We start from the raw sequence: 288358 nt of genomic DNA on the forward strand, positions 1-288358 counted from the left end.
GAGGTATGCTCTCCTGATACTAAACATTCGGAAACTGGTAGTTTTTGAAGCAGTTTTTCGGTGGTTTTCGAGCAAAAGTGCTTTACTAGGTGCTACCTCTTCCGTGGTATGCTCTCCTGGTACTAAACATTCGAAACCTGGTAGATTTTGGAGCAGTTTTTCGGTGGTTTTCGAACAAAATTGATGTACTAGGTGCTACCTCTTCCGTGGTATGCTCTCCTGGTACTAAACATTCGGAAACTGGTAGTTTTTGAAGCAGTTTTTCGGTGGTTTTCGAGCAAAATTGCTGTACTAGGTGCTACCTCTTCCGTGGTATGCTCTCCTGGTACTAAACATTCGGAAACTGGTAGTTTTTGAAGCAGTTTTTCGGTGGTTTTCGAGCAAAATTGCTGTATTAGGTGCTACCTCTTCCGTGGTACGGTCTCCTGATACTAAACATTCGGAAACTGGTAGTTTTTGAAGCAGTTTTTCGGTGGTTTTCGAGCAAAATTGCTGTACTAGGTGCTACCTTTTCCGTGGTATGCTCTCCTGGTACTAAACATTCGAAAACTGGTAGTTTTTGGAGCAGTTTTTCGGTGGTTTTCGAGCAAAATTGCTGTACTAGGTGCTACCTCTTCCGTGGTATGCTCTCCTGGTACTAAACATTCGGAAACTGGTAGTTTTTGAAGCAGTTTTTCGGTGGTTTTCGAGCAAAATTGCTGTACTAGGTGCTACCTCTTCCGTGGTATGCTTTCCTGGTATTAAACATTCGGAAACTGGTAGTTTTTGAAGCAGTTTTTTCGGTGGTTTTCAAGCAAAATTGCTTTACTAGGTGCTACCTCTTCCGTGGTATGCTCTCCTGGTACTAAACATTCGAAAACTGGTAGTTTTTGAAGCAGTTTTTCGGTGGTTTTCGAGCAAAATTGCTGTACTAGGTGCTACCTCTTCCGTGGTATGCTCTCCTGGTACTAAACATTCGGAAACTGGTAGTTTTTGAAGCAGTTTTTTCGGTGGTATTTGAGCAAAATTGCTGTACTAGGTGCTACCTCTTCCGTGGTATGCTCTCCTGGTACTTAACAATCGAAAACTGGTAGTTTTTGAAGCAGATTTTCGGTGGTTTTCGAGCAAAATTGCTGTACTAGGTGCTACCTCTTCCGTGGTATATTCTCCTGGTACTAAACATTCGGAAACTGGTAGTTTTTGAAGCAGTTTTTCGGTGGTTTTCGAGCAAAATTGCTGTACTAGGTGCTACCTCTTCCGTGGTATGCTCTCCTGGTACTAAACATTCGGAAACTGGTAGTTTTTGAAGCAGTTTTTCGGTGGTTTTCGAGCAAAATTGCTGTACTAGGTGCTACCTGTTCCGTGGTATGCTCTCCTGGTACTAAACAATCGAAAACTGGTAGCTTTTGAAGCAGTTTTTCGGTGGTTTTCGAGCAAAATTGATGTACTAGGTGCTACTTCTTCCGAGGTATGCTCTCCTGGTACTAAACAATTGAAAACTGGTAGTTTTTGAAGCAGTTTTTCGGTGGTTTTCGAGCAAAATTGCTGTATTAGGTGCTACCTCTTCCGAGGTATGCTCTCCTGATACTAAACATTCGGAAACTGGTAGTTTTTGAAGCAGTTTTTCGGTGGTTTTCGAGCAAAATTGCTGTACTAGGTGCTACCTTTTCCGTGGTATGCTCTCCTGGTACTAAACATTCGAAACCTGGTAGTTTTTGGAGCAGTTTTTCGGTGGTTTTCGAACAAAATTTATGTACTAGGTGCTACCTCTTCCGTGGTATGCTCTCCTGGTACTAAACATTCGGAAACTGGTAGTTTTTGAAGCAGTTTTTCGGTGGTTTTCGAGCAAAATTGCTGTACTAGGTGCTACCTCTTCCGTGGTATGCTCTCCTGGTACTAAACTATCGAAAACTGGTAGTTTTTGAAGCAGTTTTTCGGTGGTTTTCGAGCAAAATTGCTGTATTAGGTGCTACCTCTTCCGAGGTATGCTCTCCTGATACTAAACATTCGGAAACTGGTAGTTTTTGAAGCAGTTTTTCGGTGGTTTTCGAGCAAAAGTGCTTTACTAGGTGCTACCTCTTCCGTGGTATGCTCTCCTGGTACTAAACATTCGAAACCTGGTAGATTTTGGAGCAGTTTTTCGGTGGTTTTCGAACAAAATTGATGTACTAGGTGCTACCTCTTCCGTGGTATGCTCTCCTGGTACTAAACATTCGGAAACTGGTAGTTTTTGAAGCAGTTTTTCGGTGGTTTTCGAGCAAAATTGCTGTACTAGGTGCTACCTCTTCCGTGGTATGCTCTCCTGGTACTAAACATTCGGAAACTGGTAGTTTTTGAAGCAGTTTTTCGGTGGTTTTCGAGCAAAATTGCTGTATTAGGTGCTACCTCTTCCGTGGTACGGTCTCCTGATACTAAACATTCGGAAACTGGTAGTTTTTGAAGCAGTTTTTCGGTGGTTTTCGAGCAAAATTGCTGTACTAGGTGCTACCTTTTCCGTGGTATGCTCTCCTGGTACTAAACATTCGAAAACTGGTAGTTTTTGGAGCAGTTTTTCGGTGGTTTTCGAGCAAAATTGATGTACTAGGTGCTACCTCTTCCGTGGTATGCTCTCCTGGTACTAAACATTCGGAAACTGGTAGTTTTTGAAGCAGTTTTTCGGTGGTTTTCGAGCAAAATTGCTGTACTAGGTGCTACCTCTTCCGTGGTATGCTTTCCTGGTATTAAACATTCGGAAACTGGTAGTTTTTGAAGCAGTTTTTCGGTGGTTTTCAAGCAAAATTGCTTTACTAGGTGCTACCTCTTCCGTGGTATGCTCTCCTGGTACTAAACATTCGAAAACTGGTAGTTTTTGAAGCAGTTTTTCGGTGGTTTTCGAGCAAAATTGCTGTACTAGGTGCTACCTCTTCCGTGGTATGCTCTCCTGGTACTAAACATTCGGAAACTGGTAGTTTTTGAAGCAGTTTTTCGGTGGTATTTGAGCAAAATTGCTGTACTAGGTGCTACCTCTTCCGTGGTATGCTCTCCTGGTACTTAACAATCGAAAACTGGTAGTTTTTGAAGCAGATTTTCGGTGGTTTTCGAGCAAAATTGCTGTACTAGGTGCTACCTCTTCCGTGGTATATTCTCCTGGTACTAAACATTCGGAAACTGGTAGTTTTTGAAGCAGTTTTTCGGTGGTTTTCGAGCAAAATTGCTGTACTAGGTGCTACCTCTTCCGTGGTATGCTCTCCTGGTACTAAACATTCGAAAACTGGTAGTTTTTGAAGCAGTTTTTCGGTGGTTTTCGAGCAAAATTGCTGTACTAGGTGCTACCTCTTCCGTGGTATGCTCTCCTGGTACTAAACATTTGAAAACTGGTAGTTTTTGAAGCATTTTTGCGGTGGTTTTCGAGCAAAATTGCTGTACTAGGTGCTACCTCCTCCGTGGTATGATCTCCTGTTGCTAAACATTCGGAAACTGGTAGTTTTTGAAGCAGTTTTTCGGTGGTTTTCGAGCAAAATTGCTGTACTAGGTGCTACCTCTTCCGTGGTATGCTCTCCTGGTACTAAACTATCAAAAACTGGTAGTTTTTGAAGCAGTTTTTCGGTGGTTTTCGAGCAAAATTGATGTACTGTTCAGTGCAGCAGTGTTCCGTGGTATGCTCTCCTGATACTAAACATTCGGAAACTGGTAGTTTTTGAAGCAGTTTTTCGGTGGTTTTCGAGCAAAATTGATGTACTAGGTGCTACCTCTTCCGTGGTATGCTCTCCTGGTACTAAACTATCGAAAACTGGTAGTTTTTGAAGCAGTTTTTCGGTGGTTTTCGAGCAAAATTGCTGTACTAGGTGCTACCTCTTCCGTGGTATATTCTCCTGGTACTAAACATTCGAAAACTGGTAGTTTTTGAAGCAGTTTTTCGGTGGTATTCGAGCAAAATTGCTGTACTAGGTGCTACCTCTTCCGTGGTATGCTCTTCTGGTACTAAACAATCGAAAACTGGTAGTTTTTGAAGCAGTTTTTCGGTGGTTTTCGAGCAAAATTGCTGTACTAGGTGCTACCTCTTCCGTGGTATATTCTCCTGGTACTAAACATTCGGAAACTGATAGTTTTTGAAGCAGTTTTTCGGTGGTTTTCAAGCAAAATTGCTGTACTAGGTGCTACCTCTTCCGTGGTATGCTCTCCTGGTACTAAACATTCGGAAACTGGTAGTTTTTGAAGCAGTTTTTCGGTGGTATTCGAGCAAAATTGATGTACTAGGTGCTACCTCTTCCGTGGTATGCTCTCCTGGTACTAAACATTTGAAAACTGGTAGTTTTTGAAGCATTTTTTCGGTGGTATTCGAGCAAAATTGCTGTACTAGGTGCTACCTCCTCCGTGGTATGATCTCCTGTTGCTAAACATTCGGAAACTGGTTTTTTTTGAAGCAGTTTTTCGGTGGTTTTCGAGCAAAATTGCTGTACTAGGTGCTACCTCTTCCGTGGTATGCTCTCCTGGTACTAAACATTCGAAAACTGGTAGTTTTTGAAGCAGTTTTTCGGTGGTTTTCGAGCAAAATTGATGTACTGTTCAGTGCAGCAGTGTTCCGTGGTATATTCTCCTGGTACTAAACATTCGGAAACTGGTAGTTTTTGAAGCAGTTTTTTGGTGGTTTTCGAGCAAAATTGATGTACTGTTCAGTGCAGCAGTGTTCCGTGGTATGCTCTCCTGGTACTAAACATTCGGAAACTGGTAGTTTTTGAAGCAGTTTTTCGGTGGTTTTCGAGCAAAATTGATGTACTAGGTGCTACCTCTTCCGTGGTATGCTCTCCTGGTACTAAACTATCGAAAACTGATAGTTTTTTAAGCAGTTTTTCGGTGGTTTTCGAGCAAAATTGATGTACTGTTCAGTGCAGCAGTGTTCCGTGGTATGCTCTCCTGGTACTAAACATTCGGAAACTGGTAGTTTTTGAAGCAGTTTTTCGGTGGTTTTCGAGCAAAATTGCTGTACTAGGTGCTACCTCTTCCGTGGTATGCTCTCCTGGTGCTAAACTTCCGGAAACTGGTAGTTTTTGAAGCAGTTTTTCGGTGGTTTTCGAGCAAACCTATTGTACCTCTTCCGTGAAATGCTCTCCTGGTACTAAACATTCGAAAACTGGTAGTTTTTGAAGCAGTTTTTCGGTGGTTTTCGAGCAAAACTGCTGTACTAGGTGCTACCTCTTCCGTGGTATATTCTCCTGGTACTAAACATTCGGAAACTGGTAGTTTTTGAAGCAGTTTTTTGGTGGTTTTCGAGCAAAATTGCTGTACTAGGTGCTACCTCTTCCGTGGTATGCTCTCCTGGTACTAAACAATCGAAAACTGGTAGTTTTTGAAGCAGTTTTTCGGTGGTTTTCGAGCAAAATTGATGTACTGTTCAGTGCAGCAGTGTTCCGTGGTATGCTCTCCTGGTACTAAACATTTGGAAACTGGTAGTTTTTGAAGCAGTTTTTCGGTGGTTTTCGAGCAAAATTGTTGTACTGTTCAGTGCAGCAGTGTTCCGTGGTATGCTCTTCTGGTACTAAACATTCGGAAACTGGTAGTTTTTGAAGCAGTTTTTCGGTGGTTTTCGAGCAAAATTGCTGTACTAGGTGCTACCTGTTCCGTGGTATGCTCTCCTGGTACTAAACATTCGAAAACTGGTAGTTTTTGAAGCAGTTTTTCGGTGGTTTTCGAGCAAAATTGATGTACTGTTCAGTGCAGCAGTGTTCCGTGGTATGCTCTCCTGGTACTAAACAATCGGAAACTGGTAGTTTTTGAAGCAGTTTTTCGGTGGTTTTCGAGCAAAATTGCTGTACTAGGTGCTACCTCCTCCGTGGTATGATCTCCTGTTGCTAAACATTCGGAAAATGGTAGTTTTTGAAGCAGTTCAGTGCAGCAGTGTTCCGTGGTATGCTCTCCTGGTACTAAACATTCGGAAACTGGTAGTTTTTGAAGCAGTTTTTCGGTGGTTTTCGAGCAAAATTGATGTACTAGGTGCTACCTCTTCCGTGGTATGCTCTCCTGGTACTAAACTATCGAAAACTGATAGTTTTTTAAGCAGTTTTTCGGTGGTTTTCGAGCAAAATTGATGTACTGTTCAGTGCAGCAGTGTTCCGTGGTATGCTCTCCTGGTACTAAACATTCGGAAACTGGTAGTTTTTGAAGCAGTTTTTCGGTGGTTTTCGAGCAAAATTGCTGTACTAGGTGCTACCTCTTCCGTGGTATGCTCTCCTGGTGCTAAACTTCCGGAAACTGGTAGTTTTTGAAGCAGTTTTTCGGTGGTTTTCGAGCAAACCTATTGTACCTCTTCCGTTAAATGCTCTCCTGGTACTAAACATTCGAAAACTGGTAGTTTTTGAAGCAGTTTTTCGGTGGTTTTCGAGCAAAACTGCTGTACTAGGTGCTACCTCTTCCGTGGTATATTCTCCTGGTACTAAACATTCGGAAACTGGTAGTTTTTGAAGCAGTTTTTTGGTGGTTTTCGAGCAAAATTGATGTACTAGGTGCTACCTCTTCCGTGGTATGCTCTCCTGGTACTAAACAATCGAAAACTGGTAGTTTTTGAAGCAGTTTTTCGGTGGTTTTCGAGCAAAATTGATGTACTGTTCAGTGCAGCAGTGTTCCGTGGTATGCTCTCCTGGTACTAAACATTTGGAAACTGGTAGTTTTTGAAGCAGTTTTTCGGTGGTTTTCGAGCAAAATTGATGTACTGTTCAGTGCAGCAGTGTTCCGTGGTATGCTCTCCTGGTACTAAACATTCGGAAACTGGTAGTTTTTGAAGCAGTTTTTCGGTGGTTTTCGAGCAAAATTGCTGTACTAGGTGCTACCTGTTCCGTGGTATGCTCTCCTGGTACTAAACATTCGAAAACTGGTAGTTTTTGAAGCAGTTTTTCGGTGGTTTTCGAGCAAAATTGATGTACTGTTCAGTGCAGCAGTGTTCCGTGGTATGCTCTCCTGGTACTAAACATTCGGAAACTGGTAGTTTTTGAAGCAGTTTTTCGGTGGTTTTCGAGCAAAATTGCTGTACTAGGTGCTACCTGTTCCGTGGTATGCTCTCCTGGTACTAAACATTCGAAAACTGGTAGTTTTTGAAGCAGTTTTTCGGTGGTTTTCGAGCAAAATTGATGTACTGTTCAGTGCAGCAGTGTTCCGTGGTATGCTCTCCTGGTACTAAACATTCGGAAACTGGTAGTTTTTGAAGCAGTTTTTTGGTGGTTTTCGAGCAAAATTGCTGTACTAGGTGCTACCTCTTCCGTGGTATGCTCTCCTGGTACTAAACATTTGAAAACTGGTAGTTTTTGAAGCAGTTTTTTGGTGGTTTTCCGAGCAAAATTGCTGTACTAGGTGCTACCTTTTCCGTGGTATGCTCTCCTGGTACTAAACATTCAAAAACTGGTAGTTTTTGAAGCAGTTTTTCGGTCGTTTTCGAGCAAAATTGATGTACTAGGTGCTACCTCTTCCGTGGTATGCTCTCCTGGTACTAAACATTCGGAAACTGGTAGTTTTTGAAGCAGTTTTTCGGTGGTTTTCGAACAAAATTGTTGTACTAGGTGCTACCTTTTCCGTGGTATGCTCTCCTGGTACTAAACAGTCGGAAACTGGTAGTTTTTGAAGCAGTTTTTCGGTGGTTTTCGAGCAAAATTGCTGTACTAGGTGCTACCTGTTCCGTGGTATGCTCTCCTGGTACTAAACAATCGAAAACTGGTAGCTTTTGAAGCAGCTTTTCGGTGGTTTTCGAGCAAAATTGATGTACTAGGTGCTACCTCTTCCGAGGTATGCTCTCCTGGTACCAAACAATCGAAAACTGGTAGTTTTTGAAGCAGTTTTTCGGTGGTTTTCGAGCAAAATTGCTGTATTAGGTGCTACCTCTTCCGAGGTATGCTCTCCTGATACTAAACATTCGGAAACTGGTAGTTTTTGAAGCAGTTTTTCGGTGGTTTTCGAGCAAAACTGCTGTACTAGGTGCTACCTTTTCCGTGGTATGCTCTCCTGGTACTAAACATTCGAAAACTGGTAGTTTTTGGAGCAGTTTTTCGGTGGTTTTCGAGCAAAATTGCTGTACTAGGTGCTACCTCTTCCGTGGTATGCTCTCCTGGTACTAAACATTCGAAAACTGGTAGTTTTTGAAGCAGTTTTTCGCTGGTTTTCGAGCAAAATTGCTGTACTAGGTGCTACCTCTTCCGTGGTATGCTCTCCTGGTACTAAACATTCGGAAACTGGTAGTTTTTGAAGCAGTTTTTCGGTGGTTTTCGAGCAAAATTGCTGTACTAGGTGCTACCTCCTCCGTGGTATGCTCTCCTGGTACTAAACATTTGAAAACTGGTAGTTTTTGAAGCAGTTTTTCGGTGGTTTTCAAGCAAAATTGCTTTACTAGGTGCTACCTCTTCCGTGGTATGCTCTCCTGGTACTAAACATTCGAAAACTGGTAGTTTTTGAAGCAGTTTTTCGGTGGTTTTCGAGCAAAATTGCTGCACTAGGTACTACCTTTTCCGTGGTATGCTCTCCTGGTACTAAACATTCAAAAACTGGTAGTTTTTGAAGCAGTTTTTCGGTGGTTTTCGAGCAAAATTGCTGTACTAGGTGCTACCTTTTCCGTGGTATGCTCTCCTGGTACTAAACAATCGAAAACTGGTAGTTTTTGAAGCAGTTTTTCGGTGGTTTTCGAGCAAAATTGCTGTACTAGGTGCTACCTCTTCCGTGGTATGCTCTCCTGGTACTAAACATTCGAAAACTGGTAGTTTTTGAAGCAGTTTTTCGGTGGTTTTCGAGCAAAATTGATGTACTAGGTGCTACCTTTTCCGTGGTATGCTCTCCTGGTACTAAACATTCGGAAACTGGTAGTTTTTGAAGCAGTTTTTCGGTGGTTTTCGAGCAAAATTGCTGTACTAGGTGCTACCTCTTCCGTGGTATGCTCTCCTGGTACTAAACAATCGAAAACTGGTAGTTTTTGAAGCAGTTTTTCGCTGGTTTTCGATCAAAATTGCTGTACTAGGTGCTACCTCTTCCGTGGTATGCTCTCCTGGTTCTAAACATTCGGAAACTGGTAGTTTTTGAAGCAGTTTTTTGGTGGTTTTCGAGCAAAATTGCTGTACTAGGTGCTACCTTTTCCGTGGTATGCTCTCCTGGTACTAAACATTCGAAAACTGGTAGATTTTGAAGCAGTTTTTCGGTGGTTTTCGAGCAAAATTGCTGTACTAGGTGCTACCTCTTCCGTGGTATGCTCTCCTGGTACTAAACATTCGAAAACTGGTAGTTTTTGAAGCAGTTTTTCGGTGGTTTTCGAGCAAAATTGCTGTACTAGGTGCTACCTCTTCCGTGGTATATTCTCCTGGTACTAAACATTCGGAAACTGGTAGTTTTTGAAGCAGTTTTTTGGTGGTTTTCGAGCAAAATTGCTGTACTAGGTGCTACCTTTTCCGTGGTATGCTCTCCTGGTACTAAACATTTGAAAACTGGTAGTTTTTGAAGCAGTTTTTCGGTCGTTTTCGAGCAAAATTGATGTACTGTTCAGTGCAGCAGTGTTCCGTGGTATGCTCTCCTGGTACTAAACATTCGGAAACTGGTAGTTTTTGAAGCAGTTTTTCGGTGGTTTTCCGAGCAAAATTGCTGTACTAGGTGCTACCTCTTCCGTGGTATATTCTCCTGGTACTAAACATTCGGAAACTGGTAGTTTTTGAAGCAGTTTTTTGGTGGTTTTCGAGCAAAATTGCTGTACTAGGTGCTACCTTTTCCGTGGTATGCTCTCCTGGTACTAAACATTCGAAAACTGGTAGTTTTTGAAGCAGTTTTTCGCTGGTTTTCGAACAAAATTGCTGTACTAGGTGCTACCTCTTCCGTGGTATGCTCTCCTGGTTCTAAACATTCGGAAACTGGTAGTTTTTGAAGCAGTTTTTTGGTGGTTTTCGAGCAAAATTGCTGTACTAGGTGCTACCTTTTCCGTGGTATGCTCTCCTGGTACTAAACATTCGAAAACTGGTAGATTTTAAAGCAGTTTTTCGGTGGTTTTCGAGCAAAATTGCTGTACTAGGTGCTACCTCTTCCGTGGTATGCTCTCCTGGTACTAAACATTCGAAAACTGGTAGGTTTTGAAGCAGTTTTTCGGTGGTTTTCGAGCAAAATTGCTGTACTAGGTGCTACCTCTTCCGTGGTATATTCTCCTGGTACTAAACATTCGGAAACTGGTAGTTTTTGAAGCAGTTTTTCGGTGGTTTTCGAGCAAAATTGCTGTACTAGGTGCTACCTCTTCCGTGGTATGATCTCCTGTTGCTAAACATTCGAAAACTGGTAGTTTTTGAAGCAGTTTTTCGGTGGTATTCGAGCAAAATTGCTGTACTAGGTGCTACCTCTTCCGTGGTATGCTCTCCTGGTACTAAACATTTGAAAACTGGTAGTTTTTGAAGCAGTTTTTCGGTGGTTTTCGAGCAAAATTGCTGTACTAGGTGCTACCTCTTCCGTGGTTTGATCTCCTGGTTCTAAACATTCGGAAACTGGTAGTTTTTGAAGCAGTTTTTCGGTGGTTTTCGAGCAAAATTGCTGTACTAGGTGCTACCTCTTCCGTGGTATATTCTCCTGGTACTAAACATTCGGAAACTGGTAGTTTTTGAAGCAGTTTTTCGGTGGTTTTCGAGCAAAATTGCTGTACTAGGTGCTACCTCTTCCGTGGTATGCTCTCCTGGTTCTAAACATTCGGAAACTGGTAGTTTTTGAAGCAGTTTTTTGGTGGTTTTCGAGCAAAATTGCTGTACTAGGTGCTACCTTTTCCGTGGTATGCTCTCCTGGTACTAAACATTCGAAAACTGGTAGATTTTGGAGCAGTTTTTCGGTGGTTTTCGAGCAAAATTGCTGTACTAGGTGCTACCTCTTCCGTGGTATGCTCTCCTGGTACTAAACATTCGAAAACTGGTAGTTTTTGAAGCAGTTTTTCGGTGGTTTTCGAGCAAAATTGCTGTACTAGGTGCTACCTCTTCCGTGGTATATTCTCCTGGTACTAAACATTCGGAAACTGGTAGTTTTTGAAGCAGTTTTTCGGTGGTTTTCGAGCAAAATTGCTGTACTAGGTGCTACCTCTTCCGTGGTATGATCTCCTGTTGCTAAACATTCGAAAACTGGTAGTTTTTGAAGCAGTTTTTCGGTGGTATTCGAGCAAAATTGCTGTACTAGGTGCTACCTCTTCCGTGGTATGCTCTCCTGGTACTAAACATTTGAAAACTGGTAGTTTTTGAAGCAGTTTTTCGGTGGTTTTCGAGCAAAATTGCTGTACTAGGTGCTACCTCTTCCGTGGTTTGATCTCCTGTTGCTAAACATTCGGAAACTGGTAGTTTTTGAAGCAGTTTTTCGGTGGTTTTCGAGCAAAATTGCTGTACTAGGTGCTACCTCTTCCGTGGTATGCTCTCCTGGTACTAAACAATCGAAAACTGGTAGTTTTTGAAGCAGTTTTTCGGTGGTTTTCGAGCAAAATTGATGTACTCTTCTGTGCAGCAGTGTTCAGTGGTATGCTCTCCTGGTACTAAACATTCGGAAACTGGTAGTTTTTGAAGCAGTTTTTCGGTGGTTTTCGAGCAAAATTGCTGTACTAGGTGCTACCTCTTCCGTGGTATGATCTCCTGTTGCTAAACATTCGAAAACTGGTAGTTTTTGAAGCAGTTTTTCGGTGGTTTTCGAGCAAAATTGCTGTACTAGGTGCTACCTCTTCCGTGGTATGCTCTCCTGGTACTAAACAATCGAAAACTGGTAGTTTTTGAAGCAGTTTTTCGGTGGTTTTCGAGCAAAATTGATGTACTCTTCAGTGCAGCAGTGTTCAGTGGTATGCTCTCCTGGTACTAAACATTCGGAAACTGGTAGTTTTTGAAGCAGTTTTTCGGTGGTTTTCGAGCAAAATTGATGTGCTGTTCAGTGCAGCAGTGTTCCGTGGTATGCTCTCCTGGTACTAAACATTCGGAAACTGGTAGTTTTTGAAGCAGTTTTTCGGTGGTTTTCGAGCAAAATTGATGTACTAGGTGCTACCTCTTCCGTGGTATGCTCTCCTGGTACTAAACTATCGAAAACTGGTAGTTTTTGAAGCAGTTTTTCGGTGGTTTTCGAGCAAAATTGATGTACTGTTCAGTGCAGCAGTGTTCCGTGGTATGCTCTCCTGGTACTAAACATTCGGAAACTGGTAGTTTTTGAAGCAGTTTTTCGGTGGTTTTCGAGCAGAATTGCTGTACTAGGTGCTACCTCCTCCGTGGTATGATCTCCTGTTGCTAAACATTCGGAAACTGGTAGTTTTTGAAGCAGTTTTTCGGTGGTTTTCGAGCAAACCTATTGTACCTCTTCCGTGGTATGCTCTCCTGGTACTAAACATTCGAAAACTGGTAGTTTTTGAAGCAGTTTTTCGGTGGTTTTCGAGCAAAACTGCTGTACTAGGTGCTACCTCTTCCGTGGTATATTCTCCTGGTACTAAACATTCGGAAACTGGTAGTTTTTGAAGCAGGTTTTCGGTGGTTTTCGAGCAAAATTGATGTACTAGGTGCTACCTCTTCCGTGGTATGCTCTCCTGGTACTAAACATTTGAAAACTGGTAGTTTTTGAAGCAGTTTTTCGGTGGTTTTCCGAGCAAAATTGCTGTACTAGGTGCTACCTGTTCCGTGGTATGCTCTCCTGGTACTATACATTCGGAAACTGGTAGTTTTTGAAGCAGTTTTTCGGTGGTTTTCGAGCAAAATTGTTGTACTAGGTGCTACCTCTTCCGTGGTATGCTCTCCTGGTACTAAACAGTCGGAAACTGGTAGTTTTTGAAGCAGTTTTTCGGTGGTTTTCGAGCAAAATTGATGTACTAGGTGCTACCTCTTCCGTGGTATGCTCTCCTGGTACTAAACATTTGAAAACTGGTAGTTTTTGAAGCAGTTTTTCGGTGGTTTTCGAGCAAAATTGCTGTACTAGGTGCTACCTTTTCCGTGGTATGCTCTCCTGGTACTAAACATTCGAAAACTGGTAGTTTTTGGAGCAGTTTTTCGGTGGTTTTCGAGCAAAATTGATGTACTAGGTGCTACCTCTTCCGTGGTATGATCTCCTGGTGCTAAACATTCGAAAACTGGTAGTTTTTGAAGCAGTTTTTCGGTGGTATTCGAGCAAAATTGCTGTACTAGGTGCTACCTCTTCCGTGGTATGCTCTCCTGGTACTAAACATTTGAAAACTGGTAGTTTTTAAAGCAGTTTTTCGGTGGTTTTCGAGCAAAATTGCTGTACTAGGTGCTACCTCTTCCGTGGTTTGATCTCCTGTTGCTAAACATTCGGAAACTGGTAGTTTTTGAAGCAGTTTTTCGGTGGTTTTCGAGCAAAATTGCTGTACTAGGTGCTACCTCTTCCGTGGTATATTCTCCTGGTACTAAACATTCGGAAACTGGTAGGTTTTGAAGCAGTTTTTCGGTGGTTTTCGAGCAAAATTGCTGTACTAGGTGCTACCTCTTCCGTGGTATGCTCTCCTGGTACTAAACATTCGGAAACTGGTAGTTTTTGGAGCAGTTTTTCGGTGGTTTTCGAGCAAAATTGCTGTACTAGGTGCTACCTCTTCCGTGGTATGCTCTCCTGGTACTAAACATTCGGAAACTGGTAGTTTTTGAAGCAGTTTTTCGGTGGTTTTCGAGCAAAATTGCTGTACTAGGTGCTACCTTTTCCGTGGTATGCTTTCCTGGTACTAAACATTCGGAAACTGGTAGTTTTTGAAGCAGTTTTTCGGTGGTTTTCAAGCAAAATTGCTTTACTAGGTGCTACCTCTTCCGTGGTATGCTCTCCCGGTACTAAACTATCGAAAACTGGTAGTTTTTGAAGCAGTTTTTCGGTGGTTTTCGAGCAAAATTGCTGTACTAGGTGCTACCTCCTCCGTGGTATGATCTCCTGTTGCTAAACATTCGGAAACTGGTAGTTTTTGAAGCAGTTTTTCGGTGGTTTTCGAGCAAAATTGCTGTACTAGGTGCTACTTCTTCCGTGGTATGCTCTCCTGGTACTAAACATTCGAAAACTGGTAGTTTTTGAAGCAGTTTTTCGGTGGTTTTCGAGCAACATTGCTGTACTAGGTGCTACCTCTTCCGTGGTATGCTCTCCTGGTACTAAACATTCGAAAACTGGTAGTTTTTGAAGCAGTTTTTCGGTGGTATTCGAGCAAAATTGATGTACTAGGTGCTACCTCTTCCGTGGTATAATCTCCTGGTACTAAACTATCGAAAACTGGTAGTTTTTGAAGCAGTTTTTCGGTGGTTTTCGAGCAGAATTGCTGTACTAGGTGCTACCTCTTCCGTGGTATGCTCTCCTGGTACTAAACATTCGGAAACTGGTAGTTTTTGAAGCAGTTTTTCGGTGGTTTTCGAGCAAAATTGCTGTACTAGGTGCTACCTCTTCCGTGGTATGCTCTCCTGGTACTAAACATTTGAAAACTGGTAGTTTTTGAAGCAGTTTTTCGGTGGTTTTCGAGCAAAATTGCTGTACTAGGTGCTACCTCTTCCGTGGTATGCTCTCCTGGTACTAAACAGTCGGAAACTGGTAGTTTTTGAAGCAGTTTTTCGGTGGTTTTCGAGCAAAATTGCTGTACTAGGTGCTACCTCTTCCGTGGTATATTCTCCTGGTACTAAACATTCGAAAACTGGTAGTTTTTGAAGCAGTTTTTCGGTGGTTTTCGAGCAAAATTGATGTACTAGGTGCTACCTCTTCCGAGGTATGCTCTCCTGGTACTAAACAATCGAAAACTGGTAGTTTTTGAAGCAGTTTTTCGGTGGTTTTCGAGCAAAATTGCTGTATTAGGTGCTACCTCTTCCGAGGTATGCTCTCCTGATACTAAACATTCGGAAACTGGTAGTTTTTGATGCAGTTTTTCGGTGGTTTTCGAGCAAAATTGCTGTACTAGGTGCTACCTTTTCCGTGGTATGCTCTCCTGGTACTAAACATTCGAAAACTGGTAGTTTTTGGAGCAGTTTTTCGGTGGTTTTCGAGCAAAATTGATGTACTAGGTGCTACCTCTTCCGTGGTATGATCTCCTGGTGCTAAACATTCGAAAACTGGTAGTTTTTGAAGCAGTTTTTCGGTGGTATTCGAGCAAAATTGCTGTACTAGGTGCTACCTCTTCCGTGGTATGCTCTCCTGGTACTAAACATTTGAAAACTGGTAGTTTTTAAAGCAGTTTTTCGGTGGTTTTCGAGCAAAATTGCTGTACTAGGTGCTACCTCTTCCGTGGTTTGATCTCCTGTTGCTAAACATTCGGAAACTGGTAGTTTTTGAAGCAGTTTTTCGGTGGTTTTCGAGCAAAATTGCTGTACTAGGTGCTACCTCTTCCGTGGTATGCTCTCCTGGTACTAAACAATCGAAAACTGGTAGTTTTTGAAGCAGTTTTTCGGTGGTATTCGAGCAAAATTGATGTACTGTTCAGTGCAGCAGTGTTCAGTGGTATGCTCTCCTGGTACTAAACATTCGGAAACTGGTAGTTTTTGAAGCAGTTTTTCGGTGGTTTTCGAGCAAAATTGATGTACTGTTCAGTGCAGCAGTGTTCCTTGGTATGCTCTCCTGGTACTAAACATTCGGAAACTGGTAGTTTTTGAAGCAGATTTTCGGTGGTTTTCGAGCAAAATTGATGTACTAGGTGCTACCTCTTCCGTGGCATGCTCTCCTGGTACTAAACTATCGAAAACTGGTAGTTTTTGAAGCAGTTTTTCGGTGGTTTTCGAGCAAAATTGATGTACTGTTCAGTGCAGCAGTGTTCCGTGGTATGCTCTCCTGGTACTAAACATTCGGAAACTGGTAGTTTTTGAAGCAGTTTTTCGGTAGTTTTCGAGCAGAATTGCTGTACTAGGTGCTACCTCCTCCGTGGTATGATCTCCTGTTGCTAAACATTCGGAAACTGGTAGTTTTTGAAGCAGTTTTTCGGTGGTTTTCGAGCAAACCTATTGTACCTCTTCCGTGGTATGCTCTCCTGGTACTAAACATTCGAAAACTGGTAGTTTTTGAAGCAGTTTTTCGGTGGTTTTCGAGCAAAACTGCTGTACTAGGTGCTACCTCTTCCGTGGTATATTCTCCTGGTACTAAACATTCGGAAACTGGTAGTTTTTGAAGCAGTTTTTCGGTGGTTTTCGAGCAAAATTGATGTACTAGGTGCTACCTCTTCCGTGGTATGCTCTCCTGGTACTAAACATTTGAAAACTGGTAGTTTTTGAAGCAGTTTTTCGGTGGTTTTCCGAGCAAAATTGCTGTACTAGGTGCAACCTGTTCCGTGGTATGCTCTCCTGGTACTATACATTCGGAAACTGGTAGTTTTTGAAGCAGTTTTTCGGTGGTTTTCGAGCAAAATTGTTGTACTAGGTGCTACCTCTTCCGTGGTATGCTCTCCTGGTACTAAACAGTCGGAAACTGGTAGTTTTTGAAGCAGTTTTTCGGTGGTTTTCGAGCAAAATTGCTGTACTAGGTGCTACCTCTTCCGTGGTATATTCTCCTGGTACTAAACATTCGAAAACTGGTAGTTTTTGAAGCAGTTTTTCGGTGGTTTTCGAGCAAAATTGATGTACTAGGTGCTACCTCTTCCGAGGTATGCTCTCCTGGTACTAAACAATCGAAAACTGGTAGTTTTTGAAGCAGTTTTTCGGTGGTTTTCGAGCAAAATTGCTGTATTAGGTGCTACCTCTTCCGAGGTATGCTCTCCTGATACTAAACATTTGGAAACTGGTAGTTTTTGATGCAGTTTTTCGGTGGTTTTCGAGCAAAATTGCTGTACTAGGTGCTACCTTTTCCGTGGTATGCTCTCCTAGTACTAAACATTCGAAAACTGGTTGTTTTTGGAGCAGTTTTTCGGTGGTTTTCGAGCAAAATTGATGTACTAGGTGCTACCTCTTCCGTGGTATGCTCTCCTGGTACTAAACATTCGAAAACTGGTAGTTTTTGAAGCAGTTTTTCGGTGGTTTTCGAGCAAAATTGCTGTACTAGGTGCTACCTCTTCCGTGGTATATTCTCCTGGTACTAAACATTCGGAAACTGGTAGGTTTTGAAGCAGTTTTTCGGTGGTTTTCGAGCAAAATTGCTGTACTAGGTGCTACCTCTTCCGTGGTATGCTCTCCTGGTACTTAACATTCAAAAACTGGTAGTTTTTGGAGCAGTTTTTCGGTGGTTTTCGAGCTAAATTGATGTACTAGGTGCTACCTCTTCCGTGGTATGCTCTCCTGGTACTAAACATTCGGAAACTGGTAGTTTTTGAAGCAGTTTTTCGGTGGTTTTCGAGCAAAATTGCTGTACTAGGTGCTACCTCTTCCGTGGTATGCTTTCCTGGTACTAAACATTCGGAAACTGGTAGTTTTTGAAGCAGTTTTTCGGTGGTTTTCAAGCAAAATTGCTTTACTAGGTGCTACCTCTTCCGTGGTATGCTCTCCTGGTACTAAACTATCGAAAACTGGTAGTTTTTGAAGCAGTTTTTCGGTGGTTTTCGAGCAAAATTGCTGTACTAGGTGCTACCTCCTCCGTGGTATGATCTCCTGTTGCTAAACATTCGGAAACTGGTAGTTTTTGAAGCAGTTTTTCGGTGGTTTTCGAGCAAAATTGCTGTACTAGGTGCTACTTCTTCCGTGGTATGCTCTCCTGGTACTAAACATTCGAAAACTGGTAGTTTTTGAAGCAGTTTTTCGGTGGTTTTCGAGCAACATTGCTGTACTAGGTGCTACCTCTTCCGTGGTATGCTCTCCTGGTACTAAACATTCGAAAACTGGTAGTTTTTGAAGCAGTTTTTCGGTGGTATTCGAGCAAAATTGATGTACTAGGTGCTACCTCTTCCGTGGTATGCTCTCCTGGTACTAAACTATCGAAAACTGGTAGTTTTTGAAGCAGTTTTTCGGTGGTTTTCGAGCAAAATTGCTGTACTAGGTGCTACCTCCTCCGTGGTATGATCTCCTGTTGCTAAACATTCGGAAACTGGTAGTTTTTGAAGCAGTTTTTCGGTGGTTTTCGAGCAAAATTGCTGTACTAGGTGCTACTTCTTCCGTGGTATGCTCTCCTGGTACTAAACTATCGAAAACTGGTAGTTTTTGAAGCAGTTTTTCGGTGGTTTTCGAGCAAAATTGATGTACTGTTCAGTGCACTAGTGTTCCGTGGTATGCTCTCCTGGTACTAAACAATCGAAAACTGGTAGTTTTTGAAGCAGTTTTTCGGTGGTTTTCGAGCAAAATTGATGTACTGTTCAGTGCAGCAGTGTTCAGTGGTATGCTCTCCTGGTACTAAACATTCGAAAACTGGTAGTTTTTGAAGCAGTTTTTCGGTGGTTTTCGAGCAAAATTGCTGTACTAGGTGCTACCTCTTCCGTGGTATGCTCTCCTGGTACTAAACAATCGAAAACTGGTAGTTTTTGAAGCAGTTTTTCGGTGGTTTTCGAGCAAAATTGCTGTACTAGGTGCTACCTCTTCCGTGGTATATTCTCCTGGTACTAAACATTCGGAAACTGGTAGTTTTTGAAGCAGTTTTTCGGTGGTTTTCGAGCAACATTGCTGTACTAGGTGCTACCTCTTCCGTGGTATGCTCTCCTGGTACTAAACATTCGAAAACTGGTAGTTTTTGAAGCAGTTTTTCGGTGGTTTTCGAGCAAAATTGCTGCACTAGGTGCTACCTCTTCCGTGGTATGCTCTCCTGGTACTAAACTATCGAAAACTGGTAGTTTTTGAAGCAGTTTTTCGGTGGTTTTCGAGCAAAATTGCTGTACTAGGTGCTACCTCCTCCGTGGTATGATCTCCTGTTACTAAACATTCGGAAACTGGTAGTTTTTGAAGCAGTTTTTCGGTGGTTTTCGAGCAAAATTGCTGTACTAGGTGCTACTTCCTCCGTGGTATGCTCTCCTGGTACTAAACTATCGAAAACTGGTAGTTTTTGAAGCAGTTTTTCGGTGGTTTTCGAGCAAAATTGATGTACTGTTCAGTGCACTAGTGTTCCGTGGTATGCTCTCCTGGTACTAAACTATCGAAAACTGGTAGTTTTTGAAGCAGTTTTTCGGTGGTTTTCGAGCAAAATTGATGTACTGTTCAGTGCAGCACTGTTCCGTGGTATGCTTTCCTGGTACTAAACATTCGGAAACTGGTAGTTTTTGAAGCAGTTTTTCGGTGGTTTTCGAGCAGAATTGCTGTACTAGGTGCTACCTCCTCCGTGGTATGATCTCCTGTTGCTAAACATTCGGAAACTGGTAGTTTTTGAAGCAGTTTTTCGGTGGTTTTCGAGCAAACCTATTGTACCTCTTCCGTGGTATGCTCTCCTGGTACTAAACATTCGAAAACTGGTAGTTTTTGAAGCAGTTTTTCGGTGGTTTTCGAGCAGAATTGCTGTACTAGGTGCTACCTCTTCCGTGGTATATTCTCCTGGTACTAAACATTCGGAAACTGGTAGTTTTTGAAGCAGTTTTTCGGTGGTTTTCGAGCAAAATTGCTGTACTAGGTGCTACCTCTTCCGTGGTATGCTCTCCTGGTACTAAACATTTGAAAACTGGTAGTTTTTGAAGCAGTTTTTCGGTGGTTTTCGAGCAAAATTGCTGTACTAGGTGCTACCTCTTCCGTGGTATGCTCTCCTGGTTCTAAACATTCGGAAACTGGTAGTTTTTGAAGCAGTTTTTCGGTGGTTTTCGAGCAGAATTGCTGTATTAGGTGCTACCTCTTCCGAGGTATGCTCTCCTGATACTAAACATTCGGAAACTGGTAGTTTTTGAAGCAGTTTTTCGGTGGTTTTCAAGCAAAATTGCTGTACTAGGTGCTACCTCTTCCGTGGTATGCTCTCCTGGTACTAAACATTCGAAAACTGGTAGTTTTTGGAGCAGTTTTTCGGTGGTTTTCGAGCAAAATTGATGTACTAGGTGCTACCTCTTCCGTGGTATGCTCTCCTGGTACTAAACATTCGAAAACTGGTAGTTTTTGAAGCAGTTTTTCGGTGGTTTTCGAGCAAAATTGCTGTACTAGGTGCTACCTCTTCCGTGGTATATTCTCCTGGTATTAAACATTCGGAAACTGGTAGGTTTTGAAGCAGTTTTTCGGTGGTTTTCGAGCAAAATTGCTGTACTAGGTGCTACCGCTTCCATGGTATGCTCTCCTGGTACTAAACATTCGGAAACTGGTAGTTTTTGAAGCAGTTTTTCGGTGGTTTTCGAGCAAAATTGCTGTACTAGGTGCTACCTTTTCCGTGGTATGCTCTCCTGGTACTAAACATTCGAAAACTGGTAGTTTTTGAAGCAGTTTTTCGGTGGTTTTCGATCAAAATTGCTGTACTAGGTGCTACCTCTTCCGTGGTATGCTCTCCTGGTACTAAACATTCGGAAACTGGTAGTTTTTGAAGCAGTTTTTCGGTGGTTTTCGAGCAAAATTGCTGTACTAGGTGCTACTTCTTCTGTGGTATGCTCTCCTGGTACTAAACTATCGAAAACTGGTAGTTTTTGAAGCAGTTTTTCGGTGGTTTTCGAGCAAAATTGATGTACTGTTCAGTACACTAGTGTTCCGTGGTATGCTCTCCTGGTACTAAACATTCGGAAACTGGTAGTTTTTGAAGCAGTTTTTCAGTGGTTTTCGAGCAAAATTGCTGTACTAGGTGCTACCTCTTCCGTGGTATGCTTTCCTGGTACTAAACATTCGGAAACTGGTAGTTTTTGAAGCAGTTTTTCGGTGGTTGTCAAGCAAAATTGCTGTACTAGGTGCTACCTCTTCCGTGGTATGCTCTCCTGGTACTAAACATTCGGAAACTGGTAGTTTTTGAAGCAGTTTTTCGGTGGTTTTCGAGCAAAATTGCTGTACTAGGTACTACCTCTTCCGTGGTATATTCTCCTGGTACTAAACATTCGGAAACTGGTAGTTTTTGAAGCAGTTTTTCGGTGGTTTTCAAGCAAAATTGCTGTACTAGGTGCTACCTCTTCCGTGGTATGCTCTCCTGGTACTAAACATTCGGAAACTGGTAGTTTTTGAAGCAGTTTTTCGGTGGTTTTCGAGCAAAATTGCTGTACTAGGTGCTACCTCTTCCGTGGTATATTCTCCTGGTACTAAACATTCGAAAACTGGTAGTTTTTGAAGCAGTTTTTCGGTGGTTTTCGAGCAAAATTGCTGTACTAGGTGCTACCTCTTCCGTGGTATGCTCTCCTGGTACTAAACAATCGAAAACTGGTAGTTTTTGAAGCAGTTTTTCGGTGGTTTTCGAGCAAAATTGCTGTACTAGGTGCTACCTCTTCCGTGGTATATTCTCCTGGTACTAAACATTCGGAAACTGGTAGTTTTTGAAGCAGTTTTTCGGTGGTTTTCGAGCAAAATTGCTGTACTAGGTGCTACCTCTTCCGTGGTATGCTCTCCTGGTACTAAACATTCGAAAACTGGTAGTTTTTGAAGCAGTTTTTCGGTGGTTTTCGAGCAAAATTGCTGTACTAGGTGCTACCTTTTCCGTGCTATGCTCTCCTGGTACTAAACATTTGAAAACTGGTAGTTTTTGAAGCAGTTTTTCGGTGGTTTTCGAGCAAAATTGCTGTACTAGGTGCTACCTCCTCCGTGGTATGATCTCCTGTTGCTAAACATTCGGAAACTGGTAGTTTTTGAAGCAGTTTTTCGGTGGTTTTCGAGCAAAATTGCTGTACTAGGTGCTACTTCTTCCGTGGTATGCTCTCCTGGTACTAAACTATCGAAAACTGGTAGTTTTTGAAGCAGTTTTTCGAGCAAAATTGATGTACTCTTCAGTGCAGCAGTGTTCAGTGGTATGCTCTCCTGGTACTAAACATTCGGAAACTGGTAGTTTTTGAAGCAGTTTTTCGGTGGTTTTCGAGCAAAATTGCTGTACTAGGTGCTACCTCTTCCGTGCTATGCTCTCCTGGTACTAAACATTTGAAAACTGGTAGTTTTTGAAGCAGTTTTTCGGTGGTTTTCGAGCAAAATTGCTGTACTAGGTGCTATCTCCTCCGTGGTATGATCTCCTGTTGCTAAACATTCGGAAACTGGTAGTTTTTGAAGCAGTTTTTCGGTGGTTTTCGAGCAAAATTGCTGTACTAGGTGCTACTTCTTCCGTGGTATGCTCTCCTGGTACTAAACTATCGAAAACTGGTAGTTTTTGAAGCAGTTTTTCGGTGGTTTTCGAGCAAAATTGATGTACTGTTCAGTGCAGCAGTGTTCCGTGGTATGCTCTCCTGGTACTAAACATTTGAAAACTGGTAGTTTTTGAAGCAGTTTTTCGGTGGTTTTCGAGCAAAATTGATGTACTGTTCAGTGCAGCAGTGTTCCGTGGTATGCTCTCCTGGTACTAAACATTTGAAAACTGGTAGTTTTTGAAGCAGTTTTTCGGTGGTTTTCGAGCAGAATTGCTGTACTAGGTGCTACCTCCTCCGTGGTATGATCTCCTGTTGCTAAACATTTGGAAACTGGTAGTTTTTGAAGCAGTTTTTCGGTGGTTTTCGAGCAAACCTATTGTACCTCTTCCGTGGTATGCTCTCCTGGTACTAAACATTCGAAAACTGGTAGTTTTTGAAGCAGTTTTTCGGTGGTTGTCAAGCAAAATTGCTGTACTAGGTGCTACCTCTTCCTTGGTATGCTCTCCTGGTACTAAACATTCGGAAACTGGTAGTTTTTGAAGCAGTTTTTCGGTGGTTTTCGAGCAAAATTGCTGTACTAGGTACTACCTCTTCCGTGGTATGCTCTCCTGGTACTAAACATTTGAAAACTGGTAGTTTTTGAAGCAGTTTTTCGGTGGTTTTCGAGCAAAATTGCTGTACTAGGTGCTACCTCTTCCGTGGTATATTCTCCTGGTACTATACATTCGGAAACTGGTAGTTTTTGAAGCAGTTTTTCGGTGGTTTTCGAGCAGAATTGCTGTATTAGGTGCTACCTCTTCCGAGGTATGCTCTCCTGATACTAAACATTCGGAAACTGGTAGTTTTTGAAGCAGTTTTTCGGTGGTTTTCGAGCAAAATTGCTGTACTAGGTGCTACCTTTTCCGTGGTATGCTCTCCTGGTACTAAACATTCGAAAACTGGTAGTTTTTGAAGCAGTTTTTCGGTGGTTTTCGAGCAAAATTGCTGTACTAGGTGCTACCGCTTCCGTGGTATGCTCTCCTGGTACTAAACATTCGGAAACTGGTAGTTTTTGAAGCAGTTTTTCGGTGGTTTTCGAGCAAAATTGCTGTACTAGGTGCTACCTCTTCCGTGGTATGCTCTCCTGGTACTAAACGATCGAAAACTGGTAGTTTTTGAAGCAGTTTTTCGGTGGTTTTTGAGCAAAATTGCTGTACTAGGTGCTACCTTTTCCGTGGTATGCTCTCCTGGTACTAAACATTCGAAAACTGGTAGTTTTTGAAGCAGTTTTTCGGTGGTTTTCGAGCAAAATTGCTGCACTAGGTGCTACCTTTTCCGTGGTATGCACTCCTGGTACTAAACATTCAAAAACTGGTAGTTTTTGAAGCAGTTTTTCGGTGGTTTTCGAGCAAAATTGCTGTACTAGGTGCTACTTTTTCCGTGGTATGCTCTCCTGGTACTAAACATTCAAAAACTGGTAGTTTTTGAAGCAGTTCTTCGGTGGTTTTCGAGCAAAATTGCTGTACTAGGTGCTACCTTTTCCGTGGTATGCTCTCCTGGTACTAAACATTCAAAAACTGGTAGTTTTTGAAGCAGTTTTTCGGTGGTTTTCGAGCAGAATTGCTGTACTAGGTGCTACCTTTTCCGTGGTATGCTCTCCTGGTACTAAACATTCAAAAACTGGTAGTTTTTGAAGCAGTTTTTCGGTGGTTTTCGAGCAAAATTGCTGTACTAGGTGCTACCTCTTCCGTGGTATGCTCTCCTGGTACTAAACATTCGAAAACTGGTAGTTTTTGAAGCAGTTTTTCGGTGGTATTCGAGCAAAATTGCTGTACTAGGTGCTACCTCTTCCATGGTATGCTCTCCTGGTACTTAACATTCAAAAACTGGTAGTTTTTGAAGCAGTTTTTCGGTGGTTTTCGAGCAAAATTGCTGTACTAGGTGCTACCTCTTCCGTGGTATGCTCTCCTGGTACTAAACATTCGAAAACTGGTAGTTTTTGAAGCAGTTTTTCGGTGGTTTTCGAGCCAAATTGATGTACTAGGTGCTACCTCTTCCGTGGTATGCTGTCCTGGTACTAAACATTCGGAAACTGGTAGTTTTTGAAGCAGTTTTTCGGTGGTTTTCGAGCAAAATTGCTGTACTAGGTGCTACCTCTTCCGTGGTATGCTCTCCTGGTACTAAACATTCGAAAACTGGTAGTTTTTGAAGCAGTTTTTCGGTTGTTTTCGAGCAAAATTGCTGTACTAGGTGCTACCTCTTCCGTGGTATATTCTCCTGGTACTAAACATTCGGAAACTGGTAGTTTTTGAAGCAGTTTTTCGGTGGTTTTCGAGCAAAATTGCTGTACTAGGTGCTACCTCTTCCGTGGTATGCTCTCCTGGTACTAAACATTCGAAAACTGGTAGTTTTTGAAGCAGTTTTTCGGTGGTTTTTGAGCAAAATTGCTGTACTAGGTGCTACCTTTTCCGTGGTATGCTCTCCTGGTACTAAACATTCGGAAACTGGTAGTTTTTGAAGCAGTTTTTCGGTGGTTTTCGAGCAAAATTGCTGTACTAGGTGCTACCTCTTCCGTGGTATGCTCTCCTGGTACTTAACATTCGGAAACTGGTAGTTTTTGAAGCAGTTTTTCGGTGGTTTTCGAGCAAAATTGCTGTACTAGGTGCTACCTCTTCCGTGGTATGCTCTCCTGGTACTAAACATTCGAAAACTGGTAGTTTTTGAAGCAGTTTTTCGGTGGTTTTTGAACAAACTTGCTGAACTAGGTGCTACCTCTTCCGTGGTATATTCTCCTGGTACTAAACATTCGGAAACTGGTAGTTTTTGCAGCAGTTTTTTGGTGGTTTTCGAGCAAAATTGCTGTACTAGGTGCTACCTTTTCCGTGGTATGCTCTCCTGGTACTAAACATTCAAAAACTGGTAGTTTTTGAAGCAGTTTTTTCGGTGGTTTTCGAGCAAAATTGATGTACTAGGTGCTACCTCTTCCGTGGTATGCTCTCCTGGTACTAAACATTCGAAAACTGGTAGTTTTTGAAGCAGTTTTTCGGTGGTTTTCCGAGCAAAATTGCTGTACTAGGTGCTACCTCTTCCGTGGTATGCTTTCCTGGTACTAAACATTCGGAAACTGGTAGTTTTTGAAGCAGTTTTTCGGTGGTTTTCGAGCAAAATTGCTGTACTAGGTGTTACCTCTTCCGTGGTATGCTCTCCTGGTACTAAACATTTGAAAACTGGTAGTTTTTGAAGCAGTTTTTCGGTGGTTTTCGATCAAAATTGCTGTACTAGGTGCTACCTCTTCCGTGGTATGCTCTCCTGGTACTAAACATTCGAAAACTGGTAGTTTTTGAAGCAGTTTTTCGGTGGTTTTCGAGCAAAATTGCTGCACTAGGTGCTACCTTTTCCGTGGTATGCACTCCTGGTACTAAACATTCAAAAACTGGTAGTTTTTGAAGCAGTTTTTCGGTGGTTTTCGAGCCAAATTGATGTACTAGGTGCTACCTCTTCCGTGGTATGCTGTCCTGGTACTAAACATTCGAAAACTGGTAGTTTTTGAAGCAGTTTTTCGGTGGTTTTCGAGCAAAATTGCTGTACTAGGTGCTACCTCTTCCGTGGTATATTCTCCTGGTACTAAACATTCGGAAACTGGTAGGTTTTGAAGCAGTTTTTCGGTGGTTTTCGAGCAAAATTGCTGTACTAGGTGCTACCGCTTCCGTGGTATGCTCTCCTGGTACTAAACATTCGGAAACTGGTAGTTTTTGAAGCAGTTTTTCGGTGGTTTTCGAGCAAAATTGCTGTACTAGGTGCTACCTCTTCCGTGGTATGCTCTCCTGGTACTAAACATTTGAAAACTGGTAGTTTTTGAAGCAGTTTTTCGGTGGTTTTCGATCAAAATTGCTGTACTAGGTGCTACCTCTTCCGTGGTATGCTCTCCTGGTACTAAACATTCGAAAACTGGTAGTTTTTGAAGCAGTTTTTCGGTGGTTTTCGAGCAAAATTGCTGCACTAGGTGCTACCTTTTCCGTGGTATGCACTCCTGGTACTAAACATTCAAAAACTGGTAGTTTTTGAAGCAGTTTTTCGGTGGTTTTCGAGCAAAATTGCTGTACTAGGTGCTACCTTTTCCGTGGTATGCTCTCCTGGTACTAAACATTCAAAAACTGGTAGTTTTTGAAGCAGTTTTTCGGTGGTTTTCGAGCAAAATTGCTGTACTAGGTGCTACCTCTTCCGTGGTATGCTCTCCTGGTACTAAACATTCGAAAACTGGTAGTTTTTGAAGCAGTTTTTCGGTGGTATTCGAGCAAAATTGCTGTACTAGGTGCTACCTCTTCCATGGTATGCTCTCCTGGTACTTAACATTCAAAAACTGGTAGTTTTTGAAGCAGTTTTTCGGTGGTTTTCGAGCAAAATTGCTGTACTAGGTGCTACCTCTTCCGTGGTATGCTCTCCTGGTACTAAACATTCGAAAACTGGTAGTTTTTGAAGCAGTTTTTCGGTGGTTTTCGAGCAAAATTGCTGTACTAGGTGCTACCTCTTCCGTGGTATGCTCTCCTGGTACTAAACATTCGAAAACTGGTAGTTTTTGAAGCAGTTTTTCGGTGGTTTTCGAGCAAAATTGCTGTACTAGGTGCTAAATCTTCCGTGGTATATTCTCCTGGTACTAAACATTCGGAAACTGGTAGTTTTTGAAGCAGTTTTTCGGTGGTTTTCGAGCAAAATTGCTGTACTAGGTGCTACCTCTTCCGTGGTATGCTCTCCTGGTACTAAACATTCGAAAACTGGTAGTTTTTGAAGCAGTTTTTCGGTGGTTTTCGAGCAAAATTGCTGTACTAGGTGCTACCTCTTCCGTGGTATGCTCTCCTGGTACTAAACATTCGGAAACTGGTAGTTTTTGAAGCAGTTTTTCGGTGGTTTTCGAGCAAAATTGCTGTACTAGGTGCTACCTCTTCCGTGGTATGCTCTCCTGGTACTAAACGATCGAAAACTGGTAGTTTTTGAAGCAGTTTTTCGGTGGTTTTTGAGCAAAATTGCTGTACTAGGTGCTACCTTTTCCGTGGTATGCTCTCCTGGTACTAAACATTCGGAAACTGGTAGTTTTTGAAGCAGTTTTTCGGTGGTTTTCGAGCAAAATTGCTGTACTAGGTGCTACCTCTTCCGTGGTATGCTCTCCTGGTACTTAACATTCAAAAACTGGTAGTTTTTGAAGCAGTTTTTCGGTGGTTTTCGAGCAAAATTGCTGTACTAGGTGCTACCTCTTCCGTGGTATGCTCTCCTGGTACTAAACATTCGAAAACTGGTAGTTTTTGAAGCAGTTTTTCGGTGGTTTTCGAGCAAAATTGCTGTACTAGGTGCTACCTCTTCCGTGGTATATTCTCCTGGTACTAAACATTCGGAAACTGGTAGTTTTTGCAGCAGTTTTTTGGTGGTTTTCGAGCAAAATTGCTGTACTAGGTGCTACCTTTTCCGTGGTATGCACTCCTGGTACTAAACATTCAAAAACTGGTAGTTTTTGAAGCAGTTTTTCGGTGGTTTTCGAGCAAAATTGCTGTACTAGGTGCTACCTTTTCCGTGGTATGCTCTCCTGGTACTAAACATTCAAAAACTGGTAGTTTTTGAAGCAGTTTTTCGGTGGTTTTCGAGCAAAATTGCTGTATTAGGTGCTATCTCTTCCGAGGTATGCTCTCCTGGTACTAAACATTCGAAAACTGGTAGTTTTTGAAGCAGTTTTTCGGTGGTTTTCGAGCAAAATTGCTGTACTAGGTGCTACCTCTTCCGTGGTATGCTCTCCTGGTACTAAACATTCGAAAACTGGTAGTTTTTGAAGCAGTTTTTCGGTGGTTTTCGATCAAAATTGCTGTACTAGGTGCTACCTTTTCCGTGGTATGCTCTCCTGGTACTAAACATTCGGAAACTGGTAGTTTTTGAAGCAGTTTTTCGGTGGTTTTCGAGCAAAATTGCTGTACTAGGTGCTACCTCTTCCGTGGTATGCTCTCCTGGTACTTAACATTCAAAAACTGGTAGTTTTTGAAGCAGTTTTTCGGTGGTTTTCGAGCAAAATTGCTGTACTAGGTGCTACCTCTTCCGTGGTATGCTCTCCTGGTACTAAACATTCGAAAACTGGTAGTTTTTGAAGCAGTTTTTCGGTGGTTTTCGAGCAAAATTGCTGTACTAGGTGCTACCTCTTCCGTGGTATATTCTCCTGGTACTAAACATTCGGAAACTGGTAGTTTTTGCAGCAGTTTTTTGGTGGTTTTCGAGCAAAATTGCTGTACTAGGTGCTACCTTTTCCGTGGTATGCTCTCCTGGTACTAAACATTCGGAAACTGGTAGTTTTTGAAGCAGTTTTTCGGAGGTTTTTGAGCAAAATTGCTGTACTAGGTGCTACCTCTTCCGAGGTATGCTTTCCTGGTACTAAACATTCGGAAACTGGTAGTTTTTGAAGCAGTTTTTCGGTGGTTTTCGAGCAAAATTGCTGTACTAGGTGCTACCTTTTCCGTGGTATGCTCTCCTGGTACTAAACATTCGGAAACTGGTAGATTTTGAAGCAGTTTTTCGGTGGTTTTCGAGCAAAATTGCTGTACTAGGTGCTACCTCTTCCGTGCTATGCTCTCCTGGTACTAAACATTTGAAAACTGGTAGTTTTTGAAGCAGTTTTTCGGTGGTTTTCGAGCAAAATTGCTGTACTAGGTGCTACCTTTTCCGTGGTATGCTCTCCTGGTACTAAACATTCGGAAACTGGTAGATTTTGAAGCAGTTTTTCGGTGGTTTTCGAGCAAAATTGCTGTATTAGGTGCTATCTCTTCCGAGGTATGCTCTCCTGGTACTAAACATTCGAAAACTGGTAGTTTTTGAAGCAGTTTTTCGGTGGTTTTCGAGCAAAATTGCTGTACTAGGTGCTACCTCTTCCGTGGTATGCTCTCCTGGTACTAAACATTCGAAAACTGGTAGTTTTTGAAGCAGTTTTTCGGTGGTTTTCGAGCAAAATTGCTGCACTAGGTGCTACCTCTTCCGTGGTATGCTGTCCTGGTACTAAACATTCGGAAACTGGTAGTTTTTGAAGCAGTTTTTCGGTGGTTTTCGAGCAAAATTGCTGTACTAGGTAATACCTTTTCCGTGGTATGCTCTCCTGGTACTAAACATTCGGAAACTGGTAGATTTTGAAGCAGTTTTTCGGTGGTTTTCGAGCAAAATTGCTGTATTAGGTGCTACCTCTTCCGAGGTATGCTCTCCTGGTACTAAACGTTCGGAAACTGGTAGTTTTGAAGCAGTTTTTCGGAGGTTTTCCGAGCAAAATTGCTGTACTAGGTGCTACCTCTTCCGTGGTATGCTCTCCTGGTACTAAACATTTGAAAACTGGTAGTTTTTGAAGCAGTTTTTCGGTGGTTTTCGAGCAAAATTGCTGTACTAGGTGTTACCTCTTCCGTGGTATGCTCTCCTGGTACTAAACATTCGGAAACTGGTAGTTTTTGAAGCAGTTTGTAATATAACTGCTTGTCCCATAGATACAACACGGTCTTACGTGATCACCACGGGACAACACACCATGTATAGGTCTACATTTCTTTCAGTACGGATTGGGACAGAGTCCCCAATAAAACACTAGACTTCTTTAGTTGAGCATAACGATCAACTACGACAGTAACAGCGTGTGCACGTAGCTGCGAGTGCCTCCGAGTGACTGCCTAGTCAATTGTCAATCTTTATTTTATAACATAATTACGGGTAAACATCGTGAGTACAAATTTGATGGAATTTTCCATTAACCTAGATATCGAACTAGTTGAAATTTGATGCTTTTGTTTGTCTGAATTTTGATTGGTTGGTTTAATTGTTTTCTTGAGTTCTAGTTCTTATTTATTGGGCGGCTTAGTTCTGTTTCATATAAGCTATGTATGGACAGGTCGTTTCCTGTTGTTAACATGAACCAAGTCAAGCAATAGGGTCTATTGCTATATTGCAAAGGTTGCAACTCTGGCGTGAAGCGCACCTGTACTGTCTTGCAATGAGGTCGCGATGGGTTTTTTTTGACGCTGCGTATTGATCGGGTATGGATTGAGTTTGCGTAAGCTCTTTGCGCGGTCGACGCTTCTATGGTGTATGTTTTTTATGTTTTGCCTATTGGGTTTGTACCTGCAACTTGTGTGCATTGAATGAGTACCTGTAACTTGTGAGCGATTAATGTTTGATTTAATTGCGCCTGAGGTTTATGCTATTTGCGTTAATTGTTTATTGCAGTTCTGGTTCTAATATCTTGATAGAGGAGCATGGGGTGAATTTCAACATAAGACATGGGGTGAATGTTTTTAAGACTGTATAGCAGATATGCTACACCTCCCCCCTTTTAGTAGAATAACGCAAGGAATGATAATGATTGAAGTTATTCTCCTGTATATTTAATTAACCTGTTTTTATGTACTGTTGTTTCCTTTTGTGTGGTACAATTTCTAATGGTGCAATTAGTATTCTCAATTTCTGTTACTATGAATGGTCCTATGTATAATGGATCTAATTTTTTTCTGTTTTCATTTGATAAGTATACTTTATCACCTATTTTAATGTGTATGGGGTTTAATTTTTCATTAAATGCAACTTTTCTTTTTTCTTTTGCAGCTATAAGATTTTCTCTGGCTATTTCGTGTGATTTTTGAAGCTTGAATTTCATTTCATTATAGTATTGTTCAATATTATAAATTGGATCTACTTTTTGTTTGTATATTTCTTGGGGTAAATGAGCTGTTCTGCCAAAAACTAATTCAAATGGAGTATAGTTGGTGTCTGTATGGGTTGTGGTGTTGTAAACGAATTCATAAAATTTCGTCCAATTATCCCAATCATCATGGTGGTCGTTGGAAAATGATCTTAAATATTCGTTGAGACATCTATGATTTCTTTCCAAAGATCCTATTGTTTGTGGGTGGTATGCTGTTGCAAAAGTTTGTTTTAATTCTAAAATTTCAGAGATTTTGCTAAGAATTTCGTTATTGTATTCTAATCCTTGATCTGATTTCATTTCTAAAATGTTTCCGAAAGTAAGAATAAAATTTTCGACTAAAGCCCTTGCTATTGTATTTGCTTCCTTGTTAATAATCGGTATTATTACTACATATTTAGTGAGTTCGCATTGAATTGTTACTGCGTAACGATTATTATTGTCGGTTTTGGGTAATGGTCCTACTGTGTCTATTGAAATTACGCAAAATGGTTTCGAGGGAGTTGTCGTCACAACTGTTTCCTCTTTCGTATGCCTATTTGTCTTATTAACTATGCATGCTTGACAATTTCTCACAAACTTTTTTATATCTTCCTTCATATTTTTCCATCTGTATTTTTCTCTTAATTTCAAATATAGTCTGTATTGACCTATATGTCCTCCCGAAGGGGTCATATGATAATCGTTGATTATTCTCAGCCTTTCTTCCCTTTCTGTTATCCATCTAATTGGAATGTACAGAATGATGTTACAACCTGAAATGGATTTGTTGGCAATTTCCTTCACGGTTTCATGGGAATAATATTTGAATAAGATGTCTTCATTAGACATAGCTATTTTGTTTCTTTTATATCGTTTTGCAATTTTACACATTTTTAGAAGAGCAAACTCTAATGTTTGACTTCCATTTCCATGTGAATTTTCTTTTATGGGGATTATTATCGACCCTAGCGCTTTATTCTCTTTGTGATTATATATTTCGAGTTCTATTCCTTTCATTGTTTTTGTCGACTTTAGTTTCAATAGTTTGGATACCTCTGTGGGTTTATCTGTTTGCCACATCGCTGGTTGATCAATCCGCGATTGGTTATCTTCCTTTTTATGAGATTCCTTTTTTGTTTCGTTTCGTTTCTGGTTTGTCATTGCTCTGGTTGTTACCATTAATATCGTACTTTTTATTGGTACGGTTTGAGCGGTTTCTTTGTTTTTGGAGATTGATGCTTTTAATTCCTCAGAATCAAGTACTATTCTTGAGAGTGCATCTGCTGCAACATTAGCTTTTCCCGCTAAAAATTCTATTTCAAAATCAAATTCTTCTAAATCTAATCTCATTCTAGTTAACTTAGAAGTAGGGTTTTTCATACCAAATAAATATACAAGTGGTCTATGGTCTGTTCGTATTTTGAATTTTCGACCATAAACGTAAGGCTTAAAATAATTGATTGCCCAGTGTATAGCAGTAAGCTCTTTTTCGATAATTGGCTTATTTTTTTCTCCTGGTGTGAAACTTTTACTCGCAAACACGATTGGTAAATCGTTTCCATTCGTAATTTGTGATAGTACTGCACCACATGCCATATCTGATGCATCTGTGGTAATTATAAACTGTTTGGTAAAATCTGGGTATTGCAAAATTGTAGGTGAAAGTAGAGTTTGTTTCAATTTATCGAAAGCTTCTTGGCATTCATGGGTCCATTCGAATTTAACATCTTTCTTAATTAATTTATTGATGGGTTTTGCAATCTTAGCAAAATTCTGTACAAATTTACGATAATAATTACAAAATGCGACAAAACGTCTTGCTTCGTCTGCATTGGTTGGAATAGGATAGCTTTTGATTGTATCAAATTTTGCGTCATCCAGATAAATACCCTTATCTGTTATTTTATGACCTAAGTATGTTACTTCTGTTTTAAAGAATCTACACTTATTCGGATTAAGCTTTAGATTATATTTCCTAAGTCTATCAAAAACCTTAACTAAATTACTGATATGATGCTGTACACTACATCCAGTAACGATTATATCGTCTATATATACAAAAGCAAGTTCTGGTGTTAGCCCGGCCATGGCTATCGCCATCATTCTCTGAAAACTATTTGGACTTATATTCAATCCAAATGGCATTCTGGTAAACTGAAAGTGTCCAGACGGGGTTGAGAATGCTGTAAACTTGCGTGAGTCATTTTCGAGAGGGATCTAGTGAAAGCCTGACATCAAGTCTAGAGTACTAAAGTACTTGGCTCTTCCTAGTTGATCCAGTATAGTGTCAATCCGTGGTAATGGAAATTTGTCTGGTTGGATTTTCTTATTCAATTGTCGAAAATCTACGACTAATCTCCACTTTTTATTAACGTCATCCGATTTCTTTGGTACCAAAAGGATCGGTGAGTTGTAAGATGATACAGAATGTTCTATTATGACATTTTGTAACAACTTTTGGACTTGTTTGTTTATCTCTTCAGTTTGAGAATGAATCTGTTTGAAATTAGGTATGTAGGATGGAATGTTATCTTTAAGTATTATGTCCGGACTGTAGAAATTGTTTGTAGTGATTGGATCATTTTCGGTGCAAAAAATATCTGAATATGTATTTATGATTTTTCTAAATTCTTTCTGTGCATATGTAGGAATGTTTTCAATCTTGATGGTTTCTAAAATACTGTTAAGACGGCTATTATCTTTCATTGACTCGCTACGAGTTGTATTTAGGATGTAAAAATTTCTCAGTGGTTCTATTGTAGGGAAAAAGTTATTTTCATTGATGACTACATTTTCGTTAGTTGTATTTATAAATTTTACAAATGGATTAGTTTTGGAAATAATTGTATTTCCGCAAAATACACCTGCTTGGATTTGTTGAGAGAAAACTATTGAATCTTCTGTCAATGTTGGTAAATAAATCCTGCGTACTACCTCACTTCGCATTGGTAGCATAAAATTTCTTTCTCTATTGTCTTCGATTGGGTGTGAGATTGTTTCTCCTTCATACATAAAATTTAATAACCAGTGTTCATAATCAATGTTACATCTGTGTTTTGTAAAAAAAATCTCTTCCTAGAATTCCGTCTGCATTTAATTCAATATCTTTCGTTATCAAATGGAATTTATGTTATAATGAGTTATTTTCAAAATGTATTTTAGTCATGGTTGTGCCTAGAGTGCTGATTGTTTTGTTTGAGATTCCGGTCAGATTTATTCTTTCGTCCGTATATGCTTGTTGTTTAGGTTTGACTTTATCAACTTTAAATAGTGATATGTCAGCTCCTGTGTCCACAATGAGAGTTGAATACTCATCATTAGCCATATCAAGTTTTAGTTTGACATAGTTACATGCAGATAAATTTACTGCAAGGATTGGCAATCTGTTGTGGACTGTGTTCGATCTTCTAAAAAATTGTTACCTCTGTTGCTAAGGTAAGTTTCTCTGCCTTGGGCCATATTGGAATTCAATCTAGAATTCTGTCTCCAAAAATTTTCGGCCTCTTGTTCCTCTTGAGCAATGTAGACTCGTCTAGCATTGGTGTTATTCCCGTTGTAATGGGTTATAGCTAGCCTGTCTCTTGGGTTGTTATATCCCATGTTTCGAGGATTGGAACTATATGCTCCATTCCTGTACATGTTCTGTTGTTGATTTTGCGAAAAATTGCGTCTGTAATTGTCGCTGTTTCGCATTCTATTGTTAGGGTTTCGGGGCCTTTCGTAATTGTTTTGTGGATATCTGTTATTGTAGTTGTTATTACTACTAAATTGCGGTTGGTAGCTGTTTTGAGAGTAGTATCGGGGTGTGTATCTATTTTGCCTATTGTATAGCACTTGAGCGTGCGTGGTTGCGCTTTCATTTTCTAGCAGTTTTTGTACTGCTTCTGATATTGAGGTAAAGGGTCTGGCTTTCAGTAATGTTTTTGTTTCCTGGTTTGTAGTTTTTTCTATGAGGGTATCTACTCCTACTTTGATTACCATTTCGTTTGCTATTTTGCTTGGTATTTCTTGCTGTAAGTAGACTTCTTTTAGTTTCATTGTGAGGAGTTCTATCTCGTCACACATTGCTTTCGGTTCCCTTTTCTTAACCGCTTTTAGTTCTGCTATGATTTTGTGATCTGTTTTTTCCTCGCATCTGCTTTTGACATCTTCGATTAATTCCTTAAATGTTACTATACTTTGTGGTAAACCAATTCTTGCTTTACCTGCTAATCTTGTTTTTAGGAATCTTACTAGCATTGCTTCTTGTTCAACTGGTATAGAATCTTTCACTAGATGTGCTGAATCAATAAAAGTGTTTAATTTGTCAGCCTCTCCATTGTATACCTGTACCAATGCTGTGGCTGTTTTCATATCAAGAGTAGCCATTTTTGCTTTTTTATTCCAAGTTATAAGTTTTAAAATTATTAATGCAATTGTTTTAAACGATATTAATTTTGTTCCTTCTAGTTTTTGTAATATAATTGCTCTGATATTAGCAACAATTTCTCTAGCTACTTTTAGTGCAAATTTTTGTTTATCTTCCTCCAAGTCGTCTACTAATGTTATAATGTTGTTATATACTAATTTTACTTCGTGCAATCTATTGGTTAAGGTAGAATGCCTGTAACGTCGATTAGGTGCTTTTTTAAAGTTGCTTAAAATGTTTTTCAACCTGTGTATATAATTGTCAATAATGTCCATTTGCACTCGTTACTGAATCGTTTACTTTTTGCATGACCTTTAACTTTTGTTTATGATTATTTCTTATTTCATTTTAATATAAAAATCGCTTATTTCATACTTTACTCAATATAGCGTGTTTGATGGTGCTCGATGTCATCCTCGTCGCTTGTAGCTGTTCCGGATAATCCTCATCCATATGTACATGTATTTCTTCCTCGTTGGAGACTCCTGTCTCTTGGGATCCCGCCGGTCAAGTTTATGATCCGTGGTCTCGCCTTCCACTAGTTTTTACTTTTTTTTTTTTAACTTGTTTTACTACACTATAGGTGTCTTATGTCCATTGTCGATTTACACTCGGGCTGCGTTTGCAATTTGTATAGCTCTTACAGTCTGTTTTTTCATTATTACTTTATATGCTTTCCATAGTGCATATACTGATTGACACACACACAAAATTACGATTAACCACAGTTTCCAATCATGGTTCTCATGGGCTTGACTGTGATTTTCTAAAATGTTCATCACTTTTACTTGGGTGTCCCCACTAAACGAAGGGTTTTGGTCGAATTTGTCGAACATTGTGATAAATTGAAGTTCCCCTGTTTTCGACACTCTGACTTCCTTCTGCATTTTACTTTCACTTCACTTTTCTAGCAGATTGCACTATTATTAGATTAAAGTCACTGTCTTTTTTCCACTTGCTCTGCTCTTCTTAACACTGCGTTGTTCTTCCTTCACCAGTACTATTTCATTGTTTTTGGTATCACTTTCACACTCACTGTATCTTCTCTGTCACTATTCATTTCGGAATAACCGCACTCGAATTTTGTGTACATGCTACTTGCATGTATCATCTTGCACATATCTTTCACTAAGCGAGATGAAATTTTTTATACGTCGTTTACACATTTTCTGCGCACCATTGTAATTATACATATTACACTGTAATAATCTGATTTCTTAAAAACGTTACACTGCCGTTGTATGTCATTTTTAGTGTTTCGCTACTAGTAAACGTCTAGCTCTTTTACACACCGAATAAAGTATTTGTCACGTCTGTCACTTATGATCCGTTCTCAATAACAAGTCTATAATTCTATGCAGAATGATTGGTTCTCTAGACTCACATCCAGCGATTGAATTCACGCACTTTTCCATTGCAAGATTGCAGATTAAACTGTAACAATTTGGTATGCACCTAGTCTGTTTCTCCGCTACTCATTTGCCATGTTTCACTTTGGATCTCCTATTTCTGCACTTGTGACGTAGCGTTCAATCCACGTAAAGTTTTTTTTTTCTTTGACACTCGTACTTGTCGATTCCCGCTGATCATACTATATCTGCACTTTACATTCTGAAGACCACAGACGAATGCCACGGGCACTGTACTTGTCAATTTTTTTTCAACACTTTTCATCGCTCGCTTTAGGTCGATCACTGTTGCGTTTTTCTTTCCGACGATTGCAGCTTATGGTCACGGTCGCCATGTAATATAACTGCTTGTCCCATAGATACAACACGGTCATACGTGATCACCACGGGACAACACACCATGTATAGGTCTACATTTCTTTCAGTACGGATTGGGACAGAGTCCCCAATAAAACACTAGACTTCTTTAGTTGAGCATAACGATCAACTACGACAGTAACAGCGTGTGCACGTAGCTGCGAGTGCCTCCGAGTGACTGCCTAGTCAATTGTCAATCTTTATTTTATAACATAATTACGGGTAAACATCGTGAGTACAAATTTGATGGAATTTTCCATTAACCTAGATATCGAACTAGTTGAAATTTGATGCTTTTGTTTGTCTGAATTTTGATTGGTTGGTTTAATTGTTTTCTTGAGTTCTAGTTCTTATTTATTGGGCGGCTTAGTTCTGTTTCATATAAGCTATGTATGGACAGGTCGTTTCCTGTTGTTAACATGAACCAAGTCAAGCAATAGGGTCTATTGCTATATTGCAAAGGTTGCAACTCTGGCGTGAAGCGCACCTGTACTGTCTTGCAATGAGGTCGCGATGGGTTTTTTTTGACGCTGCGTATTGATCGGGTATGGATTGAGTTTGCGTAAGCTCTTTGCGCGGTCGACGCTTCTATGGTGTATGTTTTTTATGTTTTGCCTATTGGGTTTGTACCTGCAACTTGTGTGCATTGAATGAGTACCTGTAACTTGTGAGCGATTAATGTTTGATTTAATTGCGCCTGAGGTTTATGCTATTTGCGTTAATTGTTTATTGCAGTTCTGGTTCTAATATCTTGATAGAGGAGCATGGGGTGAATTTCAACATAAGACATGGGGTGAATGTTTTTAAGACTGTATAGCAGATATGCTACAAGTTTTTTGGTGGTTTTCGAGCAAAATTGCTGTACTAGGTGCTACCTCTTCTGTGGTATGCTCTCCTGGTACTAAACATTCGAAAACTGGTAGTTTTTGAAGCAGTTTTTCGGAGGTTTTCGAGCAAAATTGCTGTACTAGGTGCTACCTCTTCCGTGGTATGCTCTCCTGGTACTAAACATTCGAAAACTGGTAGTTTTTGAAGCAGTTTTTCGGAGGTTTTCGAGCAAAATTGCTGTACTAGGTGCTACCTCTTCCGTGGTATGCTCTCCTGGTACTAAACATTCGAAAACTGGTAGTTTTTGAAGCAGTTTTTCGGTGGTTTTCGAGCAAAATTGCTGTACTAGGTGCTACCTCTTCCGTGGTATGCTGTCCTGGTACTAAACATTCGGAAACTGGTAGTTTTTGAAGCAGTTTTTCGGTGGTTTTCGATCAAAATTGCTATACTAGGTAATACCTCTTCCGTGGTATGCTCTCCTGGTACTAAACATTCGGAAACTGGTAGATTTTGAAGCAGTTTTTTGGTGGTTTTCGAGCAAAATTGCTGTACTAGGTGCTACCTCTTCTGTGGTATGCTCTCCTGATACTAAACATTCGAAAACTGGTAGTTTTTGAAGCAGTTTTTCGGAGGTTTTCGAGCAAAATTGCTGTACTAGGTGCTACCTCTTCCGTGGTATGCCCTCCTGATACTAAACATTCGAAAACTGGTAGTTTTTGAAGCAGTTTTTCGGAGGTTTTCGAGCAAAATTGCTGTACTAGGTGCTACCTTTTCCGTGGTATGCTTTCCTGGTACTAAACATTCGGAAACTGGTAGTTTTTGAAGCAGTTTTTCGGTGGTTTTCGATCAAAATTGCTGTACTAGGTCATACCTCTTCCGTGGTATGCTCTCCTGGTACTAAACATTCGAAAACTGGTAGTTTTTGAAGCAGTTTTTCGGTGGTTTTCGAGCAAAATTGCTGTACTAGGTGCTACCTTTTCCGTGGTATGCTCTCCTGGTACTAAACATTCGGAAACTGGTAGTTTTTGAAGCAGTTTTTCGGTGGTTTTCGAGCAAAATTGCTGTACTAGGTGCTACCTCTTCCGTGGTATGCTCTCCTGGTACTAAACATTCGGAAACTGGTAGATTTTGAAGCAGTTTTTCGGTGGTTTTCGAGCAAAATTGCTGTATTAGGTGCTACCTCTTCCGAGGTATGCTCTCCTGGTACTAAACATTCGAAAACTGGTAGTTTTTGAAGCAGTTTTTCGGTGGTTTTCGAGCAAAATTGCTGTACTAGGTGCTACCTTTTCCGTGGTATGCTCTCCTGGTACTAAACATTCGGAAACTGGTAGTTTTTGAAGCAGTTTTTCGGTGGTTTTCGAGCAAAATTGCTGTACTAGGTGCTACCTCTTCCGTGGTATGCCCTCCTGATACTAAACATTCGAAAACTGGTAGTTTTTGAAGCAGTTTTTCGGTGGTTTTCGAGCAAAATTGCTGTACTAGGTGCTACCTCTTCCGTGGTATGCTGTCCTGGTACTAAACATTCGGAAACTGGTAGTTTTTGAAGCAGTTTTTCGGTGGTTTTCGATCAAAATTGCTGTACTAGGTGCTACCTCTTCCGTGGTATGCTCTCCTGGTACTAAATATTTGAAAACTGGTAGTTTTTGAAGCAGTTTTTCGGTGGTTTTCGATCAAAATTGCTGTACTAGGTGCTACCTCTTCCGTGGTATGCTCTCCTGGTACTAAACTATCGAAAACTGGTAGTTTTTGAAGCAGTTTTTCGGTGGTTTTCGAGCAAAATTGCTGTACTAGGTGCTACCTCTTCCGTGGTATGCTGTCCTGGTACTAAACATTCGGAAACTGGTAGTTTTTGAAGCAGTTTTTCGGTGGTTTTCGATCAAAATTGCTGTACTAGGTGCTACCTCTTCCGTGGTATGCTCTCCTGGTACTAAATATTTGAAAACTGGTAGTTTTTGAAGCAGTTTTTCGGTGGTTTTCGATCAAAATTGCTGTACTAGGTGCTACCTCTTCCGTGGTATGCTCTCCTGGTACTAAACTATCGAAAACTGGTAGTTTTTGAAGCAGTTTTTCGGTGGTTTTCGAGCAAAATTGCTGTACTAGGTGCTACCTCTTCCGTGGTATGCCCTCCTGATACTAAACATTCGAAAACTGGTAGTTTTTGAAGCAGTTTTTCGGTGGTTTTCGAGCAAAATTGCTGTACTAGGTGCTACCTCTTCCGTGGTATGCTGTCCTGGTACTAAACATTCGGAAACTGGTAGTTTTTGAAGCAGTTTTTCGGTGGTTTTCGAGCAAAATTGCTGTACTAGGTGCTACCTCTTCCGTGGTATGCTCTCCTGGTACTAAATATTTGAAAACTGGTAGTTTTTGAAGCAGTTTTTCGGTGGTTTTCGATCAAAATTGCTGTACTAGGTGCTACCTCTTCCGTGGTATGCTCTCCTGGTACTAAACTATCGAAAACTGGTAGTTTTTGAAGCAGTTTTTCGGTGGTTTTCGAGCAAAATTGCTGTACTAGGTGCTACCTCTTCCGAGGTATGCCCTCCTGATACTAAACATTCGAAAACTGGTAGTTTTTGAAGCAGTTTTTCGGTGGTTTTCGAGCAAAATTGCTGTACTAGGTGCTACCTCTTCCGTGGTATGCTGTCCTGGTACTAAACATTCGGAAACTGGTAGTTTTTGAAGCAGTTTTTCGGTGGTTTTCGATCAAAATTGCTGTACTAGGTGCTACCTCTTCCGTGGTATGCTCTCCTGGTACTAAATATTTGAAAACTGGTAGTTTTTGAAGCAGTTTTTCGGTGGTTTTCGATCAAAATTGCTGTACTAGGTGCTACCTCTTCCGTGGTATGCTCTCCTGGTACTAAACTATCGAAAACTGGTAGTTTTTGAAGCAGTTTTTCGGTGGTTTTCGAGCAAAATTGCTGTACTAGGTGCTACCTCTTCCGAGGTATGCTTTCCTGGTACTAAACATTCGGAAACTGGTAGTTTTTGAAGCAGTTTTTCGGTGGTTTTCGAGCAAAATTGCTGTACTAGGTGCTACCTTTTCCGTGGTATGCTCTCCTGGTACTAAACATTCGGAAAAAGGTAGTTTTTGAAGCAGTTTTTCGGTGGTTTTCGAGCAAAATTGCTGTACTAGGTGCTACCTCTTCCGTGGTATGCTCTCCTGGTACTAAACATTCAAAAACTGGTAGTTTTTGAAGTAGTTTTTCGGTGGTTTTCGAGCAAACTATGAACCACGACTCGAAATAGTGGTATCAGCTGATGCGTCTAGTGTTGGTCTGGGAGCAACGTTGAGTCACAAGTTATCTTATCTGAGAAGTACCATTAAAGTTGTTCAGCACGCACCAAGATCCCTCACAAAGGCAGAACAAAAGTATAGCCAGATCGACAGAGAAGGGTTAGCCATCATCTTCGCCGTGACGAAGTTTCATAAAATGATATTTGGTCGACATTTTCGCCTTCAAACAGACCACAGACCCTTCCGTTGCATGGCCAAAAGCATCGTCTCCATGGCAGCGTGTGCACATTGATTACGCTCAGTGGCGGATCAAACGGTAGGCGGAGTAGGCGGTCGCCTAGGGCCTCGCCGTGTTGGGGTTCCCAAACAACTTGTGCCGATTGGGCGATTTTTGGTAATTTAGCAGCAGAGTTAATTTATAGCATAAAATCTAATTTAAAAGGTAGAAAATTGGTTATCCTTGGTGTTGTGTGCACCTTGGTCACGTACGCAGCCAGTCTATTACTCGTTGCTATCTGGGAACCGACAGCAACCGATGTGCCGTAGACTGTTCGCGCGTACCGATCGCTCTCGCGATCCTTGGGGCCCTTCTCGTTTGTGTGGCCCTTGTCTCGTTGGTGCAGTCTCTCTTCTCGTTTGTACGTCCACTGGAGACGGTCGTTTTTCATGTTACCGTGCGTGTCTTAATTTTATAATAAACGAGTTTTAATGTGTAATTGTCTCAGCATATATTTTTAATGAGTGACGACACAACACTTGGTTAGATTTTTTTTTTTATTTGATTAGCTATATCGGCCCGGTTACACGGCTACGCAAGAGAAGTATGCAGTGTATTCAAACTCCTTCTTCTTTATCGGCACGACATCTTTAGGATGTTTAAGCCTACCATTTCTATTTTTTTACTTTATTTACCCGTAGGATAGTCAGTGCTGCGTACGGAGGTTTGGTGGTCCAAATGAAATTTTTCCGTGGTCCTATCTTGTACAGACCGACTGCGCTACCAATACACCATCTGGCCGCTCCGTGAACCCTTGTATGCCCTTTTACTTCAACCTATTCATGTATTCTATTTCTTGAACGGGATTTTTTCATCTGTTCGTAAATGATCCTACCGTTAGATGCTAGAATAGAAACCATGCTTGTTTTCACATCCGCAATATTTGCAAGCTATTGCCATTGCGATACTCGTGGTGTGGTATTGTTTTCTCTCCCCCATTGAACCGTGAAAATGTCCAGCCTACGTGTTTCGAAATAGTATTGTGGTGGAGTATTGTGTTTAGTATTTTGATTGTCACAATTTCTGCAAGTTTGCAAGCCGGTAATGATGTTATAATTGACACAATCTGTCAGTGTACTACGACATAGCCAGCATTGTCATAGAATATGAATAAAATCATATTGCAATCATTAGAACTTTCTTTTCCGTTCGATATTTGATACTTCATGGTTCTTGGAATAGCATTTCTGTCTCTCTTGATTATTACTTATTCGAAGCTGGATTGTAGGTTCAGCTTATGTCCACCCATCCCAAACTGTCCAAACACTTCATCATATCCCCGTGTAGAATACTGTTCAAACTACATTGTTGTAATCTCGGAAACATTTGCATCGTTGTTAGACTGAAATTGTTTTAAAATTTCCAATTCGAAATCCATACGGTTGAAGATCATCACCGCGAAATCGTTGATCAAAAATTAAAAAAAGGACACGAAAAAAGATACTTCAAGTATGCATTGATATAAAAACGATGTATTCAGTGAAGAACCTATCATAATAGTCTTGCTAAAACATTGTCGTACGTGCTGAAAGCGGTCTCGTTTTTTACATTGAAAACTCATTTTGTTTGAGAAAAATTAGTGAGTGCGTTGTGGTGTTGTATCCCTATAATTTGCTAGTGACTATCAAATTGTGCCTGAGGAGCACATAGTGTGTTTCATACTGATGTAAATGTGCAAGTGTAAATGTGACGAAATGATCGCAAGTGTCTTCACAATGAGCGAAGAGATCAGTCCAGAAATTCTTGGATTTTTTGACGCACGGACAACCGACCTAAAATTGGAGTGTTACGAACGCGAAAAGAATTCATGAAGGAACATGCTAGCACCCAAAAGGGGAATAAACATAGCAATCAAGAAATTCGCGAAATCGGTCGAAATACAAAGAATGCGACAAAATTCATGAATGAGCATGCCAGCCCTCAAAAGGGGAACAAAACATAACAATTGAAAGATACGTGAGGTCATAAGTAAACAACGTCCGGAGACCCGTTCGAAAAGCGTATAAACAATAAGAGCCTCACCGTTGATACTGTAAACAAATACAATCGACTATACGACAATTATCGCAAATAAGCAGACGCAATACGACCGTCAACGGGCGTGTACACCCGACACCAATAGATTTGCCAACATAAGAAGAATAATTCGATCCTTCAAATACAATATATGCTAACGTAAGGAGAACGATTCTATCGTTCATCTCGCTTTTTCTTTCAAGTGTCAAGACAGATTGTTAGTATATAAACAGGAGAAATTGTTAATAAACCAGACTTGTATTTTAAACCTCAACCGGTGCTTTTCAAGTCGCTGTGTTGGCAATCGAATTAAGCGGAGGTCCACATTAGGAACTTATTCTGATTTATCAGAACAAAAGCCTAACTGTCCGACCCGAACAATTCCGAGCGCTTTCACTTCTACGGTTTTCCGACTAGCAAGGTCCACCGTTAGAAACTAGCTCCGGAATTCCAGAGCCAAGCCTAACGTCCGATTTGGCTACGACGGTCCGAAACTGGCGCGAGAATTTCATGGTAGGCCAATCTTCGCGTGGTCTACCAACGGCGGCGGATCCAGCAATCCGCACTTTGTTCCCGCAGTAACATGGAGCATCAAACTTAATAAGCGAAAATCAAGCGAACGATCGAAATTCACATTAACATGTGCCACTAGAGTTGACAAAATGCTGACAAATTTGCCCAATGACAGAATCAGCTGGGCAATATTGCAATGCATCAGGTATGCAATATTTAAACACTAACTTTCCCGTTGGTGGAGCAAAATTTCTTCGAAAACTACCAGTTTTCGAATGTATAGTACCAGGAGAGCATCCACGGAAGAGGTAGCACCTTGTACTGCGCCGTAAGGTATGCAATGTTTATACACTAACTTTGCAACCAATTTTCCGCCGTAAGGTATGCAATGTTTATACACTAACTTTGCAACCAATTTTTCGCCGTAAGGTATGCAATGTTTATACACTAACTTTGCAACCAATTTTCCGCCGTAAGGTATGCAATGTTTATACACTAACTTTTCATACAAACCAGCTGGTTTCAGATTTCCGATACCAGGAGAGCATGTTGTTAAGGAGGTGACATCTTCCTTCCCCCTGCCCACCTTCCCCCGGCAAAATGGCGGACAAGATGGCGGCTAAGATGGCGGACACAAGATGGCGGCCAAGATGGCGGACACAAGATGGCGGACAAGATGGCGGACAAGATGGCGGACAAGATGGCGGCCAAGATGGCGGACAAGATGGCGGCCAAGATGGCGGACAATATGGCGGACAAGATGGCGGACAAGATGGCGGACACAAGATGGCGGACAAAGATGGCGGACAAGATGGCGGACAAGATGGCGGACACAAGATGGCGGACAAGATGGCGGACAAGATGGCGGACAAGATGGCGGACAAGATGGCGGACACAAGATGGCGGAAAAGATGGCGAACACAAGATGGCGGACAAGATGGCGGACAAGATGGCGGCCAAGATGGCGGACAAGATGGCGGCCAAGATGGCGGACAAGATGGCGGACACAAGATGGCGGACACAAGACGGCGGACAAGATGGCGGACAAGATGGCGGACAAGATTGCGGACACAAGATGGCGGCCAAGATGGCGGACAAGATGGCGGACAAGATGGCGGCTAAGATGGCGGACAAGATGGCGGACAAGATGGTGGCCTAGATGGCGGCCAAGATGGCGTACACAAGATGGAGGCCAAGATGGCGGACAAGATAGCGGACAAGATGGCAGACAAGATGGCGGCCAAGATGGCGGACACAAGATGGCGGACACAAGATGGCGGAAAAGATGGCGAACACAAGATGGCGGACAAGATGGCGGACAAGATGGCGGCCAATATGGCGGCCAAACTGGCGGACAATATGGCGGCCAAGATGGCGGCTAATATGGCGGACAAGATGGCGGACACAAGATGGCGGCCACGATGGCGGACTAGATGGCGGACACAAGATGGCGGATAAGATGGCGGACAAGATGGCGGCCAAGATGGCGGACAAGATGGCGGACAAGATGGCGGACAAGATGGCGGACAAGATGGCGGACAAGACTGCGGACAAGATGGCGGACAAGATGGCGGACAAGATAACGGCCAAGATGGCGGACAAGATGGCGGACAAGATGGTGGCCAAGATGGCGGCCAAGATGACGGACAAGATGGCGGCCAAGATGGCGGACAAGATGGCGGACAAGATGGCGGCCAAGATGGCGGACAAGATGGTGGACAAGATGGCGGACACAAGATAGCGGCCAAGATGGCGGCCAAGATGGCGGACGGATGGCGGCCAAGATGGCGGACAAGATGGCGGACAAGATGGCGGAAAAGATGGCGGACAAGATGGCGACCAAGACGGCGGACAAGATGGCGGCCAAGATGGCGGACAAGATGGCGGACAAGATGGTGGCCAAGATGGCGGCCAAGATGACGGACAAGATGGCGGCCAAGATAGCGGACAAGATGGCAAACACAAGATGGCGGACAAGATGGCGGACAAGATGGCGGCCAAAATGGCAGACAAGATGGCGGCCAAGATGGCGGACAAAATGGCGAACAAGATGGCGGCCAAGATGACGGACCACGATGGCGAACAAGATGGCGGTCAAGATGGCGGACAAGATGGCGGACAAGATGGCGGACAAGATGGTGGCCAAGATGGTGCACAAGATGGCGGACACAAGATAGCGGCCAAGATGGCGGCCAAAGTGGCGGACAGATGGCGGCCAAGATGGCGGACAAGATGGCGGACAAGACTGCGGACAAGGTGGCGGCTAATATGGCGGACAATATGGCGGACAAGATGGCGGACACAAGATGGCGGACACAAGATGGTGGACAAGATGGCGGACAAGATGGCGGACAAGATGACGGCCAAGATGGCGGACAAGATGGCGGACAAGACTGCGGACAAGATGGCGGCCAAAATTGCGGACAATAAGGCGGACACAAGATGGCGGACAAGATGGCGGACACAAGATGGCGGACAAGATGGCGGCCAAGATGGCGGACAATAAGGCGGACACAAGATGGCGGACAAGATGGCGGACAGAAGATGGCGGACAAGATGGCGGACAAGATGGTGGCCAAGATGGCGTCCAAGATGACGGACAAGATGGCGGCTAATATGGCGGACAATATGGCGGACAAGATGGCGGACACAAGATGGCGGACACAAGATGGTGGACCAGATGGCGGCCAAGATGGCGGACAAGATGGCGGCCAAGATGGCGGACAATAAGGCGGACACAAGATGGCGGACACAAGATGGCGGACAAGATGGCGGCCAAGATGGCGGACAAGATGACGGCCAAGATGGCGGACAAGATGGCGGACAAGAAGGCGGACACAAGATGGCGGACAAGATGGTGGAAACAAGATGGCGGCCAATATGGCGGCCAAGATGGCGGACAAGATGACGGCCAAGACGGCGGACAAGATGGCGGACACAAGATGGCGGACAAGATGGCGGACAAGATGGCGTCCAAGATGGCGGCCAAGATGGCGGACACAAGATGGCGGACAAGATGGCGAACACAAGATGGCGGCCAAGATGGCGGACAAGATGGCGGCTGCAATGGCGAACAAGATGGCGGCCAAGATGGCGGCCAAGATGGCGGACAAGATGGCGGACAAGAAGGCGGACACAAGATGGCGGACAAGATGGCGGACAAGATGGCGGCTGCAATGGCGAACAAGATGGCGGCCAAGATGGCGGCCAAGATGGCGGACAAGATGGCGGCCAAGATGGCGGACACAAGATGGCGGACAAAAGACGGCGGACAAGATAGCGGACACAAGATGGCGGACAAGATGGCGGATTAGATGGCGGACAAGATGACGGCCAAGATGGCGGACAAGATGGCGGACAAGAAGGCGGACACAAGATGGTGGACAAGATGGCAGACACAAGATGGCGGACAAGATGGCGGACAAGATGGCAGACACAAGATGGCGGCCAAGATGGCGGACAAGATGGCGGACACAAGATAGCGGACAAGATGGCGGACAAGATGGCGGCCACGATGGCGGACTAGATGGCGGACACAAGATGACGGCCAAGATGGCGGCTAATATGGCGGACAAGATGGCGGACACAAGATGGCGGACACAAGATGACGGCCAAGATGGCGGCCAAGATGGCGGACAAGATGGCGGACAAGATGGCGGACACAAGATGGCGGCCAAGATGGCGGACAAGATGGCGGACAAGATGGCGGACTAGATGGCGGACACAAGATGACGGCCAAGATGGCGGCTAATATGGCGGACAAGATGGCGGACACAAGATGGCGGACAAGATGGCGGACAAGATGGTGGACACTAGATGACGGACACAAGATGGCGGACAAGACTGCGGACAAGATGGCGGACAAGATGGCGGACAAGATGGCGTCCAAGATGGCGGACAAGATGGCGGCCAAGATGGCGGACAAGATGGCGGACAAGATGGCGGACAAGATGGTGGCCCAGATGGCGGCCAAGATGGCGGACACAAGATGGCGGACAAGATGGCGGACAAGATGGTGGCCAAGATGGCGGACACAAGATGGCGGACAAGATGGCGGACAAGATGGTGGACAAGATGGCAGACACAAGATGACGGCCAAGATGGCGGCCAAGATGGCGGACAAGATGGCGGACAAGATGGCGGACACAAGATGGCGGCCAAGATGGCGGACAAGATGGCGGACAAGATGGCGGACTAGATGGCGGACACAAGATGACGGCCAAGATGGCGGCTGATAAGGCGGACAAGATGGCGGACAAGATGACGGCCAAGATGGCGGACAAGATGGCGGACAAGAAGGCGGACACAAGATGGCGGACAAGATGGTGGACACAAGATGGCGGCCAAGATGGCGGACAAGATGGCGGACAAGATGGCGGACAAGATGGTGGCCCAGATGGCGGCCAAGATGGCGGACACAAGATGGCGGACAAGATGGCGGACAAGATGGTGGCCAAGATGGCGGACACAAGATGGCGGACAAGATGGCGGACAAGATGGCGGACACAAGATGGCGGACACAAGATGACGGCCAAGATGGCGGCCAAGATGGCGGACAAGATGGCGGACAAGATGGCGGACACAAGATGGCGGCCAAGATGGCGGACAAGATGGCGGACAAGATGGCGGACTAGATGGCGGACACAAGATGACGGCCAAGATGGCGGCTGATAAGGCGGACAAGATGGCGGACAAGATGACGGCCAAGATGGCGGACAAGATGGCGGACAAGAAGGCGGACACAAGATGGCGGACAAGATGGTGGACACAAGATGGCGGCCAAGATGGCGGACAATATGACGGACAAGATGACGGCTGCAATGGCGAACAAGATGGCGGACAAGATGGCGGTCAAGATGGCGGCCAAGATGGCGGACAAGATGGTGGCCAAGATGGCGGACAAGATGACGGCCCAAGATGGCGAACAAGATGGTGGTCAAGATGGCGGTCAAGATGGCGGACCAAGATGGCGGACAAGATGGTGGCCAAGATGGCGGACAAGATGACGGACCAAGATGGCGGCCAAGATGGCGGACAAGATGGCGGCCAAGATGGGGGTCAAGATGGCGGCCAAGATGGCGGACACAAGATGGCGGCCAAGATGGCGGACAAGATGGCGAACAAGATGGCGGACAAGATGGCAAACAAGATGGCGGACAAGATGGCGGCCAAGATGGCGGACAAGATGGCGGACAAGATGGCGGACAAGATGACGGCCAAGATGGCGGACAAGATGACGGCCAAGATGGCGGACAAGATGGCGGACAAGAAGGCGGACACAAGATGGCGGCCAATATGGCGGACAAGATGGTGGCCCAGATGGCGGCCAAGATGGCGGACACAAGATGGCGGCCAATATGGCGGACAAGATGGCGGCCAAGATGGCGGACACAAGATGGCGGACAAGATGGCGGCCAAGATGGCGGCCAAGATGGCGGCCAAGATGGCGGCCAAGATGGCGGACAAGATGGCGGCCAAGATGGCGGACACAAGATGGCGGACCAAGATGGCGGACAAGATGGTGGCCAAGATGGCGGACAAGATGACGGACCAAGATGGCGGCCAAGATGGCGGACAAGATGGCGGCCAAGATGGGGGTCTAGATGGTGGCCAAGATGGCGGACACAAGATGGCGGACAAGATAGCGGTTACAAGATGGCGGACAAGATGGCGGATTAGATGGCGGACAAGATGACGGCCAAGATGGCGGACAAGATGGCGGACAAGAAGGCGGACACAAGATGGTGGACAAGATGGCAGACACAAGATGGCGGACAAGATGGCGGACAAGATGGCAGACACAAGATGGCGGACAAGATGGCGGACAAGATGGCGGATACAAGATAGCGGACAAGATGGCAGACAAGATGGCGGCCACGATGGCGGACTAGATGGCGGACACAAGATGACGGCCAAGATGGCGGCTAATATGGCGGACAAGACGGCGGACACAAGATGGCGGACACAAGATGGCGGCCAAGATGGCGGACAAGATGGCGGCCAAGATGGCGGACACAAGATTGCGGACAAGAAGGCGGACAAGATGGTGGACAGAAGATGGCGGACAAGATGGCGGACAAGATGACGGGTGATAGGTGGTGACTCGTGGGAGGTGGATGGGGGCCCGTGGGAGGTGGGTGGTGACCCGTGGGTGGTGGGTGGTTGCTTGTTGGAGGTGGGTGGTGACACGTGGGAGGTAGGAGGTGACACGTGGGAGGTAGGTGGTGACACGTGGGTGGATGGTGGTGACGCGAGGAGGGAGGTGACACGAGGGGGGAGGTGACACAAGGGGGGAGTTGACACGAGGGGGGAGGTTACACGAGGTTGGAGATGACTGCTAATTGACGGCTAATTGACGGCTAATCAACGGCTTTCGGCGGTTTTCGACCAAAATTGCTGTACAAGGTGCTACCTCTTCCGTGGATGCTCTCCTGGTACTATACACTCGGAAACTGGAGTTTTCGAAGAAATTTTTCACGACCAACGGGAAAGTTAGTGTTTAAACATTGCATACCTTTCGGCGGTTTCGAGCAAAATTGCTGTACTAGGTGCTCTTCCGTGGATGCTCCTGGTATCGGAAATCTGAAAACAGCATCTTCCTTAAACTAGTGAACGCTCTCACTTGTTTGATAGTAGGCAATGCAATAGTGATGGGCAAATTATTTATTGCAATAGTGATGGGCAGGTTATTTCACCTGCAGCGCAATTTTTTTTCCACCTCTTGAAAAACATGCTCTCCTGCTATCGTAAATCTGAAAACAATTGTGTGCGCGGCAACGGTATAGTGGTTTTCACAGTTGACCAGCTGATTTGGTCATTGGACAAATTTGCCAGCATTTTGGCAACTCTCGTGGCCCTGCACCTAATGGATCATAGAATGTTATAAAACATGATCAATTGTTGAAAAAGTTCAGTAAGTAGGGGCTCACCACAGAAGTCAACCGTTAATTTTTGTTCATCGCCTAAAACATCTACATGAGCGGAACAGGTTGCTAAGAAATTTCGCTGATTGTTACCGAAAAATTAAACCGATTGGAAACTGTACCTTGGGCGAAAAAATCGTAGAAGGCGTTGGACTAATCAGGAATCATAAATGTACGTAAATCGTAGAAAACGTGATCCAAGTAGTGGCGTTATGGTTCTCCTTAGCTCATACAAACGTTTATATATAGACTAGCTTAACGGCCCGGTTTCAGGGCTACGCAATAGAACTCTGAGTTGTACGCAAGGGAACTTTGTTTTCGATACTTTGCTGATGTTTGTTTGATCATGGAGGTAGTCTTTCAACACAAAAACTTGACTTGATTTTAGTTTTCAAATGCTAAAAGCTATGCAAATCTAACCGGCTGTGCACAACACAAATTACTATTATTATTAAATAAAATTTGCGTTGTTTGCTTAATGGGATACACAATGTTAAACAATCCACTAAATAACAAATAAATAAAAGAATCGAAATTCACAACTTAGTAACTCGCTCATTCTGTATTGCAAATCGTACTGGACTATATTCCTGTTATCAAGACTCGGATTACAAGTTACGGTGATGAACAGATCTGGTTTGCCCAAAAGCACAAACAATGATCATTGAGTTTTGATACTGTGTCCTCATGTATCCGCTGCAACTGAGTGTTGCATGGCGAATATCCCGTAAGCACTGCGAGCGAACCAATTCGATGGCAAAGTGCTCCTTGAATGCTGTAGTTGTAAATTCCACCACGTGCTGCTTCTCGAAATTGGCGCACGTATGATTGTAGCTCCATTTAGAAGAGTACATATACAGTGGTAACTGGTGTTGGTGGTGATATAGCCGGTTCCGTTATTGTATTCGAAGATGGTGATGGCCCTGGCGGACCATTTGAAGAAAATGATTAGGGGTGGCCCAGCGGCGAATAAGACGATAGGCGGAGTAGGCCCTTTCTTACTGCGCTTTTCGCCTTGTCTCATTCCAATGTTCCCCTTCCCTCCTGCATCGTTTTTAAAATTAGAAGCCCCAACTATAATTCCGCCCTGGGCCTCCAAGGGGATTGATCCTCCACTGATTACGCTGGCCCAGTGGAAGGAGATTACTTCCTTATTGTTGTAGATGCCCATTCAAAATGGCCTTAGATTAGAAAAACAGCAAGTACCATTGCTTCAGCAACTATAGCTATTCTACGAGGAATATTTGCACGTTTCGGTAATCCAGTCACACTGGTGAGTGACAATAGCACGCAGTTTACTAGAGAACCCTTCTTTTGCAAACCTACCGATTTACTCCAAACCCTGCTATTGATGGAAATAAGTCACCAGCCGAGGTCATGTTAGGTCGTCAGATACGTACATGTTTTGATTTGTTGCGACCAAGTGCACTTATAGAAAGGCCAAATGTATCAGGGAATGTGAGAGGGTTGCAATGCGGAGACCTTGTTTATGTTAAGACGTTCAGAAGAAATAATTGGAAAAGGGAATCAGCAATTGTAACCAGGAGATGTGGCAGCGTTATGTACGAGGTTAGGACCAGTGATCAGCGCATACTTCGTAGGCACATAAACCAGACGCGCGGACGCACCGCAAGCTCTCACCGAATCAAAGGTCCTGTACAACCTTTGGCGTTGCATATACTTTTAGACACGTTGGACACTAAGCCAAGTACATCGCCGATATCTACCGTCAATCGAGATGATCCGTCATCTGCGTCTTAATCGGCATCACCGGTTTTACCAGTTTTTATTCCGTCACCTGTGTCTAAGTCTACATCGTCCGCGTCCTCACCGTCATCGTCAGCGTTCTCGCCGTCATCGTCTTCATCCTCCGATTCATCTTCCGTGAACACCTCATGCTCACTTACGCCATACGAGGAATCTCCTGTCCTGTTAGCTACCAGCAATCCTACATACACATCAGAAGACAACAATGAGGAAACGCAGCTGGTACAAGCACCACGTAGATCTTCTAGGAATAAAAGACCTCCACGTTGGTTGAACCAGTACCAGCTATCTTAACAGGGGGAGATGTTGTGGACAGAACGTCGCTCGACATGCAACTCTGCGTTTGTCACTACGGGTGACAGACCATCAGACGTTAGGCTGACAGCGTTCCACGTGCAACGTAAGGGCGCGCCTATCACGGATCGTGTGTGTGCAGGACGAGCACACACCAGGGACTCGACAATTGGCAGGCGATCAAGCAGGGTGCGTGTGCGATTTAGGCTAGGCGGTTAAGTTAGTTTCTTTTATGTAAAAAACGTGTAACCTATGTAACTAAACCCGTTTTGCGACTTCACATTTTTAATTGTGTTCCAGTCACAAGAACACAAAACATAGTGATAGCAGCCATGTAGAAACGAAATATACAGATGTCCAGAGTGAAAACCCACATAGAGTGGTGTCGAAAAGGTTGGTTCTGTATGCATGTTTAAAGGGGAGAATGACCGCCACCCGCAGCATGGCGTTCTAATTGTCATCCATACCCTGAATTCGAGACTCGTAATAGGAGTCCAGAAGAAGATTTTAAAAAAACTAACTATAGGAAGCTTCCGCACTTGTCGTCCTCGCTTTCTCTCTTTCTCTCCTCCTTTAACAGCTACAACTCGTTTCATGTAATCCCACCACAGTCATAGGTCACTAGATCCAAAAAGTTTCTGGATTAAAAATGATCTCATCGAAGGAAGACACTTTTCGGATATGTTCGATGTAGGGATTAACAGGAAAGCAATAGAATTTGGACTCAAACTAATTACAAGGTTGTAACGCCTGATGAACAAAAACAAACCATTTCCCGATACGCAATGACATCAACTCGTCATGGTAAATATGCTAAGTTGCTAGTACACGCCAAGTCTCATGGATATGGATCGAGTGAAACAAGCTGATGTGTTGAAAAGCTTCGCAGTCGCTCTAGAAGAAACATTGTTCTGTAGAATCGCGCGTACTATGCGCTCCGATTGAAGTTTATTCTATAAATACAGCGTTGAAACAAATTTCCTGGTCAGTTAGATGTTTCTCCAGTGCAAACCCAAGAGGCAGAACATGAAATTCCTCGAGAACAATTTTTACATAACCGTAATTACAGAACACCACCATGCACCAAAAAAACCTAATTTTGACAGATATCGTAGTACAATTTAAAAACGTCACAGTTATGTTACACACACGAAATCTAGACAATTTATTTAAACACTTTTACATCGGGTAACGTAATTCTTCTGACTGACTTTTCTTTAACTATGTTGCAAACAGCGAGAAATAATGCTATTATTATTATTGATGAAGAAGTACGTCTTCTGTGATTACATTTTCATATTTCAAATTACTAATAAACAATAATAAGAATAAGAATAATTATAATAGTGGTATAGTTTCTCCTATCTAAGAGCTATTTTCCGTAAATTGCAATCCATCAATTCTTTTGTTGATTTGTTACAACGCGTTGACAGGAATGTTTTACGTCCGCTATTTACGGTACTATTCACCCTATCCATTTTCGGTTTGGCTTTTTTCTGCGACTTTTGTGGTTGGTACTGCTTGGCGTGCACACGAGCAAGCTGCAAATTTTGAGCAAGATACTGCGAAAACCAAGAACTGCATCGCTTACCAACATCAAATTCGTGACAGGTCGCGAGAAACACACCGTTCAACTGTGGCAAGATCGCATGATCAAGTGTTGGAAACAGGTGGTGCAAATAGTGATCCCCGAAGGTGGTTATCACCTTCAGCAAAGATCCTTCGACGCCTCGCCGCTCGACAATCGTTGCCATCTGGTACAGTCCGAAATCGATGTCATTGCTATTAGAGATGAGAAAAATAGAAAGTACTTCAGACGTTTAGATCGCACGATGGAATGAAACAGTCACTGATGTAACGTACGGAAACAAATCACCGGAGTGTAGCGCTTTCGGATGATGATGGCCAGCGCTTAATCCGATCAGACCGAAGAAGAAACTAGCCATCAGCACCACAAACAACCACATCTGTAGAATCACTTGGATCCGATCCGGATTGATAGCGCACAAGAACGCAGGTATCACAAACGGGACGATGTCATCCAAGTGGAATCGGTTCTTTCCCTGACTGAAGCTCTCCATCAGTCGCTTAAGATACTCGCTGAGGAAGATCGATCCATATATGAACGGCCCATAAAACCAGGAGCCGTAACGCTGGAAGCTGTTCTTGAGATCCGCCCACGGTAAGTAGCACAGGAAGGGTTCGAACGAAGAAATTTCCATATCGAGCACTGAGTTCGGGTACAGATGGTGGGACATCACATGAGACACACGCCATTCCCTGCGGATCACATCAAGAGATATCGTAAGGGAGGCAAGGTTCCTGGCTATGCAGCAATACAAGCACGTCCAACTTACCGATAACTCAGAAATGCGATGTTAAAAACGTACATGCGCCAGTTGTCCCGCTGGTGCAGGAAGTTATGTGCGGCAATAATGGTTGCGTTTACGCAAACGGCACAAACTAGTCCAATGGTGAAACTTTCATGCCTCACTGCCAGATAAGCCGTCACCAGTACCGCTCCAATCAGCGCATCCAATATCCGACGTGAGTGTTCCTTTGGTGTGGGATCCACATAGTCAAGCTGCTTGCGAATGCGTCGCTTAAGCGTTCGGTAGAATCCATGCTCATGAAACGTTAACCTGACGTTCCGTGGCTGCGCTGCCTGCCGAACATAGAACTTCGGAAGCATCTGTTCCGCCCGTCGGCTGATGTGATGCGTTTCGAATGCTTCCGTAATGTCGGTTCCCTGCAATACAATCGGACTTGCCTGTAACAACCATTTTGAGGATCGTGTATCGCTGTTGCCGCACGATCGCACACCTTCGTTAAACGTATCCACTCGGCGCCGCCCGGATGGGTACGTGCAAAATCTTCCAGATCGTACAGACCATCGTTGATGCGCCAGAGACCTTCGGCACCATCGTCGTACCGTCTGCCCTCTAGCCAGTTGTGCACGCTCTTGAAAGGTTCGTCGCGAAATGTCGGATAGCGATACGTTATGTCCGTCGCATACGTTACCGCGGTTGCTTGAACAGCTGACAAATGGGATGACTTTCCTTCGCATCTTTCGGCCATGACGATGTTACGGCCACAGTGTGCCAACTGAACGAGATGTTTGAGGTGAGGCATGAAAGAGAAGCAAAGCTTGAGACATTTTTTACGATAATTAATGTTGACTATCACCCAATCACACGGCCAGATGGGCACAATGGGCTGATTTGCTGGAGATTTTCAATAATGGATTAGGGGGCCGTTTATCACACGCCAGATGCTGACCGTGAACTTGAGCGTGGCACCGTTGGCGGGGTTTGGAGCGCCACTGCGCTAGACAAGTGACGTAGCTCGACTATGTAAATGACGGGTTTTTGTGATCGACATAGCGCTACGCGCTGGAACTAGATTGTTGTAATGTTTACGACTACGTTAGGAATCGTGCCAGGTTCATTGGATCGTGTGACTAGGGGTGCAAACAATGTTTTCGTTATTTTATGATCCAATCTATTGAAGGACTACCTGTTTCCGTCCAACCATAAAACAACGTAATATGATTGCCCTAAATGAATTGATTCTTGTTTGTGTGGGTTGTAAATAATACTTGGTTCCATTGCTTCCTGATACTAATCATGCTCACTGGTCTAATGCGTTACGCGCTTTTCAGATCCTACGTGTGATAAATAAGTTTTACATTTTTTAAATTAAAGACATTAAAGACGTCGCGTAACCAAAAACTTACTCATCCGTGGAAATTAGTAGAAGTGAGAAATGCAAACTCAAACGATATTTGAAATGCAAAGGGCATACAAGGCGAATGAACCTCTCCGAAGCGGAAATCACGATTCAAAATTTATTTAATTTATAATTTATTCCTTTGGTTTAGACTTTTTTGTATGTTTGATTGTTTTTGTTTCGTGAGAACGGCCAGACCATACTAGAATTTATATTTAATATGTTTTGCTTTGTTTTTTTTTATGAAAGGTCAGGTCGTATTAACTTATTTTACCACGTAGCCGTTCTAGTCAGTCCGACCAATGAGGAATATATAGCATTATACAATATAAACTTAGTCACAATTTGGTTATGTTATGTGTTGGGTATTTAAAAAAAACCTTTGCACCATGTGTTATTCATTCGGGAAAGTCTAACGGTTTTGAAGGATCAATCAATTAAAGATATTGAATTGCAAATATTCGAAACATCAGGCCGCTAATGAAAAAAACCTTTCGCGCTTTATTTTATACTATTGGCATTATAGGAAAGGTGTTAAAAGTTAGGTTAAGTTGTGTAGCTCTAAGCAGACAATAAAGGTAATAAAGGAACAAGAATTGTCTATCCGGCTACGTGATAAAATAAGTCTAGTAAGCCAGAAATGCCAGGCATGACCTAGTAGGTCCTTACGCCAAGAAGAGATAGATAGAGAGAGAGAGAGAGAGAGAGAGAGAGAGAGAGAGAGAGAAAGAGAGAAGGAGAGAGAGAGAGCGTAAGAGTGAAATTAAGAAGCAAAATTTTGTGCTACAAATTATAGCCAGAATTCAATTCAGTACATAGCTAGACAAACACGAGCTCCGATAAATTATTAAACCAAACAAAATATATGAAATTCAAATTCAACAACCTGTGCACTTTCTTCAGTGGTTATCATGAATGCAGAATCGGCGTGGAAAAGAAAAAGAAGAATAAATAAACTATACTTTATTTTGCGATGTGTCTCAATCGATGGTTAAAGAGAAAAAAGTCCGAGTGACGGCGATCAGTCTCGGCTTTAGCCGGAGAAACGGACCGAGCGAAAATACTCTAGCGTATAATCTAGTATAACATTCTCCGGTAATACTCCACCAGATATAACTTGTATTTTCCATTCTTTTTAGATGGAAACACTAATAACCTAATAACCATATAAGCAATTAGAACAAAAGCCATTAAAGTCACCTCAGAATCATACAACTCTTTGACTTTGTAGCATATAGATAAAAACAAGCCAACATCGGCTGCGACATTGCATTTACTCCCCAATCCAAAAGAATAAGTACATTACGCAATGTGTCGGTACGGTACCAAATCTAAATACGACCAACAACACCGGTGCCCTTCCACTTGGTTTAGCTCAAATTCACAGAAACGATTTCAACATACAGAATAATAAATAAAGATCATACAATCTGAATTAAGATAAACAAAACAAACAAAATATTTGAGAATGTGGACTTACGGAATTTTCCATCAAAAATTGTTCCCTCGATCTGTCCCAAACTTTTCCTACGAAATCAATCGTTGAACTCGTTCGACCAGTTATTCGGTGAGTTCAGTGGGTTCAGTGGGAGTGCAGTGGGTTCTCACGATTTTCAAAATGTCTTTGTTTATTTAATTACACATGCCAACTCTAGGTTTGCAACTAAACTACTAATCAACATAAGGGCCTAACGAATGGTGCGATATAAGAAATATAAGAAAACTAAATACAAACATTTATATAACGTAGGAAAACATTTAGATTTAGATTAAGAACAATTTTAGAAAAATATAAGCAACACAAAGCAAGTAAACAAAAAGGGAAAGTAAAACAGATAGAAACGTATGATAGGGAGAATCGAATTGGAATCAAATAGGTGATACAAGAATTGGCGAGGAATTGAATATATTACAAAGTATAATAATAAAAAGAGCAACAGAATTTAACACTTTTCACTGCAATTTTCAATTTTCCATTAATTTTTAATGTCTGCCAGTCTGTTTATTTCTAATACTAAATCCAAATTGATCTCCTGGGTTCAATACATTCAATACATCTCATAATTCTACATTGTTGCGGGTGGTTGAATATTGTTGGTTAAATATATTGGATATTGTGAGGTTGGATAAATAGAAACTATTGTATGGAACCAGAGGAAACAAAAATGCTTGTAAAATTTTCTATAAAAGTCTGGGGCAGAGTAAGAGTAAGTCTGGTTTTATAATTCGGTAGAACGATTAACAACTGGAAGCAATATTGAACAGAATCCCTGGTTTCGGTTTGTAGGCTTGCAAGCATTGGATACGATTCAGCTTGCAAGGTTTGGCAAGCGTGTCAAATTCGAATTCTCTGGGCCAACCGAGGAGAAATTCTGTTAACGTCCTGCAACTTTTGCTGAGGACCTTCGCGTGGTCTGCCGGAGAAGCTCTGCGTGGTACAAACATAGAGAACATAGCAATAAGTTCTGGCCGTTCTTCATGAATAAAAACTGCATAATACATATAAATTGCAATTCAAACCCTTCTTGAGCTTATTTAATTGCTTATTTAAAGCCCGAATATTACTCTCAATATTACGGATTTTTTAAATTCAATTCAAAGTAGGACAGCTTGTAATGTGAGTTTAATCGGGCCCCTTATAAACATACTTCATCGTGTACATCTTTTATCCGCGCGTGCATACACTGACAGTTGCCCAACCATGCTGCGCTCGGTGCGCAACAAACGAACGTATTTATTCCAACAAAATCTACCCAGCCCGTTCATTTCACTGCAACTGTTGTTTAATTTATACCAAACAGTGGCTGTGCTCAGTCACGCATCAGCTGAATCATTTGTCATATCTTCATTATTTTTAAAACAATCCCTCACTTTCATTAAATCACCCACCACTGTACCGAATAGCGCAAACGGTAAGCGATAAACGGCCACATGCCAGCAAAAATGTTGTCAACGCTCGCGACCTTGGGCAAATGGGGCTTTATTTGATGTTTATGCTTTCCGGCACAGATCGCGTTACAGATCACTAGTTTCCGATGCACCATCGAGCAGGGCGATGCGAACGATAGTGTGTGCATGAGATACAGAAACTCTCTCACCTGCTGGGACACCGTCACTTGTATGTATCTTGACGAATCACGTACCACTTCACTTAAAACTGTTTTCTTTGTGCCCGTTTTGAGGGTGACAAAACGCTCGACGAGTAATCCTTGGAACCACTGGTCGCTTCAAGGTTTAGCACACGTATGGTGTAGTCGTTAAAATTTAAACATATTTAGCACTCACATCCGAACCTAAAAGCCAACCTATTTTCGACCGAAACAATGGTTTCCTGTTTTGTGATCAACCACCATCAGTTTTAAGGGTCCACATTGAGCTGTGAGCTGTTGTTCTGGAAACATTTGAATTGCAAATGTCCCCAACGGATAGAATTCGCACGTGGACTTCAAGTTTGAAGCTGCAAGATTTTGGATAAGAATTTTTATATGAATCATTTCAAGCACACTGCCCTATTAGAACGATCTATAAATCTAAACCGGATATTCATAACAACAGCTGCGCGCAAACCGGTTAAGCTCCCTTCGGGCGCCCTTTGATAATGTTTATTGTCACTAAATGGACCGGTTCGGGGAAAACCACGCCCGATCGTATTGGAACATCAAAAAGAACGTTTTATTTAACGGTGGTTGCATTGGTAAATAATTTCACAAACATATAACTCGTGTTTGATGCACCTTCTAACATCGATCGTTCGCTGTCCTGCAGCGATCATGAATATTGATGAATATTAATAATGTCAGAAATCATAAAAATCGGCTTTACTTGGAGCAAACTTATCACGAAACGCCTTACAAACGCTCCATGCACACACAAAACTTAAAACCGGCTGCGTCCAATATTCACCAATCCGTGGACAACGGACAGCAACACAGCTTTCCCCGCCGTCGAGAGCTTCACCGCTGTTCACGAGTAGTTTTGCAGCAACGAAACAACAATGCACAATGCAAAATCACTCAACACACACACGCGTCCAGTCCGGACGCGATCGTCGGCAACACTGTGGCGGACGAATCCACGGTTCGCTCGCTAAAACCGAAATAGATGGCTCGCGGTGTTCCTAATACTGAGCAGATCTATCAAAAAAGTGATTGTGAACCGGATTTGCCAGTGAGCGTATCGTGGAAATGTCCAAGAACGTTAACAAACCTTACACACCTCCTATCTGGGGTTTTAGCGGGGATGATTGTGAATAAAATCGTCGGAACACAATGAGGAAATAAATTGTCACCGATTACACCTAAAAATGTGTTGGTTTATTTTGAACGCGTGCAGCCACGTGGACACCGTCGAGGTCATTGCACCGTGGCGTATTGCAACGATTTGCCTATTCCAGCATGGCAAAGTACGAACGCGGCGCTGATTATGCAACGTATTGCAAGTTTGTTTTGAGTGCTTTCTTCGCCGTTTGGAGCGCCACTTCTCTCTCTTTCGCTAGTAACAGATCTGGAAATCAGGTTATCGAACGCGGTATGCTAACGGTCGATCGGTTTTCGGGTGCTTTGCATATTTCTCAAAGAATACACTTCGCCAACACAACAGCATCTTGACCGATTGAATCATCAGCGCTTTACTAATCAACCCAGTTTACGACCATCCCCAACACGACGACTGCGAAGCAAATGTATGCGAAATATTAAAAATGCCTCGGGGATTCAAATTAATCTGATAAAATAACTGTGTGCAGTTTTGAGCGTGAGCTTTAGTGTATGTTCGAGGTCAATATCGAGGTCTTTTTCTACGAATAGCTTGAAATTCAAGGTTGTTTTCAGATACTAGTTTTCCTGGAAGGAAGTGGTATTTTTAGTAATGTTAGAGTTCACAACAAACTAGTAAAGCTTATTTCCAACGTAATTCAAACAAAAACATATAAATTATTAATTTTTAACTTTTCTGAGTAACTTGAAATATTATGAATGAAAATATTACTCACTAAAGTAACACGTGCACGTGATATAGCTACGAAAATACAACGCTTGCTTTAAAAAATGCTTCTCGAGGATTTTTTTGTCAGCACAACTCTGGGCATTCGATGTGATCAATAAATTTTGATGATTATAATGTCCCTATCGGTATCAAGGTGGTTTACTATTGCATCCTTATCATAATATGTGAGGTGTGAAGCTTAATAGGCGAGAGAATGCATCGTAGGATATGGGTACGAATGTTTAGAGAATTTCCTTTTGTATATACTTGAAAAGTCTTTGACGTTCACAGAAAGTATTTAATTCAATCAAACAATCAAATAATACATCGAATAATGCACGACTCAACAATATGGTAGCTTTTAGTGCAAATCTTGACTGGATTATGCTTAAGCAATCACCAAGTATTAAAGAAGTACATAGATAAGCTGACAGAGATAAGATAATGACCTTCATAACATAACATTCATAAACATTCATAGACCTATGTTATATTATGTCATAAATTGTATATATTTTTGATTTCTATATATATTTTTTATTTCCTATTCCAGCTCAACATTCCATACCACCAAATATTAATTATTTATAGATCAATAATTCATAGATTTTCATATTCAAATGGTTGGTCGACGAATGTCTGACATGCTACAAATGGAGTGCGGACAAACGGTACACATGTTTATATGTCGATATCTTGAAAATAACGATCATGCTCTCTTTTCTATACCACGTACTATAAAAAGAGACACAAACAGGTGTTCAAAATTATTTATGAAACAACCACAAATTCAAAAAAATTAAAATAAAACGTTTATGTCTGCTCTAGTATTAACGAGATCAACGAATAATTTCGATGCTTCCACACAAACGAACCCAAATTGTTGAACCCAACGGATAACGCACAAAAAAAAATAAAACTTGTACTGCTTATTGTGTGCTAGCCGCAAGTGACTTGCATGCAGGGTGTTATTAGAAGTCATTCGAAAAGTTTGTCGATCGTCAAAAGGTGGTATCAGTAATAATTCGCCGTCAGGTTCTCATTTTAATTTTGAACCAAACAAGTGATCTTTTTCTTTCTTTTGATTTTAATTTATACTCTTTTTTTCTATCAACAACCTCAAGAGGTCTAGGCCTGACATTCCAGGCTTTGTGTGACTTTAATTACCCGCAGCTGGATTGTACGGGTTCTGCGTACGGGGCAGACAGGATCAAGATGAAGTCAGGGAGACAAGTGATCAAATTATTAAACCAAAATGAAAACCTGCACGACGTTTTATAGCAAGAACAAATTGTTAATTCCCTAAAAATTACAAGACTATGAGTTTTGATTTAGAGTCATTGAAAATACAATTATTTGCAGTGAGGTGGAGAAAAAATATTTGCATATTGATTACAGTTACATTTTGGATTGATAAGATTACAGTTACAGTATGTGAAATCTTAGAAAAATAAAATTTTCATAAATTTTAAAAAAGTTATGCTGATCAACTGAAAATGTCATCTGGAAGAGTCTGCCCAACCGTAGTGGTGGCTGACTTTAGATGGTTCGCTATAATGGCAAACTATAATTATAAATAATAGTTAACTCATTGAAAGAAAAATCTCTCAAATTAAATTTTATTTTCTGTCGGACTTTCTTCCAAATCGTATCAATTTCTTTAACATTTGAAAGGAAACCTAGCCTAATCACCATCTTATTTGTACATTCTACGCATACAAAAACACACACTCACTCAAAAGTGTGCTAAAATATCGTATGTAATCGCACTATATCATTCATTCTACACTTTTCAACTAACATTTTTGTGCATCTTTGGTTCCCGGTGTGATTACCACCGCGGTTGCATTAAGCAAACTTCTTCGACGGTTCGTAAGTCATTGGTTCTACACGTGCAAGCTGTTTGTGCTGGCCGATGATCTGCTGCAGCCAAGGTAGTTCCCGATAGACGGTTTCAAACTCACGGCACGTTTCGAAGAACACTGGGTACAGCTGTGGAAGAATGCCGTGATCTAGCGTTGGGAAGAGATGATGCAGACAGTGATCACCGAAGCTTGTCAGCACCATGAACTGCGATCCTTTCGTGTCTGATCGATCAATAACGGCGGCCATTTGGTAGACGGCAAAATCGATGTCAGCCCTGTAATGCAGATAGGTTAGCGTAAGAATAGCACGACATACTATGGCCAAGACTCCTTACGGTATTTGATCTCCGTCGTGTACCGCCTTCGGATGATGATGTGCCGCATTCAGTCCGATCAAACCAAACAGGAAGCTTGCTACCAACACGATGAACAGCCACATCTTTACCACTTCCCACAGGCTGGTCGCTCCGACCACATACATGAACGTCGGAAGAATCAACGTTACGAGATCGTCTAGGAAGAATGTGTTCTTTCCCGTTTGGAACGTCTCCTGCACTCGTTTTATAAATTCGCCATAGAACAGCAGCGAATACACCAACGGTCCGTACACCCAGGACGCGTAGCGCCTTACCGAGCTCTTGATCGATGGGTTCGGCAACCAGCAGAGGAAAGGCTCAAAGTAGGATATCTCCAGGTCTAGTATCGAGTTGGGGAAGTTATGATGAGACATCGCGTGTGACACACGCCATTCACTGTGCGAAGGAAAGAATTGCACAAACGTAGGTTAAAACGAATGAACTTTCGATGGAAAAACCAGCCACTGCCGGAACTCCCTGCTCCTCACCGATAGCTCGAAAAGGCCAAATTAAACGTCATCATACGCCAATTGTCCCGCTGGTGGAAGAAGTTATGTGCGCCAATCATTGTCCAGCAGACGAACAGTCCCGACGCCATCGCGAGCGCATAGCTGTTCAGGCGGATAGCAAGAAACGCCAGCCCGAATGCTGCTGCCAGCATCGAATCGATGATCAGCTTCGATCGTTTGGCTGGCCCGTTGTCGATATCCTTCAGCTTGTCGCGCACACGGCGCTTCAGTGTCCGGTAAAACCCATCGTCACGGAACGTTAACCGGACTGCTCTCGGCTCGGTCGCCTCGCGCACTTTGTACTTCGGCAGCAGCCCTTCCGCGCGCACTGTAATGTGGTGTGTTTCGAACGCCTCTGTAATGTCCGTCCCCTTTGTCAAGCGCAACCATTCAGGGCCACCGGGATGACGCTCGATGAAGTCCGTAAAGTCGTACAGGGTGTCGTGAATGCGCCACAGACCCTCGGCACCATCGTCCTGCCGCTTGCCCTCCAACCATCGATGAACGGTTTTCAAGGGTTCATCGCGGAAGGACGGATATTTTCTTGATATGGTCGTTATGTAATTGCTCGCCATGGCTCCACAAAGCTGGAAGACGATTCTGCAACGTAAGGCGAATTGAGCAGAGGTGAATACACTTTCTCGTCAACGTCAAGCGTGGTGTAATGCACTTTTGAACATGACCTGAAGGACAAATCAAGTTTAATCGTACTGCTTTAAATGAAACTATCTCCGCTCGCTTCTACTCTTGCAGACCGCAATTACGCACGTCGTTTTATGACACTTTGCATACAGCCTCACAATTCGACTGCAGATTTACCGAAGGAGTGGTGATGGCTAACCTTGGCACAACTATTGCTAATTCTTTATCTGATTAAATCACTATCATGTGTAACCGTGCACGGTCCACTCAGCAATCGTCACAATCGTGAACTAAAATGACCTGCTGACGATAAATTTCTTCCAAGATCTATGAGACGAATGCGCAATTAGCATGTCCTCGTGTTCAGCATCGTTAACGCCATTACAATACTCGCTGCTAATGTCTGTTGACCGGCATTAACCGATAGCGCAGCATGATCGACAGTGCTCGTCCAATAAACATTAACTTATTTTTACGCCCTTTCTACGCGCATGATGGACCGTTGCACTGAATTCTTGCTGCATCACGTTGAATCAACGTGAATCTGTCGTTTCGCTTCCATTGATAAGTTTGTAAACATGGGGCGATCAGGTTACGATTAGGCGTGCACTCTACCGTAGAAGGGCGAGTTATTCCGGGGTTTATATATCATTCACAGCATTCACGATTTAAATTCAAACGATAAATTGCAACTTTTCGCTACATATTGTTTTAAATGAAATTAAATGCTCCGAACATTTAAAATCCTCTGGCTGTATGAGCTTGCTTTCACGATAAGTAATTTCTGCTTACTTGGGGGTTGGGGTATCAATTCAGCTTATCTCACCACACCCCCCATTGCATATGGCAGGATTAGAGCATCAAAAGCACTCTCATGATCCGATAAAAAATCGAACTTTGTATTTACCACCACGGAACGACGGAGCAAAGCACAATTTCATTTAGTTGCTTTGTCGATCGTTTTATAGAACAGCACGCCCCGCGTCTGCTAGTATCAATGAAACGAAGCGACCGGTAATGCAGCGTCGAAAATGACGCGTGTTGAATATCAATGACCTTACGCACGTCACAGCGGCCCAGTTGTTCGGAGCCGTGCGTTTAAAGTGTATCAATTATTTTGTGGCGTCTTATACGCACTGCACATATCTGCTACGAATCGGGCGGATAACCGTCGGTATTCAAATGCTGCGTTTCACTTCACTTACATAGGGCTACTGCCAGTTACACCTAGCGCTTTACACCACTGAATAATTGCACTACTTAGTTGGTTAAAACTTGCACCGCTAGTGGAGGTCTTCCAGAGTCCGCCTGTTTAGCAGTGTGCTCACCGAGCAGGAAGTTGTTAAACGAATGAACGTAGTCGACGTATCGGCTGTGGATTTTGTGCTGACCATCGCCGAGGAACTGATTAATGGCTTTACAAAAAAAAATGGAACACTAGCTATTCTAGTAAGCGTGCGTACTTACACAATGAACGGCGTGCTATGTGTGATTGCAAGTTCAGTAAATTCCCCCAGGAGCGAGTTGCATGTTTTTCTTTACGATCTTGTTCGGTTTACACGCTTTAAGTGTAGTCGAAGTGTAGCTTGTATTTTTATCGTTCCGACTATAAGTGTTTCACATCATACATTTTTGAATGGTGTAAACTATTTTAGTGAATTTTTTTAAAACGTATACACCGTTAATCCTCTTATTGTGAGTTAAATCAGTTCCAATATTTAATTAACTATCCTAAACCTTATTATCGACATCGGTAACTGCATTTTTTTTATTGATGAGTCTTGCATGCAGAAGCTGATTTATTCATTTCGATGCCCCAATGGCCCCGATGGCTCCGAATTAGCAGTTTCCAAAAATATAAGTTATCTAATGTAAGTTTTAAGGATGAGTTTTTAAAACACGAAAAAAGCAAATTTGCCTTAATCTGATAATCATATTAAATTTAAATTTGAAGGAAAAATTTAATGTATGCCTCTTTATCGAAATGAGAGAAATGATAAAAACATGATAAATGAGAGATTTCCTTGTAAATGTGCTAGTTAATTTGGCCTTATGTCGCTTAATGTACTTCTACAATGATTTTGAACTCTTTTAATAGCGGAAAAGACCATGCTTCGGCCACATCAATGATATTCATTATCAAAACTGCGCACAGTAGTGTTGGGTGATATAACACCATTTTTTTTTAAATGGACCTATGAACCTATATGATACTGTAGCTGTGCGGCTGGTGTAGAAACTAATGTGTTTTTAATAAATTATAATTGCAAAACTTCTCAGCAGTGCTTTACGGAGTAGTATGTAATTGATTCGCGTCTTAAACTGTTAGAGTGATTGCGAAATACGAAGAAATGCTGCTCTTCTGCATTGCATTGTGGTGATATTTAATGTTCATAGAAAAATGCTTGGACACAAATTAGCATATGCGTTCAAAACTTCACTAAGTAGCAACCCTAGTGAACTTTCAGACCGACCGATAAAAACATAGTACGAGCCGTTGGTTGACCACGCGAAGATTGGCCTACCCTGAAACTCTCGCGCAAGTCTCGTTCACCTTTCAGATCAGCTCGGATCGGACGTTAGGATTCGTATCTGGGTTTCCCAGGGTGCGTTTCTAACGGTGGACCTCTGCTTTCACTGGAAGGGCCGTAGAAGTGAAGGCGCTCGGAATGGTGCTGGTCGGACACTAGCCTGTTGTTCTGAATAATCAGAGTAAGTATCTAGTGTGGACCTCCGTTCAATTCGATTGCCAACCCAAATGACTTGAAGATACCGTGGTTAGGTTTGAAATACAAGTGAAGTTTATTAACAATTGCTCCTGCTTATATACTAACAATGTGTCTTGTGATTTGAAAGCGAAAGTGAGATGAACGATAGAATCATTTTGCTTACGTTAGCATATTTGGTGTCGGGTGTACCCGCCCGTTGACGATCGTATGGTTTCAGCTTATTTGCGATAATTATTTCTTAACCGTATCGTTGATCGTATTTGTTTACCATATCAAACGGTGAGGGCTCTTATTGTTTATGCGCTTTTCGAACGGGTCTCCGGACGTTATTTATTTATGAGTTCGCGGTTCTATTAATTGTTATGATTAACCTTCCCACCTTGGGTGCTAGCATGCTGATTCATGAATTTTGTTCGCGTTCGTAACACCGAGTACGCCCGGGATAAGGCAAATTGCAAGGAGGAAATTCCATGTAAGACTGTACATCATTCAACCCAACGGTGTGGATAATACGGGGATAGCCATCGTAATGGAATAATAAATAATAAATAAAACAAAACATAGTATTATTGAACGATTTTCAAAGCTAGGACATATTTGGTGTTGGATTTGGATTTTAAGTCATAAGAACTACATTTGAAACTTTGTGTTTTTGAAAGGAAATATTTCTCATGAATAGAATTATGTTAATTATTAAAACATTTTCTTATATATTATATATAAACCTGAAAACAAACCTAAATTAAACCAACTAACCTATTTTAATAATTGGTTTTGGAAGAGAAACCTTCGGGTCCTATTTAGCCGACGCATGAATTGAGAATATCGTGCCACATAACTGCCGCTTCCATCGTTAACTTTAGCTGCCACTATAACGCTCTTGTGATCTTGTGTGGTTACAGCACCAACAAAGCTATGAGGCAGTTTAACAATTATTATACCACATGATTATATTTTAGTGTACTGTTGGCATGTGCAAAAACGAGCAAAAATGTTTCGAAAAATATAATGGAAATTGATTAATGTTTGTTGAATCATGATCTGAGCTACTTCTTCTCTGGGCACCCTTTAACCGACTGTAAAACCGCTCATGACGAACCTCTTTAACCTCTTTAACCAAGCACACTGAGAGATTAGTATACGGGAGTTTAATTGTTGAAAGTGTATGGAATTCGACGCGTGCCTTAGAAAGCTCCTTGATGTCACCACTCATAGACTAGTTGTTTTTTAGATATTGTTTAAATATAATAAATTAAATTTCGTCTCTCTCAAACCTGTGTTGGGATATGAGGAGGGATTGATCATCATCTTTGTTTTGATCGTTTTGTTTAATGCAAATGTCGCTTCTTCAATAATTTAATATTCAATGGAGTACTACTCCTACGCTGTTTAAGCGTCATTTATTAGCTTGCGGAACTTTTATACTGCTTATTAACTGATATAGAATTATTAGAATTACGTTTTTCTTATGGCATTTTTATGAATAACATTATTTGAACTCATCTCAGGAAAGTCAATTTATAGTTTTAGTTTTAAAAAGTTTCGAGTGTTTTGCTTCTGTTCTATATAAGAATCGTAACTAAATTGCATGAATAGTAGTAAGCGAAGAGAATCAAAACAAAACCTTATCGCTTGATAACCGCGGGAACCACAAGCCCAGAGCACACTTCTGTTTCAACTGACCTACGCCTTCCACGCTTAGCAAACATCGGTGCATGTACCGCAAAGAAGAGTTCCTGTCGATCTCCATCGGCGGGTTTTTGTAAACTTTTGTACACATTTTCCACGCAGTGCGAATCGAACCGTTCTACGCAAAGGCAAGCGAATTTGAATCGCACGATTAGAAGAATCTCATCGGAAGTCGGGGGTCTTATCAGTCGCCAGGCAAACGTGGAGTGTCGTTATCGATGTACACCTTTTGGGATGTATCAAACCTTCACCCAGTTACGACAGCGCGGCGTGTTGCTGGTTGGCTCAGTCACCGTAAAGCTATGGAGGACGGTGACCGTGATCAAACGACATGATGAAAAGGAGTTTTTGCAGGTAAGGTACATGCAGCGCGGCGCGGGAACGATTCATGGTGCTGGTGTGAACATTAAATAAATCATACGTTTTTTCCTTCACAGGTTACCACTGTTCTGGAAAATCTATCTTCCAACACTGGCCGGATTGATCGTATACAATGAATATCTCATCCACCTCTATCACAGCTTTCAGTGGGCTGAACTGCAGTGTGAAACGGGTCAGCATGATTCAGATGGAAAGGAGCTTGCTGCAGGTCGTTAATTTGATACGATTGCCCATTTTCCTTCTAGATAGCTGCGTAAAGATACTGTTTGTCGCGGATCCCCAAATTTTGGGCAACACGTTCGATAGGAAGCTCTACTGGCCATTAGCCAATTTCGACTCCGATCGGTACGTATAATTGTGCTTCAACAGCATGCATGGTTTCGTACAGTGAAAAGTTTTAAACGGTTCAGTTTTATTGCCCAGTGTACTTTAAAAATTCCGAATCTTCATTACTGTACCCACTCGAGGCTAGAATTCGTGGAGTGGTTTACTGTGTGAGTTTATCACGACACGTTGTACAGTGAGTGAGTAAGGCACTGGGGAGATCTATCTCTCCTTAAAGCTATGTGTATGGGAGCAACAAATTGACAGATCTCGCACCAATCGTGCGTACGAATCGCTAATCTTATCAGCAACGAAATGACGGTGTTCAATTTGGTTTTTATTGTAACGATATTGGATAATTTATTCGCTTCGATGAATGATCCAGCCAATACTGATTGTGATAGTGACGGGCCCATGATGAATGGTGAAAAGAAAGGACCCTATATTGTTCTACGTTTAAGCATTGTCATTGAGTTGTGCAGTTGAATAATAAAAAAAAACAGAACAGGTCTATTCTAACGATTCTTTAACGTGAACCTTAAAGGCACTTGAAACGGACGTACAAACGGGTGGTTCAACATACATCGCCGGATGTAATATGCTTTCTGGGTGATCTCATGGATGAGGGGAGTGTAGCGAATGATGTTCAGTTTGCAGATTACTTCACACGGTTCGTCAACATTTTCACCCAACCGACGGCCAACACAATCATGGTACGGTATGATTGAGGCAATGCAACCGAAACTTTACTGTCTAATTTCTTTGTTGTCTCACAGGTTTACATTCCGGGCGATAACGATATTGGTGGCGAGGGATTAGAAACCGTCAAGTCCGACCGAGTGTTGCGATTTAAACAATACTTTAACGAGCAAGACGAAACAGCGATAGAACCAATGTTGCGATTTCTCAACGTAAATCGTATCAGCATGACACTTCCATTGAATAACGCACCCGATACTGAGGAACGGCAACCTTACACCGTGCTTTTGAGCCACATGCCGATACTACGATGGGCTGATCCGTTTACGTATAAGGTAGAACAAACATTTTTTATAATTTTTTTCACTGCAAATTAATGGTCCGCGTTCGTTCTAGGTGATCGATGATTTCCAACCGAGCGTGATTTTTTCCGCACACGAACACAAATCCCTCTACGTTAAGACACATCGTAATCAGCTGGCACAGGGTGCCACCTTTATCCCGCTCAACACGGAACGGGGGAGCCGTCACGAAGTGCTGGAGTTTAATTTAGACTATCTCAAGGATACACGTGAGCTGTTGGAGTTTATTGTCCCAACTTGTTCGTACAGGATGGGCGAAATGAAAGTAGGGTACGGTTATGCCATGTTCGATGGTGATAAGCTCCGCTACACCGTACTGTGGACTTCGCAGCGATTCTATCAACTAGCGATATACTCGATGATGCTCATTCCACTGAAGCTGGTATGTGGACAACTTTGGTGCGGTGTCCTGAAGCGGTACTGGTGCTGCTGCCGGAGGCGAAATCGCAACTATTTACCGCTACCACTAGCGTGAACAACATCATGGCAATTAGACACCATAGTATTAGTGCGAACGATTTCGAAATGAATTCAGTATTTATTTCAATGCTTAGTGTTCCCATGAAATGGTACCAAGTGTGATTAAGAATGGATTTGACAATAAGGTTAAATGAAAATAAAAATGTTGGTGGAATTATTGTACACTTAAAGTGTCTCATTCCTGCCGGGCCGTAGTAGATTCTTGGAGTTTAACATTCAATTCATCTATCGTACGTCGGATGTCCTCAGTAATATCTCTACGCTTCGTCAGAACGTCAATTGCCTCCTTATACTTTTTGATGCCCGTCCAACTAAATAATTTCGGGGAAAAAATACATGTTATTAATTCAATTGCTTTGTTGGGTACGAGAGTACGATGAGTTTCTTTAAAAAGGAGTCTTTTACTTACACTAACGCGGCAGCTTCATAGTTTCCGATAGCGTTTAGATGATGTGCCCATTTGGTAGCCACTTGTTCTAGCAACGGATCGTCCGGCGTTTTGTTCAGTCTGCAGATTACCCATGCCTCACGGTAATACTTAGCATCGCAAAGTTCCTCGATCGATGAATCAGCCTGTTAAGTGGTGGGATTCATTGCTATTAAACTAAACAATGTCAAACGCCATTGGGTCAACATTTACCTTGTGGCTGGCTAGGAAAAACGGAACTGCTGCTAGAGATTGATGAGTTTCGATCAATTGATAAGCATAAGCTTGACAGCACTGGCGCCAGAACCTAGATAATAATATTATGTTACAATGAAACAGTACATAGTAGTACAGTGAAACATTAATATTAGATTGTCTTTTAGACGGTATTACTAGTGTCGGTTGAATCTGATACAGATTCATGAATCTGAATGAGTCTGTGTACCGAATGAATGAATCTGAGTCTCTTTTTCAAAGATTCATGAATCCTCCAAAATTTTACTGAGGATTTATAAATCTTTTGAAAATTAATCCCTGATTTGAATTACCCCTCGTTTAAAAATTCATATGAATGACAAACATTAGGTCTCTTCTCTCTCTCTCTCTCTCTTCTTGGCGCAATGACCTGCTGCTATTAGGTCATATGCCTGCCATTTCTGGCTTACTAGATTTATTATACTACGCAACCGGATAATCAATCCTTGCTACGGAGAATTAGTCCGTATGGGATTTTGGTCAGGTCCGTTCGTGTGAAGACCGGAGCCACTACCATCATGCCATCGGACAACACTAGGTATTATTATTGATAACTCACATATGTGACACATATGGCGCCAAAGCCAACATTTGCGGGGTTAGTTTTTTCTTGCTGATGCATCCCAAAATTGTATCCTTCAGCTTGTGTAGCAACTGGGGCAACATTAACAGTCCAATCGATGAAGTATCCGTGATAGTGTGTAGTTTTGCTATAGCAATAAAATGTACAGTCCATAATTGATATTTTTTTGAGTAAATTTTGCATTCACAGTTCGAGCACATACCTTCTTCTTCTATAAGTTGTTTCAGGTGTGCAGGTGTCGAAAAAAGTTTTTCATTGTAAAACATTTTTTCCTGCTCTGTTGATTCGTTGTTTTTGACCGATGGTTCCACTGCCGGTTTTATAACTTCGACTGGTTTTTCTTTTGCCTCATAACTAAACTTATCATCGAAAAAGTCATTGTCGCTAGTATTCCCATCATTATAATAATCGTGTGGTTCTGGCTCGGGCTCAGGATCTGGTGCATGGAGCAATTTAACGATACACTCTAATACATCCATGGTTTTGTTTGTTTCACGATTCGTAAGCTGGAATGTTGTCGTTAGATTTGCAGATGCTTGAACAGCATTCGATTCCTTCAACGTGACTTTATTCACTTCCTCTGTTAGCTGATCGATAGCATTAGTAGCATCGCTTTCGTTAGATGCTTTTGTGGAATTTTTAAATTTACCACCCGTTTTTATCTTCTTTTGCTTCGAATCGATTGGATTGACGTCCTCCTCAACAGCAAAGACTATTTTTGGATGCTTTGCGGATGCTATTGAATGATGGTAGATTAATGACAGGGTGTTGTAAAAATGTTACTACGGAAAAGTCGTTTGAATGTTGTAGAATAAAAAATGTTTACCTTTTCGTGGTACATTATGCTGTTTGGTGAAATCGAATGAAGACAGCGAACACCCTTTTCCAACGAAAAATATTATATTTTCGTCCAGCGGTGAAAATATCGCAGCATACGCGAACGATTTCGTATGGTAAATTTTTAAGCAAGTACCCGATAATGCGTCCCACACGCGAATGGTACAATCGAAGCTACAGCTTACCAAACGCATTGTATCACCACGGTTCCATCTGAGCTTACATATTCCATCTGTATGACCTTCCAGTAAAAGGCGTTCCTTTCCTGCTGCTTCTCCTACAATTGGAAACAATTTAGTTTTATCATTTAGGCCATTTTTCTACTTATGTTTGCATCTGCTTACCCTCAAAACCATCTTTGAAGTGTATTACTTGGATGGAATGATCATTTGAACCCACGGCAAGATAATTATTCTTAAAATTCAGTGCGCAAATATACCGTTTAGCTACCTTACTATGGTACAATTGCTTCATATTTTTATCTAAATCGCTCACATGTATTTCTCCATTCTGACATCCAATAAAGCACAAATTATCTACAACGGTTACCTCAGATACTTGCCCAAACTGCATGATCGGGATTGGTTCTGAAAGACATTACATGAAAAAATAGCGGTTAAAATTGAATTAGCAACAACAAACTGTAGTGTTCGACACGAATCATCATACACCTACCATGCTTCAGAGCACCAGTCATATGATAGTAAACAAGCTTAACTTTACTACAAGCCATCAGAATCAATTTCTTCTCCTGCTTATCATCGGTCAAATAGCACCACTGCAAACCGTAGACTTCTTTGTTAGTGAACGTTTTTAATAATACAGGAACATTAGTCGAACTTCCTGTATCCAGTATGCCGATGCGTCCTTCTTTCGTTCCAAAGGCGAGCTTTTCCTCTTCTTCAGGATGCCAACACAATTGCATTACAGCATCGCCAATTTTATTGGTGTATGATTTGAACGGAATATTGTCATTCTGCAGTCGGGCCAGATTTAGTTTTTCAATCCTCGGTGCACCACTCGCCACCGCAATTCTGTGAAGTGAATACGTATTGTTTAGCAGAAGTTTAACATATAAAATAAGTACATTGGCAACATCGAACACAACAATATAATTTAACAAGTGACTTTACTTACACCATGGATTCAAGCGGGTTTTCTACCAGACAGCGATTTGTAGGTGTGATGCACGCATAATCTACAATAATGGACGCGTTTCCCGATTCCAGCACTTCCAGGCATGTCAGCTTTCGATTTATCGACGAACACCACAGGTACCGTCCGTTTGTGTCTGCCTCGGCAAGCCCTTTAGCGCGAATCAAATGGAAAATTTTGTCCACCGGGTACGGTGCCAGACTTTCTTTTGCGGATAAATGCAAACGCTCATTCTTGAATTTGAACTCTACCGTCCATTCGATTACTTGGCCATTCGAATTGTTAGCAACAACATGGGACTCATCGATCCAAACAGCGTTCGTGAAGGAAGTGTCGCACAGCCGTGCATTTGCAATCGACGGTACGATTATCTTATCGATTGGTAAGCCAGTTTCATAATCCCAAAACCAAAGAACATTTTCGCGACTACCGCTAACCAGGATTAGCTTACATTCAAACTCGTCCCGTTCTTCATCGGCCCGTTGATCTTCATTATCAACTACCACGTAATCTCTTAACTTTTCACAATCAGCCAACTCGTTTTCATCGTCTGTATTGAAGTCTTCTGGCGTTAAGCCCGACTGATCACCGATATCGTCCTCCTCTTCTTCTTCATCTCTACGGTTTGCGGCTTTTAGAATATCTTCTTTCAGATTTTCGCATGCCTCCAGAAAGTTAAATCCTTCCACGGTTTTAGCTTTCTCCCGAAACTGATCGCGCTTGTCATCCTTGGTTTCCCGATCGATGATGGTGCCAAATTCTTCCAGACTTTCATTAAAATCATATATATCGAAACAATCCGGCTCAACAGCTACTGGGGCGGATTTATTTCGTGCCTGTTTTTTGGGCCTATTTAGCAAACTCTTCGAAGCGCTTCCTGTAACGTCCTCCTTATTATCTTCAGCTTTTTCCTGCCTTCTCCAAGCTTTTTTCTTTAGAACAGGCACACTCATGCATGCGATAGAGACGATTTCCTTATCGTGTCCACGGAGGGTGTGCAGGATAACCATTTTCTTAATAGAAAAGATCTGGATCAATCCGTCTTTCAGGCCTGCAATAAAAATGTCGCGTTCGACCGGTGACTTTTCCAACGTGACGACAGTTTTGTTGCGGAAAAAGTCCGGCGTCATCTTGTACCTATCCGCTAGTAAACAATACACCACCAGATCGGAATGAAGGCAAGAAATCACTTTTCCGTCGGTTGTAAAACATATTGCCGAAGCTACATTCGAAAGTAGTTTTTTCGACGTCTTCACTTGCGGTACGGTTGCGTGTGCTCGGTGCCCTTTAACTGGTTGTTGCAAATCAAGATCCCATACGCTCAGGACGTTATATTCGTCCAGTGTAGCGAACAATCGATTGTCGGTCCAGACCGGAGAACAAGCCAAAGCTTTAATACTAACAAGGAAAACTCGAAATTAGCAGTCAAGCGGTTAAAGCACACCCGGCGTTTATACTTACAATCCATTAACGGCCATGATTCGGATCTTCGGCAGATAGTTCGAATCGTGCGGAGGAATGTACGTAACGTCGTAGCGAGAGCAATACAGAATTCCATTGTCCGGTGTAGCCAGAATGCTGTTCTGGTGATACCAAAGGTGGAAAATCGGAGCTACAAATCCGTCCATTGTGCTTAGAAATAACCAATTTATATGGCTATAGATTTCTGAAACTTGACTCGTTCACAAAACTTTAGCTTCGGCCACTGGCTGTACACAATCGTGCTAAATGCGCGTTCTGCATTCAACTGACAAGAGCTGTCAATGACGCCTAGCAAATCTTCATGCCACACTGTAATCACTATGAACAAAATGCAGCTCATAATCGAAATCATGCAGAGCAGAAACAACAGGGAACAGTGTTTGTATTTTTAATTTTATTTAAATTCCATTATGACGGCAATGCCGTATTTTACAGTGTTTGTATGGATAGCGTTATATACTTAATGATTATCTTCCATGAATAGGAATAATATTATTGATCAGTCAGGATACTGTGATTTCTGCTCAATAATGTAAACGTGTCTTTGTCTGTTTTTCTGCAGCAAACAATTTCTTTTTTATGTCGCTGTGTCAGTTGCCCATCCCTGGATTGTACAGTTTGACATTTTGGTAATAATTTCATGTTGTTGACACTGTTACACAAATTGTAGATGGTGAAAATCCGAGAGGCTGCAATTTCTATCTAAAGTTGCTATACGAAAGTGTTGTTGAATACGCTAGAACCAGCGTTTGTTGCTGACACATTGCACTAATCTACCTGTTCAGGTATGTTAGCTTCGATCTGTCCTCCTTATGGTCGACCATTTTTAGGAAACAAGCAAAGCAAATTCGGCGCAGCTAAGGTGTGTTGGAAAGACAAATATGGAAAGTTGGCTTCGTCATGGAAAACGTACAGCTTATCAATGAAGTGAAATGCAATCGGATAGTGTCGTTTAGTGTGATGAGTTGCAGCGGAACTATACAAAGTGATATGTCCGCGTTGGATCGTTGAACTATCCTCTAACACAGTAATATGTTAGTGCTGAAATTACTTTCAATCACTACGCACAGAATTTCGTCCAGGTCAATCGATACTAACGCTGCATGTCTTTCCCTATGTCTTCAGTAAATGGTGTGCGAAATGAAAGCATAATGCGTTTATTGATTGAGTCGTAATGTTACTGGTAATACTGTACTGTAGCTTTTCCCGTTAAAAGTACGATGGGTTATCACTGTTTGTCGTCTATCGTTTGATAGCGCAATGATATGAAACATTTGCACATGTTAAACATCCATGGTAAACGTTTAACACCAACAACTCTGGTTGGGCGAAGAAATTGTCCCGACTAGAGTGTTGTTTTTTTTTTTGTTGACTTAAAAATTGCATTGCACTTACAAGCAACACGATGTGGTTTGACCGTTTATGCGAGGAAATGAATGGTCGAACGAAGCGTGGAATAAATTATCGACGCAAAAATATATAATGTACGACTGGAATGTAGGGATGAGCGGTGGATTGGATATATGTATACGTAGCGACGTTTTAACCTACACTACGTAGCTTACTGTTATCGGTGCTATCTGTGACTGCACGGCGAAACAAATTCTTAGGATAGTCGTATGCTTAAAACGGGCGTTTAGCAATATTGCGTATCATCGTAATGTTGTGCGAAGAAAGTTTGTTTTTCGTCCAAAATATCAACGCACTTTCTGCGCTTAGCAGTGGTGGGATGGAAAATGGAACGATCTCACTAACACACACGTGCACCTACATGGACAGCGTGTGTAGAGAAACATGCAATAAACGTCAGCAGCATGGTCCCATGCGAATGTCCCATTGCAAACCGATGTTGGTTTTGCCGGGTGACTAGATTTGTGCTTGAGAAGTCTGCTCTCTGGCTGGTAATCGAAACACGATAATGGGCTCCCAAAATGTGTGACGAGTGCACATGGCAACGAAGAATAATCACCTATTGCGAAGCTAATGCACAAAAAGATGCACGCGTCTGGCCGCATTACGGTCACGACAAGCGCTGGATGGATGATTGAAGAGGGTGGCGTGTTTATATTGTGACTCCGCTCACTCCTCCAGCATGCAATACCGGCAAAACAGTGTCAGAGTAGGCAGGCAAATAAAAAAAAACAACGCATACGATGATGATGTTGGATGATTGCAAAGATCGTACGAGATTGTCAAGAGGTGGTCCGATGTTGGTTACACGCAAAGATACTGCTCGTCGCGTCGCTTGTAGTTGTGAGATCGTACCTTTTTATCATTGTGTTTCGACCGGTGAGTCGCGCTGGTACCATGGAAAACCACGAAACTCGCAAGTTATTGCCATTCCCGACGATCAGTATACTCAGTAAAGTGCACTTGCGAAAACAAGAGGCTACAATTTGATTACGCGTGACCTTGGCCATCAAATTTTTGGGAACCAGAAATAACAAGACGGGCATTTCATTGTCAAGGTTATATCGATCCTGGTAAGCATTGCCAATTTTCTAATTTCTAACAAATGTGCTAATAGAGCATCTGGACAAGCATACGATTACAGTATGTACAAGCACAAGAAATGTAGTTTCTTCTGAATGATTTAATGAAAAAAAAAACCAAAACAAAAAGTGAACTTTCGTGCATTTGTCTAACGATGCTACACGCTACGAGGAAAGGGGAGGATTAATGAGTAATTTTCTGAAGCCATCTAATTCTTCAGTGCTTTGCGGTTGTTCAAAGTCTTCCTATTAGGCTCAATATCCCCGGATGCTTCTCATCGTCTCTAGCATGTTTGATTTGTTTTTCTCGCCTTCCAACTTGCCCTAAAAACGTCCCTAAGGTTTCGTCCTGGAGCATTATGTAACTCGCGTTGGGAAAATGACGTCAGTGCACGATGACTATCTTCGATGAAGAAAGGCACATGAGCGGAGAGATTTAATGCCCTGAAGAAAGTATTGCGTTTGACCGCTTTCTTTTTGGTTTGATGTAATACAGGTATCAGTTGTATATATTCTACACCGGACACGATGTGCTTACAAGATTTGTTTTGTTTTACTTCACTAACATACATATTCATTAGGAACCCTGGGGGATTTATTTTGTTTCATATTAAACATTGTCGTCATAAATTCGCCTTCTTGCAAGCTCACTATGATGTAACTTACTTCCGAACAGACGATGAAAGATGATTGATCTAGAGGTCACAGGAAGGCGTAAAACTTTGATAGAGTGGAAATCATCCTGTTCAGCTGTTTGCGGGTTACCGTAGCAACGAGTGGTTGAAATGTAAACAATATGTAACGTATATTGCATGATGCTGTTGCCTGTTTTTGGGCTTCTGGCGGGACAATTTATAGCTGCGAATTAAACTAATTACTTTAGAACATCTAGTTGGAAGTCTTTATATTATTCAAATATGGATTCACGGTGCAAAACGGGAGTGTCGCAACCTGTTTAGAACGGGTTGTTAGAATTACCAGGAAGTAGAACACTGTTTTAACCCTGGTGTTCACGATCCCTGCAACAACGACTTTGAAGCCATATCTACATCGCAGTGAAAGTAGTTCTGAAAAGTAGAACAGGTTGTTGAACAGACAATACACCCGGAAATGCTTCAGACTTAAGCACAAAATGTAGCTATTCATACCTTTATCATGTACCTTTAATAAAAAAAACATAGTTACATAGCTTCTAGCCTTCAGTCTTAGCTCTGTAGTATGAGATGGCTTGAAAAGGTGCGCTCAATCTGTCACTAGGTCAAATGCAACATGCATGCACGGGAAACATTCACTCGATCCGCCCTTGACAGTGTCCCGGGTCGTGCATGTTTTTCAGCTGGCTCGCAGGTCACCGCTGCTTCCCGTTTGCTGCACGGATTGCTGTGTCCCCTCTAATCAGGGTGACCGTCCTCCGGTTGGTACGGTCGGACGAAAGGCGGATGCAACAGCACATGACCAGCGCGTCAGTCGTCGGTGTTCGCAAAACGAAACAAACGACCTGCAAACCGTGGTGAACCATCAGCTGAGGGAGATAAGCAATAGAGTCGGGAACTGCCGGGTAACGTAGCGCACGCAAGAAGGCAAAGCCGCCGGTAAGGGCAAACCACCACACTCGGACGAATGACGCTGGAAGCCGAGCGGTAAGCGTATTGGTAGCAGAAGTACAGCAAAGAAAAGGAAAAAAAACCCTCCTCGACCATCATTCCACCTTGCGCCATACGCCTTCATTGTGGCTGAAACCCAAAGTCAGGCCTGATTCGCGTCCGATTTCGCGGTGGAAACCGTCTGCCGATCCCGGGCACTAGCAGTTGGTGAAACAAGCAGCACCAAGGGGTTTAGTTGCGTTTGTGTCGTCGTCCCGATCGGATCGTTGCTCACCGTACAGCACTACAGAGGCGTGTGTGTCCGCTGCCCGTGACCGGTTTCGTTGCATTGTTGGCCCGCAGTTTCTACCCGCGGTCACTCCCACAGCTGCGCTTTAGGTGTGTAACAGTCGCGCTTCCGCGTGTGTGCCTTTGCGAGAGTGGTTCGCGCTGAACCTAGGCCACCCCTCTCGGCGCGGTTCTTTTTGTGTGCGTACGTCGCGTGCAGAGATTCCAACAGAGTACGGGTTTTCGGGTGTGCTTTCGGTTCGGTTTGGAAGAGAAAGTTGTGGTCCGTTTCCCCCGAAATTTCAAACCCAGCTCTGCTGGAGCCGTGCCATTTGTAGTGCGTTAATGGACGTTGCTTCCACCAGTGTGGAAATGAGCAATAATTTATGATCCGGTATTGCGTTCCAGTTCGTACTTTGGAGGATTTTTGAAGTGGATTTTTATGTAATAAATAACCTGACCACCAGCTCTCTCGGCTAGGTTTCGCCCTATCGTGTTACCTGTTGGAACTCCGCACTCAGTTGAAGCGGGGGCCTTACTGGCTTATCGAACTTATCAGCTGAAATGTTTATCCTATGCGAATTTATGTGTACGTACGATGCAATTATTGTGCTCAGCACCTATCAGGAATTGGAAGTTAATTTGATCACTCCTAGAAGTACCAATTGGTCGCCAATATCTAACCGGCCATCAGTGATAACTCTACACCCCATTATGGGAAATGGTTGGTTTCGTCGTAAGATTGGCTGTTGGTAGATGATAAAGATCGGAATCCACGTTGTTTTTGTTTAATGTTTTTATTTTAGATTTTCAATATCGCTATTGAGTGACTCTCAAGTACCGAACTTGTCGTTATTTAACAAATGTATTGTTTACGGTAGAAGGTATTAAGCTGATGCAGTTTACGCAAAAAATACGCATCATATGAATGTAACACGTAAATGATCTTTGAGGGGAATACTTGAATGAATTCCTGTGCTGTAAATTGTTGTGTAGAAGAGTTGATTTATCTCTGTCTTTTATTCTCTCTCTCTGTTATCTGCTGTTGCGTGATCTATTCCCTTCGTCGAACATGAATGGGTAGAAATGTTGTAATCTTTATCTACTAGGTGCGACCCGCGGCTCACCATTCGGACAGTGTTGCTAACCGCTAATGCCATTTCTTGCGTTCGGTCAGTCAACCTGCGCGCCAGTCGACAAAACAAGCCCCTCATTACCGAACACCGTTGTGTCATTAAGGGGAAAGCGAAAGCCTGAAACGTGGCTATATTGTGTCTCGTCGATTTTGTTGTGACCGGTATTTCGGGCCAGAGTTGCCAGAGGGATAGGCGCTGGCTCCGAAGGACAGGCCAGTTTGTTTATTCATCAAAAAGGCAGGCACCATTATGGGTAAATGATAGGCGCACCGTCTTCCCCGACTCTAGTGGCGCATTTGTTGGGCTTGATGTATTGCATGACGCTGTACGACGCCGCCGTAACTGCGAGGATGCATTGGATGAACAGATTGATGTAATACCGTTGGTTAGTTTAAACAACTATACTATGGCCACCAACACCGTCGTTGCCTGTACACGCAATAACAAGCACGTCTGTTTGAGACAAATGTTCAAAAGTTTAATCGAAATACGGGACGATTTAACTGCCTTTTTAATAATGGTTGGGAAAAGCAATACATGCACACAACTAAACATTTCCTATCTATTTGGTCAATTTCAACAGATTTTGAAGATCACACTAACAAAAGGGGACAGACAGACGCAAAAAGTACAATAGCAAGATGTCCGCCAAAGCAATACGCGAAGCCACCGGTAAAGATATTATCAACCGCCATCTACAGGGCGATCATGGAGCAGCCAAGTGCCGCTTTGCAACCGTGACCGAAACTACACAATGGCAGCAGCTGGTACTGGACAACCCGTGGCTGGAGACGTCGGTAAGTGCCCAACAATATGTTTGATAAATAAATTAAACAAACAAGTATTTCAGCATACAGATGGTTCCATTTTTTTATACCGCGAATGGTGTAGAATTTGAAAAATAGGGTACAGAACGTTCTTCATGCTGTTACACCGATCAAGCTTTTGCACGTCAAGTAGGATCAAGGTCATGCTGTGCGATACTGCACTTTGATCGCGCGATCAGCAGGAGATGTCTGCTATTGCCAATGATCCGACACGAAACTTCGAGATTCCTGTTTTGCTTGCTTCGCTTCATACGGCAAATTTCGTCATCAATGCGTTCTGCTTTTGTACACTTTAAATCTTTTTTTTTTTTAAATCGTTACCAAAAAAATCTCCAGCTAAAGAGAGGCTTTTTTTCTTTATCTATTTATGGCCACGAAATTACGTAAAATTGTTTTTTCGTCACAGCGTGTGGATCTTTCCTTCGTTGAAGTTGATGACGTAAAAAAGCTATCCGGATGTATCATCGAAGTGCCGCGCTGTGGAACGCGTCAATACGTAAATGTTAATCTATGGCTGTGAACTTGTATCGAAGAGAAACTCTTGGAAGACGGTATGATGCCGTATAACGTTGACGATAGTATAAAAAAATAATGTTTCGAATCGTGGCGGTCATCTTGAGGTGTCCAAAGTACACTGGCAGTCTGGATAGGTAAAGGTGATGCAATGAAACACTATACACATTCACTATTGGACGTAGAAAATATGCCACCACCACTAATACTGACCATCGCCAACTCGCTTACGTCTTCTCAATGGGGTTTGACTTTATCGTTGAATTTATGTAAATTTATGTGTAACTTTGCTCTTTTTTTTTTGGTTTTGTTCAATTTATTGTAGCCTCTTGTGGTTAAGCCGGATCAGCTGATTAAGAGACGTGGCAAACTTGGCCTGATTGCTGTTAACAAAAACCTAACCCAGGTGAAGACATGGGTGAATGAACGGATGGGCAAAGATCAGAAAGTTGGAAATGCTACCGGCAAACTGCGCAACTTTATCATCGAACCGTTTGTCCCGCACAAAGATGTAAGTTTTCGATCTACTGACAATGCCTTTTCGGTTGTCCCATTTGCAAGGTTTTCATGTTGTTAATCTTCACAGAATGAGGAAGCGTACGTGTGTATCTACTCTCACCGGACGGCGGACACAATACTGTTCTATCACCAGGGCGGCGTTGATATCGGTGATGTAGACGCGAAGGCGTTGAAGCTGGAAGTACCTGTCGGTAAAGATGTAACCATGGCCGAAATAGAGAAAGTGTTGCTGACTGAAATTTCTTCCGCCAAGAAGCAGTAAGTGTGTACTAATCATCCATCGAGTGCAGCCCAAGCGATGAATAGCATTTGTTTGTACCTTTTACAGAAGAGTTGCCAACTTTGTATACAATCTGTACCGATTGTACGTGGACCTGTACTTTACTTACCTGGAAGTTAATCCACTGGTCATCACGAACGATTCCATCTACATTCTCGATTTGGCAGCTAAGGTGGACGCAACAGCTGATTTTATCTGTCGGCCAAAATGGGGCGAGATTGATTATCCGCCACCATTTGGACGAGATGCATTCCCGGAGGAAGCGTACATTGCCGATTTGGATGCTAAAAGCGGTGCTTCGCTGAAGCTCACAATTCTGAATCGCAACGGTCGCATCTGGACAATGGTTGCCGGTGGTGGTGCTAGTGTAATCTATTCCGATACAATCTGCGATCTGGGCGGTGCCAGTGAGCTGGCAAACTATGGCGAATACAGCGGCGCACCGTCGGAGCAGCAAACGTACGAATATGCTAAGACTATTCTTAGTCTGATGACCAGCAGCCCGAAACATCCGGATGGAAAAGTGCTGATTACGGGGGGAGGTATTGCCAACTTTACGAACGTAGCAGCAACCTTCAGCGGTATTATTACCGCTCTGCGTGACTACCAGCAGAAGCTGATCGAACACAATGTGTCCATCTTTGTGCGTCGTGCAGGACCGAACTATCAGGAAGGCTTGCGTAAGATGCGTGAGATTGGTAGCAGTCTGGGTAAGTGGAATGGTGAAAGCGAAGAGGCGTGGGTTTTCTTTTGAATATTTAACATCATGTTCTCATTGTAGGCATTCCACTGTACGTGTTCGGTCCGGAGACACACATGACAGCTATTTGCGGTATGGCACTAGGAAAGAAACCGATCGCTAAGAGCAACAATGTTCACTTTGCTACTGCAAACTTCCTTCTTCCCGGTGGCCAGCAGGTGGCCGAATCATCAAAAAAGTCATCCACTGGCAGTCAGGAAAATGGTAAGCTAAAAAAAATCACAAAACATGACACAGCAAAGCTTCCGTTCCTTTGCAATCCAATCAGTTCCGATTGTACGCCATTCATGTATGTGTTCAGTCATCGTGAAGCTTTTTGTTTAATAACGTTGCTTAATTTCCTAGTCGTTGCCACAATTCGTGATGCATCTAGCGAACAGATATTTAGTGATGTTCCCGCACATGATAGTACCACCCATTCAGTAATTGTTGAACAAAACTTACCATCCTCTCCGCGTAGTAGAATGGGAGGTTTTTCTAGGCTATTGTTAAAAATATTGCTCCGCGCATCATACTCCTCGTCTACCGATAACGAAGATCGTTGCGTCAATACTACCGGCCAAGGTGAGCGTTTGGTATTTGGATAAACTTGTACCATCGTGATATTCGTTTTGTTTGTATAAAAAGTGTGTTATTATTTGCTAGACCCATGTACAAAGCGCGTGTCTTTTTCCTCTTCCTCTACAGTGGGAATGAGATGATGGGCATGCATTTTCTATCTAAAGCTTTCCATGGTGTAAGTGGCACGCTTTATTGCAAATCGTTTCTTGGACGGGTACCTTTCCAGCCGCCTTGGCTATGTGTATGATAATTCAACGGTCTTCGGTATCATAGAATGTGTAATTTTTATCTTTTGTTGAAAAAAGTCCTCGTTTTATAAAACAGTTATCAATATCATTACATCACATGAATAGTAGAACTTTTATATCGTTCTAAAAAAACAATATATTCATCACTTCCATTAATGTTTTCGTTAAATAATAGTTATTTAATGATGCTTTGGTTTGCTCTGTTTGTTTGTTGTTATGTTTCCTTCCGATAGTATTTGATCTATACAATCTATATTGAAATTTCTTCATAATCCCATACTGTTTTCCTATTTTCTCTTTTCATTTTCTTCTTCCTGCACGTCATCATGCCATATGTGTGTTTGCTTGTATGTTTGTGTGTTTTCATGGTTTATGTTTGCATCCTCGCTTGCTTTCGACGATCAAACACTTTCCCATTCATAACCCTCACCGTTCCTTTATGATCACAACACGGTCCTCGCTCGCTGTACCACCGTCGTCATCCCTTATACTGTATGCTCATGTAGCAGCTAGCAGTGGCGTTAGTAAGAAATTTACCTCACCCGCTACTTCCCCGGTAGGCGATTCAGGTGCAATCCGATCGTCACAGACAGAAATCGGCTCGGATGCATACCGTCAAATGTTTACCAACCGTACCAAGGCACTTGTTTGGGGAATGCAAACCCGAGCTGTCCAGTCGATGCTGGATTTCGATTTTATTTGCAGGTAAATGTTGTAAAGTTATAATCTTGAACGAATTGAATAATAATCTACAAATGTTTCGTTTATAGCCGTGATGAACCTTCCGTAGTGGCTATGGTATACCCGTTCACTGGGTACCATAAGCAAAAGTTCTACTGGGGTCACAAGGAAGTGCTGATACCGGTGTACTCTAAGATGTCGGAAGCAATCAACAAGCACAAGGAAGCCGACGTGCTCGTAAACTTTGCTTCCCTCCGTTCGGCTTACGACAGTTCGATCGAAGTGTTGGATTATCCGCAGATCCGCACCATTGCCATCATCGCCGAGGGCATTCCGGAGAATCTGACGCGCAAGCTGAACATGGCTGCAAAGGACCGTAACGTTTCAATCATTGGCCCGGCTACGGTTGGTGGCGTTAAGCCGGGATGCTTCAAGATTGGTAATACGGGCGGTATGCTCGATAATATTATACATTCCAAGTTGTATCGCGCCGGTAGTGTAGCGTACGTCTCCCGCTCGGGTGGTATGTCCAACGAGTTGAACAACATTCTTTCGCTGACGACGGATGGCGTTTACGAGGGTGTCGCAATTGGTGGCGATCGTTACCCTGGCACAACATTTATGGATCACATCATGCGCTATCAGGCTGATCCGGCTGCCAAGATGATCGTATTGTTGGGAGAGGTTGGTGGCGTTGAGGAATACGAAGTGTGTGAAGCATTGAAGGACGGTCGCATCACCAAGCCCTTGATTGCCTGGTGTATCGGCACCTGTGCGGGAATGTTCACATCCGAGGTGCAGTTCGGCCATGCTGGATCTTGTGCGAACACGGATCGCGAAACGGCCTCGGCTAAAAACAATGCTCTTGCCGAAGCGGGCGCTCACGTACCTGCCTCGTTCGATGCTTTCGGTGATATGATTGGGTTGGTGTACGAGAGCATGGTGAAGGAAGGACACATCGTACCTGCCGAAGAGGTGCCACCCCCAACCGTACCGATGGACTACTCGTGGGCTCGGGAGCTTGGTTTGATTCGCAAGCCAGCCTCATTCATGACGTCGATTTGTGACGAGAGAGGCCAGGAGTTGCTTTACGCCGGTATGCCGATCAGCGATGTGCTACAGAAGAACGTTGGCATAGGTGGTGTTGTGTCGCTTCTGTGGTTCCAGCGCTGTTTGCCTCCGTACGTGTGCAAGTTCTTCGAAATGTGTCTGATGGTAACTGCGGACCATGGTCCGGCTGTATCGGGCGCCCACAACACGATCGTTTGTGCACGTGCCGGTAAAGATTTGGTATCGTCAGTGGTGAGCGGTTTGCTTACGATCGGTGACCGTTTCGGTGGAGCGCTGGACGGTGCAGCCAAACAGTTCTCCGAGGCCTACGATTCCAACCTTCATCCAATGGAATTTGTCAACTCTATGCGTAAGAAGGTGTGTATTGACGAAAGGCAATAACGTTCACGGCGAAGATGTGCATCTCGCTTTAACAATAACAATAATCTCTCGTGTCACAGGGTCAACTGATCATGGGTATCGGTCACAGAGTAAAATCCATCAATAATCCGGACGTTCGAGTGAAGATCATCAAAGAGTTCGTAATACAAAACTTCCCGGCTTACCCTCTGCTCGAGTACGCACTGGAAGTTGAGAAGATTACCACCAGCAAGAAACCGAATCTAATTTTGAACGTTGACGGAGTGATTGCTACGTCTTTCGTTGATTTGCTGCGGAACTGTGGTTCATTCACGAGGTACGTGTGTCCTGCTTTTGCGTTTGTTTATGTGTATGCGCTTGCATTCATTTTGGATTTTGTTTATCATTTACAGCGAGGAAGCTCAGGAGTACATCAACATCGGTGCTATCAACTCACTGTTTGTGTTGGGCCGTAGCATCGGTTTCATCGGACATTACATGGACCAGAAGCGCTTGAAGCAGGGCCTGTATCGTCATCCATGGGACGATATCTCGTACGTTCTTCCCGAACAGTACAACTAAAACCCCTATCATTGAAGGGTTTGTCGGCCGTCGCGACAAAGAACTATACAAACATTCATAAGCACAACACGACGCAAAACAAAATCTTTCCGTTTAGACATGAGCGTAGAAATGTGGTAATTAAAGGGTGGATGTGAAATTGTAACATATGCATCCATCGACAAAGGATAACGAACCGAAAATTGTGAAGCGGTAATGTGAGCAAACGACGATTCTATGGTTGGGAAAGGTCGCTAGTGAAACAAAAAAGAAACATTAAGCAAATTATGCAGCACAATGCTGCATACTTTCCATTTTCCTCCCTTTATTGGTAACTAGTTTTTACAAGAATCTCTTTTTCGTTTTTGGCGTAGTGTAAGACGTTCGGAATCATCTTTTTTTCTTCTTCGTGTCCGTTAGCTTGTTGAACAATCAATTTTACATTCTCAAACAAACAGTGCATTTATGCAAGGAAAGTTGCGCTGTGTATTGTGTAACTTATTGCTACCAACTACTTTTTTTCGTTTTAAAAGCTACGATCACTATTGTTTATAATCGTTCCAAAGCAGGCTTCGCGGAAAAGATAATGATCATGTTTTGCACTGACAGAGCTTGAACATAAAAAGTTTCTAGCCCTGATACAATGAAGATCACTCGGTGCAATCAAAGGAATGTTATTTGGGCTTGAAAACAAGGTGTTAAACAACAGGCATACAAAAGCGGTGGAAGCAACCAGAGACTAACTTTTAATTTATTGCATCGCTCATTAGGTTTCAATCTTTCTATTTCCCATGTTTGGTAAGGCGTTTCTTGATTTTAGACGGTAACAACGTCTACAAAAGCGTACAAGATAGTAGAGACAAAGACGCTATATTCCATGAATATCATAGCAAAAGGTGGCAACTAAAATGAGAGACGATTGCAATATGAACGAACGAACGTAGGAGAGGCGCTGTGTCTTATTTCATTTCTATTTAAATTTGTTATTATTTCTTTCCGTGTACAAGTCTTCATTGCGGTTTCTGTTGCTAATTTTAAGTTAAAGTGGATATGTTTCTTCTATTTTATTTGAATGGAAAAAGATACAACAAAAATAGTGACAAAGTACCTAATATGTGTTCAATTTTATTTCTTTCACATGTGTTCTTTTGCATTATTTTCTCTCTCTCTATTTTGCTTTGGGTTATGGTTTAAAATTAATTTAAATTACATAGCAATGAGGGTGATATAAAAGAAGTTGACTAGGCGTTCTGTTATCGTCCAAATTAACTGAGCTCAAATTTGCACTGATGTATGTATGTATTATCAACAGAAATGTGCTATCGACACTCGATAAACACTTCGCGTTGGACTGCACACTAGAACTTGGAGCCCGTTGTTGTTGGTAGTGGCGATGAACAGAAAACCAAAAATATGTCTAATGGACTGCACTGCGCACTGGTAGCATGCACAGAACGTATGAAACTATATTTTAGAAGTTATAGATTGGTATTTTGAGAACATCTTCGCATTAGCGCATTCGCGCGCATGCCTGAGCCTTGAAAGCTATAACCTACTGGCAGTGGAACCTGCTATATGACGACCCATCCATCCATAAGTCGTTATTGTTATTAATATTGACAACCTTTTTCTATTGATCACTGCGAGCAAACAATTGGCACCTGTGGACGAGTGGGTTTGAAAGCAAATTAACGCTTTGAAGCTATCATTCCCCGGTTATGCTTGCAAACAGGGTAAGCTTAGGAGAAACAAGTGCGATCGTACAAGATCGTATCACTATTTAAAAGCGAACAAACAACACGAAATACTAAATTAAACAGCACTGCACTGCACACTGTTCCTTCTGCACAAGGCTGCACGTACCGGATGGGAGCTTGAAAATCTATATTTCAGCTTGACTGACGGCGGATGGTAGTAATAAAAACCAAATAAAAGTACAGCTTGTGACTTGTGTTTATTTTTACTGAGCTATTCCAATTCAAAAATTTTAAGATTCCAAGGCTAGGAGTCAAATGCCCGAGCGGAATGACTGTCGCAAAGTCAGGAGCCTCTGACCGCTCGCCTCTCTCCTCCTCTTCTCGAGCACATCGCACGCACCTCGCTTTAATCACGCATGGACATCACCACAACGATATATTATTCAGCCTCTTTTCGGATACCATCGACGTAAGGCTCTATAGGAGAGCAATCGTCGGATACAGACCATTTCCTGGTTAAGGCAAAGTTAACCTAAATGTAACTAATATGCTACAAAGTCAACCCTTTCCACAGGCTCAACACCGAACGACTGAAGTAAACAGAAGGACTGCGCGGTCACACTATGCTACCGGAGTACCGCTATATTAGTCCCCAATAATGTGGTGGAGCAACGGTACAACCGAATGTAAGTCTGCGTACTTCCACGATGGTTTGAAGATTAATGATTACTCAGTTATTTATCAAGCTCTACAGCCGTCTCGCGGTCTTGGCCTGCTGTTGGAGTCTCGAAACTGTTAACGGTTGAGCGCCGTCGTCAGCCAATCCATTATCCTCAATTTGGGCCTACAACGACTCTTCTGTTCATGTCCATGTTGTGTCTAAGAGGACTTTTCGGACTGTGTCGTCCGGTGTCATTCTTATGACCTGACCAGCCCACCAGAGTCCGACGAATGTATTCAGCTGTAAGGCAGTAAGTTCGACTTACAGCTTATAGCGCTCGTCATAGATTAAGAAATTTAATGTCGTTGAGCACTATCCCAGAAAAAAATGGCGCCTGCCGAAATGCTACAGTGTAAGATTCGGCACTCAGGAGAAAACCATACACTACTGAAAAGCCAGTAGCTCATAGCGTAATGCCGCTCTGAAGAATCCGACAAATAACTAATGCAGTACTTGTCACAGTCACAAAATAAAAAATGTATTTACACGTTCATCGTCGTATCACCCGAATTGCCTGAACTGCTGATACCACAGGGCAAGATTGGAGATATATAGGATCACGACAGAGTCAAGATACCTTCAAATTCCTTGAACAAAGTCGGGATCAAACTAATAAAATCTCAGTAATATAAAAGTTACCAGGCAGTAGTAGAAATGGCTAAAATCTAACGGCAGAAGTCTCCACCATGGGTCTGGTAAAGTTTGCCAACTGCAAATATTTTCGATATCGGAGAATTACCTGAGCGACATATACTTCTGTGAAGTTTTAAGTCCCGAAAACTATAGACTTTTTTTTATCGACTTCTTCGAAGCTATCAAGCTCGATTTGTTGAAGACAAAACCACCGCATCAGGCATCCTCCAGAAATGTCCAAGTTATTAGATATCCGTATCGATAAAAATTTCCATGTTATCATAAAAAAATCGTAAAATAATTTATATATGATTATTAAAAAATATAATTAAACATGAAGATGGTCTCGCGTGCGTTGGAGCAATTTCACATTTTGTTGATAATTTCGTTCAATTAAGGTAATGTTACTACTTTAAAGTTACTTATTAATGGTCTGTCTGACGCCCAGTACGGATTTCGAAAGGGACGCTCTACGATGGACGCCATCAACAGGGTGCTCGCCAACGGAAAGATCGCGCTCGACAAGAAGGGCAAGGGCGACCGACTGTGTGAGATGGTGACAATCGATGTGAAGAACGCCTTCAACACGGCCAACTGGACAGCGATCGGAGAGGCTCTGCAGCGAAGGAACACGCCACCGTACCTCCTGGCGATGCTGCGGAACTACTTCGAGAATCGCACGCTCCACTACGAGACGGACGAAGGATTGGTCTCGCTACCAGTGTCGGCGGGCGTGCCTCAGGGTTCGGTTCTAGGGCCAACACTGTGGAACGTCATGTACGACGACCTTCTCCGTCTGGAGCTGTTCGGGAAGCTTGCGGACATCATCGGGTTTGCTGACGACGTGACGTTCACCCTACGCCCTTGCTACGAGGAACCTGGAGACGATCGAGCGTTGGATGGGAGGAGTGGGATTGCAGCTGGCCCATCCAGTGGCGGATCTAACGGTGGGCGGAGTAGGCGGCCGCCAGGGGCCTCGTCGAATGGGGGGGGGGCTTTTTAGTAGACAAAGGTGTATAGAATGTATGGGGGCTGCTGCTCTATCGAAGAATAGAGGGGCCCCGAGGAGTACAACAAGGGACCCCGCGAAAAAAATTGTTCGCGACCACCCCCCCCCCCCCCCCCCAGCATTTTTAATTTGAGGCCCCGACTATCATTCCGCCTAGAGCCTCCAAGGGGATTGATCCGCCACTGGGCCCATCACAAGACCGGCTACATGATCTTCTGCACCCATCACACCCCGCAGATAGGCCAACTACGAGCGGGGACACACACGATCGAATCCACGGAGACGCTCAAGTGCCTCGGGGTTGAGCTCTGCCGCAAACAGCACCACGGTCGACATCTAGAGGAGGTTTGCAACAAGGCGACTCGTATCACGAACGTCTTGACCGCCCTGATGCCGAACAAGTGTGGCCCAAAAAGCAGCAGAAGGAGACCCCTGGTGAACGTCGGGAATAGCATTGTCCGCTACGCTGCGCCAGCGTGGGGACGGAAGCTTCTACAGAGGAAAATTCACCGCACCACAGTCCAGAGGTCGCATCGCACCGGAGTGCTTCGAGTGGCCAGCGCATTCCAAACGGTTTCATACGACGCCGCCTGCGTGGTTGCAAGCACCATCCCGTTAGTTCTCCTCCTAGAGGAGGACATCCGCTGCCACGACGAAAAGGCAGCGAGGGGAGGTCCAGCACCAGACATACGGAAGCGGCAGCGAGAAGAGACCATGGAGCGCTGGCAACGCCAGTGGACAGCCGGCGCAGAGCAGCAGAGTTCACCAGGTTTGAAGACAAGGAGGCTGATCCCGAACATCAGTTCATGGGTTGGCCGCAAGCACGGGGAAATAGATTTCTATCTTACCCAAGTCCTAACGGGACACGGGTTCCTGCGGAGCTACTTCGTCAACAAAGGTATCCTGGAGGGCTCGCGTAACTGCCCGGTGTGTGAGCATGACGTGGAAGACGTCGACCACGTGATGTTCCATTGTCCACGGTTCGCCCGAGCACAACACGAGATGCAGCAACAGAGCCACACCCACTTGACGATGGACAACCTTGCCACGGAAATGTGTGCCAGCCGCAGCACATGGGAAGCAGTCCGGACGGCCGCACGGACAATCTTCAAAAGCCTCCAAGTGAGGTGGAATGAGGAGAGTCCGCCGACGGCCAGAAGACGACGGCAGCAGCGACGGAGGAACGCGGATCAACGGAGGCAGCAATAGCGGCTGCCCGCCATCAACAACACCAGGACAACGGAAAACAGAAGCAGCAGCGGTAGCGACGAGTAACCAGAGCAGCAGCAGGAGCTAGTACCCACCCGAGAGTGGCGGCCACGGACGGGTGGATTCTGAACAACAGCAGCAGCAGCAGACGGAAGACACGAAGCGGCAGCAGCAGCGAGGACAACCAGGAAGGACGACGCAGCAGTGCGCAACAGCAAGGGTGCTACGCACACACGACCCCGCATGGAGTACTACGCACATCAGCGCATCGGCAGGGTTCGGATCAGGTCGAGGAGTGGTTTAGTGCGGTCGCATCGGTTGCTTGACTCGCTTCACGGGTCAAGCTTCATGATGAATCCCACAAAACCCATCTCGAGGGGCGGTGTCTAGCCGCGATATGCCCCTCTAGGTGGGTAGCTTTTGAAGGTTCCCTCCCCGTTAACAAAAAAAAAAGTTACTTATTAATACTTAAGTCCCCGAGATACGCGGTTCCTCTTATACGCGGATTCGAAGATACGTGGTTTTTGAACATTTGACAGATGAGCTAGTTTATAGCACAACATCTAAGCAAAAAAGTGAAAATTGCTCAAAATACCATTTTTTGTCACATAAAACATTTCTTTTTAACTTATTTTAATGTATTCTTTCTTAAAATCGCCTGATGCGGTGCATAAATTAAGTGCAGAGAAAGAAGTCGACTCTGTGACTTTGAGGTATAAACGAAATTGCATCATTATTCGACTTACGCAGATTATTCCCGGGTTATAGCGGTCCGCTATAATAGCGTATCTCGGGGACTGCCTGTAGTAGTAAATATAATTCTTTTGTGTTTTGCTGCAAATTTTGGAACATACACAAACACAGCCACTTTTTCGGCAACACAACCTCAGAAATTGGAGCACCCATACTTTTTTTTTGCGGCATCAGTCGATGCTTTCCTTAATTTGTTATACCCGTACCCAGATGGAATGTGGTACTGACCCTCTTGTGTAAAGACTTGTGCTGCTAACATTAAACCACTGGGCGCCTCCATTTGCACACAATATGACCGATTGGTTGACAAACTAAATTTCAAACACTCGTCATGTGTGGAAAAGTCCACCGAGTGTATCATACTGCAATCATGTTTGATGTATTATGTCTCCATAAAATCACCAACACGTTTCTTAATTAAGGGCACATTGATTAGCTATTGTCAGTTTATGTTCGTTTATGAAACATCGCGCAATAAAACCGATTGGTTTGTCAGTTTTATTTGTGTCCTTTATTCCAGTTCCACCAACGTTAAACTTTTTTTTATTTACCTTTCAAACCCACTAATAGAAACGAATGCTTCTCCCTTCTTCTAGTAACCAGAAGCCACATTTTTCGTTGCAATGTAGAAATGTCGGAACACCACGTGATGCAGACAAATGCACGATTCATGGAAGCATTGTACTGCAGGTTAAACATAGAACTGCATGAGTATTTCTTTAAATCACATCTTGCTCAGGACCATGAAGGTTCGTTATTTGAAACTGCAACCCTAGGCATGTACCATGCAGTGACACATGTACAGTTTTCCCATTTTTTCCCCACATAGTGATTTCGATCACATTGCCCTGCTCTTTGGTTGTGTGAGTCGTAATGTGACGCCTTCGAGTAAGAGGCTAAGAAATTATGCTTTTCCAACGCGCTGAAAGCACTTTCATGTTCGCAACAACAGGTGGGCCAATAGCATTCGAAGAGCAAATCAAAATATTTCACATGCTGCAGCGTGAGTTTTGTTCAGCACGTATGTTACTCTTTCTTCTTTAACGCCCTGACTGTACGCGGCAGGATATCAGAAACATTAAACATGCATTTCCCGTCATCATCGGAGGATCAATGGTACTCAGTGGCAACAACAACAAAAACAACCCATTCTTTGACCAATGACCTCTGGCCTAAGACAATTGTTTTTGGGACACATTGACCAATTTTTCTGAGCCTTTCCCAAAATTTGGTGTATAGGCTTTGGGAAACCGTCTTCGCTGCCTTTGACATTGACTTACTTTCGCCGCGTGTTGCAATTGGCATTGGCACACTTCATACCGACATGCAGTGAATTGTGGACTGCAGTTGTGGGATTGTTGTACAAGAAGAATGATGATTACAATCAAACAAAGAACAGTCAAATGCCGAGCACGGAAAAGGAATTGATAACCAATGTTTTGGCGCTTGAATTCAAATCAGGTTTGTTGAAAATTTCATCCTAGTTCATGCATAATTTAGACAATGGCCAGTAACAGCCGCTTTTCATCTTCCCACGGTGAAAGTCCTTTGATCCTACGGTTGCGAAAACCTGTCCACAAATATTTGTCCCAGGTAAGCTTTTAGAAGCAAAGCTAGTGCACGACCTTAGCTTGGTGTTATTTAATATTTTCTACCGAATACCAAACAAATCGTGAGAAAATTTAGAAGGTGTCAATTGTCAATAAACCGACCAGCCATTGGTCTTGTACCTAGATGTTCTAATTACCGAGAGTAATTAAGCGTTCTAGAATGGTGATCATTATTCGCAAGACGAAATATATTTCAAATATTATTAAAAAATGTGATGAAATATTTGTTTAGGTGACCCTTCACTGTTTGGAGGATGAACAGCCTTTAAAAGAATGTGAATTGTAAATTAGCTCAAGTCACTAGTTATAAGCGCAACGGCCGTTTCTTTCGAATAAAAAAATACATCTAATATTGCTTTACTGAATTACTTTTTTATTAAGTACTATACAACTTGTATAAAATTAAGAAAGAGTCATTTTCCAGTCAACTTCCACCTGTTGCTCCGTGCAAGCATTGCATAGCGCCACACACACCAGCATCCAACATTACGCGTGAAATCGTCTCACTCGTTCGATGTGTGAGTGTGCGTGAAGTTTGAATGCTGACGGTTTGACGGTTAAGGATAAGGGCGCCTAGTCACATTTCTACGTTGGTGATAGTAATCGGTTCAGTCTATAAAAGCGCTTGAATGTGCCGTGCAGCAGGTTAGATTAGTACACATAACAGTCGAGTACGGAACGGTTACCCATTGCATTCTAGCAAAACGGTTTGGTTAAAGGGTTTTGCAGTATTATTACAACACCAAACACATAAGTCTGAACGGCAGAAAAACGATAGAAAGCATTGTATACATGTGAAAATATTGGTTCAGTTTTGCGCAGAGATCCACACCGCACCGAACGTGGGTCGCAGATTTTCCGATCCCTGCTAGTAGATAGGGTTCTAAAAAGAAAACACTATAAAATATGATGGATGCGATCGTGAATTATTGATGCCCATCGTACACCAGTGCCTTGGTGTGTGGCAGTGAGTGGATTTCAGTGTTTGGCGTGATTGTGTCACATTTACTGTACGCGTAAGCATTTTTCCACCGGTAAACACGATTTGAACACGACCGCTGCACGTGATATTTAGTGCAAAGAAACGTGTCCGGCGTTATTCGGGCAGAGTGTAAACTTCGGTACGGAACAGAAGTGCAGAAATTGCATTACAATGCGAAGGATCCTCGCACAGATAACGATCTGCTTGGTGTTGATCGAAACGCCGAACGTTTGGTGCAAATTATCCAGCTACAAAGCAATCGTTCCACCGGTAAAGATAAAATCGGATGAGATGGCCAAATTTGCGGAAGTGAATTATGATGACTATCCGGTAAGGTTTATGTTGCAATAAAGTAAAAAAATTGCTTACAGTCAGGTATTGAAACTACTTGATACTTAGATAGAGCCGAGCGTGAAACACACACATTCCTTTTTAAAGTTGTATGTTTAATATGCTTGGAAATGATTGAATGTGGTAAGTGTGATAAGTGTGCTGGTGTTGTTATCGATTTTTTAATATCAAATTTATAACATTCTCATATTCACATTTGGTTCCCTGGTGAATAATGTAAGCGATAAGAGCACAAGATTTATGGTATATTCTAGCAAAGCCACTATCGCCTCTTCACGCATGGATGATAGTCATGTATGGGCTGTTGCATGCTCCTACTATACAGTATTGAACAATTAATATTTCAATTCTATTTAATTCGAATTTTTTACACTGTTTTAAAAATCGAAAAGTAAAGTTGATAGATGGAACCTTGTTGATGAAACGGGCCTCCAAAACAGTTCGTTTCATTGAACAATTAATCACTCTCCAATTTTGGGTATATCAAAGAACACAACATACCCTGATATGTTTGAAAAATAAGAAAAATGTAATAAGTGAATAGTCCTATTTCTACGAACATTCTTCCCTATGAGTCTGGCCGTGGTATATAACCAAGGATCACACTGCCACGACAGACACGTGGATGGGCGGGGTAATTAGATTTCTAAACATATCCGGACAGATCGGGTTGAAATTTGGCGCCTGCGAGCAGAACCGATGTTGATATATGCATTCGAACTGGAAAATTTGATGTATATTTTTAGTAAGTTGAATAATGAACCTGAATGTTTGAAGAAAATGCAAATAAACCACTTGCTGTTGAAGAATTTACAAATTTAAAGTATCCTATTTTGCCATATTTGGTAAGGATCTATCTCTCTCTTTCTCTTTATCTCTCATCTTGGTAAGAAGACCTACTAGGTCAAGTGGTTTACTAGATTTGATTTTAACACATTACCGGATAATTAGTTCTTGCCACGAGGGAAGATGAGCCCGATTAAACCGATGGTACTTTTCTTGTGCTTTCGAATCTCGAATATGATTATCGAATAATGTGATGATGATGTCTTTACAAGACTTTCACTTTTCACTGTACACACAACTTATCGGTGTTTCACAAATATCATCTGATTAGTTGTGTATCTTTATCTAATGTAGTGTAGGAGCTAGAAGTGAACCATCATCACCATCTTTATAGAATCAGCATTATTATGACGTACCGTATGGTAAACATAAGATCACATTTCAAATTTAGATATTTCCATAGTTTGCATATGTTATGTTGTTGTCCTGTCGGTCGGTTGTCGATTCGGTCTTTAATCTAAAGGTAACCATTGCTCCTGTTATTTAGAGTGAATTAACACATTCACAGTTATTGCAATACTTTTGAATATCTGTTTTACAGCATAAACCTCAAACATAATTTTATATTATCCCCTGATTCGTTTTGTTAATTAATAATAATAACGAAATAATTTAATAAACGCAATTATACCCTGGTAAAAACCAAAGATTTTGATAAAAAATTCTCCTAGGATTTTTGTGATCCTGATGGACTATGGACAATATGTGTAATTAATCTCTAAATTATTAGCACTATAATCCTCTGTGCCCTTATTTAATAATTCATAGATAAGAGATAAGGAAGAACACTTCATACAAAACATGAACCCAAATGAATTTTTGGTATGTCCTGGACTTTCAACTTGGAAACTTCATGTGTATTTAAATTTTTAGCGATACTTTTCTATTGTATTGGAGTTCAAAATGCAGTGGTCGAAACATATTGAACGCATTAAACTAGTCTCTCGATAAACCATTCTCCACACTATCAATTACACAATATTCCAATCAAACTGTGGCTTAAACTATCATTTCCAGATGGTAGTACCGAAACGGGCGGCCATGCTGCTGGACCGACTCATGGTGGCACTGCACCATGCACTGGAGAAAGGTGACGGCGAGGATGGCAGTGGGCGACCAATCAACAAGGTGTATCGGGACGGACGCTACACTGGCAAACCCACGGTTGCGCTAGCACCGGCCAAAATACCACCACCGCCGAGCAAAACGGAGCAACTGATGAAAAGCTATTATGCCGGTAAATTGAGCATTCCTGAGGCCCACGGTCACACGATCCCTGGTGCCCGGGCCAAGTTAACGTTTTTCAATCTTGTCTCCTAATCCGCACCGGGCAGAAGTTCTTGGACGATCTTTATCTACTCCGTTGGTTTTCTTCCCCAGAAGCGGACGCAGACGCGGAGGCCGAAGACAGGGTGGCCAACTCCATCCCGGACGAGATCGATGACATCGAGGCGCGGAAGGAGTTGCTGGACGAAATGGTAAACTAAAAGTACTGATTGCAAATGTGTGTGTGTGTGTGAGTTTTGTAAGATGCGGTTAAAGAAAAAGCCGACGGGTTTGCTGTTTCGCAGCAATTTCTAGCGTGGTTAACGCACTGCAACGTTGTCGATATTAACGTTTCGTTGCCTTCTATTCTCTTTTCTTGAATTTATTCCACCCAGATGGACATCCAAACCCGGGGCACCGAAGACAAAACCAAGAAGGGCAGATACTGGAAATGCTATTTTAATGCGGTCAGTTGTTTTTAAAGCCAACGCAAAAAGGAACAACGTCGAAGCAGTTAGTGCGTGATTTCCAAGCTAGTTGGTACCAATTATATAGCAAGCCATCGAAAGAAGTTAGCCCCTAAGAAGAAGTCAATAGCTGCAAAGATTCCACTGGGTGCTACGGACGGTGGAGCAACGCGGCAAGCAATGAAATTTAAATTTAAACATTCTAACAAAACCCATCTATAAGAAGCTGAAAGGATGTGGTCTAGTCGGCGGTCAGCGAGAGTGGATATGCAGAAACTGGCGTACTATATTGTACGGTTTGTGCTCACAATCCTAATTGGGCATAAACGTGTACTTTCAATCATGGGACACTGCGCGCGAATATGAAATTAACGGAGTATTATTAAAGTACTGGTATTGGTCATATTACAACAAATTAATAAATTAAAGTTAATGAACTAAGTACAACGCTTTGCTGTTCTGAATTATTTAGCTTAAATAAAGCAAAAAGGTAAACATTCGAACTCCGCAATCAAACTCATGGAATTTATTAAAAAATAGCATCGCAAGTTGAAGGAATTAGTTTTTTTCAGGATTTTGCTTTTTATGTTATATTTCATATATTTTAGTTACTTATTTAGCATGCACTATCCGAACCACTTTGCGCTCTTGACTCGTTGCAGGAGTCCTCTCAACCGTTCACAGTCGAGCGCCTTCGTCAACCAGTCCATAATCCCGACTTTTCTGACACATCAACGCCTTTCATCTCAATTTATTCCTACCACGCCTCCCCTGTCCATTTGGACCAAGGACAGTCCAAGGACCTTACGAACTGGGTGGTGTCATTCTCATGACGTGACCAACCCACCGAAGCCTGTCGAGTCTAATCCGTTGTACGACAATGTTTTCGCTCGTCGAATAATTTCGATAGCTCGTCATTATAGCAGCTTCCTATTGTCCTTTCATCTTCCTATCGAACGCGGCTAAGAGGGTTTCATCAGGTTTGGACAAAGTCCATGCCTCAGATGCGTATGTGAGTACTGGAGCTATTAAAGTTCTATGTAATCTCAGCTTCGTTCGTCGCGACAGGTGTTTTAAATAGAGAAATTTCATCAGACTGTAGAATGGCCGGTTGGTAGCCAATACTCTGCAGCGTATTTCAACATTTGGTAATTTTTAATAACCGAATCTCCAACTGTTACCAAAGCATTTTTTTTGCGGTGATGTTAAACAGTTTATCGTTTATCGGTAACTTTCAGGAAATCTTTCATACCTTTAAAACCTAATTACGTTTCATCTATTTGCTCAAAAGTTTACAGTATCGACATTGAGGTTAAAAAATATACTAGAGCATACAGTTGATCAAACTACAGATTAAGAACACTCTATCATCGCGCCACAAAATGTGATGGCTGTAGGGAATTTAAAATCAAATCTGTAATCCTGTATATTTCGACCTTTAAAGAGCTTATGTAACACCATATTTCTACCCCTACTTATATTTGTAATAAAATTTTCTTGATACTTAATGATGACAAATTCAAACTCTTAGCAATTTTGTTTACAATGGGAAGGGTCTTGGCAATAATACTGAAATATCTGATTCTTTCAAAAGGCACAGTTAACAAAACCAGACAAAAAGGTTATAATATGCAGATAAAATAAGTTGTAGAGCTTTTATCGAATAGAATAGTTTGAACAAATGTAATTATGGAATTTATTATGTGAATATTAATTCGGGGTAATTGAGCTAAACAAAATTGACTTACATGATACTTAAAAATATTTATCGTTTTTCCTTCGTTTACTGAATAACGCAGTGGCAAGTACAAACTAAAACAGTTGCTCGGAAGAAGTCAGCTTAATCTGTTCACGCAATCGAATGCTAACAGTGTTCATACTAGTGATGGGAATTGCGTTCCGAACCTACTTGGTTCGTTCCATTGCTGCAGTGGAACGAACGAACCTAGGTGCATGAAAATTCGTAATTAAATTTTGAATTTGGCACCTACAAATTTTGTTTGTCTTGCCAAGGTTATAACGAAAACTTTTACTTCTGTTACACTTGCTCAAAACTGTAGTGGAATGTAAGCAACACTCACAGTAAAAAGATTGAACCCACGTTATTATTTATTGTTATTTAATTCATTTTTCAGTTATTTATTTATTTTTGCGTCTTATTTTTTGACAATTTTTGAAAAGTCATTTTTGAACTCGATCTTGACATGACATTCATTTCCTTAATTCTTCAGTTTGTTTGTTTAAATTTATTCTTCTGTTTGATGATATTTTCAGAGTTCTGATAACATATTCAAGTAGCCGATAGTAGTGAAGAGTTCATATTAACAATTTTTTTTTAATATGGTTAGAACGGCCGTATATCTTTCATAGTAACAAATTTACAATCAAAACTTTTTGTAAACCGAAAACAGTAATTAAAATTATATAAAAATGTTCAATAAAGGAGACGAATGAGAAAAAATCATATCATACAGGATTATTTTAATTTTCTAGTGATTTTCTGGTTCCGTTCCTTTTCCATCACTAGCTCATACTTATTTCATCTGTACAAAATATCCTATTTCAGAAGCAAAAAGAATACACATAATTATAAAACAATTTTTCCGCAACGGTCATAAGTCTATGAATCTTTGAGGATCCATGAATCTACAGGATCCATGACAATAATATCATAAAATAAACTGGAAACCCGATAATATTCTTGCGTTCAGTTTGTTTTGGATGTTATTTTCGAAAAGGTTGCATTAATTTTGATATTTGTAATATTACAACGCCATTTTTTCTATCGTAATTTACACAACGGTGCAACACTGTTCCAGACTCTACGGTTCCATGCATACAAATATTTCTTGCCATCAGTAAAAACAACAACAGATTTGAAGATGATATAGTTCAAATAGTTTGGGTTGCACGAACAGTAGATTACTATGGTCAACCATGAGATTTCTGCACATGTGTACCACCACCACCACCACCACCATCACCACCACTACCTTTTTTGTGTTTTTGCCTTTCGCTAAGTTTTTTATGTTCGTTAAATATTTCACAAAAGCTCTAAAAAGCTTTCAGAAGTCTTAGCCAATTCCCAAACCTCGATAGAGTTTCAAGTCCAACCCAACAGGAGTTTTCACTTGCATTCACATTTGCAAATCAGGGGGTCCCGAAACGGTCCTGATTAGTTCCGACTCGCCCGTGAAAAGTCCTGTTGGGTTGTCAGTTCAAAAGTTCTCTTTGGGGACCTTGCGTACAATCTTTTTCATTTGAAGGCTTCCCATCTGACTTTTCCGATACACAACACAAAGCTTTCCATTGAGCTTTTCTTTCTCAGAAATGACCACTTTGTTGGGAAAAGCGTTTGTCTCATTATTTCCAATCATTTGGGCTCTAAAACAACGGTTTCTCAGGATAAATCCTAACACCTACAGCGTATACGAGAGTGTTTAGATTTACAGAAACGTGATCTGTAAGCTATGTAGCCTTGGGCATTGCTTGCTTATTGACGAAACAGACTATTTGGAGACAGCAGTTTTCGATCCACCCGTGCCAAATGTTGCGTCTCAATTACTAACTGATTTTTGGCAGTGCTTGCGGCTGAAACACGACCACGTTTTCATTCGCTTTAAAATGTACACTAACGAGGTCGAGTTCCGTCGAGCAGCCGGAGATCATCGCATTAGTTGGTTGTTTTTGTAACTCCGGGAATGATAATCCATTTCATAAAATTCAATTACAAGATTATAAAAATTGTTCCCGCCCATTCACCCGTCCAGGTCAGGTAATCGGGACCAAACGGGGAAAAAGGCAATGATTTCTGCACCGAACGGTAGCCCTTTATCGACTTTGCCACATCATTCCGTTTTGCTGAGTAGGATGGCACATGGACACCCACCAACACGGTTGGCAAATGGATATTTCTTATGTGATGAGCACTCCCTTCGCACCGCCGCACTGTCCATTCGATTCGATCGACAGTTTGACCAGCCAGCAAGCAACCGGCAACATATAAGTGAGGGATAGAGTTTCAACCAGTTGTTGCTACCGTCCTGCGTCAGATTTCGTTTGATGTAGTGCGTTCAGCTTCGTCGGTAGCTCATGTCCAATTGGGAATCCGGTCCGTTGTGTAATGCGTTGATTAGCAATTTGTTTTACGTAAGAAAAAGGCTCAACCTTGAACGATTGGAACTGATAGAACACTCCCGGCTGTAATCCATTCTGGAGCGAGGTGCAAAAGGGGAGAGAGTCTTCACGCTAATAGCACACATCTAATGGCTCGATGTGAAGAAAAATCAAATTTACCAGCTCAGCCATAAATATTGGGCAAAAGCTGCTCACTGCAACACTATCCTGGAACGTCCGGAAATTCCCCGGCAGCACCAACGGCGGAAACTGAGTGGGGTCTCTTTGCAAGGGCCTGTCGAGCTGTAAAGTAAGATAATGTCCGCATACCGACCAAGAGCAAAAGTACCTCGGGAGAGTTGATAAGCACCTGGACGTGGCGAAAGCGTTTGATGAATGATAAAACCAACGCTGCTCCGTGGTTGGTCTGTGGAGCATAAATTATCGCTGCGTATTAATTAACTGGTGTCTCATATAGCGCACTCCAGCCAGGGGCTGTGGAAAATCTCACAGAACTCCGGCGGGTTAGTCAGCTAAGTCGTCATAGTTTATCGGGTTTGCCAAAAATTGACGTAAGATTAGATAGTTGATTAATCTTCCTGAAGGTTATGGAAAAAGGGAGAAAGAACAACAACACTAACGGAGGAGTATCGACTTCCTCGTTCGCGTCATTACGCTTTTTTTTTATCAGCTTGCAACATTAAACCTCCGCAATACCGCTTCTGCAGGGTGTTTAGGGCGCAACCCACCGTACACAACAGACATTTTCATGGAACTTATTTTAGAAGCACTAAATACAATTACGATTTAAACCGAACTCTCCACGAGGTAGAGTGGGAAATGAAGAAACTGTGTTTTCTATTCATTATCCAATAAAATCAATCTCATCTTTGGTTTGTTTTTTTCCCCCCCGCTTCCAAACGGAAACCATCAACGGTGATGGCGTCAGTGTGCTGAACTTATTTACAACAAGACGCATTGCCCGAAGGGATCGGGTCGTCGCCAATAAACATTGTTTGCAAAACAAAGGCAAAGGAACTATTTTTGATGTGACGTAAACGTTATGCGCTGATTTTCGTCTCGGAGCGATGGAGACGCCTAGCCGCGCTAAGAGGTGCGATGCAATTGTACAACGCACTCAAACTAGCGTTGCACCCGAGAATGCAGGACGGCCAGCCAATGAGGGATCCTGTTTTGCAGCCGGCCTACATTAATCTAAATATCTTCGACACAATGCTCAAAAGCGGAAAGTCATGCCTGTTCCTGCTTCATTGGCTTTGCTGTGCCGTGGTATTTGCTCTCGTATCAGCGCTCGTCTCGGAAGCGACGAGGGTTTTGGATGAAAAATTCAAAGTCACGTTTCGTGCATTCCTGATCATGCCCCTGATGGGCGTTATATTCCGATGCTGATAAATGGGCACCCATGTTGTCCTGCCGATGATAACTCTTGTCATCCTGCTCCCGGCTCACTCCACGCGTAGTTCAAATCCGCAAAACACGATTCGCTTTATTGTCGAGCTAATGATCCGGACAGCAAAAATCTAACAAAATAAAAAACATGTGACAATTTTTAACACCATCACCTTATCGAAGGTTAAGGGAAAACTTGCACGACCTCTCTACGCACACCGTACGGCGTTGAAAAGGACATTTTTCCGACAAAGAGTTACGCGAACGGCGACTTTGAGGGCAGTAATTTGGCCCACTACAGAAAAGGCCCTCAGCCAAACGGGAGGGTTCTCTTTGATCCCACTGCTCACGCATATCTATATGCTAATTCGTTTATTCGATGTGTGTGTGGTGTGTTTTTGTAATCGTTCGCCCCTTTTCTCCCTTTCTCATCCCAAAAACGGCTCACGGTCGCTTGGGTGACGGGATGCTGCGATAAATAACGCCTCCGTTGTGCCTAACGCTGTCATTGATTTCGGGTGATGGGTGATTCTTGAGTTGGAAAAGGATTTCCATATAATATTCATAACGGTATCCTTCCCGGGCCGGGGACTCGAGATTCGTCATCAACGCGTCACCGTCAAGTGCTCGGAAGACAACGCCAAAACGCGCGTGAGGGTTGTAAATCATTTGTAATCGGTTACGCTGCAGCACACAATTTCCCTCGCGGATTAGTCTGATGAGCGATAGGTAAACGAAAATGAACACAGAATAGAAAATTTCCCGCAAAAGCTATATATATATAAATATTTTATTCAATCAACAAAAGTACTGTGCAAAAAATTAGCAACAAAACAAGCTCGTTGCTTTTAAAACAATCTTTTGCTTTCTTGCAACGAAGTAAAATGGAACATTGACGAAGGAATGTCCTATTTTCCGGTGGAGCAGTATGTTAAAAAAGCGATTTTCATCGTTATGCAGGAGACCCACGCTGCCAGTCCATCATGCACGAGGTGCTGCACATCGTCACTGCAATATTGTTGCATTCACTTGTTGATATGGCAGTGCAGCTTGGCAGGAAAATAGCACCCAAAACGACTCATCATCATGATCCCCCGGCCGTGTTTCGTGTTCATAAAACCTCCAACTCGCACCGGGCTGCCGCGTAAGAAACGCACGGTGTGGTACAAAGCTGCGAAGGAGCTTTTCGCGCGCGTCACTGAGAAGCGCACACGATCGTAGTAAACCGCGTAGCGTTAGGTTTCTTCCTGTTCCCACTCAACCCTAGCGGTGCGATAGAGAAAACCGATATCGGGCAAGAAAAAAAGGGTAGAGAAAATGAAACGCGACAAGGATGGGCGACATACGCAAAACTGCCCGCTGGAGATAGCGATAGAGCGGGACACAAATCGAGCAAAACTGTCATCCTTCGAACCATGCGTGCGACGGTTCTGCGCCCCAGCACGAGATTCGGGCTCGTATAAATATTGTAACGGCCACTGCCGGATCGCTCATATCGCAGCAGACTCAGTTTTGGAACGCAACGGTTGACGGACTCGTGTGTTTGTAAGCAACGCATAGGGCCAAGTGATCTAATAACGTGCTGCTTCGGACCAGTGTGCTTGTGCCGTTCCGGTTTGGTGAAAGTAGTGCAGATTGTACTTGGTCGTGGTGCAGACTTGAGTGGTTCTCGTGTGCGATTGTCCGGAGCGTTTGTAGCGCATTTTCTCATGTGAGTAGCGTTTTAGCGGTACGATTACGATTCCGGTAGATTGGGAAGTTGTTACAAGAAAGGCTATAATGTTCGCATCCTACCGCTTCTAATGGATAAATGATGCCCGTGGTCTAAGTTTGGCTTTGTGTGTTGTTTGCCCTTTTTTTCGGCTTTCGATCCCTCCCGAGCTGCAGGATACAGGTAGCAGGAAGGACGCGCAAACGAGGCAAATGTACATAAATGCATCAAATGCGTAACCGCATCAAACAATGAAACAATATTAGCCAAAGCATTCGGTTAGGTCAAGTGCACTAGTCGGCGGGGTTTTGTTGATTGATTTATTCGATGTGTGAACCGTTAAAACCCATTACGAATAGTTTTATTCCTCATCAGGCCGCTTTTTTACGACCTTGGTGTGCGAGGAAAAGCATGTCATGTAGTGACTAATTAAAAGCGTACAGTGCTGCCTACGTTGAGCAAATAGGTCTCTGTACGAATAGGAAGGCAAGTGAAGCAGGGTTTCGATAGTAATACGAAAATGATATTTAACAATGCTAAATATAGGACATGTTTGATGCCAACTTTATGCATAAACCATGATAATTTCCCCAGGCATAAGCAGTATTGGTTTTAATGGAACTTAAATTGTTTGATATAAGGTTTACAGGTTATAAGTTGTTTTTTTTTTTGTTAAAACGTACGAAAATCATGCAAATTTTATCAAATTATTTAAAAAATATATGTTTTATTATTAAAACATATAAATTTGATTAAACTTCGAATTTTATTAAAAAAAAAGATATACATTTTTTTATAAAAACATATAAATTTGATAAAATTTCAAATTCAGCTTAATAGTAAAACAAAACAATAAAGATGATAAAATACACTACACTTCCATTAAAATAATATAGAAATTACTACAGCACTACATAATTATTAATTAGTAATCAATTAATTACTCATAAAAGCAACAAATATTATTAATGAATTATCTATTAATTTGTATTCAACACATTCACCGGATTGTCAATAATTTGCCGTCATAAACATATAATCGAATATCGAATAAAATCTAGAAACAATTTAAATTTGTTGCCGTGAAGTTCATAGTTTCCTAAATTGCCTAAAAATTAGAAATTAGATAATTATTCAATTAAATTAGATGAACATATTACGTTTTTTTGTCGTTTTATTTTTTAAAACAATTTCAAATCAAGCCATTTTGGTTAATGTTAAAGTACTGTTGGAAATTTAATATCTTTTGTAAGAGTACACCTTTAGCAATTTCAATTATTTTCTCCTAACAATTTCGATTTATTAATTACAATTTATTTACTTGCCTGTTGATATACCAATATACCAATAAATGTATGAATCCAAATCCTAAAATTTTGTCTTAATTAACCGCAAACTGACTAAGGAAAAACTGAAATGAATGCATTTGAATGAGATATTATTTGCAAAAAATATGTTTGTTTTCAGCAAAGCTGTTTACAACTAGTACTTCCTAAATTATTCAATCTCACAAATGTACTTAAATGCCAATTAAAATAATTTGATTTCCACATACAAAAATAATTTGAATTGTCACTTTAACAATGATTCTAAAAGGACATACTACTTTAATATCTTTCTTCGCTGGCAATGCGGCAGGCACTAGTTGCTCCAGCTTGTATGATATGCAAATGTAGCAAGCGCGTCATGCAACGGAATAGAAACCTGAGCACATTAAAATATCATGTGTCAAGGAAAGTAAAATATTAACGTGGGACATGTTGTCCTTCCCCGTTCTTTACAACCGAGAATGTTGCACAGCAGTTCATCATCAACCACCAAACCACCATAACGGTTTGGATGTTTCACCTTCCGCCTTTGCCGGTGATCGTGTAGCGTTCCGGGAAGAAAAGAAGAAAAATAGAATATTTAAACAAGCACTATTGTTTTGACACGCTTCACAGCAGACATTTCCATCCTCCTCCCCGGACGGGATAAGCAGCGAATGTTCCGAGCCGGAAAAAGGTCATTTTAATTGCCTTCAAATACTTGCCGTTATCAATACGTCGAATTGTTGTCTGCGTGTTTTGTCCGGCTCGTTAATGCGTGCAGGCTTGATTTACGTGCATCATATCCCATGGTGCTGTCCATTCCTTCGAACCCGATTCTTTTAGTGACGGAAAGTTCACCCATCCAGGCACCTTCGTCAATCACGTTGACAGCTATCAACAGGTTGAAATCGTAAAAAAGTACCGTTTCACCCGATTGTCCTTTGCCTGATCTAGGTCATTTTTTTATTTATTGAATTCCATGACGTCAGGCAGTACATACATGTGTCATCATAACCGCCGGAAATTGAGTAAAACAATCTAGCTGGAACGTACGCCGGTTGGGTTTTTTTTGCTTATTTTGTAATATCGGGTGGATTGATTTAAATGCAAGCTAAACAACGAACTATATTAAATCTGCCTTTAGCTACTTAAGTTTCTTTTCTAACTTGCTTAACCGCTCGGTAAGTAAATGCGAACTTTCTTCATTAACCTGTAATTGCTCATGTATACCGGCAAACCCCTTTGGAAAAGTACGGGACTAGCTCGTCTGTTCGAAGACGCCATCGTTCGGCAACCCGTGCTGATTAAACGATACATGATATACGGCAGGTACGGTTAACGTTTGGGAATAATTAGCCGCACGTCGTTTAGCAATGGAGATAATTACATCGTTCAAATTACCACAAAAATGGCTCTCAACAACCGCCACACATCTGTTACGCTACATCCTCTAATATCGTGCTTTCCATGGGGTTGACATGATCCAAAACCGCAAGATGGAGTGAAAAAGGTAAAGTTTATCCTTAATTTTACGCTCTGCCGAATTGGAAATTCCATTGCTAGCCTCCGCACCATGCCGCAACATACCCATGCACATCACAACACATATACACACACACACATACACATTGGAACAAATGGGTCGTTTAGAAACCCTGACCAAGTACAATGATTTTTTTATTGAAACGGAAACGCTTTATGGAGACGCATGGTGTTTTCTAGCGACCCATGATTAATGAGCGGAGCTGAAGGAAAATGGAAGACAGCTTTCCGTCCCAATTCGTTCCATATTCTTTTTAGCGGCAAAAACGGAACAGTAAAATTAACCTCTACTTTGCATTTTATGGATTAAAAAGTGTGTAAAAACAGGGACAAAAAACAACCAAACAATAAGACATCAGCAAAGCACAAATGTACGTCCCATTATCTCGGGTTTTTTATGATGCAGCCGGAACAATCGAACTGTCATTGGCAGCATCGATCAGTAGTAGGACCTGTAATCGACAGCAGACAGTATGCCAGCATGGGCAAAAAAAATATTAAAAAAAACATCTCACTAAAAAGAAACTACCAAGCCGACTTTATGTTGCTTCTACGTTGCTAGTGTGAGCCTTGGGACATTGTTTTTTTTTGTTGTTGAAAAGATAATATTGTCTGTTCTCGGCCCCAAACCCTCCCGTTAGGAGTGTGTACGGGTGGCCGTACTTCCCTAACCGAGAGGTACGTACGCGAGACAGATAAAAAGTGGGCCGTACGTGGGTTGCGAGTTAATTAGACGACAGTGCGGTAGCTCTTTAGGCTACTCATCAGCTGACCACTGGCTGTGGGACATTTGTGTAAGCCGGGTGGCAGTGTTTATGTTAGCTTAACACTACGTACTGTTGTGGAGTTGAATTGAAGTTGTCATTTGCATCTCTGCATGGAAGCTGCTATCGTACAAAGTGTGTGTAGACAAGCGACGGTAGAGATGGTTTCAATGTGGTTACTTGTATGTCCACATGAGGTTGGTCTGTGATCGAGCTTTTAGCGCTGACATAGGGACACCCTTTTAAACGGTTTGTTTTTCTTAAATTTTTTTTTCAAAACAGTACTGCCTTAAAGTTGTTTTTTCGATGTTATACAACTATTTATTTAAAGTAATATGATAATATGATGTCCCTATTTTATGAATTAAATAAATAAATAATTTAATATTAATAAAGAATGATGAAGATTTTTCAAAATACTTTTAAAACACTAAAAACAATTCATATACCAGATCATGTAAAGGCACAGACTCTTTCCATCTCGTCGATAGACCAACCTTACATTGTACACTATTTGCCAATCCGGCGTCACTTTACGCTGGCGTTACGGTGCATAATCCTGCCAATTCAGTGCAGCTTACACCTGATAAATATTAATCTTTATGAAACTACATCATCAATAGACAGCCGATGGCGGAATTTCAATTTACTGCATAACCTGAACAGGACTCTTGATGCCACTTGCGATCTTCCTTCCGGGGTAACGTCTTCACCTGGTCATAGCACCACCGCCGCAGAATTAATTGTATTTTATTTTCATAACGCTCCACCACCCTTGTCCACCCTTTTGAACTTAACCGAGATTTCTTGTCTACAATCTTTCACAGTACGAGCGGAACACGAAAGCCGGTGGTAAAAGCGCCCAGTAAGCGCCCCGCCAGTGCTCATCAGAACAGAACAGCAGTGTTCCTCGGGTTGCAGGCGGCGAAAAGTGCAACCGAATCTTTCGAAAAGCAACTCATCACTCCACCCCACAGTACCGATGGCTGCTCCTACCACACCTTCGCGACAGATTCTCTTCGTCCTGGCGCTATTGTTCGTCGTGAAGCTGGGCTCCGGTCGACCGCAAAATGCAATCGATAATCAGGTAGGTGTTTTGCGGTTAGTGCTGTACAGGTACTTATCAGTCGGGTGAAGTTGCCCGTGGCTGCCCGTCAAGGATCGATACGGCTGCGTGAACCAACAGCATCGCCTGGCGTCACTTTATTATTCTTCAATTTGTGCCACTTATTTCTGAGCATCGTGCTGTTGACCACACTGTCAACGGTGGAGCAGGGAATCGTTTCTTTTTTTCTTATTGTCGCTTTTTTGTTATTTGTGTGCTTTTAAAGCATTTGTTGTGAAATATTTTACATTCTATTTTCTTCCATCGCCCATCGCCAATGACACCGTGCACCGTGTGCAACAGCTGCATTGGTAAATGCATCTCGCTACTAATAGCGTAGCGGCGAGCGTAAGAAAAAAGAATAAGTGTGGAGTACAACGGTCACAAGCCAACCATAAGCTCGTGGTTTGCGTTGAGACTATCGCAACTTCATTGTCGTCGTCGGTGGAAGCGTGGCAGCAATGTACGAACGTAACGGTAACGCTTGTCAGCATAAATTCTGAGCACATAAACAAGCAATCAGTATGGAAAGGAGACGGAAATTGACGACAAGTGGTTTCCCGCAGAAGCGCCCTTGACAAACGATGCTAAGGTTAGCTTCCCGGGTCTGCCTGTCCGGCGCGCGTATCCTTCCACCTTTATCGGCAGACGATGGCTCAGTAGGAAACGATGCTTCCTACATGGGTGTTAGAGTTCGAGCCCGTGTGATGCTCCGTTCCATACGTAATCGGACGTTTCGATGAGATGTGATTTATCGTGTTAGCTTGCTGCCGTACCAGAAGTTTATGATCCTTCTGGTATGCTGAGCAAAAGGCTTGATTCTTAAGGATCGGGGTGGATGCTGCATGTGAAATCTCTTCCCACGGCTTTGGTTGTTTGCGTTGGCTCGCAAACCAAGTCAACAGGTGTTTTCATAAACATGTCCCTTTTCCGTTTTGAATGGAAAGGATACCGAAGATTGAAGGATATTGAGGCGTTTAAAGCGTAACGTAGACTAATTTGCGTACATAACCGTTTGGCTCGCAGGTCGTTTGTGACTGACATGAATGATTACATTCGAATAATGTACTTTGCTGTACATGATTTTAGTTTGCTGGTATGTATAAATGATTAGAAAACTTTGATTTCTTTTATTATAATGTTTTATTACTAATCATGAGAAGTAAACATACTATGGTTCAGGGTTTTGGGGAAATGTTTAAGACAAGATTCGTTAAACAACAACGCATGACCATTTACTACTTTTCGAAGATTACTTTTATCCACAAACTCTATAGTTCTATTAAAAAGATTTTCTTAATTTCTCTTGTAAAGAAAGCCTCTTTTATCTCTGATAACTCCTCAAAACTAAATTTGTTGCTGATGTGAATATAGACCGCATCAGCTTCATAGTCCTCAACAGGAACCCCTTTCTATTAAAATTTATTTCCGTTGATAATTTGAGTTCAGAAAACTCCTCTACCACTGATATTTAGGACTTCAATCCTTCGAAAGATATTTCAGTGAAAAGCTCGAACCACAGCTACTTCCATTCGAAGGTCTTTGTTGTAATACCCAGTCAGACATAATTAATGATTCTTAGGCATATCAAGATATCCAAAAGGTCCTTCCGGACTCCATCAAAACGAGAGAAGCAAACACACAGACTCATGCTTTAGTCAAGCTTGTGGAACAAAAATGGTGTAAAAATTAGTTTAATGTTGAAGAACAATAAACTCTATACATTTTTAATCCATTATCAAACAATCAAAGAAACAAATCAAGCAAATTATTTTCCACTGAATTTGTTAAATTCTATAAAATGAATATTCCAAAATACCTTCCGCTTTTATCTTTTTCGTAACAAATCGCTATTCCAAAATCAAAGAACCTGTGAAATATGACTACAGCCAACATATGGCTTTGAGTCAAATCTTCTTGGCGGTGTGAGACGTTTCTTTGGTACGGCAGGCGACAATGAAATATTTACCATTCGACCCATTGTGTTGAACAAAACCGTATTTGTCTTTGCAGGATATGCCCGAGATAAACCCGAACGAGCTGCGAAAACTCTACACAAACTACAACTCGTACGTATCGAACCAGTTGGACAACTATGGGCTGGATCCGTTACAGCTGCAACTGTTGGCGCAGTACGCCCAGAGCAAGTAAGTCCCCACACAATTGCACAAACGATTAACAAATCAATTCATCGCCTTTTTCGTGGGCCGGCTCTCTTACGTCTAGCGCCATCAGCGGTGGCGGTGGTGGATGGGATCAGCTGTACCGGGCGCCAGAAATGAAGCGCCAAATTCGGTACCGTCAGTGCTACTTCAATCCCATCTCCTGCTTCAAGAAGTAAGCGGTCTGCTCGGTGTACTCCACCATCACTACCGAACCATGTCCCCCGGGGGAACTGTGTGCAGAGGGAGTAGGAGGAGGCTTGGGGCAGAGTGTGAGTTTGTGCCGCGTTTCCAGTTCCTTCAATCTTCCATCCCGTAGTTGTGTAAGCTCCTGTTCGGCCTTCGCCAGCATCTCTATCCGGTCGTTTAGCCGCTAGACGCAAGTGAAATGAATTTCCAAGGGGTGGACTTCTGTCCGCGCGAGGGGGTGACCATCCCAGGAGAGGGAGGAGAAGGATCAGAACGGAACAAAGATAGAATGTTTCGTAATGTTTGTTGATTTTCGAAATGGAACGAAACAAAAATATACCAAAAAAAAGTTAAGAATTATACACGCAACAAAAAAAAAACCCACACACACATACACATATGACCTCATGTGTTGAGGTTATCTCCGGTATCGGTTGCTGCTAATCTATTTGGTGTGACAGGGATGTTTGTAAATGTTTAAAGTCATATTTTATCTACGAAATACTATCGGACGCGAATGGAAGCTGAACCAAACAGCAAAAAAAAAACACACACACGAAAGACTATTGTAGCAAAATAAAACCAACAAAAAAAATAAACAATATGGCGATCATTAGTGTATACACAACACTCTAGCAAAAGCCCTATTGCCGTTTCTCTTTGAGGTGAAATACACAATATATGTAACTACATGTAAACTAATTGGGACGGTTGATAATGTTTGACGCAGTACAAGAGCAACAAAACGAAACAAGAAAAAAATACAACTACTCCCCCCCCGGTTTGCAAATTTAATGCTCTGTTCTGTGTGAGCACTTAACTTCCTTTTTAAATTTTCTTTGCCCATTTCCCTTTGCGAAACACAACAGATCGGCCCAAAAATGCAAAGCAGACCATGATAAGCATTTGACGGCCTTTTCTCGATCAGTCAGGTTAGGTTTCATCTAAAAATGCATGTCAAACAAGGAAGGGAAGGTGTAAAATTGCCCAACTTTCCGGTTGCGTAGACGTAAAGACTCGTACACATAAAGACACACGAACACGAACATGTTGTTCGTCTGGACCAACATTTCTGGCGCTACACAGAGAAAGCTCACCAAAAGCTTTAAGGACGTTGGCTGTACTGCAACAGAATCCTAACACCGGACCCGTACATCTTAACACAGAGCACATGGCAAAGCCTCCGTATTCCCCAACAGCACATAACCCGACACATTTTACCTGTAACAGTTCACACGATTGAATTAAAGCATCTAGCTGCACACAATGTATTTACACATGCATACATTCATATATTTATCGCAAATCTCAATAAACTAGAGCTGCTGTAAAAAGACGTATGAAGTATGTTTGGTACAGAAGACGCTCAGGCTGTGTGTTGTTGTTTTGTTGTTGTGCTTGTGGAAATGGAAAGAAAACACACAAACACACACTGTACTTAGCATTCATCGCCATTAATTGTTTGTAATTTGATAATTTAATCAGCACGGCACTTCTTCACGCGTGAACCATCACGCTAGAGCAGGCGTTTGTTTACTCACTACCGTGAGCGACTGTGAGGACTGTGTTAAATTCAATTTCATGCCAGTAAATCACAAAATAAGGTTAGGGGACGGTTGCGTACGGTTTGGCCCTTTAATGTTTGATCAGGTCCTTAAGCCCACCTCGGGCAGACCGAACGGAAAGAAAAAATACAGCTAAAGCTTGCATAATTCATCCCGTGCTGCTAGCTTTCGTCACGTTACTTTGCTTTCATCAAAAATATCATACGGTTAAGGGATATGATATGGGTGCGAAACAGTCCGAGCAACTGCCATCCATTCATCGATGTACGAAACACGTCTCAGGAAAGTATGTCGATGTACCTTTTCTTTTCCAACGGAGATGGGCCGAACAGCGCCGTGAGGCTTTCCCATACTGTCTAGATTCTTTACTGCTCAAGATGAAAAGTTACGTGGCACATCATTCAACGCGATACGCAGGAGGCTTTGGAATTATGCGAGGCTCTTAGGTGTCAAAGGACCTGCCGACACGCCGTTGTCCATCCCGGTTGCCCGTCAGCAATGCGCCGATTGCCGGCGCACCACTTCTTCGGTACACGTGTTGATTGCTTTCTTATTTTTTTTTTATTTCGTTCTCACTTTCCGACAATGATAACAAAGCGATAGCGACTGCCGATGCGTCTGCGACGTAGCTTCGATGTTGCTCGAGGTAACGTAGCATCGTCTAGGAAAGTGTCAATATTTGCATTTGCCTTCGTTACTTTAAAAATACGACCGTCACATTGAAACATTCCATTCGAGTGAGTATTTTTCTCATACTCAGAATATTGTAGATGTAGCTATGTATGTATGGAAATGGAACCGTGCACATGCTGCGCTTTCGATCTCCAAATCACAGAACTTATTACTAACCGTGTGAATGTGCTTTGGAGTGAACATCCGTTTCTATTCTCTACATGCGTTGTCTGACTTAGCAGCTCAAACAAACTCAAAACTGTACTATCAGGGGTTGTGCTAATGCAGAGGTTAAGCCGAAATTTAAACGCCGCCCAACGCAAATTCTTCAATATTCCAAAGCAAAGCTCCATGAAGTGTCCATCAACAGTATCACCTAGTGATATTTAATGCGATTTTAATTTTAGAAAACTTCAATATTTAAAATTATGTCAATCTTAAGTTTGTTTGTTTTTTTTTGCAAAAAAATTCTCAAGCAGATGGTTTTAAAGTCAGCGGCGGATCAAACGGTAGGCGGAGTAGGCAGTCGCCAAGGGCCTCGTCGTGTTGGGGCCCCAAAAAATTGGGCCGATTGTGCGATTTTTGGAAATTTAACAGCAGAGTTAATTTATAGCACAAAATCTAACTATAAAGGTTAAAATTCGATCGAAAATATTCTTGGTATATAGAAAATATCCTTGGATTTTATATATCCTTGGTTATATAAAACCTTTGTTTTTATTGAATTAGCAATATCGACCCGGTTACACGGCTACGCAAGAGAAGTATGCAATGTACTCAAACTCCTTCTTCTTTATCGGCACGACATCCTCAGGATGTTGAAGCCTACCATTTCTGCATTTTTTTATACTTTATTTACCCGTAGGATAGTCTGTGGTCGTTGGTGGTGTGGTCAACTTGGTCGTTGTAGACATGGTCAATTGTAGAAAAAGTTCAGTAAGTAAAAGCTCACCACAGTAATCAACCGTTTTTTTTTATCATCGCCTAAAACATCAACCTGAACGAAACAGGTTTTTTTCAATCAGAAATTTCACTGATTGATACCGAAGAAGTAAACCGATTGAAAACTGTACCTTAGGCGAAAAATCGTAGAAGGCATTGAACGAATCAGCTATGGTTCTCCTTAGGGCATACAAACGTGTATATATAGACTAGTTTAACGGTCCGGTCACAGGGCTACGCAACATAACTCTGAAGTGTACGCAAGACTTCTTTCTTTCCGAGACTTTGCTGTTGTTTGTTTAATCATGGAGGTAGTCTTGACAACAACTTGACCTCGCATTTTAGTTTTCAAATGCTAAAAGCTATGCAAATCTAACCGGCTGTGCATAACACAAATTATTTTTATTATATAAAATATGCGTTGTTTGCTTAATTGCTACACAATATTGTTTAATCGACTAAATAACAAATAAATAAAAGAATCGAAACTCACAACTTAGTAACTTGCTCATTCTGTATTACAAAACGTACTGGACTATATTCCTGTTATCAAGATTGTCCCGGTAGGAGGCTTTGTTTTATTTCCGGGCAAACTCGGATTACAAGTCACGGTGATGAACAGAGTTTTGATACAGTGCCCTCATGTATCCGCCCGCAATGCTGGTCCAACGACAACCCGTACGAAAGCTGATTTGTGGATCGATCAATCGACGCGCTACAGGAACCGACTCTTGCATCGGGACTTCCATAGGGAAATTGGACAAATGTGGTTGCAGATCTGCTACGGTTTGTTCAGCACCAGCAAGATCTATCTACCCTGCGTACTTTTTGGTTCGAAGCTGTGCGCATATATATCAGGTGCTGCATTGAAGGCCGACCACCTTGCTGTACTGGTCGACACAGTACTGCTGGAACAGTCACCCGACACAATACATCAGAGAATGAGCGATCTCACGCCAGGATATGCAATATGCGGCATATTCACGTGGAGTAATTTGATTGCATGAATTTTCCTCTGTATTCGACTCCATCTGGGGATCATCCTCATTGATGACGGCACCACTATCTGTGTTTGTCCCCGTGCTCGATGTACATGGTCTGGTAATCTCTGGTACATTTACTACGTGGTTTAAAAATATCACTAACAGTCGAACATAATCCCAACACCTCGGAATATTCATGGTACCGTTCCAAAAGCAATGCGAAACAATTTAATTACAAGAAAATTATTTTGCCACACATCTTTTGCTTGTTTGATTGTTGAAAAATAGGAAATCAGCAAATATAAATCAATCAAGTTGGAGCATCTTGGAAACTGGCCACCAGGGTTTTATGGTGATTCACTGGACTAAATATTCGGATTTTTGATAACCAACCCTCCTTAGTCCCGAGAACGAGTACGAGCAGCATGCTGAGCAGACATGATCTACCCAAAGGAGCCTCTATTGTTACTGGGCTGCTGTAGGAGTTCTCTAAATCGCTGACGGCCAAGCATCGTTATCATCCAATTTACTATCCTGGCCTTTCTGGCGTACGCATCAACCCTATCACTCCATCTCAATTCGGACCTGCCACGACTCTTCCGTCTATGTGGACGATCTACAAGACCTTTACGAGCGGGGTCGTTCGGTGGCATTCTCATGACGTAACCCATCGGAGCCTGGCGAGTGTAATCCGCTGTATGACAGTGAGTTCGTCATACAGCTCGTAGAGCCCGTCGTTCTTGAGGCTCCTCCGGCAGCTATTTGGAGTTCATAATTTTACACTTCTTTTATTGGTCATCCAAACACCAAGAGATTTTGGTAACTTTTGGACATATTCAATGCCTCAGAAGCTTGTGTTGTGACTAGTGATGTGCACAATGATTTGAATGTTCAGCATTGATTAAAATCTTACTAAAGAGTGAGATAATCCAAATTTCCAAGTAGATGACTTATAGCTCGTTTGTTGTTTAACTCGTTCACATCACAGTTAGCGAAATAAATCAATCAAAACTTCTTTGATTTAACCCTTGTCGGCGACCATCATCTTATGATCTAAAACATGTTTTGTCTCATGAGTGGGTTAATTGAGGATTCAATACTTTAAGGTGATCTTTAACTAATGATTTAAATCATGAGTGTATAAACTGAAAATTTAACATTTCACACTTGGGCCCATCAACTCATGAATTAAATCATGATTTAGTTCTACCAGGTGATTCTAACTCTTTGACTCAGATTGTAATTCTTCAAAAATGTTGTTTTTCCATTAGAGACATGCGACATGCGTTATGAGTAGAGATGTTTCGAATATACGAGGACATCGCTACGATAGAACATCATCTGCTTAATGATCATTTGTTCATCCTATCCGGTTATCTTTATAGCACATGATTTTTATGGCTAGTGTCCAAAAAGAACGCAAATTGTGTTGTTGTTAAAGTAAAGTTGTTAAAGATTTTCTCATAAAATTTCATATTTGAGTTCTAGTTTGTCGAGGATATGGTTGAGAAGGATCATAATAGATTTGAAGGCAATAGATCAATTGCCTTTCAATTCAATTCTTTCGATTCTCTTTCAATTCTGATAAAAGGATAATCTTCTTCTTCTTCTTGACCTCTTTACAGTTGAGCACGTTGTGCTGACATGTCCTGGTCACCAATCCGTTTTGAGGAAGCTCTCCTCCGGCAGGTCTAGATCCACTTGATACAGTCAACAATATAGTTGCACTGCTCTACGCCTCGTGCCGAACGGAACGCTGACGCGAACCTTCCTGATAAGTAGTCTGACACCCTCATCACCACCGTTATAATGTCTGCTCCGCCAAACAGCTCATCTAGCCCGTGGTTCATTCTCGCCATACGCGCTGCTCACAAAAATGGTCCGTAGCACCCGCCGCTCGAAAACAGCCAGAGTGTTGGCGTCTTCCACCCGTATCGTCCAAGACTCGCGACTATAGAGGACTACCGGCCGTATCGGAATACTGCAATCAGAATTGCTGCATTTCGTGATGAAAGAAGATCGAGCAGCCTAATTAATTCAAGCATCTTAACTAAGACGTCGTCTCTTGTTACAGTGTTACAAAAGATAAGAAAAACTTATTCTTATTTGTCTTATTTGTCTCCTTTTTGAGCGAAAGAACAACTGAAATATCGTTTTTTCATGAATTTCATACCGTTTCAAAATTGTGCAAGGTGATTCACATAAAACTGCATCCGAATTTTGGTGATGCGTTGATGAAAGTGTTAATCATACTTGTCTTCACACTGCATGTAACCGTCATTTCAAAACCAAACGTCTTACGTCTAACGTCTTATATTTTGGCCATGTTGCATCACTGCTTAGACCAGTATGTATATGGTTTCTCGACGTTTCTAGAGGGTGCCGCGGTAATTCAAAAGATACGTTGAGTAATAAATTTAAATTTTCAACCTACAGTTGCGTGTGTTTAGTCGGATAACTAGTGATTGAGTATATTGCCTTAGAATATATTAGAAAAAATATCTAATCATAATTTTATGTCCTATGTGGATGGTCAAGGATTGTTAATGAAGGCTAAGGCGAATTATAAACAAAATAAATAAAAAATGAAGAAAAGTACAGGCCAATTATGAACGACAATTATTTATATCACACTAACACATCAAATAAATCAATACGGCCTCTCCCGGCATTCAATAACAATACAAACAATTTCATCTTTTTCTTCTTCTTGGCGTAACAACCTACTAGAACTGTTTGCCATTTCTCATTTACTTGACTTATTTTATACCACGTAGCCACATAGATAGTCACTCCTGGCTACAGAGGAACGGTCCGGATGTGCCGCTAACAATTTACCTCCGAGCCGTCACCTGATACAAACCATATAGCATCTTCAAAACGAAAACACAAAACACAGATCAAACGTTTGATTCATTATTAATTTATTTCGTTGTAATGTCTTTATTTCTTACATACATTGCCGACTGCTTACACCCACAACATTCCGTCGCGGTTCGTGCTGTCCGCTCGTGTGTTTGTATATGTTTAACGTTCGCTTGTATTTAAATACTGATATTGCTATTGTTACGACTTTTAAATAATGCACTAACCAATAGGCCCTGTTCTGCTCCTGGAGACAGGATGAAATCATATCCTCCCACACTTTCGACAGGGATAGCAACATCCAGTGAAATCATTTATCAGTGAAATCATTTTTCACACACGTCACGCGTCGATTGAACAGCTGCCTAGCTCTCGTTCGCACGTATTGTATTTGTTGAGGAAAAAGTGTTTCCGGAAGTAAAGGGAAACTAGCGCTGTCTTTTATAGCTGTGTGTGTGTTTTTTGTTCAACTCCATCCTTGGTTGACCGAGCCAGAAAAGGACACATTTGACTACTGCAACAAGCTTTACCGCTCTACACAGTCCATAAACTAACTGAATAAATAACGAGAAATTAACAACATTGAGTCGCCGCATTGTGTTTGCTCTTGCTTACAACTACGCTTATCTAAAGTTTTGCGTGAACATGTGAATAGTTTAATTGCACCAAGGCCACGATAGGCCCTCACTGTAGTATGATCGCCTGCTATGCTATTTACCGCACACGGGGAAAGTGTTTCCTTCGGGTGTTTGAGAGATTTGTTTTATTATTTTTCCGTAAATTGTTTCCTCTGCATATCCGGACGACGTCGTCTAGTCTAGCCTAGTGAAATGAAACACATTCTCATTGTGTTGTTATTGTTTCTTTGGTCGTAGAATTTACCGATCACTGATGAGAAGGGCCTCACTGTACACTATCGCGCTGTGATAGCACATATTTTTCTTCAATTACAAAATTTTAGAAGGAAACACTTACTCTCGGTTTGGTGCATAGAATGTTTGTTTCTCCCTAACCCCTTTGTGTCGATCGAACTCTGTCCCAGTAAGGTTAGAGCCCGGGATGCCAACTGGACCCCGTAAGAGTGTCGTTTGCTTGGAGTTGGGAAGGGTTTCGATGTGAATGTTAAAAAATAAATCCAACTTAATCGTTAGTATTGTACATGTCCCGGCTTGTCGATTGGAAAAAAAGCGGCCGGCACACGGTGTCCTGCCTAAAGTGAAGGTAAGTACGTCTGGGAAACTGGATGGAAAATGGAAAGGCCTGTTGCCAGTAAAGCCACCAATCCGCGTACGATCGGGGGTGGGAGCGAACGATCAACCAATCGACCCCTCGTTGCTCGGTGGCCGATTGGTGGGAGTTGTGTCGCCTTTGCTGCTACTGCTGCCACTGCTGTTGGTTCGGGCCGGCGGCGTTGAAGCGGGAACGCTGCACAGCGCACACGGACAGGGACCACCCAATTTTTTGGCCAACATCGATCGCAGCTTCAATGCCGGGCCGAGCTTCATGCCGAGCGAGTTCGTCAGGTGTTCCTCCGTCAGCAGCGGCAATCCTGCACCGTCGATGCTCTGATCACGAAAGTTCTGCGAAGTAGGGAAATAGAGGAAGGAGAAACACGATATTAGTCATTGCTTGCGACAGATGAAACCGAATAAGCTCGGCAGGATCTTGCACCCGGTCACGCTCCAACGCGTTGCATGATTGTATCGGAAAGTCGTGGCATATCAAACGACACAACAAACAGATCGTTTAGTTTTCCAGGATAATCGATCCATTTGTTTTTTTTTTGTTTTTGGGTTCATATTTCGGACTATTTATGTTTTGTTCAAATCGCTTTGTGAGCATTCCCAAACTCCACACTCATGTACACATTTCGTTGGATTTGCTTCTATTGCACTGAATCCCCTTCCAAACCAATGCAAGAAAACATCCAACGGAAGGAGTTAGTTACCGGTCGATGAAGGGAAGACGCGATTGAAGACTGAAGAAAAAATCAACAACCAACCTTCCTAATGATAGCGTTGTTGGTGCTCAAATTGTGCTTCCTTCTATCGGTGGCCATCGCATGTATGTGGCTAAAAACAAAGCGAAACAAAAAAAACCCATGCCACAAATGGCACGAGAAAAGCAGGGCAACTTGTTGTTGATGATGCATAAAGCCTAGTGCAGGCGCTGCATCTCGGACCGTTGGAGTATTTCATGCTCGCATGCTCCCCAGCTGCTTTTGGGGGTGGTGGTACCAGTAGACAACTGGACAGGATACGAAATCTGTGCCAGTTAGATTAGCAAGCATAAGCGAAACGAAGATTATGCATATCAAAACCCTCATGCCCGATCCGATCGCGAATGGTCCAACGATGGCAGAGGTGCGCTGGTGCTGCTGGAGAACAGCATATCCAACAGCAGCCCTTCTTCGCACAACCAAATCGTAAAACGAACGATCCCGTTGGCACGCGCCTTCGGGCGGCCGACGTCACGATCCTACCATTAAACCTTGTGTAATAACAGAGTACGCCATCGAGAAGGCTGCTACATTCGCCATTCTGCCGACGGGAGACGGTGCCATGCATCTTGGTTCTAATGTCATGTGGATGAGTGAAATGTGCAATCGTCTAATGCCTTTTTGATGGGATTTTGGGAAGGTTTGCATCGCATGTGATCATTGGAAAGCGATACCAATTGACGGACCAATTTATATTCAAAATTTATTAAATTTTGGAATGCTGTATAGACAAATAAAATTACAACAATCATCTGGTAGAATACTGCTAACATATTTCAGTAAACATTACAAAGACAATATTTTCAATTACACTAAAATTATGTTTGTTTTATTAATATCTCCCTCGATCAGGAGCTAACATTTTTGTCTTGCCCTAATCTAGTTAGCTCAGACAGCCGGGAACATTTATGTTGCGATCGGTGCAGCAACCGTGGTTCGTGATCCGGTGCTGGGCCCATGCACCTTCACAAACGCCTCGAGCATTTCATGGCGAATGTACAAAACATAGGCTTGAGGGAAAAAGTTATGTTGATTGTGTTACCATTGGCTCCGGTCAATGCCTACTGCAGCATCATCTTTCGCTCATTTCCACTCGGCATTAGCTGATGCACTCGAGCAGTTTTATTTCCGATTGATGGAGCTAGATGTTATTTCTATGGACATTTGGCAGTAAATGTTAACTATGTTGATGGGCTAGTGTAATAGACCTTAAATTAGTGTTTACAATTGCGATAATAAAAATCGCCTAAGGTCGCCTAATAATAGAGGGCCACTGTATTTTGTAGTTTAATTGGCATATTGCTGGACTCTGATGGATGCAGCACTAAACTAAACGTATGACACTAACTGCAACTAGGTCATGTCCACCATAATAAATGGCAGGATAGTAAATTCTTTGCTTTGAGGGGCGGAGTCATGGTGACAATCGATTCACAGGCTTCAGTGTATAATGCCGAACAGCCATGAAATCAACTCCCTTTTTTGATCATGTCAACACTGTTTAAAAAATATTAAATATGTTCAGTTAAATGATATAAATTGTATAATAATAATAATACATTACAAATCCCATACATCAAGAAGATTTCTATAACCTAACGTGTTTTTCTTCTGGAAGTTCCAAGTTTTCCATAAATTTGTCTCTTTACAAGTACATTCTAGTACAACGTTTGAACTTATTATAGTTTTGTAATTACTTTTTAAAATGTTGATACTATATTGAAAGACCTGGGCTATTAAGAGCCCGGACTATTTTGTTAAAGAAATACTTAATATCTCAGAGTCGCTGTTTGAAAAATCATTTCGTTTATCACTTGTTTGACTGGTACTACTAGGTAGGCAGTATCGTTGGAGGTACCGAAGAATATTTCCATTGTAACTCAGTGTAACACTGTTGGCAAGTTACGTGGGACATTTATGAGTTCGAGAAGTTTTAACATACCATCACTCATCAAGTTTCCTTGAAATCTAGGAACTCTGGCATCTCTGGACACCGTGCGTTCGTTCGAATAATGTCTAGATCTAACCATCGGCTTCGAGGAATATCTTCAGCTTTTAAAACAGGTCGATTCAAAAGTCTAAGGTTGCGGCGTTGGCGGGAAATTTCTGGACAGTTAGCTAGATCACTCCCCCATGCGAGTCGTTGGTAGTTCTGTCGAGTGAAAACCCTGCGCCACTACCCAAAAAAACATACCCGCTCCAATCTAAGTACGTCAGTACATGTATGGGAAAGAAAAACATTATTTCCCATCAATTTCTGATTTCTCTGACAATGTCCTACAGCAATATTGGACATGTACAGAGTTTAAGGCTTTAGCTAATCATAGCTTTCCGATGTACATTTGATGCACGAAGCGTTGATCTGATCGAAGATACACAATGTTGCTATGCGGGTTTGTGGTGACAAGTGCTGCTGATCTTCAAGGTCCTTGCAAAACGCGTTATTCAGATTAGATGACTTACACATTCCAAACACACGAATCAAGGCGGAAACAAGTCAACTATGACAAATGAACCGTTTGGCACGACGCACACACCTTCTCCTTCCTGTACACCCGGGCAACAGGTGGGTGACTGCCACTTGCAATTGATTATACCCAACACGAGCTATCCGTCCGACCGACCGACTGGTCAGTTTCAGTTTCCGAGTGTTGCTACTCCTCAAAACTCGATGGCCAGTAATTAGCGCATTTCGCATTTCAGACACTCGGAGGTTTCGCTTCAGTTTGTGCGAAGGGCAAACGATACGCTGCTCGGCGAAGCACTTGCCGCTTGGTTGAAATCTGGCCCCACGGGGCCTTGGTTGGTTGCGAGCTGGGGGAGGACGGGCACAGGAATCAATCTTAGCACCGGGAAGAGTCGTTTCGGGTAGGGATCGAAATGTTAACTATTCCCACTACGCCTTTCCGGCCGCCAATTCTGCTGTTTCGATTTACTGCACACAGGCACCGGCTCTGAGCAGCAGCTGGGCCAACTAGCCTCGCATGGTTCGCTTTATCTATATGCACATTAAGAAAATTCACCCAAAGCAGCAGCAAAGCGAGTGCGCGTGTGCAAAAGCGCAAGTACGGACGCGCGCGCGCGCGCTCACTCACGCCGACAGCAGCAATTATGGAAGGGGGTGCGTATGCGCGGCGGGACTAGTACGCGCGTGCACTCGTGTACTGCATCGATGCACCAGATGCACCACGGCGCTGGACGAGCGCCACCGTACTCATTGTGAATGAGTGATTGCTGCGGCCGAGTACCGTTTCGGCCGTGCTGGTCGCTGGCCCGCTTTGCCTTCCTTCGGGGCAACCGACGGCTAGGACGATGGTTCCGTCGTGCTCCGGAAAGACGCCCCCTAAAAAATGGCCTTCGCCGGAGCTCAATCAACCGACCGGGAAAAGCAGATCGGGCAGATACAGCGCGCCTAGGGATGGAGCGAGCCGATGCACACCCGCTACTCGGAGGGAGTTGCGTAAAACCACATTCAACAAACCCAGGCCAGGAGTTTACGCTAGTCCTACGAAAACCGACAATTTGTGCAATTGAATGCTTACGATTTACTCAATGAACCGAGCGTTTACCGTGCCTTTACCGTGCCAGCTTACTTTCGTTCATAAATCTTATCGCGCCGGCAGAGCCCCGGCATGCCGTGGCTGCTACCGGCTACCAGGATAGGTGGGCCCCGTTTTGCAAATTGCTATTCTGGTGGCCCCATATTGCAGCGTTGGTGTTGTGCCAACAGATAAACAACGGTTTTTTCCCCGGCCAAGGCTCGGGGTATTGGGGCTACAGATCCTCAAGATTTACGGCAGCTCTAACTTCAATCAAGCACTCTCCCGTTGGCTAACCATCAACGAGTACGGCGTCAATTATCTTAATAATCATATTCAATTCGGTCCTGTTTGTCTTGATGAGAGGAGCAATCGCTTTTACGTTGCGAATCGATTTTAATTCTCAACCAAAGGACGCCAGGGGCAATAAACTACAAATGTTTTCGTACGTCCTCAACAGCTACTTCCAGCCTTGAGTCGTTCGAATCGTTTCAATTTGATTTTGTAAGTTTGTATCAATAGCGGAGGATGCGTCAAATGTTCGTCCATCGGTTTTTTTTTTTACTGTCGTTGCCTTAGGTTCACATACTAATTAATCATTTGGCTTACGATATGTTGCCGAGCTTTTTCTCCTAATCGAACGATGGTCATGTAAAGCGGCAGATTAGAGTGAAGACGGATGGCAAATATGGGCCTCCCGTGCCATTGGTGCATGCAGTAGCATAGAGCAATCAGCTTTTGATTGAGATCCCTTTTTTATAATGCTCCTCTCTCTCACCCCGCAAACCCAACCCCTCCCCCACATCACCTCCTCTGTGGCACTTAATCACCCCCTACCACGGCAGGTCAGGTCTCTGTGCACTTACGTCCACTGACGTCTACAATTTTGCTTCAAAATCATTTTATTCTCCTTTTGTAAGTAGCAACAACGTTTTGCGCTATAAAAAGCAATAAATCAATGCTGCCGATGTAAAGCACACTGTTCATTCGGTACGGATGTACCTTTCTCTTCGTGTGCGTGCGTGTATGTATGCGCGATGGGAAGCAGATCCATCACCGAGATATTCAATCGGTTCCAATCGCTTTTGCAGAACTTTCAGCGAAGGGAAACATTGGGACGGAGGGGAAGATTACAACAACAGCAAAGGATAAAGAGAATAAACCACAAACTTATTTATGCTGCATTGCTTTTATTAGAGAATGGTTGCAGCACAGACGCTGCGATGACCATTTTTACAGGACGTGACAAAGTCATCACCGGTAAGCGGTAATGTGAAACAGGCACCAAATTCATCACGCAAACATTGTAAATGTGCTGAAATTTGTGCAATTAGCCGAACCCATATCGAACAACATTGTACGAAAGTGTAACACGATACACCTCGGCGGCGATTGTGAACACGGCCGGAATCTTGCGGTCCAACAATGTTTCAACCGCGTTCTCCGGCAGGCGATCGCTTGATCCGCTTTACCACCAACGAAACGCTCCATTAAACGCCTGCTCGCAGCGGTGAGGTGAGAGCAATCTGCAGGAAATTGTTATGATTAAAACCTGTGCCATATACACATAAAAGATTATGCGTTCATCGGAGACGCGCTGCCATTTCTGATGGAGCTGCCGGTGTGCTTTGGCAAGATTAGCCGCTCAGGTGACCGACCAGTGAACGCATGGAGCGAATCGGGAAAGAAAATCGATCCCTTCCTTGGGCTTTGATAAGAAAATCTCACCTCCCCCAAGATACCCAGCTTCCAATATGGCTGCCAGATTTAGCAAAAACGGGATGCAACTTCAGCAGGACACAAAACAAGTGGAAGAAATCACTGGAACGACACTCACACAAGGATCGCAAAAAGGGAGTTGCATTTGGAGCGGGTGCAAAGTGTAATATATTTGCCTGCTCCAATCAAGCCGGAATGAACCCGCCAGCGGTCATCCTTCCCCATCGTCAAAGACTCACCTCCAAACCTCGTTTCCTAACCCTCCAACATGGTGGACACTTTGTTTGCGCGCTAACTTTGCACCGAGCGAATGTGCCGAGGCCAATAAAGGAAGACACGAGAACAAAGCTTGGCGAACGAGCTCCTGGTGCAACCGGCAGAGCAACAGAAGATTGCACGCTCGCGGGCACATTTTAATTCTGCGAGGCACACACCACACTACCACCATGACCGTACCATCCAGCCGTGGACTGTGTATTTCTGGAGGTCGTAAAAGGTTAGAATCGAACGTCTAAATTGACCATGATCGAGACGTTTGGTAGGTTCGAACAGAAGACGCTTGCATTTCGTCATGCCGGGAGCTTTCTTGAAAGGAAGAAATGATAATGATTTATAACGTTGTAATAAAATTTTGTACATTAAGCTACACATTTTACGTAGCTACGTGAATATATAAAAATTGGCTTACTGTAAATAGGATACAATTTTGAGAACTATTTTTTAATAACATAAAAGAAATTGGAATAACGTATACCGTTCAGTACATTTAAATACACAAATTTTGGTTGAATGTGTTAACAAAATGGGATGATTAATGTCTAATGGCGCTCTACTTTGCAAGAATCCATCAATTTTCTAAGAACATGCAGAGAGTTCATACTGTTATAGAGTTTGATAACTACGTACCAACTTAAAGTTCTTGTGACCTCTTGAGGGCTTAGTTTAATGATATCCCCTTTGTAATTAATTTAGCGAATTCTCGAAGGATTCGTTACATTTAAGTTAATTTTTACCTTTTTTATTTTCTTCCCCTAAAAGACGTCATTAATTGCCAATAGATATGTAGAGCTGAGCGAAATTACACCTTCAATTCAATCGACTTTACTTCTCCCCAGTAAAGTGTTTCAATCTCCCAGCTCTAGGATAAAGCTTCATGGAGAAATTGAAGGGTCACTTACATACACACTTACGACACACGCAAATCACACACACACACATTCTTCGCCAAAGCTTATAAAATACGCGAATGGTAAGAAACGCTTAAATGTCTTACCACCGCAGCAGAATCGCGCGAAAGGTGTAAAACCAGCATGATATCGATACCCGCAGCAACGTCCCTCGGTAGGCTCTGCGGACACCGTTCGAGCTGCTGCTCAGGAAGCATAATGCTGCAGTAATTCATCGGAAATTACAATCACCGGAGCGCATCCCACTGCACCGCGATGCATCTAACCCACTCCGGCCCCATGCCGGCAGTCCGGCAGCCGAACGGCACCACACAACAGCCAACAGCGCGGAGTTGCGTGCGCAAAAAGGCCGTGTTCGAGGCAGCGAAAAGCGACGATTGCATCAGTCCCTCCACCACCGAACCACCGATAGAGGCGCACGGGCGAAATAATTGATCCCCGCGGCTACTTGAATAAAATATTTGCTACACATTTGCCGTTCTCTGCGCATCGGTCTCGTTCTTTTTTGCGCTGCGCTCGGTGTAGCAGCATCATCAGCAGCTACCCCAGTTAGCCTCCCGGGTCCTGACCTCGAAGACCCCGGCAGTGAGGTTCGGTTTGTTTCGGGATTCCTGGAATATCTTCCCAACCCCAACCCTTATCCCAAAACCCGCACTAACGCTGGGCGAACAAAGACTGCACAATACACTAAAGGCCACCGGATAGCCGCTCTTGATTAGATCCTTTTTCTTTTACCCACTTCGCCGTTCGGACATCCCGGCAGACCCACTTTAAACGCGGGGAACAGCCAGGGTTTGCCAGCGGGAGGACGCAGGCGCGCGCGACGGACAAAAGACATCCTCGCTAAAGGTTCAACTGAGGCACGGTTTTGCTTGCAGTGGGAGGAAAGGGGTGGCAAGTTTGGCGAGACCTTTGGCCCGGGGCATATCATGGGCCGAGACCGTGTGTGTGTTGCCTTCGTCGTCGCACTCGCGTCAAGACGCACCGGCACTGGCAGTAGTAGGCAGGACTGACGAGCGAATCGATAGAATTTTTAATGAACGTACCACGAAAAGTGGGGCCCGTGATTCTCGAAGATTGACGATCGACCTTGCACCGATGGGTCCTGGAATTCGACAAAAATCATACTGATGAACGGGGCAAAACACAGCCGACACAGACTTCAGCGAATTGTGCCGAGCGCTGCCCGTGGCTAAATATCCTTTTGCCCCACACACCAAACGGGAAGCTGGCGTCGGTCGTAAACGATAGAAAACGACCACGGTTTGGTGAGGTTTTACTGCTTTTTTGGGTAAACCATAAAAACCGTTGCCCTCCTTCTCTGAAGTCCTTCAGGTCTATAGTTGTTCGGATCGCAACATAAATCGCTACACAATCAAAACGCTCACGCTCAATCAAACAAAAGCCCGGGAATAGAATGCTCGAAATTTTATGCTAATAATACGTTACCATTCCCGCTCATTGTAGAACACCCGGAGGACATTCGTAAAATCCGTCCGCTTGCGAATCGAAACCGCCTGCAGAAGATGCTGCTCCGCTTTTAAAAATCGGGAACGATCCCCGAAACGACTGGCCCCAAAATCCCACCATGAGCGAACGCAATTGCTGGAACTGGAGCACACCTTTTACTTTCGAGGCAACTGAGCTTTTTCGCCTTGTTTCTTTCTTCTCATTACCCGCGATGGCTCGTAAAATGAGAAAGTTAATCGCAACCGACTTGCGCAGGACCTTTATCGATGCGTAATGGAGAACAGATTTGTGTACGAGCTCTAACGTCGTGCGCGTTCTTGTGCAAACGGGACGCGATGTGCAATCTTCATTGGAACGCGATTTGGTCGCGTTACGTTCAATCCGATTTCAGCAACAACCTGCTTAAGCTCTTAATTAGTTGCAGCGGAGCGCGCACCATTCTGGGCGCATACATCGGCAGAGAGGTGCAATTCAATTCTTTCCCGGCCAGAAATACACACGCACACGGTGGAATGGACACCGAAGGAAGAAAGGATACAAATAAGCGGTTATGAAGCTTAGCCCCGGCAATGATTGCATTCACGATTGCGGCCCAAAGAAGACCCGGTCCTTTCCATTTTTTTTTTTTACTTTTATTTGCCGAGTACTCCCTTTTTTCTGCAACTCCCTTCATTCGTTGGACGCCGGCCTGTTGTGTCGCCCCGGTTGTGAGCCGCGCGTGAATAAAGATTTGCTTGTTTTGTGCATCTTGCCCGCTGTTTCGCAAGCGTTCGCACTTTCCGCTGCCTTTCGCTGGTTAATTAAGGTGAGAGTAAAACACTTGTTAACCTGTCGAAACGCATTTCGGTAATTAACTTCTCGTTCGCAGATGATGGAAAAGAATTAACAGTTAGTTCGACATTCTGCCGCAGGAGGGTTTGATTTTTTTTTTGGTTGTTTTTGCAGCATATGCGTTTGTTTGGTATATGATCGTTCCTGTCGGTCGATCGGTGGTGAGCCATAAAAAGGGCAACGATTTGATAAGACGGGGCTTTTAAAATTCCACATGCCTGTGCTCGATGATTATGTCAGTGCTTGTCAATGATCCCATTACAATGTGTAAGTGGAGTACGGATTGTACTACAAAACATGACTGTCATAAGGCAACGATTACACACTCCGAACGTCTTCCACCAAACCGGCATTAAACGGCATGCAGTCATGCGCAAGGATTTGACATTACGCAAATCAAGCGCTAGCTAAGATCCTATCGCGTACGATCGCCTTCAATCGCTCAATCGCGCCCACCGCCCGGTAGCATTTTGCTCGAAAGGTCAGCAGCGAAGCGCCAACAAACGATGCTGCAACCACAATTACCTTCAGCGATTGGTGCATTAATGCGATACCCCGTGAAGAATGCATCCCGGCAATCGCTTCTAATAGGCACGGAAAATACCACAATATCGCAGCAATTCGATCGCATCCGATCCGAAAGAAAAGCGATTCTATGCGGCAAGCGGAACGCAAACGGACTGAGACTGATCCTGTGCGAGGGCAATGCCGGGACCGCTGTTGACGAGTCCCGGGGAGGTCTCGGGTGAACTGACCGTGCGCAGTAGCCCGGGAGAAAAATGAGCAGCGTACTTAACCTAAGACTAGTTTCCGCTGCATTGCAATACCCTTTCCCTGCTAGCCGAGGGCAGCATTGGTGTTGGCGTGCAAACGAGAACTGCATCTCGCCAACGAAAGGCAGTCGCAGATGCGATGTACCATGATATTTTTTTTTGCTCCCTTTTTTGTTACCTTCCCTCGTCAAGTTCCGTTCCCTTTATCCATCGACGCATATCGGTGGAAATCTAGGGAGCGACGATAGCAAGAAGGGCCACAGACGCACAGTTTTGCGCTGCCCCCCCATCAAGAGACCCAGAAGCCCAGAAGGTAGCTGATCTTTGCAAAACAGCTATAGAGATGTAATGAATCTGTTATGCGCAGGTACTCCACAGCTGTGTGCTAGAGAGTCGCTTTTCAACCGCTGCTATTGTTGATAGACTGAAACAGGAAGTTCAATGTGTGCTACAAGCAGAAGATGTTTGCAGCATGCCTGATCGAGGCATTGGATTTTTGAGCAGATAAAACATCCCAGAGTTTTCGTACCATTGTCCCGAATCTGTAACTTTAATTGCAGGCGAGTTGAGGCTGATAGAGCTTTCGAGGTCTTTCATGTTTAAACATCTTATTTTGTTTCTTAACATCGCTTTGAAAAGGATTACAAAAAGTAAATTCTAAGGGATTTGCATAATGACAGCACGACCTCTGTGGAAATCGCCAATATGACATTAAATTTGTATTATTTTTTAGGGTCTAATGTATTTCCGATCTATTCCTATTCTTCCTCTAAAGAATTTAAAAATCTTATATGTAAGTGTACTGATTTCTTCACTTAACTATATTCCAGGGCGTGAGAATACAGACACAGATTATAGTATTGATACCGACTAATATTGTTCGTTTAGGAGTTTGAAGCTCTTCAATGCTTCCAATGACGTTGGAGATAATGTAGGTCTACACGTCCAAAAATATCAACGTACGTTTAGTAAGCTATTCTACATACAACTGTTCTAGTGACAGTGGCAAGTGATCTATTTCAAACATAATTTAATCGCTGCTGGAAAGTGTATGAGTAACTTGGAGTTGATGACTTCAACTTTCGATTTGAGCTTTTGAACTTTGCATAGCCTAGGGGTAGAAGCAACGAAACTTGCCCATATTGTAAGCATCTAAACTAGACCGCATTGTTTGTAACAGGGATCCTACGGTCTGCAGCCGTGAAATATGAACAACGACAGTTACACATCTGCAAAACATCTTCTGCCGCACCCCCGTCGCTGAAACATGACACAAATTCCCTCATATTGCAACGGTTCGCGTCCGAAGCTGATGGCCACCACCTGACGTAGTTGAAATAACATTCCCAGAGACGCGAACGGTTTTCCCACCAGCATTCCGGCGATTTCTCCAAAATCACAGAACAGATGTTCAGGAACCGTACTGTTTTTATTTTGTTCTCCTTGTTCCCACTCATGCCCTCGTGTGCAGGTTTCAGCTAGTTTCGGTGAGCTGCTGGTGCTTTGCTTTGTTTTTATATTGCCCTCTAGCGTACCTCAATTGCCCAAAATTTAACCCCCACCCCACACAAACACACACACACGCACGCACGCGATACACAAGGTAATCGTGGCAAGATCAGAAGTCTCTTGATGGATCATCGATGATGCTGGCCACTTAAACGGCTACGCTAAGGCTCAACCACATCTCGGGCCGGTGCGCTTGTGGAAACCCAAATCATGGGCCCCCTCCGTTCCAGCTGGCACCGGCTCCTAGGGAGTCGGAAAAGGGAATTGCTCGTTTCATTCCATATTTCATGTTTTCTGTACCGTTCTAATTCCCCAATAACCACGATGCACATTACACCCGCCACGTACTGTCCAAGGCAATTTACGTCTTTCGAGAAGAAATCACACCATTTGGTGTAGTGTCGACCTTTGCGCGGGGAACATTGCGCGACTGTGACGACTTCGCATGAAAAGACCCTGAACGATGAGACCTTTCTTTCCCAGCGTTCTCCAGCGGCGGCGGTGGCAGTGTTGCGTAACGAATCCAATTAATGAGAACTAATCCCAGTTCCCGGTGGCCCGTTCTGGTAGACCACCGCGAATCGAACCTGCCGATCTCGAGGGAAGCCGTAGATGGTGAATTAATAACAGGAAATGTTTTGTCTATTTATGTGTGTGCCCCTGGTGAACGGTGTAAAGCAATCGGTTCGAAAAGCGCGCGATGGTTATCGGAAATTGGAGCTACACCCTTGCTTGCCCTCCACATGGGCAGGATTCATCCGGATCGGACAGCTCCAGATGGTCCGCTCGCTGTACGCCCGGAAGGGTGCGCGCAAGCACTTGTTCTAGAAGTTTTAAATTGACCATTCGCCCTACAAACAATGTCAACATATTGCCCGATTGGGATCTGTGGAATTTCCGATCTCAGCGAGAACGAACGGAGCGCGATCGCCCAAGAGCTCATAAGCACCTGTGCGCCAGGCAGAGCACCCTCTAGGTCAGAGGCTACAGCGAAACCTGTTCTTTGCCGGACGGTTTGTAGAATTTATTTCGAGAGCTGCTGAATTATTCATCGACTTTGGAGTTATTTTGGACGCGAAGACGACACATAACCGGTCGCCCACCCTTCTCTTCATCAGATTGACTGTTTGCTTGCTGGCTTGCCTGGTTGCTTTGCAGTTCTTGATTTGGCAAGTTCAAAACTACGACTACGCCTTTCATGCATAATGGATGAGGCGTTGCGTTACGCGACGCAGAAAAAAAAACCATCCACCCCAAAGATCATAGGTTAATATCGGGGAGCAGCAAATAGGTGTAATCCTGGCGGGGTCTCATGGAACGTTCTAATTGTGACGCTAAACGCTAAACGACTATCAAGGGTTCGTTAGACGACCAAAAAAACCTGGATTAATTTCTCAAGGGAAACTGGAAGATTAGCGAGCTCTGCCTCAATTTTATTTATTTACATTTGCGTCCCGTGTATCCACTCGAAGAAGAGCATGGTTTAGTGAGCAGAATAAATTGAAAAGTCATAGTTTGCCTTAGACGAGCTAATTAGATTACATTACCAGGTTCTCAGTGGTTCCAGAGAAAATGAACCTTTCATTAGAAGTTTCTATTGCGCAGGTTTTAAGTCTGTTTTAACCTACTCGTTCGGAAAACAAATGACCACGTCTCAGACCGGTGAGGATTATGGAGAATATAATAGTGACGTCCTGCTCGCATCCTCCACAACTCCACACCGTGGCCTTTGTTGCTAATTTCAACTAACTGTTGATCCCAATCAAGGTTCACGACTATTTTTGCCACCGATGTCGCCCGTTCAATATTCAAAACCACCGATATCGGGGGAGACAAAAGGCAAATTCGGCCATCCAGCTGAGCATTGAAGGCACCGTGAAGCAGAAGAAGAGCAGCAGCAGCAGCAGACCACGTAAAGCAACGCAACAAAACAACGTTCGCATATCAACCAATCGGCCACGGGACCGACCACAACCCAAACGGGTTAACAATAAATAGCGAAAAAGGTTAGCATTTGCATAAAACTGTTTCTAAAATCTCGAGAAACAAAACAAAAATAACACGGTCACCGTTCACGAAGATCCAGCAGCAGCGGCAGCCAAGCACCCGCGGTAGAAAAGGCCAACGGCGGCCAACCGGTGTTTTTATCTTTTGTGAATGAGTCCCCTGCAACTTGGACGGCAAAGCAGCGCGTGCGGGGAAATGATAATGCGACCGAACGGCGGAGGGGCAAATCTTTTCGGCAGAAATCCAGTTCGCGATGGATTTCGATAGTTTGGAGGCCAGCTAAAGATAGTTGTTGCTGCCAGGTTCGGTACTGTTTGTGCCGATCGTTTTGATCGGCGATGATTTTTCGTGCCCAATTTGTCGCGGACTGTCGATGCCTTCCCCGGCGGCAGGTTGTTGCCACGAGCGCATTGTCAGCGAAGAGGTCGAATGAGGGGAAGAGATCCAGTTTGGTTTCGCGTCACACGGTTGAACTCTATCTTTGGCATCTCGCGCACAGCCCTCGGATATGGCCGCATAGAACAGGAATGCAACGAGACTAGTTCAGGCCTACATTGACGATGTCTAGCGCAATGCAGGGTGCAGTGTCAACGGTAAAACGGGATCATGCTCCGTGTATGGTGCGATGGCTTCCCCACACGAAGCGCACGATGAAGATCATGATGTTGATGCTGATGATGATCATCTGAACAGAACGGTTGAGGAAAAAAAAACCGTCTCTGACACACACACAGACACATCTAACTAGAAAACGAAGCAAAGGTAAGGCAAACCGCGACAGAATGCCACGGTGTGTGGTGCAAAGTCGTTGAAAACCGGGCAAGGCTCTGAAAACGAGATCAAAGTTCTCGTTCCACCCCGGGTTCACCCCGGGCCGCCCCAGCATATGTACGGGGTGCACCAGTATCTATCCTTGAACTGCCGCTGCATCAACTTCCCGTTTCCCGTGCTCCCCCCCTCCGCCTTACTTATGCTGCCACCGTTGTGTATCGAGTGATCTAGCGGAGCTTTCAAAAGCGACGAACCCGGACGGAACTTGTTCTTCTTGGGTGTTGCGCTTCGCCTTTGCCTGCCCTAGCCGCAAGATGTTGGAGCAGGTTCAGCTCGACCCAGCCGCCACCAAGGGGTCTCCCGATCAGCGCGACGTGGCCATAGTTCGAGACGGGATCAATGACATCTATCGTGACATCGAGATCTGGTGGATCTTGTTCTTGCCCTTTTCCATCTCCACCGCGCCACTAGGTGTCTTTATTTCTACCTACCCCTACACCACCGTACCGGCGTCCTGCATGTTCGGCGAACGAAATGAGTTTTTTTTGTCTCCACCTTTCGTCCGACATTCGCACCCAGACACGCAAGCGGTACAAGCATCACCTTTGGCCAAGCCGTTCAAAAACACATCGATCTAATTCTCCGCCCCGAATCGAATCATGCGACGATCGCCGGAATGTATCGCTTTCCGCTGTTTAACCTTTTGCGCCCGAGATCTGCTTGCGTTGAACCGGGCCGGACACGGAAAGGGGCAAAGGAAAAACGGACACATTTATCCGAAACTCCCGGGAGAAAGTGTAGGATCGCCGGCAGTAATGGCTTCGGTAATGGGGTTGTAAATAGTGGTTTATTCATATTACGTGATAAATGAGTTCAATTTTTGGTTGTTTCACATGCATTAGCTCATTGGAGACAATCTACACTAATGTCATTAAGATACGTTCACACAGCAGGTCGATAAGCGGTGCAGAGAAAAATATCTCCAAGAAATTCGATTCGATCGATTGTACTTATGAAAATCAACCGCGTTTAGAAACATTTTTCAGAACAAAGGAATTCGTAACACTTTACTTCAGTGTTTTACGGTGAATGTTAGCATACCGCCTCACCACATAACGCTTTTAGGCCGCTTTCTGGGAACTCGCGTCACAAGAGCAAGGGATTTGTGTTCACGCTCACGCGATAATTACGATTGACAGTTTGAGCTAGGGCCCGGGCATATACGCGCCAATTTCCGAGTTCGCGCCCTGGCGTCAGCGGACGTTCGTGATCTACGCCGCGGACGGCGCTGCGACTGTCCCCGCCTTCCTTCCGGTGCTCGCTGCCCGGTCGGCACGGTGCCATGCAATTCACCCTTCCCGGTGCCAGTTGTAAATCATGTGCAGGCGCTAATCTTCGCCGATTAATCTTCGCACACCGGCGGTGCCAACAGAGCGCCGAAGGGTCCCCGGCGCGGTGCTCACTCTCGAGCCCTGCTGACAGGATCCAATTTTCCGAGTTCCAAAGTGTCATTTGTTTACTACGACGCCGTGGCCTTGCCATGTCGACGTGCACATGCGGAGGAGGACAGCTCGCACGGTAACGACACAGAACTGGATCGGGTAACGTGCGCGCACAGTGTACAGTTCGCTCCGGCAAACACGAAATATGCTGCCGTGCCGTGCTACCGGCAACACTAGTGGACAACCTGTTGGGAAAGGTGGCAACATTCTGGCCCGCTTTGGGCACGCTGAGATGGGGCGCTGCACGGCCGGCAATGGAATGCGTTGCACCGGGTTCCGATCTAGATGATATCATAATTTTTACCTTACCGGACAACAGTTGGAAGCAGTTTGATACCGAATCGAGGAGCTGTGCTGTGCACTCGGTAGGAAATGGAAGCGGAAAAACGTGCTGAAAAACGTGTACCGCTGCACAACCGATGCCCGGACCAGTACTGGATCCGACTGTAGAAGGTTGGAGTTGGATGGACAGGGTATGGTCAAAGTAACGGCTTCCACTTCCCACGAGCAGGATGTTCGCGGTCAGATACAGACACGTTTGTTGCCGCTGGGCCGTTGAGCACTGAATAAGCTTGTACTGTCGTTGGTGTCACTGCTATTGTTGATTGATACAAAAAAGCCCCTTAACTGTGCTGTTGTGCTGCCGAGTTGCCAGTGATCGCAAATGATCAAACAACTTATGGCAGTTTGGTTTCAAGATGATTGCAGTGCAGCTTCGAAATTCAAAGGGAAATGAGTTCCTAAAACGTTTCAACAAAATTATAATATTGTTTACAATAACAATTAGCTATTAAACCGCATTTAACACTATACATAGCAAAAACCTTCCCCCGACGTGTTTTAAGATGCATAAGCGTGCGATAATGCGTGCAATTAGTCGATTAATTGAATCTCTCCACAAATGGCGTGTCGAGCGCGTACCTATGTTGCGCACATTGCTCACGATCAATTCGACACAGCAACTATTGTAGCTGACTGTACGGTCTCTAATCGAGCTACCCTTTCCGAGCAGTACCGTCTGTATCCAACCGATACATTTACACCATCTTGTCATTAATAAGGCTCATAAAATTAAATATTCAAATTTCAACCTCAGCTAAACGAATAATTAACACCGTCGAACCAGTCTCAGATGTAATGATTGCATAGAGTTTGCCCCGCACGATAAGAAACTAAATCAATACACCAGTCTCCCCCTGTCATTAAGGTGAATTATCACTTCATAATTTTACCCTGTGTGCCGCCAATCATTAATTATTTAAATGTTACTGCAACCGTACCAACTGCCAGCAGTTGGAACTACTGGTAGCACTATTTTTACAACACTAAATACATGTTAGGTTGTGCTTGATATTGATACTTCAAACTAGGAATCAAGTGAAACATTGGTTTTCTAATTTTACACTCATGTAACACCTGTGGCATACCGATATTAGCAAATTAAACCGCTTTTTGCTCAATTTTCTCCCTAGCAGTTACTGCTATTGGGTCTTTGAAGCATAGTGCAATGTGCAGCCGTATTCAGCAAACAGTCAGCAAAAGCTTACCAGCCCATACGATCAACAAACACAGACGCGTTCGATTTCAGCAGCATGTAATTGGTAAAGTGCCCTAGCACCCGTCGTTGCAGTGGCCACTGCGTTCCCGTATGCATAACTCATATGGAAATTCACCCGGCTGGCACCAAACCAGAAGCATTAAAATACAATTTAAATTGAGAGATTAACTGAACAAGAGCGGGAGCAAAGTGGAAAAGTATATTTGTTTTCCTACCATCCTACCACCGTTGCTTCCAGCGGTCTTGGTTTTTCATTCGCTCCGGCGAATGTTAATCTTACAAATCGATAATAAATGCGGTACGAATGAGAGTATAATGGTAATACAGAGTTTTACAGGCCAAATTTAAAAGCGTGCACTTTTCTTTTATTCCCACAAAATGCACTTTAACAGTCGGAAGTTTCATTATACCCGCCTCAACCTTACTTTCATACTCACAAAAAGATTTATCACAGCCACAACTTGATTTATCAACAGGTTATACATAGTTTTTTCACCATTCTACTGTGATGTTTGAATTTAGTTCGTTAGCTTCCATTTTTGGGCGGCCCGATTGTGCATTTGGCAGTGGCGCCGGTCCTACACGACGGACGGGTTTGAAACAAAATCCCATCCGGACCGTGCCCCCGTACACAGGACTGACTATCCTGCTTCGGGTAAAAATAAGTCACGGAAGCCAGAAATGCCAGGCCCAAGACCTCTTGAGGTTGTATTGTAGTGCCGCAGAAAATTTTTTAAATTTAAATTATTTTGGATTTTTTTTTCACAATAATTAATTGAACTTAATTGCATTAATTGTTGTCTTCGGGCAAAGGTACTGCTAAAAACAGTTATGTCGTTTACAATATTAGTGACTTTCGTGCAAAGTGAATGTTTTGCATGGCGCTAGTATTGCATAGGGATACTGTTTTGCAGTCGCTCACAATCTTTAAAATTTCTTCAATAAAATAACCAAAAATAATATATGTTTTCGAACTTCCACTAATAGGGACAGCTTTATCGGGTGGTTTCATCATTCGAGCATTATTTTAAAACTGTTGAAAGACCCGTGGAAAAATAACGAAAAGTTCTTGAAAAAAATCTTTACATAAAACCATGTCAATTAGTTAATCTTCAGTGTAATTGAAATGCAGTTTGAAATCAAAAGTGTACAAATTATTAGTGGAATAAATATTAAATGTTTATTGCATCGTAGAAGATATACAAGGATATACAAGATATGCAAGGAAGATATTTCAATCGTTTATTACCTCGCCCAAAGTGCATCGCTCAATATACTCCCACATGTTATTAAAATAACCATCGCAGTCTTCTGAAGTTATTAAAGTACTTCCACTTCCAATAGCTACCATTAACTCTTGTTCGGATTGTGGATTTGTTCTGTTAACAAAATTCTTCCATTTGCTAAACATGTTTTCGATCGGATTCAGGAACGGTGAATAAGGAGGCAAGTATTTAACTTCACATCCTTCCATATCGATTGCTTCTCTCACTGATGTACACTTGTGAAAGGCCACGTTGTCCATAATGAGAACGGGCTTATGCGCTCCAAGTTGTCCATCCAAATTTTGTTTTAGTTCATGGATAAACACAACAAAAGTTTGTTGGTTTTTTGCCTTATTTCGTGATACGTAGTGCAATATGCTAACGCATGCAGAAGCTAACGAACTAAATTCAAACATCACAGTAGAATGGTGAAAAAACTATGTATAACCTGTTGATAAATCAAGTTGTGGCTGTGATAAATCTTTTTGTGAGTATGAAAGTAAGGTTGAGGCGGGTATAATGAAACTTCCGACTGTTAAAGTGCATTTTGTGGGAATAAAAGAAAAGTGCACGCTTTTAAATTTGGCCTGTAAAACTCTGTAATACTGTTACGATCGTAAAAAGGGTGAAACGCTTTGAGGGGCATGCAGTGGGAACGGTGATGGCGAGGAGCGAATAACATTCCGCTCCTGTCGAATCAACCGACGCTAAGCAGATGAAGTTATAAAGTGATGTTAGTGGTTGTTTCTTGGACCTGGACACGATCGGGCAAAGCAGAAAGAGCGAAAGACAAGAGCAATACAGCATTATGGTATTAGGAGTTGCATTCTTCGGAGCGGCCAGGATTTGAAGATTACATGTATTGTCCGTGTCCCAGCTTAAAACGCTTTAAGCCACACTTGACCACTTACCTACTAAATTCGTCTATTGTGATTCTATTGGGGTTGCAATGCACTAAACCAACTCGTCGTTGAGAAGCAAACACGCTGACATTAGTTACTCTATCCTGCAATAGCTGTGAACCACTTTCACAACTCGAGCACACGAAAAAACGAGAACAATTGTTGCAAAATCGGTGCATCGGATGAGCATCTCCGATTTCGTATGGGAACGAATTAGAACGAAGGCAAAACATTAAACACTAAACAAAGGCGAGTAACAAATCGCTTCATACCGCTCTTCGGTTAACAAGCTTTAGGGTAGAGATCGATCGAGGGATTGGCCTAAATCACGAACAATTTCTCAAGATTGCGCATTTGTGTCACGATAAATTCCAAGTGGCATTAGACCGTTTGGTTTCCCCATCGGCGACAAGTGCCGCGGCAACATTACGATATTCGGCGCTTTATGAACGGCTCCCGTAAGGCAATAAAAGACTTCAATCGTAGCACAAGCTGGAAAACTTGCGCTGTCTAGTGCCACGCGGGAGGTTTGATTCTCTTTCTCGCTCTTTCCCACTGCCACCGCACTCGCCTAACGGGGCCAGAACCCAAGAACAAGCGTCGTCGTGGGGTAAAAGGTGTCAAGAAACGTCTTAAGCAGCTTTAAATGAGACCCATAAAAATGCCAAATAAACCTGTCGGCGCAAGTCATTCCGAGACAGGTGCGCATCTCGGGAGAGGCCCGATGTGGCGAAAATAACACAGAATGCACTAGTGCTGCAGCCCGGGAACCCGCCGCCATATACGGACGACACGAGACGATCGTCAAGCCCTAGGCACCCGGGTTTCAATCGTGAGCTAATTGACTAACTAGTTTTATTGCTTCATCGCGAGCACCCGGGTGCTGCGGTGGTATTGGTGAGCACGGCGCAGATCCCCGTTAGGTTCGCGATGCAACCCGATCGAGGTTCGATGACACTTTTAGCTTACCTGTACGTACTCGGCGCAGATATCGATACTGGCAACAAAGTCGCACACGTTGTCCACCGTCCAGGCACTGATTTCTTCTACGCGTGCGTGACACTTCCGGATCGGTTTGAGATCGAGCGAGTCCGCGGACGGTTGGCTGTTGGTGGAGCTCGGCGCTGGAGATGTTTCCTGATGACGACTAGGGGTCGGCGAGAGCTTTATCCGCTTGCTGCCCGACGGTGTCGAGGCGCTCAGGTCGAGCGGAAAGGTGGAGACGAGGGCCGTCGATTCGGGCGCTCGCGAAGGAGACTTCAGCGGGCCGCTGGTCGCGAGCGCGGGTGACTGGGAGGGAAAACTGGCCAGGTGGTGATGGTTCGGAAGTAACCGCGGCAGGTAACCCGTACCGAAGGGCGAAGGGAAATGGTGACTGCCAAGTGCGGTAGCCGGTGGTGGAGAGGAACCTCGCGATAAGGAGGACGATTTCTTGAGACCACCGCCCGTATCCGCTTTGAGAATGTTGTGTACTTCGGAGTCTTTTGCAGCTCGGGCCTTAGCAGAACAAATAAAGAACCGAAACGAAACACATGTAAACACAATACGGCACGGATGAATTTCATCTTACGATAAAACCACCAATCACTTACCAGCGTAACCAGCGCTTGGGTGCTGGTCATATCGATCAGTGGTGGAAAGACGGCCGATTGGAATGGGAGACCCGAAAACAACGACGTCATAATACTTGGATTAGGTACCTGAGGGTGTAAAATCAACGGACCACAATTAGACACGGACAGCAGATGTGGTGAAATACATGCCAAATACACTGCGCCTTACTTACTTGTGTGGAGGTAAGAGGGCTGCCTTTCTTACTGTTCAACGATCGCTCGATGTACGATTTTGGCTGAGTGAGGCGCATTTTTGGTTCAAGAAAAGAATTTTTGATATTCGATACACTGTGGATGGATGGAAAGGAACAAAAACAAGACATTAGTGCATGAGGAACGCAGATATCTTTACGGTTCTTCGCTTTTGAACCTGAATACGATGCGATCGATTTCCGCTGCTCACATTCGCCTCAATAGTTGTTAATTTTTTATTACGTTCTTATACAGATTGTTTACTTGCTATCATTGCTTTAGCTCTCGGCTATCTTATCAGCAATTTAAAAACAGAAAAACGTACAAAATCTCCTGAAAACCGTTTCCATACCGTTCCGGCTCAAACCTTGCACGGGAGTTAAGACTTACTCATTAGTGTTGTTATTGTTGTTGTACTTGGCGGCCAGGCTGCGCATGAAATCGGAATAATTTCGCGTCTGAAATTCGGTCCGTTCAACGGAATTCCCCGCACCGGAGGACGAGTTCGGGGACGGAAGTAACCCGCCGGTAGAAAGACTGCTGGTGAAGCCGGCATCGCTCGCGTGCATCGTCTGCGGTGGCGTCCCAGAGAAGGACGATGGTGTCACACTTCGCGACCTTTGTCGCGGACGGTAGGATGGAAAGAAAACAAAAGAGGAGAAAAAAAAAGCGAAATGGTCAAATGAGCAAAAGAAGTATGAATTGTTTGACTAATTACATCTGTAAGCTGCGGGGACTGTGCCGATCATCTGCGAACAACCATCATCACGTTAACAAAAAGAAACAAGCAAAACATCGGGAAACGGTAAACAAATTGATAGGGCCTAAGGCCTGCGAGCGGGACAACCAATGCACAGCGGACAAAGACAAGAAATGAGGGAAATTAATTTTACCCCCGTGGAGTCATAAACAGCGACCTCTCTCGCCTTATACGCAGCACCACCTTAGGCGAAAACCTTCTCTTCTGTCAACACACGAAACCAAAAAAACAGTTTTCATCAGCAGCTTCGGCGGGGCTCAAGAAATTGGCATCGTTCTTGGGCCTTGTTCTCGCACGGAGTTCCCATAACACCATACTTGTTAGGGAGCACTCGCCCCGCACACCGAGCAAACAGCTTAATGAAATTAACGATCAGCCACTCAAGTTCAATAACCGAGACTGATGAGCGAATGTGACACCGTGCGATACGATTCGACCGAGAAGCGTACCGTCATCGTGCCTCAAAACCACCGAAGGAGGTCTGATAGACATTTAATTACGTGTCAACCTGCGTTCTGGTCCGTTACGGTTCGAGTGACAACGCCCCACGCGAGGCGTTTCGGAAACTTTCCTGTCGCAAGGAAAAATGGTGCTAAATTTCACACCTCACCTGCTCTAAATTATAGTACCATGGGGGGGGACTTGGTACTGCACGAAAGGTGTAATATTAAAAAATCATTTCATAGAAAACAAAAATGTCCGATTGAAAGCTGCTGATTGAAAACTGTTTTTTGCCGTCTTTTGTGCTTAAGAATTCGAAGTAATCGGAAGCCCAAATCTTTGCTCTTCATTTCCTGATCGAGTTTTACTCTAGCGTTTAACTAGAACACTTATCTCGTTAAAGCTCGACGTTTACTACAATGTAACCGACAGCAAACGGAATCCGTCCAATAAAAGGATACCTACCAGCATCTCGTAGAGCCACACTCATAAAAGGTCACTGTCGTAAAACGAATGATCAACTCATAAAGCCTCTCGCCGTCCGCCGTGGTTCGTCAATTTCACCTTTTGTCCTAACTACGGCGCGATGTTTCGCGCTATAAAACGTGATTATACGACTGCGCTGTTGATGTTTATGACAAATTTACTAATCCTCCGGGCGGCCTAATGCCTATTAACATGGCGCACGTTGCCTACCTTCAGGCATACCTTACACGTTGTTGAACCTCATTTCGGACCACAAACAAGAGACAACCCTTTTTTGGCCAATTAGAATCTAAGAAATACAGATCCAGGTCTAACGGTTCAAAATGGATCAATCATCGTGACTATTTCGTAAATTACACCGTGCCTGTTTGATGTCCATCGCGGATGTTATACTTCGGGGATCCCCCCCGGATGTTCAATTCACGCCTCAATGGACACGAAGAAGGCTAATTATTTTTCCCTTTCTTTTTTCACCTGAACGCTGCTGAATGCCTTTCTCGGGCCCAGTATTAACTGGTCATGCAAACTGACCGTGAATAACAATTACACCTGTCCACTATTTTCGGGTGTTTTCATGCGGTTTATGGATCAAATGAGGTTAGCATGCTTTATCTCCCCGTACGACTTTCGATCAAAACTGCCTGGTTGTCTAATTCAGATAATCTATCGAAATGAAATTTTCAATGTTTTGGGCATAGATTTTAACATATAAATATAAATTGCTCTTATACCAATAGATTCCAGACACAGCAGTTTTTATCATCGGAAAAGTACCACCAAGAGTTCTGCACATTCAACAAGCAAATTAGATTAACCTCACCACAACTTTTCAACTCTTCTGCGCAACAAGCACCGTATCTCCCGCCTTACGAAACAACATCACCGACCGGTACAAATCAGTGCGCAGATAAAACAATCTTGGAATGTTCCTGATGAACTTCCTTCTCGCGTGCCACCGCTAAACATCACCAGTAGTGAGCATACAGCAAATGTTGAGCGAAAGGTAAAAGTAATCAAACATGACCATCGCTGACGACGGCTTGCCGGCCCATCCGTAGCTACCGGGACCGGGACAGTTCTGTGCGCTCTCCATTCCACCGGAAAGGTCGTTTCACGCATGTCCGTGTCAAACTTGTAAATCAAATTAGTCATAAATTTAACAGTCGCAAACCACCGGACCCGACCGTCCGCCTCGGTGCTGAACCGGGATCCGGGAGGCGGACACGATCACCGGACCACACGTTTTGCTGACAAATGATGTTACCGTCGTCGCAGGCCCGGTGCAGCAGTGGTTGTGCGCCACGCGCACGGAACAGTAGGGAGCCAGACCGGAGGTAGCGTAACTCAGTTAACAGAAAGCTTCATTGAAGTTGCTTCCGAGCGACATAAGCTCCGGTTGCTGCAGAAGCATAAACTCGAATCTCGGACAGCGCAGGTTAGAGCACACTTGGTACGGATCCCAACGACCTACTAGACCAGGAAAGTTGATTCCGGACGTGGACGGCCGAGACAAGGCACATTTATAGCCGGTTGGCATGAGGAGAGAATAAATCTGTGGCAAAACATGCGTTACCTGCCTTTCGCACCTCGCACAAAATGGGTTGCCTCGTATAAGTCGTTATTCGTCAGTAAACCGTTGAGTTTTTATGCAACTCAACTCCTATGCAACTCCTTGTCGGAGTTGGAACGATACACTTTACACTTTGATCTTAACCTTTTAGACCGGAAAGCGATTAGTTGAAGCGATACTGATTTTGGAACGTACATGCCACCTCTTTTATGCTGTGTTGAACAAGTCCGGAGCGTACTTCTCGATTTATTCCAATTTTTCTAAGATTTGTTTATTCCTTACTGATATATCCCTATTGTACTGTCGACTTTCGGAACTGAAACAGTTACTTCACACATATTCTTACCGATAGATGAAAAGGACAAACAAACTGACCAGATCAACATTGAAAAGGTTATCATATTATCCAACTGTGATACATTTCCTCAAAGTTCCATAAATCCCACACGAATTGAAAAAAGGAGGTAAGAATTGAGCTAGAGCTATTCGTTTTACAGTTTTATACAATCTTGGAAAACATCGAATACACACGAAGACACAACAATCAAGACTACTAGAAATCATTCTAGAATTACTATCAAGTCATCGGGCAAGATGTCTAACGATTAGACGAACTTATATTAATCAGTAAATAGACTCACCTCGACGCCATCGACTGTGCATCGTTGTTGGGAGGACTGAACCGCTCGCTCTTGATGCTGCTGCTGTTGCTACTATTCGCGATGCCGAGCCCGCCACTGCTGATGTTGTTGTTGTTTGTATTACTATTGTTATTATTGTTGTTGCCGTTTTTGTTGCTACTAATTTGGTTACTATTGCTGTTAGCGCCGCCGTGTAACGACAGTGTGCCGTTTTCGTCGCTGCTATTGCTAATGCCACCTCCATTATTGCTACCGTTGCTACTACTAATAATGCTTGCCGCTATTGCACTGAGATGGGCACTGGAGCTAACGCCGTTCAGACTACCGATGGAACCACCGCCGCCTGTCCCATTCTTTATCAGGTTCAGTTGAGACTCGCCGGAGTCTCCGGATGCACCGTTGCGATACTTTTCGTAGAACGCACTGGCAGACGTGGAGCTACCGACGGTACCGGCCCCACCACTGCTACCGGTGGGAGAGTTCAGATACTTCTTCCGATCGTAAATCCGTTCGCTAAGCATCTTGTCCAACGTGTGGAGTTTTGTTTGCCGCTGCTGCTGATACTTTTGCAGGAGTTTCGTATCGATAACACTAACACGATTGTTTTTCACGCTCTTCTTCTTCGGTTTTATCACGTTTTCCTCCTCCTCCTCCTCGTCGGTGGCTACTTCGTGCTGTGCGTCGTCGGAGCTGCGATCGTGTTGGTTGCTCAGCAACAGTCCTCCATTACCACCTTCGATCGATCGACCATCGTACAGCGCCTCAGCAATCCGTCGGTTTGCCGAAAGCCCTAAAAGTCCACCGGGAGAGCTAACAGGTACTGCAACGGCACTCGCTTCGAGGGCAGCCGCAATGGCGCTGCTTGCCAGCCCGGTCACCGGTGGTTGGTTGAACAGCGACGTACGTGTGATTGATTTTCGTTTTACCCGCCGTCTTTCCAGCCGTGCCAAGGGAGATGTGCGCGAGTGTGGTGAAGATGCCGGTGACGATGACACTGACGCTGATGAAGCTGATGACGACCGAGATTGATTTGATGACGCGCGCTGGTGCTCCCGTTGCTGTCGCTGATTCTGCCGTTGATGGACTATCGGGGAAGGCGTAACAGCCGTCGTTGCTGCTGCTGCTGCTGCTGCCGCCGCCACCAGTCGTTGTGGTAAATCTTCATTAACTGTTGTTTCTCCTGCAATGCGATCCCAAAGCCAACCAGAAGTGGTCGGAAACGGCGGATGGGTAGAGAGAAATAGAGAAAATACCAAATTAGATCGATTTATGTTTGTAGCAAGCAATGCTGCACTATTCGCAACGCGTTGCAGATGCACCCCGTACCAGCGACGATCAAACGCCACCATCATCTTCGATTGTCGATAGCTTTGTGTAAGTCTGAACGCCCCATAATCACCGGCGGCGATCGTTTCCACCCAACTGTCTCCATTCATCTTCCTGTCCACCCCTCGAATTAACGCTAGATGGTCGACCAGCTTGGAAAGAGATTTTTCCCACTGAAGCGAACGGGACGATTAAACAATTTGGTCAGCAAACAAACGATCGTAAACGACGCAACAAAACAGCGTTCCATAGCGTTACGGCCAAAGCGTAACGTTTTGCATGGGTCGGTTAGAAATGAGATTAAGTGAAATAAGGCGACAAAATAAGTATGCATGAATAAAACAGAGTACCAACACATGGTACTGAAAACGAAGCTGGGCCAAGCCATCCATCGACTGGAAAACCGTTAAACGTGTGATCTTTGATTGAACGAAATGCAGTTAAACCACAGAACACGCAAAACGCAACGGTACACACTCGGCATCTCTTCGATCGATTATAGAAATTTATGAGGCTTCTGATCCGTCCCACTTTTGAAGGACAGTTTTGTACACGTGAGAAATCGTTTCCATACTCACGTTGCTATGATTGCAGATTGTTTCTCTTCGCTTCAGCATTGCGCGTTGGTGTACATTAAAATGTTGCTAATATGAACTAATTTTAATTTTGTAACTAAACGATATTACCGGGTATCGGTCTGGATGGGTTTCGATACCGAGTCGAGTCGTGTGAAGACCGAAACTTCTACCACTATACCACCGAACCGTTTCAATTCTCAGATGCAAAAACTGCACAAGATCTTAATGATAACTGTATGATGGATTAACTATCTATCATGCAAAGTAGTTCCCTAGCAGTTATCGCATTTTTCGTTCGTTTTTATAAGGCACTGTAATACACGACTGCAACAACAATAGCACCACAATGTTACATACCTTTAATCCACAGAAACGATTGATGCATCCCATTCATAGATTGAAAGATAAAAAAGCTGCTCATACCGAAACGTTCATTGCTTCCAGCTTCGAACTGATGCTATTCTTTGCTAAGGTTTAACAACGTATGACGACAAGGATTAATCTGGTCGTATACTCGAATCATGTAATCCGTTGTACTCCGCCCAACAACAATCTTTCGGACAACAATGTGTGCACCGAAACACCTCCACGGAGTCGCACGGAACGATCAGAAGCTAGACGAAGCAGCATAAAAATAAAAACATAAGTTGACATCCAGCCAGGGTCAACTCTAGCGGTAGGTGACTGAGCGCACCGGATATTGGAATACGCTGCAACTGCAAGCAGCAGCAACACTACCACATTCCCTAGATCCGGACAGGTCCCGACAGACGGTGACTTTCCGATTCGCGGCCATGAACGACACCCTCGATTCCACCACTGCTTCGTTTGCATATTATTATGCATCCGACACGTTGGCAAACCCTGTAGGATGCGGAACTTGCTCGCCGTGCATGTACAACGGGCATACAACTTTATTTCGTTAGTTGCTCCATGCACCGAAAACCCTCACCGAAACCCCCACACAGTGCTCCGCACCGAAACCATCAAGATGTCCGGGGAAAGGGCTACGCGACCTAAAGTTCAGCGCAATGCAGATTAAATTTCTCGATAATGCTAATTTTGTTTAATACAATCTTCGTACAGAGTCCGGAGCACTGCGCCGAGCTAGTGTAGTGGTGAATTGTGTTTGTTTGTTGCGAGCCCTCGATAGGATCTGGTGTGGGAGAGAGCTCTGTTTAGCGGCAAACCGAATACGTGAGCGAATACTTCACCAAGATGGCAGGTATTTTGTGGCGTGCAAGGAGCGCTAAAGATGGTGTCGCTTACACTACCGCCAATGCCGTTCGGAGTGGAGGGCTTGCAGTGTCTGCAAGTGCAACATTTGCATCTTCGCGCATTCCACCACCCGCACAAACTACGTAGTGCAGGGGAAGCTCATGGTGCACGGCGATCGCACTATGGACTTCCGTTGTAGATCTACTGTGGCACAAAATAGTTTGCGAATTTAGTGAAGCGAATGAAGGTTTTTCTTTATAACTTTTTCTGTTAAGCCTAAATAAAGAAAGCTATTTCCGACATTCAATTTTGTTTTTTACTCCATGTATTCAACATCTCCACCATGACACCATTAACAATTGCAATTAAGGAATGTTGTCTCGAATTTTCAAACGTTAAAGTATCATTCAAACTCTCCAAGCATGCTTCAATGCTCCTGCCCGTAGCTGTTTTGCATCGACGACTACAAACCCTCAAGACCTACGGTGCTTCTGCGAGAGATATAACAGCTGGCGGAAGTACGGCTTCCACAGCGAACCGGGCCCCACAATGGTGCAATAGCGGCTTTCGAGCTTAATCAAATCGAGATCAACAAAATCCGTAAATTGTCATTAAATGCCTTGGGGTACTGTCGTCGCGTTACGTGTTACTGTGGTCCGTACCGTTGATTTTACGGTGCCAGACGCGTACCCCAATCGAGTCAATTTACCGCCGCTAGATAGTCATCGTAGGTTTTTGGGTAGAAAGTTTTCTCTAATAACGCTCGTCCCCATCTATGCACGATTGACTTTTCCGAAAGGAAAAAGGCATCGGTTCGCTTTCCAGCGCAACGTACGACCGTTTGCCCGGACCCGGACACTACCAGGCGAAGATCCAATTATTCGCCTCTGGCTCATTTCAGCGACGGCTCGATCCGGTCTAAATTACAACGATCTAGACCGTGGCCATCAAGAACGGTTTACACAGTACCTCAACCCGAGCAGCCGGAAGTATGCCTCACGCCTGACGTACGCACACCGCGGACCCCGGCGCCACGTTCCTGGAACCCATCGGTGAAATTTCACGTGCGATTCATGCGGACACCTAAACACCTGTACTACACCCAAAACGATCGCCAAAGCACCGGGCCCAACAATTCACGATGATGCTGGTTGTGCGGATCTCACTAGATCACTTCATTATGGCCGTGCTCGAACGGTGGCTGCGATGTGTGGCAAATGGATTGGATCTTTATCGAAAAATTAAAAGGTGTGAGAAAGTAATTTCCTGATCGCCAATCGACAACAGCAAAGGAACGAACGTGGAGTAGATCAACAACAACAGCAACAACGAAAGTAAAAAAAAAAACAACCGTAAATCACAATTTTTCGCTACCTCACCCATGGCTCCTATGCCCACGCCGTGCGTCCCTCCCATGCACGCGCAATGCGCATTGCACCCTTATACTGCCCGGACACTCAACCCGCAGGCCGGATTCGACGGAAGCATAGCTCAATTTCATTTGATAATCATAAGCATAATGGAGCTCCGTTTCAGTTTTTCCCGTCTTTTCGCTTCGCCCGCCCTGGCTGCCCGGTTGTCTTCGCTGCCCGGTGCTTATGGTCACTCTCCAATTTCCCGAATGGCCCACATGAAACCACATCTACCAACCTGTTCCGGTACAGCTCCGGTACTACATTGTTTACATTGCGCGTTCGTTCCGGAGATCTGCGGTTCAACAGCGTTGTTCAACCGCGGACAATCGGCCAGCAGCAGCCGTGTTGCAAGTCATTCCCATAAACACGTCGGGCATCAACGTTATTACTGGTACGTCATTGTGATCACTCCATAAAGTGGCTCTTGGGCGAGAGCGAGAGAGATGGAGCTAGGAAAGGTCTAGCCTCGGTATCATCGATTACCGCCAAGTGGGACGTACGGCCAGGAGCCCAAATATTTCATCTCCTTTAAGCCGCATGAAATTTGAAGGCACGATCGCACTGGAAGGGCTCCGGGCTGAATGATGCTTCTGGTTCTACGGCGCTAGGAAACATCGGGGAAATATGCTCGGAATGTGGGGATCCATGCTCGACACCACCACTCCAGTAATTGAAAAGTAATCGAACCTACTTTTGGGAGCCCGGAATTTCCAATTTGAAGGGGAGTCTTACTTGATGGCTCATCCATTGCATCTAATCGATTACAGCTAACATTCCAGGCATTTTTCTTCGCCTCTGCTGTGATCTACCGTACATTTGTACAAATAAAAGTTCACATACTACAGGTGAAAAATCATAAACCGATTCCGAATTCTGGTTTATGAACTCAATTTACCCAGCACTCATAAACATCCGATCATCAAATCCGCATCTGTCAGTTCGTGTTACTCTTTTTGCGCTAAAGCACATCAGTTTGCCCAGTTCAACTCCAATTCCAAGGATTTTGGACATCGTCTAAGTTGTGTTGTCTACGCTGGATCTCTAACAAACATGCGTGCATGACCTTTTCAGGTACCTTTTCGGCTCTGGATTTGCAACTGCCGCCACAACAACAACAGGTAATTGAACTATAAATCAAAAACCCGCCAAGGTTATCGCTGTCAATTGCTACAGGGACAGAAAATGAATCAATTATAAGCACACGTCATCGCCCAAAGTTTCTCCACTTCTGCGATGTGTGCCATAAGAATTTAATTAAACCTTCGTTCTAAAGCTCGAGCTTCATGAACTCTCGCATTGCGGCACTGTAACGTGCGTCTCATTTTAACCACACCAAAGTCTCGGGAAGGGTCGATATGGGCGATCAACATCATCCCGAGAAACGATTGGAAAGCTCGCAACCCCAAACAGAACAAAGAGAATTTTATCATTCCGTTCACGTTGCAGGTCGTTAGCTGGTTCGAAATTGACATGAGCCATGACCGGTGCTGTAGCTGTGTGAGAGAATGTGAGTCATTGGAGCAACGGCTTAGTGCGAGTGTGTGTCTGAGCCAATATTCGCTACGAATCACAATGCAAAATGGACGGCCAGTTGTGTGATTGGATTTGTTTAACGCTTATAAGCTTAATAACACCGCCATGTTGTATATGGAGTTATTCAAAACGGAATATTCTCAGGCTTACATTCTATAAATATCGCAGTTTATTTGCAGCGTTCTCCAACGCAAAAGCTTCTTCACATTTCATATCATTAAATGACCATCAGGTGCAGTGAAAAAGTTTTGCGCAAATAACCTTTTTTTCAATCCGCCCGACTTCGACGTTCTCATGGCGTCCACCATCAACCAGTCGATCGCCGAATTCAAAAACGGATACATCCAAGTGAAGGTCTTTCTTCGTTATCCCACCGTCTCACGTATCGTCCGCGTCGACGACAGCACCCACCGTAGCGCGTGACGCCGAGTTTTGGGGCCGATACTCACCCATCAACCCTTGCTGCAACATGCGTAGCGCATCCCCAATGTCGTCCTGCTGTCATTCGACTGCGTATGTCGCATCCTCTCGGTCGTGTCGCGTACTGCTTGCGCATAGCGTCACGTACGCGCCTGAATGACCGATCAATTTTGGAATAAATTACCACCAACGGAACCCACCCTCGAAACGACGAAATTGACTCCTCTCCGTCACTGTAAACCGCGTAACGAGGGGGCGTAACAGGTTTCGTTCGTCCGTTCGCCACACGCTGGTGGCGGAAAAGAGACACCCCAAAGCGAGACGCATTTGCCACGATCGATTGCCCGATCGTTTTATCAAAATAATACTCCGCACCTTCCGCGTGCGCGCGTGGAAACCGTGTCGGGGAGACCTCCGGGATGACACGATGACTTTATAAATCTGCGGGAGAGCGTCTGCTTGGTCGAGCGTGAGCTGCGACGCACCGTCGCGCATTCGCAGGTGACAACACGGTAAGATTATCCTGGCCAAATGTTCAACGTACCGACGGGAAACAAAATACCTCAGAGGCAATATAAATGTTCGGAAAGTTGTGTACCCAGCAGTCGAAGCAATATGGAGATTTGTTTTTTTTTTTTCATGGGGAGTGATTTGATAAATCGGTGACTTTTCGATACAGGTTGAGTGTTGGATTATTTACCTCTGTCATCTGACAGGTATCAACAAAACAAGATATGGAATTCTGACAAATTTTTAGAAAACATATCAAGCGTTTATTGGATTATTCTTGAAGTTGTTATTGTTAATTGCAATTTTGACTATTGTCAAACAAATAGAGCAATAAGCACAATATTTATAAGATAAATAAAATGTATATTGCGACCACACACTGTTGTTACTAAGTTCCGTTCCCTTCGAAGCAAGCTTTTTTATACTGTGATTGTTACCATTATGGATGCCATGTAGTACGGTAACTGTACTCACGGTCGCATTGAGCATATGATGGAAGCGAACAATTTGCCACCAGGTAAAGCCTTCCAGTTGGCTAGCGACAATGCGACACCACAAAGGCAATTTTCCCGCGACAAACGACCTTCCCATTTCTCCTTCGCCGGAACCAATCAATGCCCCAAAGGCGATTTATCCGTTCGAGCGAACCAAACGAACAAAACGTTCGTTCATCGCCGTCGTCCATCAATCGTCGTCGGGCCGCAGCGGAAAAGAAAAATGCCACCATGCACTTTTCTCACTGCTCAACGCTTGAAGCCTTTTTGCTCTAACGGTTCCGTAAATACCAATAGATGATGCATCGAATGCACCACCGTCTCGCCTGTGCCGCCCCTTTACCCCGTTTACGTACCGCGTTCGTACGTTTCCATTCTTCCGGTATCGATCACCACCCCGCGCTACCGTCTTTCTATCGCTGCAAGGCCGGTCATGTTTGGATGGATGTGCAACGTGCATCGCGGCGACTGTGCTAGTGTTTGTAGGATCACTTGCCAACATCGCTTCTGCTCGTCACCCCCCCTCCCAACCTACACCAACTCTTCCACACACCCTCACAACACATGCAATCTACACAGCCTCACAGAGCGGCGTCCTGACGCGAGACACCGAAAGGTCAATAATTCCACCTTTCCCTACCGTATTTATCGTTAATTGCATTTCGCTGAATCAGCAATTAATCAAAATTATTTCAATTCAATTCCACGAGCCTACTGCTGCCACCGAACGCAAGGGCAACATTTGCCGCACAGTATGGTACATTCTCTCCTCGCCTTTCATCGAAACGACGCCACGGACGCCCCAGCATAGCCCCAGCCTCCTTTCTAGCTACACTGTAAATTCTGTCCGGTCGCGACTTCGTCAATCGTTGATCTTCGGCCCCGGGCAACATTATGGGCCTCCCGTTGCCGCTACCCCGCTGATGCACCCCGTTTTTATCGGACTTGCTGCAATACACGCCGGTTGAAAATCTGCACACTGCAGCAAAATCGACCTCATCCAGCCGGAGCTTAAGACTTTCCGCACATGCAGCAGCACCGCACACAGTAACGCTTCTCGTTATGGTGTGGTGCGGGATTGAAACACGATCATCTGGACGTACGAGTCGGGAGAGTGTGAGCGCGCGCGCACGCGGCACATTAAATAATAAATTACACCCTCCAGCATACGAATCGTTACTCTCCGCCCGAGCGCTGGCGACTCCTGGTAAAAACTCCTTCCGTCGTAGGGCACATGGAGTGAAGCGACATGGAGCGAAGCGTTCGGGAAAAACTTTGCGACTTGGCGGAAAAGCTATTGCCTGCACTCGTTTGGGCTTTTGAGCAAAGCCAGCCTGCGATCCTAAGAAAATGATACAGTTCGCCTCCAGGGATCTGTACCGAAACGGTTAGTTGTGGCTTCTGCACTAGCCACGGTTCTTGCGCAGATGTAGGCGGGCTTCCGTGATATTGGACAATGCTGCTGTTGTTCGACCAAGGTGATCAATGCTTCCTTCGGGTGCACGTTTGAAACAAGCGCACCGACACTAATCCTCCCGCGTCTTGATTCGCTTTCCGCGCCGGCCCTTGATGACTTGCATTTCAACTGCTTCGATTTATCGATCGAAACAACATACGGAAACCCCGATTGACTACAACGCAGCACTTACCCTAATCAATTGCTACGGGTAGGATTGCAAATATAAAGTACATTCTTTTTAACTACAAGTAGGGAAAGTTTAATATTTAACATATTACAACTTAACCGAATGTTGAACAGCTTTGGATCATTATGCTTGTGATGTATCAAATAATAGTAGGTAAGCATACATACATTTGTTGAAACTGATGCCAATTTATTCAACTCGACAAAAGGTCACTTGCTGAGCGCATCAGCAAAAACCGCACAATGATTATTCCGGATAAAACAAAAACATAGGAAAATGATAGGAAAAAGCCATAGGCAAGCTGCTCAATCTCTCGCTTCCACCAGGATAAACGATTACGTTTGCATCATAAATATGAATCATCAGATTCATGTATCAATAGATCATAAACAGTTACGATCAGCGCAATATTGCGATTCAGCTGACGATCGCCGTCTCCACCATCCGGCCCGACCCGTCGCACGCAACCTTCCGGACCGGCAATCAATGAGTGTGCAGGTTTTCTTTCGCCCGCCGAAAAGGAAAACCAAAACACCGGCCAAGAAAACGGAAGAATCGCTAGAGAGCACAGCGCGCGATGCATGGTTTGCGTTCCGTCTTGCCCACGCCGTTACGTTGTGCATCGCGCTCGCCGAACGATAAAAGGTAGGCGCATAATAACATATTTATCATTATCATGATCATCATGATCATCCGTACGATGATCCACCTGGCAGGGAAGGGCGTTTGTTCGGTAGTTGAGGGCGCAGTTGCGAACACCAGCTAGAGTCAACACCCCATCCTTATGGAACGTTTAAGCACAGTGGGCCGACAACGTTGTCAAAGTGAGTTAAATGAAAGTATCATAAGTGGTGTTTTTTTTTGTTAAATGATCTTTTGTTTCACCTATATGTACCGGTCAACACAGCGCATATATTTCCATAGTTCTCGTAAATCGTTCACCAAGCACTCACCACTCCTTGTTTGGAAAAGAACTTTCATCAATCTCAAACGGTCCACATGCTTACTCACACAATGTTTGAGGGCAATTATGAAATTTCCCTAAACACCTTGTTTTCACAGCAGAGAGGATAGGGTGAAGAAACAAAAAAAAAGCCAGCTATGCAGTTTTGCTGTGTGGAAGAGGCGCAATCCGTAATCATGCTTTCAACACTTTACATTTAATGAGGTTTTTGCTTGCTTATTTGCTCATTATCTTCCGAGAGGTCAGAATATCTCTTTTCTCCGGAAGCTTACAACGGTACGACCATTCGGGGTACAACACACCATTCGGGTTCGAAATTTACAAGGCTAAACACCTGTTAGACTCGTATCACCTGTTCTGCTATTGATTTTTACCCGCAGATGCCCGTAATACTCTATTACGCGTAACTGTTTACTATTTATACGGTTGTAATTAATTTCTTCCTAAAAATGCCCTTACTGCTACAAAGTTGCGTTATTACATTCTGCAAAAGGTCCATTATTTACTACCAGAACATACTATGAGGATCACAATCATTTCCAACTAGTTAATATTTAGAACAAAATCTTTAAAAAAAATCAAATGTTTGACTGTCTAACTTATAATAGTCAAGCAAAGCTAAAATTCCAGGCAAAGAGCTCAGTGATACGAAAATTAAAATAAAGAAGTTCATGTTACATATTTTAAAGTATAGCATTCAGTTCAAGTATATTGCAACGTAGGTGAATTTGGATCTTTCTTACTGTACTACATATGACATATGAATTAGTTTATTTTTAGTACTTTTAGTACTTTAGTACTTAGTACTTTTACGACAAACAAACAAACAAACCGTGTTTGTCCCTGTTTTGTCAAAATTATTACCTAACATACGTCCTAGCATTGGTATACACCAAAATATATCTAAACCCTACTTGTGACGTTGGTCATGTAACTTCCTGATTAGGCTTGTTGGATACTCGCGAGTTTCAACAATCCAATTACACACATTCTACACCATCCCCCTGGAAAACAAATGTACATTCCTGCGCCAGTCGAACTATTCGACTAATTTCCCTTCCACCTGCATCCATATCCGCCAGCTGAGGTCTAACCTGATCTCAGAACACACAAAAAAAAAATTAATATTTCGGCATACAAAAGCCATTTCCGCACATTGACCCGCCGGCCAGCATGCTCTGTTCAATCTTCAATCCCATTTACGCGGTTTTTTATGTAGCACAGTTCAAATTTCCTCATTCGAACCTTACCGAAACGGGGCTCGAGCCCTACGCCGAAACATTTCCCGCGTGTCTATCTCGGTGGATAAATTGCTGCTAGCGTCTGATACAGTTCACATTGAAATCGGAACAACCATTATCGACCCAAACCAGCCTGCCACAGTGCAGATGACGGCAAATGTTTTAATCAATTTTTCAATTAATTTCCTTCCGCGCCCAGCGTCCGAATGCCGGCTGGTCGGGGCTGGCCGAGGTCCGGTACAAAAGCCCTGCCACTTCCAAATCCCCGGGAATCCAGCGGAAAACCCTTTACACGATGTGTGAGCACCAACGCCACTCAATATCCGTAATAGCTGCCAATGGAAAATAAGCTGCTTCGGCCCTCCCTAGCCGTTAGGCATTTGACTGAGGCACAATTTTGGCCAATTGAAAGCATCCCCATGCACCGGTGCGCTCAACAGCGAAAAACAAATCTTTCTAATCGAACTTTCACGCTAGGTGTCTGCATTCACAGCCCAAAGCCACCGGCGTTGATTCGGGCTAACCGGCGTTGATTCGGCCAACATAATAGCCCCACCGAGCAAAGAACCAGAAACTGTTGGACTGCGCACCAGGGCCAACAGTACACGGCGAATTCTTTGGGATTAATTTATTGGCCAGCTGTGATTCTTCTGAGGCAAGCAGATAGCCGATCCAGCTATTGAGTCTCTGCGCTCGTCTATTGATTCACATCGTGCCATTTGTAAAACGATCATCAACTGTCGCATTACAAATTGCCAATCAACAAACGTTCGGCTGCACAATGCTTTACTACATCGAAGAACTCACCATGGCTTGATCATATAGCACCGGATGGGGGATGCAAACCAGAACCAAGCGATGCGATCGCCTACTAATTGAAGCATCTTACCGGAAATATCAAGTAGACCTCGTAAAATCAACGCTCCTATTATGTGGTCTATAAAAATCAAGCCTACTTTATGTCATCCCAACTACATCCTAAGGCAACGATCGTCAACGAGTTTTCGCATTTTTTCCCCGGCTGATCATGGAAATACATAAAAAAACATCAAACATTACAATCAAAACTTTTCTTCTACTTCCGCCGGGTTTAGTTTTTCCCATTGATCGCGCATACTTACGACCGTGCACTACCCGCAGGTTCTATGTACGTGTGGCTTGTTTCATTTTGCAGCAAACAAATAGAAAAACCACGGCAGTACAGAACAGTAAAAAAATGAAAGTAAATCAACCAAAACTCACCACGAAACTGGTACAGTTATATCGAACCGCATCGGAATACCTAATTTCCTAATACGAGCGAAACAATTTAATTATAAAATTAAGTTTCATGTTTCCTCTCTGTGTCTAGTTTTCTTTCTATTTTCCTTCGACCGTCTCCCTGCTTTTTCTGTACTGTGGTTGTGTTGTTTTTCTCTCATTTCTGTTTTATCCCCACTGGCGGCTCTTCTGTACTGCGCCTTATGATGCCGACGGTGTAGTTATCGGGATGCGAACCGATTCTCACACAAAACCCCTTGACGAAAGGTTACTGCCGCGCACCGTATTGAAGTTGTTGTTGATTTTTTATATTTACATGACTATAATAGCAGTGCGCTGGTCGAAAGAAATTTGCGATTTACGCTGTTTGTTTGATGTTCATTCGTCTAATTTCCAATACTATGGCAATCGTACCGTATCTAAATGCAAAACCTTTTTTTTACCAAATTTGTTTAGTTTTTCGGTGTTTTGGGGAGATTTTGTCATTTTATCATAACTTAATTCACTTTTAAAACAATTTGGGAGACACGAGGGAATTTTTTTTTACTTTTTTACTATAAAAAACAATTCGATTTTAAATTGTTCAATCTTCCACAATTGATTTTCATTTTTCATAAATTATAACAATTGCAATATTTTCAAATTTAAATTATTTCCAAACATTTCCCAGTTTTTGTTCTTAAAGGTTAGTAAACGAGTATAAAAATCCACAAAAAATAAAAAAATAACTTATTTGAAATGTTTCGAATTTAAACGATGTTACGATACAATCCTGCGTCCGATGTTGGTGTTACTTCAAATGTCATTATCATCTGGTGCTTTTCCTATCAAGATCAACCGGTTTTCTTTATTTATACTTGTACAATTATTTTTCCAATATAATATATTAAGTTGCCCATTGCAGGTTATCTATATCGATTGTGATGTTTGGCAATTCTACAGTGATGAACCTCATTTTGTTTTCTATCCTGCCAATTGTTGATGCTGGTACACTATACAACTTTCGCTGATTTTAAAGCAGAGTATCATCTGATGTTCCTAAATAAATAGTATTAATTCAATTGTTATCTTATCATTTATTAATGCCATCTTAAATATTACTTCACTCGTTTGTTCATCTAACTTATGCTGATTACTCTGTAAAACGTCCCACACTCTGTCTCTTTCTGATGCCCTGCTATTTACTTAATTTTTCGTTTTAAGAGAAGGTCTACAATGTTTTTTTTGCATTCGGTTAGCGTTTATGATAGCAATATTTTATTTGAGCTAATTTGGTTCACTCGTGATCTTCACTCGTGAATTTTGTTCACTCGTGATTGTCATCCGGAGTAATTCAGAACCTTGGGGACAGCAAACATCAACGAATGGCCACTGTAGGTATATTTGAGCTAAAAAATCTACCAAAATTATCCTCCGATAGATATTAACATTCCATCAAGGATACTTCGAGATTTCGAAAATGTTTTCAAATATCTTGTAGCTTTAAATCGTTCTATATGACTTTAGAGTGCCGCAATTCTATTGATACGTTTAAAATCAATCTCTCAGGTTTATAAAACCGTCTTGACCCAAATATTTATGGGCGTACGATATAGTTTTGAAAACGATTTAAGTTACTTTGCACCACATTAACAGCCATGCAATTATTGTAAACAAATACGTAAAGAGTACGTAGAAATGAAAGAAACTTCTAGGGGGATTGTAGGACTTAGCTACTAAAAACATGCAAATATAGTTCAAACTTGGACGACGAAACATCAACGTTCCGCTCGACTTTTTATAAACCTCACACCGAAATGAGAAAGGGTTCTTTTTATGGCGTTACGAAACATTCCGATCGTCCCGTAAAAACCGACCCACCGAATTCGTCGATCACAGGTCATCATTTCGACCAAAATGCGAGGCGTCATCGTTTTGTGCTGCCCTGCCCGCAAAAAAAGGTATCAAGTTTGGGTTTCCTTTCTCTTTGGCGTTGCGCGAAACGTGTCATTTCCTTTCCAACAGTCCACCGGAGCAGTGCCAGTGTCCTGCCAGCCAGGCCTCACAGCACATCGCCCGAAAAATCCTGTCCACCTTCTCCGGGTGCAAAACCTGCGAGCGATACCCATGTTGCAGGACATTCGAAAGGCGCTTCTGCACTGGTGGTCGTTCGGCGAGCGCCCAAACTGCATGATTTGGCGTATTTGACCAGTGAAAAGTAGTTTTCGGTTCAAGGGAACAATATTCCGCCTGTCCGTCTGCCCTTTCCCAAAGAGACTCCTTTCTCCTGCAAGGAGGTTTTCCTTTCTCCTGCCCTCCGCTCGGTACGTTCTGCATTCGTAGCCTTCCCGATCCTCCGCTTGTGTCCCTTTCTCTTCAGCTGTTATTTCACCTGCCGACTGGGAGACGAGCCGATTGGAGTTGCAAACCGCTCGGTGACCAATGGCTACCGTTGGGTTTTCACCCCCATAATAATAGCAAGAATAGTTCAAACAGCAGGGCCAGGGTACGGTATCATGCTAATGCCGCAATCTCCAGCCCAGATGCTCGAAAGGGACGCGAATGAAGCAATAAAGTGGACACTCGTTTTGTGGTAAAGTCAGTTTTGTTATGAATTACCACAGAACAAAACCTCAACCCGATCGGGCAGCGCTTTGATGCTTCCGTTCCCGGGGGGTTTTCCCTTGCAGTGGGTGAGTTAACGGACAATCCTTTCTTCTTTCGCTCGATCATCTTTATGTCCCGATCGTCGTATGTGTGAAGTTTGTGAGCGTGTGCTTGCTTTTTTTTTGTTTTCGTTCTTGTTTTTCACACAGTTTTACGGTGACTTTTACCAAAGTCTGGCAGGCGATCTGCAGCGAGGCGTTCCGTGGGGCGCCCGGTTACTTTCGGGGAATCGTCGTTTTGTTGTTCGCGGTTGCAGTTGCACTTTTCAACTGCATCACCCTACCGATGGGAAGGCCGAAGGAGTGGATGCACCTTTCACCGTCTAGCTGGTTTTGTAATCTGTGAGTATGCGCGTTACTACAGTTTTTTTTTTTTAATGTGGTCGAAGCCTTCAAATTACTTTTGTTTTGTTTTTTGGGCCAGTTTTATTCCACCCCGGTTCCCGGTTGCGGCGAAAGGTCTCCGGATTCACTAAGGGGTTTCTTTCGCTTTTCTCTGATTTTGGCTTCACCTCACTTGCATTATTATTGATGAAACTGTAGCAACTAGCGAGTCCCATTCGCCGCCCGCCCGACATTCTTAGCCACCCCCCGTGCACGACTGTAATGAAAGAGACCCGTACTGCGCGGTACATGATCGCACTCCAGTTTTAATGCTCCATCATTAATTTAAGGATAGCGGACACTGGTCGCAGGTCGCGAATGGGGAGAACCGAGATAACGAGAAAGAGAACTTTTATAACAATTTATGATGAAACTTCGGGCTTGCGTCGAGCATTTGGGTAGCATTCCGTACATCATCATCATCATCATCAACTTCGTCCACAATTTCCGTGGTCCTTTAATTGAGATGTATGAAGAGCAACGCTGTCATTGTTATCTGACAGTTTGACATTGCTAGTTTTACGGGTATTTAATCATATTTTGTACTTCCCATTTCACAAATTATGAAGCAATCATGGTTGCATTTCACAAGTTTTCTTTCCTTACGCATCATTTGCGCATTCGTGTTTGTCCCCTTCACTGGCGATGTTTGTTTTGTGTTCGTCAATTCATACCGTACACAGGTTTTCGTGCGAAAAACAAACAACTCTGACATAATTTACAATCTTGGCAATTGTTTTTGAATGGTTTTCTTTTTTCGTTTTTTATTGATAAATTTTTTATCACCCCCTTATACCATTCATACCAGAGGGTACGGATTTTTGTCATAAAATTTATCACTATCGATCACCACCGGATAGTGTATCACAACGCAGGCACACCGCATCGAACAATTAATCAGCCAATTTGCAAACCATAGCCGAATTATAATTTCATATCCATCGCCAATGAAGGATTCCACGTTGCCGAACCTGGCCGGCATTTTTTTTTTTTTGTTCGTTTTGATATCGGTTGAACCCTTACCGAGAAGGGGCCGTATCGCCATAAGCCGAACAACATTCACTTTTGCCCTTCGTCCAATTGACGTAACCCTCAGCGTTGTCCGGAGAAGAAAAGTAAAAGGAATCTCACGATTCCTGCTGGATGACAACAACCAAAACTACAAACCAAAAAAAACACTACACTACAGGACAGCATTATATCGTCGTAGTGTACAACGGTGTAAAGGACCAAAGCAACAACACAGCTAAATGTGTGAATGTCATACTTTTTGTTGCTTTTCTTTGATCGTTTTGCTCCTGCCGATTCGTCCTCATCCGTGAGTGAGCGAGATGGAAATGGAAAACGCAAAAAAAAAAAACGCACACACAAAAACAACAAAACCTTTTACCGATCCCTCGGCCTGGTTTGGGTTAATGGCGCGCATTCTTATTACCCCTTTTTTTCGCTCAGCGTTCAATTTAATCCAGATCGCATTCCACCGAAATGTAGGGACGCGACAGTTTAGTCCAAAGCGCTACGACGTGCGATCACTTTCCGATCCTGCAGAGTTGTATGAGTTTCGTTTGTTGAGCGATTGATCCACGGTAGAATCATAAAAGCTGCTCCATATTCATACCCGGGAACCAAGGTGATCCTTGTACACCGGGCGGGGGGCCCATGCTCGTAAAACAGTCGTTCTTCGACCTGCTTTTCGGTGGGGTATTCGGGTGGGCAAAACTTGAACCACTCAGAGGTGCCCCCGGTGTCTGCACCGCAGTTAAATGGAACCGGTCCCAGAACTTCGGTTGGATTAACCGCCGAAATTTGCCTATGGGCGTTATTAAGATGACCTTTCCGTGAGATTGTCTTGTCTTGCGTTCAGCTCATAATGTTGCTTTCCGAATCCTTTCCCGCTATACAAACAAACTATTCTAGCTGGATGGGTATTTTGATTCTAATTTTAAATAGTGTCTGCATAAGCATCCCTTCGATTAAGATTCGCCGCCATAATTGGACGGAGGATTCCCAGCGAGACGGGATTTACAATCAACTCGAGTCTCTTTTGTGGACGGCTCTTTTCTTGTACCAAATCGCCCTTTTGTCGAGAAATCGTGAATGTAATAAAACGAGCGCGATCGCTTCAAACACCTTGCTCATATGCATGTTATGATGAGCGGGCTTTTGTTGCCTGTTTTTTTAACCCCTCTGAACATTCCCAGCCCGTATCGGTACGCTAGCCCCTTTCTACCAATAAGCTGACCAACGGGATAAGGAAGTCGTCCCAAATGAAAACATTAAACTCGTTAAAAAGAAAAAGAATTCGATCTTAAATTAGGCATCGCAAAGGCACCAGAATCGCGCCCGATACATGTCCACAGGTTCTGGAGCATCGGCATCGATCGATCGAGCTGTGATTTTATTACCCACACGGTACACGTTCGAACTTGTTTGTCGCCTTTTCGTTTCGGGGCGATTGGATCAATGTGTGCGCGTCCAGCGTCCAATCACCCAAAAACCAGTGTCAAGTTTGTTTCATTTCAATTTTCCTGATTTCCCTACGGTTCCACCGTTGTCCGGCGTGCTCATCGTCGCCTAAACGGTTGCGGCGTTTCAATTTCAGGCCCCGGGAGAGATCCCGCAACAAAACGAACATGATCATCAGACAACCGATTCAGATAAAGGCTATTCTTTTTTTTTATTATCGCTTATTATTTCTGACGAGCTTTGTTGATCTCGTTTCAATTGGTTGGATCTCAGATAAAAACGGTTGTTCGCGCCATTTTCCTTCGCGAGTCCTTCACCCGTTCGCCAACCGTTCAACCGGCTGGGCATGCGTACTGGGAAAGAAAGTCCGCGACCGCGAGGTGCTGTTTTACGACACGTATGAAAATGGTCCGCTGCGGACCGGAATGCCACCCCGAGCTAATCACGCACGGTACGGCATCATCCATCGGGCGGCGAAACAGGTGAAACATCACCGGGCGCTCTATCCCATCGGGCAGTGGCGGCTTATTGCAATATGTGGCCCATGATCTGTGGGACAGATTTTTCCAAAACAAACGGGATCCGGAGAAATATAGCGCCACGAATGCCGGTCCAATCAATGCTGAGAAACGATAGTTTTATTGTGAACCACATATGTATGCCGCAAACCAAAAAAAAAAATAGGGTTAGAAGGAACCATAACAATGGGAGGTATGCTAAAGCAAATGTTGAAAATACAACGGCAAAACACCAAGACATTAGTCGTGCTTTCGAGAACAAGATACAGTTAGCCGGCAGCATATCGGTGGCTACTATTACAAAAAGGCTTTGATTTTCCCTATTTATGATCGTTCACATCACCATAAGACTCTCTAGTCACTATGTCAGATAGCAATCCATTTATCCTCAAATTATCATCAAAGTTTACGTTATTTGATGATAAATAACGTACGTATTACCATATACGGATGCTAATTTCAGTTATTAATGCGAATCCTACAGCATATTAGAGGTAGCAGACTTAGCACTCACGCAACGAGAGTAGAGTCGTCTAATTTATGAAAGATCTTTTAGACATTGTTAACCGATTAAACAAAAAATACATCACCAACGAAACTCACGCCCTAGTTCACACCAAAATTGAGATCTTAGACATCAATCACATAATAGTGAATCACACGCACACCAGGACCTCTCATCACCAGCTGTCCGTGGAGCAACGGCCAAACTCAACCAACGTTCAAATCAGCCAACATTCAGCAAACGGCCAAAGTTCAAACTAACCTCATCATCGAGCGCACCCTTGTAGCGCTGGTCGGTGCTATCTGCGTCCCATTAACGAGCCGCCGCACTGCTGCTGCTTCTACTCCGGTAGCTTGATTTGGAACAAAATTTTAGGATTCCTCCAACCAAACGGAGCGCCGAGTGTGATCCACCCGAGCTTCTGGCCGTACGGCGCGGGGAGTAAGTAATTGTAATTGCTTTTGCAAATCGTGACCCAGGCTCAGCGACCATCTAAAGGCAATGAAGCGCAAGACACTCATGGACACATCAAGAGGTTAACTCGCGGGAGCATCGTTTGTTAAGCGGCGGTACCTTTCCTGCAAACCAACAACGGCGCTCCAAATGTCAATAAATGTGACCTGACCGAGTCGCACAACCCGAGCGCAATAAAGGGGCCTGCAATGACTGATGATTGCAAAAAAAAAAATAAAATAAAACAAGCGACACAAAGAAATATAAATTCAAGAGAAAAGGTATTCTAGATACGTATCTGCTGCCGCATCGTCCAGAGCAATCGCATCCCACAAACATTAGGAAGGCGGATTTTGGCACAAAACATAGACGACTTACAGATGAAACATAAACGATGGTGAGAAAATATTTGGATATTTATTTAAATATTGAATTCAATAGGTAAAAAATATGCAAACCATTTAGCGTCATGATGACCAAATGGCGTTTTTTTTTGCCTTGAGTACGCATTACCATATCGAGAGCTTAGGTTAGAGATTATGTCCAACGAACTCGCCTCATGGAGTCAAACGAGTTTGGCCTGTGTGTATGCTGTATGCTAATCTTCTCATCGCTTGGAGGCTATGACCTTATCGGAAAATTTCCCAGCTTTTCGCTGCAAAGGGGGAAAAGACCCGCATGCTTATCGATATTGAACCGCTTAGCTGTATCACCAAACGTCAATCAATGCGAAAAACCACCCTAACCAATCGTACGAATATTTGCTCTACGCTGTCAAAAGAACTGGAGCAAGTCCATCGTGAAACGCCAGAACAACAACCACAACGGAGTGTCTTTATGCGACAGCCCGACACAAGACAACGCCAACACAAACTGAACCAATTTTTTTGGCTGATCTTTGACCCGCACTAATCGTTAGCTTATGTCACGCTAGCTTCCCGGAATGCTTTCCGAACCTTAATTTTGTACACAAAAATTCGTCAACTCCCCATCATTCGATTGTGACCATAAACGACAGCACATGACGCTGACACACGCCACGGCTAAGCTGCGGCATTACAGTTTGAAGTCGTACGATCGGCGGGCTGTTAAAGTAGAAAGAAAATCCTCGCGCAGGAAGTTCGGCTAACATAGGAAGCAGACGCACGTATTACAGCTTTTCCCAACAACGCTCAGCTCACCGTGAAATCCTCTCACGCTTCACCGCAATAGAAATGGGAAAATGGTAACAGTTCGTCGCTGGTTGCGGGTAAAGGTAATTAAGTAGAGCCTCGTGCAGCGACACACAAAATGGGGCGTCGCAGTTGCTGAACTGCTCTTCGCGGTTGCCAAAGCGAACGCAAATTTTTAGCTACTTTTTTCAAAAAATTTTCCCCCACCGTAGTGTCAACGTAAGCGGTTGAACGATTGAAGGAAAGCCTATTTTCGACGAAAACCCCAATGACGCCACCAGAGCGCTTGATCGGCAGAGGAATCCTTACAAGGTGCGCGGTTCCATTATTGAGTCCAGGAAAAACGGTTTTAAAGCACCACAAACGGACGAGAACGATTAAAACAGTTTGACATTCGGAGGCTAATTGCGGCGGGATTGAATTTCTTCGAATGGTTGAAATAGTTCCAATCTGGAATTAACTTCAAACACGGGTCAGAAGTTGCCGCCGCTGTAAAATGCCCTCTAGCACCAGACCACATCAGCCTCGAACATGTTGATCTTCACACCAAATACACCCCCCATTGCAACGTACAACCCTGGGCTTATCGCACTCACCTGAGTAACACCATGCAGGCCATACGACGGATGTTTCCGAAGTGTCCACTTCCCTCATGATCTCACTCACGACGACAATCGCGATCGTTCATTGCTGCTGGCTGCCGATAGCGTTATAACCCTACGACCGGTCCCCCTGCCAAATAAACCTGCCCGTCCCTTAACAACAGCCGTACACTACTAGCGCCCTGCGTGATGGGATTCACTACACGGGGTTAGGGCAAAACGCACTGGTGGACGGTCAATGGCAAAAACTAGCCGGAGAGAGAGATAACAGCCCAACACGCGACACTTTGCCGGCCGTTCTGGCACTGAACCCGCGAGCACAGGCACACACACACATACACAGACACACACGTTCTACGCGCACGATTTCACAATTGGACGCTCAAAGTTAGATATGCACTGGCACACCAACACACCGACAGCGCGATCGCGCACACACCGTCAGCGTAGCGCTAAAAGCAACACAACCCCGAGCGCGATTAGATCCAGGCGCTGGAGACGAACCTCACGCCACGCGGTCGGCAAGTGTCCGTCGGGCGACCTGATACGTGACACTTTTGACAAAACTTCCACCTGACAATTAGTATCGGCCAGCGGCTATTGCTCATCGAAGTACCAGTGTCGGTGGCCCTCGAAGGGTAGAACGAAGGTGTGTTGAGCTGTTTTGGATGCGCGCATCCGTTCCACCAACTACCTAGCACTGCGAACAAACGTTAACATATACACTGGGCAAAGCGAATCAAAACCGCAGATTAATACTCAGCCATACTTTGTTTTGTAAGCCCACTTTCTCGCACCCGCCTCTGTATGGTCCAACCGACGTGTTTGCTCCAGTATGTTCTACCCTTTTGTTTTTTTGTTTGTCGCAAACCCTCCAAGCTTGCCTCGGAAATCAATCGAAGAGGGCAATCGCTTTCCCAATCGTACAAGTACGCGACCGCGAACACATCAATTTCGTTGGATGAGAGGTGGTGCACAGTCTTAAAACACACTCGATCGTCTGTATGCTATTTCTCGTTCGCCCGCATTCAAACGCACGTACCACACTCACACACACACTCGCTCTATCTCTATCATGCACAAACACTCTGTCGCTGTGCATGCACTGCGGTTATGACCTGCGGGAGATATTACACCCCTTTGCACGCCGCTGTATTCGTTTGGCTCATGTCGCGGTTCAAACCACCGACGCACACGGTGCGCGAAGTTTATTACCACTACTTGTCGCGACTTATCGCGCTGCTACTTCACGCCTTTTACCGAAGACGAATGTTTTCCACCGTGAGCGCACCGATGACGGTGATTCACGGCTGCGAACCAACGAAACGTTCTGAAACGATAAGAAAAGAAAGACAACAATGAGCGACTATTACAAGTACAGCATGATCGATGTACGGCCCAGGTATGTCGCATCTGTACAACCCAGCACCGGATATTGAAGTTCCTATTCCCAACACTTCTGAATCTCTTTATCACACCCAAAAACAGTATCGAAATTATAACATCTCGAATGAGCTAATTATTGTTAAACAAATAATATATTCTCCAAACACTGTGTCACCTTATAGCAAATACTACATGTACTTAGAGCAGCGCTTATTGGGTACTCGGTTCCCACAGGAATGATCCAAACTCATCACTTTCTGTAAAGCGAACCCCATTAACCGGACCAATCCCTCTCCCGGACAGCTGGCGTGATAAGATTGAGCGGATGGAACGAAGAATGACACTCCTCAGTTATCTCGGACGATGGGGTTGGCTCAGTCGCGCTAGTTTGGCCCTGAAAACATACCGCTTGGAGCTGGGTGCGGTCGGAGGTGGCGAGGTCAGTACGTGCCCATCGTGCACCTGTACACGCTGCAGCCATCATTGCTGGGCGATAAGTGTCCTCCGCTTATTATCTGAAGCCAGGCGCACCGCGATGGACTAAAGCAGCGTGCGTTATCGGATCCTGGTTTGATGCCCGTCAGAAACCCGATTTTTTATCGATGACCCAGTTTCCGACGGTTACCTCGCCATGAAACGTCACCGATGAGATGAATCTACCCTAGCAGAGCTCCAATACTGTAATGTTTTAGTGTGTTATATAAGAACCGTTTGCAAATAACCATGCACAGTATAACCCGAGGAGTTAGAACTTTGAAAAGTAGTTCTCAATCGCTGGCCACTATGCAGAAATGCAAACAGCGTTGAATGAGAGAAGTATTTCTGGCGCGTGTTACACATAAAACTGTCCGTTGGTGCTACGCTCTGGGTAACGCAACCGTTTAGCAAAATTGAGCTTCAGCTTCAGTGGTCAAAGGTCGAGCGATCGAGCGTACAACTTCGATTGCTCGTTGCCGTGCCATGCGCTGGATGTTGGAAGTTTACGTACTTCTGTGTAGACAGCTCGCTACTACTGGACCCGCCGCGGTGAGAGCGTGACCCTCGCTAACATAACAGGAGCGCCGAAGGAAGATAGCAAACAGTGTCTAACCCACCTATCACTATCCCGTTCCTTCCCATTCGCCCCATTGTGTGTGTGTGTGTGTCACAAAGTCCATTATTGCATCGCCCCCAATGCTAGCCTAGGTCTGGGGGCGGAGGGATCTTGACACCGCGACGATCTTGCCCTAGCGTCAGCATAGCTCGCGCGATGCTTGTCTCTATGACACCGTGTGTGCATCGCACACAAACAGGAACCCGAAAGGGCAACCCGTGGCAAAGTGCATCAAATGGCAGGAGATAATGCAAACGGTCCCTCCTTTACAGTGGGCCGTCCTCCCCTCCGGGAGATTCGCCCAGGGCGCGGTACAGCTAGTAGTGCATACTAAACTTTCTAGATCAGCAATGTATAGCGCGTAGTACGCGGCGGGTTTTGGTGTCTGGGCAACTTGGCCGGGGTAGCCAAAACTCGAACATCTTTGTCACCGCGTTTGATTAATCGTCCGTGCACGATCGCGGACCACCGCGGATCGCGACCGTTTCGTGCTAATATGTATTAATGGCATCCGAAACCGTCTCTCCGGATTGTTGCTATATTGTGCTGACGATACACCTTTAAAGTCGTAAGAATGTCATAACCTTTCCGGTCGTTCGCTGCTTGCTCATTCTTGATGGTTGAGATTAACGCTCTCCCCGTCGACGGTGGAGCGGGAGAGAACCCAAGAGCGTTCGAGCTGACTGTTCCGAACGCACCAACCAACGGTTCACCTTTGCTTCCCCAAACACCCAACCGCAGAGATCCAGACGGGTGCGTTCTGTTGGAAATCGCGCGGAACGAAACAACGGACCGATGGGTTTGACGATCGCGCTCAATTCGTTCCATCGCTTGATGCGGGAAGGGTTTTGGCGGTGGGTAGCGATGCGGTCGCTGTGTCCACACTTTGACCGCGTAGGTCGTGAGAGTCATCTTCGCGGTGGTGGTTGTCGTCGTCGTGGTCCACCTCATCGTCACCTTAATCGTCATCGGCAGCGGTCTCGCAGCACCCCAGATACATACACTTAAAGTCACCGTCCAAATATCAACCAATGCGCACACACCGACAGCACGGTGTCGCCGCTTGTCGTGGTATGCGCGACCACAGCGAAGGAAGCGAAACCGACGCGCTCGATTCGCTGCGTTCTGCGCAGTTCTGACCGAGCCGGGCTCACTCACCCGGACGGTCACCAAAGTCACCTGGGTTCACTTGTCTGTTGACTCATGAACTTTTCCTTCCTCGACGCCGTACTTGGCCGCCGCTTCGTTTTACCCCTTCCCAGCGACACATCGTGGGCAACTGCGTACCGTCGGACACTTGGCCATTGGTGCTATCGCTTCTTCCCGGATTTCGCTTCTTTATGACACCTTTCTTCATAATGATTTGCTTCTTGCTCCACACCCCACCGCGCGCACCTTCAGAGAATCTGGCCCTCGGCCTCCTCCTTCAAGATCCATATGCCTCTGGCGCAACCCTTCCTGTCACGGCTCCCGCCTACCACGTGGTCTTCCTGTGCCGATGTACCACCAACGGTTTGTCTTTTTACATTCCAACCCTCGGAGCAATACACCTTTACCATTCTTCTCATCAGCACCCAACGCACCGTTGCTGCACTTACATTTTGTATTGTCTCGTCATGCTTTTTTGTTATTGCACGCCGTGTAACCCCAGTCGGCCACATCCGGTCGCTCACTTATATCAATTCAACACGTTTTCCCATCGGCCGAACTGGAACCATTTCAGAGATGTTAGTGAACATTTAACGGTCGCTAACAATGATTACACTTATGGACGTACTTTCCCTGGCGCGCGATGGATTGACCTTGGCAAATTAGCAGGTTGAAAACAAGTCACACGTGTGACGTGTTTACACACATGGAAATATTCCGCGTGGTTATATTTTTTTTACTTTTAAGGTTACTTGCTTTATCTGTAGCGTTTTACTACATACGACGCAATAATTTTCCCCGTACTAAGCCTACGTACAAGTGCTGAGTAAGAATAATATGCATATGGCTGATTTTGAAGCTGGGAAATTCTAGGAGTTTTAACGAATACCAAGCAATTCCTACGCAAAGAGTCATTAGGATATTTTTAGAACTTTAGAACGCTGAACGTGGTTGAGTAAATAAAATAGCTCAGAGGTGGTTTAAATGCTAAGAATTCTACAAAGAATGTTAACAACCTGAACAATCGAAAGAAAAAACGTAAGAGTTTGAAACAGAATTCAAAACGTAGATAAAAACTCCAACTTCTTCAAAATTCTTTTTCAAAGCGCCAAATAGCAAAACTGTATCTCTTCCGGCATATTCTTCAGATATTTTACCTTTAGAATATCATACATTTACGATTGCATTTACGACTAAAAATTGTAACAATTGGAACACTCGTCTTTAGAGTACGAGTCATCGTCATCGAGAAGGAATCGTAGAAATCGGAACATTTCATACTAACATTGAATGATGATACAGTTGCAGAAAAATGACAGTGTTAGTGGACCGCGCACAACAGAAACCCCCTCTTGTTCCGACCATAGTCTACTAAACCCCGGATATTTCCAACACGACACTCAACACCCATTCAAATTGCATTCCAAATGTTACCTATACCTCATGTGCTTGCAATCGCTCCAGAACACGCCGTATCGTACGTGTGTGTCCGCAGTGTAGCCGGCGGTTTAGTGATCAATCAATTCTGATCCCCCGATCTCCAAAGGGGCCAAGCCCGAGCGATTACGGTTCAAAAACCAGGGCACGCGGAACAGATTTGCACAGGTTCCTGTCCCACCCGGCCTGTTCGTGAAACCTCCCGGCCCGTTCAACGATCGCCATATGATCGCTCTCGGCAGCCGGTTGCAGCCTAACATTTAAGCCTCTCTATTAATGATTTGACATTTCAAGTAGTTCAAGTCAAGAATGTCAAACTGGCCCTCACCGTATTCAGCAACGGCTTAGGCGCTGCACGGTTATTCGGCCAGGGGCGGAGTGAAACTGAAACGGAATCAGTGTAGGATCAGTTTCGCTTTAGAACTTTAGAACCTCCAAGCGACTGGCGCTGGTCGCGGTGGCATTATGACAGCGGCTGAGGCCGGGGCAAAACGAAAACACGGAACACGAAGAATGCGACTCAAAAACAGGCAAGGTGTCGGCAGGGCGCGTCTGGCGCGTGGAGTGTATGCGACACACATCCAGAGAACGGTGCGAGAAGTAAATAAACAACAAATACAGCAACACACTCGTCCACCGCGCTAGAACGCGTACAGGGCCGCGGTTCGTGGTGATCGTGAATTGACAATTGGACGTGGAAGATCATCTCCGGAAGAAGCATGCACCGGAGGCGGGGAGGGCGTATGAGGGCGACACGGACGCAGCAGCAATGCCGCGTGCTTCGGACGGAATAATAATTGTCATTAGAAATATTTCAAGCTCATAAATAAAAACCGGAGCGTACGTTCGATGCTGCACACCGTGTACGGGGTGCTCGCGGTTGCCCTGTTCTACCAACGAGCTCAACGGTGCGGCTAATCGTGCTCAACCGGCGAGGGCAGACGGGTTCGCATCGAAGCACAAAAGGTCACGTTACGGTGAGCTCTGCCTCCCTTCCTAACTCACACACACACACACACACACATGCACGTACACCCGCACACTCACGCACATACACTGGCTCACTTTTTACTGTAAATATTTCACAACCCCTTCGCGGTTGACGGAACCTCCCGCGCAACACAAACGTCATGTAGAAGTCCGGGTGGGCCGGCCCGATGGACGTATGGCAACGCGGTTCATGAATGCGCGTTGGCTTACAACGCAACGATCATGTGGTCGTGATCGCAGACAAAGATTCTAATGTCAGAGTTGTCACAAACGTATTCTCACCTCGTAAAAGGACGGAACTTTGAATTGATCTCGTCTACTCAACAGCGTACGCCGGATGATGTGTTGTTTCGGGAACTTCTCCGGCACACTCGGCGCAGGCAGCACAATCGAAAGCTATAAAATCTTTACACGTGTTCATGTAGGAACACACCTATACAGCACGTTATCAGCTCGTCTTCACACCTTCAAAGTATAGCACAATCACCGTAGAAGGACAATCGTCCAGTTTCATTCGCACCTTTGCTGTTCTTCCGGTCGGGATGCGAGGGCACTTGCCAGTAATTATGCGCCAGCAACAGGTTCTTCAACACTTTACCCGTTTCACCACCGCAACCGTAGATAAGGGAGCGCTCCCTTCAAACACTCAATCACCAACTCACACGCTGCCTGCTAATCAACAATACACTTCCAACGGGCACAGTTTTACGTCGCACACGTGCAATAGTGAACGGTTTTCAATCAAAGAACTCCGACAGCACTTGTCCACCACCGATCCAATATAAACTGGAACTTTTGGAATAGTTCTAAACCCAGCACGATACGCGATCCACTGCGACGAACGTTTGCCGCCCGTCGGAATAAACCGGGATGACAAGGTGAAAACAGACAGACCGCGGTCCTTCCGTCTTTCGCTAGCCGCACGCAATTGATTCACTTGCCGCGATGGAAACGGCTCCAAAGCGCGCGGTTGCTTTGTTTTCCTCGGCTCCATACCTTTTTTCTCTTTTCGCGTTACTCGCGCTATTCTCGGCTCTCCCGTTTGCTCAGCGTTATCTTTCGCTCCGTTGCCTTTTTCGCTTTGAACGCTCCTGCTCACTCTCGCCGCCTGCCAGGCTTAAGCCAACGTGGGGAGTTTACCGCACGAACGATCTGCTCTTCCGCGTGGATGCGGTTCATGTCCACTCTTTTTCATCTCAGCGGATCGGCCCGGAACGAAGATAGAATTGGAGAGGGGGGGGAAACAAAAATTTATAGCTAAGTGTCTCACGTGGCGCACCGGATTTAATCCGCTCTCCCGATTTGTTTACAAGCTTGCCCAAGGGACTAGCGTTGTAGTGATCCGTCCGCAAGTCCATCCTTTCGGGATGGCGTTTCATTCATTCTTGCCTACGCGACGTCTTCGCAAATTTTGCATTTTAAACAGCCTTTTGTTTGCATTATCTCCATGCGAGAATTTCACAACAGTGATCAGCAAATCTGTCACACAACCTACATTTCGGTTTGCTCGTATTGAACCCGATCGGTGTTGGATTACGTTACGATTGGGTGTGCAAACAAATGGCTGTAAGACAATTTCAATTTATGCAACGAACCGATGATTGGTGAAGAACATAAGGAAAACCACACTAAAGTGGACCACAAACAGTGATAGCTGTAACCTTTGAGACGAAGCTTCAACAGCCCCGACATCTACTAGGTCGGGCAATGTTTCGGAAACGCGATCACGTTTTCATTCTTCAAACCAACCGTACCACGATGTGGAAGAACTGGCCTTTCTTTGCACACCGTGCGCTTCAATGCATTAGAAGCCAGAGAGGGTTTTGCCAATTGTAGGAACCATTGGAGCGTTCATCTCTCGCCAGCACACAACGGCTGAGAGTAGCGTCGTTCAACGGAGTACGACATTTAGCACCACCGAGCACAAAATCCCCACCGGGCTGGGGTGGCCGGGTGCCCTGCGATGCCAAATGCCATGTGCAAACATTTACCGGCGGGTGAACTTTTCGGGCCAAATGTTACCGTCTAGGGACCCCGGGTTGTTGCACCCTTCGCCATCCCCCTTCCGCTCGGTGATGATACTGCCAGATCATCAATACCCATACACGCGCAACACACACATACACAGCCCCCGGAGACTCTAGGACAGTGTGGCGATGTGTTGGGGCGAGTTCGCGAGCAAATCACTTTTCGATCGCTAGCCGTTGGTGTTAATTATGTTAATTATTTCTACATTCTGGCCGTAGACAAACAGCTTACAGATAGGTTGATTTTATTTCGAATATTTACCTTAAAGGATGGTTACCGCTGTTCGAGTTTTATGGAACAGTGCGACGGACATGCACCCATATATGATCTACCGCCAGTAATACTTTCGCATGGTGAAATCTTTTTAAACCTGAGTTATATTCTTACGTCACATACCTTTGTTTTATCATACATTTTTTTAATTTGGAAATGTAATCAACATTAGCTTTATAATGTCTTCGAAGACTCTAATAAAATTTTGGGCAAGGGTTCTAATAAAAAATGGCTGAAAAATGGATTTTTATGATTTAAAGCAAGCTATCCAGCAATGGTTACATTACTTTAATCTTTTTTTAACAAAGAAATTTAAACTAAAATTTTAGATTTTTGGAATGAAAAAATAAAATTTAGGGATCGCTAATGTTCGACCGGGAAATTGATTTTATGAGGCTGTACTGAAAATGTTATGATCTCACAAAGAACCCCATAATCTCGTCACCACTACACCAACAATGTATAGCGGTTAATCAACATCCCCGAAAATGTGCCCATATCTGTCCAAATGAATTGATTTTTGGATGATCGTTGGTGCCTTCATCTCAAAGTCCAGAACGCATGCTGAAATGAAGACAGTTGTGTTGTGTGACAAAAGTTGCTTGATCATGGCAGAATTTGATCAAAGATGTCCAAGTTTTCAATGTACGGCAATGTATATTTCACATTCCACAAGTATTGTAGCGGTTTTAAGGCAGGTGATGTTGCAGTCAAAAGCATGTTAATGACGTTTAAAAGAGCATTGAAGGGTGCAGCTTTAAATTTTTGATGACAATCCGTGCAATAGCAGAACTGCCGATACAGTTTGGATGATTTATAATTCAAATTTGACGTGCCTTAGAACTTATTTGTAATTATTATAACCTATTTACGTTTTCTTAACCCAATTTCATGGGTCAGTCGGCGACCATAGCGTGGAACATAAATTAATATGATTTTAGGATGATATCACGAAGTTTTTAAGGACATTTCCCATCATTGCAGATCTCAAACGGACAATCCAAAAGGAAACTCAACATACTTTCTCACTAAGGCATGTTAGCTACTAAGTAGAGTGAGAAAGCATGTGGATTTCTCCGTTTGAGGTTCGGAATAAAGGGGATCCTAGGGTATCTGTGAAATATAATTCAAGTGTTCTGTCCAGGTACGCCGAAGGTTCTAGTGACAAACTCTGCCCAATCCTACTGCCAGTATATAAGTTCTCTTAACTCACAGACCATATCCATAAGGTAGTAAAATGTTCGAAAAATAATATTCAGGCGACCCAATCATTTTCCTAAACCAAACTTCTTGTTGTAGTTCCTTGTAAGTAACTAAAAAAATCATAAACATTTCATTAGAGTTGTTCGCCAACGGTGGTTTTGCCAACATCAGCAGATTTCCGAATCGGCCAAACCATATCACGTCACACAATTAGACGCTTAAGTTGTGGTCACCCGACGCGGACTATGTCGCCAGCGAAAGGAAGGGCGAAATGGCACCGCCAGCGGAGGGTCACCCGTACAGTTCAAGCTGCGCGGTCGTATCAGGTCGGCAGTTCGGTCGGTGGGTCGGCTTGAGTTGGGTTTTTATGAGTAACCTATTTTAAATATAGATTCTATTTGAAGGAGCAGCAAAAAAACCCAACTCAGAAAAAAAGGTAAAGAAATCGTTCGTTCTGCGATTTGCCAGCGACGCGCAACGCAACACTGGCGCACTGTGAACCCGCGAACTGTTTCGCAACCCCGCCGGGCGTTTGCTTCGCCTGTCTCGCACCCATCCTTCCATCCCTCTTGAATGGGATCCCCTACTAAAGCAAAACCCACTTGCACCGTCCATAGCCAACCTTCCGCAGCGTTGGGCCACCGATCAGGTCAACCGTACTTCCTAGTAGGAAAGTAGAAAAGGGAAAAGATCCGAGAAACCGAAACTGGGGCTGTTCGGGGCTGACGCGATGCGAGAAGCAGAATGAGTGGAATGTTGTTGCCCTGGTACGGAGGTGTTTGTGTAGGTCGAAAGGTTGAAGATCGCTCAGGAGAACGAACTTAACACACTGTGCGCGGCTAGAGCTAACATGCCATGCCTTGCGGTTATACGACGCCGACGACAACAACGACGGCGGAGATGATGATGATGATGATGCTGATGGTAGTGAGGAACGAAAGCACCAATCCCTAAACTTGCTTGATTTTTTGCTTCACGCTCAAATTTTGAACCAAAACGATCGGCCCAAAGAATGAAACGCTGTTGAAAACGCTTGAAGATCTCCATTTTCGAAGTCGAAATCGTTGAAGGGCATCTGAGCATCAGACATCACAGAAGGGACTGGCGACTTATTTATTTGGAAGGCATTTATCAGTTCTACAGTAGAGCGAGCTGGTGTGGAAGGGAACAGAATTCTTAATATTACTAATCTTAATTTATGCTAATAACCAACTAGTAACAAATATTAACCTTTTTAAAGTGTTATCTCGCAAGTGGTTGGTTTGAAGCAAACTCAATTAATTTGTACGTTGCTCTACCTGTTTCCCAACTCCCTTCCACAGATACCTAAGATCAGATCTCAAACTTATATACCTGTACACTTCACGCCTCATGTTCTGCCAATAAATATAGAAATGCCAACCAGAATCCACTTTCATCTGTGCAAGAACGCGCGTAGAATTCTTGCCCGCAACCAGCAACATCTTGTCCCAGCGGTACCGTCCTACACGATTCCCAATCCCAAGCTGCGCGCCGACGTTGAGCGACGTTAGTTTAAAGGTGATCATTTGCGACGAGTGCACGGTCAATGAGCAGTGACAGAAGGCAACAGGGCGCGCACAGGTTCGGCTCCGATACGCGACCAAAACCCGACCAATACACAGACGCACACAGTTCGGTCGGCGAACGATTGCGGAATGGACAATCTAATTAAAAGGTCAATTTTTTCCGCTTAAAAGTTCGATTTCCGGGTCTCGTTGTCTTTGGGCAGTCGGGACAGCAGCAAACGAAACCCGCCCCCCACAAACCACCCACCCACCTTAGGCAACAGAGCACAGCCGGTGGGTGACGACGGTAGGCACGAAAAAGAACGTAAATCAAGCTAGCAGATCGAAGTCGAGAGCCCGAAATGAGAGCAGTACGAAATGGGGTTGGCGCACACAAAAGAGCAGTGAAGTAAAAAAAAAAACCTTACGCGACAGACAACAACTCGATCATGCGGACAAGAGCGCGCAGTGTTTTAGTGGCGGAACTAGGGTCGCCCCTTTGGCACGGACTGTGCATGACCAGGGCGGGATGGGGGGAATAAAAGTACGTCAAAAACAGAAGCAATATGCAGCACGGTAGTACCGGGGAGTCAATATAATATCTACAAGTCACGGTCATACCTGTGGGGTATCGTACTCTTCCCATCTTAGGTGACTATGAAGGTGAAGGTATTCGCGACCGGTCGGCCGGTCTCCTTTGCCTTGTTCTTGGCCGGGCCGTATGCCACCCCGCCAGAACGTTGCCGAGTACGAGGCAAGATCGAAAGCTTGATTCAGCTCAGTATCACTCAGCAGTGTACATACGTATGCTGCTTGCATACGGCTGCCGGGCATGGTCGATACTTGTTTGAAGTAGGTTTATGAACCACCAATTACAACGCCAAATGTCAGCAAGATCAACTTCGTTTGGAAACGAAAAGGAGAAATACAACTTTTTGGGAGTTGAAATTTGTAACGAAAGGGGCACCTGTTTGCCACAGTTGCTGCATTTGGAATGTGAGAAAACTTGAGGTTTTTCTAACCTTACCTGAGAGTATACCCTTATTTATTTAATTATTTATTATTTATTACAGTATTATTTAAGTCGATACGGCCAGGCCATTCTAACAAAACAAAAAAAAAATTACAGTGAGTCTAAGACTATTAACTCTAAATAATGCAAACTCATAGACTAGCGACATTTTTGTATAAATAAAATACCAATCACAGGTAAATCACAGGTTGTAGTTGCAAAAATTCATTTAAACCGGTCCTGGCAGCAAGGAATACCGTCAATAATCGTATGCTCAGCAAGCTAAACTAAAATATACACGTAACTTGGTTATAATAATTTTATTTCATCTGCTCCAGCCAGAAATTCTGTTTTAAGGGCATTAGAACTTTACATTCGATACCTGCTGATGTTTACAACCAAAGTGCGTCGTTCGGGTGTGTGTGGACCTGTTCGACATTAATTCGTATATAAAAAGTTGTTTTGTAGAATATCCGCATGTTCAGTTTGTGTTTGCATCTTACGATAGTTTCACCGACATCTTCTGAGGATTATGATGCTTTTTGTTGCAATTTATTTAAAAAAAGTAAAACAAATGAATGAGACTGCATGAGATAGAGACTCGTAAGCGTAAAGTGGACTTTGCCGGGTGTTTTTTTTAACTTGGCTCTCTATGTAACTATGGGGACTTGGACTTGGAGAGTGATCAGTTCGTCTAGGACTGAAATAATTATCCATTTGAGAAACTTGCATAACATTAAACATGTATTAACATTACTTTAGAATAGCTGCGTCTTTCTCATTGTAGTGTAGGGATGAGAGATGGGACATCATCGTTATCTAAAATGTATACAAATACAGGATATCCCGTAATTTTTTGACAGTTTGACAAAGTGTTTTGACTGCGTCTCATATATTTTGGAATCTGTCCCAAGATTTTTTAACTGCGACCTACATATTTCTGAATCCGTCCTGAAATTTTTTTACTGTGTCTCATTTTTTTTAAATTCGTGCTGAGGTTTTTGACCGTTTCCCATACATTTTTTATTTCAACCCGAAGTATTTTGACGGTACCACTACCATGCAGGACACAGATCACCACGAACACCATTAACACGGTCAGTACAAATGTGGGGTCGATTCGTAAGACTTCTACTAAGGATAAGACTCTAACTATTATTCCATGAAACCTTGATCCACCTTCGAAATCATGGAATTGGCGATGTTCGAAACTAAGCTCGTTGAACATTATTCCTTCTTATTTCTTTTCCTCATTTCCAGACTCATCGCCAGTTCTATTATAATTCATTTTGAGATGATAATTACTTTATAACATTTTCAAAATAATATTTATACATCCACCCTCATAATTCGTGTTTTTCAACATAATGTACACCGGACCAAAGTCATTCCGTGGGCTAATTTTTGTTTTTTTCAGTGAGAAGTTTGCTCCATTAAGTAGCATTCAAAAATTTACGGGAAACCGTAAAAATATCTGGACGGATTCAAAAATATATGAGGCTCAGTTTAAATATCACGGGACAGTTTCAAAATATATGGGATGCAATAAAAAAATCTCGCAAAAAAACAACCTCAAATTATGTATTAAATAAATTTTATTAATTAGATAGCAAAGGCGTTCGGTTAGTCAAGCTATATATCAAGCTATTAGAAGGTAGTAGCACGAACTAGTAGCTACAATTCATGATCCGATCTCAATCGATCTGCAATCGATGCAATCGATCTAAAACCCACGAGTGATTTAACAGAACATTTGTGTTGTAACCTGTTGCGTAAGCAGAGTGTGGGTTTTGACTTTACTAGACAAATCTAGACATAATTTTACGACGTAGATGGATAATGAATTATTTTTGATGGAAAACACTACACCATCCTTTAATAACCCTATATTGTGATGTCGACAGACAAGGGACAGAGTCGATTGAGGCAGCACTATATCATTTTGATGGTCACTTTAATGTGAAACGTTATGAGTCGCGAGTGAAATGTCTAAGGTTTTTCATGATTGACCCCAAAAGTAAAATATAAAGTAAAAATAAAGGATATGAAGTAAACATAGTTTTGTAAATATAATATACGAAAAACCCTATACTATTGAAAAATATAAAGTAAACATAAACAATTAATAAAAATAAAATAATTAATAAATAAATAAAATGATAAAAACTACTAATACAACCACTGCAAATAAAAGAACGAAGCTTATTTTAGAGCAAATTTGAAACTAAAATTCAATTGAACTATTTTTATTAATAAAAAATGAATTTTACTAGTTATAGAATAATAATGTGGTACTATCTTTTACTACCGCATCAGATAAAGTTAGTGCTGTTGAATACCAAACCAAATATATTATGCGTTATGTTGAATCACGACCGAAGCGGCAGTGAGATTGCTTCATTACACAAACTGAAGAAATTCACAGCTGATCCCAGGTCATCACCTCATTGTCGTTTAATGTAAAACAAAACAAAAAAGCTCGCCAGAATAAGACACGTCAGGAAAGGTAAGGTTTGCGGTCAAGTACCGCAAATTGTAAAACAAAGCTCAAGCAAGACGATGTCAAGACATCAAGCAACAGTGAAGCAGAAAAGGATTAATAGAGAGAAGTAAAAACCAAAACGCAGGGAAAAGAGGCGGACGCACACACAAGATGATGACGAACTTAAGCGAGATTGTTACCTATGGAATGCAATTATGTGGTCAACCAGCAGCCAGTGGCTACAAAGCGCATAAACGTCTACGGCAACAGTGGTTGGCGTGCGGTCGGTGGCGACGCACCGCGGCATATCGTCATGGGTCAGTTTGCTCCTGTTCAAATCCATCGCTCCAGGAAACCATCTAGGAATGTGAAAAAAAGTAATCCACCCGAACCTCGCCGTTTTGTGCGCCATCCTGCTCTCCGTTCCTGCTCTGCGAGCGGGTTTCCTCTGCTAGACCTTTGCCATTGCAGCCCGATGGCTAATGGATCTCCGAGCCACCATCCGTGGCCTATGGGAACATGAGAAAGGGGCCCGACCGGCAATGGCGCGCGCATCAATGCGTATTTCCGGTGCTGTAAGTGAAGTGGTCATCGTCGGCTCCCATTGACCAGGTCCCACGATGTCAACGGTTCAAGATCACGTGGCGACGGTGGGTTCCCTAGCGCTCGCAGGAGTAATCGGCAGCACAAGGTAATCACATTCATTCGCCCTACGATTTATCTTCGGCGTCTTTACTGTTAATAAGCACTGTGCAGGGATTCGTTGTGCTGCCGGGCGCGCGGGGTCTGCTTCGGCGAACGAAGAAGACAACAGCACTAACCCTGTAGGTGCAGTTGCAATCGTTTGCAACTACCACTCTTTATTGTACCGTCTCCGTGATGCATTGTGAGCGCACATCGCACTGCAAAACGCAACCAGAGCATTGAAACTGCTGTACTGCCGTCGTTAATTGTAGCTGAATAAGTACAGTGAGGAATATTTTACACAACCTAACAATTAAACAAAACATTAACCTCCATTTATCTCACAGGACTTTTGTAAACCGTAATATCGCCGAATATTTTACGTCAATGTAAATTTAAACTGATTTAAAGACAGTATTCACTAACGTTAATTTAATTGTCGTATTTTTGTTCTTTGTTCTTAATAGTCAAAATAATTGCCAATACAAATATGTGAATAAACGTTATTAATTACCCGTAGTTAATTAATTATCACTTCATTCATTCAGAATGGCTGATTCGGAAAACATTTTCTCCTCCGAACCGTGATGAAGATCACCGCGTATTATTATAACATTTTCTTGTTAACTATCGTAAGATGGATGGAAATACAAAAGAGAAAACTGCTGTTCAACACGTATATTTGTACTTGCATAAGCTAAATACCTTCTTCTATGAACTATAAAAGTTTCAACACTTCAAACCTCCGAGAAAATGTAGTCTTAGCCCGTTAATTATGATTTTGCATGACTTTTTAGCCTTCTGCGAGATAGTCTGTCTTGTTAACGAAGGATTATTCTGAATAAGATCTAATAATGTTCCTGTCGTGAGGAAAATTCAGGTTTATAAACCGGCAACACACTTACTTACAGGATGTGAGAGGTAAATTTAACGTTACAACCACAAATGAGGTTACTCCTAGCAAATGCAAATTTGGACCCTGTTTGCCTGTGATGGTGGCGGAGTGTTTTGCATCATTTGTCTATTTTAAAAGTAATATTTGTTAGTATCAGCTTATAACTGTTTAGATCTGCTAAAACTTCGTATGCTAGGCTTGATAATATTGGCACAAATATGATTTTTTCAAACTTTCTGACCATATTCTGACAAATTGTTCTAAATTATTGTTTTGAATATCTCTATCGTGTAGCATTTTAGTATCTTTTAAAATAACATTTTTTTTCTTATTTGCTACAGGTACTGCTGACACTGTAAAATTCGCCAAATTGTGTTTATTAAGTTAATTAACTTTGCATGAGTTTCTTTTCATACCATTATCATTCATACCATACCATTCCTTTATCTAATGTAGCTTCTCTTTAACAAAACTACCAAAGCACTGTTCTGGTAGAAAAATAAATTTGAAAATTTTAATTAAATAAACTGCTAAAAAAACACAAAAACATAAACAAATACAAAAAAAAACATGAAACAAAACAGAAAAACTCGACGATTCGAACATTGAAAAACATCCGATAATCGACTAAATGAAACCAATGCACAGACAGTGCGAATGGGAATGGATAACGAATCAGTAGTGTAAACTACAGCGCAATTATCACTATACCAAGTAGTAGCTTATATTTGTTTTTCGTTAGAACGGCCAAACCGTACCGGCCGGATATTCAGTCCTACGGAGATTTTGTCTCGGTCATGTCGTGTAGGACCAGCACCGCTACTATATACACCATCGGCCCATTCAAAAGAGCTTCTTCGTAGTAGGCGAACAAAGTTGGTTATATCATCTCAACAATGCACCACTAAATGATGTTACATTGTTTGCTTTTCAGTTATTGTACGGTACAGAGTGATATGATAAAAATATCATACAATAGATATACACACAAAATTGAACCATAAATGATTTAATTAATGTAAGTATTCAACCAAATAAATAATGAAAATTTAAACTTGATATACATTGTTTATAGCGGAACAGTAACCACACAGTAGGGAAGTAGCATAATGATCAATATGGATTGTAATGTTGTTTGTTTAGGCATCTAGCATCTCATAAATACACAATCATAGAATTTTAAGTAGCATTTTTTTTCTCTAGCACTGCATCCATCAACCGGGGCTCATCTTCGGAACCGTATATAGATCGTTCACCTTGCCTTGCTTTCTGCGATCCTTAGTCTTCTCATTAAACCTTTTTGCTCATTGCCCGGCGAACGTTCTATGCTCGTAACCCTTTCCGTGTATCACGTGCATCCGGTTCTTAACCGTCTTGTGCATGCGCTTGCAGCAAATCAACCACCGGTTTCGCATAAGCCACATGCGCTTCATAATTCTTATCTTCTATTAATTAAGCTCCGTTGCATACGACTGCACCGACAGGGGATGGGGTGTGTAGTAAACATATTCCAGCCACCAGCCAGGAGTCATCGGCAAAACCTCCCCTTTCGCAAACGGGCACCCAAACCCATTCCTTTGAAGATCTCATTTTTTTCTCCTCGTTCCAAATGCCCCACATGGCCACGAGCCACGGCATCTAGGCTAGTTCGGGAGCGGTCCTGGTGGAAAGGAAAACAGAATGCACATCATGATCACCTGCCAGCCAGCCTTCCGCCCACCACCGCGTGCATCCGCACACATTCATATTCACCTTCGGCTTCATCCAGCACCCGGCCCACATTCCACCTGTAGGGCTGAAGTGAACGGATTCAAAGGAGCGTATCGAAACGATCACTATGTGTAAGGGCTCTGTTTGCAAGGGCGCTGCACCGGTCTGCTCTGCTACAAATCCCAACCCAACCAATGCCATCCATCCGCCCAAAACGCGTTGGCCCGAAGGGTGGAGAAATTTGCACCACGCCACCGTCGTGCTCATATAGCCAGCGAAGCATCGCCGCCCGGCCCATCCCCTTCCCGTTGGGCCACGAAGCGAGTCTACTGATCTTTTCGCAGGTCAACTGCATCCGTTTCGCTTATTATTTTTATAACATGAAAATTACGCTCCCCTTTCCCTTCAATTAATTAGCCTATGCTGCCGAGTGGCGCATGCCCGGCCTGGTCGACTGCAAGCATTTGCCGTTCGATTTCGATAGGCTTCCCCGTTTCGCTTCCCGAAGGGCGGGCCGATTGGAGCTTTCTGTGCTAGAGCAGCGTTTCCTATGTTAATTTTGAGACCCACTGCACCGTGGCCATCCGCCGGCTTGTGGTGGTATGTGGGAGGCTGCGCCAGGCAGCGAATGGTGGCAGCGACGTGTTGCAATTGCAATTTCGTTCGCCACCGCAATCGCCACCATTTCGGATGGCGACTGAAGGGTGCGCACGGGAAGGAAGTAACACCCCCAGCGCGAGATGATGGGTTAGGTCTCTAGTTCCGCTCAAGAAATCAATGAGGGCTACCGTTTGACGCAGGTGCAGGTGCCGATGAACTGATCCCTTCTCGCGCTGCGCTTTTTGCGGTACGCCGGTAACGGATTATGTTAAGGCGCACAGACCATGCCATACTGCGGGACCGGTGGCCGTGACGCGATGTTTGCGAGGAACGATGCATTATACTATCATCTCAGCGCAAACGAGGAAAAGAGATTTTGTTCTTCCTGAAGCTAGCGCACGACACTTGTGGAAGTTATTATTTGAAGCAGGAATCGGATCTTTATGCAATTATTACTTTGTGTGACACCGCTTTATGATCTATTTAAGCTTCTTCAGTTTACCCTGAAATTGTTGAGAACTGAATGATTTACCACGTTTACAGATATAAAACAAAAGGAAAAGCAACATTTTAACATAATGTATGCAATAAGCGTAATAGGACCTTATTCGACCTTAAGATCGATGACAATTGAGAAATTAGTGGTATTGGTATGGAAAGGGAATGAATTCTAGTCAAAAGGACCGTCAAATCAAGATGTTTTAGTTCAAATCTCAACCTAAGTATGTCATTCATGTGCAGTACTCGTCAAGGCCATAGCAGAGCCATAGAAGAGCCGAATAGAATACACCAGAAATTATGCGATCGACACTGATCTTAACCGATCCCACCTACTTTACAAATATATTCTTCTTCTTGATCCATTCATAGTTAATCGCCAATCCTTTACCAGCACACTCAGAACAGGGCTGTTCTACTTCAACCTCGGCTACCGAGAGGCTCAACACTTTATCCAATCATCGAACTAGCTGTGCTCCTCTATACCTCGTGCAGAACGGGTCGCTGATGAGAACTTTCCTGGAAGGACATGATTCCTCTTCATCACGTGCCCCATCCATCGTTTATTTGCTCTTTTTGGCACCGTCGTGGTATTCTGCTTCGGTGTCATTGTCATGACATTACCTGCACACCAGAGTCGATCGAGTCTAATGCGCTGTATGGTAACATTTAACATTTATCAACTCTAAATTCTGCAGTAATTGTAAACTATTGTAAACTTAACTCTTAAACAAGTGATACAAACAGAAAAGGTTAGGTTAGGGTTGGAAGATGGGGCGACCCGGTAAAGGAATCCAGAAATAGCAGACCTAGACCTCTTGAGGTTGTTGTGCCGATAAAAAGGGTTACACGATAGATCTTTAGGAATTATTCTTGAACCGAAGTTTGATCCTACTTTTATTAACGCTTTCTGGATGTTGGGTACAATGCACACGTCTTACCCCAACTTTTACCACTTGGACTTACGAGCGATGATTGGATAGAAACTTCCCGTCGGAGTGTAGAACGATAACTAATTATTGTATTGACAGGCTACTGTTTTTATATCGTTTTACATACCATCTGTTATCTCTCATGTGTCGATATGTGTTTCCTCCGCGAAATCCGCGTATTCCTATCCCTTTGTTCAAGCTTAGTGATTCTCTTGTTTGTCCCCAATACAAACAAGGACCTCATTGTCCTCGGTTCCACCTGACCCTTCCCAACTATCATATTATTAGTTCACCCAATACTCCCTAGGTGGCGCGTTTCGTGTCCTAGCTAACCAAGTCTTGTCGCTACAGATCAAAGGATTGGAAATATGGTTAAACCATCTAAAGGAGGATAGGATAGTTATGAGTATAAAGAGAGTGTTAAATCTTTACAACTAAAGTATCTCGGGAACGAAGGGGGCGGAAGGGTACATTAAACCATATGGAGGAGAGGAGTTCAGAAGCATCTAATGAAGCAGTATTAAACCCACCAATGAAAAAGACTTGACTCATAAGACGTCTATAGTTAAGAGAATGAAGCCCAAGCTATTGAAGGCGAGTTTTATCAGGTGACAATAGCGTGCAACCACACTAACGGCGAAAAACAACCCTGGTGAAATTTCGTTGTATGCTTCTTAGTATAAGACTAATCAGACTGCAGTATAAGGTTTTTAAGTAACTTGAGTTACTAAAGATAGAGGTTAAACGCAGGATGAACTCAAGGGTTCGAATTGTCCATTCGACCAAGATCACAAACGGACAAAACACGACTTAGAGGGACATTAGAAAGAGTACAATTAAACGTAATAGGAGAAGAAACTGACCCTACTGACGAAATGAATGACACAAGATACTAGTAGTAGTAATAGTAAGTAAGTAGAAAGTAAATTCATCGTACAGCTCGTAGAGTTTGCTATCTTAGCGGCACCTCCATTATCCTTCGGAGTTATTGTCCGCAGCACTTACCACTCGAAAATGGCAGAAGTGTTTGTGTCCCAAGCTTGCAAAGTCCAGGACTAGTAGCCACAGTTAATTTATATATTAATATTCTTTATTTATATACAGTTAATGATATGGTCGTTAAAGTCGTCGTTGAAGTACCTAATCGTCCAAATGTTCAAGTAACATACGCGAAAGAAAAGAAACACAAAAGTTAATTTTTTTTTTTGTTTTTAGTGACATTGGAAGATAGTTGTTCGTCATAACAACTAAGAATAACAAATATATCTATATATAAAATAAAAAGGATATAAAACAAAAATGTAACCCGAAATTTTCTATTAGAAGATCACAAATGGTAGAGATCCTATGGTAGAGCTGTAATTAATACTTACGTTTCCACAGACATTTTATCTGAACAATACAATACAATATTGGAGCGGCCCGGTGGCATGATGGTAGCCGGTCTTCACACGAACGGACCGAACCAAATCCCATCCGGACCAATCCCCGTAGCATACGGCCAGGCCGTTCTAACGAAACAAAAAAAACAATACAATATTGCTTATGGAAAGAGTAAACATTAGTAATCTAAATTCTGTGCTACTAAGAGGGAATATGTTCAAATATCATGTTAAGCGTTCTGTTTAATGCACCGAAAGTGATGGATTAAAATATTATCTGATCTTAATAGAGCAATCAATTCAATAGTATAAGTTTTTGTCTCACTGGTTTAATACAACACTGAAACCAGTTAATTTTCTTCTAGAACGGACATCAGCAAGTTCATAGAATGCAACAAAGCACATGCATATTCCGTTCCGTTGGATCCGGAAAGACGAATCCACCGAACCTACACGGCTCCAAACCAGGTTCAATTCCAAGTTCAATTATGAGCCCTACCTTTAGGTCTAACTATGCCTAAAATTTCTTCTTGGTGGTGTAACGACTTACTGGCCATTTCTGGCTTACTAGGCATAATTCACCACGTAGTCGTCTTAGGCATTTTTTGCTATGGGGGAACGATACAGATAGAATTTTGCACCGTTCATATGGAACTCGCCCTATGATGGCATTGGGTCAATGTTCCGTGTGCCTTGGCGAACTTCTAGATTTTATGCTTGATTCTATCACCTTTTGAAATTCGTTTAATTAACCAAACTCTTTTTACCCCTAGATCGAACTCAATACCGAAAATGACGCACTGAATTCTAGATTAATTCTATGACTATCTCTGAATACCATACTCCCTGTCACTAGTGAACAAATTAAATATTCCGCTTTATAACCTTGTTTTCAATGCACGGCGTAAAATGCGAGTCACTAACGACATTTTTGAATCGATTGAAAGTTTTCAATCGGGCCGTTTTGCTTGAATGATAAAATCCCAATCAAAATTTCTTGCAACATTTCACGATTTGCACTATGTTCATGAATAACAACATCACCGGCAAAAACATTTATTCAAAGAAACACAAAAATGTTATTTATTTCGCAGAAAATATAAAACGACGTCGAAAAGACTTGAATTAGGCAGAATCTTTTAATGCAAGCAGATGCGTTAAGAGCATCAACGAACGGAGATATTTTTGGATTGAACTTCCATGCTAGACCACAATTAGAATTTAGAAAATGAATGTAGACACAGAATAACCATTAATTATAACAGCATTCACCCTTATATGCAAACTATTAACCCAAGAGAGACAAAGAAGTGATTACCAATTTTTAATTGTCTACTAGAACTCTACTCAACTTCACTTCAGTTCGGGTTTCCCTCGATTCAATTTTCATGAATTAGATTTTCCTGTTTTTGACGATGACCGGGCTAATGACTTTGTGTCGAGCGAAGCTTGTCAAACAAATCGGCATTTTTCGCGCCAACAATCATAGGCTATTCATTTCCTGGCACACGGTATCGGCTTCAATACGTAAAACACAATTTAATTCAACAATGCCCGAGCAAAAGTGTGTGCTAAAGTTCGCCAAACTATCCGAAAACGCATTTGCCCCGACAAAAGGTTCTGCCAAAGCTGCGGGCTATGATCTTAGAAGGTATTTAGGATATGCTTCACTTCCAGCACTGCAATCGGACTAATAAAACCACGACTTGTTTCTTTTCAGTGCATATGATTACACCGTGTCTGGCCGTGGAAAACAGCTTGTTATGACCGATATTCAGGTACAGGTGCCGGAAGGTTGCTATGGACGGGTAGCTCCACGTTCCGGACTGGCAGTAAAGAATTTCATCGATGTGGGAGCCGGCGTGGTTGACGAGGACTACCGTGGCAACGTCGGTGTAGTGCTGTTCAATCACTCTGAAGCCGATTTCGAAGTCAAGAAAGGTGATCGTATCGCACAGTTCATTTGCGAGAAAATAGCATATCCTGATTTGGAAGAACTTCCGACACTTACGGATACCGAACGCGGTGCAGGAGGTTTCGGATCTACCGGTACGAACTAGACCGGTCAGAGTTTTTTCATGCATATTCAGCATTTCCATTTGTTAACGATTTAATAATAAACTTAAGTATCACAAGTACGTGTGATGTTCGTCAATCGATAAACCGAAATCATATGCGACCGGAAATCGGATGGATCAGTCGTCAATGCGTTTGATTATGAAGTGTAGAAAGCCACATTCTTTATTCAGCGATGGATCATGTAAAACATTTTCAGCAGTCAGTATTATAACCCCAATACTGGTGGTCTCTACATTGAGAGAAAGAAGCGATTAATACTACATTTTTATTGCCATTCCAGCTCTAGCGGAACTATCATTAAAGGCACAAATCGCAGCTTTCGCAGTCCGCGATAAAAATAATTGCACAGAGCGAGTACGTTAGCGGCCTTTTATTGGCGTTATAAGTACAGAAAGAAAATCATAAACGAAATACAGCTTCCTAAGCATTCTTTAAGAACATCTTACTCTTAAGTATCAAAACAATAAAATTGAAAACTACATAAAACCATAGAGACAGTGCCGCAAGAATAGTCTTCGCCAACAACAATTTTGTGTTGATCGTTGATTTGTGTATGTATGATTCTGTTATAATGCTGTGTAATGGTTCGTATAAAAATCAAAGATGGTAACAACGTACAACTCCCTTATCACATTCAGTTACATCCGCTTTTCCATCTGCGCGTACGTCAAATGTGGAATGCACTTTTACGAAATGCGTGCATCGTTTGTCAATACTTGGTGCGGAAGAGACTGGATTGTCCTCGCTTCGCTAATAATGGCACTTCTGCTTGTCGAGTTTGTTCACTTATTTACTCTAGTATCGTTGTGGTAACGTGTTGGGTGCTGATGTTTCCGTCGTTTCTAGCGGACTGGCATAAGCCGGCGGAACCTTGAAAACGATGAAGGTACCGGCGTGTGAAAATTCCGGCAAATCCTGCCCGACGGCGGCCTCAATGCTCAACGAACGCGATTTGTTTCCCAAACGAAGAGGAAACGTGGATGCCACATTCACTGGTAGGTCTTGCTGGCAGATGCTATAAAATATCGGTCATGTTTTATTATCTCGTAAATATTCCAATCAGCTCAAAAGCTAAAAAAAATGCTTCACTTACGCAAAGTATCGCCTAACGACATGTGCTATCAGCTCTCCGATACGATCCTCCTTCAAGGGTTGGTGCTCTCCTTGTAGGGACACTATCAGGTCGTTATTATGATGCGAATGAAATACTGCCAGTTGATCCCGTCCAGGACTGACACTGATCGATGTGATCTAGAGACAAAACAGTTACAAACAATATTCGCAAATCATTATTGAGTAATCTTACGCCTTTTTGCTTTCGATTCAAATCTTACCTCGCGAATCTGAACCGTTCGTTTCATATTGCGGAATTTGTTCTTCGCTCCATCCAGCTTGTAAATAGCGCCATCCGTTACAATGATCGCACGATCAGCCGATTTGTTGCATTTGTTGAACTTTTTCACGAACGCCGAAAACACAATCGTATCAAAGTGATCCGCATTCTTAATGTTACGCACGCTCGCATTGTACGACGAATAATTGGTGTTCTCTGCTACGATCGATAAATAGTTGCCAAGCCACCGGCGATCGTGTCCCCAGAACTTTCGCCGTTTGCGGAACGCACTGGCGGCAATTATTTGCAATCGTAGCTGCGGCCACTCTTCCCGTGGGTATTTGCGCAGAATCATCGCCGCACGCCAGCGAGAGAACAGCATCCGCAAGTGCCGTTCCGCTTGCCGACCGACAAGCGGAGGCTGGGGCCACTGTATGCCCTTGCCGTAGTCGCGCAAAGTGCGTGCATTACGAAACCGGACGGCCAAATCCTGCACGTAGCTCTTCAGCTTGTACTTTCGATAGTGACGCATAATGACGAGGGCCGCCTTCATTTTCTTATACCTCTGACGCGCGATCCAACCACGCACCTGCTTCTGCAGAAGCGTCACAATGTGCGGTATCATGTCGTTCCGTTGCTGCTCGAGCGCAAACAGCGTTTGCGGCGAACGGATGAAAATCTTCGTCTTTCCGAACCGCACATCGTGGCTAAAGCTTTTCTCGTTCATCAGCACCTTCACGCCGTCCCGGTCATTACCGCCGCGGAAATTTGGCCAGGTGTACTGCGAAATCATCTTGTAGCGTAGCAAAAATTTGTCGTACCGCTGACGGTGCACGAAACCGGCTCGCCGTACACGAACATTCTCCAGCAGTCCCAGGTACCGAACCTGATGCTCTACGCGGACATCATCAAACACGGTCGGGCTTTTGATGTCGTTCGGCTTAATGCACCGCACATACAGTGGTTCCTTGCGCAATAGCGTCGCCACCAACTCGGCCATAGATTTTTGGAACAGTGTTCCTGCGGTTAGAGGGCGCTTGGTGGTTTTCGAAATATCCTGTGCACCTTCAGGCCACATTGAGCTAATTAGGTTATCATGTGAACCGTAAAGCAATCGCTTGAAATCTTGGAACAAAGTGTCACGGTTCTTCTCGATAAACCCACTGATGGAATAAATAACGTCGCCGGCGTAGTGCGTTATGCGAAAGTCTTCCTTGTGACGCAACTCCTTGTCCATTGGTTTCAGCTGACGACTGGTATAGTGAGGATGATGGGACAATTTTTTGTCCATATCACCCAACAGCATTTCGTCTGTTATTTTACCCACATTCAAACACGCTTCGTTCATGATCGCAATGACGCCCTTATCTGGTTGCTCTACCAAGGCACAAATAATCTGCAATACACAAATACAAATTAGGTTTAAACTTCATCCGTTTTTCGGAAATAACCGCGACAACTAAACCAAATAGCGCTTACCTGATTGTTAAAATACTCAATATTGGTCCATTCAATACCCTCGCGGTTGTATTCTTCCTGCTCCTGCTTCAGTACCAGTTCAATAAACAACTGCTGCAGCTTCTCATTGCAATAATTGATGCAAAACTGTTCGAAACTGTTGCGGTCGAATATCTCGAAGCCGTAAATGTCCAGCACACCAATCACTTTGTTGTAGCGTTTCTGTGTGGTACTTCCTGGGACAAGGATTGCCTTGTTGATGCGCTGTATGATCCAGGTAAACATGCGATCGTATATCGCTTTGGCCAACGCATCCCGGCCATACTCTGCTTGCTTTGTGTCGTGGCTCTTTGTCATAATTTCGCCACGTGCTGCGATCACTCGCTCCGTTAAAGCGGTGCGCATTTCCTCCGCAGTCACCTGCAGGAGTTGAGCAACCTGTGTCAACGTTTTTCCGTTGGTTATTGTTACTTTCTCATCTTGCACTGCAATTGGAAAAAATACGGCGACATTACTACCTATTGCACATACTTTTCACGTATTCCTTTTATCTCAAATTCAAGGTTTCATCAGTTTAGTTTCATTAGTCATGCTTACTTTGAAATTCAATATTTCCCAAATGCAGAATTGCCGCTACCGTTCGCCACACCATGGAAATCTCCTCTGCACTAAATCCGAGTGCTTGCAGACCACCGGTTGTCGCCCGGTAGTCGGATTTTTCTGAGAGAATCTCTGTGCTACCTTGATTCGTGTAATGGTATGCTGCCGGATCTCTTACTAGATTATACTGCTGCAGCTCATTATTAGACCCGCCACGTAAAAGCTGCAGAATATGAAGAGAATTAAAAATATCATTCATGATTGACATGACTATTAATAATTAATACCATAATTGATAAAAATATCAATAAAATATTCAAAAATATCACTAAATCAATAAACGATGATAATGACAAGCGGATTACATTATGGATATCGAACATCGACAGCGGTTTTATGGATATCGAATGTCGTTCCGAAAATAGCATGCTCAGTACTATTAATTAACGATATATACCTGGTAAACTCAATAAACAACCAAATCCAATGCAAATTAATTACTCTTACCTGGTAGAAACAATGGAAATTCCGTTCACCGCTTTGCTGTTGAATGACGCGGGACTTCTCTAGCAAATAGTTGGTAATTATGCCACCGACCGGATCTCCTTTGTAGTCGAACTCGATGTCCATGTATTTGCCAAAGCGACTGCTGTTGTCATTGCGGTTAGTTTTCGCATTGCCAAAACATTCCAAAATTGCATTGCTTTTGATAAGCACGTTCTTTACTCTGTAAACAAAAACCGATATGGATCATTTGAAATGATAATAGCGTTGATAATTTAAGCTTGAAGCTTGAATCAATTTGGCTTCAAATTTCGAAAGGAAGTGGATAAATTCCAGAATCGCCTTGAAACATACCAAACTAACAATCGAAACATGATTTAATTGAATTTCTTGGAAATCCATAATTAAATTTGGCATTATGGATTGCACGCAGTGGGAATTCGTCCATTTGTAGGAGCGTCCGTATCACATGCGTTCGTAATTAATGTTTCAGCTCTGCTTTTGATGTAATCTAGAATTATTTACGCATCAATACTGTAAAAAAAAACTCTCTGAACGACAAGTTATGCGTCTTTCATGCTAAATGTGAAAAGTTAGAAGTAACCAAAGTTCTATACCCGTACGTTTTGCCAACTTTACCAACTCGTTAGAAATTTTCGTTGCTGGTTGCCCCATCCCGGTCAAAATGTTTCCAAAACAAAGTATTTTCAAATTTTGTTACGCTTCAGTATGATCACAAATAAAAAAAACTTTCGATCCGATACCAAACTGATCGAAAACAAAGCAAAGTGAAGAAAAAGGTTTGTCCACTAAGAATTCTTTCAGACCAATTAGTGTTCTACTGCGCTACACGGAAGAGTTAGCCAGAAAAGTAGAGTATAAAAAAACCGAATATACCAAATCTAATTGTCTGATTATAGAGAGCCTTGCACACAATTATTAATAAAGTTTGTAATTGGAAAATTGTACACAATATTTATAAATTCTTGCAATAATTACATATGTGCTGTGTTTAAAGCGTTGAACATCTGCCCGTGTCTCTAGAAAAAGTTGTTTTTTTGTCACGTGAAACTTTTTCAACGCATGCATGAAGTTTTTCATGCGGAAAGATATTAAGCACAACAGTGAAAAAAATGCGATTTTACCATCAAGAAATCTGACAGAACACACGCGTGTAATTACGGAATTAACATTTTAAAAAGAATAAATTCTTTCCGATCTGTGGAACCCGTTTTTGGAGAGGTTTCATGCCCATTAGCATTGTTTGCACTTTAAACTTTGTCCAAATAGATATTATGTATCCCGTAATAAGATTGTCCTCAACAATCCTCAAGGAGCCTCAAACGATATTTTAAAGGACAAAACAACAATTTAAAGTATGTGCTCATTTTATCCTGCAAATTAATTAACCAAAATAAATTAGTCTAACAAAGTTGATTATTTTTTAAGACCTCCGATCAGTGAAATTGGAACAAATAGAATCGCCTATTTACACTCAATTGCTCATGGCAACATGAGCAAACGGAATGAAACAAGAAAAAATGGTAAACATTTTCCAGTGCCTAAAATTGCTGTCAAGAATGCTGCAGATTCCACACCGGCTTACCGTTCGATTTCGCCCTGCTTTCCCTGGTTCGTGACGGCCGCTATGTACTTCATAATGATTTTGGACGCCTCGGTCTTGCCAGCGCCGGATTCGCCCGAAATCATGATACAGGTATCGTTGTTGCGTTGCTTCAGCACCCGATACGCGGCATCGGCAATGGCAAAGATGTGAGGCGCATTTTCAAACAGCTCCCGCCCCTTGTACCGGTTGACGTACTCCGGTCCGTAGATGTTCATCTCGCGGTACGGATTTACCGAAACGCAAACCTCCCCGATGTATGTGTAGATTTTGCCGGCTTGAAACCTACGAAAAGGGAAAGAAAGAAGGAAACAAGGTAAGTAAAACATTATTACTGATGAGCCCCAGGCTTTGATGCTTGCGATACATAACAGATTAAAAGAAAAAAAAAGCCTAATTTTTATCCAATCACTCGTTTAAGGAAGCTGTCGGTGTGATGCATCCCGTAAATTGTACTGCCCAATTGACCGTGTCCGTTTGGTCATCAATGGCACGCGAAACATTTCAATCCCCATCAGCGTGACGTCATTCGCTAGGAGGGAAAAGACCACAACACAGGCGGTTTTAAAATTTCAACTAGCCCACCAACAATGCATAAATTTGACCTTTCTCTTTTCTCCGAGACCCGCACATTTTCCATCGCGCTTTCGTTAAATTGTTATCAATTATGGCTTATGCAAGCTGAAAGATGATATTACACCTCCGTCCGGAAGGTTTCGAGACCGCTACGGTGCGCGTACTCCGAGTGCCGTGGAAAACGGAACCAGTTGATGCTAATTAAAAATTACAAACCGGCCGCAGTTTTGTGCGGTTTGTGTTGTTTTATGGCGCAATGTAATGTGTGCTTGCATGGCATATTGCGCAATACATTTACGTTGGAAGCTTCCCTCCGGTTTGACCCATCCACGGTCAGATCGTCTTCCAGCAAGACGAGGATCGTTCATACGCAAATGAAAATGAAGGTAATGTCTTTGGTAAGTGAATCTTTCATTCGATCTTTCATTCTTTGCTTTGGTATCAGTTTAGAATGGATTACAGGAGTATAACGGTGTTGAATGTCATTTACAAGATATTATCACTAATACTATGACGGATTTTTTATTTTTATGAGGGAACATAACATTTCAACCGTTTGGGGGTTTGCAATTTATTGGGGATATTTTCAGTCGATGATGAGAAGTTTGCAAACATAAAAGCTATTACGATCATAGAATCGTAGTAAATTTGTGCAGTACTTCATGATTTATTGCAGCGAAACATTTCCGTTTCGAACGGAACAAAAACAGTGAGATAAAAGCTTTAAAAACCAGCTATGCAAACAACTACTATCGGTCGTAGTAGTAAAAATACTGTTCCAAACGCTGTTTCGATCTGGGTAGCGTTTGTGAGCAGCTCAGCCTAGCGTAAACTCATATTGTAGGGTAAAACACGAGTTTTCTCAACTTTGTAATAATAGCCAAAACTGCGTGCTTTCAGGTTCGTATGTATAACGATGACTACTCTCGTTTATTTCTAACAAATACAACTAAGTTCGCTGGTCGACTGTTTAAGTTCGCTGCTCGACGAGTTCGATAGCAGTTGCTATAAAAACGCAATAATTCATCTATAATAATAATAATTTCTCTCTCCCGCTCCACAGCGCAATAATTCACTCAACACATATCGTGAGCATTTTTTTTAATGTTTTTGGTCCCCAGATGTCCAATCATTCGTATAAAACGATCCTAATTACTAAAAACATAAATAAACAATTACAAAATAAAATAAAAAAATTGTTAAAAAAAACTCAGTCCTTGCAACGGAAGAACGGTTTGGGTGAAATCCTGAATCGGTGCTGTCTTTGGGGACAGGTGCGCAAATTTAACAAAGATTTTTCAATAGTCCTTTGACTGCAGTCTATTCTTCTCTCCAATTAAAATCGCTGTTGTCGATCGAAAACGAAATGTGTTCGGGGTTTGCGTTTTGAAAGCTCTCTCCGACCCGAAGCTTTTACGATTCTACGATCGTAGTAGCTCTCCGATAGTTACAGAATAACCACTGTACAGGGGAAATTTGTTAAAACCGTTTTGGAGAGCAACCTGTAAATTGTCATCATTAAGCTTCCGTTGCATTGCCTTTGCTTTGTTTAAAATTTGGCGACAAATTTACAACTTTTTAACGAATCGATTTCCATAGTCATCTCGTTTACTTAATCGCTTCATTCAAATTCATAAAATGCAGATTGTTTCATTGTTTCAGATTGTTTCAAAACATCTATTTTTCGTGTTTCAATTTCCAGACGAAGAAATAGAACTTCTTATCCCTGTGTATGTAATAATGCATGCAAACAATGGTTTCACGAGGACCTATTTGAAATACCTGTATTGCGGACAAATGCAAATTCATAAAATAAAATACATTGCGTAGAATAAAGTTAAAAAAAACCCTAAACCACAACTTTAATTAACAATTGTCTTAATTCACACAATTAAATGCCTTAACTTAAAAAAAATATTAGAACCAACAGATCATTACAACATTGTGATGAACGTTAAGGTATATTTTTTCAGAATAAATCTAAACAATTAAAGACCCACAATAAACCAACATATATTTTAATATTAGTCATTTTTTAACTCTTGCTGCGCCATAAGATTCTTCCTACACAAAGTAAAAAAAAATCTCACAAAGCAAGTCTCTATGATTCGTCAAAATAGTATCTATTCCGTGTTTCTATTCTCACGAGGATAATCTCGTTTGGATCGAGATAGGATATTGCATCAATAATTTGCGAACAATATAATGATAGCATCAGCTGACTGTTGACTGTTGATGCCGATTTATTTATACGAAGTCACACGATGAAATTTTCTAGCACTAAAACTACTCCCAATATACTCTCATCTATTCATTTCCGATGTATTGACTGCGCCTGTACAAATTGCATGAGAACGATTGGAATGCAAATCAATCTTATCTTTATTCATAACTACCGTTATGAACACGCTTTAGTATGCGACGTTCGCCCGTAAGAGCTGCCTGTTTGAGCACTGTTTCAAGCACTGTTTGAAGCCAGCAATTTCTATTCATATTTCTGCAAAACAAACTTATACATAATCGATTTAAAGAAATTAAATTAAATAGTTTACAAACTATTTCTTTTTAAAACTCAACATATGCTAACAGAAACTTGATATGAAACCATTTACGAACCACACCCATTCAAAAATTCTATCCCATTTGTATCCGATATACCTTTCATATGGGTTCTGCTCTAGTTTACTGCAGCCCACATCGTAAAACAACAGATAAACTGTCACGTTATCAGTTTAAATGCTGCTTTACAACATCGTGGCGCTTTCATAACATTGCATGGAACAATCAATTCTTGCTTTAATCGAACCTATGTGTAGTGTTAAAAGAGGGGACACCCTTGGAATTACAATGGCGAGACAAAGGCATAGAATTAAGTCAACGATTCGTTCATAATATGGATATTTTTGACGTAAACAAACTAAACCATTACATTTCTTACCGGAGAAAGGTTATATGTTATAAAATTATATTATATTATCATTCTATTAAAAGTTAAACAAAATTAAAAAGCTACCCCTAAGGCCAGGATATTCAGGATAAAATAATTGTAGGCACTCCCCAAACTGCTTGGGTCTAAATTTGTAGTATGAGTTTTACATTTCGCACCATTACTTGTGTGTGTGTTTGTGAGTCCCTGCACGATTATTTGCGCGTGCCAGTGGAAGGTACGTGCGCGGTTACAAACTCAATGTAACATATTTTCGGTGAAAGACCCTCGACAACAATTCACCAATACGCTCGCAAAAAAAAAATGAACCTACATCATATGGGGCCAGCGCGGTGTACCAGACAGCAGACAGACCCCGATGATGGGGGTCACTCGGTCCATATATGATGAAAGCCGTGTGCCGTGCCGTGGTCTTACCACCACAATGGCACCAAATCTTAAGAAGGCCAGATACGCGTTGGGGATGTGGACAGAATGGAGCGTGGAGCTTTACTGCACCCTCGTTTTGTGTCGTTGTGGGGCGTCATCCACTTGTACGTGCGCTCCTGCAGCTGACATCATCGTAACCATCGCACACGAGGCCTTGATGATCGGTGGTGCCCTTGTGCCATTGAAGCGAGGAGCTAAGGCACACCGAACGAGAGGAGGTGCGTATGAAAAGTTTAAAGAAATCGATGTTCAACCACCACACCAATCACCGGGGGGTTCATTCCAATCAATCATAAACCGTATCATAATCACGATTGTCAGAAATAAAACAAGGTGTCTTTTACACCACACATTTTTCCCACATTGTGTAAAACAATTGCCTAATCACACGTGTAATCTGTGGTTTGCCGAAGGGTGATAAGATTCCTCCTGGGAGACACGCAACGATCGAATGACTTAACGATTTGGCGAACGCACACTGAAGGAACTCTTCTGGATAATAGTGTACAAATTGCTTACTATCTGGAACTAAATGAACGGTTTTTGTTTGGATTAGTCCCAAATGGGAATTCGTGTCAGTTTCGTAAATCTTATTAATTATTCCAACATGCTATAAGACACAACAATAGGAACAGATTGCGACAATAACGCCGGATGATAATTGTAGTTGATTTTATTTCCGATTTTCCGACTTCCCAACATCTCAACCACCGTTAACATTAAGTTGGCGAGCCTTATTAAGACCCGCACTGAATAAACAAAGAAGAGTTTTGCTTTGCCGTGTGTGTCTATCTTGCTGGTAAAACGGGCAACATGATAAAGTGTAATCGGTGCGCTGAAAAGATACTGGGCACCGGCACCGATTGAAAGGGTAAACATCCTGCAATAACTTCAAGTACCGCACGTTTTCTTGCGTCTTTGTACGGGTTCGGGGGGAGGGTGTACACATGTGTGTGTATTATATTTTTTTATTGTTTTGCCACAAAACATTCAACATGCTTCAACAAAACCGCAACACTCCAGGCTCGGTTCCAGAGTGTTGTGTGCTGTCCGCCGATGATAGATTCAGCGTGTTTACTTGCGTTCTTCAAAACGGGCGCAGCCTTCCCAGCGTGGAGCTACCGCGTATTGGACGGGAATGTGTGCGTGTGTGTGTGTGTAGAAGGCAAAAATGAAAACAAATGTACAAAACCCCGCAAGTATCTGCCTGGCCGACCCCCCCAAAAAACATCTGATTGCATTTTGTCGAATTTTCATCCGTGATTCACACATTGTTGGAATGCCTAACAGCTGTTAAACGGAGGGAACGTTACAACGCATTGGCCTCTTTTTCTCTTCATTTCCCTGCAGCTTCTTCGTTGTGTGTCAATGTTTGCTTCTAACTGAAAAGCTCTATGCCTGTTCCGAAGGCCAAACAGATAACTTCAAGTGTTCTTACTAGTCGTATCAGTCAATCGTGGTGGCCAGCAAGCCGATGATTACTAGAGAACGGGGAGAAAAGGGACAGATTCCAGAGTTCCCAGTGCGCCAAACAAACGCAACCTTATCGCCAATACTTGAGGGTGTTCGCCGGGTGCGCAAGTAATTTTTTTTCCAAGAATAGGAAAAAATACGTTTAATCTCCAGGGCTAGGATCCAGGTCTACGTACACAGCACAACCATCGTCGCGATCGGCCTTTTAATGTGCGCTGATGACGTGATCCTCCGGTTGCACTAATCGATGACTAATGCGCGGTTTTGTAAGCAGCGGCACGAGAAGACCTCCACGCTATATGCAAATATGGCTGGTTTGTTAGTCATGCCCGCTAAAAGATGACACATGGCAATAAGTAATCATCGATCATCAATCAGCTGCAGTTCTAATGAAATGCTGGCGTTTACTTTGTGATGATTAAAATATAGGTAAAACGATAAATCAACAAAAAAAACGAAAACGAAACGAAACACAACAAAGTGGGCGCCAGCATTCGAACCAAACATTTGATACTTAATTCAAAATATGCAATCGAGTTGCTTCGTGATAGACGAAAAAACAGAACTTGTACATCTGGGAGGGGGAAATGGCTATGACTGGATGCAAAAAAATCACCTCCGGCGAAAGTCTGCGAAGCGAACAGCGGTTTCCAAAACTAACACTTCAATTGCAGACTTTTTCATGAAGTTACGGTCCTAGGAATATTTTAGCGCATAAACTCAACTCGCAGGTTCGCTGAAGTTCCTGAATCAGTTTAAAAATGTTAATGTTTTGGAAACGGTTCATTTTTTCTGTTTTTTATGCGTCACATCTGTCTATTAGGACACAGACACACATTAAGACCATCCATCGCGGTAAGAGATGTGATTTATTTTTAAACCACTCACCTGCGCTTGAGGTTATCCATGAAATTTTCTTGCGTTACCGAGTCCAGCAGTACAAAATCTTGCACGCCGACCTCCTGCCCTTGATGATGCGCCATCCTTGCGGTTCGTTTAGTTCACCGTAATGTAATGTATATCACAACGTTTTATGCTGTACGTCAACACACTGTAGCAACACACTCCGGTAACTGTTATTTGGACGGAACCAAAATCGGAATGAATACAATAACGCGGCCCGGTTAAACCCCGACCTCTCTCTCTCTTTTGCACAATCGTCACTTTCCAATATCACTTCCTCTGTGTAAAACAAAACCAAAAATACACCCTGCACAACAGAATAGCTACCACACGGGGGATCGTTCTATCTCACTACGGCAAAACAACAGAACAAAAGCCGCCAAACAATAGAACGGGTGAAATTTTGCGTTCGAACAATTAATTAATGCACCGACGGTAACACAAATGACGCGAATTCCGATGCCTACGAATGCTGACGCGCGGACAGCATCAAACGGCGCGGCGCTATTGTCCAACTCATCACTGGCACTGCGAACGCACAGCAGACGACAAAAAGTAACAAAACAGCGTACGCATAACGAGATTAACCGCGTCACTTCTGAGTAAAAAAAAGATTAACTGATAATGTGAGTAATTCCCCCTACCAGTGGCGGCTACAACACAACCGAGCGGTCTATTTCGTACGACGCGGCAAACGTTGACGATCGTAACAATGAATGAAAGACAAGTTTAGGAATAGCACTTGTATTTATTTTTAATTTCTACTACGTTTCACTTGCATCATAACGATTTTCTGCATCATTCCTGCACACATTTAATAAACACATTAGGAAGCAAAAACCTATTTATTGCAGAATTCCCTCCAGCAACATGGTCGATCTTCCCATCGTAAAACCTGTTCGTTCACTTCGCAATAAACCTTTGAGTCATGACATTTGTACCGTTCCTTACTGTCATTTTAGGTCGAAAATGTCAAAATCTCTTAATTCCCAAATAACAATTTGAAATGATTTGATTTGAATGAGAAAAAAAGTATGAAGGCTTTGGGCTTTGGCACGCTCGCTGCCGTCACATTTATCGAACAGTGATTCTTGTACTTGTAAAATTACTTACAAGTTAATTAAATTTCGAAACACATTATTAATATTCTGGCAAGTCCACACCAAACAATGAAATATTTCAAACGACCGTGAAATTTTTCATTCAACTATGATGAATCAAATATTACAGTCACGGTAAAGTACGATTTCGCATCTCTGTCGATCTGGAGTAAAATCATGATTGGATCGGTTTATATGTGCTATTTGGTTATGAAGAACTCGGTACATGATCAGAGTACAGCAAGAGCAGGTCAAGATCGTCAATGGTTTTTAAACCTGTTGGGCTTTGATGTAGGAAGATGTAGGTTATTCAGATCAGTAATTGAAGTGATTATGTCAAGAGAAGGACACCAGACTTCCCAGCCCGGAAAGTTCTTTTAGGTCGTCCACATGGACAGAGGAGGCGTGGTAGACCCACATTTAGATGGAGTGATGACGACACTCATGAATCTTTGAAATAGAGATTAAGTTTCATTCATTCAGTTCAAAGATTCATTCAGACTCTTGAATCTGAAACAGGTTAGCCCAACACTAGATAAGATGTCAACGACATTTAATGTACATGATTGTTTAGTAACAGTATTAAATTGCTTTCTTATTTTTTTTCAGACAAGGTCTGTTTTCCAAGTAGTCGCTCTTGTCGGCACGTATCACCAGGAACGATTGAACATTAACAAGAGATTTACGATTCCCACGGATAATGCAGAAGGCATTAGCGATTGCGATACGATACTCCATAGTAAGTGGTTAAGATTGCCAAGAATTTGCAACATCTGATAAGCGCTCGATGGTGCGAACAATTTAATGCAGATTTAAACATTTATTTTAATATCGATCATTAAAAATATTGAACTTCGAAATATGCAGAACGCAATGCATTAAACGTGAATAAACAGTTACACCGAAAGCTTTACATCCAAAGTTCTTGTAATTTTGCGAATTAATTCACCGCGTTCATTATCATCGATCCACTTCTTGCATCATGTTTGTGAAATTACGTTTGCATATCCGTCGGTAACAATTTGTTTTTCTTTAACAGTTGATAATAGGGTTGCATGCTCACCGGTGCAATTGCTGAACATTTCAACTCCTTCTCCAACCAATCAAGCTGCCGGCGTAACAACGGTTTCACGCACCGTCTCGCATGTAAAGGAACAGGTGCGGGAATGAGCTCCTCTCGTATTTCCATAGCAGCACCACAGTTACATGATATACATTGGATATGATTATTTAATCCCGCATCTGTCTTACCACCAGCAGCAATGTTCAAACGCTTGAAAGTCATTTTTAAGAAACAAATTTCTTTTTGTAGTTCGTCGATTATCGAGCGTACGTTTGTCTCCAGCAAGCTTTCTGTACGTTTAGGTTTCTGATGAACGGGTTGCAGCTCATTTGACATACCAGACTTCTCATGTAAATTCTGGACAATATTCTCTTGTCTGACAATGTTATCAGAAGTCGTTGTACATGCAACGCATTTCTCGTCTTGGAGGCGGATATACAACTCATCTATGTAGGAAGACATTAATTTTTCAATGTTGCTAAGACGTTCCATGAACATATTCTCCCGTACCACCAAACCATCCACAGTGGCCACAAGTTCATCAAATTTAGGTACAACCTCGATTCGTTCCTTGTCATGTGATAATTCTAGGAACGCAGATTCTACAGCTATGTGCTGGCGTTCATTATCCTGTTCCACAGAATCAACGACATCTGTGGGAAACGGTTCGTTGTTTTTAAACTCTTTCAAAGCCGACTCAGCCGATTTGACTGAAGCAGACTTTGAGATCGAATTTCTACGGGCGACTTCTGATTCCACCTCACACGTCGTCTGTAAGTCATCTCCATCGTTGCATGACACACCCCGTTCAACATCAAAGATCACGTCACTAACATCAGTTTGAGTTGATGGCTTTGGAGAAAGTATTCCACCTGTCACGGATGCATTACTTTTTGAAGTGTTTGCATCTTCTAATAGTGCATCACAAGTGCACGTACACTGGCATTCCCCAGGAGGCGATTTTAATTCCAATTTTGCAACACGTTCGTCGATTTCATGGACCTTCAAAGAAAACATTTATAGAGATCCTGTAATGCTATGTTGCCGTAATATAGAAGTTAAGATTGCATATCAATTGAATCGACATGAATATTTAATTACCTTTCTTCTGAACTCTTCAATTTCTAACTCTACGTTTTGCAAGGAGAATAATTTACAAGACGTCGATTTATTTGCGTCTTTCGGTGAGGGCGTTCGACACGATGAATTGAAATGTTCTTCCACTTGTTGTTGGTTTAGTTCTTGAGACGGACTAGTTAGTGCATTGGAAACATCCTGCAATGAACTACATTCACTCTCTTCTTTGGATATTTCTCGAACAATTCCATTAAATAACTTTGTTTCCTCATCAAGCGATTCGTTCGACAGATTTGCAATGTAAGACGGTTTTTCGTAGGGCCTTCGTGCCGATCCCAAGAGACATAAAACTTCACGAAGACGATTTAAATTCACTGTACCGTAAACATGCGGCTGTTCACATGTTATTGCTTGATTTATAAGCTCTCTTAACTCCTTTTCATCAGCCATTTTCGTTTCGAACGTATGTTTTCCAAGAATTGTATTTATCTTTACAACATAGCTGTCTTTGATCATGATTTTTACACATATCATCGTGTTTTTCGTTTCATGTAAATACATAAATGCTATGCAAAGTTTACAGCAACGATGATAATCGAAACCCCGATTGAAGACATATTTGTTTTTTTCTTGGAAAATATCTAAATGTTTAAATCTTAATCTACTTAATTTTCTCTGCGCTATGTTTTCACTTATGCTGCCTTCTTAGGCTATTTAGCAAAGTGGTAATTAAAAAAAAAAATTCAAATTATTTCTGCGGATTTTAGCACAGGTATTTTTTTTATTAAATTTGAATATTAAGAAAATGATCGATTGGTAGTATTTACTCTTTCTCTCTCTCTATCTCAGCAGCAGCTCCTTCTTCATTTTCATTTTTTTTTATTTCAATTAAAAAAATACCTAATCATGAAATATTTGTTTAATTAAACTAAACTTCAATCCATTAAACTAGGATGAACGACGAACGAAAACATTTTAGAACATGAGGTGGGCAAATTACAAAATTACTGTAACTAAACTCCTCAAAATCCTGGTACAAATTGGCGGTTTATAAAAAAAAACTCTGTAAAACGTGCAATGACATGTCGGTACAACAAGCCTTGGACGGTTTGATGAAGCAATTTTACGAGAATACATGTGTAAAAATCACGGAGAAAATGTAAATTCAAACCTTCTGAATATTACAGCCGATGCTAAAGGAAAAAGAATACATTTTTTAACATTTTCTTTAACCTTTGAAACATCCGACAGATTTTCGTGCTGATTCCAAAATCGAAACAAAAATAAATCTTCAAACATCAATCATCACTCACACTAAATTGCTTTTCTACCTAGCGCGGAATTTTAACCATGCTCTGCAGGGAAGTTGGCAGCTGCAGCTCCATGTAGAGAGAACCGATAGAGTCAGCTGTAACTATAAAATAAACCAAGTTCGAAATGGAATATTTCAGCCAAGGCATCTGGTGACAGTTTACAAAATGATTATGTTTACAAAATGACTAGGAAAAAGCTTTAAATAAAACCACGACACACATACTTCTATATATGAGGCACATTTTATTTCACAACATAGAGCACAGTAATTACCGAAAGTCATTCAAAAACAGAGATTAGTAACACCGCTAATGAGGCATTGCATAGCATAGCTTTTGTACCAAAATATCACTTCTAGTATCTTGTGCTCTTCTTTACATCTTGTTTAAACAATAAACTGCCAGTCGTAAAAGCACTGTCCTGCATCGCATTTCATACCGACGTTCAATGAGCAGAAGAATAAGCCCTGTTGAACTAAGTTTTCGCACTTCACGCAAAGATAAACAGAGAGCAATATTGCACAAAGCGAGAGATACATTCCTGTGAGAGAATACGAGCTACGATACGAGCTGGCAAGGCAGCAGATCTCCGACCGAAAGCAATCGTACCGCCAGTTTATGTTTGATGATGAGACAGCATCAACGCGTATCTTTTAAAAGCAAAGTGAAGTATTTGTATTCGCGATATTAACTTGTTCAGTGTTGTTATATCTTGTCGATTCGGATGTAGTGTTGAACATATTGAAGCAAAAATCAGATTAAAATAACAAGCGAAAAAATAAGCCACGATCACAATACCCACAGTTTTACGACAAGCAAAACATAATGTATGATCAAACAAGTGAGAATCAGAAAAAAGTGCCGCGAAAGTTTGGAATAGAAATAACACATTGTTAATAAATGTGATGTGAAATCGATGCATATAGTACCCGTCAACTAACAATGTGTTGAACAACGATAAACGTCCCGAAATTTATAAGTCAATAGAGCTGCGTTTTTTCGAGTTAATGTCGAAATGAAGCATGATTAATAGCAGCAATAATTTGTTGTGCGGAAACAATTAAGGTGACAGTTATGTGTGGTTTCACCGGGAGTTGGAACTAAACTTTCGCTAACAATTTGTTCTACGAAAAGGATAATTTATGCACCGTTATATGGAACAGAAATAACAACATTAATTTAACATAATGTTCGATCACACGTTTGTTTCGCTCCCATGTCTCTGTAGATCATTTTTTCGCGAAATAACAAGCATGGCATGAAACAGGATTGTAAATACCTATGTTAAAAAAGAAATAGCTGCCACTAAAGTTACTAAACATCTCAAGTGGGAATTATCCCTTGCGATGTTTGAGTGGTTTGTTTCAATGATACGACTGCTAACTATCGTCGAGCACAGTACACATCGTACTTAATCTCTTGTTAAAACCACTCAAACGTAGCTATTTTTATAACAATACAACCATTAAGTTATCTGTGCTTTTTTGTATCACCAGGAATATTGGAGGAACTTCAGGCCGTTCTGCAAGAAAAAATGAAGTTTTTTGGGCTTTTTGCACATACTACTGTCGGAGAGGACGGTCCGTTCGAAATATTTAGCAACATAGTCATCATCTGTTATTTATTTTCTGTTTCGTGTACTCATCGTATGTGTACCATTAACGCTTTGGATTAAAATATAGCATCGATCATTAATAGCCGTTTCCATGGCGCTCCTGTCACCTACGTGGGATGAATTCAAATTCGAACCTATTACTTGTGGGACGGCATTGTTGTAATTTGATATCTACACAATTAGATCTTCCAAGACCAATTAATAATATTTAAGATCTTTTATGTATGCCGGGTAATTACTAACACAAAGCAAATGTATCATCTTTTGGCTGTGTAATGGCGCGGTTCGGTGGTGTATCGGTAACGGCGATAGCCTTCACGCGACAGGACCGAAGCCGTCCGGACCATACAACTGTAGCATGGACTGGAAATAGATATGTTTAAGAGCCATGTATAAAATGACAAAATAATAATAATATACCATGTTTATAAATTTCCACTGAGCACGCTTGCACTTAAATAGAAGCTGAAACCCTCAGTAATTAAGCTTGTTGCTCTAGGTAGCAGGTTGATATTGAATGTATTTAATTAAGGGCGGTCCCATCCGAATCATTTAACCGTGGAATGAAATATTCTGGGAAAACTAAGTCTAGTATTACCTTTATAGTAGCAGGTATGACCTGGCTTAGATCGTTACAATAAGGTATGGTACGATGTTTAGTGTCCATTGGGTACAATATGTGCACTCTACCTAGAAACTGTAACCGGCAAGTAATAAATTTAATGTGGAATTCACATATCTGCTATTACTATAACGTACCATCCGGCAAGCTGTGCCGGTAAGCAAGGAACAAAAAGGCAACATAATAATGTTGATACTCCCAATGGATAAAATATAATAAGCATGACGTATCCAGTTAAATGCTTTCAAGAAACACAGTTAATGTATTCCTCTTGGCAGTGACCTACTTATCTGCATGTGTCGGTTGAAATCAATCCGGAATTATAATACACTGCATTTAGCACCAATCTAACCGTGTCAGCATTACACAACGCGAAAAAGTTACAAACACTGCATAAAGGGAGAGAAAACGGAACGACTAACTGCCTAATTAGATTTCGTTTCTTAAATACATTAATAGCGGTCAATTGCGTGGAATGATACTGCAAATATGCTGTGCTCGATCGTTTCCACGGCCATATGTTTCCAATTTTACGGCACTACCTATTGGCTGGTTGGCGTACGCGTGTGCAACCGGTAGGAATGATCGATTGAACAGTGGCAAAAATAAACAATCATTTTCATTACTAATGGCAGTGGAAATTTATCTGTGTAGCAATATTTGTCTAACGGATCGCATTCAATGCTCAGCCTCCAATTTCCGGCCACAGTCGCTCCTGGGCAGAATCAAAAACACACCGGTTTATGTGCAGGTCCGTCTGTCTTTTCTTGTTATGAGCGTAAATATTTACGTCCATCTACTACCGAACCTAGACGCGTCCGATCATGCACGATTGAGATGTCTGAACATTGCATCGATTGTGTTGATAAATAACCAAAACCAAATAAAATAATGAGTCTGGCAAACTCATGTTGTAGCAAATGTTGTAAAAAAAAACCATTAAATCCAGCACTATGTGTACCGCACTATACAATAACATACCAGCTTTACAGAAAAAGAACACCAAAATGAAACCAATCAATATTTCATGTACGATATACGGATCGGCCGTTCTTCCGTGAATAAAAAAAATATTATATATAAGCAAAATATTGCTTCCTGTTTTAAAATTTGGAATTAACATGTATAAGCACTTTACTCTTAATACGTTGAAGAACAACTTTGAACAACGAGCGTTGATGTTTAAACAACATGAGGTTTGATCCTGGGAAAGTTTTCCGGTGTGCGCTTTGAACGATTTTTTCTCATTTCGAATGTGAAACGAGTCACATGATGCAATTAACAAAGAATGCTCTGAATTACAGGGGACTTAGACCGTATTTTTACACTACAATGTAACGTTTAAAATGTTTTTTGCACGCCTTTTTTCCTCGAATTAATAAAATACACAATCATCAACTGATTGTTTTTTCCTTTTTTGATGTTTGTAAATTTTTTTGGCTTGGTTTCATCAAAAGTAATTATGGAATATATTACTCTCTAATAATTCAATCATAAATATTCATTTACCTATTCCCGTTCTTCATCGGCTTGCTACATTTTAATAAAGAGATGCTTCCCATTTGCTTGCTCACTTCCCCTACATATTTTGCTTGTAATGTTTTTAGCAACGCTCTTCATTTTAAAGGATTTCTTTCCCGGGCGAGGCATGCTAATTGTTTTTGACACTGTTTTAATAATCGTACACTCTCAGTACGGTGCCTTCGGCGATCGCACCTACAAAGCTCTACGCCACCCAGCAACCATTGCGGCTACGCGTAGGCCGCGCATGGTAGCTGGTAGAAGTTAAACCATTCTTCGGAAACCGGCTTGGCTCGATTGGGTCATTCTTGTCCATTTGATAGCTATTCCATTTTCTGCCGATATTTGATTTGACAAATCGAGGGCAAACATGTTTAAGCAATACAAACTCCACCTTGCAGTTGAACATACCTGTACAAGGTTCGCTCGCACACAAGCAATGACGATGCGTCCCGAAAGGCCAAGGAAATGTGGATGCGAGAGTCATGATGAAAATCGCACTTTGCCTATCATTCGCATGTTTATTTACACATTCCGTTTGTTCTACTCGCGGGATGGAATCGTTTCGTAGCAGTAGGGTGACATGGATGGTGCGCGAGGGTTTGCTAAACGTACAACGAAGCCACCATAAACAATCGCGTCCAGAGAGCGGAACACGAGAACATCCTGCAGAGCACGGCCGATAAGCAGCAATCGTGAGAGCATCGGTACGTCGGTGCTGTGCCATTTGATCGTACCAGCGCACCAGTTGCATGTGACACTTGATTCCCGACGGAAGGCCCCACATCGCTAGTGGCTCGTGTGTTTCCCGTGCCTGTTCACCGTAGTGCGCGTATCTTATCTTAGTGTTTAGTGCGACGGGAGTGTCACGGCTAAATTGTGTCGCAACCGTTTCTGGTTACGCTCGAAATGATAAATTGATTCCGTGTTTGCTTTGGTACCACCTCCTCCACAGCACAGTGCTAACCAGTGACGTGTAATGAGATATTAAAGCATACTAATGAGAAGAGTAAGCCATGCGCTAATTTGATCGCTGATTTGTTAGTGTAACTATTAGTGCAAGCGTGGTGACATTTCTTACGCCAGTATAGTTGAAGTACGACACTGTTCTAACGTTCGCCCAACACGCTTAAGATCAAACGGTTTCCGTGCACGTATCTCGTGGCGATAGTTCAATTCCACCATCTACCGATTATTAACGTCGTACGCGCCGAGTGTAAGCAACCTCAAAGCCCTGAAGCTCTTTATAAGATTAGTGTGCATGGTTAACTTTAATCGATTGTATACGAAAAAAGGGGGACGAAACCATGGTGTTTGTGCCGGATTGCTCCATATTAAAAGAGCCTTTTTCTTCAAGCGCGTGACGCTTGCCTGCTTGCCCCCACCAAAATGAGCAACACTGAAGTTGTTTACTGATAATGCTTACAATCGGAATTGGCGTCGTGAAGCGTTGATAAGATTGTGGCGATATCTTGCGTCAATTTGTTGAACGCCCAAGGAATCTGTCGCACCCATTTTTTCCTGAAGGTTACTGTGCGGCAAGTTTCGCCGCCCGGTAGTTGGTTAAGCAACAATAATAACAACTGCGCCATTGGCGCATACCAAAACGAACACTTGGGGGTGGCTGATAAGCATTCGAAAATTTCGATACAACTGAACGATACAGGATGCTCGAAAAATAGTTGCCACACTTTCAATAGCCCGATGGATATTGATACTTTGATCCTTTGTTGAACCATTATCCTATTTCTTGAAAATGTGCCAACCGCATCTTTAAACTTGGGATAACATGAAATTTCATGCGGGTTCAGGATACTAACAAACAAAAAGAAAAGTGAAACCGTATAACTCTAGCTCGTTCATTCATTATATGATCCTTTCGCACAGTTAGCAAGGAAATGTGTGCACATGTTAGGGAATGCAGATGAATGACTCGTATGGTTTGAGAATTTGAAAACAAAATCAGATGAATAGTGTAGCATGTTGATGAGAATAAACCAGTGGCTCTAGAATACCTCGGCCTTTTACGGATGTCCGAGATAGATGCGTTTTTATTTATCTACAAATCCCACTACACGTCTTATTGTGTTAATTGTCAGACGATATTCAGGAACGTCTCGTACAAATTTCAAATCAATATATCGACAAATAACGAAATTACACCTCAACGATAGCACGTAAATTCTCCGTTTTTAAATGCGTTAAGTGTGGTCAAGTGTGGGTTGGACGGTGGTGTATTGGTTGCGGTGCTGGTTTTCACACGACTGGACCGGTCCAAAATCCCATCCGGAAAAATCCCCCATAGCAAGGACTGACATTCCGGCTTCGTGGTAAAATTCGTGGTCTAGTACGCCAGAAATGGTAGGCATGACGACCTAGAAGTACGACGAGACGAGAAGTGTGGCCAAGTACACCCGGAATAAGGTATTCTTTAACTGTTTGGAAAAGAAAACATATTCGAGCGAATATATTTAGATTAATCTACCAATAGTAATTATCTCATCGGTCTGCTTTTTGAATAAAAATAAAAAAGGCGTTAAATGTTAGGCACCTTTATTAAGGATATTAAAAAAAATGGAATCACAACGAAACGCTGGTGGGTAACGAAAACTCCAAATTTTTCACAGCGCTCCAAGCAAATCCTGTCAAAATGTGCATTATTAAATTTTTAAAACATGTTTTTTTACTTCCCATGCAACATGGAATGTTTCTTTCCCTTTTAAAACGACCCTTTTATCGAGCTTCTGTGTGGATATTTCCCCTGGCCTCCTGCAGAGAGTGAAAAAATGCGGTAACAAATGACGAAACAACAAAATGACAGTGTTACATTTCTATAAATTCTACAATGAGATGGCGAAAATTAGATGAAGAAACATGAAAATCAAATAAGGAGTCAACAACATTCAAGTGACACTGAAAGGGTAACAAAGGGACTGTTGAACCATAATGCGTAGATAGAATTGGGAAAGCAAGCAAGAATAAAACGAAAACGAAGGATTATGAAATTGATGTTAGAGATTGTATATTTCCGGTGTGTCATGTTACGCTAGTCCCCTAGCTTGAACTGTAGAAGATTGAAAGGTTGAACAAAGTAACTTGTTTCTTCTAAATCTATTTTTTCTATTTTTATTTCTATCCGGCCAGTACAACCTTAAACGATACTCGTCAATCTAAGTGATGACCAAACAAAGCAACAATGCAGTTTCTTAAGACAACACGGACCTTTCATATCCTGTGTTTAGTAACGTGTTATTCCCGTGGTACGATTCGCATCTTTAGTTACAAAATTAATATCTTGATTTAAAGTCTTCTGAACTTTAAGTAACTTCTGAACAAGAAGCACTCCGAGATCACTGACTGACTACGTATTTACATTGTAAATCGTTTAAGGTGTAAAGGACATAAAAGAACATGTAAAATGTATGTAAGTTATTTGTTGCTGAGTGCAAATGGAGCAAATACAAAATTTTTAAAAGCCAACAAAAAAAAAGCAGATGATCAAAAACCGGAGGCATGCTAAAGCATTATTTAAAAAATTAAAAGAATAATAACATGGGGTGTTCTCTTTCTTGAGCAACTCCAAATAGACAATGAAATTCACTCGATCAAAAGACACCAATTCTGGCTTCTCTTGTTCGAGAGGGTATACTATAGATGCTATCAGCGATCACATTTGTCGAGTGAATTTATGCATCACATAGTTTAACTATTTGAATCAAACATTGTTTCAAGTTATGCTTGGAAGGATTGATTATGATGTCATACCAAGTAAACGGACCAATAAATTTTAACGTTTGCCGCGAAATGCAATACGCGACAGGAATATGGACAGGATACACAAATGAATAGTGATTGAAAATTGGAAGTGATAGGAAATTGGATGTGACGACGCGGCAGTTTATTGTCATATTGTTACCATAGTTTATTTGCTGTAGTTTTTTTTCTGTTCCCGGTTGATTTTATTAGTTTTTGCTTATTGGGAATTTGTCCGTAATACACGTTAAACCCACCAGAGGCGTGAAAACCTAGCGTTCAACTGAAAGCACACCCATTTGAATGCATTATTAAATCATGGAATTTACACTAACCACACGGTTTGATAAGTTATTTCGTTTAAATACCGATGAACGATACGGATTGTGCAGAACTGTGTCAAGCAAATGACGTCGAAGGTGTAAACTTTATTGCGAATTCTCCCCATATTATTTTAACGAGCTTGTTAGTTTAATGTCGAGCGCCTAACGGAGACTAAGTTGACCTCAAGGAGTTATGGTCAATGCGCTTTTATGGACCCTACTCTACTCAGAACGATTATCGATTTCATTAAGCTTAATTAAGTATTTGCACAAAGAATGGGCTTACGTTTGTTTAGATACGTTTCTTGCTGTATCGATTGCAGACGTAAATGTCACACTGGTGTTCATAAAGCGAGGCAATTAAATTAGTCCGTAAACGTGTGAGTCAGTAAACGACATATTTGTCAGCACATACGATGCAAGCCACATGCGTTACGGTTTAAAATGCACAGCATGATATACACACCTACACACGGTTTAAAGTGGTTTAATTTAGCCTTAGTGAAACATTAATTTGAACAATTTGTAATCCTTTGTAGCGTGCTTTGACAAAACACAATATGCAATTACATTATTTCTAGTCAGTTGCAGCAATTAACATAAACGATTTTTTACGTCAAAGTATATAGATGATTTATTAAACTATATGTTCACTTTGCTCACATGTCATAGAAATGCATTATTTTTTATTTACACTATGAGCTTTACCTTTAGCATAGCGTAACGCTCCCCGCATTGTAGAGCAATTTGATCGACATTCTCATGCTGTATATCATTTCATGTACATGAGAATCTGTATAAGTATTGTTGCATACAACGTATAGTCATAATTTTGCCTTTGATCCAATCTAGCGAGTCCATATAAGAACTCTCGTGATGTGAAACCTGTTTATTATCGGAGTGTTTTGCAGCAGTCAGCAGTCACACAACAATTGCTCGGATGATAGGATACTTATAGTCCGTATGAATCCTCACTGTGCCAACGCTACCGGTAGCCTTATCACATTAAAATGACATTTTAATGGAGGCTTTTAGCAAATGCTTCAATCTTTTCTTCATGGTCTGCACAGTGCTGAATGTAGGAAAGGTAATTTCACTAAATACTGTATAATTTTAGTTAGCTTATAAAAACAATCTCCCTCTGGTTTCAGATTTGTGCCTCAGCAGAACTTTACGGTAGGAACGCTTATTATAGTTGAAATTTTTCTAACATCAGTATCAATTTGCTGCTGCTTGGTTACGCATTGCTACAACGACTTACGCCTCTTACTTGCCAGGCCTAATAGTCACACCGATTCGCAGCGATCAGCAGGTAAAGCTGCATGTTTGGTGGAACTCCACCTTTACAGACACTACCGAATATGACGTTACCGTAACGCATATCGATTCCGCTAAATGTCCCCTGAAGGATAGCCCGTTCCAAAACAATAAGCACATTAAATGTGCGCCAATCGTTGTGAGCGCGGTAAGCATGTTTAGTTCGGTACTTTTTAGCGCATGTTTAGAACCTTTTTGTAGTGCATTTAGTTAACTCTTCGTTTCTTTTTTTAGGCAATTACCGAAATTATAATTCCCACAGACGATGACGGACATCGTAAGCATATCTGTCCGATCGAGCTGTATTGCACCTATTCGGTAGCGGTACAGACAATGGATTTTTCCTATAAAATAACGCATCTAATTGAATTGCCAGATTGTGTGGAGGGTTTATGCTCCTGCCACTATGCAGAACATTTGCCTCGGCTCGTTAACACATCTGCTGTTATTAACAGAACCAGTAATCAGCTCATCGTTAGCTGGACCCTAGACACATTCGAATTAACGGATTTGCCTGAGAACATTACGCTCAAAGCGATTCACATCGAGTACGGCCAATTGTATCAAATCTATTCCAACTATTTTGCATTAAACATCCCATACGATTGCAGTGTTCGGCGTGGAACGAATAACGATCTTGCATGGGGCGGTCAACATTCCAGCATGAAGGAACTGGCCCTTCCCATTGACTCCAATATGTACATATTCGATATCAATGATTTGGCCGGCAGCAAGTTCATCTTCCTAATCCAGCTGAAAGTAATTGATACAAGGGAATGCGAAAGCGCTGCGAACGTACTGCGTGGTAATATTTTAGCAAACATAACATTTCCTAACAAGCGTAACCCATACATTTGTTTGTTAAACATTTTTTCCGTTTTCGATTGTTTGTCTGCATATGTACAACATCCAGTTACACTCCCCGATTCCAAACAGCGGGTAGGTTTCATTAGAAATAATTCGATATATTTTCTTTAATAATTAAGACATTCCATTTCTCTCGATGTTTCAGCAGCACAATACAACCGTGGGTTCTAAAGGTAAGTTGGTGTTTAGCAAAAAACAGAATTACTTTATGTGTAACATACCGACATATTGACTGTGTGTTCTATCAAAAACTTTCATGACAGTTTGTAGTTCTGTTTTGACATACAAATGCCATTTTGCTTCAACACCGTGTTTCTGGTGGAGACGCCTGGTACTTTGTGTTTCTATAGACAAATGTTTACCATGGCAGTAGGCAATAGGCGTTCACTTAATTTCGTATTGTAATATTTTTGTTCTTTTCCCTCGATTGGTTCCTAAGCATATTTTGAATTTCCTCTTGGGTGGCTTAACAAGACCATTTATTGAGTACATTTAAACATTTTATTCTAACTCTTTATAGCAGAGAATATTTACATATTCGGTCCACACCCGAGTTACGCAGTGCTCGAAAAGCGCGAATTTTATATATTATCGATGTGTAGAATTAAATTCCTAACTACTAAATTTCGAATAATCGCAAATCTACGTTACATTTTTTATAACAAAATATACTTTTTTTTATAATATTTCAAATCTCAACATAAACGGTTACATTCGAAAAAATTATGAATGTGATTCGTAACTAGGAAATAAGTATTCGATCTCTTAATACGAAGTTTTAATGGAAATTCGTGTTATAGGGATATTCGAGATACGGGGATTATCCGCGATTATTATCTGGATCGCAATATCATCGTAACACGTGTATCACCAAATGTGTGAAAAATTTTTGATAATTGATAAAAGGATCCGATATTTTCTACCCTGGATATTCCATGAAAATTACACAACAGTTCGACAGTTGCTTTCACTGTTCTATTTGACGATTTGAAACATTTCTGTTTACATTAAATTTCCGATTGTAGATTTAAATTACTAATTACTTACAGTGTATTAAATAAAACTTTTCTCTTGCGCTTCAGCAATATGTACGAACGATACCGGATGCGAATGTGATCGCTTAAATAATTTACCCGACTTCCTGCTTGATGCACGCTTCAAAGAATCAGAAATAGTAGTAACATGGCATCCATTAAAAGTCGTTAGCTGGCATCAGACATCGACAACCGATATAGTAGGACTGTCACTAGGGTAAGCATTTTCAAGGTCGAACATACGCCACCGTTAAGCATGTTGTTTTATCGTTAACTAACATTTACAATCAAACAATTACAATTAAAGAATTCAAGCGGAAAAAACTGGAACTCTTCTTTGCTCTGTCACCGTGGATCCTACGACCAGCAATACCTACACGTTCTTTGTGGATGAATTCTCAACGAACCATGGTAACAGTTTTCTACTAATGTCAACCTTCGTTGACGCTAACAATCATTGCGAACGATCCATGCCCACGTACAAGGGTAAGTTTGTGTCTCATTCATGCTCTGACTATACAATTAATACTCTGTTTTCTCAGTTCAGAACCATCCTTCTAGGTCTATTTTGGTAAGTGTTGTATGGTTTCTCTTCAAATCGTAGGACATAATTTTCAAATAGTTCAATTATGTTTCATTCATTTTCCCAAGCTGCCAATATTGTTCGTTTTACTCGCAGTATCTGTTGCGGTAGCAATCGCTAGCTGTATATTTATTTATTACAGGCGTCGTACCAAATTTCGATGGAAAGCTAATAATTGGAGAGGCGTTTATGTGCGTTCCAGGTAAACAATTGCTACGTTCGATTAAACCAATCATTATGCGATTGTGGTCAGTAGATCATGCGTTAGTTTAATCCTAACTATGTTTCTAACATTTTGCAGTGGTGATCATCATCCTCAAGTAGCGATGGAGGAAAATCGATTGTACATTGATATGGACATTTTGGTAAGCGGTATTATAAATTAAATTTTAAGCGGTAAATTATAATTAACTTGATCAACATGTAAAAATGATTTTTGAAAACTCAACTCAATCTCTTAAATCGTTAAATCGTGGCAAATAGCCAAAAGGTGGCCAACGCCACTCAATTAATGCGTCAATCCCAAAAGTAATGAGGCTTATTTCAATATTATATTATAAGCTAAAGCTAATGCCAAAACTTTTCTTTTCGTTAGAACGGCCATGCCATATCGACTTATTTTTACCACGGAACCGGATAGTCAATCCTAGGGATTGGTCAGGGTGCGATTTTTCCTCGGTCCAGTCGTATCCGGTTCCGGTACCAATACAACACCGAACCGTGCCAGTGGCAGAACTTTTGTAACCTTTAAAACAGACAAATCTCGCTTTAATACATTAAAGGAAGCAGCTGTTCCAGCGAAGGCGCCTTCGTAGGCCTCTTTTGGAATCTTGGGAGCAGCTTTGACATTCTTTTCTTTGCCTTCAATCGAGTCTCAGTGCTTCCTCTTTAGTGCATTTTTCAATCAATATTCAAGCAATAAAAAAAATGAAGGAAAGATAAGTCTGCCATGGAACCACGCCGAAGTGAATATGTACCGGATAGACGGTTACAAGAAACGCAGTGACTGAGCGCCTCCATTGCCCAAAAAACAATGACTCGCAGACATTCTCCTCTTATTGAACTGATACGACTGACACCTGTCGCACGTAAAAATCTTTTCCTGCCTCCAGTGTCATTGCATTCGAAAACAAAAATAGACTCATTACTTTTGTGGCTTGCCCTACACAACAGCCATTATTACGCTGCGTTAAACGTTGTCTGTTATTTTTCAAACAATATTCGTTACTCATGTGTTTTAAAATAAAATTATCATCACTATTGTGTATTGTTCAACGGACTTAAGTCTAATTAAACTTGATAAATTCGTACTATCTTAATCTTAATATTTAATGCTAAAATTAGTTTGCAACTAAGATTACTTGCTGTTTGGTAGCCTAAATGTATCTCTTGTTCGAACTACTCTTTCCGGTGCATATAAATTCATATTTTCTAACGAACGAATAATATCGGAACACAAGTTTGAGCTGAACAGAATTATGTTCACAAAAAGAAGCGGCATCGCTAAGACATGTAGATACTTCCTGGCCTGTAGTTCATGTTCATATTTTCTTTCGGCCTGTAGTTCATGTTCATATTTTTCTGCTGAATGCATCTCTCAGGAAAAAATATATAATTTGCTAAAACATTAGTTTACCAAACAGTATAATACATTGAATGAGATTTCGTAAATTATATCTGATGTTCGCAACTACAGTGGAGCGCGGATTATGCATGTGCATGTGCATCTGATTATCCGTGCAACACGTAAATGATAGCTATGATTATAACACGTAAATAGCTCAAATTCAAATACAACAAACTGAAGTTTTTTTTCTGCAACAATAAAACAAACTTTTTGGTAGAAAAATTAAATAAATTATACACTAAAAAACCCTACTATTCAACATGAAATATTCTACGAATAGTTTGCACCTGTTGCTAAATCCGTTTAAATCAGTTTAAAAATCGATCGAATCAAAGCGATACATAATGAGTACCGTACTACCAGCGAAATCGGCCGTTTGAGGGCATTGTGATCTTGTAGCCTCGCTACTGATCACAGTTTATCTGTCATATACGATACATTCTATAATATTATTATTTTCACAGAACGCTCGCGCACGCGGTGATGCTGATTATTTGGAAGTCCCGCATTCCTGTCTCCGAATCGGACGTGAGATTGGAAAGGGAGCGTTCGGACGTGTGTTCATGGCAAGCGCTATTAAATTACCGGCTTTTAACGGGCCGAAAATAGTTGCAATCAAACAGCTAAAAAGTGAGTACTTTTAAAGTCAGATAGATTACCGTTCGATTTGCTATTCCTTCCATTATACTTACGAATGTACCGATTGACAACGAAATAATTACTATTCCAATCAATTAATTTATTGATTAATATTGTTCTTATATTCGCGATCAGAATGTTCATCGAGCGATGAGTTCGATGAGTTTCTCGATGAAATCACAATGATGAAAAAGGTGGGAAAGCATCCAAACATCGTTGCCCTGCTCGGATGCTGCACCATTAAAGAACCGCTTACGATGATAATGGAGTACGTTGGCTGTGGTGATCTGGTACAGTATCCCGGTACAATTTTCCGACCGAGAAAATGTATAACTTCCCCATTGTCGTATTGGTTTTGCACCATGCTTTGCAGTTGGAATACCTTCGGAAGATCCGCGCTAAACACTTGGCAAAGGTTCATCAGCTGGAAATAAGCTCACAGTTGGAAAATGGCAACTCGCTTCAAACCACAACTCCAGTTAACAACATGTTCGGTCCGATGGGGAAATATCTGGATCTATTACATACGTCGTAAGTACATGTTATGGGCTGTTTAAGATTGGAAAAAAAATTAATAGCAACATTACAAATTCTGGCGACCATATACAAAACAGCACAGAATACAAAATAAGGTATTAGCACCGCAAAACCTAGCCATATTTTACTATCCACAAATCTTTCATATCCTTTTTATATTTATCTAAAATATATAAATATATTAATTTTTTGTATCTTTATTTATTATTATGTGATAAGGTACATTAACGTTTTGATTTATGGATAAATGGCTTGCAAATGAAGAACAGTAGACAGTCGATCAAAAGCAAGGGTTAGGTGAAACGAGAACTTCAAATTCCATTTCGAACTATCCTATTCGAAATGCAACGAAACAGATTAAAATTTCGTACTGTTTCGTTTGGCGAATTAACAAATGTATAGAAGTTTCATCCTAAATTGGGTAGCTTTTGCTGTGTGCATACCTTACTTATTTAACTACGTCTCTTTGCAGCAGTTCTACCTCGGATGCATCATACATAACGCAGACGGACACCGCAACCCGACCATCCGTAACAGAAAGTAAGATTGCCACTGTGGTTGGGGATGATTTCATTTCATTTCATTTACAGGGTTTAGCAAGACACTTTGCGATTTAAACTGCGATTAACTTTAAAGATGATACTATTTTGTAAAATAGTGATATATTCCGAATAATATATATAACAATATTACTTTGTTAAAAATATTCTCCAAAAATGCTGCCCAAAATCCCCTGTTTATCTTCCCCTGGGTCTAACCCTGTATTATAAATTGTTTACCGAAACGGTTTTACAATATTAGCTTGTTTACTGCAATGCTTGTTTATAACAATGAAAAAAAATCTGCTACCACAAGTGAACAAATGAATTATAAATCAATATCTACAATCAGTGCCCAAATCAGTACAAATAAACTCCAATGAACCACAATATATTTTTACCTGCGGTTCCGTTTGCAGCTACCTACACCATGCTTAGCGGCACAATGGCTGACGAGGACAATGGCACCACGCTCGGTAGCTGTTCGCTAGAGTATGTACTAGATCACAAGGAGTTGCATAACTTTGCGAAACAAATTGCCTTCGGCATGGAGCGTTTGGAGGAACTTCAGATCACCCACCGGTAAGTGGCACTAAGTGTTTGTTCTTGTACGACAAAGAAACAAAATGGATTACACTAGGAAACCAATCCGTTGTTGGGAAGAATTTGCCGTTCGGTTAGGATTTATACCTCATGACCTTTGCCAAACCTTTGCAGCGATTTGGCCGCACGCAACATTCTGATCGACGAACGAAAAACGCTCAAGATATCGGATTTCGGTCTATCGCGCACCGGGATTTACGTCAACACCAGGAACAAAAAAGTACGTACTGAACTTTGATCTGCTCGGTTGAAAACAATCCAAGTGTCATCCTTCTGTCGGTACTTGATAGTGGCAAACAATTTATTTTCTACCGATTTTCACTTTCACACTGCTGCTTATCGCTTCCTTGTCGAGCATGGTAATCACTTTTTTATTTTCTCCGGTTTTATCACGCCTTTTCCCATCAGGTTCCGTTGCGTTGGTTGTCTATCGAGGCGATGCGGGATAATCTGTATTCGAACAAGAGTGACGTTTGGGCGTTTGGAATCGTGCTCTGGGAAATCGGTACACTAGGTATGGTATTCGGTGGTATCTTGGCACATTGTGCCAGCAGGTTTGATTAGCATGTAGAATAAATGAAATGCTTCGTACAATCGGGTGAAACATGAAAAGTCTATTTAGGGTGTTAGAACAACGATTTCGCTAGGGCAAGTTAGTCACTTCTATTATTCCAAGCACACCTTATAGCATCTTTTAAACAATTGAACGTGATGTATGAAATTGTTTGTACGATACGTGATGTATCGTACATTTAATATTTTTCTAACTAGGATTTTCTAATTATGAATCATCTATTTTATTAGTTTTTCGTATCTATTTCAACCCTTCATATGCAAGGGTACAAAATCTGAATTCAAAAGACAAGAATCTTTGTAGCTTAGCTATCTTGGTTGGACTAGATATCCAACCAATTTTGTACAAAAATCTATTCAAATTCTTTGAAGTACTTAAGAAAGCACTTTCTTCAAATTTTGTACAAAAATCTAATCTTATTGTTGTATTACAACAAATGTGATATCCTTCCAAACAGAATGTTTTAATTTTGATGCTCTCTATTTTGACTACATTCTTCCAAAACTTGCACACTACAAAACACAACAACATCGAGCAAAATTTAAGCATTTCTAAAACAAATGAAAAAAACTAAACTTTGATAAAATCAACATTCATAAAACAGTATTTTTGTGTACATTTTAAACGCTAGGCTGTAATGGGCTCTAATAGCTGGTCCTACAGTAAGAATGGTAGTACAATTAGCACAATTCCACGCCATGTCGGGATAGAATTTCACGCACATATAAACTATTCTCACCGGAACACCGGAGGTCACTAATGCTTAGAACACTCAAAATTAATAAAACGAAAATAAAATGATAAAACGCCGAAATTCAAAGATAGAAAAGTAGAACAAAATTTCATGGATATTTTTAAAAAAGTTATTAAGATTACGGAATGCAATTCCAGAGCTTCATGCAATAGACACGATAACCACAAGCCTGTTCGTGTTTGCATGTTTGCCCTGCAGGAATTAACGTATGCGTAACATATGGAGAAACTCCACCGAATTTTCGTACGAGTTCCCTACTGCATAGATGAGAACCCATCACTGGCTCATGATCTCTGGCTATGCTATTATGCAGGGTTGAGAAAAACCAGAGTGACAAGTAGTATTCCTGATCTGACGACCAAAGCATCGAACGCCGCGATAGCAGACATCACCGTAAATTGATGATGATCGAAGGCAGGGATCCTTGCGTTCAAAGGGACCTTAACTTTGTTTTGTGAAAGTGTTTAACTAGACCAGTCGCGTCTGATCAACAGGAAATTTCCCAACAAGAGCGAATGTTTAAAATATGATTTCGAATTGTTAATTATTTGTCCCTAATGGAACTCGGAAGCCATCACTCAATGCTCAAGCTTTTAGAACAAACAATTCTTAGCTTTTATGTGGAAATGGCTATAAAATGTTCAAAATCAAAATTCGAGTTTGCCTCTATGCTATTGGATTTAGTTATATAATTACTAAATCCAATAGCATAGAGGCCAACTCGGATTTTGATTTTGAACATTTGATAGCCATTTCCACAAAAAGCTAAGAATTGCTCATCGTTTTGTTTTGGGGGGCGTTAGCTAAAGTTCTGGGCAGTTGGCGTATGACCGCCCGTTAGAGATACACAGCCTTTTTCCTGAATGCTTATTAAGCTTAGGATTCCACTGAACTTCTATCTTTATTCCAGAAAAACGGCCAGACTGTATTGCTATTCAAGGGCATTCAATTATCTTTAATACAGATGTTTCGTCGTCATTCAAAACTTGTCCTGTTTTTAATGTACACGTTATTCGCAGTAAAGCCGACTTATTAAAAGTTATAAATGCATCCCTTAAATAGAAAATGTCTCAGGACATCGAATATTCAACGAATATTCGAACGAATAAACGAGCTGTTGAATGTTGAACAAATAAGTTGTAGAAATGAATATTGATTTTTAACATGTTCATTCGTTCATATTTTATCACATTTCCGAATACTACTATCTGAACTGACCATGAAGTACGTAGAATCAATATTTAATAATTATTCTTTTGATTAAATGCTTTGTATTGTATTAGTTTGAATGGAGTATTCGTATATAATTTTATTATTGGATACTTTACTTATCAGAATAATAGGTGATATTCCAGATAGTATGGAATTTTATACGTAGATATAGTCTTTTTTGCAAATTTTGCCTTTATATGTTTCATATGAAAGAGCATGCTGTTGTAAGTTTTTTATCCGGTATTTTATAATAGACTTTGCGGAAGTAATGAACAAAATTTAACCTTGCTTCGTTTTGCGGAACACCAGTGGTTTGTTGTCCAATAGAAACGAGTGGTTCGTCAAATGATTATTTCAAATGCAATCTGACAGTTTCCCAAAGTGATAATGACGCAATCGTGGATTTGTCGTAATTAATTATCACATTTTGCTGTGTTAAAACTTATTAACTGGCTACAATGTCCATCTCCTTCAACGGGAAAAGTTTTTATGTGTCGCTGTGTGGAAAATTGTTTATCCAACGCTTTGCATATACGTTCCTGTAAGAGGATATAGGCAAGAAAAATCTTCCTAGATCAAGTTGGAGAAAGATCCTAAGCATCTATAAATATTACATCATTAGTCCAAAGGATGAACTACCCGAACTTTACAAGATTATCTCAGAAGAGAAGTCAAACTTCAAAGTTATTTTATTAATTCCAATTACAGCATTTTTCCTGATTGCGATTATTTACACGATTATACATAAAAATGTAGCAATTTGAATTGCTTCGGCTTCAACATAAAAAGGAATTCATTGTGTTGATTTTAATTAAGCTAGAATTTGAATCACAAAAACAAACATTAAAAAACAAAAACATTCAAAATGGCGGAAAAAATATAACAAAGAAAGGTCCTTTTGTTCTTTTTGTGACAACCTAAGCCACCATCAATTTTCTTAATCCACTTTAAAGATGGCAAAAATTTGGACACTCTAGCAGCATTATCGCGAAGCCGTCAATCATGCGTTTTCTTTTTATTTGCAAATGATTTTGTGGATTTAGATTATGCTGCTGCTTGTTCCCATGATTGGGGGAAAATAATCAATAACATGAATTCACCGCATGGGACAGCATCGCCTTTAAACGTAAAGGTAAATTATCTGCGATGTACTGTGTGAACATTGGAAACACAGTCTGTAATTAAATTACACCCCAATCGAATCGTATTCAATCTCAAATTATGTGCCGTCCAACTTTTCGGCTAATTGTCAATTTTAGGACATCGGCTAGCAAGGAAAATTGGGTATAGACATAAGTTAAACAAAAGAATAACTAGATCGCATCCGGTTGTTTCACAGCTTCAGTATTCTTGTAGCGGTTACGTTTTCGATTGGAAAAAATGAAATGAAATAAAAAATGATTAAATTTCTCATTGACATTCAATCTTACATTACGAAATTAATCATTGATCTTTGCACTAGATATATAATTCCATCACTTCCTAATTAAATCAATTTAATTAATCTAATTTCAAAAGTGGAGCCAGTGCTAGCCAGTCCCCGAAATACGAAGTTCACTAATTTACGCAGATCCAGAGATACGCGGTTTTTGGAAAGTTGACAACTGAGTTGGTTCATAGTACAAAATCTAGTTAAAAAGGCGAAAAATTGGTCTAAAATATCTTGCGTTGTTATGTTTTAAATTTATTTTAATGTATTCTTTCAAAAAATCGCCTGAAGGAAGTCAACTTTGCAATTTTGAAGTATAAACGATTTTACTCCCGGATTCACCTTACGCGGAAATTCGAGACACGCGGATTTTCCCCAGGATATATTGGTTCGCTATAATAGCGTATCTCGGGGACTGCATGTACTGCTCAATCTGCATTTCCTGCTTCTGCAAATACGTTTAATTATCTAATCCTTTTTCCTCTTTTCTTTAAGGTGGCTACCCGTATCCTTCAATCAGCAACCATGAGCTGTTTGCCTATCTGCAGGAAGGCAAGCGGCTGGAACGGCCGGAAAACTGCACCGCCGAGGTGTACGAACTGATGCTACAGTGCTGGCGCGAAGACCCTAACGAGCGGCCTTCGTTCAAACAGATATCAAAGCAGTTGCAACCACACAGAAGAATATACATTGATTTCAATGAAATCGAACCGACATACGTATTTCCACCGACCAGTGATCAAATACGATTGGCCATAGCGAACAATAAATGAGAACTTTCACTCACCACCGAAGGTGACATGTTGTGCAAGTACACTGTGTGTATGTGTGTAAATGTGAAATGTTATTTCTGCAGCTTTCTGTTCTAGGCGTTAATTGCCAATACCGGTTCAACTTGCTAAACATGCTACATTCTTCGTTTGAAACACAATAAATTTCCACGTGTGATTTAGATGTACCTTCAGTATAGTCAACCCTTTAACAACGAGTTTTATCCATCCCAGTGTTTTATCCGCATTTCGTTAAATTCTCTATGCAGGATGTTCTTTTTTCATCGTCTTTTCTTCTTTATTTCGTCAGAGTTTATATAAAAAGTTACATATACCGTTCCATGCTGAAAGTTCTTCAATGGATGGCTCACTCGCGAGATTCAACAGAAGTTCTTGAGTTATTGTTTTTTCCCCCTAAACTATTTGCCAACATCTTTATTTAATTGAAAACTGGTGTAAACTCTCCGGTGGCATTGATTCGAACAGTTATTGTTTATTCCATGTCAGGCCAAGCTTCTTTCAACTTTTTCAGCTTCATAGTTTTTCAATACGAGGTTTTGTTCGTTAATTTGAAGTATTTTCATTAAATTTTAAATTTCTCGTTAAGTTGTCAAAAGAGGATTGACTCGTTATGAGGGGATTGGCTCAAGAAATCGAAATAAATTCCGAGCTTACATGTATTGACGTTTTCTAACGTACAATGAAACTATTTTTACATTATTCCATAAAGGCACTTTTGCCATTGCAGTTAAAAATCCGGAAAAGTACAGAAACTAAATTGTTACCTGTTTAATGTTGCCAATGGAAAATGTTATATGCTTTGCGCAGCGAAAACATGACTGTGATACATACATAACATAATTACTCGTTTGTAGACAATTCTTATTAAACATATATTGCAATATTTGGCAAATTTTGCATTGTATGGCAATGAATTGTATGTATCAGGTGTATTTAGGAGGTTAGATAGCGGAAAATGACTTAAAACTTCATTATAGCATCTCTTCAAAAATTAACGAACGCGGAGGGATTAAAAGATTGAATCAAAGTACGAAGTAGTTGAGTCAAAGTTTGTTTCGTTCTTTCCTTCGTTTAAGTTAAAATCTTTCTCCTTGTGTGAGCACAAACCAAAGCACGGGCTTTTAAAAAGAAACACATTCCATACCAAATCCATTCAACAAGTTTAAACAATAAAAGTTGCTTTACAGAATTGAGCTTAATTAATTATTTCTGTAGGGAATTAGTACACATAAACTATACTTAGTCAGGTTATAATTCTAATGGTGTTCTTTGTTAGTAGTGTTAGCTACCTTACTATTAGAAGCATAAATATGTATTATTTTCTTCGATATTTTCGATAAATTTCGATAATTAAAATAAATTATGCTATAGAAAAAAATGTGCCACCAAAACACCATAAAACCCTTTTAAAGCGTTAAATGTTACAGTTGGAGCATTGACTCCAGAAGAAAATCGACGCACACTGCGTCATGTTGCTAACGAAATTGAGCTTATGGATATGGAACTTAAAAAAATGTCGTACTACCTACGCAACGAATGCACGAATGTATAATACGATAAAAAGCTGTAAAATTATGCAATGTAAAAAATCATTTCTGGCCAAACATGTCATAGAAATGAAATTGATGTAATTGTCTACAGTAAAACATGCGGATAACAATGTACCACGCACTGTAATGTAGTTGTGTGAACGGTTTACAGGGAAGTAATAAAATTGACTGAATTTAACGCAGTTAAGCGTCTCGACTTACAATTAATAAATATTCGAAATGTGGATATTATTGTTACTAATGCAATCATTGCAACGTAGCTATGTTCTAATACACGACTGTAATGCAGGCTATAAAGATGTCCTCGTTTTTAACCGCATTAAACTAACACGTTATTTCGCTGTAGAAGGAGGAAAAAAATAAATTACTGTGCCTGATTGTGTACAGCCTTGCATCGAATGTCTAGTCCCAACCAGCATAAAATCAGTGTAAGTAAAATATTAACACCCAGTTTGATACCCTCCAACTATGGTAACCAGCAAAATCATCATGTCCGACCAAATAATAATTGTTTGAATTTGTTTGTGTTTTTCACACCAATACGGCAGCAGATTTCTCGAAAGTTACGGACAGTAGAAGAACAGGAAAGAAGCTCGTATGGGGCTTGGGGTTCCGTGCACCTGCAATAAAACAGGAAAGGTTTTAGTAGCATAGCGGAAGCGATCGAGAAAGGACGACTTCACACACTGTTCACAAAAAAATAAAAAATTACACAACGTCGTTCCAAGTTCTTCAACAAACATTTCCAAACAATAATCAACGCTGCATTATCCTTGGTTCTATACCTATAAGCTGTAAAATACTAGACCCAAAAATTTGTAGGATCTGTTCAATTTACGACTTTCAAATGAAGATATTGACTCTCCCGCGCACTCTCCCTTCTATCCCATGGCATGAACAGTCCTCTTGAAATCATGTAGTAATCTAAGGTGAAATATATGAAAAGTTTGATTTTCCTCACCAATAAGAAAACGAAACCCTCGCATCGTACCCAGCTAAGGACTGGTCAAATAATTGAATTGGCAATACACGTGTTTAGTACTTTTAATTTACGTTATTTGTGGAAAATCTTCCCTTTAGACATTTTTCCTTCGTTGAATTTTACCTTACTGAGTGAACTGCATGTTCTATGCTCCATGCCTCTTGTTCGACGGACCTATTTTTTGTTCCTTGTTTCTTCCTTCCCCATCCTATGTCTATCACGAATAATCTTTTTTAGAGTACGAAACAATTTTGCCTTTAAGATTCAAACCGTTACATCAAACTTTGTAGAAACACGATTCAACGACGTATCTCGTTTGATGAACATTTCCGACTGAAGCTATCAGTTAGGTATCTGGCATCACCGGTCGGTGTCTCCGGAGCTGTTGCTGAGTCTGCTGAACAGCCAAAAGTCGCTCTGACAAAAAGGTGCCTTTGAGAATTGGCGATGCTTCACCGTGACGACGCGGTACCTTTTTGGGGAAAAGGATTTCTTTTTTGCTGCCTTTCTGATCGGCACCCTAGGGCACCCTTTTAACTCTTGTGAGAGGAGCCTGATTAGGTAACGGGTTATTTTTCCGCTAAAAGGGATAGCGTGTCGAACGGATTCACGCTTGCACTATGAAGTACTGACCTTTTGTGCTCCGCCTATCTTCTACGATAGACAGCCATGCCATGCGGTTTACAGTGAATGCATTTTTCGGCTGATTTTATGCACTCTGTGGTAGAGTGCGCTCCTTTGCGTTTGAGCAGTAAGAATAGTACTACAACAGTAAACGATTTTAAAGTAGAGACAAACCACTCAAAGCAAACCAAAACTGACTTCTACACACACCAACTAGAAGATGATTTAATAACCAAAATTGTTCTAATGGCTAAACGGCATCTCTAACCAAAAACAGAACCTAATTCAATATCTAATGTTAGAAAATAATGTTGATTTCGTTGGCTTTGCAGAAACCTTTCTTAAACCAAACCATAGATTCTCAATTCCTGATTACACGACGTACAGGTTAGATAGAACAGACGGTGCCAAAGGAGGAATTTTAATCTTAATAAATGATCACATTCAACATAAAGTATTAAGCGAAATTAAATTACTTACTACTCAATTGCAGCATATCATCCATGGAGCGAGCTCCGATGTGAGTAAATTTAAGTGTGATATAAAGGTATAAAGGTTTAGAAAAAAATATCTTTCTGACATGCGACGACCCAAATGCTAGACATAGGCTATGGATCTGTTCTTCAAACTCAGCTGGAAATTTCCTCTTTTAGGGAAATGCAAATAGGTAAATTTACAATCTATCACCCGTACTTCTCATCTACACACTATCTATCAGACGCATCACGAAATCTCTCCTCAATAGATTTAACTTAACCAAATATCACTTATGAAATATTCGACCTAATAAACCTGCTTGACCTCAGACCATCTATCCGTAATATTTTCCGTTTCTACTTCAATTTCCGGAAACAACTACGAACATAAAATATTTGATTACAGCAATGCTAACTGAAACGTATTCTAAGAACATATAAATTCCACGATACATATAATTTTAAGATACTATTTTGTGACACACAAAACAATAAACAAATCGACGAAATGATAAAAAAGCCCACTTTAACCATCATAACGGCTCAGCAGTACCTCTCAAAACACCCAGTACTTGTAGGATGGTTATACCCTCAGAAATAATCTTCCTCGTAAAAATCAGTAATACAGCCCAGAAAAGATGGAAAAGGAGCAGACAAAACGTTTTACACAAAAAATCGTATCATCGACTCAATAAGTTAGTTGAAATAGCTTTGTTTAAAGTTAGAAACAAGCAATGGAAAAATTACGTAATGTCAATGAATAACGACCTATTTATAAAAAAAAAAACAACAAACTTTAGAAATTGAAAATACGGCATTGCCGTCATAATGTAAATTAAATAAAAAAAAAACTTTAGAAATTCGATCTCACAGCACAAAGATTGTTTTATGAATGTTTTTTAGAACACAAAAGAATTCGCACAGATTCAAGCGCTTCGATGAATTTGTATCGGTTCATGCATGCCAATATATTCAATTTCCTACCGTAAAATCCTTTATTGAGTACTTTAGACTTATTGAAGACAATAACATAAGGGTGAAAATACATTGGATTAATTTCACCATAATTTCACCATATAATTTCAATTAAACCCTAATGCACCCTTATGGGTTTTTTTTCTAGATCGGTGAGCTCACCATTACCATTTCATGTATTTCGCTAGAACTAAAACAATTATTCGTAATTGGAATGTTACATGTTCCCATTTTTTCAATATTTCTCAGTCGTGTCCGCTTCAGTACAGGCTGATGCACGTTTCACAGAAGTTTGTCGTGAGTTTATGAATTATGAATTATATTTCACCAAAAACTAGGGTTTTCAGCTAAAGACTAAATTTATACAACCTACGATGAAAAATCATGTTTTCCTTGGTTTGTCTACATACCATGCAATGCTCGAATCCAAACGCTATACATACCTTCAAATAAACTGCACGTGAATTTGATAATTTAGATAGTATGGGTTGCGTTATCTTGAAAGTTGTGTTTTACCTGGTGCACTGTACGGCTCTAAGGCTACAATTTTTAAGCTGATAATTGTAACTACTATCCGAACATCCATCCAAACTGCATGAACAATTTCAGTTCATTAAAGGTTTATAACATCCTCAAAGTTTATCCTTGAAATCCTCAAGGTAACTCAATCCGAAAACTCAGGTCACCATCATCTCATGCTAATGGTCATGCTAACGTATAATAATTAGCTTTTTATGTTATACAGTGGATAAAGCAACATAATATATACTCTCTTCATTGATTATGACATACAATTTATTTTCGTGATGGTTTGTAAACCATGTAAACCGTGATGTTTGTTTGGATGATTATACTTACTTACTCAATTACTCATTGACTTATCAGGAGCTACAACCATTTCGTGGTATTGGCCTGCTGCAGGAATCCTCTGAACCACTCACGGTCGAGCGCTGTCATGAGCCAATTCATTATTCCGGCCTTTCTGGCGGACGCATCAACGCTAACACTCTATCTTAATTTGGATCTACCACACATTCTTTGTCCTTGTTGACAATTTAAGGTAAAGACCTTAAAGGACTTTACGGTTTGGGTCATGTGGTGTTATTTTCATGACGTGACCAGCCCACCGGAGCCTGTCGAGTCTAATCCGCTGTACTCAGTCGTACAGCTAATAGAACTCGTCATTGAAGCGACTCCTGCATTGTCCTTCCACACATATGGGGCCAAAAATCTTTCTGATCATCTTCGCGAACGCGATTAAAAGAGTTACGAATCCGAAAATGAGAAATACCATTTGTCTCATCCACGCTACCCGTTCGTAGAAATATTGCATCGCGTGGATGTGCACGTTTTTAACATCTTTAAAATGGTTTTAATATTTCCTTTTCGGACACATTTTTTTTTCGGAGTACTCGAATGGATTGTTTGCTGTGCTGCGACTGTATCTTTCTTCTCTTGTTTTTTCTCTGCATTCTCAATTCCGAACTACTGACCAACTTTTCAAGTACATTACCGATTAGTCCTCCGATGGCATTGATCTTAGAAGTGGCCTATGAATATTCTATATTAGACCAAAGTTTCGATGTTTTGACTTCGTCGTCGAACAGAAACAAGTTCCAGGTATTCGTAAGCTCGTTATAATTTTTGTTGTTTTTGCTCGTTAAACGAAGTGTCTTAAACGGAATTGTTACCGTGGGGCGGCTGTCAATTCATACTTGAGTTGAATTATAGCACATCACCCGAATTAGGATGATACGACCATTTCCTAACAATTGGCAGCACCCAATTTCGTCCGGCTTTTGATCGTGAGTAAACGGCGGAATCGACTTACGTGAGTAAAGGCCAGAGTCGTTCGTAAACGAAAATCGCCAGTTCGTAACGGTACTTAATCAAATGATAAGCGAAAAACTGAATTATAGCTGTGCAAAATTGACAAAAAAAAAACGGAAATTACCAAATCTTCAAACCAGTTTTTGAAGGTAGGTTCGACCACAGGCAAAGGTCGAAACCGGTTGGACCACTTGGAAGCACGCACTATGAACTTCCTGTATCATAGTCGACCGGAATCAGAAGATATCATTCTCCGTTTTCATATTTGACAATACATTTGGTAAGCAGGTAAACAATTCTCAATAACACCCTCCGTGTTGAACATTCGAATGGCTCATGAAGTCGACGATATGTACTTCCTTACTTATACAATGCTATAACCGCTTGCCTGCTGTAGGAGTCCTCTATACCGCTCACGGTCGAGCGCCGTCTTCATCCAATCCATAATCCCGGACTTTCTGACAGACGCATCAATGCCATCACTCTATTTGCGCCTACCAAGCCTCCTCCGTTCTCTGTATATGCTCTGAAAGGACTTACAGGCAGAGTCGTCTGGTGTCATAGCCATGTCATAACCAACCCATTGGAACCTAGCGAGTCTAATCCTTTGTACGGCAGTGAGTCGACGATGTTTACTAGATGGTTAGATTGTACTTCTAAGATGATGCACTATAATAAGGAAGAGTTAAACATAAGAAATACGCTAATCCGCTGTTCTTCCGTGGACAAACTATATAAATACAACTAAGCGTCAACGGAAGAATCATCGACTAGCTTATCAAGTCTGTAAGCAGCGCAAAACGAGACAGATGCAACATGTTTGAACATATACCCACTGATGCCTACAAAGGGTACCATCCAGACAGTTCCAACGACTTCATACGGCTCCAGACGATTCCAGCAATCGCAGCATGAACAGATGATTCCAATTCCCCGCTCTTGATCGCACTAATCGGATCCGTATCGAAACGGTGGGCATAGCAAGCATATCGCACAGTTAAAAAAAATTGTAAATTGTTATAATGTTGTTTATGAACAAATCTAATAGTTATTGCAATAAATAATTCCAACAATATTGTCGGATTCCGTAACCCCATAGGTTAAATTTTTCGATTAGCAAATCTTCCAAACGACTGACTAGCGTACTAAATTGTTTGCTGTACTAAATTAATTATCACCAACAGGGATGTAAGCTGTGAATTGATTTGCGTTAGATTTGCAAGATTTTACAATCGTTTGACATCACTTCTCCTCGATCCTACACCGAGGGACAGAAATCAACTGCAGCAAACAACATTCGTTGTATCGATTCGTCTCACATACTCTTTATTCACCGCCATCACGCATGTGAAACTGCTGATCAGCTTCTTCACATTACACATTCTGTGTGCAGCCGCAAACACAGAGTACACGAACGAAACACCACATTACTTCACGAGAGGCTGTGCGGAACGATTACCGGTCAAACGTCAAACCGGAATCCGCCCCGTCCATTTCACAACAGACGCAGCGGCAGCAGCTTCAAAGCAACACCGCCACTTCACTTCACTTCCTTCACCTGCAGGCCAGGGGGCAGCGACTGCTTTAGCTTCTCTGCCTTCTCCATGTCCTTAACCACAAGCGTGTACAGGTACCGGGAGCAGCGGATCTTGAACTTGGTGTTGGTCTCGTTCTTCTTTATCTTGACCGCACGCGCATCCTTCCTGCGGGCCTTGATGAGGAAGTCTTTCACTTCCTTGATTTCCTGCGGCATTCTGTAATTGAAAATAGCAGGCAATCCCGTTAGTACAGCTCACAAACGTTCCATAGGTCATTAATTCTATTACTTGTTAGTAAAATTGCGGTGAAAAACGAATAAAATTCACTCCGCCTCGGTAACGTGCGTGTTGTTGACGTTAGCGACAACCCGAAAAGAGAGAGACAGGGACAAATCAACCGGAAACTGTTCTGACGTACGTCACACATCTGCATCAGTGCTGCTCTCTTGCGATAATTCACTGTACTACTGCGTGGCAATTCGTCGATCGGTTTTATTTTTTCGCAAAAACATATTTATTCATTTGAATATTGATTCCTGCTCGTTTCCTGCATAAAAATAACGATGAATAGATGAGAAAGTGTTTCAATTTCTAAATTTGTATGCACAAAGGCACAACGGCGATAAATATTATCTTGTGTCAAACGGTCACAGCTGTCAGTGTCAGCCGACTGTATGGCCCGACCTGCCACTTCGCATAGCAAAATATCAAAACTTGAATGCGGTCGGTTCCTCATAGTTGGAGTCCCGTTTTCTCTATTTTATGTCGTGTTCGTTTTGCGTAATCAGTGTATAGTGGTAATTGAATTAAACGCACCAAACTACGCGTATTACGAAAAGTGCTTTTATGCTGTGAACATATTTTTAAAAACATCCTATCTTCACTGTCAGTGGAAAAGGGTAGAAAAGGTGCAAAGGCGTATTCCGTGTTGCGTACAGAGAAAAACGGAGCAATAGCGCGGCTGGGTGGTGCCGAAGTAAGTGTGATTAAAAATAGAAAGAACTTTGAACGTCGACACTATTTGTGACGAAGATTCCGACGCAACACATCGCGGATGTGAATTTTTTTATGCTAGGCGCAAGTTGTCCATAACCTTTTCTGTTGCATGGTTTTGGACACCTTTCTGTCGCTCACCAACTTCTAGAAACATGATCAACTGCGAGGAGAATATGGAATTCCTACATTAAATTGAGCATACGATGGCTTTGCTATAGCTAACCAGTTGATCAAGACGGTAGTAAACAGAATTTTCAATTCGCAGAATATGCGTGAGAGTAAATACACATACATAACGTGATGTTCCCGTTCGTCCTTGCCAGTCGGCATTCCCGTTTGTTTGGTTTCGTTTTTCCACTGACCTACTTTTGTGTTTCGTGCACCCTCCTACAACGTGCATGTATGCGTATACTCCTAAGCACACACATACATCTGTGGCGATGCGTGGCAGTAAGCATGGTAAACATGTACGGTGTACTGTACATATGTTCGGTTGTTAATTTCAGCTAAAGTAAAAATATTTAAACGATATTAAAAATTCTAAATGATGTTCAGGTGCTCTATTCAGGTGTTGCTATTTCGAAGCAAAAAGCAGCTTCCCATGGCGGGAATTGACATTACAAACAGGATGTATTCTCCGTAATAACGTGCTAATCACATCATTTGCCTAATCTTTTGCCTCGAGTATCGAAGTACGGCAAACAAATAGAAATCTTCTCGAGTAAACAAATTGCAACATAAAGGTTAACACGGTGAAAATATTTGTGGGATCAAGGCCAAAACATTGTTCGAAAACGAACATAACTACACATCATACATAATTAGAAATGTATATTTTGCATTAATATCTCCACTATTAAGCAGAAGAACGTCAGATGTATAATCTTTATCACTTATTGTGAATTGCTTTTTTATTATATTGTTAAGTTGCAAATTACTTATTGATACAATCATACAAAAAGAATTCAACTTCGTCTAATAAAACCTTTAATTTTGGCTTCCACACTCAAACATTATTTTCTGGGCGCCAAAACAGCTTTCCCTTGGCTGACCTTGAAGGTCTTTTCGTTTTGTTTTTATTCGAAACGAACGATCTCCAACAATCCAAACTCTGGGCGCTCTTTCACGCAAACAACAGGCAAAACGCACCTTATTTGAAAAGAAGAGAACCGAAAAATGGAATCAAATTATGCAATCATTCAACGCAAACGAAAAACTAAAGCTGCGACAACAAACCGCGTTTCTCAGCGGTCAAAGTCCTTTTCAGCGACAAACCGCATGAATGTGTGTACGCGTCTGATGAATGAACTCGCCCGCTTGCAGCAATCACTCTCACACACAGCTCCAAAATAACGCCGCAGTCGTTACAACCGATCGGTCGCAGCTGATGGAATGGCCACCATTTTTGGAGCGGGTGCTAGTGGGTTTGTACCACATTGAAATCTTTGGGGAATGGAAGAATATGTCGGCTTCTAATTGTCCAGTTAATATGCCGTTAATATCGTACATTGTTCGTTTGTAACAAAAAAAAAGCCACCTGACCAACATCACTCTATAGACCCCTCTGTGACGTCGATATTTTCCTAGGTTAGGTGGGCGAGAGATGTAGAAAACTAGTTTTAGGATTACTGCTTTGTGCCTACACCACCAGTACAATTGTGCGCGTTTTAATGCTTCAGTAGTTGTTGCAAATGTGCAAGCTATCGAGACGCTCTCGATGCTCTGTTGATTGTTGTAATTTATTTTGCACAATCGACGCGAGAATGGACGTACTGCATCACAGATCCCGCAATTCCAAAGGTCATACGTTCATACGATCAGCGTGCGTTTAGAACATACAGTGGCGTGAATCAAACATGATCATGAAAATGTACCAAAACCGGCTAGCTTGCCATTACCGTGTCAACTAATGAAACTCACAAGCATAACTTATCGTCCAAGCTTAAGCTATATTACGAACGGAACGGTCACTGTGGAAGCTTCGCTCACTGGCGTATCAGTTGAGTTCGATTGTCAATGATCAGTCGGAACTTCCTTTGGGGAGTTAACATCGCTGGACAGGCTTATCGTGGGATTTGCTCCGACAAATGTTACTTATCCATTTTGAGTATATATTTTTAACTTTTTTGACGCCGTTCTTCATCGTATTCCTTGCTTATCAGTCAGTCAGCTATCTGTTAGTAATGTTTTAGGTAAGGTTTTCCGTATTTGTGACCTAGAGAAGGATTATTGGTGAGCAGTTGCTTTGTTTCGCATAACGATGTTTAGACAAAATGTCCAAAGCCAAAATGCGATCAACTGATAAATATTACAAATCATATGCGAGGTCAAACGTAAGACGCATTAAGAACTAATCACACATGGAGAAATAAACCGAAAGATATTTTATTATATTCTATGAAAATAGTTAAGCTGAACTATCAAGAGTTTTTTTTTAAGTTTTGAAGAACAAAATTATGTTTTTACGGTAGGTGTTATATAGGAATAACAAACAGATCTTATCTAATTCATTATTCTTATAGGATTCATGAAAATTTCGAATAGAGATTCGGATTCATTCATTCAGTTCAAAGATTCATTCATGAATCTGAATCACATTAGCTCATCACTAATAAGAATATAAATGAACCATTCAAAGTCCTTTGGGATGGCTCACATTCCGTAGAATGGAGTTCTGGGGTCGGCACCGTTTTCACGAATAGAGCCAGTTGGTAGAGAGAATTCTAAAGTAGTGATGGGAAAGATTCATTTTTTCGGCTAAAAACTGACTGTAAATTTAAAAAAACCCTGATCCGATCGTTCGATCACAGAAGGAACGGAACGAACCTAGTCGGTTCGGAACGAAATTCTCATCACTATTTTGAAGCTGCGGGCTACAGACTTGAAACGAGTTTTCAGACAAATAAAATAGACAATAGGGGAATAGGGACATTAAGTTTCGATTTTTGGAGTAAAATAGCTCTTAAACACCACTGTCTTCATTATCGCATGCGTTTTGGCAAGTTTCGCGTTGAAGCAACATTAGCAAACTTTCAGACCGATCAATAATTAATTGGTGGGTAAAATTAATTTTATTGCAAAATGTAGACATATATGTCTCGTTGATTCACGTATATGCTTTGTTAGATCTTGTGTTGTTCTTGAGGGTTTTTACAATTATTTATCTGACCGAATAAAATCTATTAGCAGGCCGGATTTATATGTGTCGCAACGCTTTTCCGTCCGCCACTGTATTCTATATGATGATGGTTACGTGTCTATATGCTGATATGCCCTATCCACCGATAAGTTAATCATTTTTTTGCGCATAACCATTGCCACTTATCACTTCCTCGTTCCAGGGCAGGATTTAGTAACCGGTTCGTTCTAGATCCGAAGCTGATAGGTTTATGAAAAGATTATTCCTTTCGCAGTGTCGGGAAACACACCAAGCATTAATGCGACGCTGGCTATATCCGTGCAGTGAATTTGCTAAAAATCGGCACACGTTTGACGTAAAACTTGGCGTGACGGACGAGCGACACGATGGTAATAACGTTATGCGCTCCCAAGCCAGATTATGCTTTATGCTATTTTTCACAACAATCATAGTCAAGTAGCGAACATTTTCCTACATTCCCCATCAGCCGGCGTTCTCAGCGTTACGAGAAGCGTTCTATTTGGGTTGGTTGAAGTTTCACGACGCCGCGGCTATATGTAATCATCATAATCCAACCGGCTCTCGAGACAATCGTCGCGAGCCGTACAAATACATGTGGATTGTATTTTGCCGGAACTCGCTAAGGCTGCGCGTGCTTCACTATCGGCGACCTACGGCGCAACGCTATTGCCAGAGGGATGGACTTTGTACTGGTTCGCTTCGCATTTACGTCACTATCGCGAATTCGGTTTTCGGGGCGTGTTGAGTATGCTTTTGGTTGATTTTTATGTATTTGATGCTCGGACGCAAGAATACCACAAGAATCAAGTTTTTTTTTGGCGGAGAGAGAGAGAGAGAATCGAACATCTTGTTTTACGGTTGACAACTTTCCGGTACAAAGGTGAAGTATTACGGGTGCTAAATGGAACATTGAACCCAAACCTCTGAGGCTTTTCCTGTGTTACAGGAGGATGTGTTTTTTAATCAATCACACATTCAATTTGGGCACATGTGTCATCAGGTTTCAACGGCTTAGCATTCATTAATCGAGGATTACCAGGGATCACTAGACGCGACTAAAGCAAAATACGCTGACTAATAATCAAAGGTCGAAATGCTTGCAAATATAAATATGAAATATAAAATTCCATTCTATTACAGACACAAAAGTCACTTCGATAGCACCTCACAGATGCATCGTGCGACTGAAGATCATATCTTTCCAGTACTACTGCCTTTTTAGCTTTAGCCGAAAGGAAACAAGAGCCGTAAGGCAAAAATAAGGTACGGAGGGATCAGCAGTCGTTCGCACAACAATGTCAAGAAAAAGTCACATCTCACCAGCAAAAGCCACACCACCACTGCTGTGGTCACACGCCAACCAACACGTCAAAACACAAAGGTGCGTGACGTAGAACATGCGTGCTGGACGCATCTCCCTTTCCCCCACGTCCTCCATCGGTTTGGGTGAACTTCGGTTCACGGCAACATCGTCGGTGGCAACGAGCGTTAGTCGACGGTCACTAGTCATTGCGCGCGGTTCGTCGTCATTGTTCTGCTGACGGGCGTCGTCCATATCATTATTATCACGCACTGGCAGCTTCCACGTGAGGTAGTGACAAGCGGAAAGACGTGTTTAGTTCGTCCCCATACAAGGCTGCAAGTTGATAACGGTAGTGTGGACCCCCTTTCCCCATTTATTCCATTCATACTGTGACTTCTCGTTGTTGTAGTGTTCGGAGGGTAATGTGGTGATATATTAATGATCTTGCATTCCAATAACCGAATCATCTTTAATCTAATTTTTAAGTATCTGAAGTACTGTGTGAAGCCTTTCAGCAGATGTTCACATAAAGCGTACATACCACCACAGTGCAAAAGGGCTTCCGAGTGCTGGTTGTGATCAAGGTGCTGTGACTGAAACTTACTATGGTGGGGAAATTAACCGTCTCTGAGACCAACCATCAGCTGGACTCAAACGATCTTGTCTCTTTGTGTTTGTGTCCGCTGTGATCAGCCACAGAAAACCTCAACCGTTCCATTCGATCGATCGGGAAGGTTACAGACCAGCCCTTTTGGTATTCGATCTTTGGCGGCTTGAGCAACTTCGCGTTTCGAAACATAGTAAAGGTACAGAGCCCGCGATCACCGCATAGCCGTTACGAGAAGGGCCGTTTCATCAGCATAGCTTTTAAATCGAGTATGCATCACCCAAGCGATCTTCACGATCGTGATCGATACCTGCCGAAATTGGAAAACATTTGGAAGCCGAACTGTTTTGTAAGTGATTTCTGGTGAAAGGTGGAGTTTACGGTGTTGTCTACCTGTATTGAAACTGGACGACCTTAAGGGCTCTGTGCGTCCCCACGTCGCCACCACTTAACAACAGTGTTTGTGCAGGCAGGCCGGCCACTAACGGGGATTGCTTAAATGTAGCAGGAACAGTGCTCGGTACGGTGTGAACATCGCGCAAATGAAGGAATGCATTACTTCCTCATTAGAACTTGATGCTTGACCCGTTTGCCTGTCGCCACACGGTTAGGTCATTGTGAGCAGTAGATTTAGCTCCATCGAATAGGTATGCTCTAATAACGAAATGGAAATAAATGGCTCTCACCTTCGCACTTGCCTCAACGACCTCTTCCGTGTGGCAGACCGGGGCGCGAGCCGAGCGGTGTAGGTTTCAGGCGAATGGAAAGTGGAAAGTTTACTGTTAAACTTTATAAGCCTAGCCCAGGCATGTGGCGTGCATATGGTATAGTAGTTCTCTGCAGTTCGAGAAAATCACCCCGACACAACGAATTGTTGCCGACGGTGGCGCGAAGCGTTATGTTTGGTTGCTGCACGTGGAAACAACCATATCGGCTCCGGCCGAGCACCGTGTTGGAGTAAACAGTTTTCTCCAGATTTTAACAGACACTCTTCACACGCCTTCACACTGACCAGAAAACGGTACGCTTGGAGTTAATTTCAGCAGAAGCTCAAATGCCGAATGGTGGGCTTTTCAATGTCAAACGCAAACAAATATCGCCGTTAAATCTGCGCGATCCGGTTTCTTCAAAACCATATCGACATTTCGTAACCGCAGCACCGTTGGCATTGGACGGTTCGTACGTTTGTGCATTCCGTTCTCCTATGTGCGCCTATGTTCGCCTATGTTCACCAATGGCAGGCATTTCGTGCGGGGTAGCCTTTAAGCTCTCAAGGTCAATGGAAGTGATGATTTTGCAATCGAATCGAAAGTTACCAACCGGAGAGACGCAGTTCGGCCAGATTTCGATGCTCACAGATGGTTGGTACGGTTGGTTTGCCGACGTAATGTACTGTAGATAAAAGTCATATTCATTGTTGTTGCATGTAGTGTTGTTTTTGAGGAAGGTCATGCTTGTAAATGCAGTAAATATATTGCAGAAAGAACTGTTTTTGTTGAATGCAGTGTTTGTTTGTTTTTTTTTCTATTTCCTTATCAAAAGAGTGTTGTTTTTCATCAAGTGCACACCTTTGAAATGCTTACACAACAACGATAACAAACGTGCTGCTCACGATTGTACTTCAGATTTAAGTTTAATATATAATCACGTGAAAATCTTTACTATCGTCATTGACCGCGTGTAGAAATCTTTCCGTGTGTTCGTTATCTGTCGTGTTATACGTCGCCAGGAGGATCAGTGAGAGTTGATAAATCTGGAAAGGTCACGAGTGTTTCAAAACATAAGCAACATTGTTTCAAGTTTTTGTGGAGACAAATACAAGCGCGAAAAATTAAAATATGCGTGACACAAATGAAATCTATCAAAGAATAATGCTTGATTATTCCTTTTTTGCTTGTGCTTGTTCCTTAGAAGTGCGTGAGTTCTCCCCTCCACTGAATGCTGTCCTGAGCAATTATAATACTTACACTCCCCCACGGGCCGTGCACCTGTTACTACAATGAGTGTGAAACAGTATTAACCTTCAATCTTCGCCGCAATCAGAAAATATGGTCAACAGCAGCGTGACTGTACGTTTTCCATCATGCTATTTATCTGGAACCGGTTGTCAGTACCGCGACCGCGACATGCTTTCTTAACACACTGATAACGTTTGTCAGTTCCCGAGCTGAAACTTATCAGCATAGACAGCGTTTTGTGTTATATTAGGAAACGACGAACCTGTTGTGAGTGGTCCGAACACCCCTAATCGGTGTGTCCGGTGGTGACCTATTTTGATATCTAATGCATTATTCCTTTCGTATTGTTATTTATTTACTCTTTTCTTTTGGTCTTTTACAGTGAGTTTCGAATATTTTTATCAGCTTTACCATATCACCGCGATCGTTGAACTTAACAACGGGTTCTGAACGGTTGTGATTGAACAGCGAGGGAGCAATTATCACGGATCGTAGCCCGATTGCGCTGGAAGGTTGAGTTACAGACGGAAGTTGCTGAAAGTTGTGAAGTGTGATCGAATATTGCTGTATTTGTACCGGTAACGTATAGGCCGGTGCAATGGCTGAAGCACATTCAGCTGTTGCATTCTCATTCTCAATCACCCATGAAGGATGGGACATCAATTACGATCGTGAGGTCTTGGACCTCGTCTGGCAGTCAGGTGTCCGTTCGTGGAAGAAGCGATTGGCTCGATTCCGGGTATGTGGAAGGCGAGATTTCGTTTAGAATTCTTTCCATCATTACTCATTCACATCACTTTGCAGACTGGAGTACGCAACGGTGTTTATCCGGCTCACCTACAAAGCCTGTGGTTGGTGATAGCGATCGCGATAGGACTTCATTTTACACAACGACACGTTCCATTCGATCTGGTGGCCAAATGGTTATCAATTTTACCAGGGTAAGCAAATTGTACGGCAAACAGCGCTTTCGCATTGGTTAACATTATCATTATTTTTCTATTATTCTAGCAATTCACTCCAATGGCAGTTGACGGCATGCTCACTTGCCGGGTTGGTAGTATGGCTATCGATTTGCTACGCAATGCGCTATTCATTAAAACTGCTGTTGATGTACAAAGGGTGGATGTATGAAAAACGTGCTCCTGGTAGCAGAGTTTCCTTACAGGTATTGCCCCAGATAATTCTAGCGGGTGTAGTTCGTTATGCCATTGCTAATATGTGTTTTATTTCATTCTATATGTTTCACCGCCAGACAAGACTGTGGGGATTGTTTGTGAAAGTTCTTGCCACCTGGAATAAGCCAGGACTGTACAGCTTTCAAGGATCGCTCCCGAGGCTACCGTTGCCAAGCGTGCAAGATACGATGTCGCGTTACCTTCGCTCCGTTCGTCCACTGTTGGATGATACCAACTACAACCGTATGGAACGGCTCGCGAAAGAATTCCAGCTCGGCATCTCTACAAAATTGCAACGATATCTGTTCCTCAAGAGCTGGTGGTCTACTAACTACGTATCTGATTGGTGGGAAGAGTACGTCTATCTGCGAGGCCGTGGAGCACTGATGGTAAACAGCAACTTTTACGGCATTGATGCTATTTTCATGCACCCGACCAAGGTACAGAGTGCACGTGCCGCTAGTGTGGTGAACTTGTTGCTACAGTTCCGCCGTACAGTTGAACGTCAGGAACTAGAGCCGGTAAGTAGGTGTAGAATTTGCAGCAACTGATTCCTTAGTTTAATACATTGGTTCAATTACGTTTGCAGATTCTAGTGCAAGGTTTGGTGCCACTGTGTTCATGGCAGTATGAGCGTATCTTCAATACCGTACGTGCTCCCGGAGTAGAGAGTGATAAGATCATTCACTATCAAGATTCGAACCACATCGTCGTACTGTACCGTAGCTGTTATTACAAAGTTATCATCTATCATAATGGTAGAATTTTGCGCCCGTGTGAGCTGCAAATTCAGATCGAACATATCTTGCAACAGGGTGCGGAAAAACCCCAACCGGGTGAAGAGTTGTTAGCTTCGCTGACGGCCGGTGATCGTACCAAATGGGCCCAGATTAGGCAAACGGTGTTTGCCAAGGGAGTGAACCGCACATCGCTGCATACCGTCGAAAGTGCTGCGTTCGTACTGTCTCTCGATGAAAAACCCTTCGAATTTGATTTGGCTCATCCGGAAAAGTTAGATCAGTTTGGACGTTACTTGTTGCACGGCAATGGACACGATCGTTGGTTCGACAAGAGCTTTACCGTGTGTGTTGGTAGCAACGGAAGGGTAAGCATATTCTGATAAGTAAAAGACGATTTCCTATTTTTCAATAATGCATCGTTTACTTTACTCTATTGCACATATAGATCGGATTTAATGCGGAACATACTTGGTAAGTTGGACTGTTCATGTTGTCTTTTCATGATCATTTAATTTCACAGATTATCACTATTGTAAATCGATAGTAATAGATGCCAACGTATCAATAAGACGTGTCATTGTTATTTCATCGTTGGATTCGTTCTGTAATTCTCGAGGTGTCCTTCGACAACAGTGTTAATTAGTGCAGAATCGTGATCGTTTCCGACATCCAAATATGCAGCAAATTGTTTCATGCATTTTTTATTCTTCTTTCAAATCTCATTTTTGTAAAAAAAAAAAACATACACCAACAATGATTTACCAACTCGCCGTACAACGTCCACATCGAATAAACAATTCACCAACCAAATGCTTTTTCGCGGACATCATAATCACGATACTCCAATGTAATTCGTGTCGATCTGATTCAAACCATATTGAACATCTATATGTTATACGATTCGATCCGTTATCTCACCAATATTCCCCTTCGCCAATCCCGGCCGTACGTCGTTTCGTCATCGAACACTTACACAGGGCGGATGCAGCCGTTATGTCGCACATTTGGGAAATGTTGATCATGGGAGAAACTGAGCAGCGGTAAAGTGTTCAACGCCATCTTATTAAAACGTTTGCTTTTGTTCCTGTTTTGCTTATGTACATAGTTATTACACAACGGTCTTGCTTAAAGAGACCACTATTTGGATATGTGTTTCCTTGCGGAACATTCGCACGTGTACTGCTCAGAATGAAAATGGTGATAGCTACTTTTTCGGTAGAAAATTGTGATAATAATGGATTAAGATCACTTTGTCGTTGTAAATATATTCACATTATGCTTTAGTTTCTGCATTTGGTTCCACAATAGCGCTGGTTGTATTCTACAAGAAGAATGTTGGAAAGGATAATCAGTGGGTGTATTGAGCTGTTTAAATGGACAGGTGATGGTGCGACAAGCTTCTTTTTCTTTCACTGACAAACAAACAACCGGGGAAAATATACCATTGGACCGCTTTATCGCTTTCTTGAAGACTATTTTCTCAACTGATCTATTTCAATACGCCAAACTGTACATAATATGACAACATTTCTATCCGACGTTTCTGTACACACTGTATTCTCTCTTCATCGATCGATAAATAATCCATTCAAATCCCAAAACCATTTACCATGATTACTTCTTCCAAACTTTACGTATAACTATTACTACTGTTCTATTGACTTCTGTTTTTCACCAGGGCTGATGCACCTGTTATGGCACATGTTTGGGAATATATTGTCGCTGAAGAGGCAACTACTAAACGGTAACGGATTTAATATAAAGACCATCCTGTCCAAACCCCAAACACACTGACGAGCGTAAAACTTACTCTTAAACAGTCTACACTATTACGTGTAGCATGAATGAAGCATGTATTCTAACCCAACTAATCTCTCATCATTCCATCAAAATTGCCGTATGGAACGGAGAAGCATTCTTAAAGAAAGTCGTAAATTCGGTACTTAGTAAAAAAAAATTTCACGTGAGCACAACTGCTTCAAATTTTTTAATTAAATTCATTTATCATAATTTTTGCACGGTTTTAGTTTCATTAACAAACAAATTAAAAATGTTCGATCAAAATTATGCTTTACGTAGGGCTATAAAATGTCGTATGATTCATGCTAATCGGTATGCGAGAGAGTATTAGAATGCACTTTGTGATTATTTATTTATTCCATGCACTTGAAACAATACTTATTTACTAAAATACACATAGCTTAGCTTTTAATTGCTTTTGTTTTTATTATTCAAATGCATATTAATTTGGTTTTAGATAAGCTTCTAACAGTAGTTTGCTATGCCAGTAGTTATCGTTGTATGCTAATTTGCACAAAGCGAACTAACACATGAAATGTTCTTTACTGTCTCCACATTTTCCTAATTAGTTAAATTCTTTTTATCATTTTCGTGCACATCGATCACAAACATCGGATGGAATAGATATGATGAAAATGGCAACACTGCTGGCATTCCTGAATTTGAACCACCGACTCCCAAACGTTTGACGTGGGACCTGAACGACAGAGTAGCGCTGGACGCTATTGATGAGGCGCACATTTCCGCCCAGAAGCTGTTGAATGTAAGATTGTTTGTTTCATCAGTATGTACGTGAATTGTAACTATTATACTTTGTTCCGATTTGATAGGATGTGGACTTGCGGATTCTGGTACATGATGCGTACGGTAAGGGACTGATGAAGACATGCCGCCTTTCCCCGGATGCCTTTATTCAAATGGCGCTCCAGCTGGCGTACTATCGTGATGCTGGCAAGTTCTCCCTCACGTACGAAGCATCAATGACGCGGCTGTTCCGCGAAGGTCGTACGGAAACCGTTCGTCCGTGCACAATTGAATCGGCTGCGTGGGTCAAAGCAATGCTTGATAAGAATGTTGCGGTAAGTGGTACCGAACATACCTTGCTAGGGTTTTTTTACATAATATTCATTGTTTCACTTTATCCCCATGAAATAGGCCCAGGAACGTGTTCGTCTGTTGAATGCGGCTTGTGAAAGGCACCAGCTGGGCTACCAGGACGCAATGTGTGGCAAAGGAATCGATCGACACCTTTTCTGTCTCTATGTCGTTTCTAAGTATCTGGAGATCGACTCGCCCTTCCTGCAGGAAGTGTTGAGTGAACCATGGAGATTATCCACTAGTCAAACGCCACACGGGCAAACATCCAAAATGGACCTGAAGAAGCATCCAAATTGCATTAGTGCTGGTGGCGGCTTCGGCCCTGTTGCCGACGATGGATATGGTGTGTCGTACATCGTGGCCGGTGAGGACCTCATCTTCTTCCACATATCGTCCAAAAAATCATGTGGAACAACGGTAATGAACGCAGCGCACATGATTTGATTGCACACGCACATAAAACTTATGATCTCATTTGCCTTATTTTACATTTTAGAGCTCGGAAAGATTCGCGCAAGAGATTTGTCGCGCCTTGGCTGATATGAAGCATCTTTTTGAGGAATATCGTAGTTTACAGAAGAAAACCACCTCGTCCGGTACCAAATCGGACAAATCAGAGGCCAAATAGTGATATGTGTGGATGTTACAGCAATGAATGCAATCCCTGTTGCAACACATATCGTGCAGAAAACATCAATACGTTTATCAACGGAACCGAATTTCTACAAACTCTAGTGCGTTATAGAAAGGTTTCATAATCGTTACTGCAGCAGACGATCTATCTGTGCACTTTTCTTTTGATCGAAGGTTCTCCCATCGATATTTTGTTCCGCACAGGATTTTATTTGTTAACCGATATTGTATAGCTGGAGCTGTGTGATGATTAGTTTTCCGTTAAAAAGTACTAATTGTGCTGATATTTGTTGGAAATAGTGATGTAATGTGAAGTGCAATGAGGTCGATATACGTTTTCCATCAATAATCTAGAATAGGCAAAAGAAAAAAAGATTAGGGCAAATAAAAAAAAACAACAACAGATGGAAGCTTAGTCGACGGCAATCTATAAAGGAATGCATTAAACACTACTAAAGCACATCACCCGGAGAGAGGAGAATTTGGTTGATTAGAGCGTGCATTAGAGAATAAGCGTGATCAAGTGCGATCATACAGAACTGCTGCTAACTATGCAATCATCAATGCAATTGAAAGACATACCAACATCAAACACACAAAATGTTACACACGAGGTCAAGAGTGAAAGGGCGGCACAGAATGCTGCAAACAACTGTTTATTTGTTTTTTCTTATTAATTTTCGTTGAAGGTAGTGCAAAAAGTGTTTGTTGTAGATAATATTAGATGAATACACCCACGCAAAACAGAGAAACTAATGGTAATCGATATACAGAAATAGCGTAAATGAAGGAATTATAAGCTGTGGTGTATGGAAGATTGATAAAAGAGGGAGTATGTGCCCGTTAAGACAAACAACTGAAGCTAGCCACTTTTTAAGCAGTTTTACAACTTAGTATAAAACCATATTTTGGAAATAAATACACGTGTACATCAACAAAATATTGTGCCGTTCTGTTATCCTATTGCTTCCGTCGCTCCAAAATAGAACAATTTAGATCTTTAATTTCAATGTTTCGTTACCATCGTTTGTAGGAATGTTTTGTTTAACTTATTTACTTATTTTTATCGTTTAGGTGTCATGGGACGCTCTTATCAGAATACATCTTTGTTACAATGATATTTAGCTCACTTTTACTTTAATTTATCGCACTTCTTCATTTATCTCGTATAAACACGGATGTGGGAAATATTTATGGCCCAATAGTAAATATGGCCCAAAAAATGAAAAATGTGCAAATACTCGTTGCAACAAGCCAACAAGAATGCGCTAGGAAATGGTATGCACCTACCTACTTCTGCGTTACTATGGCGAGCCACTTCTGTTTACCAAACAATTCGTTGTTCGTAGCAACGTAAAATGCCACTCCAGTTCCATTGCCAACCGTCATCACGGTCTGTTATCGGAAGGTTGTAACATTTAATCTGAGCGTTTTTCGTCTTTTTTGTGCGTCGTGTGAAACCGTCGTATTTTTATCAAACGAGATAAAACATGAGTGAACTAAACTCGATGGAGGTTGATACGACGGAAACAATACAGGACATTGCCGTCAAGTTGGTGACAGAGCAACTAAAAAATGAATCCCGGCTCGCTACAGCGCCAACCGAGCGTACGGTTTTCGTGCTCGGAAGCAAAGGAGTAGTAAGCATTGGTCCTCAAGTCGGTCCAATCAACTTGTTTAATGATTGAATTATTTGTCCTTTCAGGGAAAATCGACGCTCATCAATAGATTCCTAGATCGGGATGATGTACCGCGCCCAACACTGGCATTAGAATATTCGTTCGGCCGTAAAACTGCTTCGGGACAGGGAGCCGAAAAGAATATATGCAACGTTTGGGAGCTGGGTAGTTTAGCTAACTCCAGCCAGCTAATAGAAATGCCCATCCGTTCGCATGGGCTGCAGACGTTCTCTAGCATAATTATGCTGGATCTTTCTCAACCGGATCGACTGTGGACCGATCTCGAAAGCGTGCTGAATGGTTTGAGGCAAGCGACTGGTAAGCACGCCGCTGCTGGACAGATCGAGGAAATGAAGTCACTGACCGCCCAAAGGATCGGTAAAGAGCATCCCGATCTCGGCACACTAGAGCTGTTTCCATTTCCAATCGTTATCGTCGGTGGTAAGTACGACGTTTACCAGAATTTGGACTCGGAAGTACGCAAACATGTCTGCCGATGTTTGCGCTCCATCGCACACACGCTCGGTGCCGCTTTGGTGTACTATTCCTCGAAAAACTCTTCCCTTTCGAAGCTTGCCAGAGACACGATGAACCATTTAGGTTTCGGAAGTCCTTCAAATCCCTTTCGTGCGGCCGCTTTTGATCATTCGTCGCCCCTAACCATACCGTTCGGTGCCGACTCCTGGGCACGTATTGGTGTAACGCCTAGTAATTCGGAACGTATTGGACACAGCTTTAGTACGCAAATACCGCAGTTGCCATTAGTAAACAGTGCCGTTGTGCCAGACGATCCGGCGAAGGACGCCGGATTCAAGGAGGCTACGATTGACGAACTGCGTTCGCAAAAGGATGAAGAATTGATGTATGTGCTGAAGGATACCGAGATACGCATGAAGTTCGAAGTGGTTCAGTAGCTGCTCTGCTTCCGCTTAATAATTGTTAATTAGCAAGCACATAACGATGCTAACAAGTAAGCGAACAGGAAAATAGAAAACGTTGCGCAATTTGTTCGTGGCAAGGTTAACAACCTTGCCCAGTTAGCGCCAGTGCAAAGAAATCGACGGTTTACGACAAAACAGAAACCACATCAAATAAAAAAAAATCAGCCAACCCTTGTAGCACACGGGTGCTGGTATAAGCGACCGATGAGTAGTGGTGCTATTCATCTATCCGAAAAGGATGTAAATAAAAACAGTTCTTTCGTGCAGCCATAGAAGTGTGAGCGCATGTGCGACATATGATAGGATCTGAAAGAATTTCGTGCCGCACACACGATATAGCAGCAACAAGAAATTATGAAAATGCATTAACTACTGTTTTACTACTGAGCGAACTATACTAGATCCTCACAATAACTCAAATCTGACAAATTATCTTTTAATTGAAAACTATAGTCAAATTGAAAAAGTAATAAAAAGTGATCCATTTGAAAACAAGAATCAATATAATAAACAAACACGTGTGACGAATACTGTTATTAAAATCTGGGAGATTAATCAATCTGATGGCTTATTCGCATAGTTTTGATAATTTGGGTATCACTTCATTGGATAAACAATCACACTCTCCACAAGGCAACAGAATTTGGTTGATATTAAAAAGAATTAAATTACCGTGTTGTTTTTATATTGTTGGCGTTTCAGATTATTACAAATTTTTTGGGTACTTGCTGTAATAACTAGTAGTATAAGTCTTCCTTGTAACATTTTGATGTGAAAGTTTCTAATGGATACTAAAAAAGTGCTCCACTTAATCTACTGTGTGGGCAGAGGCATAATTCTTCCAGTGCAAGTATGTTCCAGTATTGTTCAAATTTGTCCATCAGCTTAAACAACCGACAACCACTGTGCCACGCTCGGATCTCTCGCGGAGCGCACCATGGAGTCAGCGCGCACGCACATATCGTGGGGATGCGATTTTCTTTCAGTTTAAACCCACCCCTCACGGCGTTTGCTCGCGAAATCGTACGTACCGTGTGGTGGAAACTACGTCGGCTCCGATTTCCATGCCCGCTTGTGTTACTCCGCTGGCATGGAAACGTAAGGAAAATAGCTTCACCATTGGGAGCAGAGCAAGGCTTACGATTTGCCCTGAAAGTGTGTACGCGTTGTAACGCTCATGTTTCGCATTCTGCTCACTAGTTCTTTCGCACAAAAGCACCACGAACGCATCTCGGACGAAGTTAGCCAGTGACACGGTGTAGAGTACACTTTGCTGAGGCTCCACCGGGTGCGGGTAAGCAAATGTTTGGTGAATTGTGATGGCCAACGGCACACAACCATCCCTCGCCAGCACCGTATCGATTAAATTCTCACTCCTTTCGGCGCGGTAAGGTGGGTGGGTTTTCGTCACGTCAAGCCCGAAACGAAAATTTTCTGCATACACACACAACCAGATGTGGCCAATAGCTGAGGGATTACGGTGTTCCTTGGTAATATAGTACGGCACTTTTCGGCATCACACATGCCCGATTATCTTTGCGAGGTGGTGAATCTTTACTTGCAGCAGGCATTGCGAAAGATCCGTCGAGCTGTTTGAGTCGTGAATTTCCACCCACCGGAAAAGCCCGCATGGTGTACAAGTGTGTCAGTGCAAAGGTATGATGTGCGTGCATGGATGTGTGTGTATGTTTGCGGGAAACTTCCAACTACGTGAAAAACAACAAAACTTCCAGCGCAACGATCTCTGGCGGGTTGAATGCGAGAGAAAATCGTGCATCCGCCTGGCCGATGAATCGAAATCGGTGTTTGGAGTGTTAAAAATTTTCTTTTGTTTCAGTTCGTTCCGTGAAGCGGTGAAAGAAATGGAAAAGGCAAGAAAAGTGTCGGAATCGATTGGCTAGAAATGAAAAAGTGAAACTGGAATTTTTAATTGCTACCACACTATAAGTCAACTCCGGCAAGATATGCTACACTTTCCTACCCCATTCAGTAATCTTGGCCCACAACAGGTGAGCCGAACGAAGCAGGGCGAAAGGCTCGTGAGAAGCTCGTGATAAACGGGCATGGGAAAATTCGTCTGCATAAGTGCATTGTGATAGTAGTGCCGCTGTTGACTGTTCCCGTTCATAGCAGCACGTAACACAACCTCGAAAAGTGTCCGTAATCAGTCACAACGAGTGGTATCGTATCGCACGATTTCGAAATCTCACACCTACGGGCGGCGTTCGAGCGTTGATGCACCGTGTACTGTGCCTGTGTGTGCTCGTGTTTTAACCATTATCGCTGAATCGATTCCACGTTGCAGACAGCACCACCGCATGAAAATAGATAACGTCCGTTGGGGAAGCATCACATCACGCGGAAGCCAGCGGTAAGCGTTCGTATATGATATGATTTTCTACAATTATGAAATGATACACCCCGGATTTACAATTATTACCGCTTAAAACGTGCAAATACACCGCAAAGCAGCGTGAATTGTTACGAATTCCGCGTGGAGTCAGCGGGGCAGATAATCCCTCGGTAGCCGTTCGGCAACCAACCATTCTCGCGAGGGCTTCCGTTGGCCGCAAATGTTATGTAACTACAGCAATGCTTCTTTTATCGATGAGCAGCTTGAAGTATGCTGACGATACATCTCTCAAGCTGTGAAACGATAAGCAAATTCTCACCGTTGTCGTTCTACAGTCGTTTTCGCTGCTGGGCTTCTTTTGGGATTCTGTATGAACGATGAATTCGTCAAACACCAAGAAAAAGAAAACCAAAGTAAGTCAGGTGTTTTAGTGATAGCATTACCTCCGCGTTGATGGTAGCAGGCAATGGATGCCTTTTATGGTCCGATGCGATTGCAGTAATCGGGTTTTCCTACCCTATTCCACATCAAATTGAAGTTTGGAGTTGCAGTGTCGTGCAAATTGTGTAATCTAGTTGACCTCGTTTTGCTTGGCGACCCGTTACAGCGGCAATGTGGCATGGGTGGCTTTTGCTGCACCATTCCGTTTACATCTTCGATCATTTCCATCATCATCATCGTCATCGCCATCAGTGCCATCGAAAAAGGAATGGGTTTCGATTGAAAAATACGTGAGCGGTTGTTGCATTTCGCTGCAGCGTTAAATGGTGAAACACTCCCAACTTTTTAAAGTTTCCAAAACGCCAGGTGTTTACAATTAACTTAACAGTTCTACGAATTTAACGAACTTAATTCTAATGATCATTTGCATTCATAACACTACCCAGTACACGTAAAATATTTGTTTCATTGCCAGTAGAGCATGTTAATATTGTGCAATAAAAAGGGTAAACTCATGTAAGGCGGACAAATGTTACAGCGCGTCGTAATGTGAATTGCAAGACGATCTCTTTGCCAACAACACCGGTTTGACATTGTCGCACCCTTTTCTATTGTACTGTTTCTACCATGACGCTGCTTCCTAACCCATGTGGGAGGCTTTTGGCAACGTTTGCTCCCACACAGCGACAACCATTTAATGTTTATGTTCCTACACCCGTCATGCACAGTACACCTCCTTTCCTGTTAGATGATACGCTGTGCAACGGACTGGAAGAAAATGTATAAGTGTAACGCAAAGCAAACGCATCCGAGGCCGGTGCACTATCGAATTTAGCAACCATCGGTGAATGCGGAACGGTGCTCAAAAGTGCGTAACGAACTAACGCGTGCCCTCGATCGGGTCACTTCCCTTTTGATAGCATAGATTTCTTATTCCATCCGCCTGTGTGCAGCATCGTTTCAAATGTTATTTTGGACAGAATTCTCTTCGTAAATGGTATATCAAGAATAACTTGAACGGCCTGCATCTTATTTTCTTAACTTCCACTAGCTCATGACGAGAAGACCTGCAGAGAGAAGAGAAGGTTTAACGGTATTCGCAATGGTGGATACAAAATAGAATCGGTATCAAATCCCGTCAGGAACTACGGGAAAAAATCGCAAGTGATAGAATAAAGATGAAGTAGTGCCAAGATGTGATTTGAAGTAAAAAGTTCAACAACCTTGATAGTTTGATTTAAATATTCGGATGAAGCTTAAGATTTTTGTGTTTGGAGTTAATATGTATTGAAATTTATTGTTGAAATTATGTATGCATGAAAAACAATCAAAGAATAATGCTCACGATTCTTCTAATGGCTATCCAATTCTTGTCATCCTTTCTCTATTACTGGTTCTTGCATTGTTTTGATGCTAAGTGCCGATAATAAAGAAGAAGTCACGCCTGACTTACATCCATGACTATCTTTAAATAAAGGATTACTAGACTTTGTATTATTATGTAATCGGATAGTTAGACCTTGTAATGATGAGAGCGATAGCAGCAGTCCAAATGAGATTCGATCCACTACTGCTCCTTAGCGTAGTGACTTTAAAGCCCGTGCCTGGCATTTCTGGTTAGCTGGTCTGGATTCTTACCTCGTAGTTGCAATGGATCCTGGGCAAAGAGTCCCTGGACTCCTACTGCACGACTGTTAAATACGTAAATCTCATCCATCATCATACAATAGGTATGACAAAAATAGTTGGACTGAAGCATGCTATTACTATCTACTAGTACTAGTTACTAACAACACATAATGCTTTATGACACAAATCAAACATTTCTTTTATTTATTAAACGGACAGCATAGTCGCAAAAGTTTGGGACTGTTGATTTATTGATTTTTTTGTCCTATAAAGGTGATAAGGTTCTTTTTCCCTCAAACGTAAGCGTTATTATCCGTTGTATCTTATCTTAAAGCATGTTGAGTCATCTGAGGTGTATGAAGAAAAGAGCGAACCCAAACTTACCATGCACGTTTTCTTTTCTTATCTAATATTATACGTGATTGCAATGCAGTTTCATTACAACTTTGATGGAATTTAAAATGAGTCACAACTTTGCTGAGAATGCTTAAATTATAGAGAAAAAGTATTATCGATTAAATCTCGAGTAATTGTAAATTTTCTTTGTTTGTTGTACTTTACTTTTTACGCAATTTGCTAACGAAGCACAAGATTTTTTTTACTTTCAGCGCATATCTCCTTATTGTATCTTGGTACTATAATTTCCGAATTTCCTTGACAGTGAAATATCCATCTCTGAATATCAGTACTACGCACGGGGTAGTGTTGAGTGACTTTGATTCAGATTCATGAAACGGAATGAACCTTTGAACTGAATGTGTGAATCTGAATCTCTATTTGAAAGATTCATGAATCTTCTAAGATTCATGATTCATGCCCATGATGGTCTCCAAAAAGCATCATAAAACACGTCATGACGACTTTTCTGATTCGGTCCGGGATTTGAATGCCTCCTCGCTGTAAGCACAACACTAGTACGGGGTAATTGATCTCCAAAGCAGTTGATCGGTTGATTGATCCAAACCGTACCGGTTTTGTCATTGCATATGAAAGAACGGCACCAATATACCAATGCCAACAGTACGTTTAAGGATCTCCAAGCATGCTCGGAGGCTCGAAATGATTTATTGTTTACAATGAGATCATAAATGATTATTAACCGTAGTTTACGGGTTGTCCTTGGTCGAAGTTTGTATCATTATCATATTGGGTCGAATGTTGATCAGCTTAGAACTGATATTTAACACATCTGAGAAGTATGGAATGCACAATTTCCGGAAAATGCTATTCCGGCAGGAGTATATACCATAGATTCCGACAATGACTCGAGTATTTCTCATACTCCTCAAAAAAAAGTTCTTGTAATACAATTATGAACTTTTTTTTTTATTATCGGTAGAACGACCCTGACGTATATGTCCATCGTCTGTCTGGCAAATCATTAAGAAAAAAAATCTTAATTTGTAACATTTGTAACATAACTAACGTAAAAACGGAAAACATTAAACCACCGTATATTAGTGATAATAATTTATTTCTGAACGTATGAGGTTCGTTCCAATCCTTCTGTGGAATGATCGAACCTAGTTGCATGTAAATTCTCATAGTATTTATTTGCACCTACATATTTTATTCGTCATGAGAAGATTATAATGTATACGTTTCCTTCTGTTACTCTTACTAATAGCTGTAGTGTAAGAAAAGCAACGATCAAAGTAACAAAAATGAGTTGACGTTTGATCAATAAGCTTTTGCCAAATTATTACACTTTTTTAGAGAATCTAAGATTATGCTGCACAGGCAGTCCCCGACATAAGCGGTTCTTCTTATACGCGATTTCGGTGAAACGCGGTTTTTAGAAATTTGACAGCTGAGTTAGTTTATGGCACAAAATTGAAGCAAAAAGGTGATAAATTGGTCGAAAATACCTTCCCTTTTAATTTAAACACTTGTTTTTAAGTTATTTTCATGTTTTCATTCAAAAATTGCTGATTGAATTGCTGAAGTACATGAAATGCAGAGAAAGAAGGCTACTATCCAACTTTGAAATATAAAACGATTTTATTCCCAGATTCGACATACGTGGAAATTCGAGATACCCGGATTGTTTCCAGGTTATAGCGGTCCGCTTTAATAACGTATCTCGGGAACTGCCTGTATTTCATTCTTATGAATGACGGCTATCCGTATGCCACGATATTGTTGTGTAGGCTTGAAAGGTTAGATTCAGTGTGAAAAGAATTTTCTACATAAATAGACAGATATCTACTGAACGACAGACTAGATTATCGGTCAAGAAATTTTAACAAAATGTGGTTATAAAACATAACCACGGTTGTTAATAACTGTAGTTAAGATCGGTTGGTATATTACATCGTATTGTTTACGTGATCATTTTTGGACATTTTATTAAATAATTACTCTAACTTAACATAACATTTTTTGCTTGTTTTGATGAATTTGAATTTGATGAAGTATTCAGAACTCTGATAAAAAATATCATGAATAGTAGGTACATCAGTCTGCCTCCAGCTTCCGTAGCGAGAGGACGTATTTTGTTTGAAAGCGTACCTACGGAGATTTTGCATACGGCAGCCAATGGTCATTACCCCGAAGTGCGATTGCGTACTCAGCGTGTCTACTCGTTTTGGCTGTAGCGTGCTAATCGGTGTCTCCGTCTGTCTCCGATCTTCGCTCGGTAGACAATTGTGTTGTGAGTGTTATCGATCAACAGCGATAAGCAAGCGTACGCATACGTTGCGGAGCGACGCTTTCGTTTCGATCGAGGTTTGTCGAGTGTGGTGTAGTGCGTGTATCTGTTCTGTAACTGTCTATCGTGTGTAACGGTAAGTTTGTCCTCCCGATCCTTCCTTGATCGTTACCTCCGGCTCTACCATGGCGGTAGAGCAAGAGAGTTCGGACTCCGAAAAGGAGATCGAAACCAGCGCGAAGCGTAAACCGGGACGGCCTAAAACCGCTCCTGGCTCTAAAAAGGTGGCGCTTGATGTTCGTCCTTCAACTTCGAAGGACAAACAAAACGAAGAAACCACGCTTGAAACACAGCACAGAGCACGTGCTTACCCTTCCTCCTGGGAAGGTAAGCCGCTCGTGTATTTCATGCCGCGGACCAAACAGCTCGACGTTAGATCGATCGCATCATCGATCTTTAAAAAGTATCCGGGTGTTACCGATGTGTTTCGGATGCGCCCGAACAAGATAAGGGTAACCGCAAAGGACCGGGCTCAAGCCAACGTTATTGCGGCTGACCCAGATTATACGGAGCACTATCGTGTTTATATCCCCGGTAGTTTGGTTGAGGTCACTGGCGTGATCGAGGATTTTAACTATCCCGAGGAGGATGTTGTTAGAATGGGCTTGGGCGTATTTTCATCCCCTGATTCGCCCAAAGTGAAGGTGCTGGAAGCGAAAAAGCTTTATAAGCTTGACGCTTCAGCAACAGAAAAGAGTTTTGTTCCTACCTCGTCAATCCGAGTTACGTTTGAGGGAACGGTACTTCCGCAGGCCCTCGTTATCGAAGGTCTCCGGATACCCATTGACCGACCATACGTACCAAAGGTGGCCACCTGTTCGAAGTGCAGCCGGATTGGTCATGCCGAAGCGTTTTGCACCCGCAAAACGTGCTGCGGAAAGTGCAAAGGGGCGCACGCCACTGAGGAGTGCAAAGCTGCGTCTCAGAAATGTTCGCATTGCCGAGACGAGTGGCATGAGGTTGCGCAGTGCCCCGTGTACCGGAAGCTACAAAGGGAGCAAGTTAAGACGGTAGCCGAGCGGGCACGCGGCTCATACAGCGATGCCCTAAAAGGGGCAAATGTCGCTAATCCCTTTGCGGCGTTGTCCAGCTCGGATGCAAACGATGCATCAACACCGGCTGTCCTGACACAGGTGGCCATGAGACCGATTAAGAACCGGAGGGTACTTTATAAAAAAGTGCAGCGAAAAGTCTTAAAGGCAAAAAAGAAACCTTTGGCACCACAGCGTTCCATGACCAAAAAAAATCCATCTCCCATCATTCCGACACGGGACGCTGCTCCTTCTACCCCTGATCCTAATCCCAGGAAACCCAAGCCTAAGCGATCCCCTCGGACCGAGGTTCCTTTGGAAAGCCTGGCTTTCTCAAAAGAGTCAAGAAGCTTCCCGAGAATCCCTGCCCCTTCCCTTTCCGAAATCCTGGAGTCCCTCCTCATGACCCTAAACCTCCCGCAACCTTTGCAACTGCAACAAAAATTGAAAAGTTCAAAGAGGATCTTGGAAATTTAGCAACGGACTTGCCTGGACCGCTTTTGATCCTGGGAGATTTTAACTCCCATGGAATCGAATGGGGGACCGATAAGGATGATATCCGCGCTCCCATCATTCGTGAGTTCTGCGACAGGTTTGCGTTTTCTATCCTAAACTCAGGAGAGGCAACTAGGATGCCGACGCCGAAAAGTAGAGCAAGTGCACTGGATCTGTCTCTATGTCCTTTAGCTATGGCCCTGGATTTTAGTTGGAAGGTCATCCAGGACCCTATCGGAAGTGATCACTTACCGATAGAAATTTCCTATGTCAAGGGATGTCCAGTTAATGCAAATCCCGTCAAATGTGACTTGACGAGGAACATTGACTGGACAAGATACGGTGAATTAGTAGCCGCTTCGCTTTCTCTTGTAGGAGAAAATTTGCTCCCTGTAAAGGAGTATGAAAATCTTGTCTTAATAATAAACAAGTGCGCCCTTGAAGCTCAAACAAGGGGCACCCACCAAGCAAGGAAATTCAAAAGACCTCCCACTCCTTGGTGGGACAAGGACTGCCAAGCGGCTTTTAACAAGAAGCGGAAGGCATTTAAAGCCTTCAGAGACACAGGTTCCAGGTCATTATATGACAAATATAAAGGACTGGAGAGATTGTGCAAAAACCTCCTGAAGGCGAAGAAAAAGGGTTATTGGCGCCAATACGTCAATAATCTTGATCCTTCCACTTCTCTAAATTCGCTTTGGAAAATGGCTAGAAGGATGCGAAACAGCAACAACACCAACGAGAACGAATGTTTTTCTGGCGAATGGCTTAACGAGTTTGCTCACAAGTTTTGCCCCGATTTCGTTCCAGCGCAAAACTTCTTCCAAGATGCGCCTGGTAGTGATCCAATGTTGGACTCACCATTCACCATGATGGAGCTATCTCTGGCTCTTCTTTCATGCAAAAATTCGACCCCAGGTCTGGACCAGGTTAGTAGCAAACTGCTTCAAAACCTACCAGACGTGGGCAAGAAACGACTGTTGAGAATCTTCAACAATATGTTGGAACTCAACATCGTCCCGCAGGAATGGAGAGAAGTGAAAGTTGTCACTATTTTGAAGCCTGGCAAACCGCCATCAAGACACGACTCATATCGTCCGATATCTTTGTTGTCGTGTCTGAGGAAACTCCTAGAAAGAATGATTCTTTTCCGATTAGAAGAATGGTTGGAATCACACAACCTTCTTTCAAATACCCAGTTTGGTTTCCGTAAAGCTAAGGGTACTAATGACTGTTTAGCGCTTCTGGTAACAGAAATTGAACTTGCTCGTGCTCGCAAGCAAAACATGGGGTCTATTTTTCTAGATATACAGGGGGCGTTTGATTCAGTTTCTCCGCACAAACTGAGCCAAAAACTGCAAACTGCCGGGCTGGGACCAAAATTGAATAATTTCCTATTCAATCTTTTGTCGGAAAAAGCTATGAATTTTAACAATGGTCACGTTCAATTAAAACGAACCAGCTACCACGGACTGGCACAAGGGTCCTGTCTGAGCCCCCTGCTATATAATTTTTATGTGAGTGAAATAGATTCTTGTCTAGCACCCAACTGCAGTATTAGACAATTGGCAGACGACGGCGTCATTTCAGTCGCTAGCAGGGACGCCGTCGAAATACAACAGGCTTTACAAACCACTCTGGACAATCTTGCCGAGTGGTCCGATAACCTTGGTATCAAGTTCTCTACAACGAAAACTGAAATGGTAGTCTTTTCTCCTTTTAGCGACACCGAAAAAAATAGGGAGAAAAGACTATATGAACCAAACATTGATGTCTTTTTATACGGGGAAAAGATATCAATCACCGACAATTTTCGATACCTTGGTGTTTGGTTCAACTCCAGGCTCAACTGGAGCGTACACATCACCCAGCTGATAAAAAAATGCTCGAAAAGAATCAACTTTCTAAGGACAGTCACAGGATTTTGGTGGGGCGCACACCCATCGGATGTCCTGCGACTGTATAAGACTACGGTACTCTCCGTATTGGAATATGGAAGCATATGTTTCCATTGGGCATCCAATACGCAGTTCCTTAAATTGGAAAGACTACAATATCGTAGTCTTAGACTCGCACTAGGGAGCATGAAATCTACGCACACCATGTCCCTAGAAGTGATGGCCGGAGTGATGCCGCTGAGATTACGTTTTGAAATGCTGTCGCTTCGCCTTCTGGTTCGTTCTTCAGTATCAAATCCCTTGATCATAGAAAATTTTAAAGCGCTTATAGAGACAGGTTCTAAGAGCAAAATCATTAATATCTATAATGATTTTGTTACTCTACAAGTCAATCCTAGCGCCCCACAAGCAGTAAACCGTGCTGCCCTTCCTGAGTGCTACAGTTCTATTGTTAGTACGGACTCCTCGTTGCGTGAGGAGATCAAGATCATTCCTCATGATCTTCGCCCGAGGGTTGTGCCGGGCATTTTTGTGAACAAGTACGGCCATATTGACAAAATGAACCAGTATTACACTGATGGGTCATCCTCTGAGGAGGGCACTGGCTTCGGTGTTTTTAGCGAGACCACCGAAGCATTCTTCAAATTGAGGCAGCCATGTTCCGTGTTCACGGCTGAGCTTGCCGCAATTTTTTACGCACTATTGTTAATAGCAGCGAGTCCCCCGGATCAGTACTTCATATTTACAGATAGCCTCAGTGCTATTGAAGCACTGAAAACTCCAAGGGCTGTTAAGAGCCAAGACCATTTTGTAGTTAAAATTGTGGAATTGCTCGGCTCTGTGTTTAACAAGGCGTTTAGAATATCGCTAATTTGGGTCCCTTCTCATTGTGGAATTCCCGGCAATGAGAAAGCAGACTCACTGGCCAAAACAGGCGCCACAGAAGGCGTTTTTTACGACCGATCCATCTCCTATCAAGAGTTCTTACGCACCCCACAGCAACTTTTCCTGTCTCGATGGCAGAGCATGTGGGAGGCGGATGAACTCGGTCGCTTCCTTTTCTCGGTCTCTCCGCAAGTGTCCCTGCGGCCTTGGTTCGGTGGGCTCCCTGTAGATCGTGCATTCATTCGGATGATGTCCCGACTCATGTCGAATCATTTCGCATTGGATGCACATCTACAGCGTATCAATCTGGCTGAGTCAAAAGTGTGTGGCTGTGGGGTCGGATTCCATGATGTGGACCATCTTCTATGGCACTGCGTGGAGTTCGAAACCGCCAGACCCTCCTTGAAGAGTGCAGTCGTGGACATCGGTGGAATCCCGGATACACCGATTCGAGATGTTTTGGCTGGCAGGGACCTGAAATACATGAGGCTTATCTTCCGCTTCGCCAGGGACAACGGTCTTCTCCTTTGAATCCCATCCTTATTTCCACGTGAATCCTTTCATGCCCCATCCTTCGTTATTCATTGTGTGGTCCTTGTAAATAAATGTTTTTTGTTGTGCCATTTTCAAGCCGTTGAGGAAACAGTCGCCTTTGAGGACAGCACCAAAGCCGCAAAAAGGGGGCAGACTTATAGGTGTATGCTTGTAGTCCGTCTTAATCATTTGTTGTCTGTTTTGTTTCAGTTCCGTCAAGGCTTTGCCAATGTCCAACACCGAATGTTGTGTATGTGAAAAGCGACGCAGTCACCTGCCAGCCACGCCCCGAGCCTCCATGTGGTTGCCAAACCACACTAACAGTCATCACAATCACAATCTCATCTACAACAATAGCACCGGACCAAAATCAACACACAAAACAATAGAACAGACATAACGATTACAACAACGATAGACAAACCGACAAACAACACAGACATACTCCAACATCCAATACAACCGAGTATGCCCGGGATAAGGCAAATCGCAAGGAGGAAATGCCTTGGGACAATTGTTATTATCGCTCAACACAAGCGGTGTTGAAAATACGGCATTGCCGTCATAATAGAAATTAAATAAATAAATAAAAAAATAGTAGGTACATAGTAGTAGTACATTCAAAACTTTTTGTAAACCAAAAACTGTAATAGAATTTTACTGCTACTACAAAACTACAGTTTAATATATGTGAAACCTGGTTCCGGTCCGTTCCGAAATAATGGAACTTTCCTATCACTAATGTAAATAAACAAATGGTTTAGTTCTTTGATAAACACTCATCTACAAAAAATCACGGCCACATTTCACTAGACGCTCGTTGCAGAATATGGCAATGACAGACCTCCGAGGCAGCGAAAGACACGGCTCCGTACGCGTTGCTCCGAACTACCTCAATCAAAAACTATTCCATTGAACAGACGACCACCGCGAACGACGTTGTCTGCAACGGCCGAACTTGAACTGTTCTGCTGCACCACACCAACACTACTATCCTAAGCGTCGAAGGAACTACGCACACCTAAACGCGCTCGATATCAAACCGCTTACGCACATTGTCAGGGACGAGAGAAAGAGAGCGAAGCATTAGCGATCAAATTTATGTATTTTATTTAAAAAAAGAGTTTAAATTTCGATGAAAAACTTAACACATGAACTTCTGGATTGCCTAGATTACTTTTTTTTTGCACTGAATTTCTTCGGTCGTAATATTGTGATCGATAAAAGTTCAGTGTGCAGCTTTGAAAGTGTGTGTTAATAACCGCGGTGAGAAAACTGCTCGAAATCTCTCACAGTTCGAAACTCATTCACAGTGGTTAAGCCTTGAGAATCATACAAGGCAATTTAAGTTTTCTATAAAAAAATCGCAAATTTCATTGTTTTATTTGCTACACCATTTTGATTTAAAAAATTTTAAATTTTTAATTAATACTAAAATATTTTATTACTGTACTAAGGTAACCTTTTCACGATATTTCTCGTTCAAGTATCCTCTTTTAGGTTTGACAATGTAAAAATACTTAGGTGAGGAGCTAAACAACCGCTACTTTGCGGTTTTGAAAAGATAAAATTTAGACTAATTGATCATACTTTTTAATATATATTCTTAACAAAAAAATAATAATTTGGACTAATAAATACAATTACGCATACAGTGTGCTTCGTCGAGCAAATCACTTTTCTCATTCTTATCTCACTGTGAAAGAATTCGAGCAACATTCACTGTTTTTTTGTCTCGCTTTCGCTATGTTTGAAAACTGCACTCTCATGGCAGATCTGATTAAATACAACGCCTTGTAATATTATTCATGGTTTCTTGCGCGCCGCATAGATAGTTTTCTTTAAATCGATAAAATTAAATACTTCGTGATATATTTTCTTCCAACTTTTAACAATAGCATGAAGAGGAATACGATGGCTTCGCTCTCTGTCTTTCGCGTGGATAAATGACAGTGTGCGTAAGCGGGTTGATATCGAGCGCGTTTAGGTGTGCGTAGTTCCTTCGACGCTTGGGATGATAGTGTTGGTGTGGCGTACTGGAACGGTTCAAGTTCGACCGTTACGGACAGCGTCGCTCGAAGTGGCCGTCTGTTCAATGGAATAGTTTTTGTTTGAGGTAGTTCGGAGCAACGCGTACGGAGCCGTGTCTTTCTCTGCCGCGGAGGTCTGCGCTTGTCATCGCCTCCAACGTGTGTTTTGGTGCGGTGTGATTGTGCCCGCTGTCGTGGTTTGTAGCTGACGCGTGTGTTTTATCCGCCAAATATCGACTGAAGCCTCTTTAGTTTTGTATCGGGATGGTGCATTGGTTAAGTTGTGGCTAGTTTTCTTCCAAGTGAGCTTTATAACTGTCCCTTCGTCGTAGTGCATAGTCGTGCGATCAATGGAAGTATAAAATTTTGAGTTAGTATCTGCCTGCTGAATTGAAAAGAATCGAGGAGCTACCATCAATTATGTACACCGAAGCTTCTGTAGTGAAACCGATCTCATCGTCATACATTTGCAATAACAGCGGAAAGGAAAGTGCGTGCCTTTTGTGCGAAAGAAAAGCAATCATCTCACTGGTGAAGCATTCGTTTGTGCACCAAATTCGTGATACGTGGAGTACCATCAGTGCGAATAACAGCTTGGTGTTGGTGCTGCTGTGGCACTAATTATCGAAGTATCTCTTATTTGAGGTCGCCGCAGCAACCGGGAAGCTCTTGCAAAGGCAAAGGTAAAAAAGCTCATCATCATCGGTTTGGTGCAGCCGAATAGAAGAAGAAAATTATGTCAGTTTGAAGGAGAATGAGAAAAAAGTTATGAGCAATGGATCGCACACGGAACAGCACACGTCAACGTAGGTAACGAAAAAACCTGTTGCAAAAAGGTTCGATGCCCCGCCAGAAGATCTTTGGCTTGTTACGGAATTGTCGGAAGATGTCGATGAACACACACATACACTCACGAAGAATGGCACGGAATGTTGGGAGAATGTTGAACATTTTGCCTAATTCTGGCCGTGAGTTTTTAGTTCCATGCTTTCGTGCAGACGTACTCAAAACACTTACCTCTTCCGGCCAATTAGCCGTTTCCTGGTATGAAACCTGGAATCGATCCTAAGCCCCTACCTCTCTGGCGCGCAGTTAAACAAGTACGGCCAACTCATTCATTTGCATTCGAACCTACACACCGGACGATCTTTGGAACCACATCATCAATATGCTAGCTAAACACAGTGCTGCGAAGGAAGAATATCACATCCCCATTCCTGAGAACTCGCTGATCGTCGGCCATGCAGCCGTGTGGTAGAATCACCTTCTTTCTACCGCCACCGGAGCAGGTTTTCTTCGGACGGCGGGATGCATTGTTCGCTACCCAAACCGGTTCCAACGATGTTTTCTTCTTATACGTACACATCGTTGCCTTTCCAACGCCTTTCCAGGGCCATGGATGCTGACGTATTGCTCTTGTGCCACAACGCTTGTCCAAGAGCGTATAGCGCTATGTATATGATGAAATGGAGCCCGGTTTTCAAACGAGGATACTGCCTTTTTGCCTTTTAAACGTATTCTGTATAAAATATTTAACTGGTTTTAGGATGATGCGTGAATGCAATCCCAGGACGGAACAGAAATTCCATTTTTGCAATCCGGATCGTACGATCGGATGGCTATTTTGTTGTTGCTATATGATTCTTGCAGCAGTATGATTATTATAATATAATAAATAATATGAAATATTATAATAGGTTCGCCACTAAGTCACGTAACCGTTTCACAAACGATTGATTCAGCTGGAATTGGCGCCTATTTTTGACTTTGACTCATAAATCATGGAAGAGCAAATTTGAAACAAACTGTGGACGACCTAAAAGGACTTTACCAAACATCCTTGTGAACATCTTCCTCTCGAACACGAGTAAGAAGATTTCATCAGTTTTGGACAAAGTCCATGTCTCAGAGGCGTATGTGAGTACTGGAACTATAGAGGTTCTAACAGTCCCAACTTCGTTCATAGTGAGAAGTTTCCTCAGATCGTAGAATGACCAGTTGGCAGCCAGCACGTATCTCATCATCAATGTTATTGTCTGTGCTGATTTTTGACGCAGGATAGGTAAAATTTTGAATATCTTCAAAAGCGCGATCATCTATTTGTACATCACCCCTTAGTAAGTTAGGTTTTGTTAGCGGAGGCGTTGGTGGTCCCATCATCGACTTGGTTTGTGCCTCGTTAATCTCTAACTCGAGGTTTTCTGCCGCCAGCTCATTCCTTTAGTAAACATCCGCTAAGTAGGAGAGCCGTAAACAAATGATGTCTATGCCATCAGTGTATGCCAGGAACTGGATTGATTTGTAGAAGATGGTCCCCGAAGTTTCCTTCACCGAGTCGAGGATAGCCCTCTCTAGCGCTAGGTTGAAGAGTAGACAAGCTATCCCATATCCTTGGCGCAGACCCTTGGTAAATGTAAAAACAAGTATGACAAAGTGATTCTGTAGTTATTAGTAGCTCAACATACAAACTTATGGCTAACTTAAAATTAAGATTAGATCTAGAAGAAGACTAGGAAGGGGCTAGGAATAAAAGACAGGATCGTAACAAGGAATGGAAAACAAAAGGTGAAAGGTGAAGATCAAAGGCATAGACGAAGAGTTAAACGCCCATAATGCACATGGGCATAACATTATGTTATGTCAAAAATGAGACATGGTCTGGCTGAATTCAAGTGATATGAGTAGATCGAAAAATGGCGCAATTCTTAGACTGCTTTAAAAGATCTAGACAATTTTGCGACAAATAATTCGGGATTTAGTAGAAAGACGAATAATAGTACACCTAAGTTGTAGTTGCGCGGCTACCTGTGAACCTTATTCAATGAATCCCTTTTTTAAATATTATTTCCATTCGCCCAACGTATTTATATCCTTCGTAAGACGATTTATCTCACAAGCAGGAGCTGAGGAACCCACAAACCCCTGTTGTCCATTTACGGGTAGATTAGATTTTTGCGGTTTTTGTAACGTTGGTCGTGCATGCCCGGGATGGAAATAAACTCCCGAAATGCGATAATCCATCACAGGTCTTACACTTCATTACAGGGATCTATAATGGTAGCGAGCATCAACCAGGGACACGTCCGTTTTGTGTGCGATTCCATTTCGATGCAAACCATTCGGGAGACGTGTTTGCGGTTGCTCAGTACAGGAAAATTGTTTTTCGCACCGTATTTATCTTCCATAATCCCTGCGAGATGCGTGCGTAGCACGTGGAACAGGTGAATGAATCCCTTAGGGATGTGCCGGATGATGCTGTGAACAACCTGTAAGAATCTTATCAGTTTACCCGCGGTTCCCGGCCGGCCGGGTACAGGCAAAAAAGGTTACGGTACGGTAATTTTCCTACCTGTAATTGAGTTATCTGCTGGTAAAATGGCCGCTCAGCTTACTCGTCTTCGCGAGTTTGTAAGTGTCATTAAAATCTTACCAACGTCTTGTGCAAACAAGAACAAGCCGTTGTTTACGAAAATGGGTGGTCTTCCCCATGGTGCAAACAGCAATTCATCTCCGGCACGTTTGTGGCTCCGGTGTGGACTTGCTTGCATTGTTTATAACGTGACCTTATATCGGTTCGCGCACGGTGGACATGAATGATAACATGGTCGCCACAGCAGAGACCGCACCATCAGCAGGCAGCATCGCTCCATCGCTACCATCGTTTGCATTATCTATTTTGCGCTTGTTTGCACTGATAAACCCGGTTTTAGATGAGGTGGACACGAGGTGCCAATTTGATGGTTTCAGCATATAGGGACCTCTCGTTTGGCCCGCCTGTGATATACACTGTCGCTCGAATGCGCAATGCGCGTATGCTACGGCATTTGTCTCCGTTTTATGTGTCGGAACCTGCAGGAGGAAACCATTTTTTGTTGTTCTATTATGGGGTCGGCCCGTGTGTAATAATTAACGTATTAAGCGTAACAGCAGGGCGGGTAGCAGGGTGTTACCGATTTGAGACACATTTTTGAAGCTTCCATGCATCGGAATAGCGCGAGGTATTCTTTAGTCTAAGGGAATGCGTTGCGTGAACTGGAAGTTCCGTTGTCGGTGAACCGTTGATCGCTAGTTCGGTAGTGAGGCGAGCTTCGAGAGTTCCCTTTTCTCGATGAGGCGCTAAGTGGGTATCAGACAGTTGACGCGTATTTTGGGCTTGGTCCGTCCATTTACAATTCCGTTGCATTCCTGTTGCAGTAATATTGTTCGAAAGCGTGGCCACAGAACAATTTGCTGTGCCGTAAGCTGGTGATATTGATCAATCTGGTATATATGATAGTGGTTGTGAAGACTTAAAATCTGCAAACCTCTTCTTCTGTGATCAATACACCCCAATATCGGCTTTGTCGGATGATCATCGAATCGCACTTGAATGGATCCTCAGCTTGAACGGGTGTGCAACACCTCACCTCGCCAGGGCCTGCCTACTTTATCAACTCTCGATACGTCTCTCTTCATCTCTTCACGACATACCACACCGCGGTGTAAAAATGTGTTGATCCAATGCGCAACACACAGGAATGCTGGTTGTCTCCGACAGGGTAGTGGGCAAAAAACCAGTTTGACCATGCCTGTTTGTATCTTTCGACAAGCAGTCAGCCCAAGTCACGGAACGCCAGGCTCAATCAAGCTCGGTCTCTCTTTCTTCCCAACGTCTGCCGGGCCGCCTTCTGGCAGTTGTTGGCTGTTGTGGTGCTGTTGTTTCTTTGCTTGCACTGCAAAACAAGTTGCCACGCAAGAAACGGGCTTTCCATCACCTGGTTCGATGATATTTCGCTTTTTGTTGCTTTCTTGGATTTGTCTATGACTTCATTTTTGCACCTAAAAACCCTTTCCAGCGCGTTTGCCGTCGATGGATGGTGGTTAATGTACAACGCTTGTTACACTGCGCAATTCTCAGCAAATTTCAGCCAAACAGTGATTCATACTTCAAGTTAAAAAAAAAAAGAATCGAGTTAAAGATTTGGCAAGCGGGGTACTTGTTATCGTGGAAAACCAGACTAGAAGTTGAAAAGGCATTTGTGATAAATTGCCTCACTTGCTTTTTTATCGTTTCCCGCTTTGTTTTGACTAACTAGACATTGATATCGACTTGTTTGTATAATTTCTTTAATTTAGCTTCTTCGGCCGTTTGTTTACAATCTGTAAAGACAGATCGCATCGTACAATTACCGAAGCGTTCCAGGGAACACCTAATGAAAAGGTGCTCATGCAGCACCATCTTCACATTGGATACAAAAGTAAACAAATGCCAAGGCGCAACACAAGAAGCACGTGTAGAGATGCATAAGAGCAAAAACTTCACCACACTGTGGTGTAACACCTGTTGAGGAGGCCGTCTGGAATTGGTACGAGAACTCCAAGCTAAAACGGATGCCATTTCCATACATTCAAGGGCGGATGTTGACAACGGTTACGGTTGGAAGATTTTCCTACCGTACGAGGGATTTCTGGCATTGATTTTGCTGAGAGAAAGTGATCTTCTTCGACAAGGCGTGCGGCGGCGGATATTGTGATGGATGGTGCAAACATCCTGCCGGATGGCTCCTTTATTTGTCGCTTGATTCACATTTGTATTCTGGTTTTTATTATTTTGAAATCGGAGTTCTGAAATTAAGTAATGCAATCACTCTATTTGGGGTTGAAATGAGTATGAAAATTGTTTGAAAATGCTTAATTTGTGTTACTAAAGCACAATTGAAAGGTAACCGATTTATTGAAGTTCAATTTGTAAGCTACAGTAAAAGTTAAGGAAACGCATCTCTTAAAGGTTGAAGAATACACAATAATTGTTCGAATGACCCAAAGGAAACGATGGTAAAGAGTAGACAGATGGAAAAGCATCTCTCGCGTGCCTGTAACATCTGCTCATACATTTAAGCAACCACACGGTTCCGGAAGGAGAGTAGAACGAATTACAAAAAGAACACAACACGCTTGCCTAGAGACACACTGAACAGGGCCAGCTGACATCGAATGGTTGGTGAAACACATCCTCTCGCTGCCATTTCTAATGTCGATACTGCTTTCGGTTTTGTTTACAGGGTTTGAAGTCATGCATCCCATCCACACCGTAGTGCTCAAAATGATCTAAAACGAACGTAGCACAAAGCACCGCTGCACTGAAATAACTGCGGACTAGTTTCGAAGGAAAAATAACTGTTCCGCCCTGATTTGTACGTGTTCACGAACCGCATAGTTATGGTTCGATCATGTACATCGGTCAAAGGCCTTGAAAGAGGTGGAAAACGGTTCATTTAGTTTGCAGTTATTGTGCCACACAATCATCGGTTTGTGTCGGGCGGTTGTATTCGCTTATGTGGTCCGTGGAGGTTGTTTATCTTTGTGCATTTTCCAGACAAACAAACTTCGAGTATCGTGTGATTTAAAGGGTTTAACGGGGTGCACCGTTGCTACGATTTTCTATATTGAACTCGCTAAATTTAGAGTAGCTTTATAAAAATATAACAGAGATTCAAAATGGGGTTAACGAAGCGACATGAACTATAATCTATCTATTAACAATTTCAATTCTGAATAGACGCTTTTGTCATCTCCTTATCAAGCGATACTAAATTTAAACGTAAATGGAGCGACTAAATGGACTGTGATCGGTTGTTATTTTTGACCACAAATCCCAAACAAGCTTTATTAAATCACTTTTAATAATTGAAATGGTTTACACCCCATAGCAGCAGTAGCAGTAGCAGCGTTGCCACTAGTTGGTGGATGATCGAATAGAGAACATAATGGGGAGATGCTGAGAAAAGGGTGCGAACATCACCTCCATTGGCCGACGCGTTCACAGTTGACTTATGGAACTGTCCTTGGCGAAATTGAATTAATTATCGGTTTCCATGCGAATGCCGCAGCGTGCTATCGCTGACTGATTGGTGGTATTTAGGAGCGAAAAGAAAATCCGCTACACACCGGGGAATGGGGAACGAGCAATTCCGGCGTGCCATTACACTGCAACAGTACTTAATTAACACAATTAACAGTGATCGGAAGCATAAGTGGTTGGGGCTGAGGGAGATTTGCTGGTCTAGCATCTCGTACCGTTGCGTGAACCTATGAACCACGACCACGACATCGTGTGGCGTCGAATCATAAATTGGTAGTGGAGAGTGTGCGTTGAGCCCGTGGTTCGATGGCGTAACGCTTCAAAATGGTTTAACTCTAATGCCCACTGCCCATCGGAATGCTGGAATGTTGATAGTTCATCAGTGCACAACGCCTGGGACTTGGAACGTTCTGGTCAAAACGGGCAGGGATGATTCATCGTACGCGTTGTAGGGGGTTTAGTCAATTCGAATTTAAGAGAACTACTCCGCGGGTTGACGGTGTAGTGACTCATCGCATTCACCTGGCTGGGTGGGTGGGCTGTTCGTTGAACGATGCGCTATTGAGCGTATTGTCGAACGTAATGTGGGCAACAGGGAACAGGAAAAATGAAGATGTATAACACATGGAAAAAGAAACTGGTCCGGTGGATTAATTGAGCACAAATTGTTTAACAAACATCGGAAAGTAAATTAGATTTTAGAGTGAATTAAAACTGAAAATTTATGGATTTTTTATAACTCAGCAACATTAGCCATGTGTATTATTTATTTGAATATGTTAAAAATTGCTTAATAATTATTGCAATTTTAAAAAGACAAAATTAGGCAACATTATATCACGATAAAGTGTAAATTGCAGCTGTTTTCACTTACGTTCGAATCTCATGCGGTTTACATTGAACCTCGTGTCGCTTGCATCGAATCGAATGCATCTCGTTCGAATGAGTGCCGCTACGATTGAGTCATGTGCCACTGCATATGAAACATAAAAATCTTAAAGTTTGCCAAAACCTTATGAGGTTTTAATTAGCTCACAGTTAAAAATGGGGATAGTCCCGTAACTCACTACCTTTTCAATTCTTTTGATAACCTCTTTTAATAATGAATTTTGTACACGATTGGTGTTTATTGGAGATCATGAGGGGTCGGGACACTTTGCCGTCATGTCTTGGGCACTCTGTTGAAAGATCGCATGATCTGGTCGGTTGGGTTGAATTGCTTTTGTTCATTTACTGGTAGATGAATTTCTGAAACTTCTTATTTGCACGCGTTGTAAGAACGGAATGCGAATGATAATGGTTATTTGTTATTTTACTGTTAGTTCGACCCAAAATCAGAGGGTTAGTTAAAATATCATATTTTCTAGTATTGAATTCCCATAAATTCAACAGCGAACTCGATTTAATGGTAAATATATTTCCTTTGCTATGCTTGTGTGTTAATTTCTTTGAGGTAATTCTTCTCCTTCTGATCATAGCACGGCTAGTTCAGGTTTAATGTCATTTCTAGGCTATCTTCTGGGACTTCTTATTTATTGGAACCCATAGCAGAGAAGCTTAATTGGGTTTGATACCAGTTTTGCTGTACGGGAAGCCCATTTTCGGTGTTATTTATTGGGTAACCCATTAATGAAATGTGGTGGTAAGGAAAATCTGCCTGATCTTCTATGGCCTGATTGAATATTTTAATGCTCCAGAACTATTGGCCACAAACAACTTTGAGCTCTGCGTAGGCGGTTGTATAGCCATAACCATGAAGCAGATCGTAATTTTACAGGCTCATGAGAAGTGAATTTTTTTGCGAGGTAACGAAGAAAGTGTAATTCTCCAACAGGAAAAATGGGAAAGGTCGTGTCAGGGTTTATTAGAGTAAAAGCAATCACAAATGCCTATTGGTGTCAGAAACGTTTAACATAATGTAATTTACATCGTATAGCCAACCAGTGGAGTCAAATGTCGAACACCGGCCAAAGCCAAGCAGAATTGCTTCGTTTCTGTCGCCATAACTTCATGTCATGTTTCACACCACGCAGCAGAGGATCATCTCTGAACGCGGTCGAACGCGAGATTCGCCTGCGATGTCAATGAATGTCACCGTCACCACGTCACCATGAATCGATTCTGTATCGATGCACTTTTTGCGTTGCATTGCCTCGCTATCGCCGCTGGACAGAACCAATTGATACAGCACCAGTTGCCTCGAGGTGAATGAACGAAATATTGAACAGTGTGATACCGGACGTGTGGTGGTATAAGGGTTGGAAGATGTGGTTGCGTTTTGTAACAATGGCAACGCTGAGCTAAACGACGGGCGAGACCCAGTGATTGATTGATTGAGTGCGAAGGGGTCGCGTGGGAAGAGATGCCGTAAATTTCTATTCGCTTCAGTTGCCATTAAGAAGTGGAGACACATATTGAGTAGCAGTGCTACGAGACAAGTGCGTACGAGACACTGGAAATATATAAAATAAAGGTCGTTGAAAGATTGACAGACCATCAAAAAAAAAGTTCTATGAATTTTTATTGTAATCTACAATAATATTTTTAGCATGTTGTGTACTATTGTTATTAATTGCTTCATTAATGTTTCAAGAATATTTAAAAATTTAATGATGATTTATTCGTATTGTGAAAGTGTTACACTTATGGCAACACTCACTTCAGGCGTCACATCGTCCTCTCACAAACGCGCACCACCCACATGGTGTGCGTGGTTTTACTTTATTGCTTTCCCATTTTCACTCATCTCGCACACATTTATTCAATTACAATAATTAGCTGGGCACGAAAATAACGCGCGATAGATTCGAAACCGATGGCTTCGGGCAGTTTCCCGGTTTCCATTTTACCCCCTTTTTACATACGCAGTTCCCACGCTTATTTACTTTGTTTGATGATGGAAAACTGCATCCCTCGCACGCTCGCTCGCTCGCTCGCTCGATCGGTCGATTCTCTCTTTCCTGCTGGTTGGATGAAAAAACGGAACTGCCGTATACCGCACACCATATGTTTGTTTTTTCCTGGTTGGTCGCATCAGACCATTTCCCTGTGCGAGGAAATGCATTTTTTTGTTGCTTTTCACGTAGAGCTAAATTTTCCACCCAGTTGGATTGGATTTCTTCTCACCGCGTTCGAAGTCTTTCCTATCTTATTGATCGTTTAAATGACGGATATTAATTCGTTCGTAATTTATGAAACAGTTTGTGTGTTAGCAGATCCCTTTCCGTAGCGTTCAGGCGCCCGAAATTGTTCCACATTTGGTTTTGAAGGGGAAAAGATTTGAAGGGCTTACCACTTGAAGAAGGAAGCATCGTGCGTTCGTGCGGAAGTGTTTTAATTTCCTTTTTTTAGTTGACATAAAAAGTACTGCATCAACCCCCGGAGTGTGAGCCTAAGCGGCGGAAGGTGGGAAAATGTTTGGAAAAAAATGGCGTCCCTATTTTCCACGCTTCCTTCACGGACGTGGTTCCTAAACGAGGCGAGATTAGATTTCTAACGAGCGCGAGACAAGTATGGAAATCGGATAACGACGCTAGTTGATGGTGGCAGCGGCAACGATGGTGGTAGTGGGTTCGTTCATAAAATGTGTGAAAATTATGCGTTCCCCGTCGGTTGGTTTTGGGGAGGGAAGTCGTTGTGATGGCTGTTGTACGGCACACGATATGGTCGGGTCCGCGTAGCGCCAGCTTATAAGAAACTACTTCCATGAACCACGTTCCCGTGCGCATTCACGGTGCAACATGCCCCGAGCTCGAGAAATATTAGTTTTCACGTATAGTTCCACCGTGGGCCAAGGTGGGTTTGCAAAGACCGAGCAAGAACCAATAACTGCACTTCGGCTTCGGCTTATTACCGGTCTCCCGGATGCTGTGTGGATGTCTTCCGGGGGCTGCATCTAATCTGAGACGTACGCGCGCGCACCCGCTCGTGCGCTCCTCCCCCTATTTCTTCTTTTGTTCCCCACGATGCTAAGCCGGATATTCTGCTGCGACACACCGACACGTGCATGATTTAATGTTGTTATACAGCAACGGTGAGCCGAACGTGTTCTAGCGCTGCTTGCGAATTCCGCTTCCGTTGGAGTGTGAAAGTAAAGTTTTAAATTAAAATTATTGCAACTTCTCAACTTCTAGTTGTAGCTATATTTGTTTGAAAACATCATAATATTTTATACAACTTTAATTTTATTACTTAAAAATGCTCGCAGTATAGGGCTTTCATATATTAATAGCCCTAGTCGAACAGTGGTACTACGACGTATAAATGTTCTTAGCTACTAGTGTTTTGAGATACGAGCCACAAAAAGAATAATACTTTGCTTCGAGATACTAGTCAGATTTGAAATAGAATTCCAAAGTATTAGTGGAAGAGGAGATTGTTTCTCTCGGAATATCCGTAAGTCTGGAGGTGGACGACGAAAATCCCGTCTAGGAACTGACAACTGAGGAGATGAATTAGTTCCCAACAGTAACCAGAGATGGAAGAGGTTGTTCTACAAGAGGTCTTCTTGAGGAAATCTTAGGAATATATGAGAAAATTAAAGAGTTGATGCATAAAAATCAATTTTGGAAAAGGTGTTCCTGCCGGAGTGTTCTTCAACGAATCTTGTCTAACTCAATATGAATCTATGTTTCTTCTTCAAAAACACCTGGCAAAAACAACTGAGCTTAATGTTTGGAAGGTTGGGTCGGATAAATGAAATGACAATTAGTCGCATTTAAGAATATTGCTTTGAGATACGAGTAAGGTTACGGAACGACTTGAACTCGTATCGCCAGGTATCACTGTATATGTAATGTGTCGTTCTCACCATACGTTGTGATTTTTTTTAAACAACAAAATTAAGAACACAAATTACACGATGGCGGAAATACGCACCGTATGCTCCGGGAAGCATAGCGACCAACACATTATATGGTTACCGTCCGGTTGTTCTGCTGTTTGTCGCTCTCCTGTTCCAATATTGCACCGATTACGGACCCATTATAAGTGTAGAGTGTCATCGTAGAGGCACCCCAACAGAGACGAACACGCGGATGCACACAGGGCAAGGAAGTACGGTGTAGTATTTTCCCACCAGCCACCAGCCACACGCAGCGCGCACCGCGCACCATCTGCAGCGACGGTGTGACGTCCGCGTATGTTTTCTGCACACACTTCCCCGGCCAAACTCTTAACGGTGTGGGATCAACGGTTTCGGTCCGCTGAGCAGAACGGTCATAATCGTCCTCTTTCCGGACCAAGGGGACTGGCCTTTTGTCAATCGATGAGCGCACAAAAAAGTGCCCACGTCCAGAGCAGAGTCGTAGACGCAACGGAGGTCAATGACAGTTTCCGGAAAAGGGAATTTGGTGCAACTTTTGGTAATAATTTTACATTGTTTTTTATTTTTTAAAGAACACGAATACCATAACATTGATGCTTTTCTCATAGAAGGGAAGGTGAATTCTCATGATTTGCTTGAGAGAGGCATCAAGCCTGGCTTGTGTCGTACATCATACAAAGTAATAATTTGTCCCATTTGAGTAAAGAATGTTCGCATCGTTCCAATGAAACTAGGGAAAAAGAAGCAAGAGTAGCAATATTTATTAACAGCAGCCTAGCCACTGACCAACTATGAGTCTCATTTTGGGAAAAGACTCCTCGCCGGTGATGGGAAAGTTGGCTGGCAATAACAATGCTTTTCACTGGGATTGAATAATTTCCAGCCTTTCCCACTGGCTGGATAGAGAACCGTCCGAGAAGAAGGGATTATCAATAGTACAGTTTGATTAAAAGAGCCCGTCCCGAGTTTATTTGGTTTTGCTTTGGAAAAATGCCAACCCGAAGAAAACGACCGTCGGTCGAACGACCCCTTAAATGAAGGGGGAAACGGTTGGTGTGAAATTTTCCCAAGCATAAATTAGCAAAAAAAAAAGGAAAGAAAGAAAGAAAACGTCAGTCCTCTTGTTTGGAATTTTTCATTTCCTTTTGATACCTCTGGCTAAAGACCCCCGGGCGCCGCAGTCGACGAAGGTCAAAAAGAAAAACGGCAAAAGACGATTTACCAGGAAACAAGAGCGTATCGAAGGAATTTTGCTAGTTTTTGGGTTCGGTGCCTTCTCGTTCCTGCACAGAGGCAGAGTGCCCTTTGCTGTGAAGTGAGTTTCATACGCGGGTTAATACGCCAGTCTCGAGGAAGGGGAAAGTTCTAACTCACCACCTCATCATCATCCCTACCGTTTTGGAAGATGTTGAAAGATTTCCTACGTCTTGAAGTAAACGCAGAAAACCTTCCCGTAACATTGCAGCCCCGTCGCTTTTCGGTCGTCGTTTGATTGAGATGAAAAGTGCCCCCGAAATGTGAGGTGTGTGTGTGTGTGCGCAAGCAGGAAAGACTTGTGGGAATTCTTGGCATTCGGGTGCGAATGCAAAGATTGAACGGAACCGCTGCTGCCACAAGCGCGTTGATTCAATCTTCCCTTTTGCGTCCATGCAGCCCACCGAAGGGCTGCTCACCGGCTTGGGTATTTATTTGATAACCATTGTTCCGAATATCGTTGCCATGGCGCTATTGTTATTTAGAGCCCCTCTCGTGTGTGGAAGCGCGATCGCTCTTAAAACTCTGCTGGATGGCTTTGCGTGTGGAATAAAGTGAGCTTCCATCAGACCGAGAATGCAAAAAATGAGATTTTAAATAATGTAAGGGGGCGTTTACGATAGTTGCTTGTTGTAAAATGTCCTAGGGCTGGTGTATGTGGAATGCTAATCTGTTGGATAGTGATTCCTGCTACGAGTACTCCTACATTCAACAAGTGGCTAGGAACAATTATACCAATTAGTTTTTTGTCCAAATCTATGAAGAATGTTTTTCCATCTTCGGTTTCTAGAACAAACTCAGTACCTTAGGAAACATGAGATAAATGACATAATTTGTTTCATGTTATTCATTATTTTTTTAAAAAACTGTTTGACTGTCATCAGTCAAGACTCTCGAATAGACCGAATCTACTCAAACATCAGTTTCGGACTCAACGGTACACAAACAAAATTATCTATCTAATGCTGCTCGGTAATCGGTTACCGAGCAGCAATCGGTTACCGAGGTTACACACACGCAGCAACGTAAAACCCTGCACCTATCGACCTTCAAGCGATGTTCTACCGGTTGGTTAACTTTCGATTGGATGCATTTGCCATTGCATTTGTGTGCCAGATATCGACATTAGCCACCGTGGCTCACCGTCTGGCACAAAGAAGGGAACACATTGCACCGCATTAGTGTGGCCCCTGCTGTCGGTCGTGCTCATTGGTGGGTCAACCGACCTGTGTGGTTGGTGTGCTGCATGCGATGTTGAAATATTCTACCAACGCGGGGGAAACCCTGGGAATTTCATATGCACGGTGAATCGCAATGCTGCACAGTTGTACCTTTCCGATGTGTTAACCATAAAACGGGAGGGGCTGCACAACCATTGCCATCTAATGGTTCGGTGTTTTTTTTTATGAGTGCATAAGGACTAATACCATAGATGAATGTATTGCTGTGCGAAGCGTGTGAATTTAATGTACCACATGCTTACTATTCCCGTACTGATATATACGTTGCATTATTATTACATTCCGATAAGCTGTCCATTTTTGTTTTTGTTTTTGACGTTGACACGATTGAGTCGCGGTCAGATGGGGGTGGTTAATTCATTCATTTTGGTAGGTCGAAAAAACAAAAGCACAAGGACATTACAACCGGAGAGAGTCTGTAATTGGGTTTTCGCGTCTTTTAACCCCAAACACCGACCGATGGTTCAAACGTAGCCGGTTCCGTCCTTTTTGCATATTAGGTGAATTGTGAATTTGGTGCCCAACCACCAATAGATGTGCTACTAATGATGGATGGCAACGCCGTGGGCAGTGAGGACTAATTATTACATAAGTGGTAGCGACAATATGATGAACGCGGGCTAGAAATGGTGAAAGGCCACAGCGACAGAAATAATTAGTAATATAATGGACTGCCGGTAGAGTAATGTCGTTGGTTGCGGTTAGACAGAGTTCCGCGTAGAACAACAGTTTCAGCTCGTATTAGAATCGAAAAGAAAAAAATGCGACTAATAATATCGTTGATTTTATTTCATTTTTATTTTTATCGTAATTTAAAAAATGACCAAAGTTACAGGGATTATGCGATTACGCACATGTAGAAAATGTGTTGTTGATTAGTGAGGCAATATTGAAATAGAACTCGGGCCTTACCAATAATATCAAAAATAATTTCGAGATGAGCGAAAAAAGGAAAATATTGGCAAGATACAATATCGAAAAGTGTAAGTCAAAATGCTCATTACTCAAATAATTACCACCTTGTAAGTAAATGATGCGTAATCTCTCTAGGTGGATAGGGGAACCAACGCTACAGGCCTGGCTAGACGCATATTTCAATATCGAACTTGTGTAGTGGCGTCAGGTAAGCTTTGGCTGGGTCCGTACCGGTGTGTTGGTGTAAAACAGGCGTGCTAATACCGTTACCATAGTAAAGCAGAGTTAAAACACGTTAGGCGATCACCCACACTGGCGAGCAGGCAGGTTTTGCGAGTTAGAAAAAATGTCAATGTGTGCACCGCGCTTATTCCGATAAAGCTGCATTCGGTCCGTTTGCCAGTGTTTGGTTTGAATCTTTTTTCCCAGTCCGCTGTTGTTGGTATGCGAAGGCACACGGCGGATAAGCCCTAATGCCATCATTGGTATATCTCTGCGCGACGTCATTATCGAACCACACCACACTACGTTCATTGCTGCCGCCGTGTGTGTGCTTCTTTTCGAACGCAATCCAAGCAAGCGGTGCGGGTGGTTTTTGAACGTCAGGCCGCAGCAACTCCTCGGCAGTCGTGCATATCTGCCGCAAAACACAGCAGGGTCTGACGTCGTCAAGACGGTGTCAGGGTCGCGCCACATATCGCAAGTAAGCGGCAAGATTTGTGAAGGAGAGCCCCTCCAGTGAAGGGATATATGGATATAGTTTGTTTTTTTTGTTCCAGTGATCAGTGCAGTGAAAGAAAAGGGGCACAGAAACTGTTTTAGGGCGCACGAAGTGCAATAGAGTAGTGTACGGCTGTTAAAAAATGTTTTAAAATAACTCCCAGGAAGTGGTAAATGCTCTTTAGTTGAACTTGTGACAGAACGGTAACAATTCATTTGGAGTTGTTTTTCTGGTGATAAATAGCCAGCGCTTTGTGTTTTATGGAAATTGCGGTATACATCCCTTGTAATGGGGGTTTTCTTTCGAAAAGTGCTGTGGAAGTGGATTAGAAGTTAATTTTCTCACATTAAACAACCATTTCCTTGGGGTAGTATTTCGGTTGTTCGATGAATGATGTTTGTGAGGGAAATCAAACCTATTCCGTCTTTCGCCGAGGTCGACAACAAGATTATTGATTAGTGTTTCATAATAATATCGACGGTATAAGAGGTTACATATTCACCAATAACTTAAATGTTCTGTAAACAGTTATGCCCATACAACAATAATGTGTTTTAGCTGGAAGATAATTGATCTGTGACTTGGAACACCTATGAATCACTGCCGTACGTTCGTATGACAAAGAACAGTGCGTAACACAAAAAAAAACTCCACGATCATCACAATCATGGGCTGTGGCTAGAAAATAACAAAAGTATGGAATTGGATAATAATTTCGTTAATAGAATGTTCCTAGTGATTTCCTGCTATATAAGAAGGTATCATGCGGTGATCAGTCAATGGGTGGGCTTGATCAACCTAATTACTGTGGCATTTACAAAACGTGATGCACGTGATATCGAGTTTTGCTTTAAACAATTAAGAATACATAACAAGCAGTTCGATTTCTTGATGTGTGCGGAATTGCTGTGATATTTATTAACGTGCCTGCATTCGTTCGGCTCTTCTCCTTCCACTGACAATAATTGTTCATCTTCGTGCATAAACAAACGACAATTCTTTGTAAGTTCGTATGGACAACACATCAACGAGTATATTTCTCTTTTACAGTGCAACCCCTCGTCAGAAGTAAGCTATAGTGACCGGTGGTGCATGACTCACATGCTTATGTGACCAGAGCTATCTTCACGCTTAAGCAGCCCTTGTGTCTAATCTTAAGCGACGCTGCATTCTAACGTAAAGTAAAACCGGAGACTAGCCCTGGTTGAGCCCCTGTGTGCCATACGTGCAAAACGATCAACGTTAAATGCAATACCGTAGCATAACACACCACTCAGCACACAGCAACATTAGGTCCAGTGACAAGAGTCGTTTCTGCTTTACAGCCAAGTGCATAACGTATTTTTTAAATGTGATATATTAGCGGCTATTCACGAAGCAACGCAACTAGCTTCTACCTCAAAATATTTGCTTTAAAAAAACGAAACGGTTAACGGACAATTGAATCAATTGACGAAGAGGTCCGCACCAAGCGAGGAGATCTTGGTCAATAAAATTTTAAGATTTTATCCAGTATAACTCCGACAAAATGGGTAATTCTAATTCATCGCACGAACCGCTGGAGCGTGGGTTTACCCGTGGCACGTATGGAGATGTTAAAAACACGGTTAGTACAACAAAATGGTCATGTAATAAGTTTTGGGGTGTATCCTTTCATAAACAGAATATATTATTAAATTGCATACCAACAGGTTATCACTTTTTTTTATTGTTGTTATTTTAATCACGGTTTCTTCTTATTTTTCGTAATGCTTTGTAGAAATCAGCCTCATTTCGGCAAAGTAAACGATCACCAAAGAAAATGGATCGATTGCGCAAATCATTTCGCGACTCATTTCGTCGACGCAAGGATCGTGTTCCGGAGGCAGCAAAACCCCATCAATGGCAATCGGATGAACATGCGGTACGTTCGGCTACGTGCACCTTTTCGGTGAAGTACTTGGGATGCGTAGAAGTATTCGAATCTCGTGGGATGCAGGTGTGCGAGGAGGCATTGAAGGTGTTACGAGTAAGTAGCTCCAGCGCAAGCATGAGAGAACAGAATTACAATGTGTGTTTTATTATGTTTTTAGAATTCGAGGAGACGTGCAATACGGGCTCAGCTGCATGTTAGCGGTGATGGGCTCCGCGTAGTTGAGGATGACACGAAGGGGTTGATCGTTGATCAGACCATCGAGAAGGTCTCGTTCTGTGCGCCGGATCGTAATCATGAACGAGGCTTCAGTTACATATGTCGCGATGGTACGACGCGTCGTTGGATGTGCCACGGATTTCTGGCCACTAAAGATTCTGGCGAACGGCTTTCCCATGCGGTGGGATGCGCGTTTGCCGTATGCCTGGAGCGGAAGCAGCGCCGTGATAAAGAGTGCGGTGTGACGATGACTTTTGATATGAAAAACTCCACCTTTACCCGGACCGGATCTTTTAGGCAGCAGACAATGACGGAACGGTTGGCAGGTGCCACGGATACGGCGGTAGTGGCCCCGCAACAAAACAATAACGCCCCAAAACCGTATAATCCGTTCGCAATCGAGCGGCCACACGCGACACCCTCGATGCTGGAACGTCAGGGAAGCTTCCGTGGATTTACTCAGATAGGGTCGGCTTCTCCGTTCAAACGACAGATGTCATTGCGAATAAACGATCTTCCGTCCAATGCAGAACGGCAGCGCGCGTTCCTCGAACCGGGTACACCACAGCGCACGACTGTTTCGCCCATTCCGGAAGTGTCTCCGCAGCCGACGGACACTGTCAGTCAGCTGTGCCAGGAACTGAGCCAAGGGTTGTCGCTGCTTACCAAAAACGATACGGACGATTTCTATCTGAACAAAGAGCTGCAACTAAAATCGTCCGTTACAGCCGCTACTACGAGCATCACTTCTAGCACACTGGCATCCTCTTCAGCGACCACTGTCAACAGTTACGTTCCTGGGCTGCTTGCCAGAAATGGTCCGAGTGATATCGTTCCACCAGCATTACCATCCTTGTCGGTAGTGCCTACGATCCCTCCACGATCCATATCCCCGCTAAACAAGCAGCAAACACTGGACTTATCGGCACTTGGTAGCAGTGCAAGTAGCAACACGACTTACAGCATTAGCAGTATTGGCAGCAGCAGCATCAATAGTAATTCCACCGCAGCAACTATTCCCGCAGGTGGTGGTTTCCCGGTAATGGCAGAAACAATAGTGGGTGCTTCTTGTACTTCCACCTCCTCCAGTGTAGTAGTCCCAATCGAAACGGCATCACCGCTGCCCAACCCGGAACAGTGGCTAGGACAGATCGTGAAGAATGTTTCACCATCTCCGCGGCGCGCACCTTCACTGCACAATCGGGCAAAGTCGCTTAATGCAGCCGATCCGTTCGACGCGGAATGGGTAGCAGACGTAGCGAAGCCAGAAATACATAGCACGAATCCATTCATTTCACCTCCAAAACCTCCGGCACAAACGTTTCAAGTGCATCTGTAAGTGCAGCTCATATGGGTGCGCATTGTCCGCTGTCACTACTACTGCCTATTGCCTATGATAGGCTGACGGAAGAATCGAAATGTGGATGCGGGATTCCAGATTCCTTTGGTGCTTTTCAGGGGTGTTTTGGTTCGTTTGGGGAAATTGTTGAATGGTAGCTAAATGTATTGGAATTATTTGATTGTTATTGCGCTATAGGATCGATGGTGGTTCGACCAATCGTACCGAAGGGGGACGACGAGTCATTCTCGTGACTGTTGCGATTTATTATTTAAGACAAATGCGTTGAACTGGGATTACTGCTACTTAATGGAGATCAGCTCTGGAGCTGTTATAGCTGTACTTAAATGTAGTTATGAACGAAACATTCTCATGAGCAGCATTTTATTGTATGATTTTTGTTAATTTTCATCTAATCAACAAAAGGTAGGACAAGGTAGCGAATGTATTTTACAAAATGTGTTGTCCATTTGTGAAAATTGGTAGAATGACAGAAATTCAGTTCCATTCCAGTAAGAGGTATTGATCAGGTGAAACTTTTATTCATTCAAAAATATTTGGTTTAATATTTTGCGGACCATAATTTCGATGCTTCTTCTTCTTGCCCAAACTACGAATGCAGCTTGAACAAAATCGAAATCAAATCCCCTTTGTAATTTTCTTCAACGAACTCCCAATGCCTTTATTAATGTGAATAATAAGAGATCTTTTTACAAAACAGTTATTTGCAGGAACATAGTTTTCACACAGCATAGAGCTATACATCGGTGATCTTGTGGCCGTTTTGTTTAACAAGTTGATTTTTTGACATTCATTTACCGAAGACGTGTTACTATTGATTAACACTTTGAGTATGAAGCAGAGCAAACCAACATAATGGCGACTCAATGCTGTGGACACATATTCGTATTGGCAAGAAGAAGACTCGAATATTCCAATGTTATGAATGAGTTGTGCATGATACCACGCTTAAAAAAATTGTCTTTTTTCCGTACAGTTTAGTGGCTAAAAAGAATGTTAGGCAAATGTTTGTAAATTGAACATGTTGATTTATCTGATCTGTAGGCAAACTAATACTTAAAACCTAGCCCAATCTATCTGCCGGCAACACAATATTGCTACTAGCAGCCTCTACCATAACTATTAGAGCAGCTTAACTACTATTAACCTCAACAAATGAAAAAAATAAACAAAATGAACTCGTTATGGCTTATGAAGCTTTACTTGTAGTGTATCTGTCCGCTGCGTACCTACGCTGTAACCTACCGTAGTGTTAGATTATTGCGATACAGTAGGAAAAACAGTGAATCGGAAAAGATTTTCATTGCACGGAATCGAATCTGATCCGCTAAAGACGGAATGGCGTTTGGGCAACGTTTAGAGTACCAAAACCAACGGAGGTTGCAAATAATCGCAGATAACAAGTGTACGTTAAGAAGCAACAATAGCGAATAGGAAACATAATGTAGCGCAGTTCTGCACAAATCTCGCCGGATGGCGAATGACGGTACATGGAGCAATATGGACCCATATGACGATGCTGAAACAGAGAGGACGGATTTCCATTGTACTTATACAATAGAAGATGGCCGCGTGCCATAACTTCACGCTCGTTTAGCAATTGAAGCCGACCTAGCGAATAGATGTTTTATTTGCTAAATCAACCGAATTGGCATAAGTGACAGCAAAAGGTAGTAACCAAAATATTAATCTGGAAAAAAACAAGAAAAACCAACATTAAACACACTGCTTTGGGCGGCAAATGAAAAGAAAAGTATAGAAAAACGTATTGTGATTACTAATATATATACAACTACTAGCGTAAAATTATAATATCGAGACAAACGAAGTAGCGAAGTAAAAGAAAACTTGGAAACAAAATTTCGGTGGCTTCCTGGAATGGATTGCATTATGAAAGAAGCGTATGTACGACAAATGA

General features: G+C 42.4%; 16 protein-coding genes across 24 annotated transcripts; 9 read left to right on the top strand and 7 right to left on the bottom strand.

Moving 5' to 3' along the window:
• Positions 1-54029: 54029 nt before the first annotated feature.
• Positions 54030-55746, bottom strand: LOC128302735 (cytochrome b5-related protein-like). The gene is made up of 4 exons (XM_053039595.1): positions 55492-55746; positions 55026-55417; positions 54532-54948; positions 54030-54450 (listed from the first exon to the last, which is right to left on the bottom strand). Exons 1-4 carry the CDS (start codon positions 55744-55746, stop codon positions 54030-54032), a joined length of 1485 nt encoding a protein of 494 aa, XP_052895555.1.
• Positions 55747-63012: 7266 nt separating this feature from the next.
• On the bottom strand, positions 63013-64685 carry LOC128303145 (cytochrome b5-related protein-like). Its single transcript, XM_053040003.1, has 3 exons — positions 64090-64685; positions 63581-63997; positions 63013-63520 (listed from the first exon to the last, which is right to left on the bottom strand). The coding sequence occupies exons 1-3, from the start codon at positions 64683-64685 to the stop codon at positions 63229-63231; spliced, it is 1305 nt and encodes a 434-aa protein (XP_052895963.1). The 3' UTR covers positions 63013-63228.
• Positions 64686-69410: 4725 nt separating this feature from the next.
• On the top strand, positions 69411-71562 carry LOC128301403 (uncharacterized). Its single transcript, XM_053037853.1, has 6 exons — positions 69411-69524; positions 69608-69723; positions 69797-69896; positions 70420-70588; positions 70652-70909; positions 70971-71562. Exons 1-6 carry the CDS (start codon positions 69502-69504, stop codon positions 71409-71411), a joined length of 1107 nt encoding a protein of 368 aa, XP_052893813.1. The 5' UTR covers positions 69411-69501; the 3' UTR covers positions 71412-71562.
• On the bottom strand, positions 71391-76301 carry LOC128301402 (protein rigor mortis). Its single transcript, XM_053037851.1, has 10 exons — positions 76135-76301; positions 74656-76071; positions 74194-74552; positions 73863-74105; positions 73508-73795; positions 72884-73417; positions 72658-72808; positions 72057-72150; positions 71826-71989; positions 71391-71727 (listed from the first exon to the last, which is right to left on the bottom strand). Exons 1-10 carry the CDS (start codon positions 76299-76301, stop codon positions 71592-71594), a joined length of 3552 nt encoding a protein of 1183 aa, XP_052893811.1. The 3' UTR covers positions 71391-71591.
• A 5944-nt stretch (positions 76302-82245) lies between these two features.
• Positions 82246-89121, top strand: LOC128301264 (ATP-citrate synthase). 4 transcript variants are annotated; one of them, XM_053037649.1, is made up of 9 exons: positions 82246-82451; positions 83320-83505; positions 83581-83771; positions 83842-84503; positions 84575-84829; positions 85923-86067; positions 86133-87471; positions 87555-87790; positions 87867-89121. In XM_053037649.1, the coding sequence occupies exons 1-9, from the start codon at positions 82296-82298 to the stop codon at positions 88033-88035; spliced, it is 3339 nt and encodes a 1112-aa protein (XP_052893609.1). In that variant the 5' UTR covers positions 82246-82295; the 3' UTR covers positions 88036-89121. The 4 variants fall into 4 exon arrangements, with proteins under 4 accessions (XP_052893609.1, XP_052893608.1, XP_052893610.1 ...); XM_053037648.1 differs by having other exon boundaries at positions 84575-84757; positions 85869-86067; XM_053037650.1 differs by having other exon boundaries at positions 84575-84757; positions 85872-86067.
• Positions 89122-96799: 7678 nt separating this feature from the next.
• On the top strand, positions 96800-99726 carry LOC128304372 (uncharacterized). Its single transcript, XM_053041553.1, has 4 exons — positions 96800-96958; positions 98843-99062; positions 99206-99303; positions 99487-99726. Exons 1-4 carry the CDS (start codon positions 96800-96802, stop codon positions 99571-99573), a joined length of 564 nt encoding a protein of 187 aa, XP_052897513.1. The 3' UTR covers positions 99574-99726.
• Positions 99727-106651: 6925 nt separating this feature from the next.
• LOC128302876 (uncharacterized) lies at positions 106652-114483 on the top strand. The gene is made up of 4 exons (XM_053039722.1): positions 106652-106795; positions 111239-111498; positions 113530-113663; positions 113743-114483. The coding sequence occupies exons 2-4, from the start codon at positions 111394-111396 to the stop codon at positions 113855-113857; spliced, it is 354 nt and encodes a 117-aa protein (XP_052895682.1). The 5' UTR covers positions 106652-106795; positions 111239-111393; the 3' UTR covers positions 113858-114483.
• A 6463-nt stretch (positions 114484-120946) lies between these two features.
• Positions 120947-169089, bottom strand: LOC128301794 (probable serine/threonine-protein kinase nek3). The gene is made up of 7 exons (XM_053038424.1): positions 168974-169089; positions 147630-148809; positions 144122-144349; positions 143713-143827; positions 143519-143626; positions 142896-143423; positions 120947-122474 (listed from the first exon to the last, which is right to left on the bottom strand). Exons 1-7 carry the CDS (start codon positions 169029-169031, stop codon positions 122208-122210), a joined length of 2484 nt encoding a protein of 827 aa, XP_052894384.1. The 5' UTR covers positions 169032-169089; the 3' UTR covers positions 120947-122207.
• Positions 169090-191674: 22585 nt separating this feature from the next.
• LOC128302323 (deoxyuridine 5'-triphosphate nucleotidohydrolase) lies at positions 191675-192397 on the top strand. Its single transcript, XM_053039118.1, has 2 exons — positions 191675-191910; positions 191980-192397. Exons 1-2 carry the CDS (start codon positions 191675-191677, stop codon positions 192317-192319), a joined length of 576 nt encoding a protein of 191 aa, XP_052895078.1. The 3' UTR covers positions 192320-192397.
• A 296-nt stretch (positions 192398-192693) lies between these two features.
• Positions 192694-204763, bottom strand: LOC128302321 (unconventional myosin ID). Its single transcript, XM_053039117.1, has 8 exons — positions 204171-204763; positions 197840-198142; positions 196237-196456; positions 195727-195952; positions 195151-195614; positions 193673-195067; positions 193432-193589; positions 192694-193353 (listed from the first exon to the last, which is right to left on the bottom strand). The coding sequence occupies exons 1-8, from the start codon at positions 204263-204265 to the stop codon at positions 193134-193136; spliced, it is 3081 nt and encodes a 1026-aa protein (XP_052895077.1). The 5' UTR covers positions 204266-204763; the 3' UTR covers positions 192694-193133.
• A 1516-nt stretch (positions 204764-206279) lies between these two features.
• LOC128302736 (uncharacterized) lies at positions 206280-207875 on the bottom strand. Its single transcript, XM_053039597.1, has 2 exons — positions 207450-207875; positions 206280-207350 (listed from the first exon to the last, which is right to left on the bottom strand). Exons 1-2 carry the CDS (start codon positions 207873-207875, stop codon positions 206280-206282), a joined length of 1497 nt encoding a protein of 498 aa, XP_052895557.1.
• A 5587-nt stretch (positions 207876-213462) lies between these two features.
• On the top strand, positions 213463-229374 carry LOC128302425 (platelet-derived growth factor receptor alpha). 2 transcript variants are annotated; one of them, XM_053039246.1, is made up of 21 exons: positions 213463-213505; positions 217425-217659; positions 217724-217748; positions 217850-218037; positions 218124-218437; positions 218501-218694; positions 218803-218828; positions 218902-218929; positions 219839-220007; positions 220098-220276; positions 220333-220361; positions 220442-220575; positions 220675-220738; positions 222465-222630; positions 222775-222929; positions 223013-223170; positions 223649-223716; positions 224135-224297; positions 224433-224538; positions 224727-224832; positions 228783-229374. In XM_053039246.1, exons 2-21 carry the CDS (start codon positions 217594-217596, stop codon positions 229058-229060), a joined length of 2616 nt encoding a protein of 871 aa, XP_052895206.1. In that variant the 5' UTR covers positions 213463-213505; positions 217425-217593; the 3' UTR covers positions 229061-229374. The 2 variants fall into 2 exon arrangements, with proteins under 2 accessions (XP_052895206.1, XP_052895205.1); XM_053039245.1 differs by having other exon boundaries at positions 218905-218929.
• Positions 229375-236799: 7425 nt separating this feature from the next.
• On the bottom strand, positions 236800-237477 carry LOC128303438 (60S ribosomal protein L38). Its single transcript, XM_053040386.1, has 2 exons — positions 237342-237477; positions 236800-237269 (listed from the first exon to the last, which is right to left on the bottom strand). Exon 2 carries the CDS (start codon positions 237266-237268, stop codon positions 237056-237058), a length of 213 nt encoding a protein of 70 aa, XP_052896346.1. The 5' UTR covers position 237269; positions 237342-237477; the 3' UTR covers positions 236800-237055.
• A 304-nt stretch (positions 237478-237781) lies between these two features.
• Positions 237782-250984, top strand: LOC128302148 (carnitine O-palmitoyltransferase 1, liver isoform). 3 transcript variants are annotated; one of them, XM_053038896.1, is made up of 12 exons: positions 237782-238029; positions 245460-245816; positions 245882-246018; positions 246089-246245; positions 246333-246776; positions 246845-247360; positions 247441-247466; positions 247973-248035; positions 249420-249558; positions 249626-249874; positions 249951-250310; positions 250390-250984. In XM_053038896.1, exons 2-12 carry the CDS (start codon positions 245676-245678, stop codon positions 250519-250521), a joined length of 2364 nt encoding a protein of 787 aa, XP_052894856.1. In that variant the 5' UTR covers positions 237782-238029; positions 245460-245675; the 3' UTR covers positions 250522-250984. The 3 variants fall into 3 exon arrangements, with proteins under 3 accessions (XP_052894856.1, XP_052894854.1, XP_052894855.1); XM_053038894.1 differs by lacking the exon at positions 247973-248035 and adding an exon at positions 248674-248739; XM_053038895.1 differs by lacking the exons at positions 237782-238029; positions 247973-248035 and adding exons at positions 242734-242861; positions 248674-248739.
• A 1032-nt stretch (positions 250985-252016) lies between these two features.
• On the top strand, positions 252017-253119 carry LOC128304848 (cytoplasmic dynein 2 light intermediate chain 1). Its single transcript, XM_053042089.1, has 2 exons — positions 252017-252166; positions 252232-253119. Exons 1-2 carry the CDS (start codon positions 252017-252019, stop codon positions 253117-253119), a joined length of 1038 nt encoding a protein of 345 aa, XP_052898049.1.
• Positions 253120-255400: 2281 nt separating this feature from the next.
• LOC128300796 (protein numb) lies at positions 255401-287122 on the top strand. 3 transcript variants are annotated; one of them, XM_053036992.1, is made up of 4 exons: positions 267244-267835; positions 284000-284555; positions 284709-284957; positions 285022-287122. In XM_053036992.1, exons 2-4 carry the CDS (start codon positions 284478-284480, stop codon positions 286417-286419), a joined length of 1725 nt encoding a protein of 574 aa, XP_052892952.1. In that variant the 5' UTR covers positions 267244-267835; positions 284000-284477; the 3' UTR covers positions 286420-287122. The 3 variants fall into 3 exon arrangements, with proteins under 3 accessions (XP_052892954.1, XP_052892952.1, XP_052892953.1); XM_053036993.1 differs by lacking the exon at positions 267244-267835 and adding an exon at positions 282797-282931; XM_053036994.1 differs by lacking the exons at positions 267244-267835; positions 284000-284555 and adding an exon at positions 255401-255517.
• The last annotated feature ends 1236 nt before the right edge of the window (positions 287123-288358 follow it).

Source organism: Anopheles moucheti, chromosome 3 (genome assembly GCF_943734755.1).
Source record: "Anopheles moucheti chromosome 3, idAnoMoucSN_F20_07, whole genome shotgun sequence".
NCBI lineage: Eukaryota > Metazoa > Arthropoda > Insecta > Diptera > Culicidae > Anopheles > Anopheles moucheti.

Bases quoted from the DNA above. Each gene is read 5' to 3' on its own strand.
- LOC128301264 (XM_053037649.1), top strand. From the start codon at position 82,296: ATGTCCGCCAAAGCAATACGCGAAGCCACCGGTAAAGATATTATCAAC. The intron at 83,506-83,580 runs GTAAGTTTTCGA...TAATCTTCACAG, and splicing joins CGTTTGTCCCGCACAAAGAT to AATGAGGAAGCGTACGTGTG. The intron at 84,830-85,922 runs GTACGCCATTCA...CTTCCCCGGTAG, and splicing joins CAATCCAATCAGTTCCGATT to GCGATTCAGGTGCAATCCGA.
- LOC128304372 (XM_053041553.1), top strand. From the start codon at position 96,800: ATGCGAAGGATCCTCGCACAGATAACGATCTGCTTGGTGTTGATCGAA. The intron at 99,063-99,205 runs GTAAATTGAGCA...TTTCTTCCCCAG, and splicing joins GATGAAAAGCTATTATGCCG to AAGCGGACGCAGACGCGGAG. The intron at 99,304-99,486 runs GTAAACTAAAAG...TATTCCACCCAG, and splicing joins AGGAGTTGCTGGACGAAATG to ATGGACATCCAAACCCGGGG.
- LOC128300796 (XM_053036992.1), top strand. From the start codon at position 284,478: ATGGGTAATTCTAATTCATCGCACGAACCGCTGGAGCGTGGGTTTACC. The intron at 284,556-284,708 runs GTTAGTACAACA...AATGCTTTGTAG, and splicing joins ATGGAGATGTTAAAAACACG to AAATCAGCCTCATTTCGGCA. The intron at 284,958-285,021 runs GTAAGTAGCTCC...TTATGTTTTTAG, and splicing joins AGGCATTGAAGGTGTTACGA to AATTCGAGGAGACGTGCAAT.
- LOC128301794 (XM_053038424.1), bottom strand. From the start codon at position 169,031: ATGAGGGAAGTGGACACTTCGGAAACATCCGTCGTATGGCCTGCATGG. The intron at 148,810-168,973 runs GTGAGTGCGATA...ATCGCATTGCAG, and splicing joins GCCTGCATGGTGTTACTCAG to GAGAAACAACAGTTAATGAA. The intron at 143,627-143,712 runs GTAAGTAAGGCG...TTACACCCTCAG, and splicing joins GCCCTCTTACCTCCACACAA to GTACCTAATCCAAGTATTAT.
- LOC128302323 (XM_053039118.1), top strand. From the start codon at position 191,675: ATGACCGGGCTAATGACTTTGTGTCGAGCGAAGCTTGTCAAACAAATC. The intron at 191,911-191,979 runs GTATTTAGGATA...GTTTCTTTTCAG, and splicing joins GCGGGCTATGATCTTAGAAG to TGCATATGATTACACCGTGT.
- LOC128302736 (XM_053039597.1), bottom strand. From the start codon at position 207,875: ATGGCTGATGAAAAGGAGTTAAGAGAGCTTATAAATCAAGCAATAACA. The intron at 207,351-207,449 runs GTAATTAAATAT...TTTTCTTTGAAG, and splicing joins TTGAAGAGTTCAGAAGAAAG to GTCCATGAAATCGACGAACG.
- LOC128302425 (XM_053039246.1), top strand. From the start codon at position 217,594: ATGGAGGCTTTTAGCAAATGCTTCAATCTTTTCTTCATGGTCTGCACA. The intron at 223,717-224,134 runs GTAAGATTGCCA...TTCCGTTTGCAG, and splicing joins CCGACCATCCGTAACAGAAA to CTACCTACACCATGCTTAGC. The intron at 224,298-224,432 runs GTAAGTGGCACT...AAACCTTTGCAG, and splicing joins GAACTTCAGATCACCCACCG to CGATTTGGCCGCACGCAACA.
- LOC128302321 (XM_053039117.1), bottom strand. From the start codon at position 204,265: ATGGCGCATCATCAAGGGCAGGAGGTCGGCGTGCAAGATTTTGTACTG. The intron at 195,615-195,726 runs GTAAGCATGACT...TTCCAATTGCAG, and splicing joins GGGAAATATTGAATTTCAAA to TGCAAGATGAGAAAGTAACA. The intron at 193,590-193,672 runs GTAAGATTTGAA...TTTTGTCTCTAG, and splicing joins GAACGGTTCAGATTCGCGAG to ATCACATCGATCAGTGTCAG.
- LOC128301403 (XM_053037853.1), top strand. From the start codon at position 69,502: ATGATGAAAAGGAGTTTTTGCAG. The intron at 69,724-69,796 runs GTCAGCATGATT...TTTTCCTTCTAG, and splicing joins TGAACTGCAGTGTGAAACGG to ATAGCTGCGTAAAGATACTG. The intron at 70,910-70,970 runs GTAGAACAAACA...CGTTCGTTCTAG, and splicing joins CTGATCCGTTTACGTATAAG to GTGATCGATGATTTCCAACC.
- LOC128301402 (XM_053037851.1), bottom strand. From the start codon at position 76,301: ATGGACGGATTTGTAGCTCCGATTTTCCACCTTTGGTATCACCAGAAC. The intron at 73,418-73,507 runs GTAAACATTTTT...ATCATTCAATAG, and splicing joins GCATAATGTACCACGAAAAG to CATCCGCAAAGCATCCAAAA. The intron at 72,151-72,657 runs GTGAGTTATCAA...ATTATTATCTAG, and splicing joins GCGCCATATGTGTCACATAT to GTTCTGGCGCCAGTGCTGTC.
- LOC128302735 (XM_053039595.1), bottom strand. From the start codon at position 55,746: ATGGCCGAAAGATGCGAAGGAAAGTCATCCCATTTGTCAGCTGTTCAA. The intron at 54,949-55,025 runs GTAAGTTGGACG...TGTGATCCGCAG, and splicing joins ATCGCATTTCTGAGTTATCG to GGAATGGCGTGTGTCTCATG. The intron at 54,451-54,531 runs GTACGTTACATC...CATCTCTAATAG, and splicing joins CACTCCGGTGATTTGTTTCC to CAATGACATCGATTTCGGAC.
- LOC128302148 (XM_053038894.1), top strand. From the start codon at position 245,676: ATGGCTGAAGCACATTCAGCTGTTGCATTCTCATTCTCAATCACCCAT. The intron at 245,817-245,881 runs GTATGTGGAAGG...ATCACTTTGCAG, and splicing joins AGCGATTGGCTCGATTCCGG to ACTGGAGTACGCAACGGTGT. The intron at 249,559-249,625 runs GTAAGATTGTTT...CCGATTTGATAG, and splicing joins CCGCCCAGAAGCTGTTGAAT to GATGTGGACTTGCGGATTCT.
- LOC128302876 (XM_053039722.1), top strand. From the start codon at position 111,394: ATGGCTGCTCCTACCACACCTTCGCGACAGATTCTCTTCGTCCTGGCG. The intron at 111,499-113,529 runs GTAGGTGTTTTG...TTGTCTTTGCAG, and splicing joins AAAATGCAATCGATAATCAG to GATATGCCCGAGATAAACCC. The intron at 113,664-113,742 runs GTAAGTCCCCAC...TCTTACGTCTAG, and splicing joins GCGCAGTACGCCCAGAGCAA to CGCCATCAGCGGTGGCGGTG.
- LOC128303145 (XM_053040003.1), bottom strand. From the start codon at position 64,685: ATGGCGAGCAATTACATAACGACCATATCAAGAAAATATCCGTCCTTC. The intron at 63,998-64,089 runs GTGAGGAGCAGG...TCCTTCGCACAG, and splicing joins TTGGCCTTTTCGAGCTATCG to TGAATGGCGTGTGTCACACG. The intron at 63,521-63,580 runs GTAAGGAGTCTT...TCTGCATTACAG, and splicing joins CACGACGGAGATCAAATACC to GGCTGACATCGATTTTGCCG.
- LOC128303438 (XM_053040386.1), bottom strand. From the start codon at position 237,268: ATGCCGCAGGAAATCAAGGAAGTGAAAGACTTCCTCATCAAGGCCCGC.
- LOC128304848 (XM_053042089.1), top strand. From the start codon at position 252,017: ATGAGTGAACTAAACTCGATGGAGGTTGATACGACGGAAACAATACAG. The intron at 252,167-252,231 runs GTAAGCATTGGT...TTGTCCTTTCAG, and splicing joins TGCTCGGAAGCAAAGGAGTA to GGAAAATCGACGCTCATCAA.